This window comes from Pelobates fuscus, chromosome 1, assembly GCF_036172605.1.
Source record: "Pelobates fuscus isolate aPelFus1 chromosome 1, aPelFus1.pri, whole genome shotgun sequence".
Lineage (NCBI taxonomy): Eukaryota > Metazoa > Chordata > Amphibia > Anura > Pelobatidae > Pelobates > Pelobates fuscus.
This window is the reverse complement of record NC_086317.1, coordinates 85,269,071-85,540,197: the sequence shown is the minus strand read 5'-3', so window position 1 is coordinate 85,540,197 and position 271,127 is coordinate 85,269,071. Positions and strand designations below refer to the sequence as shown.

Here is a 271,127-nt window from a genome sequence, read left to right as displayed (position 1 = left end):
TCATAGACCCCCAAGCCCACAGATTCAATTGACTGCTCGAGAAATGCATTATAGGTTAAAAGAGCCAGGCAAGAGAAATAACTGGTCAGCTATTTTGGCCTAAATTGTGCTATTCTCCACAACACATATTTTACTCAATAAACATCATAAATCATGAGTGGTACAAATTCCATGTCATGTTAACATTTAGAAATAGTCAAGAGTTGCAAATAATTACATTTATTGGAGTATTCAACAGAACCAAATCCATTCCCTTAGCCCCCCCATGTGTCTAATTCACCCCCAGCACCTCCATTCATGTGTTTCATTCCCCCCCCACCGTGTGTCTAATTCCCCCCAGCACCTCCATTCATGTGTTTCATTCCCTTATCCCCCATGTGTCTAATTCTCCCCAGCACCTCCATTCATGTGTTTCATTCCCTCCCCACCATGTGTCTCATTACCTTAGCCCCCATGTGTCTAATTCACCCCCAGCACCTCCATTCATGTGCTTCATTCCCTCCCCACCATGTGTCTCATTCCCTTAGCCCCCCCATGTGTCTAATTCACCCCCAGCACCTCCATTCATGTGTTTCATTCCCTTAGCCCCCCATGTATCTCATAACCACATCACCTCAATGTGTCTTACCCCTTCTCCCCAATGGGCCAGCTCACCTACCCCGTGTAGTGTGGCCAAGCCACGGACCGCGGTAGATGAGCTTGTTTCCTTCACACGGCACTCAGTGCGCTGACTTCTTGTCAGATCGGGTAGAGGAAGCTCCTCTACTGCTGTTCGTGGCTTGGCCACACTACAAGGAATGACCATGAAGAGCGTTCCCCTCCCATCAGTCAGCCAGATCATTTGTCCTAATTCGGCCCTGAAAAGTTTCATGAGCCACAGTTTGACCATGTCTGCCATATATGGAGGTATAAATAATGCATGGATTGAGTGCGTGTTGTGATAGCACTAGAGATGTATTCATTTTAATAAATGCTTCATTTTAATCTGCTGTTGTGTTTTATTGTGGTGTGTCAGCTAGAAGCCAAATTAAATGAGTTTATTATTATTATTATTGGTATTTATATAGCGCCAATTTATCCCGCAGTGCTTTACAATATTATAAAGGGAGAAAATGGCAATAATAAATTGTTACAGGAACAATAGGGGAACTGTAACAATATTTGAAACAATTACAAACAATCACAGGAGCAATAGGTTGATAAGGAACCTGCACAAAAGAGCTTACATAGATAAAGAATTTGGAAATTAAGACTTTAGTTAAAAAAAAAAAAAAAGGGAGGAAATGGCAATAATAAATTGTTACAGGAACAATAGGGGAACTGTAACAATATTTGAAACAATTACAAATTATTACAGGAGCAATAGGTTGATAAGGAACCTGCACAAAAGAGCTTACATAGATAAAGAATTTGGAAATTAAGACTTTAGTAAAAAAAACAAAAAAAAAAACGATAACATTAAAAGAGTATGACACAGTACCTAATACTACAGAAAACTATTTCCTCCACTTATCCTACGTGTTTGCAGCTCTATCATCAGACTGGGCTCCTAAATATTCCCATCTCAAACCAGCTATCAATCCACAAAACCAATTCTCAAATATAATTATAGACTGCATTTTCATCCGCAACAGGTCCCCCTCTCTACGAACGCCTTCTTCTCTCCTAAATTATGCACACTCTTCCTTCAATGGCGAGACTACTTCTTACTTACTACATGCTGTATATCCCACTTTTCCATTAATTGTCTTAGACAGTGGTTCCCAAACCAGTCCTGACGACACACCAACAGTCAAGTTTTTGTCAGTATCTCCATTGGAATAAAAAAGGGAGATACATAAATCCTGGAGTCTTGGTGGGCCATGAGGACTGGTTTGGGAACCACCATCTGAGACATAACACACTTTCACTCACTTATGAAGGGACTGCCCCACCAAAATTTTGACTGTTGGTGGGCCTGAATTTCACTGTTTCACAATCACAACATGGCTTTTTAGCCTAAAGTTCAAATATAATTTGCTATAGTTCATTATTGGATAACTTTTACAATTCAGCTATTTTGCTAAAAAAAAATTGAAAGTCACTAAAAACCTAACAAATCACACTTTAGAGTTTGTTCCCTAAACCCCAGTTTAGGCTAAAAGAGTCAAGCTGTGACTTTAACCCCTTAAGGACCAAACTTCTGGAATAAAAGGAAATCATGACATGTCACACATGTCATGTGTCCTTAAGGGGTTAAGATAAACTGACAAACTGAGTCCACACTATGAGAAACAACAAAATCTAATCATGCTTGTGCTTTCACCATGCACATTTACTATTCCAGTAACAAAGATGGCGGCCTGTGACTAGTCCTCCCTTAGCTTTCCCCTCATGCTCTTCCGGTGCACTCGGTGGTGCTGGTTTCCGGTTGTTCCCCGGCCGGTGAGAGAGGACGATGAAGCCCCAGGAAGGAGCTGGCTCTCTCCTGCTCTTTGTCACTCCGTTGCTGCTGCCCCTGGGTTTCGCCTCGGAGCTGAGCACCGTGACCTGCGGCTCGGTCATCAAACTGCTCAACACCAAGCACAATGTCCGCCTCCACTCCCATGACGTCAGATACGGCTCAGGTACAGTGCTATTCGTGGCAGGCGCTGACGTCACGCAGAGCCAATGGCCACATTAACAGTGAGGGGTTCTCTCTGCCTGTGACATGTGTTTGTGATAATAGTGGGATGTGAATAGAAATGGCAATCTGTTCTTTCAAATGTTACATGAATCCCATTCAATGGCAGGTAAGAAGAACCCGGTGTGTTTGCATATATATATATATATATATATATATATATATATATATATATAATATATATAGTCTCATATTAGAATTGTTTAGATTTTTTTTTATTTTCTATTTTCATCATAGCCTTATGCACAGTCAGTCAATCTCTAATAATTTCCACTTTAAATCCTTTCCAGGCACACGCTGGTCTCTGTATAGTGGTTGAGATGGGTCAATTAAAGGGAGACGGCAGGCACCATAACTACTTCATCACGATTAAGTTGTTATGGCGTTAGGTGGTTTCGTGCATTGCCCAAGCTTAGGCGGTTCACCTTGGCGCTTCCTCCACCGACGCCAGCTGGTGGGTGAGGGGAGGATCTAGTGCGCATGCTCTCGCATGCAATTGGACATCTTATGGGACTCCAGACCCCATAAAGAAGTACAGCAGATGGTAGGATTATGGTTCTTCGAGTGCTGTTTTAGGTCCCCGTCGTGCTGCCAAAACAGCATTGGTGCATCGAGGCATGCACTCCTCAAGGCCTCTGAACGTGTACTTTGGTGTCTGGCACCAAGACATTAGCTGCACATGCATCTGGCCATCCACCTGATCTAAAAGAAAATGTGATTCATCAGACTAAGCAATCTTCATCCAGTGGTCTTTAACACCTTAAAGGGACTCTCCAGGGAGGAGATTTTACTTACCTGGTTCCAGTGCCGGGAGCCTCGTGAAGCCGCGCCCCCTATTTCGTCAAAATGACGAAATAGGCGGGCGCGAGCAGGGAGCAATCAGACGCTTCCATTTGGAAGCTTCATTGCTCCCTTGTGCGCATGCGCGGCTTCGCTGCACATGCGCACATACTTCAGAGGGCGGCATTCAAGGCGTCCTGAGCACACTACCGCGCATGTGCGCGGCCGCGAGCTGAGCTGAGTGACAGCTCAGCTCGCGGTCTTTGCCCGCCCCCCTCCTCCGCTGACAGGCTGGAGAGAGAAGGCGCGCACACAGTGCCTTCTCTCTCCTGAACACGTCAGACGTATATACGTCTGACGTCTACAGGGCCTTTTTAGGGCCCTGCGTGATAGGAAGTCCCTCTAGTGGCCGTCTGAGTGACGGCCACTGGAGGTATTCCTATCAATCAATGTAAACACTGTATTTTCTCTGAAAATACAGTGTTTACATTAGATTGCCTGCAGGGAGCTATAGATCTTACCTGAACAACTACATTAAGCTGTAGTTGTTCAGGTGACTATAGTGTCCCTTTAAGGACACATGACATGTGTGACATGTCATGATTCCCTTTTATTTCAGAAGTTTGGTCCTTAAGGGGTTAAAGTTTAAGAACTGACCATTCACTAGCTGCCTAAGATATCACTCCCCTTGACAGGTGTCACTATAACGATCTGATCAGTTATTCACTTCACCTGTCAGTGGTTTTAATGTTGTGGCCGATCAGGGTAAATAATATATTTAAAGGGACACTCCAGGCACCCAGACCACTTCGGCTCATTGGAGTGGTCTGGGTGCCAACTCCCACTACCCTTAACCCTGCAAGTGTAATTATTGCAGTTTTTTTTAAACTGCAATAATTACCTTGCAGGGTTAAGTCCTCCCCTAGTGGCTGTCTATTAGACAGCCACTAGAGGGACTTCCTGCTTCATAGCACAGGTTTTCTGTGCTAGAGCGTCGCTGGACGTCCTCACGCTGTGTGAGGACCTCCAGCGTCGCTCTATTCCCCATAGGGAAGCATTGAAATTCATTTTCAATGCTTTCCTATGGGGTGCGCTAATGCGCATGCGCGGCATTGCCGCGCATGCGCATTAGGTCTCCTCGGCCGGCGGGCGAGATCAGTCTCGCCCACCGGCCGACGTAAGTAGAAGGAGGAGCGGCGGGGGAGGAGGAAGCAGCGACGTGGGACCTGTCGCTGCCCCTGGTAAGTCACTGAAGGGGTTTTCACCCCTTCAGCAACTGGGGATTGGGGGGTGGGAGGGAGAGGGACCCTCCAGTGCCAGGAAAACGGATCGTTTTCCTGGCACTGGAGTTTCCCTTTAACAGCTTTAAAATAGATTCATTCAGTACTTGCTTCTTTTTGTCTCACTTTGTCTATTAACTCTTCCCTCTTATCCAACTGACCCAGTTTGGGAATGCATTCTTAAGCAGGGCATAGGCCCCCACAACAACGAAACACTATCTTTATTGTCAGCATGTTGGCATTTTTCACTCCTCATGCTACTCTCCTTTCAGTCACGCAATGGTAAACACTGTGTGTATTTTTAATACTGTAATGTATTCTTGTAGTTTTGATGTATCTTGCATCCTATTTTGGGACTCTGGCGTTGATTTCACTTCGTTTCGCTTCACCTCCCAGGTTTCAGAACAGTTTAAAAGCTAAAGTGTTTATGCTTCCTCTTTCCATCTGCTACTTTCTCCAAATTTGGTGCAGCACATCTAACCACAACCGGTTTGGTACAAATAATCATCATTTTGAAAACCTGTAAAGTTTTACATGGGGGGGGGGGGGGGGGTCCAGTAGGAGTAATGAGAGGTTAAACATGCTTACAGTAGTTGTGCAGATTTGTCCATCAATCTGTTTTTAAGACAAATTATATTGGCTCTTTAATAACCAATGTTGTCATCACAATCTATATCTAAATACTTGGCAGCATGGGCTGTTCTAATTATATAGTATTGTCAACATTTCTACAAATCTTGATAAATGTATTTGAAATTAAATGTTTTACAAAATCTGTTAAAAGCAAGATTTTTATGAAGGGATAATACCATTATTATCCCTTAAATGGTTACTCCAATCACCATGGCCACTTCTTATTTAAGTAGTCATGGTGGTAGGAGTCTGTATGTGTTTCTGCTTGAAACACTGCACATGCTGAGATATTTGCATTTTTCTTCAGGGGCTAAGGGCTCCCTCGGCGCTGGGGAACTCTCCTCGTCCTCCCGACGTCGGAGCCAAATGCGCATGCGTGGCAAGAGCCAAGCGCGCATTAAAACAGTCCATTGGAAAGCATTTCTCGATGCTTTCCTATGGACGTCAGCATCTTGTCACTGTGAGAAGCGCCTCTAGCGGCTGTCAGTGAGACAGCCAATTGAGGCTGGATTAACTCTAGTGTAAACATAGCAGTTTCTCTGAAAGAGCTATGTTTACAGCAGGCAGGGTTAAAACCTGGGGGACCTGGCACCCAGACCACTTCCTCCTTGCCGTCCCTATACCCTTATAGCCTTAGCGTTTTTTGATGTTGTTTTTCGAGCTGGTCAAATGGTCCAATCGAATGTTTCTCTAAGAGAAATAGATTGACACAGCCAATAGGGCACTATAACGAAAAAGCTTAGGGGAAAAAAAAAAACATTTGTGCAAAAAGGTTGGAAGGGTTAATACTTTAAAGAAATGTTTCAAGCACCATTAATATTGCAGCTCAGCTTTAAGGGTCTGTTCAGGTGCACTGACTGGTCTTATCGAGCAGGAAAAACTGGATGCTAATGTATTTGTTAAAATAGATCTGTCAGTTATCCAAAATCCCCATTGGCTTCCGCATTTTTCTTTTGTTCTTTTTTTTAATAACATTGGCACTGGCTCAGGTCTGCCTTCTCTCCTCCCCTGCTGATGTCAGCCGACGAGGGAGACCAAATGCGTATTCGCACCAATGGCCCTGCTCGCATTAAGGCTACCCCAGAGGAAAGTATTGCTCAATTGCTTTCCTATGGGGTTTTAGATGATGCTAGATGTCCTCATGCATTGTGTGAGGACTTCCAGCGTCAGGCGACCAAAAGTCGCCTAATGATCCGGAGGTCCCTCTAGTGGCTGTCTGGTAGGCAACCACTAGAGGTGGAGTTAACCCATAAAGATAATTATTGCAGTTTATTTTAAAAACCTGCAATAATTATCTTTGCAGGGTTAAGGATACTGGGACTCTGCACCCAGACCACTTCAATGACCTGCAAGTGGTCTGGGTGCTTACAGTGTCTCTTTTAATGTAATGGTTCTAATGTGTATAGTAAAAAGTCAGAAAAGTAAAGAAAATCCCTTGCTCACAAAAAAACATGTAGACGCACTCCCAAATTAAATGAGCATGGATATACTGGTTTTCATCATACTTATAGCAGTTTAATATATGCAATAGCAGGGTTACCTTCTCAGTGCTGGAATCCTCTTTAATAGAAACGCTTCCTTTTCATAGAAAAGCTGCCCAGGAACACCTCTAGTGGCCGTCATTCAGACAGCCATTAGATGTGCTTCCTAGTCCAGTGCTGCACAGTGCTGATCATTCCCCATAGATATGCATTGGCTGAGTGTATCTCTATGAGGAGATGCTGATTGGCATTACCCTATCAAAATTGATGCTCTCAGTCACGTAGGTGGGGCAGGTGTGGCATGCGAAAAAAGGTAAGTAAATTCACTGTTTCGATGATCTGATACGGAAGTCTTGGACCTAAATAGCACACCAGCACTAGTCCACATATACGAGGGCTCGAACCTTCACCCCTGGTGTCATGTTGATTGATAAACAACCAGGCGTGGGGCTCTTTTTTTCTATTCCTTCTATGCCTTCCTGCACCTTCCTTCTCCCAACCCATGGACTCCAGACCAGTCAACCTGACCTATTTTACATTAAATGTACCTTATCACTCCCAATAAACAAGCTAGGGACCTTCAAAGAGATCTGGGTGCTGAGCGTCTCAATAGTGTTTTTCCAGGAAACCCATTTCCAAGTCAGCAAGACACCCAGTTCCTACCCGATGGGCTTTTTCTCCCATAACATCCACACTCACACTAGAGGAGTAGCGAGTCTTAAATCTGCTACCGAGAAATACATAAATGTCCAATGGATATAAACTCCCAACGGACACAAAAGGATCCCTTGAGGAATATAAAACTAATATACTTTTAGACAATATCTACAACTAGATTGATTTATTAAATATTTTGGGACAACAAAAACATATATAAACCCATTACAAAGTGCCCCTATTGAGGACTCTGTATAGTAGCAGTAGGGGGAGACTCTATAGTCTATAGTCTAGATGGGATATGAGCTGAGGATCTCTGTGGTTGGCACTTACCAGTGCGGCCGCTGTGTACCATGTTGGTATATTTCAAAGGGATCAAAGATTATCACGGATTCAATGGACACACTCAAAATTCCTGTTAAACAATTTTTTAACTGCAACACCTCGGGAGTTATATATCTTCTAACTTGTGAGTGTGGCCTTAAATATGTGGGGAAGACGATACGCCCATTTAATAGGAGAATAATGGAACATGTCTACTCAGTGACCTCCTTTAAAGATACTCCAGTGGCAAGACACATGGGGGCATATCATAGAGACTCTCCTAAGGGCGTGAAGTTTTCCGGCATAGAACATGTTAAAATGGGTAGGAGGGAGGGGTGGGGGGGTGATCTTGATTTAGCTCTCAACAAAAGAGTGCTTTTGGATTTGCAAATTAGGTACTCTGGCACCCAAGGGCCTCAAGAGGGCTTTACATTCACCCCTTATATTGGCACTTGAAAAGGTTATTGTAATATGATTGATGGGATAGACTATTTTCATTAACTTATGTATATATTTTTTCATTTATTGCATGTGATTTTATTTTGAGAGGTACAATTAATACACAGAGGGCTGTGCTGGACTATTTACCTGGGTCCCGTTGAGATCACAGGTTTTTATTTTACCAATACTAAGGAATGCAGATCATCTGTGTTGTCTATATCGATTTGTATGCAATTTATTGCTTTCTGCACTACCATAATTGTTTCAGGATCACTGATTTTAAGATACAGTGGTATTTGTAACCATTAACACCAAAAACTTGATTTATTAATTGTACTGTTTAAAGCAGTGATGGCGAACCTTTTTGAGCCCGAGTGCCCAAACCGCAATATATGCCAACTTTTTTTTCCTCAAAGTGCCAACACTGCAATTAAACCTGAATACTGAGGTTTAAGTTTAGAAAAAACAACTTGTACAGTTGTCCGAACTAATTAACAACTTTTGTTTTAAAAGAAGAACACAACAGAGAGTTCAATGATACAGATTTTAAATAATGATATAAATAGATAAAATTCAGCGTATATTTATTAGTATCTCCAACAAATGCAATACATACACACAGACTGCAGAACACATTCTCACAGTCCGCTAAATACATACACACACCGTCCGCTAAATACATACACACATCGTCTGCTAAATACATACACACACCGTCCGCTAAATACACATTCCCCATCAGCTAAATACATAAACACACAGTCCGCTAAATACACACACACACACACACAGTCCGCTGAGTACACATACAGACAGACTGCTGAATACACACACATACTACATTGAGGGGTGCAGTGTGTGTGTGTGTGTGTAACGGTGGGGAGGGCTGTGTGTGTGTGTGGGGGGGGTGCAGTGTGTGGGGGATGTGCTCATTGTGTGTGGGGTGTGCTGTGTGTGTGTGGGCGGGTAGGGGGGCTGTGGGTGGTAGGGGTGCTGTGCTGTGGGTGGTACTGTGGTGGTAGGGGTCCTGTGGGAGTAAGGGGTGGTAGGGGTTCTGTGTTGGGGGTAGGAGTGCTGTGGGTGGTAGGGGTGCTGTGGGTGGTACTGTGGTGGTATGGGTCCTATGGGTGGTACTGTGGTGGTAGGGGTCCTATGGGTGGTACTGTGGTGGTAGGGGTGCTAGGGGTGGTAAGGGGTGCTGTGGGGGTAAGGGGTGCTGTGGGGGTAAGGGGTTGTAAGGGGTGCTGTGGGGGTAAGGGGTTGTAAGGGGTGCTGTGGGGGTAAGGGGTTGTAAGGGGTGCTGTGGGGGTAAGGGGTTGTAAGGGGTGCTGTGGGGGTAAGGGGTTGTAAGGGGTGCTGTGGGGGTAAGGGGTGGTAAAGGGTGCTGTGGGGGTAAGGGGTACTGTGGGGGTAAGGGGTGCTGTGGGGGTAAGGGGTTGTAAGGGGTGCTGTGGGGGTAAGGGGTTGTAAGGGGTGCTGTGGGGGTAAGGGGTTGTAAGGGGTGCTGTGGGGGTAAGGGGTTGTAAGGGGTGCTGTGGGGGTAAGGGGTGGTAAAGGGTGCTGTGGGGGTAAGGGGTACTGTGGGGGTAAGGGGTGCTGTGGGGGTAAGGGGTGCTGTGGGGGTAAGGGGTGCTGTGGGGGTAAGGGGTGCTGTGGGGGTAAGGGGGGGTAAGGGGTGCTGTGGGGGTAAGGGGCGGTAAGGGGTGCTGTGGGGGTAAGGGGCGGTAAGGGGTGCTGTGGGGGTAAGGGGCAGTAAGGGGTGCTGTGGGGGTAAGGGGCGGTAAGGGGTGCTGTGGGGGGTAGGGGTGCTGTGGGTGGTAGGGGTAAAAATACTAAAAAACAAAAACAAAAGAAAATATATATCAATGCTGTATCCCCCCCCCCCTCCCCCTCCCTCTTACCTTTGGTGGTTTGGGGGGGGGGGGCACAGCGATCCCTGGTGGTCCGGTGGTAAGTTTGTTTGTGGCAGCTAGCTAGCAACTCTTCTGTCCTCCTGCGCGATGCTGTGTGGAGCGTTGCCATGGTAACGCGCGGCAACGCTCCACACAGTATCGCGCGGGAGGACAGGGGAGCTGCTTGCTAGATCCCTCCCCCTGCCTCCCGGCCCGGAAGCAGAGTAGGCACCTGCAGGCAGGTGCCTACTCTGCAGACAGCCAGCGGCCCCCACTCTCCCGGCGACCTATGGCCGCGTGCCAGCAGAGCGGGCCCGGCGTGCCACCTGTGACACGCGTGCCACCTGTGACACGCGTGCCACCTGTGACACGCGTGCCACCTGTGACACGCGTGCCACCTGTGACACGCGTGCCACCTGTGACACGCGTGCCACCTGTGACACGCGTGCCACCTGTGACACGCGTGCCACCTGTGACACGCGTGCCATAGGTTCGCCATCACTGGTTTAAAGTGTTTGATTAAATGGTCTTCAACTTTAATCATGTTGGTATGTGTACAACATAATAGAACAGTAAGGATATGTTATATAGATACAAGTGTATGGGATTGTCATTCTCCTATGTCTGGTCGTTGTGAAAGTGGTTTGTTTATCACTAATTAACTACCATAAACGGTGATAGAGGTCTAAACATTATATCCGGATGTTTAGAATAATATATTCCTCCCCTTCTTTTGGTTCCTTGCGGTAAACTGCACAAGGGATCGTCACAATTTTTTCACCCCTCCCCTATCTGTGATTTTTGCAGAGTGTTACTTCTCCCTTCCTCCTTGCGTCAATGCGATGTGGAGGAGGGAGTGTATGTCAACAGAGGGGCGTCACGATAGGGGCAGTGTTTAAAACGTCAGAATGTTAAATCAATACAATTTACACGCCCCCTAAGCCACTATTGGTTGCGGCCATAACACGATTGGCTGTTTCAGCCTGATTTTAAAGGGACACTATAGTCACCAGAACAACTACAGCTTATTGAATTTGTTGTGGTGAGTAGAATCATTACCTTCAGGCTTTTTGCTGTAAACACTGTCTTTTCAGAGAAAATGCAGTGTTTACATTACAGGCTAGTGATAACTTCACTGGACACTCCTCAGATGGCTGTTAGAGATCCTTCCTGGGTCATGGCTGCCTAAAATGCATCCAAACATTCAGTGTCTCCTCCCTCTGCAAGCAGACACTGAACTTTCCTCATAGAGATTCATTGATTCAATTCATCTCTATGAGGAAATGCTGATTGGCCAGGGCTGTGTTTGAATCATGCTGGCACTGCCCCTGATCTGCCTCTTTGTCATTCTCAGCCAATCCTATGTAGAAGCACTGTGATTGGATCAGGCTACCACTTCTTATGATGTCAGCAGACGGCTTTTTTTTCTGAGACAAACATCATGCAGAGTTACAGCTTCAGGCTTGCATACAGTAAGATGTTGCTATATTTATGGAGACATGAGGGGCCCAGGGGGGATAGATTGTGGTGTTAACACTATAGGTTTAGGAATACATGTTTGTGTTCCTGACCCTATAGTGATCCTTTTAAGGAAATCCAGGTGAACGGCTTTTTTGAATACCAAGGGCGAAGGCGCTTTAATAGCGCTGAAATGCGCATCGGCTTACTGTTATTTTTCCCTTCGTATAGTGGCAGTACTTACAAGTGGGATGTTCCTTAGGATTCTGGACAAGAAGCTCCCCCTTCTTTAGAATTTAAATGCTGTGCTCCGCCTGCTGCCTCCATATAAGCTGTAACTCAGAGACACTCACCAGTTCTTCTTGTCCCAGCAACGGGACGGACAGGTTCCCCCACAGTGCAGGTGGAGATTTGGTGCGTTCAGCACAGGTTGCTGACCGGGAGGTGAGTGCCCGATAGTTTCCCGGGCGGGAACTGAGCGGCAACAGTACTTCCGGGTTCGCGTTACGGAACGTGACCGGGTACTGTCTTTTGTGGTTTTCTCTGACGGAGTTCCCAGGCGGTCCTCCTTCATTGCTCATTACGCATGCGCACAGCGGTGGAACGCACGCCCGGGAGGCTTTGCGTTCCACCAAACACAGAATCACGCTACTGAGCATGCGCGAAACGGTGTTTGGCGCCAAATTTAAAATTTGGATACATGGCTGTGCAGGACCTTCCTGACCCCAAGGGTGGGTGTACAGTTCTGGTTCTCCGTGTCACCTGCCCTCCTACACGGATCTTAGGTGATTTAAGGTGAGGTTTAACTATTGAACTCTCCTTTTTTTTCACCTTTCTTTATGCATGCTTCTAGAATAAGTCCTATGTCTCCAGATAAAGACAGATATAGACAAGATGTCAACTTCTGTTCCAAACACCACAAGTAAATCTAAGCACTTATGTTGTCTGGAATGTGCGTTACCTCTACCTGACGGATGTCGCAAAAATACATGCAATCAGTGCGCAACGGATCGGCTAGAAAAAGCCGAGCAGACTGATATGGCATCCTTCCTGGGCTGGTTTCAGGAAAATTTGTCCCAGACATTTGAAGCTTATAAAGACTGGCTATTCGGGAGAAACTGCCCACACAGCGTAGGAGGAATAGATCTCCTTCTGTGTCTGATGTCTCTTCGCCTTCGGATATTTCCAGCCTGGCTTCAAGTGTGGAGGAGGGTTTTCCACCAGAAGAGCTGAAGAAATTTATTAAAGAAGTGACGACGGCGGTACAAGAAACTGAACCTACCAAGGGTAAGGTTAAAGGTTTCCCAATGTCTCCTTAAATCTTGGATCTCCATCATAGAGAATGAAAGAATCCTGAAAGACGTACGTTCATTTCAAAACATTTTTGAACTGCTTCTTCAAGCTACAGTCTGGAGAAAAATGGGAAGATCTTCCTAAGTGGATGTTCAGAGCCCAGCTATCAAAGAAAACCACTATACCCATTGGCGAAGTCTCAGGGCTTAAAGACCCAATGGACGAACGGGCCGAAACTTCGTGTAGTAGAATATCCCAGGCCGCAGGATATCAGTGCAGAGCTGAATTTGCAGGTTCAGCGGTTCTCAGAGCTCAGAGCGTTTGGCTACAAGCCCTGGAAGATTCCCTTATGGGAAATCTGATACAGATCCTTCCCATCTCTTGTTCCTACTGAAAGATGAGTTTTCTTTGTTTATCAGCGAGTATTATGGGTTTGTCGTCAGTAGCCAGAAGAGCTCTTTGGCTACGAACATGGACAGCTGACTCTGCGTCTAAGGTATCCTTATGTGAATTACCCTTTGAAAGGAACAACATTTTTTTGGGCACTCCTTTGGAAGACATTGTTAGACAGATGTCTGATACGAAGAAAGCCCTGCCTCTGGAATCAAGAACCCAGGGATATTAAAGTTTTCAGTACAAGGGTCAGAGGTCCTTTTGTTACCAGGGCGGTTTTGCAGGTTTCAAAAGCATGATGGCCTATGGCCATACCAGCCTGAAAATCCCTGATCTCGTCAGATCTCAGAAGCCATCCAGACTCGGGCCTGGTTAGTACTTGTATGGGAGACCAACTAGGTACCTCAAATAAACAGCCAGTGGTCTTGACAGGAATCCAACAGGCATGACTAAAGAGGAAGTTTTGACGCCATAAGAGTGGGAGGACGCCTTCGGTTCTTCGCCCAAGACTGGAAAAGAGTGCTTCATATAGGTGGATTACAAGAACCATTTCAGAAGGTTACAGAATAAAGTTTCATCGAAACCACGTCCATCCTTCCTACTGTCAAGCTATCCATCAAATGCTCTTCTTCTTTAAGAAATGTGGTAGAGAGGTACCCAAACGTTGGGTATTTCAGGGAGTTTACTCACGCCTTTTTTTCTGGTTCAAAAACCAGATGGATCTTTCCGGCCGATCCTAGACCCGAAACTAGTAAACACCTGCTTACCATGACAGAAGTTCCGTATGGAACGTATTTTGTCTTTTGACACACATTTTACTAAGGGAGATTACATGGCAGAGTTGGTTTTTAAATATGCTTATCTCCATGTACCGGTTTCAGAATCTTCCCGGAAGTTTCTCAGGTTTGCGGTTCTAGCAACACTGGCTTGTTGGTCTAGTGGTATGATTCTCGCTTCAGGTGCGAGAGGTCCCGGGTTCAAATCCGGAAGTGCCCAAGCATTCTTGTTTCAAGAAAGCGAAGGATTCTCATTTACTATTAAACTCTTCCCTTTGGCCTGTCCTCAGCTCTTCGAGCTTTTACGAAAATCCTGGCACCCATAGCGGCGGTTTTACGTCTGAAAGGTATCTCGATTGTTCCATACCTGGACGTTTGGTTCCTGAAGGCCCAATAAAGACGACTGCTAAATCTTCATCTCAGATTACAATAAAGGTTTTAAGAGATCACGGTTGGATCCTGAACCTGGAAAAATCCAAGCTGACTGCGTCACGAAGTCTAGAGTTCTTGGGTCTTAGAGGAAATTCACAGTCCCTCTCTCTTTTTCTACCATTAGTGAAACAAATGAGGATTTTAAAAGCCGTATCAAAGCTGCATAAAAACCTAAGTTCAATCAGAGATGCTATGAGGTTCTAGGCCTCCTCGCTTCTGCAATCCCAGCAGTGGCCTGGGCAAAGGCAGAAGCAAAACCATTGCAATGGGACATCCTTTCCCAATGGACACGAAAACAGGAAGATCTAGACTCTCCCTTCCACCTATCCAAAGGGGTGAAAGGACTCCTGAACTGGTGGAAACACAGAAGCAAAATCTCAAAGGGCCTATCGTTTGCTCAGAAACAATGGTTTATGATATCCACATATGCCTCCCAGATGGGTTGGGGCGCCCATCTAGCTTCTCAGTTCCGTCAGGATCTTGGAACAGAGTGGAGGCAGGCGCTTCCTGGAGTTTCAGGGATTAAATGCGGTTTGGAAGGCACTGGTTTCCTTCCGTTCAGCCATCACCAATCAGGCAATGAGGATTCAGTCGGACGACGCCACTACAGTGGTTTTTTTTTGAATCGCCAGGGTGGCACAAAGGTAAAAGCTCTTCAGGAGCTCTGCTACCTCATATGTCTTGGGCTCAAGCGAATCTTCTCGCTATATCAGCTACCCATGTCAGAGGGTCTCTAAACGTTATTTCAGACGGCCTCAGCCGTAGACTTTGGTCTCAGGCAGACTGGTGTCAGGGTTTCTTTGCTGTTTTAAACAGCAACCCTTTTCTGTTTCAGTGATTGAGTTTCAGTTGCAATTACTATCAGCTCCTTCTGCTTGTTGCCACGGTTACTCACCTGTGAGTAGTAATCAACCCTGCTGCTAATCAGTTCTGCCTATTTAAGCAGCTAAGCCCAGAACCTCCTTGCCCTTGCGTGGTTTCCTGTTTCCCAGAAGTCTCCTTGTTCCTGTGTTTCCTGTTTGCTCCTGGTTCCTGACTCCGGCCTTGTTCCTGACTCCGCTGCTCTCCGTGCTCCTGATCCTGGCTTGTCTGACTACCCGCTCTGGTGACTGACCCCTGCTTGATTCCTGGACTTTGCTTTTGTTTATTATTTGTTATTTATTAATAAAGGTGTGTTTGCATCTACTTCTGTCTCTGTCTGGTTCCTGGTCCCTGACAACTGGGCACTGTCAAGCAAAGTTTTTTTTTTTTTTTGGAGCTGGGTTCACGCTTCGGCAGGCCGGAGATAGACCTGTTTGCACAAGGAGATACAGGAAAGTACAATGTTTTGCTTCTCTCCATTCAGGAGATTACCCAGTTGTCCTAGACGGTCTATCGATACCTTGGACCTTCGACATGGCTTATGTTTTCCCTCCTGTCGCTCTTATACCACGGATTGTTCATAAGTAAGATGAAAAAGGCAAGTAATTGGCAGTCCTGCCCTTCTGGCCGAACAGGAGTTGGTTTTCGGAAGTGGAAAACTTGACAATCTCACGTTGGCATCTCCAGTCTCTTCTCAAGTATTGGAGAATGTGACTCTCCCCGTGGAAACTCTGGATATTTTTCACCTGACGGCATGGTTGCTGCAAGGGTGATCCTTCAAGGCCATGGTCTCTCTGACCTTTATGTGATGTGTTGCTGTCTTCTGTCCGCTAGTCCACTTCGTAAATCTATTTCAGAGTTTGGATGAAGTTCAGAACCTGGTGTTCACTTCGAGGTTGGATCCGGCCAAAGCCTCTATCCCGGAAAGTCTTTCTTTTTTGCAAGATGGGTTTGAAGCCGGCCTGGGAGTTTTTACGCTCAAAGGCCAGATTTCAGCTCTAAATCACTTCCTGGTTCGTGACTTTGCCTCAAACCTGTTTTTTCTAAGATTTCTTAAGTCCATAAGGCTCAAGAGGCCTCCTAAGTTAGTACCTTTCCCTACTTGGGATCTGTCTCTGGTGCTTCGAGCCCTTTGTGAACCACCATTTGAACATTTACCAGAGGTTCCTATCAAGTTTCTTACCTTCAAGACGGTTTTCCGGGTGCCTATCGCCTCTGCTAGTTGAGTAGGTGTGATCCGAGCTCTCTCTTTCTCTCCGGAATTCACCTTTTTTTGATCGCGACTAGGTGGTCCTGCACACCAAGCCTTCTTTTTTGCCTAAGGTTATTTCTAGTGCTGCAATTACCAACCTATTGTCCTACCGGGGTTTTGTCATTTTCCTACGTCGGATCTGGAAAGAATGTGACATCTCCTAGATGTTAGAAGATCCCTGAAAATCTGTCTTCAGATGACTCAGGGATTAGATCCTTAGATCTATTTGTATTCTTTCATGGCGCTAACAGGGGTTGTGCTGTCTCAGGACCCTCTTTGGCCAGATGGCTAACGTATACAATCAGGTTGGCTTATCAGTCCAAAGGGATTCCCCTTAGTTTCCCTTTAAAGGCTCGTGCCGCTAGAGCTATGACGACCTCCTGGGCTGAAAAAGCAGCCGCCTCACCTGAAGACATCTGCAAAGCTGCTGCTTGGTCTTCCTTACATACTTTTATCAAGCATTGTAAGCTGGACGTATTCTCATCATCTGAAGCTGCTTTGGGCGTAAGGTGCTACAAGCTGTGGCCTGCTGAGTTCCCACCCTTTGTTGTATGCAGGGGTCTTGCTATATCCCACTTGTAAGTACTGCCACTATACGAAGGGGAAAAACAGTAATTTTACTTACCGTAAATTCCTTTTTTCTTAGTATAGTGGCAGTACTGGCTTTCCCTCCGCTTTCAAATAGATTAAATTCTATGCATCATTCGGTCTCCGTTTGGTTCTTTTGTATTACTGGTGAGTGTCTCTGAGTTACAGCTTATATGGAGGCAGCAGGCGGAGCACAGCATTTAAATTCTAAAGAAGGGGAGCTTCTTGTCCAGAATCCTAAGGAACATCCCACTTGTAAGTACTGCCACTATACTAAGAAAAAAGGAATTTACGGTAAGTAAAATTACTGTTTTTTTTTTTTTTAATTATTCACTCCACGTTTGTTTGCACTATGGTGATATAGCTAGTAGCATCATATGGGGGAATTTTATTTTATGGACTCTAGACAGATAGTGCGTGGACGCAATTGGAGGAAATTTTGCTGCTGGATGGAGAACTTATAGGGAGAAGTTTCTAACCATTTAAAATGTTTACATTTCATAAAATTTGGGGGCTTGGCAGCAACAAGCCTTCCTAGTATTCAATTTTTTCAGTCAGCGACCTTGAAGTCGACTTTTTTCTAGTTAGTTCATAGAAGGCTGTTGCATATATGCCATAAACAGACCCCCCTGGTGTAACATCCACAACCTTATGGACTGCTAGAGTCTAATGAACCCTTCAGGTAGGGATACACTCAAAAGTCTGGAGGCACCTATTACGATAAAATCTTCCAAATCAGGCAAAAGTCCAGGGACTGATGAACTTATATTAAAGTTCTATAAAACTTTCTTTGACATACTGCCCCTCCCTCCCCCATCTCCTCCTAACGTTGAACTCCATAATGAAGGCAGCTGCCCTGCCACCCTTGTCGCTGAGCACATGTATTGTAGTTCTCCAAAAACAGGGCAAGGACCCTATCCTGTGCCCAAGCTATACACTGATCTCCCTGTTGGGCACCTATCTCAAGTTATTTGCGAAAATTCCCGCACAAAGGCTGCACTCCCAAGACTGGCGAGTCCAAAACAGGTGGGTTTCTTGGGGGGGAAAGCAAGAGACAATATGGTTATACTGAGCCTTGAGCCCTTCCTAAATGCGGTCATATCACATCCACATATCAAGGGGATTGAGGTATAGGGACACCAACATAAAGTAGCAGCATTTGCGAGCAATATGCTGCTAACACTTACACGTCCATCTCATTGCCTCACATGATGACGTGAGTTCTTTACTTACCGACAGTTGTCCAATCTTTTCATCAACTCTAATAAATCTGAAGCCCTAGGAAGAGGTATCCCTTTAGCCCTACAATGCAGTTTTCAAAGCACCTTTTTATCCTGGTGGTGTCCATTAAATATTTGGGTATGCTAATCCCATGGACTGATCTAAGGTATACTCAACTGAACTTCCTCCTACAGCTGGTAAAACAAGACCTGAAAAGTTGGTCATTGCCACACATGAAGTGGCTGGGTAAAGTGGGGCTACTAAAATGAATGCACAAATTTCTGTACCTCCTACAAACTCTCCCAATCCGCATGCCTCTCTCCTTTTTCACCCAGGTGAAATCCTTCTTCCTTACATACCTATGGCAAAAAAGGGGGCTAGAATTTGATATGACATACTTATCAAAATAAATAGGGCTTGAATTTGATATGACATATTAATCCAAACAAAGCAACACGGAGAACTGGGTTGGTCCAACCTTGCTCTTATCATAAATCTATACACTTTCAGAGGAAAGTGGTGTGATTCACACTAGACCACACCAAATCCTGTCTGGAAATCAAAAATGCCCTTGCCCCACTCCCACTGTATGCACTGCTATGGCTACCTTCCTCATCCAACATTCGTCTTCCAGGTGATCACCTGACCATACCTAACACACTACACAAATGGCACCATCAGCCCTCTAGACACACTCACACTGCTACTACCTCTCCAATGACTACGATAATAGACAATTTTTAATTCTATCAGGCCTATACTCCTGCATTCCTCCATACTCGGCAATGTGACCTCACCACTGATATTGCATAACCTTCACTCCAATAGGAACATGGTTTCTATGGAATCTCTCCTGGGAGCCCACTTGGCAAATCTATTCAAACACTTCTAGCATAACTACTGGCTCACTTTGTCCATTCTCTCCTTTGAGACACAAAAGCCTCACGCAGGCCCCGTGGTGGAGATATACACATTGCATTTCCTACATGTATGCATTAATCATTACTCACCGGAGGATTCTCCTCTACCTTTTTTCACGAAATTCTGGGAACGAGATTTAAACAGAGTGGACAGAGCTAAATGGGAGAAATCTTCATACTTATGAACAAATATTCCACCATTAGGACTCGTTATCAGGAGGCAGGATTAAAATAATTCACACATTGATACCCCAGAGACCTTTTCCCGAATGTTTTCAACAATAGACATGGAATGCTGGAGATGCAATATTGAATTAGGATCCTTGGTTCACATACGGTGGACTTTCACAGTAATCCATCCATTCTGGATAAAGATAAGGCAATTGCCAATCTAGTGGACTGCCCACTCCCCTTCAACATGGAAACTTATTTTTCTCAGATCACAAATCTCCCAATCCAGGCATTCTGCAAATCTGCCCTCTCACACCTTATAGATGCAGCCTGCAGACCTATCCCCAGGTACTGAAGGCAGAGAGCAGTACCGCTGTCTCAGGACAGAATACACAGAGTGTAGGAGATGCGTTAATTTGAGGAGATAATTCTCCAAGTTTCCAACCGGTACCATTGATATGTAGACACGTGGTACCATTGGATCCAGTGGCTTCCCCAACAGGCTTGGAGGAGTTGCCTAGGAGTTGGACCTAAGGCATACAGAAAGCACTTACATTGCCAATTCCACTTACTCTCTCACTTTTTTTATTTTATTTTTATTTTTTTGTTTTTTTTTTTATTTTATTTTATTTTTATACATGGGCCCTCACTCTCCACATATTCATAGAAACTGTACTCTACCTTCCATCTTTCATTTCTGATTTATATTCCCTCTCATCATCTTTCCATACCTCTACTTGGTTGACACATAATTGCTGTTATGGTACTAATCCCTAGCCTACAAGGTTAAACCCGAGACAGAATTGGAGTGTTTAAAATCTATCGATATCCGTATGATGATACTTTCATGTGCTTTTTGTCCAGATTTTGTTGACACTGAATTAAAGCTGAATGAAAGAAAATAAACTTTTGCTTTCTGAATTTTACAGGCAGTGGACAGCAATCCGTGACCGGGGTAACCTCAGTAGATGATGGTAATAGTTACTGGCGGATTCGAGGAAAAACCTCTACTGTGTGTATGAGAGGAACATTGATAAAATGTGGGCAGTCAATCCGCCTGACACATATCAATACTGGGCGTAATCTTCACAGCCACCATTTCACATCCCCTTTATCAGGGAATCAGGTGAGATAATGTTAATGATAAATAGAACAATGGGTAAGTAATAGAGAGAACACCAGTAATAGCCATTTGAAGTCTGTAAAGGGGCAGTGACTTTATATGGCTTTGGTGATTTCTTATACCAGTCTGCGGTGTTGCGTTCTGCTATGTCAGGTTATTGTGATAAGGGTGTTGTGTTGTGTGTTTTCTTTTTCCAAGTTTGATTTAAATGTTAAAGGAGCACTATAGGGTCAGGAACACAAACTTGTATTCCTTACCCTATAGTGTTAAAACCACCATCTAGCCCGCCTGGTCCCCTCATGACTCCCTAAATCTTACTTGTATTTAAGTCTGCAGCTGCTTACATGTCCCTGTTTCCTTTAGACCTGCCCACTGCCTGCTGACATCATTAGAAGTGGTGGCCTGATCTAAGCACAGTGCTTCTCCATTGGATTGGCTGAGACTGACAAAGGGCAGATCAGGGGCAGAGCCAGCATGATTCAAACACAGCCCTGGCCAATCAGCATTTCCTCATAGAGATGAATTGAATCAATGAATCTCTATGAGGAAAGTTCAGTGTCTGCATGCAGAGGGAGGAGATACTGAATGTGTGGCTGCATTTTAGGCAGCCATGACCCAGGAAGGATCTCTAACAGCTATCTAAGGAGTGTCCAGTGAAGTTATCACTAGGCTGTAATGTAAACACTGCATTTTCTCTGAAAAGACAGTGTTTACAGCAAAAAGCCTGAAGGTAATGATTCTACTCACCAGAAGAAATTCAATAAACTGTAGTTGTTCTGTTGACTATAGTGTCCCTTTAAACTATATAAAAAAAAACAAAAAAAAAACACTAAATTCAGGTTAAATGATGGCACACAATTATGCAATCCGTATTAGTGTGCCAAGTAGAGCTGTGATTTCCTGATTGATGAGAGTTGCAGGAATATACACAAAAGCTATGGACATGTTAAAAGGGCACTATAGTCACCAGAACAACTACTCCCTAATGTAGTTGTTCTGGTGAGTATAATCATTCCCTTTGGGCATCTTCATGCAAACCCTGTCTTTTCATAGAAAAGGCAGTGTTTACATTGCCCCCTAGGAATACGTCCAGTGGCCACTTCTCAGATGGCCACTGGAGGTGCTTCCTGGGGCAGTGTTGCACAGTGTGCATAGAGATGCTGAATTTGCCTCCTAGAGATGCATTGATTCAATGCATCTCTATGAGGAGGTGCTGATTGACCAAACCATACCATTTTCTTGACGATTTCAGCCAATCCAATGCTTTACCTATGGGAAACCATTGGACTAGCTAAAAATCGTAAATTCTGAGGCAGATTTAGGGCAGGGCCAGATTTTTTTTTTTTCTACAAAGAAAAACTCCAAAGAGTCAGTGCAAATTGAAGCAGACACTCCAGGCACAAAATAATGGAAGCATGTAACATTCAGCTTATTATTTTTTATTTTACAATTTTTATTTAGCATGGAACCATATGCATAGTCTTTGCTCTATAGCTCTCATATTTGTGATACTTTGCTACAGGTCACAATGAGACTCCTCTGGTAAACTTCTTTCTCTTATATCACAAATGAACAGTAAATTAATGTATATGCAATGCAATAGTACTATATAGTTTTTCCTGTGAAACCACTAATTAATGTATTGGTTGTCACCAAAGAAGAGAATGGTCATGTCACATGGCTACAGTAGTAACATTTTAAGTATGTATTTTTCCATATGCAGGAAGTCAGTGCATTTGGAGATGATGGGGAAGGAGATATCCTGGATGACTGGACAGTTTTGTGCAGTGGTGAATACTGGCAGCGAGACGAGGAGGTGCGGTTCAAACACACATCCACCAGTGTACTGCTATCTGTCACAGGGGAACAGTATGGCCGCCCCATTAACGGTCAGAGGGAGGTGCATGGCATGACCTACTCCAACCAGCACAACTACTGGAAAGTCATGGAAGGCATCTTCATGAAGCCAAGTGATCCTCCTAGGACTGACTTCTCTCACTCTGAATTATGACACCCAACTCAGACTGTAATGTTCCCCATCCATAACCGCACAGTGTTGGTCTCACTCAGGATTTCCCTGGTATCCTGATTGTCTCCCTGCAAATATTATTTCTGAGAAGTTTTAAAAGTGGACTCAAGGGTGTCGCTTGTTTGCTGCTCCCTTTTGGTATTATCATTACGGATTTCTGTTTTATTGTTTTTTATGTAAAGACAGTAGGGGTTACAGTTTCCCCTGAGCATGTCATAGGGCAAAACTTTGTAGTCTTTGCCTCTACAGCAAGGTTTGAATATAAAATTCTCAAAAACAAATTGTGGTTTTGTTTGTTTTAATATTTGTTAAAACATACTGGTTATCGTCTCCAGATTAGTTTGTTTTTTTTTGTTTGTTTTTTGAGGGGGATGAGGTGGGTTTAGCGATCGACCGATAATTTTTAAGGGCCGATACATATCATTGGTGGCCTTTTATGCTGATAACTGGTACCATTGGCTTTATGCAAGGGGTTGCTGATCCCTAGTAAGTAATATTTGGTCTTTTCCAGCTATGGCCTGGATTTAATGTTTTCCAAATGATTCAGTACTGTTAGGAAGACTTTTCAAATGATTTAGCTACAAAAATTCCCATAGACTTTAATAGTGACTTCTGTTGAAAAATCTTTGAAAGCTTTTCTAACCGCATTGAATCTTTTGCAAAGATTATTAAATTGAGGCCTGTGTTGACTGTACTTCTTATCACTCAAAGGCAAATAAATTGCACAGAAAAGTTAATAGTGAAGTAATTAATCGGTTAATTTATTTAGAATGCTGTATGCATGTACAAGGCATTATCTTTATTGCTCGTTCTTTTTAATAACTCTGAGACAGTGACCCTTACTTCATATGTGTACTAAACATATATAAACATTTGCACCCATAAAAGGAGTTTCCATTGCAATGATTGTAGAAAGTAACACCACTACAGGAAACCATCTGTTGAGTTGCCCGCGCCCGGACACCTAATACGTGTATGCTCAAACTAGTCGGGGACTGGTTTTCTGGTCCTATATCCGGGGTTAAGGGCTTGTGATATAACTCTTATATTGTATGGTTTGTTTTGAAATTGCCTTGTTTGAGATTTGTCATTGTATATCATGTGGTTACACAGGACACTGCTAACCTATTCATCTGTTAATATGCTTTCTTAATATGCTGTTTTTTCAAATCCAAATTTAAGCTCATTACCTTTATCTCTGTCCAGCCAAGTTAACATTGTAATATAAATTTAGTAATTCAGGAGGTATGCAGGTCTATTGTCAAGAAGTGTTTAAACTGATCACCAAAACCAAACACCAAATATATACATACTGATTCAATTGTTGCTGGCAGCAGTGTACATAATCTCATTATTTCCTGTACTACCCTTTAACACTGTTAATACCTTCCCCAACTCCTTTCAACGTAAAGTTGCCTACTTGTACACATCATTGATGTTGCCAAACTAACTGTAAATCTGTGTTTAAGGCAAAGACCCCTGATGGTGACATCGCCACTGGGGATCCGGAAGCTGGGAGCGTGGAGGCAGCCAAAGGTGAGTTCTACTTACCTGAACCTGTCCCTTGTGGGTGCCTCCATCTTCTCCCTGGCTGGTCTTCTTCAGCGCCAGGTACCAATGTCACTGTTGAACTCTCGCGCATGTGTCAGAATACAGCATTGGGATCTTGTAAGGAGACCACAGGATGCTCCATTAGTGAAAGCCAATTCCCTGGGAGGGAGATTGACACTTCTAGACGGCAGCAGCTCCACCCAGTGTCCGGAAGTGTCAGGTGTAGGAAATATGTAAAGACAAAGTAGTCCCCACTTAGTCTAAGTAAATCTGTTAACTGGGTAGGATTTTGAGTAAAATGTCAACACAGTCAATGAGTATTTCATAAAGATTCTATCTACTAATTTTTAGGGGGGCAGGGGGGATGGTACCACTTTAAGTATGTTTTAGTATAACAGAAGTGGGGAGGGAGAATACAACAAAGGTACATAGCAATTATGTAACATGTAAAAGATACAACATATAGTAACATTATACAAACTAATGATTTATATGAAACAGTGTATCAAGTTAAAGTAAAACCTACATAGCTGTGCTTGCACTAAAAGATGCAGAATATGGTAACACAATAATGGTTTGGAATGCTGTAGATAAGGGGTCCTCAAACTACGGCCCGTGGGCCGGATGCGGCCCCCCCAGGGTCCAGAACCCGGCCCAAGCACCCAGGGCCACCCGATGGGGCCCCATATTTTCAGGGGCATGGTCAGCACTGCGGCAATAGCATGGTTGGGCCCCTTTTTTAAAAAATCGCAGCCGCAAAGTAGTGCTGGGAGGAAGTGACGGACGGTGGTCACTTCCTACCAGCTACCAGCTCCCTCCACGCGGGAGGGAAGAGAGCCAGGCCGACTCCTATCAGCCCTCCTGCAAAAAAAAGGAAAGCAAAATTAGATTTGTATGTATGTGTCAGTATCTCTGTATGTATGTATGTAAGTGTATGTCTGTATGTATGTGTACAGGGAGTGCAGAATTATTAGGCAAGTTGTATTTTTGAGGATTAATTTTATTATTGAACAACAACCATGTTCTCAATGAACCCAAAAAACTCATTAATATCAAAGCTGAATATTTTTGGAAGTAGTTTTTAGTTTGTTTTTAGTTTTCGCTATTTTAGGGGGATATCTGTGTGTGCAGGTGACTATTACTGTGCATAATTATTAGGCAACTTAACAAAAAACAAATATATACCCATTTCAATTATTTATTTTTACCAGTGAAACCAATATAACATCTCAACATTCACAAATATACATTTCTGACATTCAAAAACAAAACAAAAACAAATCAGTGACCAATATAGCCACCTTTCTTTGCAAGGACACTCAAAAGCCTGCCATCCATGGATTCTGTCAGTGTTTTGATCTGTTCACCATCAACATTGCGTGCAGAAGCAACCACAGCCTCCCAGACACTGTTCAGAGAGGTGTACTGTTTTCCCTCCTTGTAAATCTCACATTTGATGATGGACCACAGGTTCTCAATGGGGTTCAGATCAGGTGAACAAGGAGGCCATGTCATTAGATTTTCTTCTTTTATACCCTTTCTTGCCAGCCACGCTGTGGAGTACTTGGACGCGTGTGATGGAGCATTGTCCTGCATGAAAATCATGTTTTTCTTGAAGGATGCAGACTTCTTCCTGTACCACTGCTTGAAGAAGGTGTCTTCCAGAAACTGGCAGTAGGACTGGGAGTTGAGCTTGACTCCATCCTCAACCCGAAAAGGCCCCACAAGCTCATCTTTGATGATACCAGCCCAAACCAGTACTCCACCTCCACCTTGCTGGCGTCTGAGTCGGACTGGAGCTCTCTGCCCTTTACCAATCCAGCCACGGGCCCATCCATCTGGCCCATCAAGACTCACTCTCATTTCATCAGTCCATAAAACCTTAGAAAAATCAGTCTTGAGATATTTCTTGGCCCAGTCTTGACGTTTCAGCTTGTGTGTCTTGTTCAGTGGTGGTCGTCTTTCAGCCTTTCTTACCTTGGCCATGTCTCTGAGTATTGCACACCTTGTGCTTTTGGGCACTCCAGTGATGTTGCAGCTCTGAAATATGGCCAAACTGGTGGCAAGTGGCATCTTGGCAGCTGCACGCTTGACTTTTCTCAGTTCATGGGTAGTTATTTTGCGCCTTGGTTTTTCCACACGCTTCTTGCGACCCTGTTGACTATTTTGAATGAAACGCTTGATTGTTCGATGATCACGCTTCAGAAGCTTTGCAATTTTAAGAGTGCTGCATCCCTCTGCAAGATATCTCACTATTTTTGACTTTTCTGAGCCTGTCAAGTCCTTCTTTTGACCCATTTTGCCAAAGGAAAGGAAGTTGCCTAATAATTATGCACACCTGATATAGGGTGTTGATGTCATTAGACCACACCCCTTCTCATTACAGAGATGCACATCACCTAATATGCTTAATTGGTAGTAGGCTTTCGAGCCTATACAGCTTGGAGTAAGACAACATGCATAAAGAGGATGATGTGGTCAAAATACTAATTTGCCTAATAATTCTGCACTCCCTGTATTGTGTATGTAGGTAGGCCAGTTTGTGTGTCTGTCTGTTTATGTATGTCAGTATGTGTGTGTGTGTGTGTGTGTGTATTTGTCCTAATGCATGTGTGTGCAGTGTGCATAGGAATTTGTTAATATTTTTTATAGTCCGGCCCCCTGTTTAAAAAGTTTGAGGACCCCTGCTGTAGATGAACCAGTAGCTTACATATCTGGAATACAAATACCAAAAAAAAAATGTTTAAACATTTTTTAGAAATGGAAAAGAAATGGAAAGAATTATGCAAACATTTTAAATACAGAAACGCATTTGAGGCTGTAAAGAAAAAAAAAGGTCTGAAATTGCTTATAGGTACAGTATAGGCACCCAGACCACTTCTGCTCATTGAAGTGGTCTGGGTGCAGAGTCTCTGCCCCCATAGTTCTGCAGGTTAACTTTGCAATATAAAGCTTTCAGCTGCAGGGTTAAAACAAAGGGCACATGGCACCCACACCACTTAATTGAGATGAAGTGGTCTGGGTGCCCATAGTGTCCCATTAAGAGAGAATATATGCCAAAGAACATTGCTGCTTTAATTACAACCTTTATGAAAAGCACAGTTGCTGACTCTTTCATGCTTAATTAATGAAACTCACCTCTCATTGAACCTTCTGTTGTAATGATGGCTATTGTATGTGAAAATGGATTTGCATTGTAAAACATGACCTACTTAAAGCACTGGCACTCCCTCTGAGATACACACATAGTTGAGTGCCTATGTGTTTAAATGAATAAAAACATTTTAGAAATATGAGAAATTTACAAACTGACACAAATGTAAGCAGTTCCTTATATTATTTTTTACTTATTTTTCACAAGGTCACAAACAATATACTAATTGCAGCAACAAGCATAATACAAAACAAACCTACAAACAAACAATTCTAAGTCTGTGTGAGTATATTTTATTATTATTATTGCGATTTATATAGCGCCAACAGATTCCCTAGTGCTTTACAATATTATATGGGGGGGGGGGGGGGGGAGTTTGACTATAAATAGGACAATTACAAGAAAAGTTACAGAAACAAAGGGTTGAAGAGGGCCCTGCTCAAACGAGCTTAGAGTATATAGGAGGTGGGGTATAAAACACATTAGGACAGGGAAAAGAAGTCAAATTAGGTGGGAGTGGAGCAGAGCTGGAAGAGAGAGTAGAGTGCTGCCCTTTAGGAGAGAGCAAGAGGCAGGTATGTGAGGTAGTGGTTAGTCTGGGAGGCTATAGGCTTTCCTAAAGAAATGAGTTTTAAGGCACTTCTTAAATGATTGAAGACTAGGGGAGAGTCTGAGGGCGGTAGGCAGGCTATTCCATAGGACAGGAGCTGCCCGTGAAAAGCCCTGCAAGCGTGAGTTGGCTGTACGGGTACGAGCGGCGGCCAGAAGGTGGTCACGGGCAGAGCGGAGGGACCGAGAAGGGGCATACCTATGGATCGGTGAGGAGATATAAGAGGGGCTAAGATTAATTCAGTGCTTTATAGGTATGGGTTAGCACTTTGAATTGACTCCTATAGGATACAGGAAGCAAATGTAAGGACTGACAGAGGGGTGAGGTGTGAGAGGACCGACTAGAGAGGAAAATCAGTCTGGCGGCAGCATTCATTACAGACTGTAGCGGGGCAATACGGCTATTGGGAAGACCAATTAGGAGAGAGTTACAGTAGTCCATGCAAGAGATTACTAGTGCATGGACAAGCTCTTTAGTAGCATCTTGTGTAAGAAAGGGATGGATGCGGGCAATGTTTTTGAGGTGGAATTGGCATAATTAGACAACAGACCGGATGTGAGGCTCAAAGGTGAGGCCAGAATCAAAAGTAACACCAAGACAACTTGCTTGTAAGGATAGGCTGATCTGGGTACCACCAATCTGAAGGGAGAGCGAGAGAGGAGGATTAATATTGGGAAAGACAATAAGTTCTGTTTTGGAAAGATTCAGTTTCAGAAAGCGGGAGGACATTCAATCAGAGATAGAAGAAAGGCAAGAGGTGACACTTTGCAGGACATCAGGGGAGAGGTCTGGGGAGGAGAGATATATCTGAGTGTCATACAGGTGGTATTTGAATCCAAAAGAGGTAATAAGCTTGCCAAGAGAGGCAGTGTAAAGAGAAAATAGAAGGACAGAGCCTTGAGGGACTCCAACTGAGACAGGACGAGGGGGGGAGGTATCATTAGAAAAGGAGACACTGAATGAGCATTGGGAGAGATAGGAGGAAAACCACGAGAGGACAGAGTCACAGAGACCGAGCAATTGAAGAGTGATTGACCATAATGGGTCGGCTGTGTATTTATAGGGACATTCTACGCACCCAGACCACTTCAGCTCATTGAAATGGTCTGGGTGCAGAGCCCCTGTCCATTTATTGATAAACTGCAATAATTACCGTGCGAGGTTAACTCCACCTCTAGTGGCTGTCTACCACACCGTCAATAAAGGCGTTTCCTGGTCGTTAGGTGACTTTTGGTCGCCTGACACTGGACGTCCTCATTGTCTGCCTGAGGACATCCAGCGTTCACTAAAACCCCATAGGAAGGCATTGATTAAATGCTTTCCTATGGGGCAGTGCTAATGCGAGCGCTGGGCTTGCTGCGCATGCTCTTTAGTTCCCTGACATTGGCTGAAGTTGAGGGAGGAGGCAGAGCCTGACCCAGCACCAAGGGTCATAAACGCTGGATTCAGGTAAGTGACAGAAGGGTTTTTAACCCCTTTTGCGCTGTGGCGCCGTGAGCGAGGGGGGCACTTTTGGGGTACTATTGTGCTAGGAATTTTGTATTCCTAGCCTATACGTATCCCTTTAACAGCCAGGGAAGATGTGGCAAGGGCTGCATAAACAAAATAATTTATCTCCTACATAGCAAGGAATTGAGCAGTGAGCCTGCAGGGACATGATCTATATACTAAAGTTGCTTTATTCAAATAAAGTTGTGTTGTGCTTGGTGTTCTTTCAGTCTACTAAATTTTCTTTTTGTTTCTTTCAACCTAAGTTTTTTCATAATTCTACCTTATGAATACTCAAAAGTGACAATGTTGCTTTGTCAGCTGAGCCATGCCTGGCAGATCCCAGGTAGGAAGTCAAACTGTTCAAAGATGGTTTTTGTCCTTACAATAGGTGGCACCAAGGCACTCCTGTTACCATAACCACTACAGTGAACTGTTCCTTTAATTAAAGGAAATCTGTCATGTCCCAAGATTTGTTTATAATGTGTTTGAATCCAACATAGTTGGCAAATATGTTTTTTTAATTCTTTATTTATGCGGGTAAGCATCATAGGTTATACATTTTTAACAAAAGTCCTCAACACATCATTGTCTACACCCTAATTTTGAATTTTTTTCACGTTTAGATTCCTCATATCTAGACAAACATTTCGGAAAACTATGGACTGGAGGTTGCTAGCTAATAGCGCTCGCGCCCCCATTATTAACTGATACAGTCATGACGGAGGGTAAATGTGCCTAAAGCGTGTGGAGGTGAAATATAAAGTGTGGTATAAGGTTTGGTAATAGCCTAGTATTCCCGTGGTGTTTACACTGGAAATTAGAGTGCTGACTATGCCGGCTGGTATACGTGTACTATAGCACTCGTGCGTTGGCAGTAAGGAGGGGCATGTAGAGATAAATGGGGAGGGGAGGTAATAACTGGGCATGGTGACTGGTTGTCTGCTTACTGAGCCAGAGGAGAAGTAGTGATCATTGTTAAAGACAAATCAAGCGAAAAATTAAAGGCAAACTGGAACATTTGTGAAATTAAACAGAATCAAGCAGAACATGAGTGGTATCTCGGGCAGCAGTGATTGCTGATTCATGTGGGCAAGTTGGGTGGTCTTGATCTTGCGCCCTTGGCCACAAAGGGATTAATGTTTGCGACAGTCCATGTTGGACGAGTGTCCGCTGGAACAACTTCCGCTAGTAGGCCCAAAGCCTGAAGGAAGGCCGGTATTTCTGCTGTGTGTGTTAGAAGGTGCGTCTTGCCTGCTTTATCTGCCATCAGTCGGCGCTGACCCCATTTATAAGTGATTGAGTTCTGACGAAGCATCTGTCCTGTTGAAAAGACCTCCTCCACATTAGTGTGCCTGAAGATGTCTAGGTGCGCCCCCTCAAAGGGAACCGTGGGAGAGCCTCTTGCGGCTCCCATGAGAACCCCCCGATCAACGTCCCAAACAAATTTGTTCAACACATCCCTTGGAGCCTCCTGGGGAGCATTAATGGCCCTGGATAGCCGAAAACAAGAGTCCACCCCCAGCTGCTTTGCTTGTTTAGGCAGTAATAGCGTGGCTATGAGCCTCTGGCAGAAGTGGGGTAGTTCAGAGTTGGTGACAGACTCAAGCACCCCTTGGATCCCTCACGTTCCGTGCCTTGGCCCTATCCTTCATAGCTAGTTGCGCAGTCAGGGTGCTGCAGTGCTTTTGCAGCACTCCCAGGACTGCGTCTGTGGCGGTGATCGTAGAGATTTCTTCCCAAACGAGCACCATGTCAGTGTGGAACATCGCCTGGAAGGCTTTTATGTCAGGCTTTGTGGAGGGAGCAGAGCCTCCTAGCTCCAGAGGTGTCATAGGCTTATCCTAAACCTTTGTAGGCAACTAGGCATTGCAAAGGTGGTTGGCAGGCTCTCGTCGTCCGATGATGGTGAAGTAGAGGTCTCCGCCGTCACCGTCTTAGACAGGTCTGGCCGCATGGCCTTAAAGGCCCTGATATCTTGTGAACCTGAGCCAGGATAGGCTCTATAGTTCTTTGCTTTTTTTTTCCCCATGGTGCAAGGCACTCTTAAGCTGTGTGGGGCTCGGTAAGCGTTTTTTTTTTTGCCAAAAATCAGCGTTTGGCCAACCGTTCTTGCAGAGCTGCTGCCAGATGCGACCAACTTGATCGGGCGCTAGCTCTGTCCCAGCAAATATATTTTTGTGAGATCCGAAAATTAAAATGTCTAAAGCCACACATCTCTCTTGCAACAGAGCAAATCCATTTTGGCTCTCTGTCAATCATTAAAAATGTTGGCCTTTTCTGCCATTGAACATAGGTGATGGTACAGGAGTAAATTAAACAATATATCTGTTTTCGTCCTAATTTGCTTTGTGTGCACTGACTGTTCCCGAACTCAATTGTGATATCACTTAATCTTTAGCATACAGTAAAGGAAGAAAATGAAGCATCAAATAAAAAAGGCAAATACAAGTTATAAGTAATTGTCAATATTTCACACAATAGTGTAGTATTCAGAGAAGTGACATTTTCATTTTATAGATTTTTTTTCTTTTATTGCTTATGGAGCTCATAATAAAAACTGAAAAACATTTATTCACATTGGCAATGAGTTTTTTTATAGTGATAATCACATGTGTTAATGCAATCTCCAAAACGCAGACAACAAATGTAACCCCAGTGTAACTGTTGAATTCCCTATGGAATATGGAACTTCCTTTGATCTGGTCTGCAAAGATTCTGCATATACTACATACATCAATTAGCCATGCTTGTAAGGTATGGGAGACTAAGCTATAACGGTCTCCAAATGGTAGCATACCTCTGCAATACTGATACCGTCTGTCTTTAAATTCTATAAAACATCAGTGGCTGAACACAAACTGGAAAACGTCAGACATATAGTGCTTACTGGGTCTACAGCACCCTCTAGATAATGTTTGCTATACAGTTTGTTTAAATGTGGCTCAAAGGGCTATAGGGTTCATTTTAATTTGCTTTTTAATTTTATTTTGAATAACTAACTCTAATGCTATAAGTAAAAAATATTGTAAGCCTTATAACAACCTATGTTTACTAACTGACCCATAGTTGCATTCTTTTTTAAAAATTCTATATTGGTGGTGGCCAGGTAAGCGCTGGATCTGTCTGAGTTTGAGTTTTCCAGCTTGCAATTGAACCATTCCTTGAAGCTTAGATCAAGGCACACACTTTCCCTCCCCGATGTTTAAAATGCCATCAGGCCTCCTGCCAAAGACTGCTGTTCAGGCTGAAAGAAATTTGCATTGACAATGTAGAAGTGTAAATTCCACAATATATCGCAATGGTAGTTTCATTTACAAAATATAAAAAAAAAAAAAAAACACAAACACCGAATGCAAAGACAGTTGCAGAGGATTCTGAATAAGTCTCTTTGCAACAACTGGGCTAGAAAGGAAGCATTATCCCACAATATAACTGATACCGGAGAAACTGACGGAAGCCAAGCACAGAGAGATGGACACAGGTTTCTTCAGGAAGGAAGAGATTCTTTATTCGGTTCACCGATCGGGACTCAGAGGGACTAATGTCACCAAAATACAAGTTCTGAGCCCCGGACAATAGTGCAGGCTCCTTATATAGGCACATAACTCCTCCCATATTAAGCTCCACCCGCACATTCTCATAACCAATCAAAACGAACAAGAACTAACTTCCTGCTTGACCGCATGGCTTGTCCAGCACAATGGAGGAGGGGAATACTATATCCGGTATTCTTGCACATGCTCCGTACACTACTGATCGTATCTTTGCCACGTGCAACCAACCGACCGATACGTCAGCATATGCACGTACACATGCCACGTGGTAATCTCGGCCTACTAAATTTATTTTTACCGAGATTCCACCACATAACCATTCATGCACATTAATCATGGCTTAATTCAGAATTAGAATTAATTATCTTGTAAAAATTACATAAAAACGTTGTTTTGGTTTTGCAACTATATATGTCTGCCTGTATATATTTTATACAACATACAATACGCAGCGCACTCGCTTATTCACTAAACAGCAAGTTCAAGTCTCAGAGAATGTAATACTTTTATTTAGCGACACCTCGCCGAGGCAAAAAATACTGGGGGTTTAGTTACAGTATATGATCATACATTGCATTATTATTATATTTATATAGCGCCAACAAATTCTGTAGCGCTTCACAATGGGTGGACTAACAAACCTGTATTTGTAACCAGACAAGTTTAACTCACAGGAACAGAGGGGTTGAGGGCCCTGCTCACTGAGCTTACATACAAAAGGGAGAGGGGTAAAATGACACAAAAGGTAAGGGAAGTAGAATTGTAGAATAGTATTCACTGAAGAGTTAGTGTGGGATTTTTTTTTTTTTTTTTTATATATGACAGTTGCAGGAGATGAATCAGTTGGGAGTCATTAACAGTTTAATTCATATGCTTTTCTGAAAAAGTGAGTTTTTAATGATTTTTTTGAAAGAGTGGAGACTGGGTGAGCATCTAATGGAAAAGGGAAGGGAGTTCCACAGGAATGGTGCAGCCCTAGAGAAGTCTTGAAGGCGAGCATCAGAGGTGGGAGTACGGACAGAAGATAGACGTAAGTCTTCAGCAGATCGTAAGGTCCTAGACGGGACATACAGTTGCAAGAAAAAGTATCTGAACCCTTTGGAATGATATGGATTTCTGCACAAATTGGTATTAAATGTGATCTGATCATCATCTAAGTCACAACAATAGACAATCACAGTCTGCTTAAACTAATAACACACAAAGAATGAAATGTTGCCATGTTTTTATTGAACACACCATGTAAACATTCACAGTGCAGGTGCAAAAAGTATGTGAACCCCTAGACTAATGGCATCTCCAAGAGCTAATTGGAGTGAGATGTCAACCAACTGGAGTCCAATCAATGAGATGAGATTGGAGGTGTTGGTTACAGCTGCCCTGCCCTATAAAAAACACACACCATTTGTGGGTTTGCTTCTCACAAGAAGCATTGCCTGATGTGAATGATGCCTTGCACAAAAGAGCTCTCAGAAGACCTACGATTAAGAATTGTTGACTTGCATAAAGCTGGAAAGGGTTATAAAAGTATCTCCAAAAGCCTTGCTGTTCATCAGTCCACGGTAAGACAAATTGTCTATAGATGGAGAAAGTTCATCCCAACTGTGAAGTATGGTGGTGGGGGCATCATGGTTTGGGGCTGCTTTGCTGCGTCAGGGCCTGGGCGGATTGCTATCATCGAAGGAAAAATTAATTCCCAAGTTTATCAAGACATTTTGCAGGAGAACTTAAGGCCATCTGTCTACCAGCTGAAGCTCAACAGAAGATGGGTGTTGCAACAGGACAATGACACAAAGCATAGAAGTAAATCAACAACAGAATGGCTTAAACAGAAGAAAATACACCTTCTGAAGTGGCCCAGTCAGAGTCCTGACCTCAACCCGATTGAGATGCTGTGGCATGACCTCAAGAAACGATTCACACCAGACATCCCAAGAATATTGCTGAACTGAAACAGTTCTGTAAAGAGGAATGGTCAAAAATTACTCCTGACCGTTGTGCAGGTCTGATCTGCAACTACAGGAAACGTTTGGTTGAAGTTATTGCTGCCAAAGGAGGTTCAACCAGTTATTAAATCCAAGGGTTCACATACTTTTTCCACCTGCACTGTGAATGTTTACATGGTGTGTTCAATAAAAAACATGGCAACATTTCATTCTTTGTGTGTTATTAGTTTAAGCAGACTGTGATTGTCTATTGTTGTGACTTAGATGATGATCAGATCACATTTAAGACCAATTTGTGCAGAAATCCATATAATTCCAAAGGGTTCACATACTTTTTCTTGCAACTGTACTTGTGTATTAGGGAGGATAGATAGGTGGGAGCAGCATTATGTAGAGATTTGAAAGCAAGAACCAGAATTTTATATTAAACCCTATATCTTAGGGTAAGCCAATGCAGGGACTGACAGAGGTGGGAGGTACGGGCGGGCAAGAAGATGAACCTCACCGCCGTATTCATTATAGACTGCAATGGGACAAGTTGGGAGCATGTAAGACCACTGAAAAGCGGATTGCAGTAGTCAAGGAGTGAGGATAGCGGCATGGACCAGCACCTCTCGCGTTAAGTAGGGGCGGATGCGTGCAATGTTTTAAGATGGAAGTGGCAGGATTTGGCAATCGACTGGACATGAGGGGTGAAGCAGAGGTCGGAGTCAAAGAGAACACCTAGGCAGCGAGCCTGCGTGGTGGAGCTGATGGTAGCACCATAAACGTGGAGGGAGACAGAAATGGGAGTAGCAACACTTGAGGGAGTAAAGACCAGAAGTTCTGTTTTGGGCAAGTTGAGCTTAAGGAAGTGGGCAGCCATCCAGTTAGCAATAGCAGAGAGGCAGGCATAGACACTAGTCAAGAGGGGTGGGGAGAGATCAGGGGAGGACAGATAGACTTCCATGTCATCCGCATAGAAGTGATATTTAAAGCCAAAGTAGCTGATGAGTTTACCAAGTGAGGCAGTATAGTTCGAGAACGGTAGGGGACCAACGACTGGACCTTATGGGACACCAACAGAGAGGGGTTCAGTGGCGGATCCAGGGGGAGGGCACCGGGCATTTGCCCCCCCCACCCGAGAGCCGATGCTCTCCCCGCAGGGCCAGTGCTATTCAAGCGCCGGCCCTGCTATGTGCCTTCACAGACCGGTAGGGATATCAGAGATTTTTCTCATCGGTCTGTGGGCACTTTGCTGGCAGGGGGGGAGGGAGAGGCCTGCAGCACCTCCGGGTCCTCATCTCGCAAGCAAGGAGTGTTGCCGCAGTTAACACGGCAACGCTCCAAACCTTGCAAGAGTGAACTCTAGCCTCAGGAGCAGCAGGCTAGAGTTCACTACTTGGACTACCAGGGATTCACCACTAAGACCACCAGGGGTTGTAGAAAATATATTCCCCCTCCCTCAGTAAAGGGAAGAAGGGAGGGAGTTATAAAGTATTAGTATTATTTTAAGGAAAAAAATGTTTTTATACTTGCTTTAAGCTACACATTTTCACACACACTGCTCCTTCCCCAAAACACACAGTGCCTCCCCTCCCCCCCCCCCCCACACACACACTGCCCTCCATACACACACTGCATCCCTGACACCCACTGCCCTCTCTCACACACACACAGACATACTGCCACCCACCCACATTCCTCACAAAAACACACTGCATCTCACACACAGAGAGCTGTAGTGGTTATTGTGCCTGTAAATAATCTCCAAGTGCCCCTACCGAGATTTGGTTCTGGATCCGCCCCTGAAGGGGTTGAGGGGACCGGGGGGAAGAGGCAGAGCCAGAAGAATAAACACTAAATGAGCACTGGGAGAGGTAAGAGGAGCATCTGGAGAGAGCAACATTTCGTAGACCGAGATTACGGAGGATGAGAAAAGGCTGTTGATGATCAACAGTGTCAAGAACATTAACCTGCCACAACGTCAATGTACCCCATTCTTGGCAGGTCCTACTCTAGCAACCTAATACCCGCTCTTATAAGATTAATGCAATTACTTTGGAAATCCTTCCTCCTGGGACTCTCTGCAAGTCAAGGTTAAATAGGCTCCTGGAAAGATGCACCTGTGACAGGGATCGGTGCAAAACCAGGGAGTTTGCCTGGATTCCCAAATATATATACATGGAATTAAGAGGATACACTCACCTGAACATGCACATATTATTGGGTGCTGAAATTGTTTCCTTTTCTCTTCCTCTTCGAGAACCTTTTCTTCATTTCTGATCTATTGCTCTTTAAAACATAAGACAAAGTATAGACTACTATGTCTTGTGTATTTTTCCTATTACTTTGTCTTATGTTTTAAAGAGAAATAGATCCAAAATTAGAAATAAGAAAAAGAGAGGAAACATTAGAATAAAGGCAAGTTTGAGGTGATTTGAAATTGACTTTGAATTCTCACTTTAGTAATTAACAATGTGTGATGCAAATTATCATACACTTTAGGATTATTAACATGACCCAGGTTTGGTACTATTAAAATGTTTGCAAGACCCAAACAAGGGTAAAACATGACTTGTTATTCAGTTTCACTGCATCAAGAAATGGTCACAGTTTACTTTTTTTTTTTTTTTTAATGTTTATTAATCTTTATTTATAGAAAGTCAAGAATAATAAAGCAAAATAAAAACAGAAAATCATCAATTTAGTACCCTCCACACCTCCAAAAATAAATAGATAAATTGACAGTTCTATTCCTTTACCTGTTGGAAAATAAAAGATAGGAAACAGGAGGGTGACTTAAACATTTTGTATGTGTGTGTGTGTATGTCTCTGTATGTATGTGTCTGTATCATACAGACACATACATACAGAGACACACTCAGACACATACACACACACACATACATACAGACTGTATGAGTGTGTGTCTCTGTATGTATGTATGTATGTGTCTGTGTGTATGTCTGTCGTGTGTGTGTGTGTATCTCTCTGTATGTATGTATGTCTGTGTCTGTATGTATGTGTCGGGGGGGGGGGGTCCACAGATCAGTTTCTCACCAGGGCCCCATGTATTGTGTGTACGCCACTGCTTATAGGTGCTTTTTTCATTCAGCTGTTTTAATGTTTTAGAGCTAAATGGGAACCCCCAGCAGCATATCTGCTTTGTGTTGCTTTGGGTAATGAGGTAAATTCTTAGCGTTAGCAGAAATGGGCATCTGTGATTGGCTGACAGTCTCAGCATATTCTCTACAGCCTATCACAGCTCCCTTTCCTGGTATAAATTGGAATGGCTAGAAGGAAGATCGCCTATATATGATTTACGTTAAGCAACAGTGCCTTTGGGTCTGGATTCTTCCATTTTCCTCTGCCTTTTTTTGTTTTGTTACTTTGTTCAGCTCCTTACATTTTTACTGAGTTGATCTGATACAAAGTTTGATATAACTACCAACCCTGTTCCCCTCGCTCGCATCCTATACAGCTTGTATATTTTTCAGACCTAAATAAACCACTGTATTTGTACTTTAGAGGTATCTACATTCTCATTAATCCTCCTAAGGATAATTACCGTGTGTACTTATGGTCCTCTAGTACATAACTGTGGTATTCTCAGACTTCACACGCTCTGTATACTCTCTAGACCTGAACAACCACTATACCTGTATTGAAGAGGGCTCTACATTTCCATCTAATCCTTTTAAAGATAGTTATTGTATGTAATTTTGGCCCTTTAATACATAATCGTGGTATTCAGGACAGACCCAGGTTTTTAAAGGTGTATCACTGTTTTTTCTTTTTTTTTTTTTTTTAACTTTTACACATAAATTGGGTTTGCACTGAGTTAGCATTTATTATTTATATATTCGGCTTAATAAATGTTTATACCACTATCATGAAATTTTTACTTTAGGAGGTTCTTTTTTTTTTTTTTATTCTTTTTTTTTTGTTGTGCGGGGGGTTACAGACATATCAACAAGCGCCACAACAGCGTATCTCAGGATTCACATAGATTAAACAGTGGCGTGACAATTCGTACATTTTTTGTATAATTTGCATGCTTAACTAAACAGTTATTCCAACAGATTGAGATTTAGCTAAAATAACTAGCACAGAGAAAAAAAAGACAGTAGTTATTGACACACTTATATGTATGGTTAGTCGATTGGCAACTGAGAGTGGTAGCTAGTGGCCCACGTTACAGGTCTAGTCCGCTGCTCCGTTTATAAGAAACATTTTAACAGCTGAGCCTATATGCTTATGGAATGTGTTGGTGCCAATATGTTGTTAGACATAGGTTAAAACACGTTAAGGGAGACATAGTAATTATCATGTGAGCTGTCCTGTCTTACATGCACATTTTTAAGGAGTTAATATACCAAGAGACATCAATATTTTTTTCTGTCATTTTGGGTCGTTAAGGCGAGATAGCTGAAGCATGTTACACCAAGCTAAATGCAGTATCACAGTTGGTCTTAATTGTGCCTAAATGGGAAATCTGCCTTGTATATACTATCGACAGGTCTAATCTACAATATCACAGGTTAGGTATAGTTTAAGGCTCATCGTGAGTGTGAATCTGCGCTGGGTCAGCATTTATGGGATACAGGCTAATTATAGCGATGTCTGGCATGGGAGCCTTTATATAAAGCTAAGTTAGCATGAGAAGAAGGTGAGAGTAAATGATGGCAAAAAAGACATAGCAGGCTTGATCTAGTAAAACATTTAAACGTCAACCGGTGGCAACGGGAACTGGGCAATTAAGCCATTCAGCACTGGCAATGGAGGAGTGATCTGTCCTGGCAGTAAGCCTGGCAAACCCATACAGTCGAGTAGTCCGTCAGCCTATTGCCCGTCTGGGTTGCAAGCGTCCATGTGGGTACAGTTCATGCAGGGCTGCCAGTAGCCCGCCAGGCGACCAATGTAGTATGGTTAGTGTTTGCTGGTGCATGCTGGATTGTCTGTTTTGTAAGTGTCGCTTCAATGGGTTGCTCTGGTACCTTGGGTCTGTAGGTAGGCATGTGTTTTCTTTTGGAAGTCTAATATGATAGGTGTTAGATCGGGTCAGCTTTTCCTTGCCTTTCTGTGGGTAAAGAGTGTCTCCCCTCTTCCCATGTAGGGAGCGGTTCAGGGCTCTTTGACCGGTTTGTGGCGGCAATCTCCGGCGGCAGCGTCTAACGGTTGTTTGCCTGTGGGGTTGCTGTGTCACCACCTTGCTCCTGCTGGATATCTGCCCTGGGGGGCTTGCGCGGTTGGTTGCTGCGATGTTGGGGGTCATCTTGCCCGGTCGGGGCTTTTGTGACTCCCTCTCGTGTTGTCTCCGTGTCTCCCGCATTATCAGAGCCTCCCATTTCGCCCAGAAGAGCTCGAAGGCGGCATCCACCGCATTCGCGGGTCGCAGAGGTGAGCGAGTTTGATGCTGTTGGTTCTGCAGCGCCAGACCTCGAGCAGTGCTGTCGGCCATGTTGGGCCTCGTGGCATCCGCCGATCGGGGCTGTGCCCCGGAGCGTCCTCAAGGTGAGCGCTCTGCATGGGCTGGTGGACCGGGATATGCCCCACCGGTCCAGGGGGAGGGAAACGGGGGTCCATGCATGTGGAGGTAGCCGGTCTTTGCGGCGGGAGAGCGGCCGTCTCACCTGCGCCCATCATGTGGGTAGGCCTCTGTTGCCTGTCGGGTGGCTGGTGATCGTCTCGTCGCTTGAGTGGTGTCATTACGTGTCACCTCTTGTTTGGTGGCTTTTGTGTCACGATTGGTCGCCGTTTAGAGTGTGGAAATCCGATTTATTCGATGCGTGGTGCAGGAGCTCCAGAGGTTAGCATCCTCTCAGTTTCATGCTCAGGCCGCGCCCCCAGGAGGTTCTTTAAAATGAAGTAGGTTCCACTTAATTTTAGTGAGTGGTTTTCCCACCCCATTCCTCTGTTATTTTCATATATATTTTATTTGTGCTGAGGCCTGCTCCTTATTTACATAGTTAGTAAGCTTTTCCACTCGGGGGGGGGAAGAATAACATTCCTGGCTCTCTCTAGTCTTTTCGAAGCTGTAAAACATTTTTTCTCCTTTTCCATTATGTGTTTGTTTTGTTTGGGGATAGTCTAGGCCAGGGGTAGGCAACCTTTTAGCAGCACTGTGCCGATATAGGATTGTGATGTCCCGTAGTGTGCCGGTCCTATTTTTTTTTTTTTTTTAATCGAGGTGTGTATGCTGCCGTATTCTGCTTGTGTTATTTTTTCTGTAATTGCTTTGTGTCGTTGTATTTGTGCATATATGCAGGGCAGTCTTTAATAGTGACTGAACCCTGGGCAAAGCATTTGCTTGGGGCCCCCTGGACCCTGTCCCCCCTCCCCAGGCATGCAATCACATCCTCCACTTCAACGCAGTGGCGGACCTAAAGTAGAGAGGTGCAAGAGTTTTTGGGGGTCTCCCTGTTGCACGGGTGATTAAAAGGTAGATCCCCATCTGTCGTGCAACTCCAGAATGCATTGACAGCTGGGGCTCTACCATTTACCCATGTTTGCAGGTCTGTATTTAGCACTAAGCAGTTTTTGTGTGTAACACAGACATGTGTTTGTACGTAGTGTTGAAATTTGAATGTAGGGGTGTATTTGTGTGTAGTGTTAGTGTGTGAATGCTGAGATGTATGCACATATACACACACACACACACACACAGATATATACACACTGAAATGCGCGCACACACACACAGACATACTGACGCGCACACACACAGATATACTGACACACACACAGACATGCTGACATACAAACATACTGACACACACACAGATATACTGACACACACACACAGATATACTGATACACACACAGACATACTAATACACATACTGACACACACAAAGACATACTGACACATACTGACACACAGACATGCTGACACACACACACAGATATACTGACACACAAACATGACACGCACACACACTGACAGATATACTGACACAGACATACACTTTAAAACCAACCCTCCGGTTTCCTACCTTTCCTGCTGGTTGCTGAAAGGTGTTGGGAGTTGGGGTCTAGCGCTCTCGGCCAGCCCCCCTCCAATCTGCCTACTCTTCTTTCCCGCGCGCTCCTCTCTTTGTGGGAGGAAGTGGTGCGCAGCCGTCACTTCCTCCCAGCCGCTGCAGAAAAGCAAGGAGCCCGCTCCCGCTGTTAAAGCGCCTCAGCGTGCGACCGGGCCCCTGCTGACAAAAGCCCACCAGGTGGTCCTTTGTGCAATGGCCACCCGGTGGGCTTCCTTAGTGTGTGGATTACCGGCCAGAGGGTTCGAAATTGTTGAGGCCAGCAGGGCTCACGGTGCACCTGGCCAGTTTGCCCTGCATTAAAGACGGCCCTGCGTATATGAGCTATTATATTGTATATGTTCATGAGTAGTTTATGGTATTGTGTATGATACATATGAATGTGGGCTGTGTATGGGGGCTGCTTGTGGAATTGTGTGTGTGTGTGGATGGATATGTCACAGTGTGTGTTTGATAGTGTGTGGGGGCTGTTTGAGGTATTGCATGTGGGGTTGTGTGTATGCATGTGGATTGTTAGTGGTGTTTAATTTGTGCAGATTGTGTGTATGTTTGTGTGTGGGCTGTCTGTATTATTTGTATGAGGGGAGGGTTATTCTGCATTTCTGTGTATATATAGCAGTGTGAGTGGCTTCCCTGGGTTCCAGTGGGGACCAGACTGGCCAGGTACAGGTCAAGGACAGGAGATGCAACAGCAACTGCAAGCTGCTCTATTACAGAGTGGCTTCCTATTCACAAGTGCTCTGAGATCACTACCTCTACATGCTGCAAGACATAAATTGAGGATTGTCCTTCACCGCCTTTTCGGATTAGCAGATATCTGAAGTTTTACTGGGACTCCTGATAGGCCAGAGCATGTTTGGCTTTAGCAGCCTTGAGTGCCGTGCATGGCACTAGTGCCGTAGGTTGCCTACCCCTGGTCTAGGCCACCAGGAAGCAGTCAACTAACAAGTACTTACCTTCCTAATTGTACTTCCACGAATGAGCTCTAATTTAAATATTTAGCCATTTTTAGTGATAGAGATTTTTTATTTATTTCCTTTTTTTAATGATAGCTGTTTATCATTAACCTGTAGTGATTGTCAAAACCCCAGCCCTCCTCCACTGCCCCCCTACATGACTGCAGACACCCCCTGCACCTGCTCTAACTCTCCCTAAACACCAGTCCTGGGGTCTCCCAGTGCCCCCCAGATCCCCAGCCATGGCTCTCCCATGCTGCTGCTGCTGGTCCTCCCAGCCAGCTCTGTGCTCTCACTCACTTCCGGGATCGCATGCCGCTCCCTCCCCCGGAGGAGGGCTCTCTATGGTCTCCCGGAGCAGTGGCTCTCCCGGTGTCGGTGGCCCGGGTGGACACGATGTCCCTGCTGCCCGCAGTGCTGTTGGCGTTGTTGCTGCTGGCGGTGTGCGCAGTGCTGCTCGGACGGTGAGATAGCCCCCGGGGAGGTGGAGCTGCCATGGGACGTGGCACTGAGCTGTCAGTGTGCTCTCTGTCACAGGGACATTATTAACCCCTGCAGGGCCAGGGGCCAGGGCTGGACAGGGGTCCGCCTTCAGCTGTGCTGGGACTACAGCTCCTGTAATGCTCAGTCAGCACTGAGAACCATGGGGATTGCAGTCCTATAACAGCTTGGCGTTCTACATCCTGGACAGCCCTTAGATAATCTGCTGCTTTCTTGTTTCTGTGTGGGTAATACTAATACATGCATGGTATAATGTGATATGATTGCAGCACAGGCACAGCAGTCAGGTGGGTCAGTCGATGAGAAGATAATGGTAAATATGTCCCTAGGATTCCTATAAGCCATAAACTGCAGCTAGTAACAGGGTCTAGAATACAAGTCTCATGATGCTGAGCCATGTTTTGGCTGGTGGCATATCATGCAAGTTGTACTCCAGCAACAGGTTGAGAAAGCAACCAGTAGACCTGTAAGAGGAATTTATCGAGGCAAAAACAGTAAACAGTTGCTATTTGGGGGCAACGTCCTTAGTAAGGGGCAGTCACCTTGGAAACCAGTTGGATGTCTCTCAGAATATAGCACCTGTTTTCCTTGATAAATTTGCCCTAGTGTTTAACTGCAGCCTGTTGATAAAGAGAGCGTGCAATAATGATAAGGTTTGGTCTTCATTTGATAGTTAAAGGGACACTTCGGTCACCAAAATAACTTCATCTAAATTAAGTTGTTATGGTGCCAGGTTTCAACTTGCACCGGTGGCATTCAAATCACAGTTTCAAAAAGCCCAAAGTGCTGCCGGGCAGGGGCGCCGCTGATTGAAACGTACTGAAAGGTACCAGTTTTACCACTTGGGCAAATTGAGATCGGCACTGAAGAAACAGTTTGGGGTTAAACCATTGGAGCATGGTTTATCCCCTTAAGATAAGAGTTAAATTCCAGCACAGTCATAATGATTCTACTTTTATGACTCATTTTCCAAGGAGGGTGACAGTGCAGCTTTAAAATATTAAAACCTTTTAATGCTGAATGGAAGGACAGCTCCAGGGGTCTCCAAATATTATAACCACTTTATTGAGATGAAGCAGTTAAAGTGCCGACAGTGTCCCTTTAATGAGACAATGCATGTGTTTGAGCAAGAATTCTTCTAACCCTATTTTCTTCTACGACATGCTGCATGATTGAATACGAACATTTTTCAGAGTACAGAGAAATACGAGTGGTATAGAACACAGATAAAGTGCACAGCATGCTGATACATTCATAATGTCTAACTTCTTTTATTTAACAAATTCTGCATTTTTAAAACTAAACAGTGAGTTGAAAATCAGGTTTGCAAATGTATGCAAGAGCATACCACCACGCACAACTGTAAAACATGTGATATGTTGTCAGCCACACATGCCAGGACTGTGAGACTGCAAACAATCAATTATTCCAAAGGGGGAAAAAAGCATGATAACTGGAAGTCATTTATTTACTATGGCACTGCTTAAATTAAAATAAAGACGTTTGGTCTGTGGAAGCTGATGTGGCCTTATACTAAGCAAATAAATATGCTAACTTGACTGACTAGGCCTGCAAACGTTGCAGAACTGATTAAGAAGTGACCAGGAGTTTTCTTTAACCCCTTAAGGACCAAACTTCTGGAATAAAAGGGAATCATGACATGTCACACATGTCATGTGTCCTTAAGGGGTTTTAAAGGAAGACTCGAAGCCGCATAATCGCTACAGGCTACATGGTTCCCTGATCTCTGTTGGTTAGGAATTTCTTAATAAAATGAAGTAGTGTTTATGGTTCTTAGAGTGCTCTTTTAAAAGTAGTTGTACAAGGAAATTTATTTTACAATTTCTAAAAGGACACTAGGCACCCAGACCACTTCAGCTAATTGAAGTGGTCTGGGTGCTCTGTCCCAGTCCTCATAACCCTGCAAATGTAATTCATGCAGTTATTGATCAACTGCAATAATTACCTTGCAGGGTTAACTCCACTTCTACCAGACAATCGCTAAAGGGATATCCAGGTGGTTAGGTGACTTTTGTTTATCTAACTGAAGCTGGACATCCTCACGCTGTGCATGAGTACATCCAGCGGCACCTAAACCCCCATAGGAAAGTATTGAGCAATGTTTTACTCTGGGGTAGACATATGGACATTAGGTTCCCTCCGCCAGTGATGAACATCAGCGCTGGAATCAGGTTAGTGACAGAAGGGTTTTTACCCTTCTAGCGCCACAGGGGAGGGGCTGTGAGGGAGAGGGTACTGTAGATCACTATAGTGCTAGAAAACAACTTTTTTTCCTAGCACTATAGTTTCCCTTTAAAAGAGTACTCCAGTGTTATGAATACATTTATTTGGAATTCTGGAGTGTTGTTAGTCTCCCGGTTGGTCCCTTTTTATCTATCTCTAGTCCAACATCAATTTACCTCTAATCCAGTGGTGAGACGGTCCTTCACAACAACTTCACTCCACCTACCAAGACATAATCACTACTGATGATCCTGCGGCCAATAGAATATTTCTGATAGGATAGCACTGAAAGGCAGGGAGCATGTGAAAACTATGCTTTCATTACTTTCAGCTTTGTGGTGTGTCGAAAAAATCTGTCTCCTTTATAAAAATGTTGAATTCTCTTGAAATCAGCATGTCTGTGAAGTGTAAATGAGGGGTACTCTGTTATCCCATAAAGCACAATCAATCTTCGAGTGTTCTTGTTGTTCGCTTATAATTTATTTAAATGAAGTCTACATGTTAGGGTTTATTTGATAAATAATGAATTGGGAAAAGTCACCATTTAAACAAAAAATGCTAATTTTGAGAAGTGTCTTAATGATTGGCCATTTAGCCTGTGCTTTGCAAATTGGCTTTTAATTAGGGTTAAATAATATTTTTTTTCTTGGGGCTGTGAGTAACCTTTATGGCCTCTTAGCAAAACACAGAGTGCTATGTGTTGAGGTTTCATGCTTTGAAAAAGAGAACCACCCTGTATATCCTGCAAGAACAATATAGGGCTGTGTCCATTCATCTTAATACCCTACTCTTTCCTCCTAGTAATGTTTATACAAGATAGATTATACTTTATGGGAGCTGTGTCTGATATTTTAAAAAAAAAATCAATTTTTATTTGCAATGTTTATTTTGTTTCCTCCTCCTATAGCGTTTTCTCTTCATTCATCTTTTTAAATGCTGCAGCGATATAAATTTCTATAAAACTAAGAAGTTAATTCTAAGAGATGTTAACTAACAACAACTTATTGTGCTTGTTCTGTTTTTTTTTCTCCTTTCTTTTAAGCGTCTCAGGTTCATAGAAGTTTTAAACACAATAATTAATTTACTACAATGAACAATAGAGAGAGGATTTCAAACACTGGCACTTTAATCAGATCCTCATCTCCAAATTATGCAGTCCGCGTAGTCAAATCTTTCCAGGCTTTAGAAAGTTCATTCTAGACAAATATGTGAAGTGACGTACAAAAGCATGTGTATGTACTTAGTAATTTAACCATAACCCTGGCCTAGTCTTGCATTGCTTGTTTCAATTGAGATACAGTGTCCAGGGCAATGATAGCTAATATTGGCAACCTAGATGCCTGTGAACTTAATTCCCCATCATTCCCATCCATCTTTTAGTTTGAGCTTAATGGAAAATGTTATTCACAAACTTCTGGGGTACCAGTGCCAGCCATCACTGTTTTAATTATGGAATTTCCAGATAAAGACAGCTGTTAGACTTTAAGCGTGCTGGTGATCTAGTGTTGCTCGACCAATATGTAAAAGTTGGTTAAAAAAAAATAAAAAAATAAAATATATATATATATATATATTAAAAAAGCTTTATTTTTAATGTAGTATATGTTTAACTATTAGCCTATCTAAATTGCAAGGTGAGTATTTTTTATTTGCAACATTTAGCTGTACTGATCAACACAGACTTTCCTGGCAGCGGGAATGTTAACGAAGATTTTAGCTTGTGGTTGCTTTGATTGTTTGTTTTAATAAGTATGACACACCTAATCAGTCTGGCACATCACAGCACCCTAGTTAGCAGTCTGCTCTGACAAATCGCATACTTAACACCTGCTAATTCCTGCATATTTTGTCACATCTCAATACTACAGTGGAAGTCTCCCTGCTTATCACATTGGCCCTAGTGAATTTATGTGTCACTACACAACCAAATACATTGTGTTTACAGTCTGTATAATAGGGGATTAGAATGCTCTTCTAAATATGAAAGAAGTACGGTAATTATCTGTGTTGTTTCTTATCTGCTCATTTCTTTTGGTATCTTCCAAGAGATGAATACAGATGAGCTTTTTTTTTTTTTAATTGATTTATGAGCAAAAATTAAATGTATGTACCTGTGATAAGCATTTTTAATGCTCTGTATGTAACCAAGGCACATTGCTTCCTGCGTTAGAATAATTTGTTTTAATTTGACTTTCTGTAATGCAGTAATCTGCAATTGGACATTCTCAAATCCTTCCAATAGTTTTCAAATGACCTCATAATATCAACAAAAACAAATTATTTATACAAACTACTTCCTAAACACGTATACTGCAGTTTAATTTAACATTAATGCCGGCAGTATTGATGTGGAGCTCTGTAGTGTGCCAAGTATAATGAGCTCATAGAAAACTGGGATACCAGGTTAGTGAAAAGCAACCATGAGATTTTAAACAATAAAACCACAATATACACCAAAGAAGGACACGTGGCATGTGTATCATAGTGCTAAGAAAATCAGTTGTAAATGCTTGAGAAATTGGATTAGAATTGTAGTAGATTTTTCAGACTAACTTTATATCTATATCTATATATATATATATATATATATATATATATATATATATATATATATATATATATATATATATATATATATAGATAGATAGATAGATATACCATAAAACAGATCATAGTGTAAGCCAATGGGAGCAAGGTGGTTTATTATCTGTGAGTTTATTCACTCCAGACCCCCTAAAGCACTTTATCTTGCTGAATTGTTTGTGTGAAGAATGTGCACTCCTTTATTTAAAATTTTACAAAAAGTGCAGATTTCAATAGGTTTTGGCACATTTATAAATTATCTTGTTACACCTCCCTGGCTGTCAATCAGACAACCAGACCTGTTACTTCCTGGTTTGTTTAGTGCAGTGGAGCTAAACTGAAGAAGCAGCACTTGCCCAGACAATCCACTTTGCAAAGACTTTTTTCTTTGAGCTGCATTGGGAAGTCTGTTATTGGACAGCTACAGAAAGTCTGGGCGGGGTTAGAAAGGGAGGACTGGCAAACACTGCGGAGCTGTGTATACCATGTATACCCCCAATGGAAAATGCATAATTAGCCTCATGCATGTTTTCATTGGAGCGTATCTCTACTAAGTAATGATTTATTTTATTTGGGCAGTGGATTTTATTTTTGCTAGGTGGCAATTTAAAAAAAAAAAGTTTTTTTTAAACAATAAGTATTGTTTAACAGTTGTTGCAAAGGTGTGCAAAAAAAAGTATGTAAACTCAACATAATTGTATAACATCGATGACCCGTTATAATTGTTTGTTTGTTTGTTTTCTTGTTTTTTTTCTTTCATGTGGATGGCTGTACCAGATGGCTGCTTTATCGCCTGGCTACTAACTGGTGCCAGAAAAGGCTGGGAGCAGATTTGAAGATTGGATCAGTGGGCTTCTTCTGGCTTCAGAACATCAGCTTAAAGTTTGGGAGGCAGCAACAACAAATTGTGGTGCGCACCCTTTTGCTCTTGTATATGAACTCAAAGACATAGGACTACTCTGATTTTGTTTGTGTGTACATTTAGGTAGACCAGTGCACTTCCTTGTAGCTGCAGTCTGGATATTTTTAAATGCCTTTCGTTTCCTGTGCTTTGAGTTTCTGTGTATTATTACAAGGCAGTCTATGTATTGATATCCAGGGGTAATGCAACATTAAAGCATGTTTTTGTGAGATGCCACTGATTAATCCACTGCGTGTCAGAATGGCTCCAATCAATTCAGTCTATCAAACAGGGTTTTTACAGGAAATCTAGTATTTGATGAGCGCACAAATGCTGAGTTTAGAGACTTTTTTTCACTAACTGTGAGTAGTGGTGACTTGACAATGGAATTGCTCATTTTGCACAAATATAAAAGTTGGAAAAACCTTTCCAACCCTTACGGCTTTCCTGTTTTGGTCTAGAATGTGCAATTCCTTTTACAGCTCCCAACTATTCATGGTTTAGGAAATATAAATTGTTATAATAAAGAAGAGGTATAGCCATGTAGTTAAGATTTAACTATTATTGATGAATCTAGTACTGATTATGTGTGGGGTTTTTTTTGTTCAGGAAGTTAATATATCTGCTTGTGTCTGAGATAGAACAAATAACTAATCTATCATGCTAAGACTGATGTTTCCATATCTTGTTTCAGGATATTGACAGTATCTGGGTATCTAGCAAGCTATTGAATCATGAGTTGCCGTGAGTATTTTTATGGTTCCATTATGACTAGCCCTCTCTAGCGTATATCTTTCTGGATGATTCATTTTGGAACTGGACTGCCCTTATGTGCTCCCTCGGCGTTCTCATATTCTCAGGTTTTATATCTTACGGTGTCAGAGATTTATATGCATGGTCTCTGTTTGTATTGCTCACAGTGTTGCACCTGTACAGTAAAATACACAATAAACATTTTAACTCTGACACATTGAGCTTTATATAGGGAAAATGTGTCTTTTTGAGCATTATGCCTGCTCTCTTGAATTAGCAATAGTTTTATTTTTTTTTAAATCCACACCAATGCTTATGATTTTGCATAACATATAGATTACATTTTGACACCTTACAGAAGCTTCCAGTATTATGCACGTTTCAAGGAATACAGGGTCCCTTTTTTTCCTTTATTACATTTCATTGTTCTTTGATGTCTCTTGCATTCATTCTTTGTGAGATCTCTGTAACTATTCTTTGTTATTTTCAGTCGATACTTTGCTATATGCTTTGGGGAGGTGCGCGTTAGAACAGACCTTAAGGGGACATCACACACTCATCACCATGCACCCAGTACTCCAGATGAGGTTCCTGGAGAGAATAAGAAGACTTTTCTCAGCCCCTCACTTCGTAAAATATTTTCTCAGGTAACACATTACTGTTGTTTCCTTCACTTGATGTACATTGTATTAGATATGGGACACGCTCCATCCCAAAGACTCCAAGATCTGCAAAGTTGAGACATCTTTTGTAGGTTTCAGTTATACTTACATGTGTAAGTGTTAGTTGCTTATTATTATGTAGCATATGAAAATGAAGTGGAATGCTGTGAAAAGTTTTAATAGTGTCTTTCTGATCCAACTAAGCATTGTCCTAATAGATTGTTGTAATGTTAGTGCTTAGAGGTTAAGGAGAGCAATCAGTTTATGGGTTTCCTCTTACTTGACACATTTGAGTGTACACCTCACATGCTGTGTGGACATCAGACAAGAGTGCAGAGCTTTTCCCATAGCTGTTAGCAAGTGCTGCTTATCTAAGCTAAGTAGGGCTGTACAGCTGTATTACATTTGGTTTAGCTCACTTATATCTGCATTAATCATATACCAGTGGTTTACATTCATTTAAATGTAGAGACACATATTAGTTCATATATTTGTCATTAAAGTACATTCATTTTTTTTTGTCTCTAATGTTTATTTTGAGGTTATGCACTAAAGTGAGATTTCAAAGTGAATTTCAAATTTAAGGCCAAAATAGTCTAATTGGGAAAATTCTCTAAGTCAATTATGCACCCGGTTTCACTACTTTGGCCTAAAATGTGAAAAATCACTTTGAATTAGCATTTTAGTGAAACAAAGTCATGCGTTTTGTTTTTGGATTCTTGCAGCTGCTATCTGTACACCTCGACTCCGTTAATATTATGGTTCTCAATGTGGCTGACTCAGAATCCCTTTGGCACATGACTGTTTCTAGGACAAACTTCATCCTGGACAGCGATGGGAATAGGTAATTCATTTTATATTGTTTAATTCTTTCTTCTCTTTCATCCTGGAGATTGTGAATTCTAAAAAAGGTTAACATGAATGAATTCCCTTTGAAGACATTAAACACCAGCATAAATGAGTTTTGTGTCTGTATAAACATTGTAAGTGAAGCATGTAAACCTGGGACACACGAGTTCTAGACCCATATTTGTCATGGACAGACACCTGGTCTAATACTTATTACTACCATAAAGTATTAGAGGGAAGGTTATACTGAACTATGTACCACCTTTCAGTGTATGAATTCTACATACAACAGGACAATTTTTTACATGCTCTTGCTATTAATTGTAAAAGTTATATGTGCAGAAGAAGACCTGGTGGATCTGGCAGCCATATGTGCATGATAGATTGAATATTTCTTTAGTTGGTACTTGACTAGTAAAATAACATGGCAGGATAACATTTCACTGCTTAGTAAATCTCCTGTATGGTTTTATAATTTTAACTACACACCTGTTTTATTTCTATGGCTATCTTATTTCTTCTTTATCCTTCAGGTTGGAGTGCACTCTGAGTCTTAATCATTTGACCAGCAAATTATTAAAAAGCAGCCAGCAGGTGAGTGACAACAAGGAAGAGGACTCTGCTCTATGTTCTAAAATGTTGCTGTTTATTTAGGTATAATTTAGGGCATAAAATATAACCTCACCCCCCTCTCACCCGGCACTTATTAACGTACCTTCCACTCTTACAGGCAAGTCTGGGAGAGAGGAATTTCCCTCCAGGGGCGTTACATCTCTTCTAGGTGCTATCGTAACGAGTTACTCGACCCTCCTAGGGGAGAAACTATACTATGGCCCTCACATACAGTTCCTTACGCTACAACTCAAATATATAAAAAATGTTCCACATTCTTATTACTTATTGTTGGTAACAAGTGAGACCCTGTGCATGCACGTATGATGATTATGATACGTGTCTCTTTTTATTACTCTGTGGAATGAAAAATAAAGAATAAATAAAAAATATTACCTCACACTCAAACCATACATTTAAAGTGTTCCCTTCTGGTGACACTAATCCCTGGAGATGCTGCCTTAGCCATGTTTGCAGACATCTGTAAGTTCCCTGTGCTGTTTAAGGTTACAGGAATAGTGCTGGGCGGCCATATAAAAAATCCACACACCGCTACATGAAATAATTGAAAGATAAGCAGTAAATTTCAAATTTAAGGTTGAAATAGCCAAACTGGAAAATTCTCTACATCAGCAATGCTTTCAGTTTGGCCACTCTGGCCCTAAATTTGAAATTCACTTTAAATTCTCACTTTAATAAATAAACCTGTAAGGTTTCTATGGCATTTTGTGTTTTTAAAACACTGATATTTTTCCATCAGTATATCATTTCTACCCACTGCTGGGGAGAAACTTCCATGTGCAATCCCAACAGCATGGTGTAGGTAACCACCCACTCAAAAATCTATAGAAGGACAGTCTTCTCATAAGGAAATCTAATGTTCTTGTTTACAAAGAGTGCATACATCAAGCCATGTAGGTTTGTACATGTTTATGTGGTCACTGAGGTTTGTTGTAAGTAGCATTTTTCAGTATGATTGAATGAATGCTTTAGAGACAGGTTAGCCTGCAGTTCTAAGTCTTTCATTGTCAACCAGGTTGGACGAATTTGATGCTAATAATGTTGACATTTAATTTCCCTATTATTAAATTAAATTAAATTAAATGGAGTTGAGCCGTCTCTCTGTGCAGGGGATGGTACTGTTTTGTTAAACCACTCAAAACTTTTGACAAAGGTTTTGGTTTGGTGCCCATAGATTCATGGTAACATAACCACTATATTAAGTGTTAGCGGATATGTTCCTTAGAGTGTCATTTTGAAAAGAAAGAATGGGGTATAGATTTTTTAATAGCCTCTTTAAACAAACTGGTCCACCCTTCTCACAAAAAACAAAACAAAACCAAGAACAATGTCTTTATTTAAAAGAGGTACAGAAAATACCCAAAAGTATGCCATATATTCGCCATTCCTCTGAAAATGTCTTTGTATCTTTTTTGTTTAGAAAGCTCTGCGAAGATAACACAATTTATTTATGTTTTAATTTTAAAGTGACACTATAGGCACTCAGACTACTTGATCCCACTGAAGTGGTCTGGGTGCAGTGTCCCTCTCCCACTTAATCATGCAATGTAAAAATTGTAGTTTTAGAGAAAGTTCTATAACCGCTACAGGTTATTGCCCCTGTCTTATTGCTCTGCTTTTTTTTTACTGATAGTGGATCTGACAAGCCCCACAAATCCCACCGTCCCTCATTCCAATGAAAACAGCTTGCTATGTATTACACTATTTCACTGCAATAAATTCTAGGGCACATTTTAAACTTTGTGTTATAGGGTTTGAATATTACTTTGTTTTTTTTACATAAATAAGCATCAGTAGGTCGTGAGAGCACATTTGGCCATTTATAATGTTCTCGTGTACTATTTTCTGAGACTGTAACAATGTTGTGTCTGATTCCTACTTACTGAATCATAGCCAAGAATTTTTTTCAAGTATTTTACATAGTTAGATTCTAAAAATAGTCAGTTCTATGTTTTATTCCAAATGCTTACAATTCGATTCCTTGTTTGTCCTGTGCTAGGATGAAGCATGTCTTGCAGAACTCTCGTTGGCTGTTACTCTGGAGTGCAGTATCCATGAAAGATGCCTTCAAGCTGTCAGTCTGAGAGTGCGTAGCCTTCACGCTGAGCTGCATGAAAGCCTGTTCCACAGTGAATTACTTCAAAGGGGGCTACTTGATGAACAGCAAAGTGGTGATGAGGAGAGCAACTCATCTGTGGAAAAGACAGACACAGGTTAGCTCCAAGGACATTCTATACAAATTATTAACAGAGTTTGCTTATGTCAACACTACTGTATATTTTAAACTATGATGTTTATATTCAAGGCAAATTCTTCAAGTATTTGTCATTTAATTTTTTTTTCTTTGTTATTGATGGAAATATGATATATATATATATATATATATATAAAAAAAAAAATAATACTTTTCTTTAGCTTTCTTAACTAGATAGCTCCTGTCATCATGAAATCAGATTGTGACCCTCAGGGGGTTAATTATTAATATTACTAACATTTTTATAGCCCCAACATATTCTGCAGTGCTTTAGAGAAGGGGGATATTCCCTGCACTAATAATCTTACACTCTATGAGGATTTATGTTAGGCAGGTATACATCATTAGCTGTTACTTACTGGTAAGGTGGTTTTAGGATTTAAGGTAGACAGATATATTTCATTAGGTGTCACTTACTGTTAAGATGATCTGACCAGGATTTAAACCTGGGTTTCCAGTTCTAAGGCAGTGATGTTACAACTGCTCTAACCAGCCAATATAATGATTAATGTATCTTTATAATCCAGATTAAAGAAAACTTTATGTGCTCTGGGGGGTAATTTACTAGGGATAATCCTTTCTGACAGTAAAGTCCATGCAGACCCTGTACTAAAATTGACTGCTCTACTCCTTTAACAGAAGCAGCTCTACAAACCTTTCTGTCACCAAATGAGTACGACATTCTAACCTATGCCATCGTGAGATTTTTTTTTAAGGGTTAAGCTGGTGTAATGACAGACTGTCAGTGGTCCTGAGGAAGTATCCAATATGCCATGTTTTTAATATTTCTTTATGTAAGTCAGGATCTTGTCTTCTATCACATACAGAAAATGCTGCGTCTCCAAAGTGGTTGCAGTTGGTGGGAAAGTTGCCCTGCAAGATGGTTCTGGGCCTTGAAAATAGCACTGTAGTTCTTTCAATGAACAGTCAGCAGAGGTAATTGCGGGGGTTGACCACTTATCATGAGAGATAGAAGCCTTGGTAATTTGTGTAAAAACATTAAGTTTTATTCAACTCTTTCCTTCTGTCCAGGCACCTTAACTGGACTTTGAAACTGTTGCAGTTGTCATACACGCGGGAGGAAGACCAGCTACCTTTGCGCAAGTTCATTGGGACATCAGAGCTGGCGCAGATGAGTGCTGAACTTCTGGTGGAAGGTAAGACTAAATACAAGAATGGGACAACGTGGCAGGGAATAGACAAGTTTATGAACACCATGAGAAAGGGATTTAAAATGTAGTGGTTGATTCCACATTTATACAATGGAGCAATGATATAATTAACAATAACCTCTATATGACTACTGAAACCAGAGATAATGTCATCCTTGTCAAAGAAAAAAGCCTGTGTAAGCTAACAGCATATTTCTGTATCTTTGTTTTTCAGATGGTCTCCTGCTTTCTCAAAGCCGTCAGAGAATCATCTGCCTGAATCACTTGAAGGCCGCTGTACACGTGAGTTATAGACTTGGCTTACTGTCTTTTAGAGTATGATCACTACCAGGAACGCTTGCATTGCACTGCATGGAAGTCATTGATGATTTAGAAAATAATTTTCTTTATTTGGAATTTGCTTCAGCCAGGACACGTGGAGTTTAACCAATTGCATAGTGCAGGATAGCCTCCAAGGTTTAGCATTTTGCTTTCGTACCACAATGTAGAGGTGAAGAAGTGTAAGTTAAAGTCTAGACATCAGGATATAAATCCAGATAAAAAAGAAGGAAAAAAAAAGCTTTCCAGCACACCCTTAACAATCCATTTATTAAATTGTCCTCAAACACATGAATGAAAACATTGCTATATACACTCTTTTTTTCATTATTTAATATTATAATGGTTAGAAGTGGAACTGGGTTCACCCTGTTGGTAGGTGCTGTTCTTTTTTGTGTTGTTTTTGAGTATAAATCCAGAGACGAGTAGTAACGGCTCTAATGTCTAATGAACAATGTGGCCGATCTAAAGAGAAACAATGACTTTCCAGGATTTATATTATCATGTTTATTTATCCCCTATATTTAACAAGTGTTTGTTGGGTGTGAAAATTAGAATCAAATGTTGACGTCTATACTGTTTTATTTACCTTCATCCTGGAACTGAGAGCCTCCAACATGACTCCATGTCTATCACTGTTGTAAGCTCTGTTGTTTTCTGTTTAAAAAATTAAAAAGATAAAAGCCTTATCACCTGTCAATCAGATTTAAGACCTCCTGACAATTTGCATCCAGTATCTAAATGGAGGCAGAGGTAATTAATAGCTAGGAAGGAACATACTGTGCAGAGGAGAAAAAAAACCTGAAAAATGTCTGTTTCACCTCCTCCAATGCACTATAGGAAAATCACATAATAAAAATACTTAATACATGAGTTCCAGAGAAGTTACAGTTCCCCAATAAGTTTTTTTTATTTTATTTCATTAAAGCTTAATTACCCTTACCCCACTGGGTAGAAATTGGCTAGATTTGAGAATTTAATTTCTAAATGTCTTAAGGCTTTCAATACGAACTGGGTTATTCACAAAAGTGAGAATAGAGGTTCAATTCAAAATTAATTTCAAATTTAAGGTCAAAATAGCTACAATGAAAAAATCTCAAAGTCAGTTCTGCTTTCAGTTCAGCTTCTCTGGTCTTAAATTTGAAATTCACTTTGAATGCTCTTTTTAGTAAAAAAAAAAAAAAGCTCTGTAAACATCTGTTTTGAATTGTGACTAGATGTATGTTTATCATCAAAGAGGTTAAAGTGGAGAAATAACGTGCTGTAAATGTCTACATATTTAACCCTTTTCAAGTGACTTGCTGGAACTTGCTTGACCATCCATCATGAAGGGGTTAAGGGCAAAGAATGGACTATAGTGCTTCTTTTACTGGATTGACTTTGCCTGGAATTTAAAGAATCCATATTAGCAAAGTTTGTGGTAGAATTCAAATGCAACAAAAAAATCTGTAGAAATGACAACCTCTCCCAATTTATGTTTTATAACTAAAAGCCTATGCTGTCAATTGGTTTGTTGTTGTTCTCTTGTTTTGTTTTTTCATAATATTTTTGCTCTTCCTTCAGGTCAACTCCATTGATATTCAGAGCTCCATAGCACTTAACACTTGCATCATTCACTATCGTCACCAGGAGTTTTCTCATTGGTTCAGCTTGCTGGCGCTGGAACGCCAGTTACAAAGATCACCAAGAGCCTCAACCAAAAATTCTAGGTGATTTTTTTTCTTGTTTGACTGTTGAGGAAAGAGACTGATCTTTAGGAACATAATTGAGCTGAACAGTCCTCAACTATAATTGGTACCCAAGTAGAACAGGCTTATGCAGAAGATATATTCTGCATTAACTGAGTGCAGGTGAAGTGTCGACTGTAAACATTGAGAGAGCTCTGTTTTTTGTTGGGGGAGGAGGGGTTGCGATGTTTTTTTTTCTTTTTTTGACAATACTCACAGACCTGTTGCACTTTAGCCACATCAGTGAGCTGTAATGATTGAGGTACTTAGAGTGCCCCTTGAAAGTTATTCAGTCTTCTGTAAATGTGATCCAACTAGTGGCAGATTTATATATTGATGGTTTAAAAGGCTTCAGTAATTTTCAGGTTACTGTGGGCTAATTGTGGTGCCCCTGCTTATTCAAATCAGCCAAATTTATATTGTTGAACAGCTTAAAAGGGACCACTAAGTACCATTTCAGTGGCTTTAGTGATGGTGCAGAGAAACCTTTTCTGACCAATTTCAAATCCACCCCCCTCTATATATCCCTCCAAATATAGGCAACATTGGTAGGCTATGAGTACTTGAGAATAGGGGTGGGGGACTTACCTCTGTGCTCACAGCCACAATCCTCATCATCTCGCTGGCTGCAGAGAGGGCGTACTTTGGTTGCCAGGTGAGGCGCGTTATTGAACTGCTCGAAAACCGCTTTACTAAAACCAGAGGGACTGCACTTTGTAAAATATTTGTAAACTAAATATGATAAACACATTAATTTATTGTAAATTTGCATCATAACCATTACGATAAGCTGCGTTTAGGGCACCCCTATAATGATTCAAACTGACTATTAGAAATTGTTTATTGCTTTAACTCTGTGGGGTTGCATCTAAAGAAGTCTCAATGTAACACGACATAGGTGATCCAGTGGTGTAATTATCTCTAAGTGAATTTGTCATTGTGTTTAATCCTTTAAATGAGGTTCACTCACCCTGTCTCGTATATAAAATAATGTGTCTTATTGGAAATCTCATTCCCTGTTCACAGTAGGTTCTTTTATTTCTCTGCAGACCATTTCCTGTGATTTTGGCCCCTATAATATTCAACTCATCCATGTGCAATGTCAATGTGTCTGTCCAGCTGGGAGAGGCCCAACCTTTTGCTGTGGGATTTTCATCTATTTCACTAGGTAAGATGCAATCTTTATATATTTTTTTATTTTAGCATTTGTTCTTGCATACTTGCTCTCATTGCTGGATGTGGAGGTCTTCTCACATTGTGCCAACTCTGGACCAAACACCCGGATATGTTCTAATACTGCTTACTAAACATGTTTTATCTTTTGAAAATAGTGCTTTTATGGTCATTCCATCTTGACCTCGATTATCTGTATCCAAGGAATCTATGTTATTTTGGGTTTTTTTGAGGGTTGTGTGTGGTTTGTCCAATAACATTAGGCTGAGTTGGTAAAGGTGAACTTATTGAGGTTTAAACTCTAGTGGAAATGCCATAACCTAGTGTGGTACCTAGGCAATACATGCAATACTACTGCAGGCTAAGCAGCCAGACTTGATAGGAAGTAACTGTCTGTTTCCATGTGTTTACCTGCCAAGTCAAATACCAATTGGAGTCAAATTGCCAGGCAGTGAAAGTGATCACAGGCAGGTTATGGCTGAATGCCTTAGTACCCTGGTATGTCTAGTGTGATGAAAAATACTCTCAGTTCATAGTAAGTATTTATATGAGTCGTATTTATGTTCTAATTTTGTCCCTCATGTTTTGACAAGTTTGTAAAATTAAATGTGATGCTTGTTATGTTGTGTTACGTCCCTGGAAATCCTTGGTGATTTCCTCTTTAGATATGTTTACTTGTGCTGTTTTTTTTTTTGTTTTTTTTACCATGTGGCATTGACTTGATTAAAAATGTAGCTCTTCCTGGTACTCAGAGGCATACTAATATTAGTTCATGCTCTGAGCAAAGAAAAAGCAGTGTTTATATTGCTGCTTAGTTACACCTCTTGGTGCAGTCACTTAGATTGCCACTAGAGTCCACTGCTGCACAGTGTGCAGCACCTACCTTCAGCATCTCCACGCATTGCATGGGGGTACTGATCATTACCCATAGAGATGCATCTGTTACTAATGGTAATTAGGTAAAATAGGTGAGAAATTCTGTTCTTATCATTTGTTTGATGTCTGTTTCTCTTCTTCTCTTCTTCAGAGTTCAAGCACTTACGTACCCAGAACCTGCATCAAAGGGCTGTCCTCTCTGTGAGCAATCTGTGCTGGAGGGTGGGAAAGGACTCTCATATCCAGCAAGCTCTCCATCTACCAAGCACGCACGTTTGGGGAGAGGCTTTTGTTCTCGATTGCTTCAGTTTACAGGTAAGAAATGAGAAGAACACAAATGCTGAGTGTTTTGACAGGTGCAATACTCACTAGGCGGCTCATTCTTTTCCATTGTTGTTCATTTTGCAAACTGTGTCCAGTGGACTTTTCCTTTAGGTGGGGCTTACAGAGCTTTTAGTTATGGGACACTATAGGCAACCAGATCACTTCAGTGAAGTGGTCTGGGTGCACTGTCCCTTTCCCCATTATTCCTGCAATGTAAAACATTGCAGTTTTAGATGAACTGCAATGATTACTTTGCATGACTAAGACTCCTTCTAGCGGCTGTCAGTCAGACAGACACTATAGGTACTTCCTGCTTGCTAGGCGACTTTTGGTCAACTGATGTCCTCACGCCCTGCAAGAGGACATCCAGCGTCCGTTAAATTCCCATAGGAAAGCATTGCAGCAATGCTTTTCTATGGAGAGGGCTTAATGCGCTCATGACGCTTGCCACACGTTAGCTCCCCCCTGAAGGCGAAAAGTAGACCCAGCGCAGAGGTACATCTGGGCTGGAATCGGGTAAGTGTTACAAGGGGCGAGGGAGGGAAAGGCTAGTGGAAACTATAGTGTAAGGAATACAGCTTGTATTCCTTACACTATTGAATCTCTTTAAAATGAAGACAGAAGTAGCATTAAGCTTCTTTTTTGTTACATTCTGTATATTAATTTTTTTTTATTCAAGTCCTCAATCTATTTGATGTCCAATATAAAGGTGATTTCACTAAACACTAGATCGTAGTGGATTGATATTCAACATTTTGGCTAAAATAGCTGATTTGGGAAAAAACCTAAAAAAGTTCAATTCTGCTGTAGTCACATCTTGTTAATTTGGCCTAAATGTTGCACTTCTCATTTCAATCCACTACCATTCAGCACCTTGGCTGAAAAGTCAAGCTAGCCAGTGATGGCTTATTAATGTGTGATTAGTTTTGTTGTTATGCACCTTTAAAACTGGCACACTCATTTTCATTTGAAGCAAATTCTGTGTAATTATATATTTTCTTTGTAATATCTATAGCTATAATTGGACTTAAAAAAATCACATGCTCATCCAGCCGAGGCTTGATTAGATCTATTTGTGTTTTCCAGGGCAGCTACAATAAATCTCTGGGTGGAGGCATTATGCAGGCAGACACACTCTTCATAGAGTCTACTGTACAGGGTCTGCAGGTAGAGTTCTCAGATACCTGTGTGGAATGTCTCTCCCGTGTACTAAGCCTGCTCCCTAACCAGTCAAAATATCCAGTTCCATCATCGCAGAACGCACTTGCTGTAACCTCTCCATTTGGGGAACCATGCAGCAAACTGGCCGTCCTCTGGAGAGTGGATGTCCGTGTGGAGGAAGTGAACCTGTTTACATTGTCCACCCTGGTGGGTAAGTACATAAGTCCCTGTACGTGAGAAGTAATTAATTTAACCTCCAGACATTTGACATTTAAAGTGACTTTGCATCCTTTGCTTCTGAAGTCAAACTGTTCTCTTTTGCATGCCAGCACCTTAGTGAAACTTACCACATTAAGAGGTTTAGATTCAATGCCATGTTCGTGAAAACACTATCCTATCTGTTCGGGATGTGTTTTAAACAGAACACTATTGTCTCCTTTATTGCAGGTGCTTCACAAGTCAGAATAGACCTTTTTACTGTACAGAGAAGTGCTGAAAGCTGCAATGTAAGGCTGCACGGCTTTGCCTTGTCTCTACTGAAATCCGTCACTGAGAAGATGGAACTTTGCTGCAAGTCTGTAGACATTCCTGAACCACTGCTCTACTTTTCCACCCTGTCCTCCACATACTTCACCACTATCCATTCCTTAGAGGTATGATTGCTAGAATTTCCTGGTTGTGTCACACTGCCCGTCTTTAATTTGGATGCTTAAAACCAAGCATCATAATATCTCTGAGTGTTTGTAACTTAGTGAATAATAATGAATAATAGCAGTTTTTTTATACTAGAATATATATCTTATGCTATTTAAAACACTACATTGTAGTTTTTTATTTCTTTAAACTCTGTTATATATATATTATTTTTAATCACATGTTCTAATAATACAGGGTGTGTTAACTACAATCAAGTTATCCTAATCTACAAAAAACATTTATAACTCTAAAATACTCAACTATTACTCTGTTAGTTTAGAAATCCACTGAAAACTAGCAATGGCATCGGACATGCTTGTTAATACATCGGTCAATGTATAGGAGCAGCATTGTAAAAGGCAGTCTACTCTTCTACTTTAGAGTGTGATTTATCAAATTACGATCCACATAGGTACAGTGTTAGCCATAGATCTACTGGAAACTGGTTAAAATCAGGTGATATCTATATTGATCCATTACGTAGAATGCAGGCCCAAATCTCCTTTTCATGCATTGATACAGATACAAAGCATAATTTCTTGTGAGCAGTGAGCTCTGATTCAAAGGTTGTGAAGACACGTCTGTGGCCCTGTCAAAGTAGTATCATGTTAAAATGTATGTTTAGCTGTTTAGCAAAGAGAAACTATGGGTTAGGACTTTTGTGCTGTTAGTATAGTCCCTAACAATGCATTCCTGTATTTGCATACCAAGATAACAGAGCTGGGAACCAAAGTAAAATTTTAAATTCCCTGGTTAATTCCTGGCAGTAACCTGTGAATTATCACATTTTTATTTATTTACACCAGTATCACTGTTATCTAATTTTTACGGAGTGTAATTTGCAGCAAAGGGAAGCCAAGAATACACTTCATTCTGCTACATGGGTCCAGGAGCTTAGTGTCTTCATTGTTTATCACCTTCCAGTGAGGTGAGGGGATGTGTGCATTATTAGCATTTTTATTGTGCCAACATATTCTGCAGCGCAAATATGCACATACACATTTACAAACCAAACACAGAGAATCGTGCAACCGTAGGAGAATTGCGCTGAATGCCATGTGGTGCAGAATGCACTGGATATAAATAATAATAAATAAATAAAGTATAACTAATAGCAAGATTTTGGCTATGAAAAGTTGCCATCCATTAAAATGCTTTTATGTAATAAATCTACCTAGCTAAGGCGGCATTGTGCCACTAAAATGTTGACACTGATTCTCTTTTTTTGTTGTAGTTTATTTTGGGTAAGGGTTAATTTATAACAGCTCAATTTCTTGACTGTTAATATTAAAACAATTCATGACCTACTTCTTTTTTTTTTTTAATTCTTTATTTTTTTACTCAATGAAGAGAGCAAGTGCACATCAACTTTTGGGCTTACGCAGAAGCCAACTTGATCAACATTTTGGAAACATTATACAGTTCGACAAGAAAACAATATGTGCCCCATCTTTGGCTTAAACCATTGGCACCTGCCATCTATCGAGGTGTTTTTTAAGTTTCACAATTCCCCGTTCTAGAATATACATCATTTGTCAATTGACTCAACAAGTATACAGTCACTTTCGGGCTTATAAAGAGGCCAGTTAAAATTACAAATCATTGCAAGAGAACGTTAGTCATTGTAAACATTGCAAGCCTGTTTCGTATCTTATTATTGGCACTCGCCATTTGTTGAGGAAGCTTATGGTGGATAAAGGTACAGGCTAATGAGCAAAATAAGTAGCTATCATATTTGCTAACCATCGTCCTAACTAGGCTACCTTGTTCCTCCGACCGCTTGATATGACCTACTTCTAATGGGAACTATTTATTCATTACGTGCTTCTGTTACTGCTTATTGATTAGAATCACATGAAATCACTGCAAGATTACATGTTAAGTTTGCATAGCGTAATGTTTTGACAGATATCACATTTATTTGTAGTTTGGAAGACACAAAATGTATGTTGGTTAGATGTTAAAATGCAAAGCTCCATGTGTTGAATATGTAAAAATTTGTATTTTTCAATATACAGGTTCAATGTGACAATGAGCTGTTTCTGCACTGGAGTCCCTGTGATCATATGTACTTGTACCAGCACACTTTGTCTACCCTGCAGTGCAGGGATCTGCTGCTTACAACCTTGAACAGAGAGGCCCAGCCCTCAGCATCAACCACTGAGGGCAAAGACAGTTTTCCTCCTATGTCACCAAATTCTGTAACCAAAAGTCCAGGCACTGAGCCTGGTTGTCACAAAAAAGGACTGCAGATCACACTGGAAATTAATTCTGTGAAATTGGAGATTGATGTTTCACAAACAAACTGCTTTCTGTTCACTGGTCAGAGCATCTGGTTGAACAAGAATGGTGGTTCCCTTCAGGTGCGTTCCCCGGAGGTGACTGTCAATGTTGATGGACACAGTATCTTTCTGTTTAAAGATATTGATGCACAAAGACTACCTGAACTGGAAGATATGTTGTTGCACCGCAGCCACTTTCCCTCACTGCTCACCGAGAGGAACCGAGCTTGGGTTCTTTCTCTTAGCAGCATGTCCATGGAGTTCCCTCATAGATATGACTTCTCCTGTATCCTTGATAAAGCCATTGGGGTGCAAAAGTGGTTGAAAGGTCTCCATCGCACACAACGAACTGGACCTGAGCCTCTCCCACCAGACCTGGTGCTGAGGGTCAAGCAGTTTTCTTTCGCATTCCTGGACGATGTGTTTGAGGTTAAATTGAGAGACAACTATGAGTTGATGAAAGATGAGAGCAAGGAGAGTGCCAAGAGGTTGCGACTCCTGGACGATAAAGTTGCTGCTCTGCGCAAGCAGCATGGAGAGCTGCTTCCTGCGAGGAAGATCGAGGAGTTGTATGCGTCCCTTGAGAAGAAGAACATAGAGATATATATTCAGCGCTCAAAGCGTTTGTATAGTAACACTCCAATGAGAAAGTCACTGCTGACCTGGACTATGTCTGACCTTGAAGTGGTGGCGTTGGCAGATGAATCACTTCACGGGCCAGAAAAGGTGGTAGAGAACATGAGTGACATTGACAGCATTAGCCCTTTTCCCTCTGAAGGTTTACCTCTAGTTATACAGTGGTGTCGCATGATGAAGTGCTCTTTGAAAACCTTTTACGGTGAGCAATTGCATAATTCCACGTGTAGAGTTATTCCAGGCATCCATTGTGTTACTTGAAGTTAGATCACACTTGGTTATTGTGGGGTCTGGGTTTGTAATAAATTTCTTTAGTTAAAAATAAATAAATACATACATAGTTATGCCCCATAAGCTCACTCCTTGTATTTTTACCCTAACTCAGGGATTGGCCATCTTTGGCACTCCAGAGGTTGTGGACTACATGTTCCATGATACTTTGCCGGCATTATGGCTGTAAGAGGATTACGGGAAATGTAGTCCAAAACATCTGGAGTGCCGAAGGTTGCCTATCCCTGCCCTAACCTTTCTCCTTAGTTCCAGTAATACAGCTGTATGTCATTACATGTAGTAGCTCTTTTATACTAAGAAACTGCTCAGCAGAACTTTTTTTGGTTCAGTAATCACTTTCTACAGTAGAAAGCTGACAGTTCATTCCAAGAATCCCCTGCTATGTCAAAAATGTAAATAATAAAAATGTAAATTAAAAAAAAAAAAAAAAACGTTGAAAGTGTCCATGGGTGCAAAGTTAAGTGGTCTGCCTGCAGACCAGTTGAGAACATCTCATTCTGGTCTATGAGGACTAATATCATTATATAATCCCTGTCCTGGTGATAATTTTGAGAGAAGTAGCTTATCCCCAAAGCACAGGTCCAAGCATCACACAGAATGACTGATAGCAGCCATCTTGTGGATCCTCTCAGCTTCTTTATTTTCAGCTAAGTAGCTGTGTGTTTGTATTGGGAAGGTGAGAGATCCTTCCCTATTGTATATGCAAGCTTGTTGCAATCATAAAATTGACTATGGCTGCCCGGCACTAAGTGGGATAAAAGTTTACATAATCTTAGCACTTCCATAGAAAATATGAGACCATAAAATATGAGTTTCATTTATGAGTAATTTTCTTAATGATTTTAGTTCTTTTTCCATATATTGTTTATGCAGATAACGCATTTAAAAAAAAAGCATGGTTAAACACCAGTATGTCCCTTTACTATATGATTATATCTTCATTCCCCAATGTGCAGGAAATAGATAGAATTTCATATGGCGTATAGTAGTTATTAAGAGCACGGTACAACTAGTAAGCACAGAGGACTGCCCTTCTATAGACTATTTCTAAATTATAAATAATTTCACCATCTTAATCCTTTTATAGAGAAATCTGTGTATTTGTTTTCTTGAAGACACCATTTATACAGTTCCAGCCAATATTCATTTGTCTGTTCTTGTATTCCAATTAATGTTTACATGGCATGCTAGACAAAATGAGCACAGGTATTAATAAGGTGACAAAAATGAAGAGTTTCAGACAGAGTGATCTATTTACTATATCAAGAGTGCCCAAAATGTAGACCCCACATGTTATTGTTGGATAAATATTATTAGCTGAATGTAAAGGTTTTAATGAAGATTACATTTTCTACTACAATGCTTACATGAAGTGTTTGCTATCTTTAATTTTACCCTATTTCTTGAATTTCAGTGCGAATTCGTGATTATCCCCGCTATCTTTTTGAAATTCGGGACTGGCACCTTTCTGGAAGACTTCTTGGGGCTGAACAAAGCGGGCAAGCAAGCGCACGCCGGAAACAAGTCATACAACTAGGCATGCCGTGGGGGGATGCAATTGTAGAAAGGAACATGCCACCTTTAAAGTTCTTCCATGACTTTCACTGTAAGTGACCACAAGTGAATAATCGCAGTACCAAAAATGTCTAGCTATACAATCGTTACAGAGGTCCTTGTTGGTGGAAGTGAGCCATGATTTGTTCGGAAAATGTGACAGGCTACAAAAGTTCTTTAGATTTCATCAATGTTAGAATGTGGGTAGTCGTGTATATTAGACTACAGTGCTCATAATTCTTTGTAGCAAATTATTATAAAAATCTATTTATCGGTTGTGTGATGTCTATGGTCCACTTTATTACAGTAAGAGAGCAGATACCTGTTAATAACTTCTGAATGCACTCTAACTTGAATATTTGTCTGTTGTTTATCTGTAGATTTGGATACATTTGTTGCTCCATTTCTATAACAGGATTTCGTATATTTAATTCACCACCTTCTGAAGCCAATATCTTATTGTTAATTGGATATTTACAGACCCTCATTAGGGTTCTGCTCCATTTTATGTAAAATTGGCTCTTTTACAGAAAGAAAGCTCTTTTTTCCTAGATTGTGCCATTCATTTCTTTATTGGGTACACCTGAAACAGCTTGCCATTAATGCCTTAAATAAGATTAGACAACGCAATTTGAAAGCAGGACATCTGAGTCCTAGACCAATTAGTGGTCTGTTACAACATATTCCAATCTTTACAGGTTCGTAGCGGCTCCAGATGAACTTTTACTGCTTGTGTGTGTGTATGTGACAAGATCAGCAATAAAAATCAAATTAGATCTGTGTGGGGTTTGGATACCATGCAGTTGAAATGAGTCATTTCAATTAAAAGAAATGGCAAATTAAAAAAGAATTCACAGCAGTCGTTTAAGAAAATGAACCGGTTAATTGGGTGGGAGATTATAAGTAAGTTTAATGCATCAAAGGGAAATAATATTACATTTTCTCAAGTTTCTCTAGAATTATCTGAATAATAAATCAGAATGTAGAAGTTCTTTTTGATGGGATAGTTACATCTGTGTTTGTTGGTTGCAGCCGAGATTCAGCTGTATACTATAGTTTGGGGTCCATGCTGGGACCCTGCCTGGACTTTGGTGGGGCAATATGTCGACCTCCTCTCCAAGCCTTCCGTAGATCCTAGTGCTCCTCTGCCTTGGTGGGATAAGAGCCGATTGCTCCTTCACGGACATTTCAGCATGGACATTGAACAGGCTAATCTACATCAGCTGGCTACTGAGGTAATACTACATAACCAAATAGAAGATGTCCAACATACATCATTAAGTCACAAGCTTGTATTATAAGATGCATCATTATATTATGAGATAGGCCCAACGTTATGGTTGTGTTTATCTGTCTGATCTATTCCTCTCATAGGACCCATATAATACGACGGAGAACATGCACTGGGAATGGAACCGCCTCAAGTTTGCCTGGAATCCTGGGCAGTTCATCTTCAAAGGAGACATGGATGTTAATGTCCGGACAGCCTCCAAGTTAGTAAGCGGAAGCACAGCTACAGATTTAAAAAAAAAAAAAAAAAAGGGGAAAAGGGTGACAAAGTGGACCTGTTTAAAATAGTTGTGATACTTACCCTACTAGTAAATACTAATACATGGGTGTATTATTACCATAAAAATACATTGAAAAAGTGACAGTCTGCCAAAAGGGTAACTTTTACACTAATAAACTTACAGAATGCCAAAGAACTTTCCCACGCTTGTAAAATGACACAGAGCACTGTCATTGGATGGCTTGAAATCCATCCAATCACAGTGCTCTGTGTTATTCTATAGTGCACTTTCTAGAGATGTGGAAGTTCTACTTTAAAAACATATAGCTGATTATATAGGCAGTGGAAAGTTGCATCTTCCATGAATTTGTTTTTCTTTGTGTCGACTCCATGTTATTCTTCGAATAAGATCTAGTTGACATGTTATATTTTGTAAAAGTGTCAGCAATTTCTATTGTATTTATTTTTATTTTTTTTTATATGTGGCTTTTAATGTTACTTTATTAAAATACAAGATATCTGGAAGGGAAAATAACCTAAGATCAGTACAATAATTTTAATATACAAATTCAAAAGCTTCAATAATTTTCACACGGAATAATGCAGCTTCTGTCAAACTCTCTCTCTTTTTCTTCATATTTATATATATATATATATATATATATATTCACTTTAAAACATCTGATGAAGGACAATTCCTTTGCTCCCACGCACAACACTAGGCATACACAGTCAGTCCATAATTTTGCTGCTGAACAGTTCTTCTCCTATGATAAAATAAAAGAACAAACCATAGTAATAACAAGCGAGCTTTCCTCTATTGAATGTGTTTGCAGAGCAAAAACATTTACAAAAAAAGTTTAAGTTGTTATCCCTTGAATATTTATTTACACCATAAGAATAGATCCCGAATTAAAGTTGGCAGGTCCATTATCAAGATGATAATGGGAAAAAAAAAAAAGTTAAAGAAATTAGCCAACTATATCGATCAGCCATAATGTAGTCCTTGTGTTGATGAATACATTTCCATTACTTCCCCCCCTCCCCCCCAAAAAAAAAACCTTGCTACAAATTCCATAAATCTCAGCTGAAGTTGGGCTTGCAGAAGATTATGACTATTGTGGTTGCATAACGGAGGAAAAAAACACCCCTCATGAATAACATGGTCTACATCTTACGGTACATGACCAAGGGTTGTACTGCTACTACCCAATTCGAAATCGCATGAGAGTTAGCAATTACACTGCTTCGGTTCCGTTTATTCCCTGAGGAAGCGACATGTGTGGTCCCAGAGCGCAACACTCAAAGCATTGTGAATTGATTTGATGTCCTGAGGAGCAGTGCAATGCCCATGATGCACTTGTTACTCAAATTCAAACATCCTTTACAAACGTAGATACACTCCGTAACAATTTTGCCAATTACCTTAATAAAACTGTGTAAAATTACATAGCTTTAGCCAATCCTGTTGATACCCTGCTGACCTTTCTTATTTATATCTGATTTGTTGACTATCCCATATGATTATTCTAAACAAAATATAATTATGTAGGGCTGTCTAATGGCACCAGTTGATATACTGCCCACTGAAAGAATAAAAAATAAAATCATGGACATAAAGAAACAATTCCTGTTCTCCTAAAGAATGTTCAGAAACCAGCAACTCAAAACTAATTTTGGCTTAAAAAATTACTCAGACATTTTCATGCCCATAAAAATGGGTGCTAGCCTTATAATAATGACTAATCCATAAATTTAGCTCTGCTTTGGTGGAATGAAATGGAAGGTTATTGTAACACTGCACTACCCAGTTTGTTTACAGAATGCAAACCTAGAACTCCAAAGTAGTATGTTTGAATTACCATAGTGGACAACTAGTATATTTCAAAAATTTAATGTCACAGTGTTGCTGCCCAACGCTATCACATGCTGCTAAAGTGGGCTGTGTGTCTGAAGAGGACAATACTTTCCAGCTAATAGAAACCCTTAACAGACCAGTATAGAATTGTAGGATCTTTTCCTGACAAGATTAATAAAGCAATAGACATGTTTGATAATTTAAAAAAATAGAAATAAACAAAAACAAGGCAAGATGCAGCATTACAGCAGCAAAGTGCTTAAAATAATAGTTTTCAATACAGAACACTCAGAGGAAATAAGGAGTGGTGGTTCTGGGAGGAATAGCACGCTATGAATCAGGAACAGCCCGAAAGAGTTTTGGCTCTCGAGTATTCACATCCTTGAACACCATAATAGAGGCAATGTTTCCACAGCGGTAACAGTAGTTTGGAGCCGACCAGACTGTCACAAGCTTCTCATCAAACATGAATTTGTAACCTTCATGGACAAGTTGATGAGCTCGGCAAATAAGCTTCAGATTATTGATGTGGACGAACTCATTGGTGACTTTGCCTCCAAATAACCAGCCAGCTCCTCTAGGACTGATAGCCCAAGTATCCACATCCTCTGGATCAGACCATACAAGATCACAAAATGCTCCTTTGTGAATAATTTCTTGGTTTCGTTCAATGGTCCGGATCTGATCTAGTGTCTTTATGTCTGGAGAGAGTCCTCCATGCACACAGAGTATTTGCTCATCTATCAGAGCTGCTAGAGTTAGCATATCAAACACCTTGGTACAGTACCGCCATGCATTGGCATTTCCATATTTTGTTTGGCACTCATCATAGAATCCATACACCTGTGTAATTTGTCTGCTCTCATGATTTCCTCTCAGCAATGTAATGCGGTCAGGCCACTTTGCTTTCAGGGCAAGAAGATAGGTAAACATCTCTAGCCTTAATACCCTCTGTCTACAAAGTCTCCCATAAATATATAGTTTGTGTCAGGGACCTGTCCTCCAGTCCTGAAGAGCTCGCATAGATCATAAAACTGTCCATGTATGTCTCCACAAACTGTAACTGGCGTTGACACTGGCTGTACATTTCATTCTTCTAGCAGCAGATCACACACATAGTCACATAATCTCTTCAGGTCGTTCTCCGGTAGATATTTACACTGCCGAGCGATTTCCATGTACTTATCCAGGTCCAAGGGCGCCATTTTGTACAGGGGGAAAAACTGTTGCGAGGGGGGGGGGGGTGCAGCGGGCGAGCGTCACATCCGTTAACTTCCTCACTTCCTAGAACTATGGCTGCCAGTCTTTTTATTGTCTTTTATATGTACGGCACAAAAGCAATTTCAAGTTACACAGGAAAAGGTCTTATGTTCTATTGTGTTCCACTTCCTAAAAAAAACAATTTTTTTTTGTTTGCTTCTTTGCAGGTATGATGACTGTTGCTTTCTTCATTTACTGGATCTCTGCATGATATTTGACCTTCAGTGGCTGTGCCATGGAAACCCACATGACCATCATAATGTAGCACTTCGTTCCCCAGACTTCCTACCGGAATTCTCATCCATCCAACCACATGACTCTTACTGTGCCTTCCGTTCCGAGAACCTTAATCTCTCCATCAAGATGGACCTAACCCAGTCACATGGTGGTACGTGAGCAATAAATGTATTGTCTCTTCTTGTTATTTCATATTTGAATTGTAATTTAGGAAGCTGTGTATGTTACGTGAAACCATTGCTCAACAAAGAGACAATGTAGAATTGAACTTTAATTTTATGTGTTTGTACATCTCTCTATCTATCTATCTATCTATCTATCTATCTATCTATATATATCCTTACAAAATAAGATCCTTAAACCTTTCCTGGTTAGTTTTATCCTGTAATACATGAACCAGTTTAGTAGCCCTTCTCTGAACTCTTCTCTGAACTGCGTACAATACTCCGAGTGAGGTCTCACCAGTGTTCTGAACAATGGCATGAGCACGTCCCTCTTTCTACTGCTAATACCTCTTCCTATGCAACCAAGCATTCTGCTAGCATTTCCTGCTGCTCTATTACATTGTCTTCCTACCTTTAAGTCATCTAAAAATAATTACCCCTAAATCCCTTTCCTCAGATGTTGAAGTTAGTAGGGTATCAAATATTTCATACTCTGCCCTTGGGGTTTTACGCCTAAGATGCATTATCTTGCGCTTATCCACATTAAATTTCAGTTGCCACAACTCTGACCATTTTTCTAATTTACCTAAATCATTTGCCATTTGGCTTATCCCTCCTGGAACATAAACCCTGTTGAAAATTTTAGTATCATCAGCAAAAAGACATACCTTACCATCAAGACCTTCTGCAATATCACTAATAAAAATATTAAAGAGAATGGGTCCAAGTACAGATCCCTGAGGTACCCCACTGGTAACTAGACCTTGATAGAAACATAGAATGAGATGGGAGATAAGAACCATTTGGCCCATCTAGTCTGCCCAATTTTCTAAATATTTTCATTAGTCCCTGGCCTTATCTTATAGTTAGGATAGCCTTATGCTTATCCCACGCATGCTTAAACTCCTTCACTGTGTTAACCTCTACCACATCAGCTGGAAGGCTATTCCATGCGGCCACTACCCTCTCTGCAAAGTAATACCTCCTGAAATTATTTTTAAACCTTTGCCCCTCTAATTTAAGACTATGTCCTCTTGTTGTGGTAGTGTGTGTGTCAGTGAGCATTCTTTATCTACTATACAGAAGCCTCTCAGCCACGTATCTTGCTATATAGCAGCACCTTGCGCTGGATGCAGAATTTTTGGGCTACGTGGAGCAGTGTTACACGACCTATCTGCCGAGGGAAGCTCTTCCACAACTTGAAGCCAGGCAAGAAGAAGCTCGGGCAGCATTACAAGCAGCTATCTTACACAGCCTTGTTTCCACAGTTGCAGGTGAACTGGTCCCTTGTGGCTGATATTTCCAATGATTACTAAACTTTTTTCTGACTTTTCCTGTGTTACTAATTCGCTTCACTTTTAGATTCACTACTGGGCATCGTTTGCACAGCAAAGAGGGATCCAAGTTGAATGCAGTCAAGGAGAAATATTTACCCGTGGTGTGCAAAGGCTTATTCCACAAGGTAATATAAAGAAAAGAGTGAAGAAAATAGACTTCTATTTAATATTTTCTTCTTTGTTCAGGCTTTTTCCTCCATTTACTGCATGTATATTGAATATTGGTTCGGTAGTTTGAAACTATCGAACACCGACCACCCTCCTGGCTAATTAACTTCAAAAGAACTGACTATTAAGTGCTCCCTGGGCGGCCGCTATTCGTATAGCCGAACGCCACGTGGAATAGAAAATGTCGGCCATCTTGTTCGCACGAGGGGAGTCAGCGGGACTTGGTCGTCGAGTGTCTGGAACTAAAATCGGACACTCGGCCTCACGAACCACCGCTGAAGCTACCGAACGCTTGCTTCCTTTAGTTACCGAACAGCCAGGAGAGCGCCATTCAGTAGTTTTGTTCGTACGGACAAGGGGAGCAATCGCTCCTATGAGCCAGGAGGATCTATTCGGTACTTTGTTCGTTTTTTACCTTTTTCTGAATTGACTGACCGCACACGCTGAATTTGTGGAACTGTTTTGGGCAGGAGCCTCGTGTGTGGTCGATAAAATATGACTTTCATACTTTTTAAGAACCCCTGAAATTTGGATATGTTTGTCCCCCAGATCGGGGCTATCAGGGGATATGTAATTTGTGGGGATACCTTGTGGGGAAAGGGGTGTTACAACTTTTGGGAAAATTGTGTGCCCTCTGCCTGGAGATAATTGATTTATTCCTTAACTTATCTCAATATCTCCCAGGCAGAGGGAAGGTGTGTATTACTGTAAAACTGTATGGTGATTGGTCATTGTCTTTGTTTGCTGTGGGAGGATTTCTCATAAAAGCCAGTGTGTTTTCAATAAAGATCATTCCTGTTACACCCTTCATGAAGTCTAGGCTCATGTTTGGGGAATATTCTATTTGCTGGGGAGAATCGTCTTGGAAGCTGCATTCATCTATACTATTCCTCTATTCCCTGCTGCAGCTATAATCACTTATGCTCAGCTATTGGGAAAGGAATAGAAGACCACAGTACCATAACCACTGCAGGTCTTGCCAAAGATAATGTCGGCATATTTCCAAAGATATGTACATTAATTTGACTGTGTGGGCCTTAACATACCCCAGGGAGCGTTGGTTCCTTGTGATATTTATTTTGACTCCCTAATTTCTTAGAGAACATTACATAACACAGTTTTTTAGATATATGACAAAAGTTCATATGTATTATTAAAATATATTTATTTTTCCTCACCGCGAAAAGGAGACAGCTAACGGAAATCATAGAACGCAGATACGCTAGACAAATGCAACGCTCAAAAGCATTCTTCTACAGGCATGCCAACAAGGGTGGGAAATTGCTTGCCCAAATGCTACAGGGCCCGCAAAACAAGGCCCAGGTACACGCCCTGCGAACCAGACGAGGCAGATTGTCGCAAATTCCCTAAAGAAATCGCAGAGGAATTCAAGTACTTTTACACAAACCTCTACAACATCGACGACTCAAACAGGGCCCCTGATGCCGCGCGAAAACAAATGGATACGGTAAACTACCTGCAGGACTTCAACCCTGATGCCCTCACCCCGGAAGAAGCAGAAACGCTTGACGCGCCGGTGACAGAAGAGGAGGTCAAACTAGCCCTAAAAGAACATACAAGAAATTCAGCGATGAACTGGTACCGAAAGCACTGGTTAAAGCATTAAATAGCCTACGAGACGGAGCATCCTTCCACAAGGAATCCCTAGCAGCAATGATTACGGTGATCCCGAAGCCGGGTAAAAACACAGAACAGGTGGGGAACTACCGCCCGATATCTCTCATCAACACAGATGTCAAACTTTTCTCGAAGATACTGTCATTCCGACTCCAGACATACATGCCACGACTGGTCCACCCAGACCAAACTTGGTTCATCCCAGGCAGAGAGGCCAGAGACAGCCCCCTCAGGCTCTTTGTGATCCAACATGCAGCGAAACACCTCAAGAAAAAGCTACTTCTGCTATCCACGGACGCAGAAAAAGCATTTGATAGAGTAGATTGGCGATTTATGATGGAAACACTGCGGAGAACTGGCATCGGAGACCAGATGCTGAAGTGGATCGCAACACTCTATCATCAACCAAATGCTAAAGTCCGAGTAAATGGGGCACTTACAGATAGCTTCAACATAAAGAACGGAACCAGGCAAGGCTGCCCACTCTCGCCGCTTCTATTTGCGCTCACCTTGGAACCGCTCCTGGATAAAATACGAAGAAACCCACAGATACGAGGCCTCAGCCATAGAACGCAGGAACACAAGGTCGCCGCTTACGCAGACGACATGCTGTTTTTCTTGGCTGAACCCCTGGAATCGATCCCTCAGCTCATGGCAGAATTCCAGATGTATGGCAATTTATCGGGGCTCAAACTTAACATACCCAAGTGCGAGATACAAAATGTGATGGTACCAGTGGAAGAATGCGAGCGACTGCGACGACAATTCCCGTTTCACTGGTGCACAGAGAGCATGAAATACCTGGGGCTACAAGTTACCCCCGATGCGAAGGATCTTTACACGCATAACTACACACCCCTCCTGTCCACCGTCCTGGAGGATCTCAAAAGATGGAACTACAACCACATCTCATTGCAGGGGCGTATCGCAGTTGTAAAGATGAATATCCTCCCTAGAACACTCTATGTGTTCCACACACTCCCACGCATAATCCCACAAATTTTCTTACAAACGCTCCAGACAGTGATCCTTAAATACATATGGAAGGGGGATAGAGCCAGGATAGCACACGAAAAACTGTGCCTTCCCAAAACATGGGGGGGGACTTGCCTTACCGGACCTGAACAAATATTACCAAGCAACGATTCTACAGCGCATTAGAGAACTCCACATAGCCACACCTCATAAACGATGGACCGCACTGTGCAAAGACCTAGCAAATAATCAACTACACCAATACATCTGCCACGGCGGGGACGAGGCCTTGAACTCACTAGGGGAAGACTCCCCCATCACACAAACGCTCAAAACTTGGACCAGACTGAGGAAGGCACCTTACATATCCCCCTCTCCCAGCCCGTTGATCCCCATCACCCACAACTCGAACATAGGAGACAGTCTACCGCCGTCAGCGTGGCCACTGGACACCCAAGAAAGCTACATCCCACTACATACGTTACTAACTGGAACCGGACTGAAGACCCTACAGGAAATGTCAGAGGGAGGGACGACTACCCTCATGCACCAATTCCACTATGCCCAACTCAAGCATTTTTACCACAATCTTCCACACAAGATCAAGCTGCACAGGGATCTAACCTGGTTTGAACAACTCTGTTTCCAGACACCCGAGGCAGATGGCACTGTCTCGACCGTATACCAACGACTAGCAACGGGCGAGAGGGAAAAGAAGGACCTATTCAAGAGGCAATGGGAAGACCTCTTGGATAACGCATACACGGAGGGACAATGGGAACAAATATTGCTGCTACAACACAAAAGCTCATCGAGCACGAACTACCAAGAAATTAATTATAAGTTGTTATCTCACTGGTACTGCACGCCGACTCTACTACATCGGATCAATCCAATGATACCGGACACCTGCTGGAGATGTGAAAATGGAGTCGGTACCCTCAAACATATCTGGTGGGATTGCGACAAGATCCAACCATATTGGAAGGAAATTGAAGCAGAAATACAGAATATAACAGGAGAACCCACAAACTTGACAGCGGACCTGGCCCTACTACACCACACGAAAGAAACGCTCTCAACATACAAAAAATCAATCCTCAGACACCTGCTAAACGCAGCTAAAGCACTGATACCGATACTGTGGAAAACACCGACTCTGCCGACAATCGGGCAATGGAAACTCGGGGTTGAAGACATACACAGGGCCGAATCACAATAGCTAGTCTTCTGGGAAGACAGGAAAAATGCGCAGAGCAGTGAAGACTATGGTATGTATATTGCTCTCGGAACACATCCGATAACTAGATGGGGGAGAGGGGGCGGGAGATGGGGGGTGGAGCGCCTGGACTCGCCGGACGCAGCACCACTGATCACAAGCCTACCCCCCCCTGCCCACTGGTAGCGGCGGGGTGGGGACCCATGGGGGAGCGGATACACACAGAGGACGAGCTTACCCAGGACCCTGACAATGGGCAAACGGGAAGAACTAAGATCTAGGGGGTGGGAGTAGGGGGGTTCACTACTGGACGACAGGTGGACAGACAACCCCATGACTCCCGAAACCAGGGTACAACTAGCCCACAACACACGAGGGAAAAACAAGGTGGGGAACAACATCATTCACCACCACAGGTCTACACCTGCTCAGAGCATACATACCACACTCTCACGCAGAGATTCTCCACACAACCACCACAGCACGCGCATATACACAAAACATGCCAATACAACCTTACCCCAAATCACGGGGTCAACCGCACGAATACAACACCGAGGTCCCCACTGGGCAGCAGACAGGACGCCTGACATCCCCTGGAATGGCTCACACCGAACAACTGCCCTGACAGTCACATAGATACCTAGTGTTGACGGGACCGGGAGAAACTGGAGAGGAAACCGCAATCCCAGGGGTAAACATGACCCTACACTAGACCTCAAATGACAGACTCAACCTATGATTTACAAAAGCAAACGCAGAGGGTTAACCCCCTCCCCCCCCTGACTCACGGAAGAGTCAAGACACTAGCTAACACGAACCATGGACGCAAGGGGGGGCCTAGATAAAGGGGAGACACACCACACGGCAAACCACTCCACACATACAATACCACACAGACTTAGACAAACATGAATGGCAACACTGCCATATAAAGATATAATCAAAAAAATAATAAATAAAAATAAAGGAAAAATATATTTTGAAAGACAACTAGGTAATGAAAATAAAAACGAACTGATTAATAATAACACTACGACAGACCCACTGTGATCACGCTCACTAATTGTTAAAGGGACCTCTGTGTCCCGTTGCTCATAAGCATTCAAGACTCTTAACACTTCACTAACTATATACAGGCAAACTAGTTGATAGGGTTCTTCGGATCATATGGAGCAATATGACCACTTTCACTCTACAAACGAATATATACCTAACTAAAGTGGATCTGCGTATCCAAACCATATGTTATTGATGTAACCCAAATGTAGACCTGCGTGTCCCACTGCTACATCATATGATTACCATGCTTGCCTGTCTACTTTGTTCATTACTTACAATAAAAAGTGACTTTACAAAAAAAAAAATATATATATATATATATATATTTATTTGGTTGGCATGTGGCAGCCATTATACATAATTAACCTCAGATGTTCATGTATGTTTCCTGACTCACTGACTGTTTCTTATGTTCTGGTAGCTGGCACTGTGATGCGCCGTCTTATATCTGAGTGGAACGTGCCTCAGATGACCAGCAAGTTAAATGTGGTGACTGTACACCTTATGGCTTCAACCTGTGATGAGAATGCTGACCACCAGCTGGACTGCCAAGTTCAGAAAACACATCTCCTTAGCCTTTCCTCACTGAGCTATGACAGACAGGTAAAACAAACAAAAAGCTAAATGTAATGTTATTCATTTTTTAATTATTTGTGTTGTATGTTCTCACCCAATTTGGAATGGTCCTCCCATTACAGGAACTCTCTGCCACAGATGAAGAAAATGCCACCTATACCCATCGCTTGCATCTGGTGGATCTACGGGCCTCTTGGACAACACTAAACCGAGACATTGCGTTTGGCCTGTATGATGGTTACAAGAAAGCAGCTGTGCTGAAACGCAATCTGTCTACAGAGGCACTGAAAGGGCTTAAGATTGACACTCAAATTCAAGCCAAAAAACCAAAGCGTGGTTCCGTGCGCAACTTCCCCGGTACAAAAAAGGTCACCGCACCTGTTATCACGGGAAGAACAGAAAGGTCACCCTCAGGAGGTGTGAGAAGCTGCCACTGTTTTACATGTTTCTGCTGTTTATTTGGTCGTCCAAAATTATATCATATATTGTAAACCTCTGTTTAGTAACACAGGATTCATTTTTTTCACATTTGTTTTTATAGTGATTTTATCCTGGGTGTCTTAGAAATAATTAATTATACATTAAATAGTAAGGACAAGCAACTTCCACCAATGCAAACCAATCAATAAGATTAAATCAGATTAGTTGATGGGAACAAAATAAAATGGTACAAATAGGCACATGAAGTGAAAGTATTGGGGGGGAATTTGTATTGTTAGACAAGCTGGGTTTGTGATAAAATAGAAGTAATGTAATCAAGCATGTTAAAAAAAGACACTGTTCACTTTCAAACTTTTCAGTGCATATGGATATAATGCATGAAATAAACTAAACAAATTATAAAGATACTCATTAAGATCAAATCCTGCACTTGCTGCAGTGATGTCTGCAGAGACCAGGAAGTGGCTGAGATCATCAATCAAGGATCTTCCATTGTTTTAATGTGAGCACTATACAAATACAGTTCAGGGTTTATGTGATATGTAGTATAGATATGAGCTGTTTACTGAAAGTTGTACAGCCACTTGTACAGTGTTCCTCTTGCTAATAGTTGCACAAGTTGTCCATGCTTATGTCTGCTATGCTGCCTTTTTTCACAGAAAACTTTTCTGAAGATGTCTACATTAATTCTTCTTGCTTCTCTTGCAGGGGCGGACATGCTGCAGAAACTGATAGATGAGACGGATAAGTTTGTGGTGTTCACAGAGGAGGAATCTGGAGTGAGCGAGCAGCTTTGTGGCAAAGCTCCTTGTCAGGACAAAGACATCTATAATCACAACTGGCTCATTGAGCTGGTAAACTGCCAGGTAACTGTCACAGGCAATATTTGCCAGTCCACTCAGGGCACTTTTGATGGCTTGAAACAAGTGAATACATACTGCTATTTTCTTTAGCCTGTTCATTGTGCCATATCCTGCTTGTGTGGCAAGAGCCAAATAAATCTATAAAACTTTTAAGTAAGATTCTGTTTTTATGAAAAATACAGCAATGGTAGAATGGTAGTGCCATTTTAATGTATCATCCACCATTGTTCTTCCTGTTTCTACAGATGGTGCTTCGAGGAGCAGAGACAGAGGGATGTGTCATTGTATCTGCAGCAAAAGCTCAGCTCCTGCAGTGCCAACATTATCCCTCCTGGTATGGAGACACCCTGAAGCAGAAAACATCATGGACATGCCAGCTTGACAGTATGCAATATTTTGCCACCACCGAGAGCAGCCCAAGTGATGGAGAAGACAGCCAACAATGGTTAGAGGTCAGTCTACCAAGACCTCCTCCATTAGCTTGGTTTTGTTATACTCAGCGCTATGTTATGTATGTGTTAAATTCTATGCTGTTTCACAATGTGTTAATACTGTACATTAACATGTTTCCTTTAGGTGAAGAACATAGAGGAGCATCGTCACAGGAATCTAGACTCTGTGCAGGAACTCATGGACAGTGGTCAGGCTGTCGGGGGCATGGTTAGCACTACCACAGGTCAGAAATTTGGCAGTGCTTTAAGAGCATTCCTCATTTGCCAGTTTTATTATTTTTATAATGTGCTTCTCTAAAACCAACTTCCACAACACTTGATTGATATTTTAGGTAAAGATCATAATAACTTAAAGTAACATTTGAATTAAGAATTATGTGATTACATATATATATTTTTGTAAAATATGATTGGTTCCTTATATAGGATTTTGGGCCCTCATTGTTACTTTTTAAAAAATGTTAAACTCAATGAAACTTGCCTATTCCAGTATCAGGACAGACTCCTCACTGCAGTTTGATCCTTCCCTTGTAAACTCATCAATCCTGACGATATTTGTCCTATCCGATGCTCCTCATAGTATAGCACTCTAAGGCGTGGGAATTACAAAATGTAAAGAGTGCTGTTTTCCAGCTGTCTCTTTATTTCAGCAGACTGATGCATATAGTAGGTTTTGAGAGCCTTGTAAGTGTACAGAGAACAATGACTGGTGAAACACAAAATTTGGAGGAGGATATGGAGAACATCAAAACCATAGTTGAAGATAGGAGAACTGTGTTGGTATCAATCCCTGCCATAGAAAACCTTTCTCACAAAATGCACCCAAAACAAATCATTTCAGTGACCATAAACATCATATTTTAGGATACTTGCTGTCTAGCTGTCCAAGTTCTCAAGGGACATTTATAATCAAGGATAGGTATCTCCCATTCCCTGTTCCAGTGGTGCTACTGACTAGACCTTGGTCGGTGGTGTGCCATGGATTAGACTCACTGGGCTAAGATATCTAAAATATATATTAACTATGTTAAGCGAAATGGTTTGGAAGAGATGAGTTTTCTGAGCGTGGTTGAATATGGCAGGAGTTGGTATTACATTTAGTTCTCAAAATATAGAGCAGCTCAGACAAAATGATTGTGTTCTAGTTAGCAGGGATCTGATACGAGAGGTGGGAAACCAGAGAGGCAGAGAAGCTCTGCTGAGGGAAATTTGCCATTTAATGTAATGGCAGCGATACATGTAAAACCTTGATTTGAACAGGAATATTTGGAATTTCATGGCCTTTAAGATTATAATTGGTTTTATATGTAGAATTTCCAGATCAAGATATGTTCCCTGTGGCTATATTAAGGAATGTTGTTGAAGAGAGAGAATGGGATACCACAATACAATTTGTGCTCACCGTAGGCTTATTAATGAATGTCCATTCCATTGAAAATGAAAGATACCGATCCAATGCAACACATTTTAGCGTTATGTCGTGATTGGTTTGGGATGTGCTTCTAGGGTATTTTCTTAATTAAATGTGTCATTTATAAGTGAGTGAAGGATATATATCCTCTGGATGACTTTATTGTATCTTGGTATGTCTTTGGTTTGTTCTGTATTGTTTATTTTGTTAACCAGCAGTAAAAGCAATATATGAAAAAATAGGAAATGTTGTGGAAAAGGAATCACTCGCATATGTCACCAGAAGCAAAAACAACTTGGGGAACAAGTAGAATATGGAATACAACTGCTTTGAATTTCTCAATTCACTTCATAGTGATTTATGGTTACGATAAAATGCCAGCAAAAATGAATGAATTGTCTGTAGGTTAGATGGTGGAATTTTAGTCGTCTATTTTTTTGCTGTTGCTTTTTTTTTCCCCCTGTCCGTCACTCTGAGCTATCCTGTCCGGACCAGCTGGCTGAGTGGGTGTTTCAGTAAGTGTGATATTTTTATTTTGGCAAATAGTTTGCTTTCTGCAGAATGGTAGGATTGAGTGAGCTAGTGCTATTTTGCTAATTTGCTTATGGGGTTAGATAATGCACATCTTCCTAAAACCAATGTTTCCTCCTGTCATAGACTGGAGTCATCCGGCAGAGGCCCAGCAAAACCAACAGGTGCAAAGGATCATTTCTCGTTGTAACTGCCACATGTATTACACCAGCTACAGCCATGATATTGATCCAGAGCTGGCAATGCAGATTAAACCTCCATCAACACCTACACATCCAGAGAAGGAAGATTTATTGAAAGGACAAGAGGGTATGTGGATTACATTTTTTATTTTTTTTTAAGTAATGCATAGAACGGGGTGATCATATATGTAGATTTGTTAAAACAAATTAGGCAATTGTGGACCTGTAATGAAGAAGAATTATTGGAGATTGTGAATTTGTTGTGAATCCATGCATGGGATAGAAATATAAATATTTTACTTGATTGATGAAAAGAGGAGGGTGAGGGGAGTATTTTCGCATTATGTTAGAGGGTGAGTGGTTGAGTAGATAGAGTGTGTATGGAAGATAATAGAATGTATAGGATGGGATTGTGTCTGGGTGATCTGAGTAACAGGTAACCGTTTGTGGAAGTGCACTTCGCTGAAGAGATTGGGCTCTGAAAAGCAAGTGTGTCCAGTGCAGAAAGGTTTGTGAAATGCGTCTGGTAGTGATTCAGTGAATGCAGCACCTGGGAGAATTTAAAGGGACACTCCAGGCACCCAGACCACTTCTGCCCATTGGAGTGGTCTGGGTGCCAACTCCCACTACTCTTAACCCTGCAACTGTAATTATTGCAGTTTTTTATAAACTGCAATAATTACCTTGCAGGGTTAACTCCACCTCTAGTGGCTGTCTACTAGACAGCCACTAGAGGGCACTTCCTGGTTTCTAGCACGCGTCACTGGACGTCCTCACGCTGTGTGAGGACCTCCAGCGTCGCTCATTTCCCCATAGGAAAGCATTGAAATAAATTTTCAATGCTTTCCTATGGGGAGCGCTAATGCCGCGCATGCACATTAGGTCTCCCCGGCAGGTGGGCGGGGATCAGTCTGGCCCACCGGCCGACGCAATCAGAGGGAGGAGCGGAGGGATAATCAGTGACGTGGGACATCGTCGCTGCCTCAGGTAAGTCACCGGGGATTAGGGGGTGGGAGGGAGAGGGAACCTGCAGTGTCAGGAAAACGAATTGTTTTCCTGGCACTGGAGTTTCCCTTTAAGTGGTGTATTTGTGGAAGGAGTATGTATGGAGTCAAGTTTTCTAGAAATAGTGCATTGAAGGATAGAAGGGCTTTGAGTGGTACTGCGTGTAAAAGCTGGGTGAATTTGTTAAAGTAGTGAGGATGTGGAGTGAATTTGTGTTAATAGTGAGCGTGGAGGTTGGTGAAGATTTGGTGGTATTGTATGCGGTGGGGGGGGGATTTTTGGTAAAAGTTTATGTAGAGGATGGGTGATGTGTGAATAGTGAAACCTAGAATGTGACGGCAGATAAGAACCATTCGGCCCACCTAGTCTGCCCAATTTTCTAAATACTTTCATTAGTCCCTGGCCTTATCTCATTGTTAGGATAGCCTTATGCCTATCCCATGCATGCTTAAACTCCTTCACTGTGTTAACCTCTACCACTTCAGCTGGAAGGCTATTCCATGCATCAACTACCCTCTCAGTAAAGCAATACTTCCGGATATTATTTTTAAACCTTTGCCCCTCTAATTTAAGACAATGTCCTCTTGTTGTGGTAGTTTTCTTCTTTAAAATACAGTCTCCTACTTTACTGTGTTGATTCCCTTTATGTATTTAAATGTTTTTTATCATAACCCCCCCCCCCCCCCCCCGTCTCATCTTTCCTCCTGAGTTTGAAGGCTGGGTGAATGATTGGTAGTAGTTACGTGGAGACTGGGAAAATGTGGAATATAGTGCACGGTGAGGCTAGGTAACTGTGTGGTGGTAGTGTCCAGGCAGAATATACGTAATAAATAGGTAAGAGTTCTGAAGAAATAGAGGGTAATCCAAGATACTCACAGTTTGTCTTTGATTGCAGCAGCTGCAGATACTTTTACACTAAAACATCAGCATTTGGAGATATCCACCAACCCTGCTCAATATGCTATGATTTTGGACATCGTCAACAACTTGTTACTACATGTAGAACCAAAGCGAAAGGTATGTTATGCAGATGTTCTACAAATTGCAGTCATAGTTAGCCTGAAGTACTGGCAAAGGATAAGCAAGTTTGGGAAGGGATAAAGCTTGGTTGGTTGTTTTTTCTTGACGATTCAAACACTACAGATTAGATATTGTCAACTATTTCCCAATGTTGTAAGTTCTTGATGTTTTGTATGTTTGTAGTAAATGTATGTTGATATCTGCATGCTCCGTGGGCACTGATAACTTCACAATGAATGTTGTAACAGCCATCTGCAATACCAAAGATCACCTACCCTTTTCTTTATCCTCTATCTTCTCTAAACCTAGCCTTTAATTCTATAGATAGCTTGTAGAGGCTGTAGAATGCTCCGTTTTAAGATTATTGAATAAGAGATTTCAGTCTGCTAGTTCTAGAGGAATTCACTCCCAGTTTTCTACCACCTCCTGACTTTCAGGAACACAGTGAGAAGAAGCAGCGTGTTCGTTTCCAGTTGGAGATCTCCAGCAATCCAGAGGAGCAGCGCAGCAGCATTCTGCATCTTCAGGAAGCTGTGCGGCAACATGTCCTGCAAATACGCCTGCTGGAGAAACAAATGTACTTAATCATGAAGGTAAGCACATGAACCACAGAGTTGTGCTGTATGTGTATTAATCTAAATAAAGACATCTGCATTCAAAGTAATAACAGATAAACATACCTCTTTCAGTTACTGCATGATGAAAGTAAGAATGATTCTCTGCATGAGCAGCATCAGAAGCTTCAAGGCCAGTTATGTCGGGAGAAGATGGACCTGCAGCAGAAGAGTGAGGAGCTGAACATTCTAATCAGGTAATGTGACCTCAGCAGATTAGCAAGAGCTCATATGCCCAGCCATGGACTTCTCATATCAGCAATGCATTATGGTACTTGACACCAGTCAGTGTATCAGTCATTACAGTGCCATATTATTGAATATATAGTTAAATACGGCATAAATATCTGCATTTGGATCTATACGCTTGGATAGAACTAGTCTTTTACTATGAATTATGCCCTGTTTTACTTAGTATGATATGTAAGGATTTTTGTTTTTTATAAGGCAATTTTATGCGCTATTTACATTTATCTTGGGTCAATTTTCAATGAAAAATCAATCCTGTTAAACCGTAAAAAAAAATGTAAAAAAATGAAGCTCTGCTTCAGGAATCTTTGTAGAAACATTTTCTTACAGCACAGGATTATTCACTAAACTCCATATTTGCACAAATTAAATCCACATGGAAAAACGGAGGCAAAAATAGCCATGTTGTGGCTATTATTGATTTGAAGAATGTTTCCAGATCAGCAATTTTTGCGTCCTATTTTCCATTTGGAGTTTATTGAATAACCCTGGTATACTAAAGAACTGGAGCAGGCAAATACTAAATTGTTGACAGATTTTAATAATGTAATTGTGATTCCCATGTTCCTTTTATAACCATTTCTTGTTTTCTGTGATGGTATTACCAAGAGACAACTGATCAGTTTTTTTAAAGGTGCCCAGATTGTCTCTTTAAGTCTAAACGAACATATGCCGTAAATGTTAAGCAGTAGTTATAAATCGTATAAGGAGGCTTAATGCTAAAAGAGAACATCCTTTATTTTAGATGTTTCAAAGATTTCCAGCTACAGAGAGCAAACAAAATGGAACTGCGCAAGCAGTCAGAGGACGTGAGCGTGGCACGTCGCACTGAGTTTTATTTTGCACAGGCACGGTGGCGTCTGACGGAGCAGGATGGGCAACTGGGCATTGCAGAGCTAGAGCTACAGCGATTCCTCTATAGCAAGGTACTAGGATCAACCTACAACCTAAGAACTTGACATATACAGTACCATTTGTATGTTGTAATCACATTAAAGGATTTATCTTTTTCTGAATGCAAATATTATTCTATTCTTTAAAGGGCAAATGAAGGATTTGTGGTAGGTATAATTTGTAGTAGATCTTGGTATAAATTACATTTTCACAACCATATAGAATTTATTTTAAGCTCCTACCACCATGTTTGCTTGTAGGATGTTCCATGCATTTAATATTATTTTTGTGTAATATTGTACTGGGATTATCCACTAAACCAGGTAAAGTCCAGAGCATTGCTCATACTAGGCTAAAATAAGACCAGCTTTAATAATGGGATAATATTTCAATATGGCTATTTTTCGGGGGGCTTAGAATTTGCAACATCTCGGTTAGTTCCTGACAATAACCAGTTCAGTGAATATCCCTGATTACCGGTATGTTGCCTACAACCTTCTACCCATATATCTTCACGGTACGTCCTGTCTTTTTCTAGCATTTGTCTTATAAACAGTGATAGAACATGGGTAACCATTTTTTTATTTTTATTTTTTTATGAGCAGTAATCAAACTGAGGTATACGAGGTGTATTTGTTAACAACTGATGGACCTATACTTTAATCAGACCACGTAAAACCAGAGACCTCTTGCTGCTGGAGGAATTATTCAGAAAATAGACCTTGGGTACATATAAGATCCTAAAAACTACACTGCAAAGCATCATGGGAGGTGTAGTCCAAAACATCTGGAGTGCCAAAGATACCTGGCCTACACTATTGACATAGAAAGGACAATTGGGCCAACATTTGGGTTGGGATTCATCAGCAGTTGAAAATTATCATAACTTTTGAGGTGCCATTTAGGTTAGCAGTACATTAATACTGACAATAATTTGTTTTCTTTAAACTTTTATTCCATTTATATATTTAATTGTGAAACATTTTAGTCAGGAGAAAGCAATCCAGAAGAATGTTGTTCTATTACGCTCATTAAGCTAATGTATCCCATTTGTCCTTCATAGGTCAATAAGTCTGATGACACTGCAGAACATCTGTTGGAGCTGGGTTGGTTTACCATGAACAATCTGCTGCCCAATGCAGTCTACAAGGTGAGAAGCACATCTTGGCTCATGGCCTGTGGAATGGTGGTGGCCATTGTGACTTTTGCTAATGTTGTGGAAAAGCATTATATCTCCATGTGCTTTCTCATATAAAAAACAGACCGGTGTCTGCATTTTAAGGTTTTATTACATTTTAGACCAAAATAAATGGGGTAGAGAATTTTCCAATCCTGTTTGACACAATTTTGAAAATTAGTTTAGTGAATTAGCTTGATTATGTTAATTTAAAATATAAATCATTCAGTTTCCAGTTGTCCATTTCCTTTCCAACCTGCCCATGCATTCACTGTGCTCACAAGACTTCACTAGCGTATAACCTGTTGTAGACAATAGGCACATGAACGTTGTTGACTCAAGATGTTTTTTATACATATTTGCACTTATATTTGCACTTATATTTGTGTATACAAATTTTTTTATTGGCTTTGCACATATTAAATATTGCCCAGTTTGTTAAACCATTATTGTAGGCATTATCTGAAAAAACACTATTGCACTTTCATTTCTGCACTTTGATTAAGCCATTGAAGTTGAGGATTAATATTGCATTTTATAAGAGTATTCACTTTCATTTTATTATTTACACTATTCAAGTGGGAGATCATTGTTGCATTTTAGTGTTCACTTCGATTTTTGACACTGAAATAAGATTTGTAAGAACTAAATAGATCTGAAGCCTCCATTCCTTTTATTTGTTTTGCTAAGCAAAACAAAATAGTAGACTGTTATCATGAAAAATATTATTTGAAAATATCAAGATAAAGCAAAAACGAGTCATTTATGTAGTCTTTAAACAAGTGTCACTCATCCCTGAAATCTGTGCAGTGTCGTAGCACAAATAAAACTAGATGTATTGTTATTGTGAGAGGTGCATTAAGATAATTTATTTTGCACCCAGATTTTCATTATGTTTTGTATTTGTACTTTGCAGGTAGCGTTACGTCCACAGAGCCCAGGACAGTCAGGGAGACAGCTTGCACTGAGACTGTTCAGCAAAGTTCGTCCTCCTGTAGGCGGTATTTCCATTAAAGAGCACTTTGAGGTGACCACTTTCGTTATTGGTCCACAAGCTCCGCTGGAGCTCATAAATATAACCTTTACAGTGTACTTACATTACATGTGCTTTGAATTAATCTTTGGATGTTACTACTACATTGTCATGTTAAACAAAAGTGTGGTACTTACCATTTCTTTTCCACTTTTAAAATTACTTTAGACTTTTTTTTTCTTTCCAAGAGAAATGAGGCATTCCATAGATCATATTTTCCTAGTTGTCCATTAATATAGACTCTAATATGTCCACTGGTCTTTTCAGCCATAATTCTATACATATCTGTATTCCTAACACTACAGTCCTGGTGCGCATATTCATCCCATCCCCCATCTGCACAAAATCAAATAATAAACAAAATTACTCTCCATTTCTTCAATGCTGAGTCTCCTCATCGAGTTGTGTCATCCAGGATCACGGGCCAATCCAATGGAACGTAGGGGCAAACGCGGTGCTCTCTGCAATGTGCTTACAATTCCTCCATAAGGAATCATTGTATTCAATGATTCTGTACAGTTGACCGTGACTGCAATGCGCATGCGTGCATGACGTCACCATATGAGAGTCGGGAAGTGAGATTTCTATCACGGCCAGCATTAAGTTTTTCAGCAATTTGAGCCATTGTAGCGGTTCTCTATGTTCGGACCAGACATGCTAACTTTCGCTTCCTATGTGCATTAATGAGCCTTTGATGCCCATGACCCCGATGTCAGTTCACTGGTTGTCCTTCCTTGCAACAATTTTGTTAGGTACTAAACATGGCATACCAGGAACAACCCCACAAGACTTGCCGTTTTGGAGGTGCTCTGACCCAGTCGTCTCGCAATCAATATTTAGCCCATGTCAAAGTCACAGATCTCTTTGCTTGCCCATTTTTCCTGATTCCAACACATGCAATCAAGAACTGACTGTTCACTTACTGCCTAATATATCCCACCCCTTGACAGGTGCCATTTTAACAATATAATCAATATTAGCCACTTCACCTGTCAGTAGTATGTGTGTCTGTATGTGTTTTATATAAATATATATACACATATATTTATATATATATATATATATATATATATATATATATATATATATATATATATATATATATATATATATATATATATATATATATATATATATATTTAATGTGTGTGTACAATTTAGCATTGTGTCCTAAAATATTTGTCTCTGTTAATAACAACTGTGTTGACCTAATTTGCAACTTCATTTTTCACTGACCATATCTCACAGTCATGAGTAATCCCCATATCAAATCATTTACGTAGTTTTATAACCACATTATGCTCCTGGTATGTTTGTATAATTTAAGGTTTCAATTTATTCTATGGTAGTGTTATGTGCAATGTAAGCTATAATGGTGGTAAGGAGAGTATATGCTTTCTTTTGGTTGGTTTCTTTTTTCCTTTTTAACCTATTCATAGACTGCTGCAGTTTGCTGAGATTTTCATGCATTGGTTATTTGGAAGAGCATAAAGTGAAAACTCCTTTGTCTCTTATTGTAGATAAATGTGGTGCCTCTGACCATCCAACTCACGCACCAGTTCTTCCACAGAATGATGGGTTTCTTCTTTCCTGGGCGCAGTGTGGAGGAGGAGGAAGTCGGTGATGAAGAGGATAAGTCCAAACTCGTCACAACAGGTGAGTGCCCAGACTCTGCCGTGTAGCTGATATGTTAGTGCTGCGACTGTAACTGCGTGCTATGCATTGTGGGAAACTGAGAGCTAGCCCTGCTACAGTGTCACGTGCTAGACACCGGGGCTGTGCATGGATGCCCCCTCTGTCCCACAACTCAAAGCTTTGGTCTGAAACCAAACAACTTAAATCTACACATTGTGCTAAATCACCAACAAACGTACAGACAGAATATTATGATTACCTTCTATTCGTACCCTGAAGCTGACAGGACCAAATCCCTATTTTCCTTAATGAAAAGATACATTTCCATTGATTTCTTTTTTTGCTTGATCTTTAGGAATAATTGAATAAAAGCAGAAACATACATATTACCATGTCCAGTTGTAATTCCTTACTGTACATTGCAGGCATGCCTGTAATGAAACCACGGCAGCTAATTGTTGCTGAAGATACTGTGTCCCTTGGGCCAGGGAAAGGAGGTGGTCAGGGGTTGAACAGGACAACTGGAGTTAGAAGATCTTTCCGAAAAGCACCTGAGGTAAAAAAATAAAACAAAAATGGTGTTCCTAAAATTAAGAATAATGTGAGAATTCATCCATCAGAACTTACATTTGTCTATTTGCTTGTGTACGAGACATTCCCCATGTTCCGTGTGCTGCACATTATTGGATTAGGGGGTAAACGTGGGTGTCTTTTTTTTTTTTTTCTTTTTCTTTTACACACAGTCTGTTTACTGTTCAGTAGACCTGCTGCGGCACGAATCGGATCGGAATTTCATTCATTCGAAAGAAATTTTGAACCGAACAAAATGCACAAATTTCATCCCAACACGAATGGGCAAATGTTCGACATTCTGTTAGGACAAAAATCAGTGATTTCGCCGGTGCCGTGTTTAAATGACAACACGTTCGAACTGTGAATGAAGCAATTCGAGAATATGGAGTAGAAGAGGTGAGTATTGTAAGAAAATTTCTTTGACCACAGGAATTGGAGCGGGCTTAAGCTCTTCCTTTGGTCACAGAAGGTCAAGCGTAGGAAAAATACATAAGGCAAAGTAGACTGAGAGGAGGAGAAGAGGAAACAATAGGAGAAAGGTAAGTTTGGCATGACTGTGCCGCTTTAAGTTCCAAGCAATATTTCAATAATTTTGTGTCGGACTACATTTTCCTGTAGCAGTTGTTTTAATATTCTCTGTTTGCAACAGCATCCTGTGGATGACCTGGATAAAATGAAGGAGCGAGCGGCAATGAACAATTCTTTTATCTACATTAAAATACCACAGGTGCCTCTGTGTGTTAGTTACAAGGTATGTAAAAGGATTTCTAGAAATTGCTAATTTGTGTATGTAAATTTAAAGCAATTTACAGATTATATATCGAATCCTACACCATCTGCTTACCAACAGCAAGACCATATAGAGAAAGTACTAACTTGTGTCATCTGTGGGCTTGTATGTATATTTTTGTTATTCACAAGTTCCAGCAAAATATATAAACACAGGTAACATAGACACATTGTATTTTATAATGGTCAGTAGAAGAAAGGACATGTTTGGGAGACAATGAGGAGAAAGTTTGGAATGCTACATCGAATACCACTTGCATATTTTGTTGTCTTTTTTTGTACAACATGATGGAACGTTTCTTTATATCTATGTTAAGAACACTAGCGGCTCTGTATAGCAACTACTTTATATGCCTGTGACAAATAGTGATAAAGTGGAGCGCTAAAAAAATTGCTAGTGCATTTGTCTCTACCCTCAGTACAATGGTATATCAAGGGTGTATAACGAATACATAAATGAAGGAAACAAAAAACAAGAATATATAGTGTGTAGATGGTAATACACATGGAATTTGGAATAATAAATAATAAGATCCACTCACATGGACCAGAGCCTGTAACTACTGGCTCTGTAATCAACACCGTTATGCCTTTATGGTAGCATACCACCATCCATCGAGTGGGTCTCCAAAGTGTGGATATATAAAATAAGAGAAAGAGAACTCCAATGGTACAGTATATTTCATATTCCTATATATGCTGGCTTAAAAAGTTTAAGCTCACCTTATTCAGAGCCCACAAATCCTGGCTCTGGAATTGAGTACCTGTTGCCTAATTCAGGGTTGGCAAGACCTCAAATGGATCCCTTCTGGAGTTGAGAATCACACAGGACCAAAACTGTGCTAAGTGGATAATACAAATGTATTTCCGAAAGTATGGTAAAACAAATTGATAAAACAAATATAAAAACACTAAGTCCTTGTAATCCAATGCCAATACAAGTATCACTCGATTTGAGCTTCCTCAGTTGGCTGTGTGTATTGCTCCAGAAGGTGTCAGTTTTTAAATGCTGCCGACATCCAAGTATACGTGACTTCCAGGTATAAGCTGGACAAAGAATGGGACCTTATAGGGGGGGACTCGTCTGAAGGGTGGCTTCCTATTGGGCAATATAAGAAGAAAGGGTGGATACCCCTAATCACACGCAATTGCCTACACTATAGGAATGGGCCGGCCGACATGATGATTGGCTGCAACACCATCATGTGACTGGAGATTTCATTTGACAATAGCATTTAAAAACTGACACCTTCTGGAGCAACACACACAGCCAACTGAGGAAGCTCAAATCGAGTGATACTCGTATTGGCATTGGATTACAAGGACTTTGTGTTTTTATATTTGTTTTATCAATTTGTTTTAACCATACTTTTGGTCCTGTGTGATTCTAAACTCCAGAAGGGATCCATTTGAGGTCTTGCCAAACCTGAATTAGGCAACAGGTACTCAATTCCAGAGCCAGGATTTGTGGGCTCTGAATAAGGTGAGCTTAAACTTTTTAAGCCAGCATATATAGGAATATGAAATATACTGTACCATTGGAGTTCTCTTTCTCTTGTTTTATATATCCACACTTTGGAGACCCACTCGATGGATGGTGGTATGCTACCATAAAGGCATAACGGTGTTGATTACAGAGCCAGTAGTTAAAGGCTCTGGTCCATGTGAGTGGATCTTATTATTTATTATCCCAAAATTCCATGTGTATTACCATCTACACTATATATTCTTGTTTTTTGTTTCCTTCTTTTATGTATTCGTTATACACCTGTGATATACCATTGTAAATATAAATGTACTAGCACTTTTTATAGCGCTCCACTTTATCACTTTTTGTCACATCTGTACTTTTTCTGTGTGTAGGCATATGGGTATTTCCACATGTAAGTTTTTGAGCTTCTATTTCACTTTTAGAATTTTAAGCGCTTATTTGCAACACACTAATTTTACACTTTTTTGGAGTAAAAATGTTTTGTACTTTATATGCCTGTCCATCTATCTAAATATCAGAGTACCAGATTATGAAAAATGTCCTGAATCCTCCACTTTCTGTTGTGTGTGGTAGAAGTAGTGCCTCAGTGTTCTTATTTATGTAGTAACTATCTACTGTCCTTATCAAAGTTACATGTTTGTTATTGAATTATGTGTTTACAAATTAAATTATTCATTTAAAGGGTGAAAAGAACAGTGTGGATTGGGGTGACCTTAACCTAGTGTTGCCATGCTTGGAGTACCACAACAATACCTGGACGTGGCTGGACTTTGCCATGGCAGTTAAAAGAGACAGCCGGAAGGCTCTGGTAGCTCAGGTAAGTGTAGCTGTCATTATACTGGCAGATGATATCTATGCTGAATATGCAATTGTTTGTTTCTCAGTTTGAGCTTCTGTTGAGCTTTCGAGATGCTACAAAAAGCCCTTTCAATATTTCCTTTACCCTTATTCTTAGATTCCAGGTGCCGAGTTTGAAACATTTTAAATTCATGTCTTGCTATTAGCTGGTTCTATGCCTACTATTTGTGTCTGCAGTCTTCCATTACATTTATTTCTTTATTTATGGGGTCTGTGGATTGACTGCCCCACAATTTTTAGAATCTAGATTCCTAGTCCTGCTATTTACAGTATGCCCCTCTGACTCAAGAGTCTTTAACACCATACAGTACCTAGTAGCACTAATTCTATTGTGTAACCCTTTCTATAATACAGAACATAATTCAATGTCATGTGACGGGTGCCCACATGTGTCAATTGCTAGTGCACGCATGCTAGTGTCATACACATGCAAGCACACGCAGGCCCTCTTTACTTTTGAGGGCTCATTTATTCAGTAAAACGGTGATGATATTGTAAGCAGTAGTAGTGAATAATAAAGTTGTATTTTTGTCTGAAATGCTAGCCTGAACTCAGTGCTCAGAAATAAACATGTTGATAATAGTTATTTCCTTCCTTCGTTTCCCCCCCCTATTTTATTTTTAAAGAATTATTACATGAAAACAATATTTACCCCTCTGAGTCTTGTTAAATGTTTGCTACTGGATCTAGAAGAAGGATGTTAGTCACTAGTTCTGTCTTCTTAGCACAAGAGGCTGTCTGTGTCTTACTAGAAATTGGCCACGTCTGCCCGTACTAACTCTATTTTCACTACTCCTTAGGTGATTAAGGAGAAATTGCGCTTAAAGCCAGCTGCAGGAGCCGAAACCAAAGTTAAGGGGGAGACAAAACAGGATATGAACCAACAGGAGGAGGACGAGAAGGCCCGACTGCTCATTGGACTAAGCATGAGTGACAAAAACCCCAGCAAGAAATCATTATTATTTGGAAGGCGAAAATAGGCCGTGGGTGTGAACCTTTGAAGATCACTTTTCCTTCACAGATAATACATGCTGTGGATGCCGTACCCAATTGTTCTGGCCTACACAGAGTCTTAAAGTCTGTTACTGCTACACAGACAAATTATGCTTTGGGCAATGGCGTTCAGAATAGGATGATGTTATCAGCTACCCTAGCTTGAGGTCTGTAAGCTGGAGAATCAAGGACATTATTCCTGTCTGTTTGATTGCTGCAATCACCAAAGTAGATTTGGTGATAGGAAAAGATTGATTCTCTGTAGATTCTAATATAATACTAATATCTTCCGCCTCTATCACAGCAGTCTTTTTCCACTGGACATATTCCTGTAATTATGACACAAATCGAGCCTTCATTTCTATCCAGGGTGTTGTAATCAGAAAGTACATTCAGTGAATGTTATTTGCGTGGACACATCTGTCCGTTTATATTATAAAATAAAATGACATATAAACAAACACTGCTGGGCAATTATCCTACATCTTTTGCATGTGTGTGGAAAGTAGATTGTGGCTAATGCCAGCCTGGCACAGAAGAAAGGGAGGTATGTATAATATTAAATATTACCCTAAAGGCAGTGTCACAACATGCATGGCTATCTTCAGAAACATGTTCCCAGCAGAGTTAATGCAAATAATATGTGTAGCCAACATTGCCTGCACTTGTCAGACAACAGCCCAGTTATAAATGTGTTGAATTTGGAGATAATATGGCCACGTACGAGCACAAAGGTAAAGTCGAGTACTATAACTGGAGAGGGCTATTTACCCTTCCTCAGCCTTTTAAAGCATCAGGGCATATCCTCGTTAAGAATAGCCAGCAGCTGTTAAGTGCGGCAACGCTGGAGAAATATTTAAATGACCTACAAATTTATGTGCATATTTAACAAAATATCCTACTTATTCACAAACAGATTGTGCCTATGCAGAAGGCAAGCTTATCTTAAGTAACACGTTAAATCATTTTCTACAAGCAGGGGACAGTAGCATACAACGTGAGTATAGTTCCCATTTGTGTGATTGCTACTGACCTCTCTCTGTGGGGATAAAACATTATAGAAGCAGGCAAATAATAAACTATTGACGCTTCCTTGTGAATAATCTATTTACAAGAAGTTAGTAATTCTAATTGGTTTTTTTTTTTTTTTTCCTTACCTAATTATTTTTGTTTAGCAAAAGTAGGGGATTTGTGCATTTTTACAAACCTTGCAGAGTTGGTTTTGCATTTGTCACCGTGCATTGGATGATTATGGTTTTAAAAGAGCATTATTTGCAGAGGTGGTGTTTAACTTTTTTTTTAATAATAGAAATACATATTTGTATGCATTAAGATGGGGGTGATTGCAGTTGATGCTGCTACATTGTTATATAAACTCCTTACTCTCATCTGCAAACATTTGCACTTTTTGGTATGGATTGCTCTCCGCCAACAACAATTAAAAATCCTATTGTTACTTTTAAAAAAAAAATTGATGTGTTGTTTTGTTTTTTTGTCAATCATATTTTATTGAAGCATGTAGTAGTATTACAAGTGTTAACATTTGTAACTGAAAAGTAGTAATATACACAGCGAGTAGTCATGGTTATCTGACACAGGATGCATGGTAAGTAATACAGCTTGTCACATATAAGATTGCAATGACTCATTTTAAATTAAAAGGAAGAAAACAAGTGTATGTATACAGTGCTAAACATATGGACTGTGGTTAAAGAAAACAGGCTAGTCTTAAGCACAGAGTGTCGATATAAGCCAAAGTATTGGGAAGATGTTTGCAATAAAAAGGAATACATGTTAGTCGAACAGTGAAATCATAAATGCTGTGCAAACACTGGGTGTTAAGTAATAGGAGAAAACATAACTTAATAAAGATTAGCGATCCGGAGTCATCCGACCCCACAGGCAGGCCAGTATGGTGGAGCAGTCCGAATTCCGGGCTCAATAGGTGAACATTTGTTCTCCCTCCACCCTTTCTTGCTTCAATACAATGTATGCAGAGTATGATCTTTTGCCAACGCCATCTCTTCACTGGGTGTATGAACGGCGGTGGGGGGTTACCTCCAAGTGGGCACCCAGCTTGGAAGAAGAGCAGGTCTTTAGGACAGCAGTGCGGCAAGAGGTGCAGGTGTGTGTGGGCTGTTCTCCATGTAGACATCCGGCTCTGAGGAGAGGCAGGCATCGAGGTTGCCGGAATTGGGTGTTTGTACTTAAAGGGACTCACCAGTGCCAGGAAAACAATCAGTTTTCCTGGCACTGCAGGTCCCCTCTCCCTCCCACCTCCCACCTCCCATCCCCGGTTGCTGAAGGGGTCAAAACCCCTTCAGTGACTTACCAGAGGCAGCAACGATGTCCCTCGGCGCTGCTTCTTGGTCCGCCCACGCTCCTCCACGTCAGCCGGCGGGGGAGACCTAATGCGCATGCGCGGCAATGCCGCGCACACGTATTAGACCTCCCCATAGGAAAGCATTTAAAATGCTTTCCTATAGGGAATTTAGCGACGCTGGAGGTCCTCACATAGCGTGAGGACGTCCAGTGACACTATAGCACAGAAAATATGTGCTTTAATCCCGGAAGTGCCCTCTAGTTACTATCTAGTAGACAGCCACTAGAGGAGGAGTTAACCCTGCAAGGTAATTTTTGCAGTTTATAAAAACTGCAATAATTACAGTTGCAGGGTTCAGGGTAGTGGGAGTTGGCACCCAGACCACTCCAATGGGCAGAAGTGGTCTGGGTGCCTGGAGTGTCCCTTTAAGGAGGTGGGAAGCACCTAAGATCAGTCTCTGAGTTGGCGACAGAATTTCAGGTAGATCATATCAAATCTGTTGTTGAAGGAGCCAAGCCACTCCTAGGTTCCAAGGCCTGTCTGGGATTATGGTACCTCCAGCTCGGCAGCCATGTTGGATTTACCATGTGGGTCTTGTGTAGGTCAGCAAATTTTAGCCTTACGATGTTCGTGCCCCAGTGGGGACCGGGATATCCCCCACTGGTACAAAGGTGGGACAGGGTTGAGTGGTATCCTACTACTGATAAAGCTTTGCGCGAAGTGGGTGATCGGCCACCTCATCCTCTCAGCAGCTGTCTTAGGCCTCAGTGGGATCCATAGGCGTGCGCACGGGGTGTGCAGGGGTGTCCCTGTGGCACGCCTATGTATTGAGTCCTGCAGGAACAGCGTTCCTGCACTTTTATTTGAGCAGGAACGCTGTTCCTGCAGGCACTCAGCTCCCCCTTCCTCACCCTATGTTCCCCCTGTCATTGTGGGGGGCGGGGGCAGGTGGTGAAGGACCCCCACCCCCCGGTCAAGCGCCGGTCTCCACTCAGCCGCGGCGAGGGAGCTGTGTGCTCTCTGCTTCCTCTCGCCGCGCGCTGTTTGCTGATGCTGGGAGCCGGAATATGACGTCATATTCCGGTTCCCAGCTACAGCAGACAGCCCGCGCGGTGAGAGGAAGCAGAGAGCACACAGCTCCCTCGCCGCGGCTGAGTGGAGACCGGCGCTTGACCGACCCACTGGACCCCAGGGACAAGTCCACGCCAGCACTCCAGGTAGGGAGGCTGGGTGGACATTTTTTTTATTAAAAAATAATAATTTGTATGTATGTGTCTGTGAGTGATTGTGCCTGTGAATGTATGTATGTGTGTGTGTGTCTGTGAGTGAGTGTGTCTGTGAATGTGTGTGTGTGTGTCTGTGAGTGATTGTGTCTTTGAATGTATGTATGTGTGTGTGTGTGTGTGTGTCTGTGAGTGAGTGTGTCTGTGAATGTATGTATGTGTGTCTGAATGTGTGTGTGTGTGTGTGTGTCTGTAGGTGTGTGGGTGTCTATGAATGTGTGTGCACGCGTATATATGTGTGTCTGTGTATGTGTCAGTCTGTGTGTGCACGCATATATATATATATATATATCTATATATACACACACACACACACGTGTATATTATTTTTTATGGGAGGTGGGAAAAGAGTTCCCACACTTTATTCCCCAGGACTTCACCGGAGATCTCCGGATCTCCCCTGTCGGCTCACGCAGAGTCGGCGCTATCTGAGTGCCGGCTCTGCTCTAAGCCTCCATGGGCTGGCGGGGAGATCAAAGATCTACCTCACCAGCCCACAGCAACATGGAGGGAGGCAGTAGAGGACCCGGGGAGCTCTAGACAGCAGCTCCGCCAGGTTCCTCTCACGAGATCTGAGCATTGCCACGGCAACACTCAGATCTCGCGAGAGTTAACTCTAGCCCCGCAGGCTAGAGTTCACTCTCCACTGGACCACCAGGGATGGCACATGGCAGCAAGGATCCCCCCTCCATATATAAGGTAGGGAGGGGGGATATTTACTAATCTGCCCCCACCTCCACAATCCCTCCAAACATACAGCCCGCACGCTCACACACACAGTACACTAACCGCATCCTCACAAACACACAACACCCTCACACACAGCACACTAACAGCACCCTCACAAACACACACAAACAGCACCCTCACAAATACACGACACCCACACACATCACACAAACGGCACCATCACACGCACACATCACACAAACAGCACCCTCACACACACAGCACCCTCACACAGCACAGTAACAGGACCCTAACAAACACACACACAAACACCCTCACCCACATAGCACACTACCAGCACCCTCACACCACCCTCACACAGCACACGACCAGCACACACATACACAGCAGTGTATGTATATATGTATGTATGTATGTGTATATATATATATATATATATATATATAAATATATATAAATAAATATATATTACATATATACACATGCGCCGTGTGTTTGTGCTTTAGGGTGCACACCCTAATGCAATAGGCTGCGCACGCCTATGATGGGATCTCCGTGAGAAAATGCAGCAGGCCACCCAAGGTCTCTGGGGTATCCTCCAGGGTGCCTGCTTCAGGCAAGATGCAAATTGAGTCGTTCGCAGCGGGCTGTCTGCCTTGTAATCAACAGACTATAAAAGCTGGGAGCTCACTCGATGTGCAGCCAACCACCATGCTTCCCAGGTCCCACCCCGTTGTTTCTTTTTCTAACATTACATGTGCGGTTAACTTCTGTTTGGGGCTTTTAACCCCTTAACCCCTTAAGGACCAAACTTCTGGAATAAAAGGGAATCATGACATGTCACACACGTCATGTGTCCTTAAGGGGTTAAGCACACGTGACATGTCATGATTCCCTTTTATTCCAGAAGTTTGGTCCTTAAGGGGTTAAACAAAGAGTAAAGAATTGTAGTGAATAAAAAATGCTATTTAAGTCAAAATACTGAAACAGAAACCTTTTCCTAATCACTAATAACTTCAACTACTTTTCCAGCGTTCCGGACCAGAGCAGAGAGTCCCTCCATAACTTCTCAATTCTTCGTATCAGATACTTCAGCTTAGTTATAGCAGTGATCATAACTGATTATAGCCCAATCCCCATAGTGATTGGGTGAAAACAGGTAAAACGTTTATTGTCAAAAACACAGGATATTCATACAAAACAGAATGTCTATTTCCAAAGCATAGGGGTAATTTACACAAAATAGTAACAGACCATCCAAGGTTCCTCTGCATGGGCAGAGTCCCTTCTGCATCCCCAAGGTCAGAATCACAAGAAGGACCCAACAGTGGAGTTTCTGCACCGCCCTATGTACCCCCAGCTACTCTTCCTAGCTAGAGTTCAATAAGCAACCTGATTGGATGGATGGCTACTGATGGACAACCAGTTAAAGATGTGACTTCGTCAAGGTAGTCTTCTAATCCAGCTGCGAATTCCAGGCGACCAGCACACCTTTGGTGTCCTCTGGCTCGACAAGGAGAGAACTACAACTGAATGCCAGCAATCAGAGAGTGCATCACCGGGATCTACCTGCTATGTAGGGGGTCTGAGCAATTTGGAATAAACAGTCCAGCTTTAGTAAGGAAAAAAGGGGTCTTCCTGGCAACTTTTCCACAAGGGTAGGAATAATAAACATCGTTTAACATGGAAACAACTGGGCTCCAGTCACAACTGCTATTTTGACATGCTGGCCCCTTGTGTGTCCCACCCATCATTTTCGATTTTGACTACACTCTTGGTGAGTGAATGAATTTCAGGGATATTCACTAAAGTGTTTATTGTGAGGAATTGAAAATGATTGTTCACTTTTAGGCCACATTAGCCAAACTGAAAAAAATAGTTAACTTTCAAAATGTTTCCAAGTTGGCTGTTTTGTCCTAAAATTTGAAAAATCACACTGGACTAGATGATCCTATTAAGTTACAGCGCAGATCCATTTTAAGAAAGATAGTCACTTACTGTGAAATGAGTCGGCATATATCTTTAGGTGGTCTTGCTTTTGAGGTGGTCTGACCAGACCTTGAACTTCCTGGCAGTGACCTTACCGCTACTCTAAACAGCCTTGGTGGCATTGCTTTTTTATATCTGAAGCCGATAGTAGCTGTGGACTGCTGCCAGTTTCTCTTTTACGTAAATCTTATCCACAGTTTAGAACATTTTGTTTCTGTTCATGATAACACAGGATGTGTAATGTACATTCCAATTGTTTGTTTGCTTTTTCAATATTTTATTTTCTCATGCAGTTTGGCTTGAATTTCTCCTAACACATAGTTTTCTTTTAAACTAAACACATTAAAACATGGTTTTCACTACAAAGGAGGTTGAAGCAGGTTTTCTCAGCACTGATATGAATTTTTGAAGAGTTTCTCTCTTTCTAGCTAAGGCCTCGATCTAATAAGCTTTTCAAATGATTCAATACTGCTTGAAAAACTTTTCAAATGATTTATCCACAAAAATTCCCGTGGACTTTAATGGTGACTTCTGTATAAAAATCTTTAGGTCACCACTAGACTGTATAACATGGACACACATGTGATAGATAACTGTACTATTATAATGTTTTTATTTGTATGCGCGTTGAAAGCTTTTTAAAATAAAAAATCATTAGGCTAGCCCCACATGCAAGCCCTTCGCATTTTCGGTTAGTTTTCGGCACTCTCAAAAACTGGGACTCCAGGGCTCAGAAACTTCTGCTGTTCCAGTCAATTTGCTAATGTGAATTTTACACTTAGGCATTATCGATATTAATTTGTCAGACCTTGATACAGTGACATGCTTAGAGTGCTGAGTACAGATGTTGAAAGGCTACATTTTTTCTCTAACCTATATAGATTATGGCTATGATTTTTGTTATGTTGCCTTCTCAAGAATCATGCTACACTTTCACATAGATAGATCATCGTTCAACTGACCCTCAAGCACAATATTGTTTTCAGTTAGTGATTTTTTTTTTTTTTTTATCTATTAAAAGTTGGAACTGCAGCATTCAATTCATCTGAACGTGAGATTGCAACCGAGTCACCTGTCTGGAAACAGCATGAAAACCAAATATAATGATCTGGCGATGCAAAATACAACATTATAGTAGAGCATAATAGGTTATACATTGCATTCTTGTAGCTAGATTAAAAAGGCACAATTCGGTTTGGAGTCGATATCATAGTTGTGTGCATGAGTGTATATATACACACACACACAGCTGTGACCGGGAGGAGTGCAAAACCAGTGAGTTGGCCTGGACTCCCAAATATATTTAAATATGAAACCATGAGGACTGCACTTACCCAAACATGCATACATTCTAAAAGTGCTTCTGGGGCCAATTCACACAACATACAAGATCCAGCGCACTCACTCATTTACTAAACAGCGATTTCAAATCTCACAGAATGTCTGTGACTAAGTGTGTTCTATTTTTTCATTCTGCCTGCTGTCTGATGTCCGAGACACAGATTGCATATTATATTCTTAAAAACCATCAGAACACGTGATATTTATATACTGCGCACTCATGTATAATGCAACACTAGAGAGGGATGCATAAGTAATGAGTAGTGCTTAAGAGCAGATTAAAATTGTTTGTCAAACAAAAGCGGATTAACCCAACACGTGACCCCATGGAGATCAGAACCTTGCAAGGGGGAGAGGTGTTATCGGGGAAAGTCTGTTTTGCTTTGATGTAGACTGATGAACTATGGGACATGGGAGCTGCATACAGTGAAATCAAGGTAAATGATTTAATGTGTCAATCACAATTTATTATAATTTCCTAAAATATTACATTTTCTTTCTTTACAAACATGCGCTATAGGGACAATGATGCTGAAATAGATTTTGAGGACAGAACTCGTGTGACGATCCTAAAAAAAGTTTCATATTCTGCGTAAATAATACTGTATAATTCTCTCCAACGCATTAATTTTTTTTTTTTTATTATTGCTAATCCCTGATATGTACAGGTCAATCATTATTAAACATTCTCTGGGTGCAAAATCATTGCTGTGTAACTGGGCTACTTTTTTATATTGCTGTTAAAAATGTGGGTTGCAATAGAAAGTTATACTATTAATAGTTATTTATTGCAAAAGACTCATTGATTGTCCTAGATTTTTTTTCCTCATTGAGTATTTCTATGTATTGATCACATGGTAATGTTTACAATATGATTCAAGTATCTACGTTATTGCTATCCCTAAAATAGTAAGGGTTTACATTGTTGTATCTGATATAAATCTTCTTGGATTTTATTTTGGCAAATTACTTTGCAGAGTGGTTCGCCTTTGACAAGCAATTTTCTGGTTCCTCCTTTGAAAATACATCTGAGCAGAGATCGCTTGCTTGCATCTGGACTTAGTCGGTTGTGGATCGCCGGACGTACATTAAACGAAAAATTCCAGACCACTCAGCCTTTTAGCTCTGAAGGGGAGAAAGCAACAGAGCGACCACTGCCTCAGTACATCTCCCTATTCCTGCCTGAATTTCCACTTTGGCAGCCTGTAGGGCAACAAGAATTAAAGGTAATCTTTTCATGACATCCTATTTCACTTTACCATCAATCAAGGGAAGACGGATTCCTTGCTAAAGCTTAATTGAAATAGATTTTTCTTTGATTATATTGATTACATTCTATGCCCACACTAGAATATATAATTAATATCTTTAAAAGTCAAGAGCCAACTGAGTATTGCCCTATAGTTACCGCAAAGGATTAACAGGTACATACTACTTAAATGTTAATCTGTAATTAACAGGAAAGGGATCCTTACAACAATCCTCGTGGGTATTGATTACGCTTGCGTGATCAAATACAGGTAGGAATTGTGTACTAACCTACTTATTTGGGTTATTCACTAAACTCCAATTTTTATTGAATCCGATTTGAACATTACGATAGTAGCTGATCTGTAAAAAAATCTCCATCTCAGCTCTCGTCACAGTGTAGCTATTTTAGCCTCAATTCACTAACTCGGGTTATATACACTAAAACTCAGTTTGGTGAATATTTCTGTATCTATTGGCAATTCTTATCTTGACTTTTCCTGCTGTAGATTTTAGGATGTGTTGCCAAAGGTTCGCTTGGACCAGTGCTTAAGGTTTTAGACTGTACCGAACAGAAGATCTTTGCATTAAAGGTAAGAATTTGTACCTATGTCAATGTATTAATTTTGTATACCTCTAGGAAGTCTGTTCCTTTATTATTTGTGTCTTTTATAAAGGTGTTACCAAAAGTGGAAATCTTGAGACGGAATACACTGAAACAATGTAAGGAAGAAGTCAGCATACAGGTACGTATTGCATTGGCTTGCAACTCTAGGATGATATGACTTCCAATTGGCAACGGGCGATAACTAACAGAGGCTGTTTTGTTTTCTATCAGCGTCAGGTCAAGCATCCATTCATTCAGTGTTTGGGGAACAGCTGGCAAGGGCAACAGCATCTCTTTATCAGTGAGTTACCAAAGCTTCTTTATTTTTAAATGAATGCAGCGTATTTGTATTGGTGATGTCGTCATTTTACTGGCACAGACAGATTTCTTCTAAATCACTGCCATCACCCACACACCAAAAAAAAATGCATTTTAGATCTTTTTATTCAGGTATGCAGTGTTGGGTCCCAAATGCTCAAACATCTTGGCATGTTAGGGTAATGCCATGTCATAAGAATCCTACAAGAGTCTTATCAATCCTCAATTTGGCACTCACGAAATGTACATTATGTAGGCAGAACAGTCCATTTCTGAGACATAGTGAAGCATCTCGGTTACCTGACCAGATACTAGCTGTGTTACTATAGCTTAGTCCACCAGAGACGATCTACCCTTTGTCATAGTACCTTAGTCAACACTGCTATGTTGTCCCGTTGTGTTCCCAAAATTAAACAAAACATTAATATTAAACTCTGTAGTCATTCTTCTGTACTATCTAAAACCCATTGCAAATGTGTTGGAGGTACTACCATATGTCTCACTTTCTGTCCAACACCTCAGTCTGGCTTTTTTCACTCAGACCATGCTTCCATAACTGCCCCATTAAACATTCGTAGTGATATTTAGACGAGTATGGGAGAAATTAACTTGTATTAGCTATATTCCATGCTTTTGCAAATGCATTCAATACTATTGATCATAATATTTTATTAACTAAGCTCAAAACCGCACGTCTAGTTGAACACTCCCTAAACTTCTTCACTTCTGTATCTATACGAGATAAACCAATATATTTACTAAGTGTTTTGAACGCATTGAATATTCCATGTGACTTTCCATGAGGTTCCATTCTTGGACGTTGCATCCATAGATGATGTACTGATGGCTTGCAACATCACAACTGTGCATATGGATGCAGACTACACCATGATCTGCACACTAAGAAATCAGAGATATCACAACTGGATTTTGTTTTACAGCAGATTTTCTCGGGGTGTGAGAGATGTGTCTCCGAAGCAAGCTGGTTTTATATATCGAATTTACTGTCACTATAGAATTTTAAACAAAGCACACATGTCCGAACAACATAATCTCCAATTGAAAATCAAACAATTATCAAAGTATAATTTTGGCCTCAGATAACATACGTAAGTAAATAACTTGAAAGGTGCTCAGACCCTAAACACGCATTTGGATGTCATTTGGGCAACAAGTTATTTGTTCAGGAACGAACCTTGTTTGAATCCTGTTATTAGGAAACTTGCAGTAAAACTAACTAGAATGCCAGTCAGTGATTACTGGGAAGTCAGAAACTTAAATGCATTTCTATAAATTCAGTAAATATTTTATTTTTTAAAAATTTGTTCTGCCATACATTACCATCAATGTAAATGATTAATATAAATTAAGAAGGCTAGCACTCAAATTTACGGTAGATGTATTACTTAAGGTACATTCCACACTACCAAAAAGTGCTGTCTCTGCTCTCAAACATAATCTAAGAACGCCAATTCGTCTTCCTCCTTCTTATTCTTTAATCCCTGTTACAAGAAGAAAGTGGGTCATGGAGTCTTCTCATACAGAGCTCTATAACAGTAGAATAATGTACCAGAAAACATCAAAACTTTTACTGGCCTGCAATTTCTGAAACAAACTCTCTCAAAATAAATCAAATCAAACCAAACCTGTTATCTGTGTTTATGCTTTGTGTAATGTTAAAGGAACACTGTAGGCACCCAGACCACTTCAGCTCATTGAAGTGGTCTGGGTACACTGTCCCTATTGCCCTTAGTGAAACTGCAATGTTTACATTGCAGCACTTAGTAAGCCACTAGAGGGCTTTCTGGTTTGAAATGGACCTTTGGTCCGGTATCTGACGCTGGACATCCTCATACTCTGCATTGATTCAATGCTTTCCTATGGAGAGGTCTAATATGCGCGTGCATTTGCCACCCATGCGCATTAGAGCCTGCTCGTCACGGGATGGATGGAGGAGGAGTTTGACCCACGCAGAGGGACATTGGCACTGGGATCAGGTAAGTAACTAAAGGGTTTTTAACCTTTTTTCCCACTGGGGAGGGGGTGCGCGAGGGATGGGGGGAGCAATAGTGCCAGGAATACCGCACTATACTATCCCTTTAAGTGTGTAGTAAGATTTCCTGCATATCCTAGGACGAAAACGAGAGACATCTCAATGTATTCTTCCTGGTAAAACACTTTATATAAAAATAAAAATCTATAATTATCCTGTCCAATTTTCACAATAATGTGTATACTGTTTATATCATATGCAGTGATGATTTATATTAAATGCATTTTCCCTGTAGTGTGCTCGTATTGCAGTTTTGGAGACCTCTATTCCTTATGGACTTCTTCTAAGCATATAGATGAAGATACGTTGCGGATATTTGCTGCAGAGTTAATAACAGTGTTAGGTAAGTATACTGCAATAGTCAATCCATGATTCTAGTAGGCGCTCCAGTTTATTTTTTTTCAATGGAGGGACACATAGCCCACCTGGAAAGATATATTTAGGTGATGGCGAATTGCAATCTATATGTTTGCTAGGCATTTAAAATGCATACTATATACTAGTCACTGGCCGGTGAAAGTTCAACGCCTATCGAGTGGAACCTCAGCATAAACAGTGTGCCATGAACTCTTCAGCACTGCAAGGGTTAAATAGAGATATGTTTGATTCTGTCTTGTCCATTCTCAGATATAACTTTGCAGGAGGTGGTTTAGAGTGGCAATTAACTTTTAACCCTGAGTAGTAGCATGGGATACAACATTTTTAGAACTACTATAAATATATCATTTTAATTAAATTATGTGTATGAAAAAGTGATTTTCAATATATCAGTTTGTGTACGAATAATCATTTCAATATGTAAATATTACAGCTTTTTATTATTATTATTATTATGTTAACTGTATTTCCCATTTTCTTCTGCCATCCCATGGCGTATGTGATTTAGAAGTGTTTTCATTTTCAACAGCCTCTGTTGGATATATCTGTTTTCATCTCATTACAGTTAAATAGAAAAAAATTATAATAATAATAATAAAAAGATGTCTTAGATCAAAAGATATGTATGCCATAGCTTCATTCCAATAGCTACACAGTAAATCTGATGAGAAAAGACAAAGTTATCACGTTAATAACTGAATCTCTTGGTCTCTGTGACACAGCCATCCCTCCAAACGTACTTTCAGTGTCTATTTTTCCAACGACACCTCCTCTCCTCGTCCTGTCTCAGTTGGAGTCCCTCAAGGTTCAGTTCTTGGTCCCCTTTTGTTCTCTCTCTATACTGCCTCTCTTGGCAAACTCATTAATTTGTTTGGATTCCGCTACCACCTGTACACTGATGACACCCAGATATACCTCTCCTCCCCTGACCTCTCTCCTGCTGCTGTCCTACAACATGTCACCAATTGCCTCTCTTCTATCTCTGATTGGATGTCCTCCCGCTTTCTGAAACTCAATCTCTCTAAAATGGAGTTTCTTATTTTTCCTCCTCATAACACTGATCCTCCTCCTTCACGCTTCCTGCAGGTTAATGGTACCTGCATCACCCCATTATTATTTTAAGCTTGCTGTCTTGGTGTCATTTTTTATCCTGGCCTGACCTTTGCGCCTCATATCCAGTCTGTTGCTAAAACCTGTCGATTCCACCTTAAAAACATTGTCTGCATCCGCCCCTTACTTACGCAAGATGCTGCCATGGAGCTTTTTCACGCTCTAGTAATCTTTTGCAGCGATTACTGTAATTCCCTCCTAATTCATCTCCCCAGAAGCCGTACTGCCCCCCCTACAATCTGTGATGAATGCTGCTGCCAGGCTGATCTTTCTCTCCTGTCGCTCCTCACACCTCACCCCTCAGTCGATCCTTACACTGGCATCCTGTTCCCTACAGATGTCAATTTAAAATACTAACCCTTACCTATAATGCTCTAACCAACTCTAGCCCCTCTTACATTTCTTCACTGATTCATAGTTATGCCCCCTCTCGGTCTCTCCGCTCTACTGGTGACCTTCTCCTGTGTGCTGCTCACATCCTTACTGCAAATTCATGCCTGCAGGACTTCTCACGGGCAGCTCCTTTCGAACAGCCTGCCTACCCCGTCAGACTCTCCCCTAGTCTTCACTCCTTTTAGAAGTTCCTTTAAAACCCATCTTTGCAGGAATTCCTATAGTCTCCTAGAAGAACTTCTATCTCACAAACCTTCCTCTTGCTCTCTCCTAATGGGCCACACTCCACTCTCACCTCCAGTTCTGCTAATTTCCCACCATGTCTATTTGCTGTCTCCCTCAATACCCTTCCTATTGTGTTTTTATACCCCACCTCCTCTAGACTGTAAGTTCGTTTGAGCAGGGTCCTCAACTACCTATTGTTCCTGTTACACTTTGTTATTGTCTCATTTGGTAAATTCCCCTTTTGTTATAAAGCGCGGCAGAATAAGCTGGCGCTATATAAATACCAATAATAATAATGTCTTTGATTTATAAACCATAAAAACACTCTTTGTGATTAATGATCAGTTCCATTTACAAATCACCATTTAAATGTTCAGTAGAATCAGCTAGTCAGTGTGCAACTTACATATTAGGTAATATTTAATCAGCTACCACATTGTGTAACTTCCTAGTTACTTTCAACTAAAATCTCTCTCTGACCTCAATAATCAGAGCTTGCACAGCTGCCTCTTTTGACAGACCAGCTCAAACCCTTTTAGCTAAAAGAGTAAACATCACTACAAAAGGCAGATATATTACACGAGCATATTGTAACGTGATTTAAATATTAGCACTGGAAAAAATAAATAAAGTAAATTAGAATCATCATAAGCATTACCTCCCCCACAATACTCTTCATTTATACACTTAAAAGGCCAACATAGCAGGCGTTTGGGAAGGAGTTATTTGACTTCATTTGCACAGATTATGGACATATTTTAAGAAATTCTAATTATTATTTTTTTTCTATATTTTCACAGCATATCTTCATGACTTGGGCATTGTACATCGTGATGTAAAAGTAAGAAAATCTCTAATTATAAAATAGAGAAATCTGGTGGGTGCTAATATAGAGGGGGGAAACAGAGGACGAGACAAAAGGAGAATTTGATAATGGCAGTCGGGAAAGGAAAATCAGAGCATACTTAAATTTTATGTTTCATGAAACACGGACATGATTTTTCTTTTTTTTTTTTCTCATTTTTGCAGATGGAAAATATACTGCTGGATGAGAGAGGTAAATACTATATTTGGATGTGTGTATATGATGTTTCATGTTGATCTTATACAAAATCAGAGTATGTATATAAGGATCTACTTTGTCCTTTCTCTAGGGCACTTGAAGCTATCAGATTTTGGTCTCGCCAAGCATCTGTCTTTTGGAGAACGGACATATACAATTTGTGGAACCCTTCAATATATGGGTAAGAAGATATCACTTAAGGTTTTGTCTTTGGGATTGTACAATATGTTAGAATTGTAATGTCTATATATTTCTAGATTTGGAAGAAGGATTGAATTGAATTTAGCACTGGAAAGAGGAATGTTCATTATAATGCTAGTTTAAATTTTCATGAACTAAATGTAGAAGAGGAGTGCTCAAAAGTTAGATCCCCAGATGTTTTAAAACTACTGCTTCCGTGAGGCTTTGCCTTCTAAAGGCATTCCAAAGGCATGCAGAGCATCATGGGAGTTGTAGTTCTACAACATCTGGGGATCTACCTTTTGGGCACACCTGATACAAATACAGATACTACCAAAGAATTAAGTAAAGCTGCATTAGCCAATAAGGTGACCTTTGGCGGCTGTCTAGAGCCCTGGATCCATGAATTTGCTTGGCCCGATTTACTATCCTTATGGGAAAAATGAAGGTGGGCTCCACACCGGTAAACTGCCTAGTGTCCTGTGAGATCTTAATCCTTATCTGAATGTAAACATAAAGCAAGTTAACTTTGTGTTAAAGGGACTCTCCAGTGCCAGGAAAACAATCAGTTTTCCAGGCGCTGCAGGTCCCCTCTCCCTCCCACCTCCATCCCCGGTTGCTGAAGGGGTGAAAACACCTTCAGTGACTTACCTTAGACCCCCGCCAATGTCCCTTGGCGGTGGTTTCGGGTCACCGCCGCTCCTCCCCTTCATCACGACTGCTGGCTGAGGAGACCTAATGCGCATGTGCGGCAATGCCGGGCATGCGCATTGGAGCTCTCCATAGGAAAGCATTGAAAATGCTTTTCAATGCTTTCCTATGGGGAATTGAGCGACGCTGGAGGTCCTCACACAGCGTGAGGACGTCCAGCGACGCTATAGCACAGAAAACCTGTGCTATGAAGCAGGAAGTGCCCTCTAGTGGCTGTCTAGTAGTAGACAGCCACTAGAGGAGAAGTTAACCTTGCAAGGTAATTTTTGCAGTTTATAAAACCTGCAATAATTACAGTTGCAGGGTTAATAGTAGTGGGAGTTGGCACCCAGACCACTCCAATGGGCAGAAGTGGTCTGGGTGCCTGGAATGTCCCTTTAACCTGCCTGGCGGTATTCCCGAGCGTGACTCGGGGTTAATTTTCGCTGCCAGAAGCGGTAACCCCGAGTCACGCTCGAGGTAGATAAGATTTACTTACCTCCGCCGCGATCCGCTTCGGGAGGACTGCCTCACAGCCCAGGCAGCCCTCCCACGGCAAATCAGGCCCCCGGGGGCCATGTGATCGCTCTCAAAGAGCGATCACATGGCCCTCTATAGCTGGCTGTGGATCTGCCAGCAGGGGGACTGTTTGAAATATCAGACAGTCCCCCTGCTGGTGGGAAGTATAAAAAAAATAAAAAAAAGACAAGTGTAAAAACAAATTAAATATATTTTTTATATATATATATATATATATATAATATGTATATATATTATATATATATATAATAGATGTACATATATATATATTATATATAAATACGTATAATTAAAATAATAAATTAATAAAATAATAAAATAAATAAATAAAATATTGAAACAAAATTTAATATAAATTATATATGCATATGTAATTTCATTCTAACTGTATTTTGTTATTAATATATATATATCGGTAACAAAATACACTTAGAATTACATTCTATATATATCTATATATATATATATATATAAAATACAAATAAGCGCAAATATATATATATAGATAAATACATATAATTACATAAAAGATTACATTAGTATACACGTAGAATTTAAATACCTATAAATGCATATATATTAAAATTCTACATGTATATTTAAATAATCTTTTAACGTAATTTGATTGACATGCCTGACATGGGGGCGGAACTGGGCGGGTAATTCAAATGCAAAAAAATGGTACCGCTTTTGGTACAAAATTCCTGACATAATCATACCGCCAGGGAGGTTAAGCATTAATGCACCTTAATTGATTCTTAATCCAGAGGTGCAAGATTTCCATGTTACAATTTAATTGACCCATTCTAATGGTGGAAAATATTATAGGGAAACTCTAGACACCATAACCATGTCAACTTAGTGAAGTAGTTATCATATAAGAGTACTGTCCCTGCAGACTTTAACGCGACAAATTTACCAAAATGTAAAATAAAAAAGGAGTTGAAAGCAGAGAGAGCTCAGCTTCCAAGCCCTGTTACATACCAGTGTGTTATCATGCAGCACAAATGTGGAAAGGACTTGCATGTACTGATTAAGGAAGACTGAGGAAGGTTAAGGAAACACATGGAGATGTTACAGGGTGTCTTAAAATAAGACTAGGATATTGCTCATATGACCTACATGTGTTCATGGGAGAGTTCAAACTCCATCGCCTGTAAAGAGTTCGGATTCTGTCGTGACATTCTCTTAAGAAGGTGTCCAACTTTGGTCTTTTGGCTGTTGTACTACAAATTCTTAAACATATTGTCCAGGGACAGCCAGAAAGCCATGTTTGGACACCCATGATGTAAATGAAACAAGAGTTGATTTTCATAATTTAAGTATTTGTATATTCTCCCAATTTATGCTAATTTTGCATTTTATTTTATATAATACAAGCCCCCGAAGTACTTTCTGGAGGTCCTTACAATCATGCAGCTGACTGGTGGTCGTTAGGTGTACTACTGTTTGTGTTGTCAACTGGAAAGGTAAGCATTATTTATATGACCTTGTATTCAGACACGTTTACACATTACATTCTATTTTACAGAGCTGAGCACATTTCTTATTCCACAGTTTCCTGTTTCTCCTGAGAAAGACCACACGGGAATGCTGGAGAGTGTTAACCAAGCAACATATGATGTTCCAACTTGCCTGAGCCAAGGGCTATCCCACCTCTTGAAAGAGGTAATAGCAGTACAATCCCCTTTTCAGTTCCAACCATTCTTAACATAATGGGTGGAAAGGATCAAAACTGACTATCAAAGTATCAAAATTTCTGTGGAATAAAAGGATTCCTAAACATGTTACGTTGTTTTCCCTCAAATGTGTGTGTGCTGAGGATTTTAGACATACGATGGCTAGAATGAGCTAAAGAGACTCTATAGTCACCAAAACCACTACAGCTTAATGTAGTTGTCATGGTGTCCACAGCCTGTCCCTGCAGGCTTTTTAAAGTAAACACTGTATTTTCTGAGCAAAGGCAGTGTTTACATTGCTTTCTAGTAACACCTCTAGTGGCAGTCACTCAGATGACCACTAGAGGTGCTTCTTGAGTCAGTGCAGTGTACAGCACTAATTTTCAGCTCCTCCACCCTCTGTATGAAGATGCTGAACTTTCCCCATAGTGATGCATTAATTCAATGCATCTCTATGAGGAGATGCTAATTGACGCAAGGCCATGTTTTGCCACGTATGCCCAATAGCCTCCCAATGCTCTCCTATGGGAAAGCATAGGATTGGCCAAGACCGTCAAATTTAATTAACTCAGCCAAGAACGTGGGGCAGAGCCACTCACTCAGATGGCCACTAGAGGTGCTTCCAATGCCAAAGCTGCACAGTGTTGCACTGGCTTTAAGTGTCTTCACGCTCTGTATGGAGGCCCTGACTATTCCCCATAGAACGTTCTTCATAGAGATGTATTCAATTAATGCATCTCTATGAGGAAATGATTGTCATGCGCAGTAGCTTCCCAGTTGGATTGGCTGAGATCATCAAGTTTGATGATCTTAACAAGGAGGCAGAACCAACTCCGTAGAGACCAGTGTGACATGGGAAAAAAGGGAGTAAAAAATATATCCCATGCAATGCAAGGGGGGACTGGGACCTAAATAGAATCACACCATTCTTCAAAGGGCAGTCAAAATGGTAATTCTAGTCCATGGCAGTCTAACGTGGAAGTAGGGTGATCTGTACATTATATGTCATGGATCTCTCTTTTTGTTTTTACCAATCTACCACAAGGGAAGCCAGAAGGGCACCGCTGCAAATACATTTGTAACTTGGGGAACTTGTCGACTCAGCATCCCTAGCAAATTCTAGTTGAACCACAGACTTCACCTGCATCGCCAGAGATTGCTGTAGACATTTCTTATCCTCTATTCCAGGACAATTAAAGAAAATAAAAATAGATACAGAGTTGCTATAACATAATCAAGCATGGGAAAGTTAGCAGCATTAAAGGGACACCATAGGCACCCAGACCACTTCAAGTGGTCTGGGTGCTAACTCCCATCACCCTTAACCCGGAGCATGTACTTATTGCAGTTTTTATAAACTGCAATAATTACCTCTGATGTTAATTAACCGGAATTAAAACGGACCTTTGGTCTGTTATCTGACGCTGGACATCCTCACGCTCTGTATGAGGACTTCTAGCATCAGATTTTTCCCCATAGGAAAGCATTAAATAATAATAATGCTTTCCTATTTGGAAATCCTAATGCGAGCGCGGCTATTGCCGCGCAAACGCATTACATCTCCCTCCAAGGGACATTGGCGCTGGACCCAGGTAAGTGACTAAAACATAGAAACATAGAATGTGACGGCAGATAAGAACCATTCGGCCCAATTGTCTAAATACTTTCATTAGTCCCTGGCCTTATCTTATATAGTTAGGATAGCCTTATGCCTATCCCACGCATGCTTAAACTCCTTTACGGTGTTAACTTCTACCTCTTCAGCTGGGGTAACTGAAGGGGTTATTAACTCCATCAGCCCCATGGGAGGGGGCTTTGGCAGAGAGGGAAGCTATAGAGCCAGGAAAACAAGTTTGTTTTCCTGGCACCATAGTTTCCCTTTAACTGTGTGTGTGAACTTATTATTAAAATAAAATAAAAAAAAGAAAATCAAAATGACATACTTGTACATGCACTGTAGGATACTCCTTGTCACCAATATAATTCCTGTGTGCAATCTTATTTTGTTCTTTAAGTCCATCCATGTACTGAATACAAACATTTTTATTTGTATAAGCTCCTGTGCAAAGTCCCAAAACAGCGGCTGCGATACCTTCACCAGTTCAAAAGCCATCGTTTTTTTCGAGGCATTGCTTTTGACCCGATTCTACTGCAGAAATGTCCAGTTGAATTTGTTATGATGATGCGGAAGGCAGAAATTGCAGATCTCCCGGCAAGTGATATTTTTGAAGACTTTGACTGTGACTTAACTGGGAATGTGCACTTTCCATGCCCAGCCTAACGTAGAAAAGTCAATGTCTGGTTCATCATTTGGCTGAATCTTGTCTAAATTGCAAAGACAGCTGTTAATCCTTGGACAAATTACTTTATATTAAAGTTGGGACAGAGTCTTATCATTAGTGAGTGGAAACCATATTTCTCAGGGCAGGACTTGAGCAATTCTAGTGCAAAGTGCAACATTGGAGATAAACATAAAATCCAACTGGTAATGCAATATATTTAACATTATCTAATATTAATTACACAGAGGGACTGGTTAGAGAGCTCATCCATCTACAAAGCTTATCAAATTGATTCCATATCATTCACTAAATCAAATCCCAGCTAGTAACAGATACACGTGCAACCTTGCTGGGATTCACCTCCACTCTCCGTGTTTGTCTGCTTCTCTATTTAACCCCTTAAGGACCAAACTTCTGGAATAAAATGGAATAATGACGTGTCACACACGTCATGTGTCCTTAAGGGGTTAAGGAAGGTAAAGGCTTGCTCAATGCACTCCACAAATCACATCTACATTAAACACGGGTCCTTCCCAGGCAGGCCAGGGCAGCATTTAAGATCATGGCCACCCTCTTTTGCCTCTTGCTGTTGTCTTAGAGGTAGATCTCCAGGTAAGGTGCCTCCACCAGGGCCGCCATCAGGGGGTGACAACCATAACGGGCCCTACACATACTTAGGGCCACCCGATGGACCCTATATCTTCAGGGCCCAGTCGGCGCTGTGGTCGTGGTTTAGGGCGACCGGGCCCCTTTTAAAAAAAGAAAAAAGCAGCCGCAAGTGGTGCTGGGAGGAAGCGGAGGAGGAGCGTGCGCGCCAGTGAAGAGGGAGCCACGCCGACTCCCATCATCCCCAGCCACCCTCCTGCAAAGAAAAGGTAAGAGACAGGAGAGTGGCTGGAAAATGAGCTGTGTGTGTGTCTGTATGTCTATGGCTATGTCTGTCTGTCTGCATGCATGTCTATGTATGGATAGAACAGGAAATAAGCGCTCGCTACACAGTGCAAAAAAGGAATGGGCAGCAGAGAATCTGTGAGACTTCCCAAAAATCTTACCAAGAGAACAATAGATGCTTAAACGTATAACACACAAAGAATGAAATGTTGCCATGTTTTTATTGAACACACCATGTAAACATTCACAGTGCAGGTGGGAAAAGTATGTGAACCCCTAGACTAATGACATCTCCAAGAGCTAATTGGAGTGAGATGTCAGCCAACTGGAGTCCAATCAATGAGATGAGATTGGAGGTGTTGGTTACAGCTGCCCTGCCCTCATGGGCGTCCGCAGGAATTTTTCCAGGGGGGGGGGGGGGGCATAATTGTAATGACATCCATGCTTGGTCCCTTTTTGACAGTGTCATGAAGGGGAGCAGCATAGTCATTATCCCATAAAGCCAGGGTGAATAGCATTTTCACAACTATGGTGGCAGGAATACATGTTAACCCCTTAAGGACCAAACTTCTGGAATAAAAGGGAATCATGACATGTCACACATGTCATGTGTCCTTAAGGGGTTAAGCAAATTAAAGAAACATTCTGGTCACCATAACAACTTAATCTAAATACAAATGCTATGATGCCAGGAAGCCCCTGCTCTCAAATGGTTTAACCCCAAAGGCTTCCTCCAGCTCCATTTCCATCTAGTGACTTAGATGATGATCAAATCACATTTTATGACCAATTTGTGCAGAAATCCATATCATTCCAAAGGGTTCACATACTTTTTCTTGCAACTGTATGCCATTATGAATGTATGTGTGTATGGATGTCAGTGTCTGTGTGTATGTATGTATGTATGCAGGGGTGTATTTGCCGCGAGGCAAACAAGGCATTTGCCTTGGGCGGCATTTTTCAGGGGGCGGCAAAAAAAGCCGCCCCCAAATGCCCAGGGCAAATGCCTTGTTAGCCTTGCGGCTAACAAGGCATGCTGGGCGGCCGGCGGGCTGCTGGGAAGTGCGGGTAGGTGGGCGGCCGGCGAGGGAGCACTTCCTCTGAGCGGTCTGCTCAGCTCCCTCGCGCGCCGCAGAGTGAGGCTGGGAGCCGGAATATGACGTCATATTCCGGCTCCGCCTCCCAGCATCACTCTGCGGCGCGCGAGGGAGCTGAGCAGACCGCTCAGAGGAAGTGCTCCCTCGCCGGCCGCCCACCTACCCGCACTTCCCAGCAGCCACTGGACCACCAGGGAGACAGATATCCCCCCCCCAGCTTTCCCAAAGGTAAGGAGGCTGGGGGGGTTAAATTAAAAAAAAAAAAATGTATTAAATATGTGAGTGATTGAGTGTGTTTGTATGTCTGTGTATGTCTGTTAGTGTGTGTGTGTATGTCTGTTAGTGTGTGTGTGTGTGTGTGTATGTCTGTAAGTGTATGTCTGTAAGTGTGTGTATGTCTGTTAGTGGGTCTGTGTGTGTGTCTGTTAGTTTGTGTGTGTGTATGTCTGTTAGTGTGTGTATGTCTGTTAGTGTGTCTGTGTGTGTGTCTGTTAGTGTGTGTGTGTATGTCTGTATGTGTGTGTGTGTGTGTATGTCTGTATGTGTGTGTGTGTATGTCTGTATGTGTGTGTGTGTGTGTTAGTGTGTGTGTATGTCAGTGTGTGTGTCTGTAAGTGTGTGTCTGTTAGACTGTGTGTGTGTCTGTTAGACTGTGTGTGTGTCTGCTAGTGAGTGTGTTTCTGTTACCTAGTGTATGCGTATTTGTCAGTGAATGTGTGTGTGTGTGTATTTAGAAGGCGGGGCGGGGGAAGGGTTCGGTGGGGGTGGCGCGGGTGGGGGGGGGGAGGGTTGGGTGAGGGTGGCGTGGGTGGGAGGGGGGCGCCTGAGTTTTGTCCTGCCTAGGGCAGCACAAAACCAGGATACACCACTGTATGTATGTGTCTTTATGTCCTCATGCATGTGTGTCTGTATGTATGTTAGTATCTGTCTGTCTCTCACTATGTATGCCTGTGTGTATGTCTCAGTATGTGTGTCTGTTAGTATGTATCTGTGTCCTTTTGTAGCAGTGTGTGTGTTTGTGTCTGTATTCCTGTGGGCGGTATTTGGAGGCGAGCCCCAGACCCTGAGCTGAGTTAGGGGCCCCAAAACTTCTGGTGGCGGCCCTGGCCTCCCCTACCCAATAAGGAGTGCCAGAAGCTCTCGTCGCTAAGCTAAGTCTTGCAGCGATTATGAACTTCATGATCTCCATAGGAAGTAGTGGAGCAGCAACCAGCGAACCACAAGTATCAAGGCAAACCATTCCAGAATGACTTGACTTCTTAAGTGGGGAATGTGTAAGCTGTAGCGGTGATGGGGCTTTTAGTGTTCCTTTAATTGGGATAATTTGGGATTTTACAAGTAAACCCCAAAGGGCTTATACATCTTCTGATTGTTTGTTTTTTGTTGTTTGTTTTTTTAACTCTAAAGAGGTGCTCACATCATATTTTGTGTTCATGTTGACACCTAAGGTAGGCTAAATTAATGCTTCCTGTCATACTTTATTATTCAACATGAAATTTATTCTCATTCCTGCTAGTTAAAAGTGGTTGCTGCTTATCCTTCTGTTTTGGTGCAATAATGGTAAAAGTCACCTTAGTGATTGAAAAAATGTTTACGGTATTTCAAATTTGGCCAAACATTGTATATAATTCAATTTAGAGAGTTTTCTTTATAATTTTTTTTTAAATGCAAATATGTAGAACCAAGTGGTGGTAATTAGCAAAGCATAATGGGAGTTGTAGCTCTGCCACCTGGGGATTTACTTAATTGGACCTTGTTGTCCACACATTTTGTAAACAATAGGTTCACTTTATTGTTAGCACTTATAGATTTAAAATGTATATGTTGTATAAAGAATTCTATAAACTACAGCAGATGTGCACATATGCTACAAAGCATAGGGATCAATTCCAGATAGCCAAGAGTGGAGCTAAATATATAGCTTTTTGGTAGAAATCTGAGTTACGTGTTTCCTATTAAAGGACCCTTGCAGTCACCCAGGCCACTTCATCTCAATGAAGTGTTCTGGGTGCAGTGGTCCTGTTTTTTTTTTTTTTTCTTCAAACAGCTGTTTACATTGTCAGACTGACGGCCACTAGACGATTAGAGGCACTGCCGCAGCACTGATCGAGAGAAACTTGTTCACATGATGTGTAAGCCCCCATAGGTAAGCATTGATTCAATATATAAAAGCCTTTATATTATGGCACAATCAGGGGCGGGGGAGGCGATATATAGAACTAGGCAAAAGGACCCTAAAGGGATGCTTTTATTTTTACTAGTGATTTTGTTAGCACAATGTATGTTTTTATACATGAAACAGACCCTGTCATTAACACATTTCTAAAGCACAATTCTAGAGCAGTTTTGATTCTCTAAATAGCTCATAATTTATATTATTCTAAAAATTTTAGCTGCAATCAGGTGAAAAGGGGGTGAAAGGTATTGCCTATAACACACTGAAATTGTAATGACCGATGAGTTGGACTCTTATTAAACCTACTGAACGCTCCATCAATATAAATGAAATTGTGTTGACAAGTGCACATTAAAGGGACATTGTAGGCACCCAGACCACATTAGTTATTTGAAGTAGTCTGGGTGCTGTGACCCTTTTGCACTTAGTACTGCAATGTTTAAATTGCAGCTCTAAGTCTGCCCTCTGTCTAACAGACAGCCACTAGAGGGCTTCCAGAATGCAAATGGACTTTTGGTCAGTTATCTGACTCTGTGTGTCCTCACGCTCTGCATGAGGACCTCCAGCATCAGATTTTCCCCATAGGAAAGCTTTGAATAATGCTTTCCTATGGTAAGGTCTAATGCACGTGCGGCTTACGCAGCGGGGGAGAAGCCTGACCCAGTGCCGAGGGATATCGGCACTGGATTCAGGTAAGTGGCTGAAGGGGTTTTAACCCCTTCAGCACTCCAGGAGCCAGGAAAACGGGTTTGTTTTCCTGGCACTATAGGATCCCTTTAAAGATTTAAAGAGCTATATTGTCAGTGTTAAACCCATTTTTATGTGGCATCCTTGTATGTCTACAGAACTTTTGTTTTTAGCACCTGTTATGTATTTGTAAGTGTCCTCTTTGTAAAAATCTGTTTAATGCCACAGTAAAGAGATATTTGCTGGTTTTGTTTTACAAATAAAAATTTTTGTGGTCTTCAGCTTTTCCTTTTTAATAGGATACATTGTTTGCACTGCTCTATGACTGGCATATATCAGTATATTATAATAACTTAAATGTCATCAACTGTAACCTTACATACCATGTTATCCTTAAAGCTTATTAAGGGGGCACTTTCAGAATGTTCACTACGGTAGCAGTTTTGTAACTATCCCACCGTCATTTGTCAACCATTTTCAAACACTTTGACACATACTTGAGACCCCAGGTGTCTATGAATTGACGCTCTTCACCGATATCACGAAAGTAGAAGGCATTAGAATATTAATATTACTAATACGAATATAGGAACTTCTACTTCAATGATCTTGGAATAGAGGTCCTAGTGGGACCAAGGTAAGTGTAAAAGCTCACAGAAAAATTAGATTAACTTACATATATTCACTACAAAATACACAACAAATGCTATCTTACAAGTAATTTTAATTTCTGTAAAAAAGGAAAAATGGAATGAAAGTAAACATTAATAACTAACTAAAGTTAGGGAATGGGGGTTATCTATTAAATAATGCTCTGAAATCAGTGCATAGGGAAACCAAGCAAAACCATCTACTGAAACAACAATATAAAAGATACCTCAGATAATAAACCTGACATAAACCCAAGAGTAAGTAAATAGTGGCACTTCACAATATATTTTAAAACACAAGATGCAGTTGTGAATAGACAATGGTAAACAGAAAAAATATATACCAACTGTATGTAATAAAGAGTCCATTTAAATAAAGAGTCCATTTAAATAAAGAGTCCATTTAAATAATCAATTCAACTAATTAGTCTAAATAAAAGTTCAAATAGTAACTATTGAGTCCATTAAACAGTTTATGTAAAAATGTACACATGCAACAGTTTGTAAATCAGAATGTAGCAATTTGTGAGAGAGGGTGATGAGTACGAAAACACATCAGCCTAAACATGTTCACAGAGATTGCTAAATCACATAGATTTTCCAATAGTGAAAAGAAACACTTATGATGGTACATGCAAATACAAAGAGAATCCGGAACACGTAAACCCTGGTATTATATATATATATATATATATATATATATATACACACACACACACACTTAGGGAATATAATAACAATCTGTAGCATATCTATAAAAAACAGAAGCGAGAGAAAATATACTCTCTGTAAAACTAGACATAGTACTCCCTGCAAGACTTGAAATATGGGATTAAAAATTACTCACAGGATTGTTTTTCTGTCAAAACTGCATGTGATTATGGCCAGGAGTTCCATGGCACTGTCCCAGTGTAACATGTCCAACTATTTTAGAGCAGTTTGACAACTTAACAGAGTCCTGCCAAGCACTCACCCATCTTGCTTCTGATTAGCTTCCAGAGCAAAGCAGGGTCATGCAAAACTGCACTTATTGGCTCAGAGCATCAACTGAGCTCTCTCAACTAATGAGCATGGTGTTTATTTTGCTCTATAGTGATATTGGATTTCTCCTGCAGGAGTAGACTGGAAAATTGTAAAACCAATTTTAAAACGGTTTGCCAAATTGCAATGAGACAGTGGCAGGGCGCTCCTGGTACCATAACCACTACATTAGGATGCAACGGTTATGGTGCTTGTAGCATTCTTGAAGTGATTTGCCACATATAAATACTGCTTACTACAGTGATTCCCTCATCCAGTAATTCCTTATTATAGAGTATTTATTTCCTATGGCAGTATCAAGCATTGTAAACACTTAATGACTTTAGTGCATGTTTTGCCACACTGCAAAAGTATGGCTTTAATGCTATTAAGATGGCATTGCACACCTTAACAATCATGCAACCCCTGGCCTGGATACTTACCTTCCTTCACAATTGGGTTAACTGCCTGACAGACTAAACCCCCCCCATATAAGACTTGCTTTTCCCACAGAAATCACAAATATGCAGTGATGTTACTACCGCAAAGGATTCTGGGTGGGCATATGCAAATTAGTTTAACAAATAATCACATTTTTGCCTTATTACATTTTAAACATGGATTCCTTTGAGTCTGTTTCCTGTATACAACAGCTTTGAAACAACTTCGGAAAAGATGCAAAGCCAGTGAACCACTCATGGACAGCTGCGTCATTGTTAATGCAACTCATCAGCATGAGGTTGGTTACTGGATTGCTATGGAGGCTTGGGAAACAAAATACAAATAGGTTATGGTGGGGAAATGTTTTTATATACACACACACACACACACACACACACATAATCATTCTACGTGTATATTTTTGTATTAATTTTACATAATTGTGATTTTATTAACCCAGCCAGAAAGTCCAGAGCATTACATTTGTAAGCCGTAAATTTGACCCAAACACTTTCCAAATACCTGTACATTGGAAGTACTGTTGTACTCGTGAGATATCCCTGAACACAAATATTGGTGTTTTAGAGCAGTAAAACGTATAACGATGATATCATCCTCGTTGAAAAGGCAGTGTTTGTGTGAAAAGTGCAAAGAACATGACCGTTGGCCAGGGTTTGTGACTAAGTGGCTAACTAAAAAGACTGGGTATATGCTGAGATTTCCTATAGTAATATACACAATGTTTGTAAATACAATGTACCAACTTGCTGCACAGACAGCTTCAAACTACAACATGAACTCCTGTTATTAAATTAGATTAATTCACTATAAATCCATTTTCCAATTAACCCCTGAAATGCCAATATTAGTCCGTCTTGTCCATCAGCATTAACATGTTTCCATGAAAACGTGGCCCTGGCAATCTCATATACATACATATATATATATATCTTGCCTATATCTCCATTGAATAGACTGGTATGGGTTTTACAGGATAACACAGAGCTATTTAGTGCTATGATGGATATCTGACACTCCAGCTGTGGTAGCCATGTTGTTAGAGCTGTGAATACCCGGCTCCAGGTCCCCCTGTCTGTCCTTACTGCACACATGGACCCCCACAATGCAGCACATCATGTAAACAAACCGCCAGCATGGTATAAGCTCAGCAAAGCAGCCGATTGGCCGCTGGAAACGAGGCTTGGAACGCAGATGGTCTGCGGGCGGGGATTGGTTGACGTTTAGCCAATCGCCGCTGGCGATGGTGATTTGAACGGCTGGCGGGGTCGGGCTGACTGACGGTGAAGGGTTGGGGTGTAAGAAGTTAAATAGTGGCGGTAAGTGGGCGCGGTAGGTGGGCTGGGGCAGTGTATTGGGGTGGAGTGGTGTCCATGGGTCACATGGTGGGTGTCTTAGAGAGCTCGGGGTAAGATGGCAGAACACCTGCTGTGGCTGCCTTGCCATGTGACCAGGTGTGGGTAGTTGGCTATAATACAGAGCAGCTGGGGGCTGTTACTGGGGGGCTTATTCACTAAAATCCGAACTGAAACCAGAATCGCTCAAACTAGGCTAAAGCAGCTGCTCCGGAAATAAACCTCCCACCCAGACTCTGTTATGGCTCCAGCTTGGCTACTTTAGGCTGACCTTTTGTCACTCTCTGATTTTTAATTTCGTTACAACAACATGTTTGTTCGTCCACCCGCTGTAAAGTGCTATATAAATAATAACATAATAATAATTTGGAGTTTAGTATACAAACACAACAGAGTTTCATGGGTCTGAACGCTGAAGATCAAATGTGACCCCTTTGCGGATTAGCAAAAGTATTCTTGGGGAATCTTGTATAAATAAACATTGTCAAAAATAAAGTGTCCCCATCTTCCAGGGTGAGGTTTCATATTTTTTTTTTTTTTTTTTAAGGTGCATATTAAAAAGCTTCATAATTTTTTGCATAACCTGATAGCTTGTTAAAAGTTGGCTGTTGATTGTGCTTTTTTTTTTTTTTTTTCTTTCTTATAGTTTATTATAATTTCTAAATTCATTAACTCTGGCAAGGATGTAGACATGACGCTTGCGGGTGTACGTCACTGCTAGAAAAAAAGCCAAGCTTGCATGCACATGTGTGCACGTGTACATGTTCTAGCAAGGTTGTCAAAAGATGTATAGATTATTTTTTTTGTTTTGTGATTCACAAGGTAATAATGTTACTCTTCTTTGTAGCTTAATATCAAAAATATATGTTGGCCCAAACAAAAGAAATGTCTACCGAAAACCAGGTTCCATCCTTGAATGCAGTAAGTGTAAACCCTGTTATTATGGTGTATAGCCACTTGTAAGATTTGTTTTGTGGCACTTTAATTTAAACCTATTTAAAGTTGAGTAATCCTTTATTCCTGATCAATCAACATGACAAGATTACCCCATGGTGTTACCCTTCCTCTCACAGCAGAAATGACAACAAACAGAATTCTGAAATTCATGCAAATAGAGCTGCTCCTATCAGACAGTTTGTCTTTCACAGCTGTTAAAAAGGGTCCTCTTTTAGCAGGCCAATAGTTTTGTCCATAAGGGGTGGGTGGGGATATAAACAAATTACATTACCAAGATGTTAAAAGAACTAGGAAGTTCTTGGGACTCAACTCTGCGTTTGATGTCCCTTCTTTTGTTGACTGATATTCTCCGATACGTAGTGTTTCTAGTTGTAGATATATAAAATCCTAAATACTGTATATATCATGATAATTATTAGTTTCTTTGCAGGTACCTGAGATATTCTTTGACTCTGCTGTACTTTTGTGTTATCTCTTTGTGTGTGTTTGTATATTTCCAGTTGCGTAGCACTGTCACTTTAATGAAACTCTGTAGTATTTGGTATACTTGTTATCTTTACACAGGTAATGCTGGCAGGGTTTACCACCATAACATCTTAAAATATTTCTGGACTCTAGTGCTAATAATTATATATATATATATATATATATATATATATATATATATATATATATATATATATATAGCACTTCTAGGTATACTAATTAAAGAATTTTGTGTTCTGAACTTTATCCTGTGAGAGGAGGAGCTAACTCATTGGTTAATGCTGCCATATTGATTGATGAGGAAGAGAAAATAGCGTTAAGTATATGCTTAAATGTTTATATTGCCTAAATTATTATTTGCATGTATAATGCTAATGTATCACCTAAAAATCCTTTACACAATAAGAGGGCCAACAATAATTAAGCTTGCCCTGCAAAACAATTCTAGATTGTCTTTATTTTGCAGATATTACATTTACATTTAAGCAAGAAAGGTTGCAAACAAATGCATATTTTTTTTATTCTTCTGCTGCAACCCCCAATTTTTTTCTTTCTGTTAGGCTTATCCTAAATATGTTGAAAGAACGCCACTGCGTGACCTTACAGCCCTAAATTTTGCTACACCTGACCAAAAAATTACACGATCTTCTTCCAAGAAAATATCCAGCCATTCTGCTTTTGAAAGCAATCCACATTTAAAGGTAAATCCTGTACCAGTTGTGCACATTCCGAAAATTCCATGTAAACCTGATTTATTCATGCTGTGATATTCATACTTTTTTGAGTATAATCAATGAGTGTTCTGTAAATCATCACTGTTACATTTGAGGTTATCATAACCATATAACACAATTAGAAGCTATATAGGAAACCGATACAGTGTACATTATTTCCCCCTCTCCTTAACCCCCAAACAACTTTTCCTATTATTAGGCTCATCTTAAATCTGTTGAACGAACCCCACTGCAGGACCTTGCAGCTCTTAATATTGCTACACCTGATCAAAGGATTACACGATCTTCTTCCAAGAAAATATCGAGCCATCATGCTTTTGAAAGCAATCCACATTTAAAGGTAAAGCCTTACCAGTTCTGCACATTGCGAATTTGAAAAATTCATGCAAACCTGATTATTCATTCTGTAATGTTTATACTTGATCTGAGTTTACTCAACAGCATTATATGAAGCAGCACTTAATAGACTCACCAGCACAACTACATTAAAGGGAAACTATAGTGCCAGGAAATTTTTTTTTTCCTGGTAGTATAGCTCCCTGTAGTGCAACCCCTACCTTGTACCCTTTCTGCCACTTACTTTATTCTAGAATGGATGTCCCTTGGTGCTGGTTCAGACTCTGCCCCTGCTCCTCCCCCACCGACACCAGCCGGCAGGGGGACCTAATGCACATGCATTAGGTGCCCTATTTACTGGCGGTAGGTGTACAGGATTTATGTTGGTTAGTGGAGGAATGGCGTGTTCATGAGTGCCATTTCTCAATGAAGTAGCAGTAGTGTATGTTCAAGAAGGCAGCTGGCTCCTCTATTTGCTTTATGTCCTCTACAATTCTTCCTATTATTAGGCTCCTCCTAAATCTGTTGAAAGAACGCCCCTTATCGCTCTAAATATAGCTACACCTGACCAAAGGATTACACGATCTTCTTCCAAGAAAATATCCAGCCATCATGCTTTTGAAAGCAATCAACATCTAAAGGTAAATGCACTCTTCTGCACATTCCATATGTCAAAACTCCTTTAAAACCATATGAATTCATGCTGTGATGGTCATACTTGTTAAAAAATATACTTAATGACCGTGTCTTATAGAGCTGCACTGTTACATTTGAGTTTATCATAAATCTATAACATATTTAGAAGCTATATAGGAAACTGGTACATCATACATTTTCTCCCCCTCTACTTAACCCCCGAACAATTCTTCCTATTATTAGGCTCATCCTAGATCTCTTGAACGAACGCCCCTGCAGGACCTTACAGCTCTAAATATAGCTACACCTGACCAAAGGATTACACGATCTTCTTCCAAGAAAATATCCAGCCATCATGCTTTTGAAAGCAATCAACATTTAAAGGTAAAACCTATACCATTTCTGCACATTCCAAAAGTGAAAAATCCATGCAAACCTGATTTATTCATGCTGTGATGCTCATATAATTACTCAATGACCATGTCCTATAAAGCAGCAGTGTTACATTTCAGCTTATCATAAAGAGACACTCAAAACGTCACCACAATAAGAAGCTAAATATGAAACTCATACATTTTTTTTTTTTTTTCGGTCTCTCCCCCCAAACAATTCAAATTTTTAGGTTCATCATAAATCTGTTGAACGAACGCCGCTGCAGGATCTTACAGCTCTAAATATTGCTACACCTGATCAAAGGATTACACAATCTTCTTCCAAGAAAATATCCAGCCATTCTGCTTTTGAAAGCAAGCAACATTTAAAGGTAAAGTCTGCACAATCCGAATGGGAAATATGGATTGAAATCTTATTTATTCATGTTGTGATGTTCATACTTTTTCTGAGTAAACTCAATTACAGTGTCATACAAAGCAGTACTTTTACATTTGAGTTTATCATAAAGATACAATCCAAACTATGCACTGAGGTTGTCGATTCGTGAAAAGCTCTAAAACAACGTTGCCCTGTCCATCACCTGGTCTAGGGGGACAAAATTTTTTAAATGGACTCACTTCTCGCCAGAACCTTGCGGCACAGACAGAGACACCCCCAGATAATCAAGATCAAGGATGCAAATGAATCCTTGATAATGTCTAAAGTAGACATTGCTCAAGTCTTCACAGACTATTATCACACCCTCTACAATCACACCCAAAGAGATCCTGCGGGTAGGGAGGAGTGGCTATATTTTCCAAATTAGAATTGCCGGGGCCCCCATAGATTCTCTCTTGGATGTGAGGAGGACATAGTCTGCATAGCCTGACACTAGAAACTGCTGGCCTCCTACTGTTACGCCATGAATATCTTCATGGTTGCACATGGCTTGTAGTAGCAGTTCTAGGGTCAATACGAAAAGTAGTGGCAAAAGCGGAAATCCTTGCCTGGTACCATAGTTTAACTTAAAACCATTGGGACCATGAAGGGCAAGATCTTGTGTGAAGAAATAGAGAACGCAATATCTTTACTGAAAGGCAATAAGGCCCTGGGTCCAGATGGTTTTGACAGAGGGTGCTATAAGAACTTCCAAAAAGATTTGGTACCCCACATGGAATCTTGGTTCAATGATCTAATGGGAGGTTGACCTCCAGATCGAGAAATGTCAGTAGCTAACATCGTATTACTCCCAAAGCCTGGAAAAGTTTACTCCCTGCCTGAAAATTATAGGCCTATATAGTTAATAAACCATGACCCGAAAATCCTACCAAAATCTTGGTGGAAAGATTTAAATCTTTTCTGTTCCTTTTAAAAGCAGATGAAGTAGGATTTATTCCCCATAGCCAACTGTTCCTGAATACCAGGCGCAAAGTAGACATTATTTGGAGGGAGGTGGCGACTAAAACTGCATTATTGATCCTAAAACAGGATTAAATGACCTTACCTATTTGAACTTTTATCTCATTTAGGGTTCCTGGAATCATATGCAGAGGCAATTAGGTCTATGCATACAGATGTCAAGGTGCAAATTAAAATGTAAGGCGCTCTGAGTACGCCTTTTAAGTTAAACTATGGTACCAGGCAAGGATTTCCGCTTTTGCCACTACTTTTCGTATTGGCCCTAGAACTGCTACTACAAGCCATGCGCAACCATGAAGATATTCATGGCGTAACAGTAGGAGGCCAGCAGTTTCTAGTGTCAGGCTATGCAGACTATGTCCTCCTCACATTCACACATCCAAGAGAATCTATGGGGGCCCTAGCAGAGGTATTAGACTAATTTAGTGCTCTATTGGGATACAAGATCCATCTCGGCACATGAAGCACACTACCCCTGGATCTCTTGGCTGCAGACACAGCATTCATTGGTGATAACTACACATTCAGATTACCCATACAGCCATGAAATATTTAGGCATTTAACGACAGACCCCTCAACATTGTACCACCAAAATGAGTCCAATGTTCAAGACCCTGATATAAGAAATGGAAAGATAGGTTGACAAGCCTAATTCATGGATTGGTATTCTCCCTTACATGTTATTTCTGTTCCAAGCTCTGCCAATTCCAATCACCAAGTTGGGTCTAGCCTACCTTCAAAAATAAATAGATGCCTTTATATGGAAAAACGAGCTACACAGAGTGTCTCTTAAAGGACCACTATAGGCACCCAGACCACTTCAGCTCAATTAAGTGGTCTGGGTGCCAGGTCCATCTAGGATTAAGCCTGCCTGCTGTAAACATAGCAGTTTCAGAGAAACTGCTATGTTTACAAGTGGGTTAATCCAGCCTCTAGTGGCTGTCTCATTGACAGCCGCTAGAGACGCTTCCGTGCTTCTCTCTTTGATTTTTCACAGTGAGAAGATGCCAGCGTCCAGCGTTGAGAATGCTTTCCTATGGACTGGCTGAATGCGCGTGCGGCTCTTGCCGCGCATGCGCATTCAGCCGATGACGTCTGAAGGAGGAAGAGAGTCTCCAGCACTGAGGGAGCCCGGTGCTGGAGAAAGGTGAGTGTTTAACCCCTTCCTCCCCCTTCAGCCCGGCGGGTGTGGGACCCTGAGGGTGGGGGCACCCACAGGGAACTATAGTGCCAGGAAAACGAGTTTGTTTTCCTGGCACTACAGTGGTCCTTCAATATTCTATATCGCCCCAAATTAGCAGGTGGCTTAGGGTTACCAAATTTATTTAAAAATATAGCTTCCCAGTTGTCTCAGATCGCAATCTGGCATATGCCTCTTGATGAAAGAAGGTGTGTGAACTTGGGAGTCCCTGACTAATATATGCAATAGTCTAAATAATGATGCAATGGCAAGGTATTTATCTGAAATACAAAAAACATGTTCTAACTTCTTCCCTTTCCTGTATGATTCCATTTCTGAGGAATAGGGCTTTTCCCCCCGGGGATGAGAGACCATGATTTTAAAGGTATATAACATACAAGGCTACAAAGAATATGCCATCTATATGAGGGTAGAAGAGCATCTATATGAGGGTAGAAGAATTAGCAGGTAGAAGAGCATTAAAGCCCGCTGACGTCTTCAAATATATTCAATTAAGAAACTTTGTAAATCAAAAACATATTAAGGAAGGGGCACATAAGCAGCTGGTGTTCTATGAAAGGATGTGCTTTAATGAATCCTTCCAAAGAGTCTTAATCACCTCACTATATACTCCTATAAGCTTTAGTACTTTAGGGTGGGGCAAGTTGCCCTATACTGACCTAGCAATGAACAGACTGGAAAGACATTTGGGAAGCTAAGAAGAAAAAAAACACTTCAATATGTGTTACGTTACAAGAACAGACCTACAAGACAATGTTTCGTTGGTATACTACCCCAGTCAAACTATATCTTCTACAAAAGATACCAGACAACCGTTGCTGGCAGGGATGTGGTCACAGAGGCATATATATATATATTCATATGTGGTGGGAATGCCTTTTGTAGGGAAATTAGGGACCTTTTTAGTGGGGGGTATTTCAAAAGCGGGGGAAATTGGACCCTTGGGATGCGTTCCTGCCCCGATGGCTGACCCAACTCTTTTCTTCCACCTCTGCTGGTAACCCCTAGCCCATACTTCTGGTGAATCTTCCTGGATGTATTGTTAGGACCACTTGCTCCACCTTGCAGAGATTCCAACAAGCATCAGGCAATTCCACAAATTGGATATATGGTGGAGATATGGTCACCGAGACACAAACATTCATATGTGGTGGGAATGCTTGAAAGTATAGACCTTTTTTGTAGAAAACTTGGGGACCTATTCGCAGGGATATTTCAAAGAAGGGTGAAGTTGGACCCATGGGTCTTCCTGTTATCTAGGCCATAAGATGGCTGTACAAAAACAGAACAAAAACTCCTACATAAATTGTTGATGGCTGCTAGACGTGCCCTAGTCCAAAGCTAGCTGAGACCGGAAAACCCCTACTTTAGATATAGTTATACACCTACTTTTATGGAATAATTGACGGCTCAGGTCAGAGACTCGAATAAGATGTTAGATCTCTGCTTTCCTGCCCCGGTGGCTGACCCAACTTTTTTCTCCCACCTCTCTTTTGTACACAAAACCTTTTGCGGAGTAGACACATGTATTAAATTTATTTTGTGCTACGGAAAAACACATGCTTTATTGTAACAACTGTACGCAAAAAGAAAGAATACAAATTTCAAAACAGTTAGAAGTTATAAATAAAACTGATACACCATAAATATTTTTCCCCTCTTGTCTCATCACCCAAACAATTCTTCTTTTTATTAGACTCCTCGTAAATCTGTTGAACGAACACCACTGCAGGACCTTACTGCTCTTAATATTGCTACACCTGACCAAAGGATTACACGATCTTCTGCCAAGAAAATATTCAGCCATTCTGCTTTTGAAAGCAATCAACATTTAAAGGTAAAGCTTGTACCAGTTCTGCACATTCCGAATATGAAAAATCCATGCAAACCTAGTCATGCTGCGATGTGTATACTCAATGACCGTGTCCTATAAAGCAGCAGTGTTAAGTTTGAGTATATCATAAATAATCATTCAAATGTCAACACAATTAGAAGCTATATATGATATTGATACATCATACCTTTTTTTTTTTTTTTTTTTTTCTCCTGTTTCACCCACAAACAATTAAAATTTTTAGGATCATCATAAATCTGTTGCACGACCACCATTGCAGGACCTTACAGCTCTAAATATTGCTACACCCGACCAAAGGATTACTCGATCTTCTTCTAAGAAAATATCCAGCCATCATGCTTTTGAAAGCAATCTACATTTAAAGGTAAAGAATATAACAAGTGTCTGCAACCTTTTGGCACTCCAGATGTTATGGGCTACATCTCCCATTATGCTATTATAGCAATAATGCTGACACAGCATCAATGGCGATGTTGTCCACATCTGGAATGCGGAAAGTTGCCTACCTCTGGACTATACCATTTAAGAATGGGAAAAGTCAATTAAAACCGTAATTATTCATGCTGTGCTGTTCATATGGGTTCAAAATATACTGTATGACAGGGTTATATAAAGCAACAATAGGTTTGTCATAAAGATAGAACCTAAATTCCAACATACTCAAAAGATATATATAAAAAAATGTAGGAACTGCTTTGGGGGTTATGTATAAAAGTTTTAAAAATTAGTATTTCAAAGGAGAGGGGAAGATTGGACCCATGGGATGCTTTCCTGCCACTATATTTGTTTTACATCTGTAATTCTGGCACATCACCTGGGGAAAAAAATAACTATTTACATAATTCTAAAGTCCAGTTTGTTGGTAACAAAATAGTAAAAATCAGACTTTTCCCACAACTATACATTTTCTTAGGTATTTCGCAATTGTTATTTTTAGGCAAGAACACAAAAAACAAATGCTTAAAGGACCACTCTAGTGCCAGGAAAACATACTCGTTTTCCTGGCACTAGAGTACCCTGAGGGTGCCCCCACCCTCAGGGACCCCCTCCCGCCAGGCTCTGGAGAGAGGAAGGGGTTAAACTTACCTCTTTTTCCAGCGCCGGGCGGGGAGCTTTCCTCCTCCTCTCCATCTTGATCGCGACGTCATCGGCTGAATGCGCATGCGCGGCAGGAGCCGCGCTCGCATTCAGCCGGTCGCATAGGAAAGCATTCATAATGCTTTCCTATGGACGCTTGCGTGCTCTCACTGTGATTTTCACAGTGAGAATCACGCAAGCGCCTCTAGCGGCTGTCAGTGAGACAGCCACTAGAGGATTAGGAGGCTGGATTAACCCTCATTATAAACATAGCAGTTTCTCTGAAACTGCTATGTTTATAAAAAAAAGGGTTAATCCTAGAGGTACCTGGCACCCAGACCACTTCATTAAGCTGAAGTCGTCTGGGTGCCTAGAGTGGTCCTTTAATACATTTTCCCAGATCGTAAGTGGCAGTACGAACAAATAGTTAGCTCCCCTCTTCACATTCAAAACACTTAGCCTGAAATATTTTTATGAAGACTTGGAACCTCTGCCCATATGAGATTCAACTAGACTCCAGGTTAATCAGGATATGCCTGTCTTTTAATAGATTTAGATGGGAACCTTGCTCGTGAGTTTTTTGTTTTTTTCTCACATAACACTAAAATAATTCTTCCTGTTAGACACATCATGTAGCTGATGAACGAACATCCCTTGAGGATGTTACAGCTCCTCATGTTGCTTCATCTGAACAAAGGATTACAAGATCTTCTTCCCAGAAAGCATCCAGTCTTCATGCTTCCAGTCAACATTTAAAGGTAAAGCCGATACTTGTTCTGCTGATTCATAAAGCGAAATTGCATGCAAACTACATTTATTCATACTTTTTCAGAGTTTACTCTGTGATGCTATCTTTAATGCTAGTCTCCTCTCTATTCTCAACAGAGATTACAAAATAAAATCTAATAAAGGCTATTAAAAACTAGTTACCACCTGGGTTCTAACCTTGCTGATTTTACCAGCAGCTGCTATCTTTTAAAGTCTAAAACCTATCCTGCTACGTGAAAACAGACCAGATTAAAGTGACAACTGTATCCAACAGCCAATTTTTCTTCCTATTAATACAATCATTTAAAACAATAATAAAGCATGGGGAGCCCTCTGTAACACAGTAATACCATTCAGAGACTCAATGAGTGGCACAGTCCCCTATGGCCTGATGGAGGGTATTAATGGGGCTTAAAGATGCCTACTAAGACGCGCTACTATAATGCCCTATAATGAAATCCAGGCAGTATATAATTATTAACGGCTCCCATAATACTTTTGAGGAGCCGTTAAGAGTAAGAGTGTCAGTGCCATCTCACTGCTCAATTCTCTTCCATTTAGGAGTTACTTTGTGCACCCTAGTCGCACCTCCCTGCATGTGACTTGCACTGCCTTCCTAAACCTTTCCTGTGAAGTGAGATTTAATGTTTACACTTCCTTTACTACAAATTCTATTTAATTTACAAATTATCCTGAAGTGAGTCTCATATTCTACAATACCATGTTTTAAGGAAAATCGATTTTATGATGAATTTATTATGAATATGTTTCCTACTTCCTACAATGTGAATCATGGTTTGTTTGTTTTTTATTGTGATATATATTTATTTTTTCTCATTGTGTGACATCCATTATGTTTTATTTTTTGTTTGTTTTTACATAGGAATCTTCATACAGTACAAGTACTCCTGTCAATGTTTGTAATGACTCTTTGGTTACTTCGACAGACTGTATAAAAAGGAAGACTAATAAACTATTGCCATGTTCTCTTTTTGAGTCCCGATTTGAAAAATGTAATCTAGAAGCCCCTACTTCTAATCTGGCAAGTAAAGAGCATTCCAGTCAGCCTAGCCCAAATCTGCAACTCTCAGAGAATGTATCTTCTTCATCTGAAATGAAAGCACTTCCTGTTCCTGATGTAAAAGCTAACAGGTCAATGGAAGTGAAGACTTCTACTAAACTGGAACTTGAAGAAAGCCAAGACTTAGGGAATCCTGAATCTAAAACCGATAAGCTTCAAAATGATGCTGTTCACTCATCAGTACTTTACATTAAGGAATGTTTAGCTAATAGGAATGAATATCTTACAACTGTTTCCAGAGTTGATGTACCTGTGATGGAAGAAGATCAGAGCAGAACATTACATATTGTAAACCATACTTGTGAATCATTTGCCCCAGAAAACGAAAATTTAGTTACTTCAAACCATACAAGTCAATCTTTAAAGGTGTCTGATGATTTACTTAGTATGTCCGTCAGCGACCATCCTAATCTATGTACACATGGTAAAATCTGTGATAGCCCCTCTGTAGAAACGAGTCCTGTAAATCTGTGCCCATCTCTATCAACAAATGAGTGTCCCTCAATTGCTGAGGAACTTGAGTTAATAGTTGACTCTGACAAGTTGCACGATGGTCTAGCTGATGGCACATATGAAATTGAACCCGTTCTTCATGTTAGAACAGAGCAGATGTTTAAACAAGCCACTGTGTCGCCCTGCCCGGGAGAAAGTAATGTAATTGCTACAGATGAAGAGATGCTCCTGTTTGAGTCAAACAATGTTTTTTTCAATGAGACTTTTGAACTTCCAGATTTGTTGCAATCTGAAACTGAACTGTACCAAATCTTGACACAGTGTGTTTCATGTTTTTCACCTGAAAGTCTAACTGATAAGCCTCCGGATATGGATAAAATTCCTAATGACCAAGATGATGATCCTTCAAAAATCTCCATAACTTTGGATCCTGAGAATATGACCGACAAATCTAATTTTGTAAATTTCACAGTAACAAGCAAGAATGCAGAGCAGAACACTGTAGCAGAGTCGACTTGCAAGGGCTTGTCTTCGGATAGCTGCTTTCTTCAGACAGCGGAAATGCTAGCTGACCATGACATATACAGTAATGAATTTACAGACGTTTATGCTTCTCTTATGGAAGACCATATTCCAGATCCAGTTTCATCGACAGCGAGTGGTTTGAAAGCACGATCTGTAAAACATTGTGACCATGATTACATTTCTGTAACTGCTGTTGATAAGACTGACACACCTCATCTCTGTAGACCGCTTTGGCCATTATTAAATGCTAATAGTTCTGCATTCAAGGAGAACGGAGGAGGTATGGATCTGTACCCCTCCACTAATGCAAGACACAGCTGTACTCCTCCAATAATGCAGCTACATCAAACATTGCACAGTGTTCCAGTGTCCAGTATAAGCACATGCAGCAAACCTGTTCCAACTTTAGAGAGCTCTCCACTGGAATGTGGGACATCCATAACACCAATAACACAATCAAGTAATGCTACATGGACTACACCCATTATGTTGCTCAACAAGAGTGTTAACACCTCGCAGCATTGTTCTGGAAAAGACTGTGCCTCAGAGACAGACTCCCTTCTTTGGAAGTAGGTTCTGCAGTTTTGTCTGTTTTAATTTTTGTTCTTTTTCTACTGTCTGAATTTTTGCTGCATTTTAGGGATTAATTTATTTTCTGTTCCACCGTTTCCAGCTTTTCCCGGAGCTCGCTGTGTGAGACATCGCGAGAGGAACTGATTAATCGATTAGAGAGCAGTTCAATTGTGATCCAAATTCTCTCCAGTCAGCTCCAGGAATGGCAAAATAATGGTGCATCTCTAAGACCGTTGGAACAAAAAGACTCTTCAACACAGACCTGTGCTACTTCTACCACTGCAGTAAGTAGGTAGAGTGTAGACTTATTTTAGCAAAGAACGGTATAAATGATGTTTAGTGAATCAAGGTGCAACATGTTTAATAGACAATGAGTGTGAGCTAATCATGATCCAGCAAGCGTTGGTCCAGAAATATAGTATTCGGGGATAGGATACAATATCTGAAATAACCTTGAGGAATCATGTTAAAAATGAGGACAGCAAATAAAAGTGAGTGCAAACACGTAAAATATATTAAAAATAGCCAGCTATTGACTGTGAATAGTGCCATCATGGAGATGGCCAATAAAGAGTAGGAGATTAAATAAATATATAAAATAGGAAAAAACCTAGATACTCCTAAAAAGTCCTCAAAACTAAATCCTGCTACTTCAGGGAGAGAGAATCAACCAGAAGAATTGAAACCGGTGGATATAAGTAATAAAGTAAGTATAGATGGCTAGTGTTAATCCCACTTGTCTAGCAAGTGCTTATTAAGCTTAGTGTAAAATAGAATCAGTACCTCAAAGTCTTACCACAACAGGGGTATCTGCATGTCCCTAGAAATGCTAAAAGATAGAGAAAAGAGAGTGCAGAGAGGTACAAAAGCACTTGAAAATATAGCCACAAGACGTGGAAACCCAAGAGACCGAGAATTGTCCAGAGCAACTGCCTTGCAAAGACTTCTCATTTTGCTGTATTGGGAAGTCTGTGATTGGACAGCCACAGAAAGTCTGGGCGGGGTTTGAAGGGGAGGACTTGCATATGATTAAGACAATAGAACACAAGCTTTTGCAAGTTGTCTTTGCACATTTTTATTAGTAGTATATCTACTAAACAGTGAATTATTGCGTGATCTAAAGATAGCCTTCTATTTACGATGCATTATAATTCAAAGGTTATTCAGCATTACCGTATTTTTCGCTCCATAAGACGCACCACACCATAAGACGCACCTAGTTTTTAGAGGAGGAAACCCAGAAAAAAAAATATTCTGAACAAACTGTCCCATAGTGTTTCTTACTATGGGACCTTTTATTCAGAATATTTTTTTTTTCTCCCCTGTCCCATAGTGTTTCTTACCACCCACTCCCCTCTCCTGTCCCATAATGATCTTTAACCCACCCTCCCCTGTCCCATAGTGATCTTTAAACCCTCTCCCCTGTCCCATAGTGTTCTTTAACCCCCTCCTCCCCTTGCCAATAGTGTTCTCATCCCAGTGTGTTCCCCCGTCCCCTCATCCCAGTGTGTTCCCCCGTCCCCTCATCCCAGTGTGTTCCCCCGTCCCCTCATCCCAGTGTGTTCCCCCGTCCCCTCATCCCAGTGTGTTCCCCCGTCCCCTCATCCCAGTGTGTTCCCCCGTCCCCTCATCCCAGTGTGTTCCCCCGTCCCCTCATCCCAGTGTGTTCCCCCGTCCCCTCATCCACGTGTGTTCCCCCGTCCCCTCATCCACGTGTGTTCCCCCGTCCCCTCATCCACGTGTGTTCCCCCGTCCCCTCATCCACGTGTGTTCCCCCGTCCCCTCATCCACGTGTGTTCCCCCGTCCCCTCATCCACGTGTGTTCCCCCGTCCCCTCATCCACGTGTGTTCCCCCGTCCCCTCATCCACGTGTGTTCCCCCGTCCCCTCATCCACGTGTGTTCCCCCGTCCCCTCATCCCAATGTGTTCCCCCGTCCCCTCATCCCAGTGTGTTCCCCCGTCCCCCCCATCCCAGTGTGTTCCCCCGTCCCCCCATCCCAGTGTGTTCCCCCGTCCCCCCATCCCAGTGTGTTCCCCCGTCCCCTCATCCCAGTGTGTTCCCCCGTCCCCTCATCCCAGTGTGTTCCCCCGTCCCCTCATCCCAGTGTGTTCCCCCGTCCCCCATCCCAGTGTGTTCCCCCGTCCCCCCATCCCAGTGTGTTCCCCCGTCCCCCCATCCCAGTGTGTTCCCCCGTCCCCCCATCCCAGTGTGTTCCCCCGTCCCCCCATCCCATAGTGTTCCCCCGTCCCCTCATCCCATAGTGTTCCCCCGTCCCCTCATCCCCATAGTGTACCCCCGTCCCCTCATTCCCATAGTGTACCCCCGTCCCCTCATTCCCATAGTGTACCCCCGTCCCCTCATTCCCATAGTGTACCCCCGTCCCCTCATTCCCATAGTGTACCCCCGTCCCCTCATTCCCATAGTGTACCCCCGTCCCCTCATTCCCATAGTGTACCCCCGTCCCCTCATTCCCATAGTGTACCCCCGTCCCCTCATTCCCATAGTGTACCCCCGTCCCCTCATTCCCATAGTGTACCCCCGTCCCCTCATTCCCATAGTGTACCCCCGTCCCCTCATTCCCATAGTGTACCCCCGTCCCCTCATTCCCATAGTGTACCCCCGTCCCCTCATTCCCATAGTGTACCCCCGTCCCCTCATTCCCATAGTGTACCCCCGTCCCCTCATTCCCATAGTGTACCCCCGTCCCCTCATTCCCATAGTGTACCCCCGTCCCCTCATTCCCATAGTGTACCCCCGTCCCCTCATTCCCATAGTGTACCCCCGTCCCCTCATTCCCATAGTGTACCCCCGTCCCCTCATTCCCATAGTGTACCCCCGTCCCCTCATTCCCATAGTGTTCCCCCGTCCCCTCATTCCCATAGTGTTCCCCCGTCCCCTCATTCCCATAGTGTTCCCCCGTCCCCTCATTCCCATAGTGTTCCCCCCCCTTGTCCCATAGTGCATTTTCCCTCCCCTTATCCCATAGTGCATTTTCCCTCCCCTTGTCCCATAGTGTCCCATAATTACTTACCTGTCTTGTAGCGTGGGCCGGCTTAACAGCGCGCACCGCTGTACAGGAACTTCAATTTCAGTTCCGGTTTCCGGCGGGACTGTAAGGAAGTGCGCACTTCCTTTCAGTCCCGCCGGAAACCGGAACCTGAAATTGAAGTTCCTGTACCGCGGTGTGCGCTGTGCTGCCGGCCCATGCTACAAGACAGGTAAGTAAAGCTTCACATTCGCTCCATAAGACGGACAGACATTTACCCTCACTTTTGAGGGGAAAACAACACTATGGGACAGGGGAGGAGGGAGAAAAGAACACTATGGGACAGGGGAGGAGGGAGAAAAGAACACTATGGGACAGGGGAGGAGGGAGAAAAGAACACTATGGGACAGGGGAGGAGGGTGAAAAGAACACTATGGGACAGGGGAGGAGGGTGAAAAGAACACTATGGGACAGGGGAGGAGGGAGAAAAGAACACTATGGGACAGGGGAGGAGGGAGAAAAGAACACTATGGGACAGGGGAGGAGGGAGAAAAGAACACTATGGGACAGGGGAGGAGGGAGAAAAGAACACTATGGGACAGGGGAGGAGGGAGAAAAGAACACTATGGGACAGGGGAGGGGGGAGAAAAGAACACTATGGGACAGGGGAGGGGGGAGAAAAGAAAACTATGGGAGGGGGAGAAAAGAAAACTATGGGACAGGGGAGGGGGGAGAAAAGAACACTATGGGACAGGGATGGGGGGAGAAAAGAACACTATGGGACAGGGGAGGGGGGAGAAAAGAACACTATGGGACGGGGAGGGGGGGAGAAAAGAACACTAAAAAAAAAGGGGAAGGGGGAGGAAGATTGGGGGGGGAGCACTATAAGAGAAGGGAGAAGGAAAGTTTTTCATATTAGATGAATTAAATTAATTAAAAAGTCTAATATGAATAAAATGATAGGAAAAAACGTTTTGAAAATCATTTGGGGGGGAAAAATTTGGTTTCGTTCAAGAGCATCCTGAATTTTTGGTTTCATTTTTGGCCTATAAAAAAAGTCAGTTTCGGTTTTCGGCCAAGGGCATCCTGAATTTTTGGTTTCAGTTTCGGCCTATAATTTTAATTTTGCTGCATTCCTAGTAAGCACTAATCTTAGAACACCTAAACCGCAAAAAAATGTGTTTTTGATGAACTGAATATCTCCTTATGTCATGCAAGTTAGGCCGAGAGACATCTATGCTCTAGTGTGTGTAACACGTGGATTTAGAACTCTAAAGCCGTCTTCTTTTAAACCTTTTCTCCGTACCGAACCACAAGTGTCAAAATGAAAAAAACAGATTGTATTTTTCTGGGTCTTGTGGACAGTTCTGAAAAATACTCCTCTAAACCCTTATGTGGATTCCATTCACCATTAACATAGTCTCTTTTTATATTCCAGGAATTGGATAAGACCCAGTTCTCTTCCATAACGGAGTTTGCTGAGATGTTGCATGAGATAAAACAAATGGTCAATACGGACTTGGTGAGCTGCCCCTTTCTTTGAACTGAACCCTGCAATGTAAATTGTTGTGTGAAGTGGTCTGGATGCCTATAGTGTCCTTTCTAATTTGTTTTTAAAGGGACACTATAGTCCGTTTCTACTGCTTGTCCCTGCAAGCTTTTTAATGTAAACACTGGCTTTTCAGAGAAAATGGAGTATTTATATTGCTGCCTAGAAACATCTCCAGTGGCAGTCACTCATACAGCCACTACAGGTGCTCCATTGGTCAGTGCTGCACAGTGTCAGTGTGCAGCACTGAAGTTCAGCATCTCCAAGCAGGGAGACTCTGAACATTCCTCGTAGAGATGCATTAATTCATAGCATCTCTATGAGGAGATTCTGATTGACGCAGCTTTTGCTGCGCATACGTAATACCACCTAATGCTTTCCTATGGTAAAGCATTGGATTGGCTAAAATTGTCAATTCTGATGTCTGTTTGATAAGGCGGAGGCAGCGCCGGCAGACCCACGAGCTCTGGAATAAAAGTGTTTTCTTTTTAATGGGGAGAAGTGGGGGGACCCTGGGACTAAAGTGAGATTTTAACACTATAGGGTCAGGAATACACAATTTTCAAGAAGTGTGGAGAACTGCTCGTAATATTGCAAAGTTTAGTCTAAAATAAATAAATTTTCCAACTTGGTTATTTTGGCCTGCAATTTCTAGTCCTGCTGAATCCTTAAATATATATATTTATTTGGTTTCTATGGTTTTGTGACTGATCTTTTGCTTCTGGTGATAAACCTTTTGAATTATACAATTGAGCTTTAAAGAGACACTGTATGTACAAAGGCCACTACCACTACATGTAGTGGTATTGATGCCCAGATGCTTTACATCTGTCAGTCAGTCGTGAGTTTAGCAGATGGCAATCAATCAGACAGCCACTAGAGGCAATTCTTACTAAAGACTTTAGAAAAGGTAAAATCTTAATGTTTGGCATCATGATGACACAGAACACAGTGACATTTCCTCATGGAAAAGCATTGTAATAAGAAGAATCCTATTTGAGCAGCTTTGGATTTGCCTGAGATTGCCAGAGTGATAATCTCAGAAGAATGTGGAGCCGGTGGTCTTGTAGTTTATTATGATGTTTCCAGTAGTCTTCAATGGCATTATTTTCCATAATTCACGGTTTACTATCATGCATCCTATGTGTATATAATGCATGTGTATATGTGCAGTGTGCCAACCTTGCTAATCTGAGTTTATTCAGAAGAATATATTTCTACAGTGTGACTCATGTGGTGTATATAAAACTATTCCCTGCTCTTGCCTTTATTTATTTTTTAAATTTATCTTTATTTATTAGATAGGCCAATTAAGGGTCCTCCTAGCCGATCACATGACATTCTTGAGTAAGGTGAAAGAGAAGATGCAATCTATCGTGTTTGAAAGGGAAGAAGAAATGAAAGCCAATTTAGAAAAGGATCTGTGTGCCAAAGAAGCTGTAATTATTCTCTATTCTTTATTGAAAAGCTATATTAAATATTTTAATTGTCTCCATGCTGCACATTGTTAAAGGGACACTATTGCCATCTAAACAAATTAAGCTCAATGAAGACGTTTTAGTTTATAGATCATGCCCATCCAGTCTCACTGCTCAGTTCACTCCCATTTAGAAGTGAAATCAGACTATTAACAGAGCAGGGAATAAGAAATTCTAAATTAAACAGAATTTGCAATAAAGTTCGAACATTAGATTAAAGCTTAGTCCAAGCAGCAGTCAAATGGGATATAGTTCCCAATTCCTCACAGGACTAGCATTGAAAAGGTTAAAAAATGCAGTCTCCACCCCTCTTTCTCCTCCTCTCATATAAAGGGCCACTCCACCCTGAGCTCCCCAGTATTTGCCTGTCCTCAAGACAGGTCAGATAAGATTTGTGCCTACTCTTGGCAGAATAGGTGAAGCTACTTTTTCTGTGTTTTGGACAGGCATGGTGAGGGGGCTGTGGCTCCTGGAGGGCTCTGTCTGGCGTTTGTTTCACTCCATCACATCCGCCCAATCCGTGCCTATGGATGGAAGAGGTACAGGTGCGTCTGTACGCACGGCTGGGAGGCTCAATATGTGGAAAACACACTGAGGTGTTGTTGCATTCCACTTACGGATCGTAGAGTGCTACGCACGTGCGGAAAGCAATCTTAACGCATGGCTCCAATTTTTAATCTAGAGCCTGTCAGGATATTTAAACCAGCAGTAACTCTCTGTGTGTGTGTGTGTGTGTGTGTGTGTGTGTCTCTGTCTCTGTCTCAGATTAGTTACCAGTGTGCTCTCACCAGCCCTCCAGCACACTGGAGGCCTATTAAGGTAAGACAACCTTAATAGTCTCTCTTTGTTTTCTAAATGAGTTCATTTTTGGCTATGGGACTGTTGGATGCAATCCACATTAGCCTCTGTGTGTTGCACAATTTTTTCCTACAAACAGCGAGGCAATTAGGCAAGGTTGTTGGTACACCAATTCCTTATATTCTCTTTATCCATATAGAAGGTGCAAGGACAGTTAAAATGAGGTATTTAAGGTAAGTTTATGTTCCAGCAAGCTTGACCCAAATTTTAGGCTATTTCCAAGACTGGCAGAAAATGGTTTAATGAGGCAAAATCACTTTAACCCTTGAGATTATAACTCCTATAACACGTGAGATGCAGCATCAAGACGAGAGTTGTTAGTATTTACCATCATGTAAATTATCTAAATTTTGGGCGTAGTTTTTTCAACTAATGAAAAGTTTTATCTAAAATTGAATTCCAGGGCTTTTATGGATAAAATGTTCCCCTGGTTTTATCAGGGTTAAATAGTTAAGTTCAAAGACAATTAAGTTACACCCACCTGCATTTATTGATTCCCTATTAAACATTTCTGATATGTCAGATTCTGGTTAGGTGAAAAGTAAGGGTTCTGGTACTTGGGCACTAGGTTGTCGTATTTCTTTTAGCTCCCCCACCCCCCCCCCCCCCCCCCCTCTATTTTCTTTTCTACAGTGACCATTATCAAGTAAACCTCTGAGCATTCAAACAGCAGCTTTCGAACCCTTCTGTGGATTTTTAATTCACCCTAAGCTATGCTTTTGACAATAGTCTTAGTGTAGTTTCTCTCTTGTAGCGATCAAATGGGTTTCCTTTTTTTTTTTTTTCTTTTATCACTTTTTTCAGTTTTTATAAGCTTCTGTTCTTTCTGGTACACCTTATTTCCGTTGTTGTATGTGTATTGTCTGTTTTTTGTCTTGGGATAAGTTGGACGGAGGCCCCCTTTTCTTGGCTATTTATGTGACTTTATTTAATCTGCCCTTTTCTATATTTTGACCAGGATCTATAAGATAACAATCGTCTTTTATCTAGGTTTACATGTTAGGATTTAAAGATAACAATATCTGCATGTGTATTCCTGTCTAGTATGAAATCCAGACTTGCTGGTATTAGAAAAGCACAGCTTTCTCTTTTACTCTATGTCCAAAGTGAGCATTAGATTCTTTTAATAACCTCCACTCACTCTTCCTGGGTCATGTCAAATTTATAGCATTATCATCCAACATGACTGGATTTTCTTGGATTGGTAATTGAATTGGAAACTGTCAGCCAACTTCTATGGGCTAAAATGAAAATATTTTTAAATTTTCAGTTTGTATTCTTTAGGAGGTTAATTGGTATCTTACCAAACCAGGTGTCAGTGACTTTGAGCATTAGTTCCCTCCCTTTTTACTATAGACCAAAATTTAACCTATATTAGTTTCACTAGATTCGATTTTTACCTCCCCAGTTTATTAAAATACCTGATCTTACACCACAGGGGTCTGTTGCTTAGCCCAGCAGGGCCAGATTAATATAGGTGTTATTGGAGTAGCAACTCAATGCCTATGCTTTAAACTAGGCACAAATGGCCACAATATATATGGACAGTTTTATTTATTTATGCTTTTCTTTGTTTTTATTCTGAAATGAGTTGCTCCAACTAAAGTGTTTATCCAATCCTATCAAATGTCTTTATCAGTTTTCCAGTAGTCAGCCTGTGCTGCCAGCAATTGGTTTGATTATAGTAGACTGTTTATAGCACTTGTTTTTTTTTTTTATTAATTTACTTTTTCATATAGATAAGTGTCTAAGTGACACAATACACTAAACACATTAAAGAACCCCAGTGAAAATATGAATAACGAGCACTTGCCCTTCTGTATTCTTAAAAACTCGAGAGAATATAGGATTTCTCCAAAACCTGGTTTTATGTCTGTACAGGTGATTATTTCCATTAATATGAACATGTTGTATGTCACATTTGAATTTTGAGCTCCAGTGAAACTTATTACTAACTGTGTGTAATGTCGGCTACTGTTGCTTTAACATATGAAGCAACGTAAGGTATTTGTCTTTTTAAATCTTTCTGACGGCTAATGTTTCATGCATGCAGGTGGACCAGCGTTTGAAAGATCTTGAGACTCATTACTCCACGATCATTGCTCAGATGCAGGAGGACGTTGAATCTGGGAAGCAGCTTAATGAGGCTATCACACAGGCCTATGAGCAACAGGTAAACGTTCGTAACTTTGGTGTAGTTTACTAATCTGTACTTTGTGGTTGGAAAACCTGAAAACCACATAGACTTCCCCTCCACCACCCTCTTTTACTTTGATAATGTTACTGATTGAGCAACCAAGCCATGTACATTGTATGTGTATCTACACAAAATTCAGAGACTGACCAGTTCACTTTAATGAAGGATTTATTTGGATGACTTTATTTGTGTTTTATCCTTTAGTGTTCTTGTAATGCAGAATTGGGGAATTTGTCCCAGGCATTTCAGTCTGTTTGTGAACAAATAGAAGATGGTCAAACCCAATTGCAGTTACAGGTAATAAATACTTCTCATTCTTGGAAGACTTTAATCCATTTTGCTTATTGCTAATTTTCATATTTTCTATCTCATTTTTCTTTAAGTTTTCCGATGCCAGGGAACTGATATCTCATCATTACCAGCTGCTGGAAGCTATGAAGACAAGAATTCAAACCACTCTCCAGGAGTATGAAGTAATGAAGAGTGAGAGGGACATAGCCTACCAGGAAAATGAAGGCGTGAGTATTGATGGATGGAAGTGTATGTCAATATAGGAAAATAAAAGATTAAATGTAATATCAATATAACATGGCTGCCTGTCATGAATAATAGACGTGCGTAATGTGAGGAGATATACTACGCTTAGGAACCTAAAAGATAATGAGGAAACTTTATAAGAGTTGCTTGTTAAATCTGAAGCACATATGCTTTCTATTTAACAACCCGTGCCTTAAGTCCACCAATCCCTCCACTAGTCCTGTGAGAGACCCTTTTCACAGAGATGCCCTTGGGGATGTAATTGGCAAATTGGATGAACTGGGGAGAAAAGCAATATAAAACCTCCAGTCCAAATGTGGGAGGGGGGAACTAGGCACACTCCGGTCAACTTGATATTTAGCTTTCTCCAAGCCAGTAGATTAGACATTTCTCCCATCCAAGATTTGCAAATACCCTTCAAAACTATGCAATCAGGGGTAAATAACCTCAAACAAGGGTGGCCAGTCACTTTAGTAGTGCATCATCTCCTGTTAGGACTTTGCCATATGATAGCCCAAAATTACCTCAGACACATTATCACTTCTATGGAGGAGCTGCAAAGCAGTGTGTCTATCAAGCTGGGCAGTCAGGCATTCCTCCCGAGGTATTGGTGGGGAAAAGCAAGTAAAAGCTTACTCCAAGCACCATGACCACTTCAGTGATTTTTAGTGCTCATACTGCCTAGAGTATGTGTGTGCAGCATTTTGCTATTAATGGCATTAGCCAGCCTGGAGCAAGAAGCGCCAGACGGCCAATGATATCTGCCCATGTTCTCCCCTCAACCCATCCTTCCTAGTGTCCTGTTGTGAGAGAGTGTGACTTCCAATATGAGGATGTGGTGGCAGGGAAAACGTGGCTTGGCGCTGGAATGGAAGTAAGTTGGGGGATTGTGCTCAAACAGCAGCCCAAATGTTACTCTAACCAAAATCAGTTTTCTGGTTGAAGTAAGTGTTTTTAAGGCGTTTTACTTGCCTCTTACTCTTCCTCCACAGTGCTGACGATTTTACTCAGCTCCTTGTTGTCAAACCGTTTTAGTACAGTTTTCTAATTTAACTGTGTTCCACCGGGCCCCTGTGCTGCATCCAGTCTTCTCCGGCAAGAGAAGCCATATTGCTCTAAAAAGTAAAGCAATTTCAGTGCAGTACTGCGCTCACTGGCTGATTGCTCTGTTAATTGCCTATTTGCAATGTGCTACCCTATTGGTGCATATAGCTTGCCAAATATTTCCGTAATTTAGCTACATAGATTTGTTGGAACGTACAATCTAATAGTGTATTCATTTATTTTCCTCTTGTTTGTAGTTGTGCATTCAAGTGAATGAACTGAAATTTCAGAATGACCAGTTGCAAAGTGAGACTTCTCATGTAACCTCAGGTTTGTGGATTTCTTCTTTATTTAGTATTTCAGATTAAAGATTTAAAGTTCTATAAATTGCACAGGTTTCACCCATGGTGGCCCTTGCCTCCTCAAATTACCTTTAATGAAACTATCCTAACTAAACCAAACAAGCGACTCTGTTGAAATTGCATAATTTTTTATTTATATATTTGTTAAGCAATGTTTAACAAAAAGCATAAAGTGCCAGCAACCAGTAAGAACCGCTAGGACTCTTATGTTGAAGTCCATTATTCACTGAAGAGGAAATGCTTTTTTTTCAAATGGTGGAACACAAAGGGAAGCAGGGAGAGGATTAATGGCTGATGGGTCCCAGGCTGTTCAGCACTGCACCACCCCATCCCCTGTGTGGTCTACTATCTTTGTTCATATATGCAAAAATATCAGTATTTCTATTTTCCCACATTTACTGGGGTTGAAGCGTCTCCTTTGACATAACGGTTGTTAAATCTACTAATTGTTTATATACATCTTATCTGGAGGCGGAGACCTCATGCCAGCCTCCCTAGGACCACAAGCCCTCAAAAGGTGGAAACTTCTAAAACTGTGTTTTTCATTTTTCTTTATTTATATTTTGGCTGAGCTTGTCACTTATTAAATGCTGCATACACTATGTGCATAAATGCAAATCTGGGTTTGCTGGAAATCTTGCTACTTAACTGATTTACAATTATCAACCTTGGATATAGACATTATTAGTGCAAAGCATATTTTGGATAACTGCACCACTTTGTTATTTAGAAAACCTCTCTAAAGTGAGTACAGTCACTTGTTTGTTAAACACCAAAATAAACTTGGAATTGAATGCAAAATGTAATATGGTTGTTTTAATAGAAAACTAGCACTTGCTAAAGGAATAAGTAAGCACACATACTGTCGTTGCAGTGTCAGAGATCCTCTTCTAGAATGGTTCTTCTATTCTCCTTTATCTGTCTGTTGTCTGCATTTGAGGTATAGGTCCTCAACATGGCTCTCTATGCTGAAAACTGATTGACAGATTAGTGGAGGAACCACTCTATCATATTTTTGTTATGGAAAAAATAGTAAATGGTTTATATTTGCTATTAATTCTGCAACCCCAGGGCTGTGTTTTTTGTTTTTTGTTTTTAATGTTCTTTACCTCAAACAACTACCAAATGGTATTAAAACAAAAAAAAAGTGAAGCGAAATCTGTAACGACCATCATAACAGTTTGTGGTACTGGTTATGTTGTTTTGCTTTCCTTTTAAATACCAACACTAGATAAGGTTTAATATAACTTATATTTAATAGTCGATATTAGTCTAAAGCAGTGATCGTTAAACCATTGCACATGTCTGTGGATTATATTTCGCATTCTGCTCAGCCAGGCCTTTTATGCTGCCTGAGTCTCAAAGTGCCAAGTTTCACGATCACTGGGGAAAAGTTATATTACTATACTATGTTTGGACAATAATTGTTCTAAATGTACTTTATTCTCTAGAGTTAAAATCCCTGATGGAACATTTATGTGAAGTGAAATCTGAAAATGATCAGTTAAAACAAGACCATTCTGGACTGATGGAAGAGCTATTCGCAAAGAATTCATCTCTGAAACAGCTGGAGCTGGAATTTAAAGAGACAACTGCTCGGTAAACAATTAATGTTTGCAATGTTGGTTTATATAGTCAAAAAGGGGAACGTGTGTGTGTGTGTTTACTACAACTCTCATTAAGTCATCACATTGTGCTCAACAGTATTTGAATCTAAAAAGTGGTGCAAAAATGTAAAATGGTGGAGTCACCATTGGGATATGCTTACCGGTTTATATAGTGATTGCCCAGTTTTCAGTGTAAATATAATAGAAAATTGACCCAATCCTAAAAATACGTTAAAGAAACACTCCAGACACACAAACACTTCAATAGCATAGCAAAGACCTGAATGTGTGTGTAGCTCCAGCACAGAGACTTGTGAATGAGAAGACTCTGACTGGTGTATTTCCCAGCACATACTTTCAGTCTGGGCTGGGGAAAGAGGAGAGGGCTTGCAAAGGCTGCAGACAGCAGATCTATAGCTTTTGCAATCTGTCTTTATACATACCCCTAGAAAAAAGCATGTAGAACATCTTACATGTATGTTTTCTTTGGGGGCATATCTATGTTTTCAATGGAGTGTTCCTGTAAAACAATCTCCGTTTTCACTGTTTTAATCACTGGTGTGAATTCAAGAGATGTGACCGTATCTCTTTAAAACCACTAGATAGCAAGATGTAAACCGTAGACCAGTATAACTTCTATCGAAAGGTGTCCATCTCAGCCAGTGAGTTTCCTATTATACTTTGTTTTAGCCCAAATTTATGTAAGACTATTTTAAACTATATTTAAAGGGACACTATAGTCACCAGAACAACTACAGCTTATTGTGTTTGTTCTGGTGAGTAGAATCATTCCCTTCAGTCTTTTTGCTGTAAACATTGTCTTTTCAGAGAAAATGCAGTGTTTTCATTACAGCCTAGTGATAACTTCACTGGCTTCTCCTCAGATGGCTGCTAAAGGTTCTTCCTTGGGCAGTCTTGCCTAGTGTGCATCACAACATTCAGTGTCTCCTCCCTCTGCATGCAGAAACTGAACTCCTCAATTAATCTCTATGAGGAGATGCTGATTGGTCAGGGCTGGGTTTGACTTGTGCTGGCACTGCCCTTGATCTGCCTCCTTGACAGTCTAGGCCAGGCATAGGCAACCTTCGGCACTCCAGATGTTTTGGACTACACATCCCATGATTCTTTGCCAGCATCATGGGTGTAAGAGCATTATGGGAGATGTAGTCCAAAACATCTGGAGTGCTGAAGGTTGCCTATCCCTGGTCTCTAGGCCAATCGTATGGGGAAGCATTGTGATTGGCTCAGACTACCAATTCTGATGTCGGCAGGCAGAGGCAGCAGCTGCAGACTTAAATACAAGTAAGATTTTATTATATAGGGAGGCAAGGGGGCTAGATGGTGGTTTTAACACTATAGGTTTAGGAATACATGTTTGTGTTCCTAACCCTATAATGCTCCTTTTAATAATTAAATATGTCACTTTACAGGATGGAGCAGGACCTATCCGAGGCTTTTCAGCAGAATATGGCTCTAAAGCAGCAGTTTCAAGACCTAGAGAGACAACATGGTTCTCAAATTACAATTTACACTGAAAGCATTGAGGTAAGGAGCCAAAGTAGTCAAATGTTTTGCTCTATGAAATCTAAATCAAGACGGTCCTGTATTTATGTATATTCGCTAAAGTTATTTATTTATTGTTTTTTAATCCTTGGTGTAACCTCTCAAATTGGTGGACAGACATTTTTAGATCTCTTCAGAGATGTTTGATTAGGTTCAAGTCTGGGCTGAGCCACTCAAGGACATTTAGAGGGTTGTCCACTCTTGCGTTGTATTTTTGATTAAAGATATCTCCCTGACCAGTTTCTGCGGCTCAAAAACATCCCAAAAGCAAAAAAATGAATTGGTCTGACTACTTTCTGAATGCAGTGCTTGTGTCGAAACGTCGATCAGTTATTTTTGTGACTTTATGTTCCAATAAACACCACTGAATTTATGGAAAGACCTGTGAGTGCACCCTTTTTCTAATTTGGTGTGTGTGTATATGTATGTATGCCCTTAAATAGTCTATCCTTAGTCCTCCCTCATAATATCCTATAGTGTGTCTGGTGGGTGTGTGCAACTGTATTTAGTAAGTGTGTGTGTGTGTGTGTGTGCAGGTTTTTTGGTTTGTTTGTAATGAATGTGGTGTGCATTGACTGTGTGTAATGAATGTGGGGTTTGTCGTGTGTGTGTGCAGGTTTTTTGGTTTGTTCGTAATGAATGTGGTGTGCATTGACTGTTTGTAAGGTAGGGTGTGTGTGTGTGTGTGTGTGGAGGAGGGAATTCTTGGGGGTGTGTGCAGGGTTTCTCTGTGCTTGGGAACCCTTCCTGCTTATGTTTCTTAGTAAGTGAAATAAACTCAAAGCACATCAAATAACATAATATAAGAAAACACACAGAATATAAAGTGCAAACATGCAATAGTTGACTCCATATAAAATACCACATGAATCCCAGGCACGAACAGTTGCTGACTATGCAAATCCAAAAGTAAGTAAACAAAGGGTTTATTAACCTAGGGGCTGGAGACATACTGGAGGGGGCAGTAATCTCCAGTTCCTTGGCTAGTAAACCTGTTGGGAAACCGGTTTCTATACTCATTTATTACCCTGCACGTTTTTTGTCTTTCATGTTATTTACAAAATTCCAAATCTTATGATTGTTTGCTATATGTTGTATGTATACACTGCTTGTGTTTCTTGTCAGGAGGGATTTCAGAAATCCCAGGTGGTCCAGCAGAGGTAAAAATTCCAGCATGTGGGCTTTGAGTTTTTTGTGTTTTAAGAGGAAGTAAGTGAGCACTAGGACCTGAAGAGGGAGCCAGCAGTAGGATTGGGGAGAAAACTGGAAGCTCTGCAGCAAGTAGATCAGAGTCCTGCTGCTGAGACAGAGACTGCCCCTCAGGCTGAAAAGTTGAGGATACAGACTAGGTGGAATGAAGTTAGAGCAGCCTGTATCCTCCTCCACTGGGTGCAAACCACAGTAATTGCTCCTCCATGGTCCAGTACCTAAAGCTTTTTGCATATCCAGAATATTCAATGATATAATTAATAGAGAAATCAGATTGCCATTATGGAGTCAAGAAGGGATTTTTTTTCCCTTTTTGTGGACTAATTAGAAGTGGCTACAGTTGGGTTTTGTGCCCTCTTTTGGATCAATAATATAACATAATGGATTTCAAGGTTGAACTTGATGGACTTAGCCTTTTTTTATTGTTGTTTCAACCTAAGCAACTATGTAACTGCGTATGAATGTTTGTCTAACTTGGCTTTGCAACAATATTTCTCCTAGTTTCTTGAACAAGAAAACCGTGTGTGTCGGGAGCAGGTGTCGGAGACCGAATCACAGTTGAAAGCCAATCTTTTTGCATTACGGGAACGAAATCTGCAGTGCGAGACTCAGAAGGACAAAATCGATGAACTTCTGTAACGACTTTTTCTTCCTCTTTCTTGCTTTTTAGTAACCACTGCTCTCTCAGAAATTCTTATGACTCTCCCAGGGGTGTGGATTATTATTTATTTATTTTTTTAAATCGTGTCCAAGGGACTAAAGAGGTAGTCCAGTCTAATTGTCCTGACACAAAATGAATTTCACTAAGTAAATAGTGTGCGCCAGGCACTTCAAAACCCACATTTTGGTGCTGCTGTTAGGTGGGATCCCTGTTCACCTGGATACCACATAATAGGCAAACAAAAAAAAAAAGGTCCTCGGCAATAAATTCAGGTTGCGTGTGAAAGACTCATACATGTCGAAACATTCCTCGTTCACTTTGGCTAAATTAATCCCCTGAATTTAGTGTGAAATTGCTTTTTTATTTTTGTGTTTGCAAAATAATTTCAATTCTGAAGATTGGGGCCACTGCCGAGGGCACTGGATATTGACAGGACTATAGCTTTACTCTGAATTTCCACAGATTCAATATGAATGGAAACAGAGGCAAAAATAGCTGATCTGGTAAAATGCTCCAACTCTGCTATAGTCACAATGTGGTTCTATTTTTCTCCATTTTGTCATTTAGATTTATTTTGCAAACATGCAGAAGCTGTGCTCTGTCTCATTAGAGTTGGATTGTGATGGAGCCATTACTAAAGTGTGCAGCCGCCGCCACTAACTCTATTCCCTCTCACCAATGCATCCCTGATGCTTGACTGCAGCAGGTCTAGATGAATAAATACACTTTAAAAAAACAATACTGCCTGTCCAGCACCCAGAACTGCATGTCCCATTAGCGATGGAATTTTCAGATCCCTGCACATTGGAGACTTCTGCTATGCAGCAAAACATCTCTCCAAATATCCTACTTTTTTTTTACAGAGCATATACTTTTTAGCACTGGGTGACACATTATATTACAGAGAGCAGCTGGTCTGCAGCGATTGGATTCTTACCAGGATTACCTATTGAAAGGAAGCCAGGTAACCGTGGCAGCAAGCTCTGGTATTAAATGCACCTGGGAAAGAATGTAGTAAAAGGCAGGCTCTGTACCCTTTACAAAGATTCTTTGTTTCACATCTTCTGTGAGGGAATTCCAGGGAACACATAATAACAAAATACAGAGCGCTAGATAGACCGATTGCATACTACATTTATGTCTGTCTATCTTCCTGGCTGTCCTTTCCTGCAATGCCTGTCACCCAGCAGCTCAGCTCACACTGTTTTCAGTGGATGAGTATATACTGAGTGGCAGAGGCCAGTGCAGGAATAGGTCAGAATAGGTTTTGATCTATTCTGTAAGTTTGACAGTCTTTTGAAATCAAACATTTTGCAGAAAACTGGTGGAATTTGCTATGAAAAAGTAAAAATAAGTTAACATGGAATTTTTCCATGTTGAAACTCATTTTCTGTTCGTCCTATTTAAGAGCTGAAAAATACTGCAAAATTGCTAGCAGCTAACCTTTTATTGTTGCAAAGTAACCCAATTACAGTTTCCACAAATGTCCTCTAATTAGTTCCTCTATATTTTGCAGGAAAGAAATTAATGAGCTACAAATGGATCTGCATTTCTCAAAGAAAGAGGCTCAGAATATGCAGCTAAAAATGGGCAAAGAACTCTCTGATTCCTCCACAGAAGTCTCGGGGATCAAGGAGAACGTACAGAAACTGACCGAACGCATACGAGATGCAATTCAAGGAGAGGTAGTGCAACATAATAAATTTGCACGGAAGTGATGTGTCCTGTATGAGTGGCCCATATGTGTTTTTGTGGTCTGGCCATTTGCAGTAAAGTACTCGTTGGAACCAGGCTTCACCCATCAACCTGATATTTGATTTCTTCTTATAGTTGGAAGCTGCATTACAAAGTCTTTCTGATTGCACCAGCAGTTTTGGCTAATGGAAGTTAAGGGAGGAAGAGGAGGGGGGTATTTATCCCATACACGACTGCCTCATATATACACGATTGCTATGCAGCCATTCCCCATGTATGCATGATTTTGTCTATTGCAAATGAATGTTATTTAATTTACAATAGCTTCCCAGACAGCAGAGTTGACACTAGCATTATAGCCCTGGCTCTGCTGAGTGCCGCAGTAGCATGGGCCTGTTGGTAGATGTACAGATTTGGAGGCTAGGCAGAAATATACAGTCTACCCCCCATTCTTCCCCAACTTGCCCCGCCACATACAGTCCCCCTGTCACCATTAGCCCTGCAGACTCAACACACAAACTGTCAACCTGTCACACGTGGCCCCCTACACTTACCCGGTCACTTCAACTCACCCCCCCAGTCACCCTCATACACACAGTTGCCCTCATTCAGAGACAGTCACACTCATGCATACAGTGTCACCTCTTACACAAACATCTTAACCTCGCTATAAACACAAAGCACACCTCTCTCAAGGATACAAGCAGACCTCCCTCTCCTATATGCACAACACTGTGCAAGCTCCTCCCCCACCCACAAGCTTCTGGACACAGAGATGGACATGCTTAAAAACTGAGATACACAGGTGCATTCAAATACAATCATGGATATACATATAAACAGATATACATACACATTCTACACTAGGCTAGACACGCTCACACAGGCACCAATACACACTGCCGCTAATGCACTTTGATTGTGTCTGTCATTGAGTATATCTGGACATTAGTGTGTTTCTGTGTGTGTGCATTTATTCCTGTGTGTATGTGTAGTAGTGAAGAGGTTGATATATATTCTAGCTATAGGAGACCGACATTTAAAAAAAAAGTCTTAAAAATATCCTGCATGGCATATAAAGTAAGGTTGTTGGAAAGCCAGTGGATTAAGTGTTTATTAAACCACTACTGGATTAGGGAGCACAGCCTTTTTCTTGAGATTGCATATCCTGTGACAGGTTTCATCATCAAACATGATCTTAAAACTGATATAACGATGTAACAATAAAAAATTGTCAAATTCAACAAAACATGTTACTGGCAGTCATTATGCCTGTTTTTTGAAATTCTAAAAACAAACAATCTTTTTTGAATATTCACTGTTCCAGTAATTAGATTCCAAATTTGTATTATTTTAAATAATTTTTTACATTTTCTTTTCTTCAATTTCTCCTCAACAAAAATAGAATGGTTATTTTCCTACATATATTCTGGATTGTGCATGATGATTATGTGATCCTTTTCATACACTGTGAATATCACTCATAACAGAAATGCTAATATTGTGAAGTAAGATAGTAATTCATTTGAGGATGAGAACCCATGTACCCTGGTGTTTTTTGGGGAGCCAAGATAAACATCTGGGAGTATGAGAGGCATGCATGTGATTTAATGTGAGTTTATTTGAGCATAGCTTATATCTTATAACAGAGAGCCATTGAGAAATAGGGGTGTTTGGTATGAAAAATCTCATTAAATTGCGGATCACTGAGAGAGGTGGATATGGTACTTGGCATTCAAGAGGCATAGCATGGCATTTTACAAAGTAGCTGTGCAAGAAAAAGAAAACTGTTACCACTGGCCAAAGGGAGATTTCAGGCTGACGTTTTGTTTTGAGGATTTCAGAAGAGGGCATAAATGCCAACTTGAAATGCAGTTTGTTTGTTTTTTGCTTAAAGTGTAAACTGAATAAACGTCATGTAAGTGCAGTGCAATGGGACTACCAAATGTTAGGGAAATTGTGTGGAACCGTTTGAATGCATATGATTTATTTGAAATTTCTGTCATTAAGTGGCCTATGGTTTTACTCAAAAATGTAAAACCCTACTAAAAAATATATATATATTTTTTTCATTTTATTTTAGGTATCTGATACTTCCTGTTTACGAACGCCAGCTCGGAGCCTTTCATTTTCCGATTCTTTAGTTGGCAGTGTCCTGAAAGCTCGCTTAGAAGAACAAACAAGCCAGCAAACAGTGTCAATTATGGGTATTTCCTTTGGGATTTCTTCTACTCTTGGTTATCACCTGTAAACTAAAGGAGATCTTGCTATGGAAAGGAAATTGTTTCCTGCATATTAAAAACATTTTTATTTTTTTTATTTGTGCCTTTTAGACTCTGAAAACAAGAAAATTGGAAGAATATGGAGCGAAACAAGTGCCTTTAGTGTCGTGCGACCAGTGATTTCACAAGCCCCTGGTAAATATTGGAGCTTTTAAACAATGGTGACTTTTGATGTGTGAAATTATCATCATTTATATAGCGCCAACATATTCTGCAGCTCATAACAATTGTGGAAGGGGGATATCGGACAAGTATTTGCCATACAAAATTTAGACCGAGACAAAAGGTGAAGAAGGCATGCTCAAAAAAGATTACAATATATTCCTGTTAAAGCACACCTTTCACTGAAAAATAATGTGATGCTATCCAAATGTTTAATTGCATTGAAAAATTTATTTTAACTATCTCTTATATTTGCTCTGTATTGTTGCAGTATTCTGGTTTTTAGAACTACTTCTCCCCCTTACCATTTCTGCCTGGTTAAGCCAATTTTGCTCAGACTCTGGAAATGTTGATATACTACCCAGTTGACATTATAGTGTCCGCAGAATTGGAGTTTAATTAAAAAAGAGGGTGAAATGTCGTCTCTACATAGTGCTAGTAAAACGGCCCTCTATGCCAAAAAACTATCGTCACAGTAATTATTAATCTAGTGAGTGCACCTCCTATTGTTAGGATCATCAGGGAAGTAAACCCTTCCTGGGGAAGTCCAAATTGACTTAACATCTAGGCAAATCTCCCTGGTTCACCTTAGTGTACAGTATTGTTAAAAAAAAAATTTCATGTTCATGTCTGCTCAAGAGCTCTCTCCCTTACCAGGTGATTCAGAAGTACACTTGCCTGGCGCATTGCGTGAACTGAATGATTTTGTGCTTGACTTTGCCAACTCATCGTCGAAGGCTATTGAAATCAAGCAGCAAATTATAAAAGAGCTCAACAGGGAAATGTAAGTCTAGCACTTGGGGTCACTTAAATATATTTATCACATAAAATACAAAACTTTAATTTGAAGGCTTTTTATTAACCCTTTGAAGTGACTGTTTGTAACCAAGCCTACATATAATTCTAGCCTACTAAAACAGACCCGTCCACTTTTCTTTTTTTTTTTTAATTCTTTTTTTTTCGTTGTGCAAGTAATAACAATACATCTTACACTGCCACGACAGCATATGCAAGCATAGTTTTGACACGGTTGTACATTTGTATGACAGTTTGGTCTCTGCACAATTTTTAAAATATGAGGATAGACAAGCTGTTATAACACGTTTGCAGGTCTCGACAATTTTTAGCATTTAACATTTCACAAAGAAAAGAGGTAATAGACGTGACCTGCATAAAATAATGATTAGCACTCTATTTAACACTTTGAAGTTATAAGGGATTAAGTCCCAGGCCATATGCCTCTATGCGTTCTGCCAGTACGTTAATATATAAGCTAGAGCATAATGGGCATAGGTGGAGCATATCTGTTGGGAAGGCACAATTTTATGTTTTTTGGACATGCTTAACTAAACGGATTGATGAATTGAGATGATCTAGATTACCATGAAATATACTAACGATTAGTTGTCAATTCTATTCTGCTGTGCTGTTATAGTCATAGTATATAGGCATGAATTGCATAATAGCAGTAGCTGGATGAGATAGTGTATATCAAAGTTGAACTATGTGTGAACAAGCTGGGAGACATTATACAGCATATAACTTTACTAAGACTTGCCAATGTTATATAGACATATTTCTATTCCTTCTGGGCCTAGTTTGCCCTGCTGTGTCATGAGTTAACGGAGTATTGGATCGTTAGGAGCAAGGTTCAACATAAATAACATTATACTAGCAGGCTAGTGCTGGCATGGGAGTATAGTCTATGTGGAGCAAGTCTTAGGCGACTGAGATTGGGTATTTAGCTGGTAAGAGAGCTCTGGGCAGTCCGTGCTATAAATACCCGTGTGTGGCAGTGAGTGATTTATCCGATACCCCTCGTTGGTACAGCTCGGGCTTTGTCGTCCTTGTGCTTTCTTTTTTGACCACAGAGTTTGCTGTCTCTGTGGCGAGGGACGGCCATTATGGTGCCTGTTGGAGTGTGCAGACGTGCGGTCGCCTGTGTTGCCGGAAAGTTCAGCAACATGGCTGAGGAAGGTGTAGAGTCCGCGTGGGGTAATCAGAGAAGGCCTGGAGTGCTTTGCTGGAGTCTCTTTGGTGCTGCTGATTCTCGTCGCTGGGTTGAGTGAGGAGCCCGGAGGGTCCCCTTTGCTTGCCAGGGTTGTGGGTTGGAGTGTTCAGGGCGGCGGTTCCGGCGGTGCCTCATTTGTGGTGAGGTCAGTCGTTTGGGTTTGCTGGCCCGCCGGGAGCCCCGTCCATGTTGACGCCAGTTTCTGGCTCTGGCTATGGGAGGGAGTGTGCGTTTGCGGTGGGGGTTTGTCGAGAGTGAGCCTGTGGCCCTTCTGAGTGCCTCTGCTTGTTGCTCCTGGGCCGCCAATTTCTCCCAGAACGCGGACAGTACAGCCTCCAGCCTGGTTGAGAGGTCTGGTCTTTACTCGTGGTGAGCGCAAGTGGCGACGGCCATTTTACAAGGCCGTGCCTCGCCTCTCTGCCCGCTTGTTTCACTCATAGGGTTCAATGCCCGGGCATAGCCTCTTGAAGTTGAACCGGGATAACCCCCCTCCGGTCCGGGGGGGGGGGACAGGGTGCCCGTGGGTCCGGTTCTCCGATTCGTTGGCTGAGAGAGCGGCCGTCTCTCCCCGCCTTCGTCGCTTGCAGGCCCCAGCTAGCCATCTTGGGTTCCCAGTCACCGATACTCTCGGGAAAAGTGTCAAATGTGTCACCAGGTTTCCCATGTGTGCAGGCAGCGACTCCTGGTTTAATATGTAGTACGATTTTTGCGGGATATTGTTGATTATCGGTAGTTTGCACAGGAGCTCAACTTTCAGGCGTCTGCTCCGCTTGCTGGCTTAGCCCCGCCCCCCAGACCCATCCACTTTTAGTGCATTCTAATAGAAACATAATTGGTTGGAATCTAAGTAGACTGTTTCAGTTATGCATGGATGTCTTTTAGAGCTTCTCTTGGTTAGCATGCTTTCCTCTAAAGTCAAAATTGTTTTTTTTCTAAGTTTTTTTCTTAGGGATGAACTACAAAACCGAGAATCCCAATACAAATCTGAAATCCGTGAACTAAAGGAAGACCAGGAAACACTCCAGAGGCAAAATCACTGTCTAAATGAGGCTTTAAACCGCAAACAACAGGTAATATTGTATTCCCTTTAACCCCTTAAGGACACGTGACATGTCATGATTCCCTTTTATTCCAGAAGTTTGGTCCTTAAGAGGTTAAATACTGAGAAACATTTTTTTTTCTTTATTAATAAAAAATGCAGCAAGTCTGGGTGCAAATTAATCCATTCAAAATGAGCCAGACATGCATCCATCTGGCCAAATATAGAAATAATTGTTTCTCCACATTCCCTTTATTTAAACATTACAAAATTTGAGCAATGCTTCTCAATGTGATTTAGTTTATTTATCTATTCTTTTTAATAACTCTCCTGCAGTGTATTCGGGAGCTGGAGGACATAGTACAACAACAAGAACAGCGAATACTACATGAGCTGCGCAAGACAAAGGAACGAGAGGTAAATGATGTACCCAACCTTGCTGGGGTATTTGTTATCTTTGTAATGCCAGTGAATGCTGATCACTGCTATTCTTGCTATAAATAATCCCAGTAATATTTACATAATTCTATTAAACTGTGTATGAAAAACCCTTCTACTTTTGACCACATTGACCTTAATCTCAGCTTTGCTGTGTTCTATTTTCTACGGCTTCTCTGATATTCCTCCACCTACAAAATTATTTATTTGTTCACTAGAGAATGCCATTTAACTTGCTGATTCATTGGCACTAGACGGCACATGCTACGTATTTGGAAGCAAACTGCTTGTTCTGCTTCTGCATAACGTGGGTAGTGGTAGTGGTTTAGGAAGGATTGTCATAGAATGAGTATTGATACAGCTCATGATTTTATGTGCATACTGTAAGAAATCTGTAAAATCACAGTAAGCAGCCTGGCATACTACACTTTACTTGGAGTGTGGATATGGGTGCGACAACACGGACCACAATCCAGGCTTATATAAGCCAAAGTCTTTGCAGAATAGTGTTGAAACATTAATCTCAAAGGTCAGTGATGCTTTTATTCCATCTTTAATGAGTGGATCTGGCACTCCTCTAATGTAAAAGTCTTCACATTCAGGGTCATCACACCCCACACACTTGCTCCAAAGTCTGACAGTTCTTCTCATAGAGGAGTAATGTGATAATGCTTCTTTATGAGAAGTATCCGATTGGCAGCATATGCACTGTAGGATTGGCCTCAGACGAGACCCAGATGATGCTGGGTAAAAGGTGAAATTTTTTTTTTTTTTTTTTTTTTATTATAGATTTTTTACATTGCCAAAGGGGTCTCCAGAAGTTCCCGTTATCTAAATGTTTAATGGAACATTCTCACGTTGTTAATACATTTTTACTTTATTCATGCCTTTAGTGTTCCTCTAAGTATTCCACTTACCAGTTTGTAAATACCAGTATTTGTGTGTATTGTGTATAAATGCATCATTATGTTTGCGTGTGGTAAGGAGCGGTTATTTCATTTCATGTTCTAGGAAGTCTTTGAAGAGAATGCTATGTTAAAACGCTCGCTGCATTTAAGTGAAAATGAGGTCAATCTACTAAAAGAGGAGATGGCAAAGAATCAGGCTTATGCTGCCCAAGACTGGATTCAGGAGAAATTAATGCTGCACAAAGATGTAAGTCTGCTCCCAGTGTCAATATGATGTATTCTTCCAGATATGTGAGTGAGCGACTTGCAATACTTCAGCTGTGGATTGACTGTTTAACTACAGAAGGCTATCAGAGGATTACAGAAATTTTAGATCATCCACATTGGATCGCGGGGCTTAGAAGCACTGTGCTTCTCATTTTTACCTAGAAAATACTCTTTTTCTAGCAGTGTCCAACCAAGGACTCGATTTAATAAACTTTCCAAATGATTCAAGACTTTTAGAAAATCTTTGCAAATTGGTTATCTAGACAAGTCGCCATTAAAGTCTACGCAGATTTTTTTGTAGATAAATCATTTACGAGGTTTTTCTACTAGTATTTTATCATTTTGAAAGTTTATTAAATCGAATCCCAAATCAGGATCGGTCTTGAAAAGTACTGCACTCATCCTGACCTTTCTAGAGTTTTTGCTTTCCCTAAAGAATGTGACCTCCTTATACCATAGAGATGTCAAGCTAGTAAGAGAGCCACAGAAACACTATTTTAGCTATTCGATCCCTTAGAATATGAATGGAAATTTACGCTAGTCCACTCTATGATGAGTAATCAAATCAGACAAGCAGGAAACTGTATGAAATCATCATACTTTGCAAACAAACTATTGAAAATCTACATACCGTAACTTCAGTGTATAAAAAAAGCAATGCTACAATATAACCCCTTTTACTCCGCGGAATGGACAGGGAGCAGTGACATAATGTGACACCTTACTCTACTCTACACTTTGTTACAAGTTGCTAACTTCAGATTTCTGTTCCTTTTGTTTTACACTCGCCACCCCATTCTCACCTGTTCCCAACACCTTGACCGCACTGACCTGACTGGAGCTCCAGAATAACCTGTGCTAAAGATAGTCCAAACCCTAGCGACGACACTCACGGTGTTCACCGCTGAATGACCTCACAACACTTTCCTCCCCCCCAGACATCCCCTATGGTTGGGCACTATGCAAAACCTATGCACACTTTAACACACTCTAATGCCCTTACACTCTGACAGCAACCCTTGCATACTGCCAGTGGATATAGGTTTTGGGTTCCCACGCATTCACTATGTCTCTCTAAATACATACATACCCCACAGCAGGAGAAGTAGACCATAGGGGACACACTGGCCCTAAACAGACCGGTCTAGCTCCCAACAACCGACTATAACACCCCCTCGAGGGCACTACACCTAGACGCCATACAACCACGGGAGCCCTTCACGCTAGACTTTAATTTCGGTGAACAATTTGACTGTTAGTCCAACGGTTAGATACTCCTGACTCCTCTATTACGCCTAATTACTATTTAAAAATGTGCAATGTTTATACAAGCCATGCTTTATTCTACTATGTATGTCAATAATTAACTTGCCCGTGCTGTTGTGGCATTGCAAGTGCGCATGTTACTGAGTTGATGCACAAAAAAATAAAGAATTAGAAGAAAAAAATAAAAAAAAGCAATGGCGGCATCTGAGCAGAGGGATGGCATAACCAGTAGTTAAGTTAAAAAAAAAAATAGAACTACTAATTATCTAAGGTGTTATTTTTTTGCTTAATTTTTTTTGGATGGTTGGGGAGGTTATGTATGACATATTTGAATATGATGCAAGTCTCTTAACACCCGTGATTCTCTGCACATGGTTCATGAGTAGGGCATTTTTTGATCCAAGCACCTGTTCTACCTGTTTTGAGCAGTAGAGTGAAGTGTTGTGTGTTTCATTTTCAGTTCCTACTGTAATTTTACTTTTAATTTCCATCAGTTGACCAACCTGAGATTAATGCTCATCGACACAGAAAATGCAAAGTCTGAAATAGTGCATCGATCATTGAAACACGTAAGTAACCTTACAGCTATGTGAGAGCACAGTATTTATACATATACCTCGAATTCCATGTCTACCATTGTGTTTTATTCAAGCTAATACAGTTACAGTATAAATTAATCTATAATCCTGTGAAGTTAACCTAGTGCTTGAAAGGTTAGCAGACCATCTGTCATTGAGAAACTGTGAAAGGACTTTGACTCCTTTTAACTTTATGTAGTCTACTCCCAAATGGAAAGTCCAACTTAAAGGAACACTTTTAGGTTAAAAATGCATACATTTACTAAATCCCACATTTTCACAAATAAATCTGAATTTAAAAATTAAGATAATCTGAAATTTAGTACTGCGTTAGTACTTTGGGTAAGTAAATATATTTACCATTTTCATGAGCATGCCATTAACAAAACATGTGCCATTTTACCACCTACAGTTTTGAGGACATGTTGGACTCATTCTCAGCATTGCCATTTCCTGTGGTTTGTTTGAGCAGGGAGGAACCCCTGATCCTTATGGCATTTCGTTTGTATTGTAGGACATAATGTGTAGATGATCAAATTACAAAGTTAAATCCATTCATTTCAAAGCGCACAGTGCTTTATTTGAAATCCACTGTGAAATAAGCACTGTGTAGAGATGGCTCTAATGGCTCTAACTTATTAATGCCGTCAGTCATGTGAGCTGCAGATCTGAACACAATTCCTTTGAAGACATGGAATGACTCCACACTGACCTATTTAGGGTTCTAGTAGCTTGTAATAAGCAGTAAAACTTGTCTTTTACCATTTTCCCTATAGACTAAATATACAAAATGTACATAACATATAACATTGATTGAGAGATATATGTTGCTGATGCTTCGTAAAAGCACTAATGTGCTGCAGACCTGGATGCATGTAGTTTAATTCATGAAAGAAAACTAAAACTACTTATGGCTGGGGGTGGGGGAGTGTCTGTCCTCTATGGAGTAATTTGGTGGGGTTACAGTTCATGTTAACTCGATACACTTACTGCTAAATTATAGAATACAAACAAGCGAGAGCATGGAGTTCCTTGCCCTATCTCACTAAACCCAGTAAGAGCTATGGATCATGAAAATCTAAATGTTGTGAATTGAATATAGATATTTAACCCCATCTTGTTTCAAAACATTGTATTGATCATGTATGTTCTCTGTACAGAGGGATATTTTGGAAAGGAATCTTTCTAACTCTGAAAAAGAATTAAAGAAGTTGGATGATATCATTGAAAAGATAAGAGCGGTAAGGTATTCTAATTCTCCTAAAAGAGAAGATATGTGTAATGTCTTCTCCTGTGATTCTGGGTCTGGTTTTTAAAATCGGCAATATTTTCTGTAATTTGTGAAGTCTCAAACAGGTCCTACAGATGTCTCTGAGATACATAATTGTGTACGATTTGAGGGATGGTCTACATAAATATGTAAAGTCCTGCAGTATAGCATTGTAGGGTATATTATTTTAGAAGCTGCAGGGTCCACCAAAATGCAAAAGATTTCAGCAAGTTGAAAATCTAGCAGTGCTTAGTGCACCTCTAATAGTCCAGAACACAATTGCACTCTGTTGAAGTCTTTAATATCACTCATTAAATATGCATGTATTTTTGTACTGCGCAATGTATAAGGCATTTGAACCCACTGTTGTCATAAAACTTTCCATATAGCCAGATGGTTAAGCAACATAATGGAAGTTTAATCCGTATTGTATGTGTCCCCATGGAGACTGAATTACAAGCTAAGAATAAGGCATCATTTTCATTTAAGCTATTTACAATTCAGTCTTTCTCCCCTGATGTATTGCATGATTCGTAGGATTTCTCGGTTGTTATCCCTTGATGTCCTTACAAACCCCATTTTCTTTTTCTCTTTCAGACCCTCCTATCAATACCAGAAGTTGTGTCCAGCAATGAGAATCTGAAAAAAGTTATGGCATATCTTAAATAGAGTGTAACCATTTAAAGAGTACAATCTTCGTGGCTGTTCTCTAATATTATTGTACATTATATATTTATTGTCCATTTTATTAATGTGCTACCATACATTTCCCTATTGCTTGTCTTACAGAACCAGTTGCACTAATAGGAACACTCCAGCTCCCATACCAGCTCATCTCAATGAAATGGTTATGAGGGCTTAAGATCCTGGATGCCTTATTACCTTATGGGGTTAACCTGCTTTCAAACCGTTGAACTGCAAAGCTGTCCTCTCATCCCCTGTCTCTCCCTTTTCCGCCTCCTCTAGCAATGCTACTATTAGGGGAGATTTTGCTTTAGGGACCAGTGAAAGGTTGACAGCATCCGCTGATGCTCTGTCTATCACTGACCACCCATTATGAGGAATGCTCTAGAATTGTACGTCCTTTTCGAAAGGATTGCATTGCCTTTCAATGGACGGCCATTAAAAGACTGAGCGCATCTAATACAGTTACTTAGCCTTACACCGGTGCCCAAGACAAAATCGTTCTTAATAGTATTGAGGCTGGAGTAGGGGACAAAGGAGCAGAGAGGACGGCTTAGGGGTTGCACTGTTTAGAAATTGTTTAACCCCATAAGGTAAGACAGCACCCAGGGTCTCCTGCCCCTGTAATGGCTTTATTATGCCTTTAATATGGAGTTGAAGGGGGGCCATCATTGCAGGATTTTAAGATTGTTTACTTATACCTTATATATAAAAAAAAAAAATTATTAGGTCTGAAAAAAAAAAATGTAATGTAGAATACCTACTGCTGTGTGTTTATCTCTGTCTGGGAATGGAGTATCTCCATCTTGGTGCCTCTCAGTCAGCTTAAACATCGCAATAATCCTGTTTCTCCTCTAACTGTGCCAAGATTAAATTAGATTGAAACGCTAAATCTTTACTATAACTTTAAAAGAAAACTGTATAAATGTTTACAGGTAGTTTTCAATGCTTTATTCAGTAGTGTAATTTCTATAGAATTGATGGTTCACTTTAAAATGACATGTATTTTTAACATACGTGGTTTTTTAACCTGTACCAGGGAGCATCTGTGCTTAAATGTGAATTATTCCAGCTTGGTCAACTCAATTACTTTTTGCAGTTGCATGCAGTTATAAACTGCCAATTTTGCCCCACTCGAGTTGTACAGACATTGTAATATTTGGTGTATTACTGTTACATTCTACTTTTCCTTCTTCAAAACTTGTATATTTTTGCTAAATATTGTATTAAAAATATAATTGAAACTTTACCAATATATGATCTACTTATGTAACATTCCAAATCTGTATTAATATTTTTTATGCCGTAGGGGGTAAAGAACGTGTAATATTAGTTACCATTCCAACTTTAAATACCTGAATGGCTAAAAAAGTGTGTCAGACATGTCTTCTTTATTGATATGTATGTTTCATTAAGAACTAGAACAATTGTGCTGTAGAAATCTTCTTCAGTATCTCACTGGTATAAAGCTATACCTCCACGAAGTCTGTTTGGTGAATTGTAGAGGACATCTGAGAGCCAATCAACAGCTTAGTCACAAAGGGGGGGGGGGGGGAGACAGATTTAAATAGATTGATCATTGTCAAGCTCAACCAAAGATTGAGAAATGGATCATGACTGGTAACCGTAACTGGGAAAAAAAGAACGTGCCATGGAGACTTTTCCATGAAATATGTACGTATACCCTTTACACCTTTACACAACTTAGCAGAAAGTAGTAATTCACAAAACATGCATGGTTTGAATGGTTTTAACCCCTTAAGGACCAAACTTCTGGAATAAAAGGGAATCATGACATGTCACACATGGCATGTGTCCTTAAGGGGTTAAGCAGGTATAGAATTCTAAATCTTATTTTAAATCACAACCAAATGTATATTTTAAAACAGAGCTTAAAATATGCTACTAGCCACGCCTTTAAAAGTTACTTGCATTTGAGAGTCTGGAGAGTGCATGACATACTCACCAATCATTAGAAGAGCATAGCATTAAGATATACTTTACTGAAGATTATATATTAGCCTAGTACTCTGACAGACTGTCCTCACCAAATGGTGGATTCAGCATCCTGTACATTGTAAGTACATTGACACAAAAGACTTTAAAAAGCTGTACATCAAACCAAGTGGACAATCTCCTCAAACTGTTTTTTTTTTAAATGCAAAAATTGGTTTAATTGTGATCCCAACAAAATTTTAGTGCATAGGTATCCACTCCCTTGATTTAGTATGTTGTAGAACCACCTTTGGTTCTGATTATAGCCGTGGGTATTTTGAGATGTCTCTTCAAGCTGTGCACATCTAGATCTTGCAATTTTGTGACTTTTAACTTATTCCAGAGATTTTCATCAGATTGTGTTCTAGACTTTGACTGAACCATTTAAATATTCAGGCTCTTGGCTTTAAGCCACACAACTGTAGCTTTGGCCATGTGTTTACAGTCATTATCATGATGAAAGGTGAACATATAAACCATCTGTTTCCTGAAACAGGTTTTTCTCTAGAATTTCTCTGCCTTTGGCTCCATCTTACCCTCAGTCCTTGTCCTTTCTCTGTCCCAGTTAATGAAACGTATCCAACAAGATAATGCAAACCCAACTTTGTTTTACCATTAGTATAGTGTTCTCAGGGTGATGAGCAGTGTTGGCATTGTACCACACAAAGCCTTTTATAGTAAAGCCAAAATGTTCAATATTGAATAGATATTATTTTCCATATTTGCTGTTTCACGTGTCTTTTGGTAGTTTTTTATGGTTTTTTTTTGTATGGCAATTAGTTGTTTTTTGTTTAGTTTTTCTTGCCATGAATCCATGAAACACAGCTTTGTGGTACTACTGGGTTCTAATTGTCCCATTGACCTTTTTCTTTCATTCCACTTCAGGATTAACTTGGACTTCTTGTTTGCTTCTCAGGCTGATGATACCCTCTTTATGGGGTTGTTGAGTTTTGGATGGAAGGCCTGACAGGCTGTTATCTAGGTAAAATTGTCCTTGATCCAATTATGTATATTTTCTCTGGTTAACCCCTTAAGGACACATGACATGTCTGACATGTCATGATTCCCTTTTATTCCAGAAGTTTGGTCCTTAAGGGGTTAAAGGAACACTATAGCGTTCCGGATACAAATATTTATTCCTAACGCTATAGAGCCCTAGTCGCCCGGTTCCGCTTAAAAAAAAAAAAAAATTGGTTTATTAACCATTTATTTGCTTACCTTAATCCAGCGCCTCCTCCATTGACGTCAGCTCCCAAGTGTAGCCGAATGAGCATGCTTGGCCAGAGGCGCACGCGCATTCAACCCCCCCCCCCCCCCCCCTCTCAATTCTTTCCTATGGGGATCTTTTTTGACGCTGTAGGTCCAGGAAGACGTCCAGCGTCGAATTAGTGCGATTTACTCAGTGTAAATCGAGGATGCGCCTCTAGTGGCGGTCAGGGAGACAGACACTGGTGGCTGGATTAACCCTGCATTGTAAACATGTTTTCAGCTGGAATGTTAAAACTAGGGAGACCTGGCACCAGACCACTTAATTGAGCTGAAGTGGTCTGGGTACCTATAGTGGTCCTTTAAATGAAGCAGACTGTATTGGGGAAAAAGAGAGTTAATTTTGTGATCACCAGGGAGTGCATCCATTATCGTTTCATTTCCATTTGGCTTGTATTTGACAAATCTATTACAAATATGAGTTTAGCTGATGTAGTATCCAGCTGTCAACAATAAGGTGACCTAAGGTCTCACAGAGCTATCCGCTAAACCTGGAACATTTAAATATCAGGCAAAAATAGCCTAGGTGTAATTAAAATTGAGAATGTTTCAATCAACTGCTGTGGTTTAAATTTTGAAATTCCTTGGTCAATTCCTGACAATTCATGACTTAACAAACAAGGTCTTTATGTCTGCAGAGCAGAACTACTGATTGAGACTCCTGTCTCTTGTTAAATTAATCTGCAATTTTATTTATGAACATTTAATTTATAGTAAATGTTTGTTTGTAACCAGTATCCATGAACAGAGTATTGTAATTGTACGTAATATTTAACATTTCAAAGGAAACTCATACCTGGAATATAATAACTTGAAAACATTTATGTTGAATGCTCCATCTGACTGCAGACTAAATTTAACTTGCATACATCTCTAAAAATGTCCCTTATATTATTTAGAGATAGATTTGGTAGCAATGAATATGATAAAGGATACAAAAACACTAGCCATACTGAATCATTTCAAGGGGGTCTTCTTCCCACCACATGACATAACATTCAAACAGAACTAGTATGCATACAAATAATGCTCCTGGTTGTTCTTGAGAAATTTGGTCTGCAAACTCCCCGTTATCCCACCTCCCTTCAACTTGCATCTCTTTGCAACATCCTGTCATTTGAATCCATGGTTACGGCTTTTCAGACCTTTTCACACTTCCTTTTGGTAGTTTTCACCCCCCGCCTATATTTCCATGACTTTCGGCCAAAAGCCAACACTCTTCCTATTTAGCCTCTCTCCATTTATTTTCTTACATGTTCCTCTGATACCATTTCCCCACCATACTTTTAGTTCATAATGCTTTTTATTAGAATAAATTTTCTTTCCATTTCATTATTAAAGGATATTCACAAATACATCTACATACATTTTTGATTACAGCATAAGTAAATACTTTACGTAGATGGTATCGACATTACAAACATTTAACAATACTTGGATGAGATAAGAAGGGAAAAGAAAAAAAAAAAAACACCAATATCGTTGAATATTTTAAAGAGAGAAATGACTAAGTCAACTAAAACGATCTTTGATCTTGGATATCAAGTTATCAAAGTGATGAATATACTTTCTATCATTATTAGAATATGCAACTCCTCTTTCCATTTCAAGCTGGAATAATAATTGAGTTATAAATTGTTTACTGTCAGGTATAACCGTTTGTTTCCAGGTTCTTGCGATTAATATCTTCGCTGCTATAAAAGAATGGATAGCCAGCATTAACTGGTCTTTTGGTAGTCTATCCCACTTAAGATGGAGTAAACCTATATGTGGGCATTTTTTAATCTTGATATTAAAAAACTCTAGAAAGCAATATATGGAATCCCATAAATTAGAGATTATTGGGCAACTCCACCAAATGTGTAGCATATCTCCTTCATGCTTATGGCATCTCCAACATAGGGAGGAATTAGATATAGATATTTTAGCTAATCTCGTTGGAACTAAATACCACCTATGAAAAACTTTAAAAAAAAGTTTCGATTAAGTTTAAACAATGTATATGTTTTCTCAATAGTTTCATAGGTGTGCACCAGTCCTTATCAGTCAATACAGTGTTAAGATATTTTTCCCATTGTTTTTTGGCTGTGGGATAAACATCTGAGTAAATTTGTCTAATCAAATCAGTTGCCATGGAGCATATTGATTTTGTTGTTTTTTTCTCAAAAATCCTATAAACCAGATTATTTATGCCACCATCTCTTCTTAATAAAGAATCATTTATAAATCCTCTTACTCTCATATAAGAAAAGATCTCTGTATCAGAAAGGTTCAAATTAGATTTAAAATCCTTAAACAACAACAACAGCTTATTGTTTTGAAGGAGATCCTTAATATAAATTTCTCTTTCAGATCTCCATTTAGAGAGATTTATATCCGGAGATAATTCTTTCAATAACTAGTATATTTGCTCCTTCAATTATCTTTGTTGATATCTTAAGTAATTTTTTTAATTTGTTGCCATTCTTCGATCAATTGAGATACAATCATAGAATTAGCTTGCATTAAGTGTGTATTATACTTTTAAGTCATACATGACCAATGAAGTTTTGAGCTCCCACCTACTACACCTCTTCCTTTCTACCTAACAATCCACCATCATTATCTTTTTTTTTTTTTCCCCCACTTTTTAAATATAGTACATGTGTTGCTGTTTCCACATTTCTCCGGTATGTAAACTATGCATTGCTGGGATCGTTTACGAAAAATGCATTGTAGAGCTTCGTTAAAGTCTGTTCGTATTGGTTAAATGTTGGGTTTAAATTACTTGCTGCAACTAACACTTGTATCTCAACACAAACTTGCAGTGAGCGTAGGTTGTTATGGTGATTACCCAGTCCCTGTAATTCTAATTAAATACAGAGTGGTCAAATTACATCTGTTTATCCTCGTGGACTGTGCAAAAATGTTTACTTCCAACCCTACAACTGGATGTAATATAGCGTTGGTTATTACACAATATTAAAAAACAAATACAGGCCGTTCATGTTATCTGTAGGCAGAATTGTGAGACAAAAATATTAATATTTTCTTGGCATAATATGTCTGACATATTTCAATGTAATGTAATAGAGGGTTCACTTTTTATAAAGTGCCAATACATTTCGCAGCGTTGTCCATGGGTATGTTTGTGTTAGGATAATCTCTACCTATTCAATATACTGTAGATGTTTCAGTAATAGATTAGTTAAAGCAAATGTTCTACAGGCATGCTCAAGGACACAGCTTAGTTCTTGCTAATGGGAGAAGATGAACAATATGTCAAATCCAGCATCCGCCAGAAAGGGAGCTGAAGGTAACACCAAGGTGAAGGAATTGACTGCGTTTTCTTGGAAGATCTAATCTTAGCTACTTTTATTTACAATAAACATCCTGAGTCCTGTTTAATGTGCTTAATGCCAAGGTATGGAGATAATAACTACAGAATTGTCCACAGAGACAGAGAAAAAGAATGCATTCTATTTTAGTAATGTGTAATGGACCACAATACCCAGTCTTGTTTATCATGATATAATCTTCGTTTTCAAATTCATTAAAAAATATAATTCTACACAGACAGAGGATGTTATCAGATTTTACAAATAAAATAGTTGCTATCAGTGCTCTTTATTTCACCCAGTGCCATTAATTCCTATTTGTATATGACTTTGTTGATTTTCCCAAAGCATTCACAAATATGTGCAGAGAGGGGGTTGTATGCAAAGAAGAATGTGGTGCTGGCAGAGAGTCTGCTGGCTGTGTGATCAACATTCTGCATATCACACATCCAAAAATTTGTAAATATAAAGTGGGTGTGTATGTGTATGTGTGTGTGTGTGTGTGTGTGTGTATGTATGTATGTATGTATGTATGTATGTATGTATGGATATATATATAATGTTTGTGTGTATGGAAAGGCAGGGCTTGTAGTTGTGGGAGGGAATATTGCTATAAATAATACACAGGTCGCCCCTTCCTCTGGGCTGAGACTGTCCACGAAAGTAACTGGCTTTACGGTACTAACTCCCTTCTTACAACAACCACTCACTCTACAGAACTTATCTTTAGCTTGGTCTGGCTGTTAGGGTACCCTAAGTGGCCATAGGTAGTTTTCGGCTTTTCGTGCCATTATATAGCAGCCCTGCGAGTCGAACTCCCATCCTCAACTACAGAGATATTCGCTCCTCGGGCCAAATTATAGTTACTGCCCTGCATCTCCGCCCTCTTGGCAAAAACAGTTAGGGCCTCACCTGTCACGGCCAACTTATTTTGAATCTAATCCTCACCAAGAGGCCAACACCCCACCACAACGAAAGGTGGCAAACATACCCAACGGGCCAAATACTAGGTAGAGCCTCTCATCGTCACTTGGCAACTAGTTAGGTTCCCAAGTCACCAATTTAGCTTAATTGTTTCGCCACTTGGCATAACATAGGTCAGCCAGTATCTTGGTGTTATAGAGTATCTCCCACTAACGAATTTTCCTTTATGGTATGGTGATAAATGCTGATAAAATGTAAAGTATTGATTGTGTAATGTAGACATATTAAAGTGTTAAACTATTAACTGTTTGCCCTCTTTTTACAGGCCTACCCGAATGTCGGTTTCGGCACACCACAACCAACTTGTGCTCCACTAACCTAGCTTGGCTTATTGTCCCCCGACACACACACACATATATATATATATATATATATATATATATATATCTCAGAGTCAGATACATAACAGATGTGATAGTGTGCATTATGGGGAAAAATTGAACCTCAGGGTTCTGAAGAGCTTTATAAATAACTGGCCCTCAGGCTTATATCTTGCTTATTACATGGTCTGCCTGTAATTTTAATGGGCAGGTCCTGTTTCAGAATCCTGTACTGGTGACACTGTGTGTGCGATTATTCCCCATAATGAACCAGTAATAAAACACAGATCACTTCTAAGCAGTCTAGGGAACTTCAGGGAACTTCATTGTGAATGCTTTCCTATGGACTGGCTGAATGCATGCGCATTCAGCCGAGGAGGAGGAGGAGAGTCCCCCGCCCGGTGCTGGAGAAAGAGGTAAGTTAAACCCCTTCCACCCAGTGGCGGATCCATGGGGGGGGGCAACGGGGCAATTGCCCCCCCCGAGATTCTCCCCTGCCGGCTAATGCAGGGCTGACATTGCCCAAGTGCCAGCCCTGCATTGTGCCTGCAGACCGGGGAGGGAGATCAGTGATCTCCCTCCCCGGTCTGCAGGCACATTACTGACAGCCGACCGGCAGGGGAGGGAGAGAGGACCCGGGAGCTGTTACCAGCAGCTCCTCCAGGTCCTCCTCCTCGCGAGATTTGGAGCGTTGCCGCGGTTACCACGGCAACGCTCCAAATCTCGCGAGAGTGAACTCCTACCACTGGGACCACCAGGGAATCCCCACTGGGACCACCAAGGAAAGAAAGATGTTTAAATATTAATTATATATTAATTTTAATTAAATGTTTAAAAAAAAAAAACCACACACACATTAAAAAAAAAAAAAAGCCCCCCCCCCTATCCTTCTTCTACACACACATTGGCCCTGCCCCCCATACACACACACACACACATTGCCCCTGCCCCCCATACACACACACACACATTGCCCCTGCCCCCCATACACACACACACATTGCCCCTGCCCCCCATACACACACACATTGCCCCTGCCCCCCATACACACACACACATTGCCCCTGCCCCCATACACACACACATTGCCCCTGCCCCCCACACACACATTACCCCTGCCCCCCATACACACACACACATTGCCCCTGCCCCCCATACACACACACATTGCCCCTGCCCCCCATACACACACACATTGCCCCTGCCCCCGATATACACACACATTGCCCCTGCCCCCCATACACACACATTGCCCCTGCCCCCATACACACACAGTGCCCCTGCCCCCCATACACACACACACACACATTGCCCCTGCCCCCCATATACACACACATTGCCCCTGCCCCCATATACACACACATTGCCCCTGCCCCCCATACACACACACATTGCCCCTGCCCCCCATACACACACATACACACACATTGCCCCTGCCCCCCATACACACACACACACACACACATTGCCCCTGCCCCCCATACACACACACACACACACATTGCCTCTGCCCCCCATACACACACACACACACACATTGCCCCTGCCCCCATACACACACACACATTGCCCCTGCCCCCATACACACACACACATTGCCCCTGCCCCCATACACACACACATTGCCCCAGCCCCCATACACACACATTGCCCCTGCCCCCATACACACACACACATTGCCCCTGCCCCCCCATACACACACACATTACCCCTGCCCCCCATACACACACACACATAGCCCCTGCCCCCCATACACACACACACATTGCCCCTGCCCCCCATACACACACACATTGCCCCTGCCCCCCATACACACACACATTGCCCCTGCCCCCCATACACACACACATTGCCCCTGCCCCCCCCTATACACACATTGCCCCTGCCCCCATACACACACACACACACACATTGCCCCTGCCCCCCATATACACACACATTGCCCCTGCCCCCCATACACACACACATTGCCCCTGCCCCATACACACACACACACATTGCCCCTGCCCCATACACACACACACACACACATTGCCCCTGCCCCCATACACACACACACATTGCCCCTGCCCCCCATACACACACACACATTGCCCCTGCCCCCCATATACACACACATTGCCCCTGCCCCCCATATACACACATTGCCCCTGCCCCCCATACACACACATTGCCCCTGCCCCCCATACACACACATTGCCCCTGCCCCCCATAAACACATTGCCCCCACATACACACACTGCCCCACATACACATACATTGCCCCACACACACACTGTAACTGTCACACACACATACTGACCCACACACACACTGCACCCCTGACATATACTGCCGCCCTCACGTACACACTGCAACCTTCACACACACACACACTGCTAATACACTGTCCCCCTCACACACACACACACACACTGCACCCCTCACACATTGCACCACTCACACATACCACTGCTCCTCTGCTCTACTACAGCCCCATTCCCCAGAGGACCTCAGGTAAGTTGTCAAACAGTTCTTAACCCCTTAAGGACACATGACGTGTGTGACATGTCATGATTCCCTTTTATTCCAGAAGTTTGGTCCTTAAGGGGTTAAACAGTTTGACTACTTACTCTGGGAGGGGGTCTTGGCATTATTGGCACTATAACCACTACACTGAGCTGTAGTGGTTATTGTGTCTGGATTATTTATTTAAATAATCTACAAGTGCCCCTCCCGAGATCAGGCTCTGGATCCGCCACTGCTTCCACCCCCTACAGCCCGGCGGGAGGGAGGCCCTGAGGGTGGGGGCACCCTCAGGGCACTATAGTGCCAGGAAAACAAGTATGTTTTCATGGCACTATAGTGGTCCTTTAATTCCTTTATTACCACACACATTTCCCCATTATTTTCCCCATACCACAGTAAAACAAAAACACACACACAATCTCACTCTCATTCTATAATAATGTTCCTGGCTTGTATTTTTCGGTTTGATTGTCAATATTCAGTATCCAACAATCCCAGTTTAAGTAAACGGCTCCCAAGAGAATTACAGGCATGACCCACGCATTGCAGATATACGCCATGCATGTCCTTCTGTGGGTTTTAACAGGCTGGAAGGTCACATAACCAGCTGTAGGTCAGGACAGACTGCATGCATTGCAGGTTATAATCAAACCAGCTAGAGCATTGTGACTCTGCAAATACATAAAAATAAAAACCATGGATAAAAAAATAAAAAAAGGTCAAAGGAGACAATTTAATATCTAGGTACCAGAATATACTAATTTGACAATCTTACAGAAAGCTATATATGGAAGAATAGCAGATTAGGGATAAGAGCTTGGCTATTTTTGGCTTCATTTTGCAATTTAGGTTTCAGTTCATTACAGTTTGTATATCTGTGTGCCGGTTGTAAACCGTCTCACTTTAATGTAGAGCTTAAAGGGTTACAGTAACCCTTTGTATACCATTTTTCTATTTACTTTATAAAACTCTACTTGGCACCATTCACAAGGTTCATCCCCTGTAAAATTAGGAATAAATTACTTGGAATCCAGTAACAGGCAAAGCTCCCCTCTCTGTTCTCTACACCTCCATTGTTGTAACAGCTGAACCCTCACGATCCAATCAAATGCTTCCCAAAGACGAGCATTGATTGGACCGTTCTACTGGCTCACACGGGAGGGGATGGGGGTAAAAAATAGCAATTATAGGACGGCGGGAGGCCTGAAACAAGACAAAGAGGGGACACAAACGAGCTGGAAATGTCTGTCACCGGCGCACAGTGCGTGCTGGCGAATGACGTATTTTTTTTTTGCACAGAATCGACATTACGTCACACGTGCTAGGGGTGGTCCAAGTTCTGGCACAAAAGTACAAATATGTGCAGAGTTTCAAGCAGAAATACTCCTACCACCACAACCACTTCTAAAAGCAGAAGTGGTCATATTGTCATGGTGGTTGCAGTAACCCCTTTGTACGGGCCCCCTCTGTACGGCCTTGTTTATGTTCCTTCTTGCACTTATGTGACAAATGCATAAAGCTTGATTTTTGAAGTTTGATATCATGTGTTCATTTGGTAAGATATATATAAAAAAAAAGATTAACCAGAGTTTGGCATTTTTGATGAAAAAACAAACAAACACTTGGGTTCCAGGTTCCACGGTTTTAAATGATGATTTACATAAATAGCATCTATTGTGATATGATTGACTGCAACAAAAAGCATAAATAATAGACTGCAATCTTGTAATTCATTTTAATAGTGCTAATGGTTTGTTTTGGGCTTTATTTTTTTAAGATTTAAAGAAAAGAAAGTTGAAAAAAATATATGTATTTTATTAAAAATAATAATAATAAAAAAAAAAAAGATCCAATGTAGAAGTTTACAAACACAGGCAAGGGGTGTATGCTCAGCTCTGACGTCAGCTAGCCCCGGGGAGAATAATGTATGAGTGACGTCACTCCCAATCAGCACGGCGGGGCGGGGATAAAGCTCGGTATTAGAACGCAGGAGTCACGTAGCTCTGCAGCAGAATCCTCTCGCAGCATCTTTAGTACATAGGCAGTGCAATATCGCAGGTGAGTGCTTCCTCAGTGGATAAAATGTATTCTGTCAAGCTGAGAGCTTTGTTGATGCAGGGGATTAGCCTTGATCGCAAGCTGCTCTATTACTGTCACTATCCCTGGGATCAGTCATTATTATGCTGTAAAGGCTCAGGTACACTTTGTTGCATATATTAAACTTTTCATTGTAGGTCCAGGTGTCAGATATTGTGTCCTGTAATTAAAGTATCTGCTATTCTATGTTCAGACATAACTGCCACTTTATCCCCCATCCTAGTATAAATGGTAGTGGATTGCATTCTGTGAGCTGTCAGTCTGGGGTGGGAGTGACTCCTAATTCAATAAACTGGGATAAGGCTGCTATATTCCATTACCCTCATTAATGAGGGATCTATGTGATTTCCTGGTCTAGTGTTTTCAGCTGTTGGAGTAGATGGGCAGCCATATTGGAGAGCTTTTTACAGCCTATTTATCTTGGATCAAACTAGTATATGAATATCCCAGGCAGATACCTGTGCTAATGTTCCTAGGATTCTAATTAGGAATGGCTAGTTAATTGAAATGTTAACCTATGCCTTCTAACTCTGGCTGCACAAGTCTTCTTTAATTATTTTTGTTCCTTTCCTCTTTATTCTATCTATAAAAGGATGGGGCACATGATGGGGAGGAAGGTTTAGTGGCCATTGCTCAGTGATTCTTCTAATACGTGTCTGTGCACCATTCTAATAAAATGTTCGGTGATCGTATTGGGAGATATTTATCAAGGCACAGCATACACTAATTTGGCTGCTAAATGTTGAGAAGCCTATTGCTACTTTATATTCTGCACTTTGCTCCCAGAGAAGCCTCTATTTTTGCTCTGATAAATCTCCAGTAATACTGTTCACACCTGCAAAGCTATTAAATGCATTTAGCTAATTTATTTATTTTTTGTGTTTTTGTATAATTTCCTCTTATTTGGCCCGTTTGTGAAGATGGGTTTTATTCCCATGAAGACTTCAAATGTTGGGCCACTATAGCTGGTTATTCAATGTGGCCTACAATTTGCTATCACACTGTTTAATTACTCCCCTATGATTCTGTCTCTGCGTTTCGGCTGTGATTTCAGCCACTGAAGCAATTTGAGGGAAAGGACAACACAAGGTCACTCTGATGCTGGGTGACCCTGTGTTGTATCTTGGGGTTTATGTATTACATAAACTATCTCATAGTAGTCTTTGGGGACTCTTCGTGGTAAATGCTGCATGGCTTTTTTTTTTTTTTTTTTTTTTATTCACTTGTGTAACACCTTGTATGTTTCTGCGTAGACTACTAACTGAATAAACCCCACCCCAAAAAAATCTTGATGTTCTCCGAAAGCCTTGACATTTCGCAAAAACATCTTCATAAATGATCTCCTTATAACAAAGGCACATTTGTTTAATTGTATAAAACTGAAACAAGTTGGCTTTTACATACTTTTCTATGGCATCAAAATATCATTCATACATAGAACAGACTATGCAAAGCCAAGATTGTGGCAGAAACTGACAATCAAAGAGCCCAGCAGTATGTTATCAGTACATTAAAAATAACTTTTTTTTTCTCTCCTCCCTCTTCTTGTTACTATGGGAACCAGAGCTTGATGTCAGAGCTGAGCTTCTTGGCTCAATTGCTTTGAATCTCTCAGGACCATGTCCTGCAGGAATATATAACCTGCATTTAATGCCCTTATTTCCTATAACAACTTAGGTGGTTGAGTGGGTTTTATTTTATTTTTTTTAAATTTAAAATCTTTATTTTTAAACAAAAGATTGGTTAACTCTAAACATGTAATGTATTAATGTCAGGGTGAATTGCAAGATTGTGCTGGTTAGTGGCTTTAAAATGTGTTTATTTTTAATAAAGGACAGGTGGTCCATATTTTGCACAAATGGCCATCACCACACCCACCAATCTTATTCTTCCTATAGAGAATCATGACCTTGACACTCCAAGGTGTCTCATTGAGGAAGTTCCTCAAATGGCTGTCCGTCTGATGGCCAGTAGAGATCTGACTTATAGAAAATGTAAATATTGTCAGAAAAAGGGATGGGTTCTAGGTACCAAAACTACTTCACTAAGATGACACAGGTTTTCCCTTTTAACCCCTTAAGGACACATGACATGTGTGACCTGTCATGAATCCCTTTTATTCCAGAAGGTTGGTCCTTAAGGGGTTAAAGGGACTCCACAACTGATCAATACATTGTATGGGTTATAGTTGAGAATGGGTCCCACCAAAAAAAGAAACCTGACAATTTGGGCCTCTCCCTGGAAACCGTTGGCCAACACCCTCTGCAATTCCTCTGACGTGAATCTTACTTCACTTATCTATATGAATCCATTAAACATTGGGCCGCTTTACTAGGCCTTGAGTACTGAGTTAAACTGCTCCCAGCCTATCGCTACCATTTAAAGGTTGGTGAGCTCAGAAACCCCCTGGTGGGGGGTCATCCCAGTCCACACCAGAATGGCTGGCATATCCTGGATACTGGGCCCCTAAGCAGAATGCCTTGTTCACCTATGACTGAGCCCTCAACGGAGGCAACATGGCAGCCGTGACATTAACTTTTAATGCGGTCGCTTAAGGTGCAGACTAGAAGAGAGTGCGCATCATCCTTCCTTACCATTATTATTCCAATATATTCTGTAGTGCTTTATTATAAAGGTGGGGGGGGATTTAACTATAAATAGGACAATTACAAGAAAACTTACAGCAACGATAGGCGGAAGAGGACCCTGCTCAAACAAGCTTAAAGTCTGTAGGAGGTGGGGTATAAAACACTAGGACAGGAAATGGCAATCAAATAAGGTGGTAGTGAAGCAGAGCTGGAGAGAGTTGAGTGCTGCCCTTTAGGAGATGGCAAGAGACTGATATATGAGGTGGAGGTCACTCAGGGAGGTTGTCATCTTTCCTAAAGAGATGGGTTTTAAGGCAATTCTTAAATGATTGCAGATTAGGGGAGAGTCTGATGGCGGTAGGCAGGCTATTCCATAGGAAGGAAGCCGCCCGCAAGAAGTCCTGCAAGCATGAGTTGGCTGTACGGGTGTGAGCAACGTACAGGAGAAGGTCATGAGCAGAGACCAAGAAGGGGCATACCTTTGGATCTGTGAAAAGATATAATAGGGGCTAGAATTGGTCATTGCTGTATAGGTTAGCACTTTGAATTCCTGTATCCTATAGGATTCAATGTAAGCACTGACAGAGGGGTGAGGTGTGAGGACCGACTAGAGAGAAGAATCAGTACAGCTGGATCCTGGTACTAGTGAGGCCTGTTGCTCTCATACTAGGTTGGAGGCTAAATGGAGGACTATCCCTGGGGACATCTCTGGGGTAATGGGGCAGATATGCATATTGTGGTGGTTTGGGCCTAAAATACCCTTCCATATTCTCCTGCCCAGGTATCGGTTAACCAAAACCTGACTGGTGCTTTGAGCTATACCTAGTTGGCAACTTTTCATCTTCTACTGATATATGTGTTGGCCTTGTATCATGTGCATATACTTGACCAGTACTAGCTACTTGCATTATCGGAGGCCATGTATCAGAGCTAAATGGTTGGTTAAGCTTTTTATTTTACAAATGTGCAGTTAATAATTACTTATTTTTAGTTCACAATTTGCAGCAAACTGTCCTAAATCTCTCAGCAAATATATTATTGCTCTACTTTAAATTATCACTGTTCTGCGTATATTTGATGTAATATTGTCTAATGTCCTGCTATATGTATCTGTTTTACCAGTCTATGCATGTTCACTCCTATTTGTGATTGTAACCCTGCACAACAAAAATGAATTGAATATTTAAAAAAAAAAAAAAAACCTGGGGAGAGCAACCATGTGCTACTCCATCAGAAGTAATTATTTATATTTATATATATATATATATATATATATATATATATATATATATTTATATATATATATATATATATTTTTTTTTTTTTTTTTTCTGCAAACTGTTCATGCCTAGTTTTCTTTACATGTGTGTTTGGGTAGCTGTATGGGAGGATAATGATTTGCTTAGAATTTCAAGTCTCAAAGAGCGTTACAATGTTGATAACTAATCTCTTTACTGCATTCCAAGGCTACAATCCTTGGACAGTCAAAAGCATATTAAGTTTGATTAAGGAAACACTAGGCTCAAGGTGTCTGTAGAGGACAACCGGCATGGATTTGTGGCTACTGCACCCTTGCTAATCTTAAATGCTCATAATGCAGTACATTATCTCTGGCAGTGGTTTGTCTTTTATGGATTAACCTGATTCATATTTTTGTGTCTTGTCAAGTGAGACAAATGTACCATCACTATTTTAATTTTTTTTTTTTTTTTTTTTACAAAATTCATACGGAGTCTATTAGTACTAGTTAATTTTATTTAACCAAAAATGGGATCCTATTCTGTAACCATTTAATTTTCTTTCCAAGAAAAATCAGAACACAGAAAATGACTCACCAATACCCAGCACTCTCCTCAGACCAGAAAAAGGAGCTGTCCGACATAGCCCATCGGATTGTAGAGAAGGGGAAGGGAATCCTTGCCGCTGATGAATCTGTAGGTGAGTATTACGGTTTATTGAATGTGCTATTTTGTTACTATCTCTCTGAATGTACAATGCATTTCTACAGGCTGACTAATAAAGAACCACACATAGAGTATTGTAAAAATAATTTAGAGAAATTGATTATACTTTGCACCTGCTTGAGATCTCCTCCTCCTGCTTTGCTTCAGTCATTTTGGGTAGGACATTGTTCTAAAAGAGACACCACATGAATAAAGTCACACCTTAATATTGTATGCGCCCACAGTAATAAAATAAAGTCCTGGTTGTCAATATTCACTCCACCCATTAATAAACCTGTCAATAGAATGTGCTTCCATGTTTAGTTTGCCACAAATTTTCTCAGGGGAATCTCAATCCTTTTTCTGCAAAGCGCCTTAAGAGCCCACACTGGCACCAACACCCATTTCCCAATTGTCTGGCCTGGATTACTTCCTGTAAACTCTATGCGTGGGTTTTTAAAAATTATTTTTTTTTTTTTTTTTTTTTTTTACTTGCATGACATGCTACATTCCAATCACGTACACCTTTCTTCCATGAGCTCCAAGGGCCGCTAAGTGACTTTGCTTGTGTTCCCAATGAGCTTTCTAACTTTATCAACCTGTGATAGTTACTTTCTTTGTCTAAAATTTTTAAAACCGAAAACTGGCATTTGTTAAAAGGTGGGTGGGAGGAGTTGGTAGCAAAAAAGAATAATCTTATGCATAAGGAGACTTCAAAAGCTTTTTTTTTTTTTTTTTATATAAAATTTCCATCTACATTAATGAAAAATGGTTAAAACTGCAGACAGTAGGGGAATACGGAACAGCCAATTATAATAAAACATGAAATAACATTCAAACCATGGGTGTGAAGGTGCCTACTATGGGTAGGCTGCATTCAGCACTCCAGATGTTGTTGACTACATCTCCCATAATGCAACAGGGAAGAGGTAGTCAACATCTGGAATGCAAAAGGTTGCCTACCCCTGCTCTATACTCTGTATCTAGTATGTAACAAATCACCTCTCATCTAGTCTAAGTTGTTATATACCCACATTAAAACCCCCTTAACAGAAGTGCGGTAGGGATTGCTATACTGGAGCAAAACATGCTGTGTACTTCTTAATATTTAAATATCTTGACCACATAACTATGTATAAAGATTTTTCTTAACTGTTCCTGCCTTTTTTTAACTTGTTAACATGCAGTTGCAGTAAAATCTGAAATGTCTCTTTGGGTACTCTAAACTGTGGAACACATTTTGATAGGTGTTGATCTCCTAAATGTCTGCAGTCAGGTGACTCATTTGGTGGCGTGAGGCTCCTATGTGAGCCAAAATGTTGCCTGATCAAATTTTTAAGTCTGTTTGGGAAAGAGCCTGTGTGTGTGTGTGTGTTTTGTTGCCATTGCTTATTAAAACTTTCTAAATGTGATTCATTACTGAAAGTGCAAGATTAATTTAGCCAGCATTGTGGCTTTTTGAAGACTATAGCACCGCTTATATTGGAACCTGAAAGTGTGAATGCGCTCTATTTAAAACCCTAATTTTGTGGTTTGGTTTTTGCCTTGCTTTTAGGGAGTATGGCCAAACGTTTTAGTGGGATTGGAGTAGAGAATACAGAAGAGAACAGACGTCTGTACCGGCAGCTACTTTTTAAGGGTGATGATCGTATGCAGAAATGCATTGGTGGTGTCATCTTCTTCCATGAAACCTTGTACCAACAGGGAGACTGCGGCACCAACTTTGTTCAGATGATCAAAGATAAAGGCATTGTTGTAGGGATTAAGGTGAGACTTTGATTTGTATAAACCGATAGTTAAGATTTATCACAGAACTGAGATTGCTGAACAAACATCCCTGCCGTGGGCCCACTTTGCACTTAACACATGGCTTCATCCATCTCTAGAATGGCTAAATTGTGTAATATATAGTATTGGATAACAGTTTTTAGTTGAAAGTGAGACTGTAAATAAAATATGATCTCTTGTACAGTACCCTTAAAGGGGACACTCTGAACTCCAAGACCATTATATTCTAAATCGATGCTGCCCCTTTTCTTGGGCATTGTAAAACATTACTGTCTTCTGAGAAGCTTCTGATGACTGACACTAAAGTGGCTTTCTTAAGAAGTCCTTTAAATTTCATATACTGATCAAATTTGGTGATTTGGATTTAGTGAGGTCTTAAATCTAAACAAAATAACTTCTATACTTGCAAATATCTTAATTCTAATGTTCCTTTAATGCAGCATTCCATTTATAAAGCCTAAACACCAGTCCCATTGTCTCTTGAGATGCCAGTGGTTTACAAGGACATATAAAGGGAGAGATCATTGAGTTCTATTATTAGCACTCTGTGCAGAAGCTGCTTCAATAACAGCAGCTTATCACTTCATCCCCGTTTCTATGGAATCTCTAGTACCTTGAATTTTCCACATTACTTGGCAGCAGCTGTTATGTGATGGGCTGAACACATGTCGTTGTATTTCTCCTGACTATCCAAACCTATCTAAGCTCTTCTAGTATAACTGACTGAAATGATAACGGACTATTTTATTGGTTGTCTCTAACAGGTAGACAAAGGTGTAGTTCCTCTTGCTGGTACCGATGGAGAAACCACTACTCAAGGTAAGGAAACTAATTTTTTATAACTGAATCGATGACAGTTTCTGGCAGTGGGGTATCTGTGGCTTACATCAAGCTCTCAATGACTTGGTAAAATAATTGTGATTACTTTTCAAGATGGTTTGGATTGGTGAGTCACTTGTAAATAATTATGGGGGTTAAAGAGGAGATGTATATTTTGACCACCATAGGCACCACTTAAGATGCAGTGGTCTTGCAATGTAAAACATTGAGGTTTTGTAGATTTGGCTAGTTTATTGCAGGGATAAACACACCTCATGGCTGTCTTCCTGACTGCCACTAGCTGATGCTTCCACTGCTATTAGTCACTGTCATGTGATGTCTGTTCTTGCTCATTGCACGTCCTCCATTGCTTATCAGTACTGGATTCAATGCTCTTATCATACAATCAAATGCTCATGATAGAGGTGGACTCCACTGGAGGCTGAATATTGGGTGGATGATTGCACAGAGTGAGCTGGGGGGAGAGGGGGGGGGGGGGGGTACTGAATCTAAATAGGGGGTAAAACACTAGCTTTGGGGATACAGGTCTCTATAGTGTTTAAGGCCTTTTCTATAACTATTTTAGCAATAAAACCACCAGTAAGGGCACACTAACTGAAACATCTGTTTTCACACCTAATATAAGCTTGAGCTTTATACTGTCGTGGTGGCTTCCTAGTATGACATCTAGTGCAACAGTGGAAGGGATGCTGATCGTGGTGTGAATTGTGCTTTTCAGTAAGCTGTTTGACATTCTGGAGGAGATACATTAACACTCTCCTGAATTGTTTCAGGTTTGGATGGATTGGCAGAGCGCTGTGCTCAGTATAAGAAAGATGGTGCTGACTTTGCAAAGTGGCGTTCTGTGCTGAAGATTAGTGAGAACACACCATCTTCCCTTGCTATAATGGAAAATGCCAATGTACTTGCTCGTTATGCCAGCATTTGCCAACAGGTAATCTGAAGAGCATTTGTGTTTGAAAGCGAAGGAACGTATTAAACCCAGTCAGTTTTTCTCAAACGTTGCATTTTTCAATAACTCTGCCTTTTGATTTTAATTGGTTTTAAGGCTTTCTATACATTTCTTTCTCTATATGGCTATCAACAATCGCATAACTGGTTGTATTCAGTGGGAGAAACCCAAAACAAAGCCCTGTGTTTGACTTTATTAATCTGTCTTTTGTAGAATGGAATTGTTCCAATTGTGGAACCAGAGATTCTGCCTGATGGAGACCATGACCTCAAGCGTTGCCAATATGTGACTGAGAAGGTGAGTTTTTCAGGACACTGCTCTATAAGAACACATTGATACCATACATGGTCACAGAGGGATATATCTCTATCTAATGCATTCAAAGGCTTCCAGGGGTTCGGCTGCAGCAAAGATCATACCTGGCTTTGTCACAGTTTTTATATGAAAAGTAAATATCATTGCAATGTTACATTAACTTTATTCTGGTAACTGAATGTTATTTGCGAATCCAGGTACTTGCTGCTGTGTACAAAGCTCTGAGTGATCACCATGTGTATCTGGAGGGAACTCTCCTGAAACCTAATATGGTAACAGCTGGGCATGCTTGTCCTAAGAAATACACGTCTGAGGAGATTGCCATGGCAACTGTAACTGCACTGCGTCGTACTGTGCCCCCTGCCGTAACAGGTAAGCAAGTGAAACTAGATGGCTTTTATATTCTACATAAATCTAGGTTTACTTGGTTCTACACGACTTAATATTGCGAATAAATTCAGAGTAAACCATCAAATGCCTTATAATGGAGGTGCTAAAATTCATGCTAGCAAATATTAAACAGGTGTTTAAGAACATTAAATGTTGATTCATTGATGGTGAATTCTTTGAGCCAGTAACTAAATTGCTAATTCATTGGCTACTCAGAACTATATTCTGACATGTTTTGAAACAATTTTCTGTTACATGTTGTATGATCACTGATTGTTACTACTGGGTGGATTTTGTTATTGTCACAAATTCTATCTTAAAATAATTATTTTTATGTTGAATTAGAAAACTAAGTTAAGGAAAACCAGGATGCAAGAGTATGGTGAACGGACAACCACTCAACTAGACTGCTCTTCAGTGGGTCCCCGCTCAGATCGCAAGTTGGTTTTTAGCTTCTCTTGGGCCATTTGCAGATCAGACTGATGCCACCTAAAAGGGCAGTCCATACCTGACATGCAGGCCAGCTCTCTGCACAAGAGACACCACAACACCAGACATCGTTTCAGTCTTGTTTGGCATTGTCAGGGAGGTATAGAAGATCTCTCTAGGCACTGTGAGCATGGGATATCTGCTATGCCAAACAAGGCTGAAAAGATTGTCTGGGGTTGCTGTATCCTTTTGTAACAACACAAGATGAGCTTAAACCAGCTTGAGATCTGTTCAGACCCACCAAAGGTTCAGGCTATTTGAGCTGTTCGTCTCTGTACTCTCTTGCACTCTGGTTTTTGCCTTAAATTTAGTTTAACTACAAGCTGTGTGGGTATAATCTTATTGCACCATATTAATGTAGTAATATTTAGTCCCACAACTGACTCTACATGAACTAAAAGAAATTAATATCTGAATCCCTTACATTTTTGTTTCAGGAGTTACTTTCCTCTCTGGTGGGCAGAGTGAAGAGGAAGCTTCTATTAATTTGAATGCAATAAACAATTGCCCTCTGCTTCGTCCATGGGCACTTACCTTTTCCTATGGGCGTGCCCTGCAGGCTTCTGCACTAAATGCCTGGCGTGGCCAGAAAGAGAACGAGGATGCTGCCGCTGAGGAATTCTTGAAACGTGCAGAGGTAACCTGTTAACATGGGAATTTTTTTTATTTTATCAATCTCTCATCCATTGCACGCCTTGTTATGGCATTATTACAAAAACCCCAGACACACTGACTTCTTGGACAGGGCATTAGCATCAGGGACCCCTCATGAAACCCGATCTTGCCATATTACTATGATTTTTCACACAAATCTGGAAAATTGAGCAGGGTGACCTGGTATACTGCTGTTGTGGATGTAAGGGGGCTGACATTCAGGGTTTCATTGGGTATCAGCCAAGTACAATGGGAAACCATTACCAATATCCTCAAATCAGCTGGGATACACTGTTATAATTTATTAACCTGGAGTCACATAAAATGATCTGAAACGAAGAAATCTAGTAAGTCTCTCAGTATTTCTGATTCTGTAAAATCTTCTTTTTGCAGGTGAACAGCCTTGCAGCCTGTGGCTTGTACGAGCACAGTAGTGATGGCTCAGGGGCAGCTGGTCAGTCCCTGTATGTGGCCAACCACGCATACTGAACACACTGGACCACAAAGCACTGACCCACAGAACCCCTCCACTCTGCTTCCTTCCTCTTACAGCCATTTTTGGACCTCCCCCCTGCAGTAATGGTGTGGTTTAGACACTGCATAACCTTACACAGCTAATGTGATCTCTTTGCAGTTCTAGTTGGTCATGGAAGTGGTATTTGGGATGGGATTCAGAAAAACTTGTGTTTATTTTCCTAGCAGAATTTTTATTTTTGAAGATCTACAGTTTGGTTTCATTCCAATAAATGCAAGATGCATAATGATATAACTGCAGTTACTCTTAACACTTTATAGGAGGAAATGTCTGTGGAATTCTAGAAAGATTGTTAGAATGATCAGGTGGCTGTACTGATGTTGCCCATCTTATCTGTCACAAGCACTATAGTAAATCCCTACCCAGTTATGTGGAAGGTACACTTGGCAACTAACTGCTCATCAAACCTTGACATCCCTCCTCAACACTGTTCTGTGAAAGATGTTGCACTATGTGGTACATCTGTAGACAAGTGGCTTGTGTGCTGCCCATTTTTTTTGTTAAACCGGTCGTTCACTCCTGAGAAACTGGTTGAAATGTTACAAGTGAATGGATAGCAGGATCTCGTGGCAAAGTAGGGCATAAAATTACATGCTGAGCATATTGTGATTTAGTGTTGTCTTTATCTGTATGAAACTGATGTACCAAATTAGTTAAAGAATAAATTATAGTGAAAAGACTTCTCTTTATTGCAATGTTATTCCTAAAGACCGCTGGATTACTGAAATGCATTGAATATTGCAGGAAATCTAAAGAGGGGAGAAGGTGTGCGAAAACTGTCAGATATTATAAATATATATATATATTTTTTTATATATCATACTGGTTATTGTATCTTACAGTTTAATTCAACTTGACAACTCTAGCATAACAAACTTCCTGAAACAATTTAAATTAGAACATTATCTGGCAGAATACAATTTTTGGGGCTATATAGGCTGGGGTAAATGTCATTGCCTTTTGACAAGATCAAGAGATGACAAGATTATTTTGTCAAACTGGTAATCTAAAGAGTTGCTAGGAGTCTGTACCTGCAGCTTTGGTAAATATTGAGTGGCCTTCTGGAGTAAAACTAATTGTGGTTTGTTTGTGTTTTTGTTTTTTTTATTTTTATTTTTATTTATATCTAAAATTTGAGATCCATAATAGTTGTAACAAAGTGGCCGAACTAATTCCATTAAATTCCTGCACAGCGGCTTGAGGGTAAAAACTAACTCCCACAAATAAGACTAAAAGGCTCATTAAAATTACCATTTTCAACAATCTGAAATAAGAATAGACTATTAGCCAGCAGAACTAATGTCTGTCTGTCATACCATTGTACCTTAGTTTAGTGGGGGGCCTGCAGTTGCACTTTGGCAGTATTGTTAGTCCAACATATAGATGGAGAGCAGGGGAAATTGCAAACAAAAAAATACTTCTGAGTGTTTAGACTCACCCTAATCATACACACATTGACTCCAACATGGGAATATCCTAATTAATCCCAGTCAGTAGACCAAAAGAAAGTAGAACGAGAATAAGCTTGTATTTATTAAAAGTAAAATATAAAAGGGTGTAGGTTTAAAGAGGCAGAAGACAGGACACACAATCAGCATAAAGTCTATAGTTGGGCATAAACAATATGTTGAGTAATGTCCAGAGGAAAAACAGTCTGATAAAGCCAGGAGTTAGGTAAGTATTGCAAAAGGTCCTTCAGAGTAATGTCAAACTACAGTGCTAATTGACAAAACTCTTTCTCTGCATAGGTGGGCCAGCAGGGGCATGATCTACACACCAAAACCACTCAATTATGCCAAAGTGGTTTATAGTGCTCCTTTTAATCAAAACATATTAACAATACATACGTGTCAGTTTACATAAGCGCAATAGAACACCTTATCACATGCCATAAGAGACAGGCTTATCATGGTGTCGCCAGCAAGGAGGAGTGAATCTCCACAAAACACCAGTAGAAAATAGTCCAGACTTTTTTTTTTTTTTTTTTGTGTGCATAATTTAGAAGTTATAAATGAATAGTACCGAATATGGAAGGTACTTTTCTTTATTGGAAAAACCAAGCAAATGAGAAGTACAGTGGTTCACACCATTCTATGTTCTGATGAAGCCAACGGTCATGGGTGCATGATTGTGCAGTATAAATTCATAACAAACCCAAACCTTGCTATAAAACAGAAGAATTGGCAACAAAGTGTGGCGTATCATACTGGAAGGTAGCCATAGTGGCCTATATTGAAGGGCCTGTTAACAGTAAGGCATGTGTCCCTGCTGAAGCCTGGCTTACTGAGTTTGCATTAAAACCATGAAAGTGGCCCTAGGGTCCATGAATGCCTAGGAAGATGCTGGAAATAGACTGCTAAATATGTCTCTTCCTCAATGTGAACCAGTGCATATCTAATTCATTCAAAGGGATTTTGAGCCTCTTTCCAGAATAGGTGGTTAGTGTTCGCTGTCCCTAATAGTAGCCAGAGAAGAGCTTGCCTGGAAGCCTCCTTAAATACCTGTCCAGCTGACAATCATACCACAAATATATACAGTTGTGGTCCAAATTATTCAACCCCCATTGAAAATTAGGTTTATTGTCAAAATTTACACTTTCAGCTGTTTGCAATGAACAAATCAAACCCAATCAATTAAAAAAGCCCAAAACAATGAATGCTTTATGAGGTTCCCCAAATTCAACTGAAAATACAAATTCTGACTTCTCCAGTCTCAACATTTTTAAACACCCTGAATAGAATCCCTCACAACAGCACAAATATGAAACATTAGTTGGAACACTTGACCTACCTGAACTGGCTAGGCGTTTAATGAGTGTCACGTTTGACATCATGTTAGAAATATGGCTAAGTCAAAAAGAATGGTTCACAAAGTTAAGAAAAAAAAAAATCATCCTTCACAAACAAGGAACATGGTACAAAAATATAGTGAAGGTGCTGAATGTTTTAGTGAGCTCAGTAAGGCACATACTAAACGGAGGTTTCAATGTTAGACCTCAGATGCACCACTACTGACCCAAAAGCACAAGAAAAGTTGGCCCCAGTATGCTCAAATTCATAAAAAATATGCCACAGAAGTTTGGGGATTCTGTTCTGTGGAGCGATGAAACAAAACTGGAACTTTTTGGCCCAATGGATCAGCGATTTGTCTGGAGGAAAAAGAATGAAGCATACGCTGAAAAGAACACTGCCTAAAGTTAAGCATGGTGGTGGCTCCTTTGCATCCTGTGCCATTGGAAACCTGCAGAATGTGGAAGGCAAGATGGATTGATTGAAATATCAGGAAATCATGCCATCTGTGAGGGAGCTGAAGCTTGGGGGCGTCTTTCAACCTTCCAACAAGGCAATGATCCCACGTATACCTCAAATTTCACCAAGGCTTGGTTGCAGGCAATTGCACAAAATAGCACATAAGCTCATATATACAGGCCTCCAGTTTGGATATTTAGATAAATAAATGGCTAAATTTGTTTTTGTGAAGCATCCAAAACACCCAGTATTTTATATAATACCTAAAATATATAAACTTGTAAGGTCTAAACTTCAGGGGCCTGAGAGCCGCCTAAGCCGCGAAACGTGTCACATATACCTGTGACCAGACTTATCTTTATTTTGGCTATTTATACTTATACGTAGCATTGAATGCCATCCATAAAAGGAAGGACCTTCTCTCATGATTTACTGGTCAAGGTATCATCGTATTTTATGGACTGCTAACTAGTGACAGATTTTGCTTGTATGCAAGCACAGGTGCCCTCGAAGGCACAGCAAAGATTCTTATGTTCGCAGCATAATTTTTCCATTCTTTTGCTATGTAAATATTGATTACTTTACTTTAGTTTTGTGGTGACTCTCTGATAGTCTGTTGACTCTTAAGCGTTGCTTAATTAAGGTTTCCCCTTTTTTTTACACAGCAAGTTTGTGAATGTATTGTTTCTCTCAGAGGATATAAAGTAGCGTTTATTTCTGACAGTGTATATTCATCCACAGTATTTTATAAACAGTCAACACAGATCTACCCACAATATTATATACATGGCATTAGTGTATATACTTTATTTTTATTTTTAAACTATATGACACAGATCCGACTTGGTGTGATCTGATGACACTCGGTGTGCTACTATATACTTAGCCACCTCAGCTACACTTACGATCCTTTTTCCTACTATCCTGGAGTTGGATCGATAGACTACAGCCGTCTAAGACTCTTATTGCCACTCTGTTCTAACTTAGCCTAGCACTGTTAGCACTACAGACAGGTGCCCTTGAAGGCACAGATTAGGGCATTTGTTGCTCCACTATCAGATAGTTATTTGAGATTTCTCTTTAGACGTAGGTGCCCTTGAAGGCACAGTTTAAGGTTCTCTCACTATCTCACTGGGGGCTATACAAGGGGCACTACCTTACTGCCTCCTTAACGGTGCCACTGAGACACCTCACCTTTAATAGTGTGACTCTACCTGGCTTTGATCAGACTGCGCAACGATTTTAACCTGTTGATAAGGGGCACACACTTTTGTTTACTCTCTCTACCATCAAAACCCCCCCCCCCCCCGGTACGAACCGGCAGATCACTATAGCCCCCTAGGGGTAGGACGTTGGTGGACTGTACGATTTGGTACCGCGGTGGGGAACATTGTCCTGATATTGGACCACTGTGTGGAACACTGTTCGGATTAACACCATATAGATTATTACTATTATAACAACCATACGGCGCCGGACACAGTTCCCACGCTTGGTTATACCACAGAGATAAGCGGACGATAATGATTCAGTGAACAATCGTGCCACCTTAGCTACCAGCGGGCACCAGATTATGTTACTTAAACTATTACTAACAGGGTTAACTGACGACAAGTTACAGTGCTACCCTCTTTATTAATGCCATTTTTGGCTATTAGTGGATCCTGTCCACAGTATACCGGACCAAGGTATTTAAACTCATGACTGACACAAGATAACTGACGTTTAAGTTACTGTGTTATTCCTGGTCCATACACAGCATACTGTGCACATAGCACCCCCGCGCTAGGACGGATCCAGACACCTTTAACAGTATCAACTTCCTACAGACCTTTGTGATCATTACAAACTATACAGATCACCGTCCTGACGCTCTGCTGTGCCACTGACTAAACCAGTAACCTTAGATACTCTGTATACATACCAGCCACTCTAGAGAGTATTTGAGCTTTCTATATCACTAGGTGTACTACACATATTTAGACCAAGAGGTTTGGATCATTACAAATACGAATAACTGACTATTAGCTACTCTATTACCTCCAGGTTTAGACTTACCGGCTTAGTACACCTTGTTTACCGGTTTAGGGACTTATCCACTTCACCGTTATTCGGTGACTGGTGCCCTAAGTTGTTTGTCTTATGTACATATACCCTTTGTTTTCCTCACTCCCCGTCTGTATATATTCCTCACTTTAGTATTGTTAAGGTTTAGTCATCAGTTTCTGCCTCCGTTATCCAGCACTGGGGTAGCGATGACCACTGATTGTGTTATTTTCAGTGCGTGTGTTTAGTACTTAATTAATAAAAGACCATTTTCTTTTACTATTTCTGAGATTTTCTCCAATACTATATAGGGACAGTACTGTTCTCCTATTTCTCTGTACCAATTTACTTAGGGTTATCCCCTCATCTGTCCCTCAGATTTAATTTACACCTCTATAGGGCCCACCCCTCGAATCATTATATGTTTCTATATTTTCATTTTTTATGTGGATTTGTTTCTATCAATATCTGTAAATACTTTAGTTTAATATCACCTACAGTTGGTCTATTTACTACACTATCTAATTTGATACTCACCAATTGGAATTCATTTGATCATTAACAAGCATCTTTTAAACTATTAGAAAAAGAGACAGACGGACAAGGGTCCAGAGAGGAGGATAATAGTATAAAAAGAAGCCCTACCTTTAATAATACTAAGGAAAAAATTAAATAAAATAAAAAGATGTATATACCAAATTAGTGGAAGGGGGCAGCCCCAAACCAGGAGGCTGCTATTAGCCAGTGAATTAGACTGCTAATGAGGCTACAGCGGTACTGGAGATATGTCAGCCTGCTCACAGTTAAAAAAGGCTAACTGGGAAAAAAGGAAAAAATCCTGCTAGGCAAAAAGACGGAGAAAATCCCAATTCCTCCCTTTCTGCACCAAACCCCACACAGCCACCCATAAGCTGAGCAGCTAGGCTGACCCTAAAATATCTCGGCACAGTGGGACATCCACTAGTGCCTACAAGAGCCCCTGTCCCTTTCTCCACTAAAAAGAATCACACACTAAACTAACTAAAATACGTGCATAGCGCCACCTAGTGGGTAAAGTGAAAAAAACAAATAACTCGACGCGCGTTTCGGCGTGTAAGCACGCCGTCGTCAGGAGCATTCAATGTGGTCTGGAAAGACCGGAAAATATATACCCCTCCTTGATTACAAAATTCGGCGCTGCTGGGTATAGTAAAGGGTTGAGTGATTCAACCTCCCTGTCAGGGGGCGTGTAACTGATAGTAAATAGATGAAACTAGGAGGAGCCATATCGTAAAAATAGACCTTAGCTAGGGAGGTAATGGTAAGTACCTTCGTCCACGATGTACTGCCCACGACATATCCATGATGGGGCTGCCGGAATCTGTGTTGATCCGGCAATTGCTCAAATACGATCCGGTTTCAATACCTGTCACCATGAGGACAGGGGGCGGGGGTAGCCGATGTAAACAAAGACATCGGTTATCCCAATTGGTCAGGGGGCCAATTTTCTGATAACACTACTTAAATTGATCCTAACCAAAAATATATTTTTGTTTAATGGCACCATTTATCACCAGATAAGAGGGACTGCCATGGGTACATCTTGTGCCCCCTCCTATGCGAACCTGTATTTAGGAGCATGGGAGAAGGGTATCATGGCAGATCCCAAATTACAAACACTGTGTAGTCTAGTATTCTGTTGGAAGAGATACATAGACGACGTGTTTATTATCTGGTTAGGATCAATACAGGACTTTGTAAATCTTCTGAACGAAAATAATTTGAACCTTACATTCACCAGTGAATTGGGGGGTAGGAATTTGAATTTTTTAGATTTGACGATCTCATTACAGGCTGGAGGAGGAGTACTAACGTCTCTGTTCCGTAAAAAAACAGCCACAAATGGATTGTTAAATTGGCAAAGCTACCATCCTAAAACTCTGAGAACTGGTATACCTACAGGGCAATACCTGAGGCTTAGACGTAACTGCTCCAATATAGAGGATTTCAAAGTCAAAGCCTGGGAACTGAGAAAATATTTTAAGGAAAAGGGCTATCCTAATAGGGTGTTAAGGAAGGCATACGCTAGAGCAATTCTATCAGATAGAGAGGCACTTCTTTCAGAGGACACCAAACAAAGATCTAACCCTAACCTCATTCGATGTATTGCCACTTACGATGCCGGCTGGACATATATGATGGAAACGCTTAGACGCTATTGGCCAATTCTAACTTCGGACAAACACATTAAAGATGTGATTACCACGTTTCCTTCGATTACAGCACGAAAAGGAAAGAATCTAAAGGATACTTTGGTGCAGAGTCATCTAGCACCCTTTAAGAGACCTTCCCAAATATATCTACCAAAGGGAACCTTTAAGTGTGGGCACTGCAGTGCCTGTGCCTTCATTGCTAAAAACTCTAAACAATTTAGTAGTAGCAATGGAGACGAGACCTTTCCTGTACGTGCTTTCTTCAATTGTAAGACTGAAGGAGTGATTTATTTACTAAGTTGTTCATGCGGAATGAAATATGTTGGAAAAACTTTTCGTCCATTCAAATTTCGAATTAGGGAGCATGTGAATTCTGTGAGAAGACCCCTTGAAACACCTATCTCACGTCACTTAAGGCTCCATCATGAAAATTCTTCCAACCATATAAGATTTATGGGGATCGAACATATTCCACAGACACAACGCAAAGGAGACTGGGATAGGAGATTAAAACAACGTGAATCCTATTGGATTTACAAGTTACAAACCCTGTCTCCTGGGGGACTCAACGAAGGCTTCTCTTTCTCAGCCTTCTTATAACTAACTGCTCAGCTTTAAGAAGACACCCCTTTTCCCTTACTATGGATTGTAAATAATTGTATATACTTTAGTTATCACGTGATGGTTCATTAACTTATGAATTTACATATATATATATTTTTTTTTTTCTTCCCCTCCTCTTTCTTACCTGCTTTTTAGGATGACTCAGTGACGACCTACTTAAAGGTCTAAATGTGTATAATTAGTGAGGATCTCACATTTGGTGGATTATGTTTCTCCACCAGAAGGGCTTAAAGTCAGTGTAATGTTAGTTCCCTAAAGGGAACCCATTGGTGTGTCAGTATTACATAACTGGCGCTTACAAAGTAGTACGGCATTCATTATTTATTTTACTAAGTGTACAAAAAAAGGATTTGCAGTAATTGCAATAATTTTCAGTTTTACAGGTTACGTAAAGCATAAATGAGTGGCCTTTTGATAAATCCTCTTAATTTTCACATTACACTCTATTATAATAGATCCATTGATTTATGGTGCGCTGCAGAATTTAGGGAACGTAGGACATTCATTACCTGAGTCATTTTAGTCTATTAGGTATGAGTGCATTCAGATGACCCGTGGAGTTTGTAATAATTTCCAGCCTTTTAGGCAGAGTTAAGTGCAATTATAGGGGTCTTTATATGTTCCTGCAATCTTTACCTTACTCATAATAGATCTTCATCTATTGACAACATGACACTATGTCTAAATATGGGTAAACCACTACTAGTATCCTCAGCACGATCACCATTCATCATTTTTTTCATATGGTGACACCATGTCAATTGCGGTGTGTAATGTAACTACCCTTTGTCCAATAGGAATAGCCGATGCCTCTATTTACGTCGGCCATCCCCGCCCCCTGTTTCGGCATCTAATCCGGAGTGGAGGAGTGTTATAACACCGCCCCCTGACCAATTGGGATAACCGATGTCTTTGTTTACATCGGCTACCCCCGCCCCCTGTCCTCATGGTGACAGGTATTGAATCCGGATCGTATTTGAGCAATTGCCAGATCAACACAGATTCCGGCAGCCCCATCATGGATATGTCGTGGGCAGTACATCGTGGACGAAGGTACTTACCATTACCTCCCTAGCTAAGGTCTATTTTTACGATATGGCTCCTCCTAGTTTCATCTATATTTACTATCAGTTACACGCCCCCTGACAGGGAGGTTGAATCACTCAACCCTTTACTATACACAGCAGCGCCGAATTTTGTAATCAAGGAGGGGTATATATTTTCCGGTCTTTCCAGACCACATTGAATGCTCCTGACGACGGCGTGCTTACACGCCGAAACGCGCGTCGAGTTATTTGTTTTTTTCACTTTACCCACTAGGTAGCACTATGCACGTATTTTAGTTAGTTTAGTGTGTGATTCTTTTTAGTGGAGAAAGGGACAGGGGCTCTTGTAGGCACTAGTGGATGTCCCACTGTGCCGAGGTATTTTAGGGTCAGCCTAGCTGCTCAGCTTATGGGTGGCTGTGTGGGGTTTGGTGCAGAAAGGGAGGAATTGGGATTTTCTCCGTCTTTTTCCCTAGCAGGATTTTTTCCTTTTTTCCCAGTTAGCCTTTTTTAACTGTGAGCAGGCTGACATATCTCCAGTACCGCTGTAGCCTCATTAGCAGTCTAATTCACTGGCTAATAGCAGCCTCCTGGTTTGGGGCTGCCCCCTTCCACTAATTTGGTATATACATCTTTTTATTTTATTTAATTTTTTCCTTAGTATTATTAAAGGTAGGGCTTTTTTTTTTTACTATTATCCTCCTCTCTGGACCCTTGTCCGTCTGTCTCTTTTTCTAATATTTTTGCAGTGGGTTATTCCCACACTAGAGGATAATAGGTGGGTGTTTGTGGAATTATACAACATATCCCCTATTTGTGGGGATTGTTTGGTATTCTTCCCTTCGTTCTTCGTTTATAGCTCCTTATCTTTTAAACTATTCCTTAAATGTTACGTTTTAATTCTTAGTTGATGTTTCGGTCAGGGTATCAAGCTGTTGTTGTTTCCTACATATCTGGGTTATGACTTCCCTTGACCTTTGACCAGGACCAGATTAAGAACCCAGTGGGCCTGGTGCTGACAATTATGATGGGCCTTATTACAAAATCTTATTGACCAAAAACACTAAAAAAGTCCTACCTCCTAAGCGTCATGTATCTGATGGAGATGGTGCTGGAGGGAAACTCATAGGATGCAGCTATGAGAAAACACATACCCTATGCTAATCTCATGCTTTCATCTTTCAAGTAAACCCATGACCCCTAACAGCAGTGTCCAGTAAAGCAGGAAGTCTATGGATGGGGTGAAAGGATGGGCAACTGACACAAATCACATAACCAGAACTGCCGAAAGGGGTGAAAATACACAAAAAGGGGGCATGTCTGTGTCCCCATGTCTCCCAGTCCCTTAGTGTCTGTGTCCCCATGAGTCCCAGTGTCCCCATGTCACTAGGACACTAGGAGACACTGGGAGACATGGGGACATTGAGATACTAGGAAACACTGGGAGACCTGGGGACACTGAGACTCTTGGGGACACTGGGAGACTTTGAGACACGAGGGGACACTGGGAGACATGGGGCACTGAGACACTGTGATAGTGTTAGTTAATGAAGACCAAGAAAAGGCAGGAATTCTAAATAACTATTTCTCCTCCGTATATATTAAAGAAGAACCCATGGCAATAGATGTGCAAATGATTGTTACTAAAAACTTGCAGAATAATTGTAATTGGTTAACTCAAGACAATGTGCTGCAGCAACTAAAGAAAGTTAATATAAACAAAGCTCCAGGGCCTGACGGTATCCATCCACGTGTACTTAAGGAACTAAGTGTAGAAATAAGTGAACCTCTGTTTTTAATCTTTCAAGATTCTTTTCTTTGAGGAAGTGTTCCGGAGGATTGGAGGAAGGCAGATGTGGTTCCTATATTCAAAAAGGGTTCAAAATCCTTGCCTGGAAATTATAGACCCGTGAGCTTAACTTCTGTGGCTGGTAAAATATTTGAAAGGTTATTAAGGGATAATATTCAAGAATTCCTTGAGAAGAATATTTATTTATTTATTTATTTATTAAAAATTCTTAAGAAACGCAGTCTTATTACCCATAGGGTCTCGATGCGCATACCAGCAATAAAACAGACAAAACAATATCCAGCAAACAACAGCATTATAATCACATGCATTTGAACCAGGTTAAAAGTTTCATGTCATCCCATACGCCTGAGCAAATAAAACTGTTTTTAAGCTCCGGCGAAACTTCAGTAGATCATTCTCAAGTCTTAATGTCAGAGGCAGGGAGTTCCAAAATTGCGCTCCCTGAACATCACTCGTTCTCCCTCCGCACTTTTTCTTTTTAAAATTTGGAATCTTCAATAAGGCTAAATCAGCCGATCTCAAGGATCGACTGGGAGTATAGCGTGTGAATTTATCCTTCAGATAGTCTGGTCCCATACCATGGACTGCCTTATATACCAAACAACCATTTTTAAACAGAACCCGTTCACGAACGGGCAACCAGTGCAAGGCTCTTAATGATGGAGTGATATGGTCATTACGGGCCACACCCGTAAGTAGCCTTGCAGCTGCGTTTTGTATCAATTGTAGCTTGTGTATGATGTTCTGAGGCAGTCCAATGTACAGAGCATTGCAGTAGTCCAATCGGCTACTGATGATGGCGTTGACCACCGAGATTTGATCGGAGGGGGCAATGAATCTGAAAATAGACCTCAGAAGCTTCAGGTGGTAGTGGCAAGAGCTTACCACCTGATTAATCTGAGGCTTCAGTGTCAACCTGGAATCGAGAATGACTCCCAGATCTCTGACCTTAGTGGCAGGACTCGGAGATGGAGAAAACGAGTCCGGCCATGAGGGAAAGATACTATTCACCTCCTGGTTACTGAAGATGATGCATTCAGTTTTGGAGCCATTAAGTTTTAAATAATTGGCTCCCATCCACGACTGGATATCCTGTAGGCATGAAGAAAGATTGATTTGATCCTCCTTTTTCTTGGCCAGGCGAAAGTACAACTGGGTATCGTCGGCATAGATATGATAGGGAAGCATGTGGCGGCGGATGATATGGGTCAGTGGCCTCATATAGATGTTAAACAGGATTGGAGATAAAGCCGAACCCTGGGGGACTCCACACGTCAGGGAGATGTTAGAGGAGTAAAATGTCCCCAATTTTACCCTTTGAACGCTGTCGTGGAGAAACGAGGTCACCCTAATATGGTTATCAGCAAAAATCAGCACGGTTTTATGAAGCACAGGTCATGTCAAACTAACTTGATTGCGTTCTACGAAGAAGTAAGTAGAAGTATAGATCAGGGTGTTGCAGTGGATGTGATCTATTTGGATTTTGCCAAGGCATTTGATACAGTTCCACACAAAAGATTAGTGTTCAAACTCAAGGAAATCGGTCTCGATGAAAATGCTTGTTCTTGGGTAGAACATTGGCTTAAAAACAGAATACAAAGAGTTGTCGTTAATGGTAAATTTTCAAGCTGGACAGAGGTGGCACGTGGTGTCCCTCAGGGGTCTGTTCTGGGACCCCTTCTATTTAACATTTTTATAAATGATCTTGAAGACAGCATTGAAAGTCATGTTTCAGTGTTTGCAGATGACACAAAACTTTGTAAAATAATACAATGTGAGCAAGATATTACTTTGCTGCAGAAGGATTTAGATAGACTGGAGGACTGGGCACTCAAATGGCAGATGAAATTTAATGTTGAAAAATGCAAAGTTATGCACTTCGGCGTAAAGAATACACAAGCAACGTATACCCTTAATGGAAGCGAATTAGGGATAACAACACACGAAAAGGACTTGGGAATTGTTATAGACCACAAACTATGCAACAATGTGCAATGTCAATCAGCAGTGGCCAAGGCCAGTAAGGTATTGTCATGCATGAAAAAGGGCATTCATTCTCGGGACGAGAATATCATTTTGCCTCTCTATAAATCACTGGTAAGACCACATATTGAATATGCTGTGCAATTTTGGGCACCTGTTCTAAAGAAGGATATTATGGCACTAGAAAAAGTGCAGAGGCGGGCTACAAAATTAATAAAAGGAATGGAACATATCAGCTATGAAGAAAGGTTAACAAATGTAAACCTATTTAGTTTAGAAAAACGTCGCCTGAGAGGGGATATGATAACATTATACAAATATATTCGGGGCCAATACAAACCATTGTGTGGAAATCTATTCACAAACCGGACTTTACATAGGACATGAGGCCATGCGTTTAGACTGGAAGAAAGAAGATTTCGTCTAAGGCAAAGGAAAGGTTTTTTTTACTGTAAGAACAATCAGGATGTGGAATTCTCTGCCTGAAGAAGTGGTTTTATCAGAGTCCATACAGATGTTCAAACAGCTACTAGATGCATACTTGCAAAGACAGAATATTCAAGGATATAATCTTTCTTTTTTTTTTGCAAATATATCTTTATTTGATTTTAAAACATTTTCTCATCATATCAAAACATTATTTCATATAAACATGTAGACAGTTTCGACAATATTAGTAGACATCCAGTCTTCCAAACTAAATCATTAAAACATATTTCACAGTTCATTCATACATCATACCTCATGCATTCTTACATTTGTGGGAGTAGGCAGCAAGTTACAATAGAATTTAAACATACAAAGTCATTTTTATCTATTAAACATTTCTGTGTATACATCACAAAAGATTACTATTGTGCACATTAGTTTCTAAGAGTTTTAAGCACTTTTTCCCCATTTCATATTTCTGTACACTATCCTTCCTCTTAAAAAGCCCTATCTCGTTATTAATCTGAAGTTTTAATTGTTTCTCCCAGTGTTTGAACTCAATTGTCACGGAGCTCTTCCACCCCCTAGCTATCAATATCTTTAATGCCATAAAAGAATGGCAGACCAGAAATTGTTGGTATTTTAATAACTCTGGCCATTGGAGGTGTAAGAGGGCCCTTACTGAAGATTGTTCTATAAGAATTTTGTCCCAAACATACAATTTTCTAAAAACCTCGTCCCATAATCTCCTAATTAATCCACAACTCCACCAAATATGGACAAAACTTCCCAAATTGCTTCCACATCTCCAACATATTTTAGATTCATTGTGATCAATTCTGTTTAGTCTCATTGGCACTAAATACCAACGATAGCAAACTTTATACTGAGTCTCAAACAATATATCGTTGTGAACATTTCTTTTTAACTGTATCAACATATCCCCCCACTTTGTTGGGTCTATTTTTATATTGCATTCTTTTTCCCAACTTTTTATTTGTTTAGACCTTATATTTTTGGGGGTCGCTCTTATAAGGGCGTAGCATTTTGCCATGTTTTTTCGAGTACTATTATTTCCAAAGATCTGTTTTATGAGGATACTACTGTTTATATTACTCTTAGCAAGTGATTTATCCAAAAAGGATTTTATTCTTAAATATCGAAAAGCCTCATCCTGAAGAAGACCAAATTCCCCAGACAGAGTTACAAAATCTTTGATTCTATCTCCTATTATTATATCGTCCAAAGTTTCAATTTTCCTATCCTTCCAAGAGTCTAATTTTAAGTCTGGCAATAGGGCTTCTAATATTTCTATTCTCATAAACCCAAAAATGCTTCCCAGGATATTTAATTTTTTTCTAATCTTATTCCATTCATTCAACAAATAGTCTAGAATTACACTGCTGACTTCTTTTTCAATTTTTTTGGGTTGCCAGATGTACCTAGTCAGTTCTTTACCATTTAGGGCTCGGGTCTCTAAGCGAAACCAGCCCGTTTTTTCAGAATCTTTTTTATTTAATAACTGAGTGTGGAATATAATAGAGGCCTCGTAATGGCTTATTATGTTCGGGAAGTTTACCCCTCCCTGCTCTGTATTATTTGTTAATTGAACTAATCCAATCCGTGGTTTTTTCCCCTTCCAAATAAAGTTTTTAATTAGCCTCTGTGTTATCTCCAGCCATGGTAGAGGAATTTTTAACGGAACCATTCTAAAAAAGTATGTCCATCTAGGCACTATGTACGCATTAATTACTTTTATCCTTCCTAACCAACTCAGAAACAAGGGGTTCCATTTTTTTAACGATATCCCAGTGGATTTCAAAAGCCTAGTAAAGTTGATCTCCACCATTTTATCCAAATTCTCCGATATTGTTACCCCAAGATATTCAAAACTCCCCTTCGCATCCACAAAGCTATAAGTTTTCAAAAATTCACTTTTCCACTCTTTGCTACAGTTTTTAAATAAGACAATCGTTTTATCTGAGTTTATTTTATAATTTGAGATAATGCTAAACATTTCTATTTCTTTTATCAAATTATCAATTGATTTAATTGGGTCTATTAGAGTCAAAATGGTATCATCAGCGTACATACTTATTTTTAGTTCTCTATCCGTAGTTGGTACTCCCCGGATATCCGGGTTCTCTCTTATTCTGATTGCAAAGGGTTCCATTGAGAGAATGTATAAAATGGGTGAGAGTGGACACCCTTGCCGTGTGCCATTTTTCAATGGAAACCAGTCTGAACATAAATCCATGCCCACTACCCTCGCCATAGGATTTTGATAAATAGAGCCTATTGCCGACAGCATCCATCCATCTATGCCCATTGCCCTCAGTACTCCCATCATATATCCCCACCCGACCCTGTCAAAGGCCTTTTCTGCATCCAATGACAGGGTCAGGAGGGGAATTCGCATTCTATCACTCCAATCCAGAACATTAATCATTCTTCTAATATTAGTGCTAGCTTGTCTGGTTGGGACAAACCCTATCTGATCTCTGTCTACCAATTCCATAATTATCCTTTTCAACCTATCTGCCAATATAGATGAAAATAACTTTGAATCGACGTTGATAAGTGATATCGGGCGATAATTCTTTAGATCTTGCGGATCCTTATCTTTTTTGTGGATAGGGATTATATTTGCTTGTAATAATTCTCTAGGGCCTGTACCTTTCAGAGAGATTTCATTATATGTTCTAGTCAAGTAATCTGCCAATATATCTCCATAGACCTTGTAAAATCTATTAGTCAGACCATCTGGGCCCGGAGTCTTATAGTTCACAAGTTTTTTAATTGCACCTGTAAATTCCACAATTTGTAGAGGGGCATTTAGCATTATTTTCTGTTCTTCCGAAATCCTCGGGAACCTAATCTCCCTCAGATAATCGTTTATAGCTGCTTCTTTTGATTGATTTGGTAAATTATACAACTTTTCATAGTATTTTTGAAACGCCTTAGCTATTGTTTCTGGTTTTCTACAGATTCCTGATTCGGTTCTAATACAACTAATCCTATTTTTCCCATTTTTTGTATTTTTAAGTTTTTTTGTTAACCACTTATTAATCTTATTATTGTCGTAATAAAAATTGGATTTCATCCTCTCCAGATTTTTCTCTATTCTTTCTTTCTCCATTTTTTCTATTTTCATTTTAATCTCAGAGAGTTGCTTGAAAGATTCATTACTTAAAGATCTTTTGTTACTTCTGGCCAACTTATAGTACTCTATATATAGTTTTTCTCTGGTCAGACCTCTATCTCTTTGAATCCTTTTCTTAAGTTTAATCAAATACCCCCGTACCACTGCTTTAAATGCGCACCAAATAGTGGTTATCGGGAGTTCTTCTGAGATATTCTCACTAAAGTACAGTTGAATCAGTTCTCTAATTTGTAACTGATCTTTACTATTCTTCAAAATACTGTCGTCTAAACGCCAGGTCGTCTTAGATCTGTACTTTTTAACGTCAGTTATAGAAAAAATTATATAGCTATGATCTGACCAGACATTCTCTTCTATATATATGCTTTTTATTTGTTCCACTAAATTGGCTTCCCCCAACAGAAGATCAATTCTGGAAAGTGAAGAGTGTACCCTTGAGAAATGTGTATATTCTCTTCCCTCTGTGTTATATACTCTCCATATATCCAATAAATTATTTTCTAAAAGTGAGTTTCTCAAGTTCCTTGCTTGATTTATCAAATATTTAGTTATGGGTTTATTATTTTTTGTTTTTTTATCCAAAGCTGTATCCACCACACAGTTGAAATCTCCTGCAATAACTAATAATCCTATCTTGACCCTTTCTACCTTTTCCATAATCTCTTTAAAACATTTAGTGGGTAGTACATTTGGGAGGTATACATTTACCAAAGTGTAAACTTTCTCCTCCAACTTACATATTACTATCTGGTACCGTCCTTCTATATCTATATCCTCATATATAATTTCTCTATTTATTCTTTTTGAAAGGATTATGGCCACTCCTCTTTTCTTTTTCTTACTCAAGGCTGCTTGAGAGATTATCTCATATCCTTCATCGTTCCATCTAGTCCTATCTTCCCGTATCCAATGTGTCTCTTGCACCATCGCTAGATCTATTCCTTTTTTTTTTAGCAATCCTCTCATCATAGCTCTTTTATATGGGGTATTTAGCCCCTGTACATTTAGTGAGATACACTTCATGGTTTATGTTTTCCTGTAACATCTATTCCTGCTGCCCTCTCTCCCATTTCATTCACACACGTCTGAGCTCTCATAGTACAGAGTAGCCCATTCCCAAACATTCTTACTTGTTGTTTCAAGAGATAATAGAAATTAATCATCTCTTCAACCTGTAAGCCTTGACAATATCTTATGTCTAGGGCTAAGGTCTATCTCTGACCTTAAAGTGGTAGCTACACAGGAGGAATCCGAGCAGAGCAGCCAATCTTTCTCCTTCCCTCTGTCTGTCCCTCATACTGGGCAGAGAGAGAAGGAGGAAGAAAGGGGAAAGAAAAAAAAAAAAAAAAAAAAAAAAAAAAAAAAAAAACCCTTACCTCTCATTACCCCCCCCCCCATACTAATTATTTATACTCTTCCATAAATCACTGATTCTTCTCACAGGACTTTCAGCGAAAACTGTATATTTTCCCTTGGTATTTAAGTGTTCGTATTGTTTTACCCTTAGTCCCTTAATTCACCTTATCCATACGAAATTTTTTATTCTCGTGTTCATTTATATCCCCTGCACAGCACTCCATCTATTCTCTATTATATTTAAACAAATCTCTTACTAATTTATCTATTTTTTTTTTATGTATCCCATATCAAAATATCACGAACAAACACCCCTCCGTGTTATACAGTATCATTATAACCTTCAGATTGTTTATGATATCTCCTGTGCAAACATCTTCCCTTAATCCCGGAATGCATCTTCCCACTCCATTAGTGAAAATATACTGTAAATCTTAATATTGGAATACCTTGTTACCTCTTATACTTATAAAAATTACCTCTCCTATTTTATCCGTAAACAAAAATTCATTCATTTCTATCCCCTATACCAAACTCTATCTATTGTGTAGTTATATTTAACCAAACTCTTATTAATTTATCTCTTTGTGTATCCCTTATCAAAGTATCTCACTCAAATTCGCACCCCTCCGTATATACAATATCATTTTATCCTTCTGATTTTTGTGATACCCCCTGTACAAAACCCCTTCCCTTAGTCCTGAAATGCATCTCCCCCCTCCATTAGTGATTTATACTGTTATTCCCAAAAAATTCCTTTTAAATTATATCCCATCATTCATCTATTATATGTACATTAATAATCTCCTATTAATTTATCCATGGGATAATATGTCCCATACACAATTTCATATTCAACACTCTTGTCGGGGGAGAGGAAAAGAAAGAAAAAAAAAAAAAAAAAAAAAAAAAAAAAATCCTTCCTCTCTCCCATCTCTTATCTCTTTCTCCCCTCCTCTTCCCCTTTTTGCCAAAGTTCTTGCGTTTTCTCTCCTCATCATTTAAATTGTTGAGCTGTCCAATCTTCTAATTCTTTTGGGTTCAGAAGGACTTTCCTTGTATCGTTCCAATTTATTGTAATGGCCTTTCCTGGTCCCCATCGATATCCGATGTTTCTTTCTTTCAGTGGTTTTAATTTTTCAAAATATCTTTTTCTCTCCATTCTTACTGCTCTGGGTAGATCTTGATAAATTTGGATATCTTTAAATTTATCCTCTTCTGAGAATTTTTTATTTCTTATTGCATTTATTATTTGCTGCTTGACAATCAGGGAGTGGAGAGTAACCATCGTGTCTCTAGGATAAGCATTCTGGATTCCCTGTGGCTTCTTAATTCTGTATATGTTTTCCATACACACTGCCGAAACTTGAGTTTGTAAGTTTAGTGCTGCAAACAGCCCGTTTAAATAGTCCTTGATTTTATCGTGAGAGATATCTTCTGGAATATTTTTTATCCGTATATTTTTAGCTCTCATTCTCTCTTCCATCATATTTACTCGATCTTCTAAACTGTTTATTTCCACCTTTATTTTGGTTTGTTCTTCTGTGATTAGATTATAATGGTTAGTTATTTGTTCTTGAAATTCTTCCACTTTTACTATTTTTCTGTTAATTTCTTCCATTTGCCTTGTCATTTGAGCTGTGCTATTTTCTAATTCTTTTTTGAAAATTTCAGTTTGCTTGTCCAGGCTTGTTTTTATAAAATCTTGAAAATTGGTTATTGAAACTCTTTTATCTTCAAATGTTGATTCATCCAGAAAGGATAGTTCCTCATTCTGTTTATTATGTGGTGAAAAAAAGTTAGAAGCCACTTTTTCATTTTTGTTATCTTTTTTGACCTCCTTGGTTTTTTTTGAGATCTTTGGCATCGCCATCTTTGTTTACTATTGTGTCAAGGGGCCCTTATCCTTTCCACTTTCACTTTCTCACCAGCTTCTTTTCTTTATCTTGTCTTGAAAACAATCTGTCTTTGTATTCAATGTCTCTGGTCTTGGCTTTATTGGTCTTTGACCTTTATGACCTTTATGCTGTTTTTTTTCTCCCCCCAATTTCTTGATCCTCTTATCTCCACGTTTTGCAAGAAGTCTATTGATCCAATGATCCAATTAGGGATCCAATTAAAGGTCCAAAGATACAAGTGATGTCGGACAGGGAAATCAAACGTTATAAAATTCACATCTATGATCTTACAGTTCCAACATATATATTTTTTTTAAGTGGTATGTGCCACCTTAACAAGGACAAACCAAACTGGAGCACCAAAAATAGCACCAAAGTAGTAAATTATTTACCAAGTGAGAGTTAAGCTGTAAGCTGTTAGATTTCTCCTCATCTGTTTCTCAGACAGTTAGCCATCAAATCTTGTGGTCATAACCTTTCCATTCTGTTAAACCACTTTATTAAGCCACATATATTTGCTTATATATTGCTGTTCTCTAATAAGTTGTTAGTAGCAAAAAAAGGGAACAAACCAAAAACAAACCAAAAAAAAAGGTTACTGGATTTGATCTATATTTGCAGTTCCAGATTCCGAAAGTTATATCATTAAATGGTATCGGCCACGTTGCAAAGTGAACCGAGCCACATAATAAGCCACATAAAAATCGCTGCACTTTTTTACCAGCTACCGCTCCGGTATACGTCTGGCTGTCCGGTTATAAATCCACAAAACATTGGTTGCCATAATTAGTATATACCCCAATTCTTCCTCTCCTTGTAGTTATGTGTCCGCATTTCTCCGAACAGATACCAGGCAGCGCTGCTTCTCAGTTCCCCGACAGGCTCAACACGGGCTCAGCACAAACGCCATTTCCTCGTGGCTGCTCCTTCCTCCGATACCCCCATTGAGCTCCACCTCCTGGTGCGTGCGTACGCTTACGTCCCGCCGCACTCCGTCATTCCCGTCATTGTTGGTTCGTTAGGGCGACCACTCCTCTCTAGAACAATTTCCAAGGATATAATCTTTCAATGTAGGGTAATAACTGCTTGATTCAAGGATAAATCTGACTGCCATTCTGGGGTCAAGAAGGAATTTTTTGTCCTAGCTTGTTGCAAAATTGTGCTTCAAACTGGGGTTTTTTTTTCTTTCTTTTGGATCAACAGCAAAAAACAGGTGTGAGGAAGGCTGAACTTGATGGACGCAAGTCTCTTTTCAGCTATCTAACTATGTAACTATGTAACTATATAGGGGACACTGGAGACTTGATAAAGACCTAAGTACAGGTCAAAACGTTGCGGTGTCCAATAAACCTGCTTAAATCTATCACAGTGAGTGCCTGAGATTGTTTTATTTTATACTAGGGGACACTGAGACACTTAGGGGCACTGTTAGACATGGGTTCACTGGGAGACTAGGGGATTCTGAGAGACTAGGGGACACTGAGACACTAAGGACACAGACACTATAGACACTGAGAGACACCAGGGACACTGGGAGACATTGGGCACTGTGATACATGGGGACACTGTGATACATAGGGGACACTGGAGACTTGATAAAGACCTGGGTACAGGTCGAAACGTTGCGGTGTCCAATAAACCTGCTTTAATCTATCACAGTTAGTGCCTGAGATTAGTGCTGCAGCTCCATCAGCCCCTATGTTAATCCGGCCCTGCCTTTGACCACAGATATCATTATTCCCACCCTCACTCATATATGCCCGAGAAGCTGATACAACTCTAGTACAATGAAGGCGAATCCCTTGACGAACTTGCAGATTCTGTAGTTTGTATGATTTGGAAATAGCCCTCACATATCCATCGATGTATAGAAGCAAAAGAAGCCCATTGACCCTTACAAGAACCAGAGGGAACCCCAGAAAAGTGAGTACACTGTCTTCAATCATTTGATCTATCTATGAAGAATGAGATGTGATGAAAGTGGGAAAAACCACATTCTCATGAATGTGGAAATCACCTTTAAAAGAGTAAGAAGGACAACTCTGTCAGGGATGAAATTAATAACAAGCTCTTGAAATGATATGGCTTAAATCTCTGATACCATACTGCCTGAGGTAATTGCCACCAAAAACACACACTTCAAGGTAAGCAACCCAAGAGAAGTTTCCTGAATAGGTTCAAATTAAGCTTTAGACATTAAGGACCAGAGGAAGATCCTACTCAGGAGCAAAGGCCTTAAGAGGAGGCCTCTGCTTTTTAACCACTGTCAGAATTCTGGAGACAATAGTGTTCAAGGCCCATTTAAATCCAGAGATAGCTATAATAGCTGACATCTAAACTCAGAGAGGCCTTAATCAATGCCAGATTGTAGGAATTTCAAAATTTCAGAAAAATACGGTGATGACACATCAACATTATGTAAGTCGTACCAGTCAGAGAAAACAGACCAAATCCTATAATAGTTCTTATTAGTAGATTGGTATATTAATTGTAGAAGAGTAGGCAAAGCTTGTGACCCTATGGTAGCCCAAGAATAAAAATTACTATGATGGCATACCATTTGCAATAGTAGACAACCCAAGGTATTGCAAATGGGGTATGTCCAGTCTTTTTTAGTAGCCACTTAGTCACAAACACTGGCCAAAATTTGCGCTTTTTGCATTTTTCACACACAATCATATACTAACGCTAACTTTGGCCAGTGTTTGTGACCAAATGGCTACTAAAAAAGACTGAACATACCCCATCTGCAATACCTTGGGTTGTCTACTATTGCAAATGGTATGCCATTATGGGTGTAAATTTATTTCCTGGGCTACTATACAGTCTCAAAGGCAACGTAACCAATCCTACGAATTTCAATTTCAAATGTAACACGCTATATTTGACCCTGTAACTTCCCAAAACACCATAAAACCTGTACATAAGGGGTACTGTTTTACACGTGAGACTTTGCTGAATACAAATATGTGTATTTTATTGCAGTAAAAGCAAACAGTATTATGACATTGACAGTTAAAATGTCATGTAGAACTAAAAAAATAACATTTCTTATTTTCTCCCATTTTTTTCATATTAAATTATGTTTCATAGCTAAATATTTGATATTAAATGAAAGCCCTGTTTCCCCTGAATAAAATGATATATAAAAAGGGGGGGTGCATTTAATAAGAAAGAGGTGAATTACGGTTGGACAGACATATAGCGCAAATGCCAGGTTTTGTTTACGTTTTGTTTTGTTCACAACTTGTACATTTGGCTCAGTCCTTAACCCCTTCACGACGGGTGACGGACGAGGTCCGTCATCCTGGGGATGCCCTTAACGACGGGTGACGGACCTCGTCCGTCACGCGGTAAAATTAACCCCAGATCGCCGCAATCGCGGCGATCGTGGGGTTAATGGTGCTCCGGTCTGCCTCTGCATTAGAGGCAGACCGGGAGCACCGGATCGGGCTGTCAGAGTACATGTGCCCGCTCTGACAGCATGCCAGAGCGGGCACATGTGCTCTCTATACTCACCTCCGCCTCCCTGCACTTCCGGGTTCAGTGTGAAGTGCAGGGAGACGGATCTGCAGTGATCCTGCCCCCTGGTGTTAAAAAAAAAGTTAAATTAAAATCCCACCCCCCCTTTACCCATATTAATAAAAAATTAACCCCTTCCCTGCCAATTGATCACTGACTACAGTGATCAATTGGCAGGGATTACATTTTAATATGATCTGATTTTTTTTTTAACCCCTGAGGGTTAATTCTTTTTTTTTTTTTAACCCTCAGGGGTTAAATTTATTTTATTAATTAATTTTAATATTTTAAAATGATAAATTTAGCTAGCTGGGGAGGGTGGAAGTTAGTGGGGAATTGGGGGATTTAGTGTTAGGCTAACTAGGGGTTAACGTTAAAAAAAGTTTTAAAATAAGCTTTAAAAAGTTAAAAAATTAAGTACAAAAAAAGTTTTAATAACGTTTAAGTAAAAAATAAAAAAAAAATAAACCCTTTACCCAGTCCAAATAAAAATTAACCCCTTGCCTGCCAGTCTATCACTGCCTACAGTGATCAAAATACAGATCACAGTATTATACTGTGATCTAATTTTTTTTTAACCCCTGACGATTAACTTTTATTTATTTTTTAACCCTCAGGGGTTAAATTAATTTAATTAACTAATTTAAATATTGTATAATTAAATATTTTGCTAGCTGGGGTGGGTGGGAGTTATGGGAAAATGGGGAATTTACTGTTAGTGCTGCTTTCTGCTAGTTAGGGGTTAACGGTAAAAGAAAAAGCTTAGAAAAATGTTAAATCTGTAAAAAAAAGTTTTACGAAAGTTTAGGAAACTTTAAAAAAATGAATAAGCAAAACAAAAGTTTAAAAAATAGTTTTAAAAAGTAAAAAAAGTTTTAAAAAGTAAAAAAATACATTTAATAACGCTCATTACAACTACACCTGGTACAAGCTAGCGGAAAAATGATCCCACGCTAAGGTTCAAAATATGCCTTTTGAAATACCCTGGGATGTCTTCTTTAAGAAATGGTATGGCTTTATGGGGTATTTGGATTATATAGCCTGGTAAAATACTCTAAAATGGGACATGGGCACAGCGTAAAAATGTAAAGTTTGAAAAAAAATGGAATGGCTGTGTCCCAAATGTGCCCCTCCGATGTCCACATATACCTGGCAAAGGTACATACGGGGGTATTTTTGTACTCAGCCGACATAGCTGAGCAACATATAAAGTATTATAGAGTGGTGGTACACATAAGGTTTGCAAAATATACTGTGCAAACTCACTTTGTGTGTCAAAAAGGCAGAAAAAACGCTTATTACCACTACACCTGGTACAAGCTAGCGGAAAAATGATCCCACGCTAAGGTTCAAAATATGCCTTTTGAAATACCCTGGGGTGTCTACTTTAAGAAATGGTAGGCCTTTGTGGGGTAGTTTGAATTTAAAACTTACGAAGATGCTTGGAAATTGCACATAGGTCCAGCGTCAAAATTCAAAGTTCTGTAAAAACTGATATGGCTTGGTCTCCAATATGCCACTGTAGCTTCACAAAATAGTGCCAAAGACATTCATTGGGGATGTCTTTTTACTCAGAAGACTTAGCTGAGCATAATTTGAAGGTTTTGAACTTAGTGGCACATATGAAATATACAAAATGCCCAGCAAAAATGCAATCCGTATGTCAAAAAATGCACAAAATTATTTTTTACCACATACTTTGGTGATACCGGAGAAACTGACGGAAGCCAAGCACAGAGAGATGGACACAGGTTTCTTCAGGAAGGAAGAGATTCTTTATTGGATCACCGATCGGGACTCAGAGGGACTAGCGTCACCAAAATACAGCAAAGTCTGAGTACTGAATACATAGAGTACATTCCTTATATAGCACTGTAGCTCCTCCCACAATTAACTACACCCACACATACCCTTAACCTATTTAATAAATAGAGTCTAAACTCATCCATCCGGTCTAACCACGTGGCTCATCTGATACAAAGGAGAGGGACGCGTAATTCCAGTTCTTACATTCCTGCACCTGGTCAGTACAGTGATAACAGTATCTTAGCTACGTGTAATTAACTAACTGATACTACAAACACATATACATACATATGCCTTGTGGCAATCTTAGCCTGCTAAACTTGTATTTTACTGGAATTACATCACATTCCCCCCTTTGATGCCTCTGATATTTCACAATTACTTGAGGCATCACTTAACCTTGGTTTGCATATACCTCAGGTTACCATGAACCAGACCAGACTTATCTTATGATGTGAATCTTTTAACACTCATCTTCCTGCATTGGTTCTCCTTGATCTAGAGCCTTATACTTATATCGCCATTATCTGTGCAGCAGCCGTCCTCTCTGCTATACTTCCTATCAGGCTTTGCACAGACCTAACTACTAAGGGTATAAGACACGGTAGGAGTAGACACAACAGTAAAATCAGTAGGACTCCACCTACCACTGCCTTAAGCCCTCCAAACCACTCATACCAGCTACCAAACCAACTACTTGGATTGTACCCTTTCCATACCTGAGTAGGCACATGCACTAGTTTAACCATATGGCTAGTAAGCTCAGCTATTGCTTGCCCTTCGTCATCTATTTGAAGACAGCAATTGCTCAGGTTAAACTTCCCACATACACCTCCCTCTACTGCCAAAAGGTAATCCAAGGCTAATCTATTTTGGTACACTGCTGTCCTCATCCTGGTATTATGCTTCGCTAGAAGATTGAGTGCTTGTGAGGTCTCATTAGTAATAATCTCAACCACCGCCTGTAATCTTATAATACGGTTGAGCATATAAATTGGGGTTCTATAACCAAAGGTACCATCTTCTGCCCACGTGGCTGGCCCATAATAATCTATGATACGCTGGGGAGGCCATTCATTATCTTCCCAGGTGCCTATCTCTAAGGGTCCCCTTTTCTTCCTATGATTCACATCATACACTTTAACACCTAAAGTCTCACCTGTTTCAATCGGTAACAAGAAGAAGGATGGTTTGAGCATACCCAACACACATGCCCCTTCCCAGTCCTGTGGCAACTCCGAATAGGCTTTCTTACCACAGATCCAGTACAAATTTGCTGGGGCTCTCCAGGTAGATGTGATGGATAAATCAAACCACACATCCTTTAAACTGGCATATCTAGCAAACGGGTTAGATGGTTCTGAGACATTTGAAGCCGACCACCAAGTTGTATTTTTAGTATCATCATCATAAGCTTTTTGCCCTAGACAAGTTAATTCTCCTACAGAAGTATTATACATTATTCCTTTCCTTGCTATGCAAACATAACCTATGATGGAGGTCTTTAATCTCCACTCAGATTTACCTCTAACACTCAAATGATAATCGGCTTGTGTAGATATTAGTTGGTCAACTGCCTCAGAACCGGACATTACCTCCTTTGCTTCCCAAGGCCATTGGTCTCCCATGTTAGTACCTCCACACACATAGCAGTTGGTAACATTAAGACTACCGGCAATACTTTCAGCTAGGTCAATGAACAGGTTTTTAGCGTTATGGGGGATCTTATTATCTATACTCATCTCTTCATAAAAGGAATGGTATACTTGATGAGTCTGGGAGGATACCGTATCAGTCTCTATTCCTATAAACAATAATGTCCCAGGATCTAAACCCGTCCCGTATATCTGAAACCCAAATAAATTTCCATACTTATCTAGGAACTTGTCGGGGTTATTAATAAGTATATGGACTGGGTTGCATTCCATAGACTTACAATAAGGGCTAGTCGGCAACTTAGTCACTATCATGTCTTTATCTACTGTCTGTCCCCAAGTCGCCCACCCCACACAAGACCAATATGGACAAAAGTTATAGTCTTTATTTGGGCATCTAGGACTCACATATTTATTTTTACTACTGGGACAAATATATTTATCATTAGACCCATACGTCCTCTCCCATCTAAGATCCCCACATACATTCCACGGTTTTCTACCACTTGATATCGCCTTACATGCATCAAATAGCAGAACACCCGAAGAATGTACGGATTCTAACACCGTCTTATTAATTAGGGTCCCCTGAGGATCTCCATTCCTGAGAGTCAACCAAATTGTACGAGGTTGATACTCTGGACTGAAGCACTTAGGTTCTCCTACTCCTAAATGGCACACACTATAGTCTATATTTAGGTATCTACATCTTGATACCTCTCCTTTACATTCGTATTGTGAATGCCAAATTAGGGTTTGGGAAATATGGTTACCTGTTCTCGTAGTCTCAATGCATACCTCACAGCTAGGAGTGTCGGTACCTCTACCTTCCTGAATATAAAAACACATATAAATAAACACAATCAAAAGCACATCTTTCGCCGTCATCCTCAGTCTTCGTCCGTGCGATGGAACCTCAGCTTCCAGGATGTGAGGGCTGCAGGGAATGGAGTTCTGCTCGTCTTCACAGGTGTCCCTTCGAGACTTTCCTGGCTTATACACTATGTGTTGGTAAGCGGACAGGCTTTATTATGGCCTTCTCACTCACACCTGTAACAATAAAATTTGTAATCCACAATAATTCCTCGTTACTCCGACTGAGTAGTGCGTTTCAACCGGATCTTGCAGGGATTCTCTGGATCTGCTGTAATTTGCCAAGAATCGACTGCTGCTGGTTTAACCCTGGAGTGATGTATCCACGGAGTTACTTCGGCTACTTTTATCGCTGTAGGGGTAGACAAAAGAACAACATAAGGACCTCTCCACTTGGGCCCTAACGGTACATTATTCCACTCTTTAATCCACACTTGGTCTCCTGGATGATAACTATGAACAGGGGGATAAATATTCACAGGTAATCTATCTTGTACCCATTTCTGTACCTCCTCCATAGTCTTACCCAACTCTACAACCTGCTGCCGGGTAATTCCTTCTCCCAACTGACTCAAGTCCCCCCTTAAGTTACCAAGTACGGGAGGTGGTCGCCCATACATGATTTCAAAAGGAGAGAGGCCCATCCTTCTGGTAGGGGTACTGCGGATTCGCAATAAAGCTATGGGTAAGAGAACGTTCCACTTAAGTTGGGTTTCCTGACACATTTTAGCCAACTGGTTCTTTATAGTTCTATTCATTCTCTCTACCTTACCAGAACTCTGGGGTCTATATGCAGTATGAAGCCTCCACTTTATACCAAGCATATGAGTCAGTTGTTGTAGGCACTGATGAACAAAAGCTGGACCATTGTCCGATCCTATAGAACAGGGTAGTCCATATCGGGGTATTATTTCTCGTAGCAGGAATCTTACAACTTCTCCTGCTTTCTCTGTACGAGTAGGACATGCTTCTACCCAGCCTGAATAGGTGCACACAATTACCAACAGGTAACGATGTCCACCCGATTTAGGCATTACTGTAAAGTCTATTTGTAGATCGGACATGGGGAGTCCCCCCATAAACTGGACTCCTGGTGGCTTTACTGGTCCTTGTCTTGCATTATTCTTAGCACACGTTACACATCTGCGTACAATGGCCTGAGTCAAGTTGGACAATCTTGGTATGTAGAAATGTTTCCTGAGAGATTCTTCAGTACTGTCTCTCCCAGAATGTGTCCCGTTGTGATAATTTTGGACAATTTCTACCGCTAGTGATGCTGGTATGACTATTCTTCCATCTTCTAGCTGATACCACTTGTTCTCCAAATACTTTCCCGGTTCAGTCTTTAACCACTCCTCTTCTTGAGCTGTATAAACTGGAGTCCATTGGGACAGTGGAGTTGGTATAAGAGCAGCTATATGCCCCACATACTCCTGTCTTCCTGATTCAGCAGCACGCTTAGCTGCACTATCTGCCATCCGATTTCCCTTGGTTACATCACCATCTCCTCTCAGATGCGCTCGACAATGTATGATACCGACTTCTTTCGGCTCCCACACTGCTTCCAATAGTTGTAGGATTTCAGCTGCGTACTTGATTTCTTTGCCTTCTGAATTCAGTAGTCCTCTTTCTTTATACAAAGCTCCGTGGGCATGAGTGGTTAAAAACGCATACTTAGAGTCCGTATAGATATTTACTCTTAAACCTTCAGCCAATTGTAACGCTCGTGTTAGTGCTATTAATTCTGCCTTTTGTGCTGATGTTCCTTTCGCCAGTGGCCGAGCTTCTATCACCTTGTCTATTGTTGTCACTGCATATCCTGCATAGCGGATCCCTTCTTTCACATAACTACTGCCGTCGGTGTAATATTGAACATCGGGGTTCTGGATGGGAAAATCACGAAGATCTGGTCTACTTGAAAATACTTCATCCATTACTTCCAAACAATCATGTTGACTTTCAGTAGGTTGCGGCAAAAGGGTAGCTGGATTTAAGGTGTTTACAGTCTCTAAATGCACTCTTGGGTTTTCACACAACATTGCTTGATACTTGGTCATACGGCTGTTACTAAACCAATGATTTCCTTTGTAATCCAACAACGTCTGTACTGCATGTGGGACTCGTACATAAAGTTCTTGACCCAGAGTGAGTTTATCGGCTTCAGCTACTAGCAGGGCGGCTGCAGCTACGGCTCTTAGACAAGGTGGAAGTCCGCTGGCCACTGCATCCAGTTGCTTAGACATGTAGGCAACAGGTCTTTGCCATGATCCCAAGTACTGTGTCAATACTCCCACAGCCATTCTTCTTTGCTCGTGTACATATAAGTAGAATGGTCGTGTGTGATCAGGTAGACCTAATGCTGGGGCACTCATCAAAGCCTTCTTCACATCTTCAAATGCCGTTTGCTGTTCTTGGGTCCATAAGAAGGGGTCGTGCTCTGTACCTTTGATGGCTGCGTACAGAGGTTTTGCCAGTATCGCATAGCTGGGAATCCATATCCTACAGAAGCCTGCTGCCCCCAAGAATTCTCGCACTTGTCTTCTATTCTTGGGTATTGGTATTTGGCAGACAGCTTCTTTTCTCTCTGGCCCCATAATCCTTTGACCTTCAGAGATATGGAATCCCAGATACTTGACAGTTGGCAAACACAACTGAGCCTTCTTCCTGGACACCTTGTATCCTGCCTTCCAGAGAATATGTAGTAGATCGTGCGTTGCTTGCTGACATTTTTCTTTTGTAACTGCTGCTATCAACAAGTCATCTACATATTGTAACAATACACATTCTCCTGGGATAGACTCGAAATCCAGTAGATCTTGACTTAGAGCTGAACCAAATAGGGTAGGTGAATTTTTAAACCCTTGGGGCAGTCTTGTCCAAGTCATTTGGCGTTTTGAGCCCGTTACAGCGTTCTCCCATTGGAAAGCGAAAATACATTGGCTTTCTGCGGCAATTCGGAGGCAAAAGAAGGCATCTTTGAGATCTAAGACTGTGAAGTAAGTAGCCCCGCCCGGAATTAAAGCAAGCAGGTTATATGGATTGGGTACAACTGGATGTATGCTAACAACCGCATCATTGACTGCTCTTAAGTCCTGTACAGGTCGATACTCATCTGTACCGGGCTTTTGAACAGGCAGCAATGGGGTGTTCCAGGGGGAAGTACAGAATTTTAGGATACCATACCGTATGAACTTATCCAGATAGGATTGGATGTTCTTCTTAGCCTTCTGCGGAATGTGATATTGTCTTAGGCTCACTGGATAAACCCCATGTTTCAGTTCAATTTTTATTGGTGGAATATTGCGGGCCAGTCCTGGTGGGTTGTTCTCTGCCCAAACTCCTGGTATGTTAAACAATGTCTCATCACTCCTAGGGTTTTGGCTAGTCAACACTGTATAAAGTCGCCACTCTTCTTCCTTTGGTACGGATAAAGTCATAATACCTGAAGGTCCATTAAACTTTAAGGATGTTGTTCCATTTGGTAGGAACGTAATCTGCGCTTGTAATTTTGATAGCATATCACGTCCCAGCAATTGGACTGGACATTCAGGCATATAAAGGAATTGGTGTTTTACTACGTGGCCTCCCAATGTACAGAGTCGACTTTTAAGAACCGGTTTTTCAGCACTTCTTCCAGTTGCTCCTATCACAGTAATAGTCCTTCCAGATGGAGGAGCAACTAGATTAGTCACCACTGAATGTTCAGCACCAGTGTCGATCATGAACGCACTCCTTTTCCCCCCTATTGATACATCGACCATAGGCTCTGCTCGACCAAGGGGGATGGAGCCCGGTCGGTATCAATAGTCCTCCATGACAGTGTCAGCCAATCCTACAAAGTCCCTACCTTCTCTATCGCGGGACCTTTGCGCTGCTGGAATATACCTGTCTTCCCTAACACTTCCTCTGTTCCCATTACTCCCTCTATAACCATTACTCCCTCCGGGGCCTCCTCTACCTCTCGCTCTACCTCTAAAGTTTCCGTAGCCTGCCCTGGGTTGGGTTGGTCTCTCTCGTACTGCTCTCTTTGCGGACATTCGTTCCTCCAATGCCCTTCTTCCTTGCAATACGCGCATTGATCCCTACTCAAAGGCTCCCTACTCCATCTATTATTGCCTCTATCTGGGCCCCGTTTATCTACGCCTGCGATCGCTACCGCTAGCATATCAGCCTTTTTACGCATCTTGCGCTCTTCCTCTTCCTTACTTTCTGTATCCCTGTTCATATAGACCTTATTTGCTACCTCCATTAGTTGGGTGATGGACATACCTGCAAACCCTTCTAACTTTTGTAGCTTGCGCTTAATATCTCCGTATGCTTGGCTGACAAAGGCGGAGTTAACCATTCGGGAATTGTCTGCGTCTTCCGGATTAAAGGGGGTATACAAGCGGTATGCCTCCAATAATCGGTCATAAAAGACACTGGGCGCTTCATCGCTTTTCTGGATCACCTCAACTGTCTTCGACATGTTAATGGCTTTCTTTCCTCCGGCTTTCATGCCAGCAATTATAGCGTCTCTATAGGCTCTGAGTTGAACCATATCAGCACCATTTACGTTCCAATCGGGATCGGTGTTGGGATAGTGTGTCGCGGCCCATGCTGCTGGATTGGCTTGGTTCAAAGCACGGGCTCTATCCTCTAATGCTTTAATGGCTGCTTGATTTATTCTTGTCCTTTCCTCATTGTTAAATAAAGTCATTAGTAACTGCTGGCAATCAGCCCATGTCGGATTATGCGTCTGTACTATTGAGGTGAACAGATCAGTCATAGCTTGTGGTTTCTCAGTATACGAGGAATTATGGGTCTTCCAGTTTAAAAGATCGGTTGTGGTAAATGGGACATATACGAAGACTGGGTCAGCGTGTGCCATTTGACCTGCGGCATCGATATAAGCTGACCCGGGATTCAGACGAAGAGGCATCTGATAGTGCTTTAATTGTTGGGCACCAGTCAACTGTCGGGTTTGGATGGGGCTACGTAGAGAGGCGTCAGTCATGGGTTCCGGTCGGGGAGAGATAGGGTATGGGGATGTGGGAGGTCGGTTTTGGGAAAAGGTCGTAAATAAAACACTTCGAGCCGAGCTAGATGAAGCTTGACCGGAAGTCTGAAGTGGCGCCAAATCAGGATATTCGTTTCTAATGGGGGTGGATTCTGGTTCCGGAAGGGGAGATTTAGTACGAGGGGGGGTGGATCCTGTACTGGAGGAGGAAGCGGAAGTGGATGAGGGTAATGAGGGGAGGGGTGCAGGACTTCCTGCGTTTGCGTCACTTCTTCTTAACGGAAAGTAAGGGGGCGGCAAAGGGATCTCGGACTCAGGGGGCGTGTCCAAAATGGGCCTAACACCAGTCCTAGTGGACGAGCAAGTCCTAGCTACCATGAGGCGACACTGCTCCTCGTGGCATGTCTGGAGCCATTTTGGCGAGTCATTTACGGCCTGTCTCCAACAGTCAATATAAGGAAACTGGCCGTAAAGTTCAGGCCTACCCGATACAGCCACGTGTAAGCGCTGTACCAGAGTTGGATCCAAACTGCCACGTGGCGGCCATGCCGCAACCAAAGTAGGCCACTCCCTAGTACACAAAGTGACCAAACGTACAGGAGACATCTTTACCCCAAAATCACAAACTTTGAATCCCTTTTTAAAATTCTTAACCATACATCCTAAGGGATCCGGAATCGTTGACTGCGACGCACCCATACTTAACAATGGAACGTCGTCGACAACGAATACTATACACGCGTACTATTCAACAGTCACACCCGTTTCCTCTGGCAACAGCACCACGTGGTACGGTTACCAAGTGAAACGTACACAATAACAATAAACACTCAGGGAATTCCCGTACACACACAGCTGTTACACCAGTCACTATATAATCAATATTATGCCCTTTGGCGTAACTATACAGTCACCCACGCTATAATTCTCTATATACGAATTACCCGTCTATAACACACCCCAGTAACATCGTCTTTTACAAATAGCGGTTACAGTACGGTTAGCATAGGTCAAAGCACAAGTTAAGGTCACAATACAATTATTAGTGGTTATGGTGTTAAACATGCAATGGACGACAATGATTAGTACTTATTATATAATGTCAGTAAATATACAGGGTTATGGTACCGTGCACTATAATACAGCAACACACTATTAACACTCTCGCTAGACGGCTGAGCTCGCGCTATCTAACAAGATATACACTTTACTAAAACAATCGTTAACACATTTACAATTCCCAACTAAACTATTGGCCAGTACCTTGAATGGACTACCTAAAACTATATACACCCGTTTTGGTTAGCCACACTGCCCAATCACCACATATATAGCGAGCTAGAGAACCGAATTTACACAGGCGCCTCTTAGTCGCACTATCAAAAGTCTAGTGGGTTCCAAATTTACACGCCTTCCCACTTAGCCCAGATAGGATGAGAACTAGCGAACCGAATTTACACAGGCGCCGCTTAGTCTCCCGGTCCCTCCGACCTAGCGAACGTAATATACACCCTAGAATGCTAGTCTAGACAAGACACCGGTGTCCGGCTAGGGCTATTTACACCAGGACCCCGCCTGACTAACCAAATCAAACGGTCTGACTAAAGAGCGTTCGATCGAGCGGTGCGCCTTCGCTCCTTCCCTCCGACAGAGGGGGCAGATACACAGATTCAAAACCCCTTTGGGCCTACCGCACAATCGGTATACCCCTAGTGGGTCCTGCCGTCTAAAACAGCAGTTGTCTTACCTCCTCGTTCCTGAACCTGAGTTCACACTCATCGACGGGGACACCCCAGCACTTCTCACGTAGAGGCCGATGATCTCCTGGACAACAGACCAGTGGCGCCGAGACGAAGGGAGGTCCACGCAGAAGTTCAGGGGTGCAGCCGTAGAGAACGTGGGCAAAGATAGACCGTCTCACGCCTCTGCCTCTCAGCTACCGTTGAACGATGAGCTTCCCGGCCAATGCACCAAATGATACCGGAGAAACTGACGGAAGCCAAGCACAGAGAGATGGACACAGGTTTCTTCAGGAAGGAAGAGATTCTTTATTGGATCACCGATCGGGACTCAGAGGGACTAGCGTCACCAAAATACAGCAAAGTCTGAGTACTGAATACATAGAGTACATTCCTTATATAGCACTGTAGCTCCTCCCACAATTAACTACACCCACACATACCCTTAACCTATTTAATAAATAGAGTCTAAACTCATCCATCCGGTCTAACCACGTGGCTCATCTGATACAAAGGAGAGGGACGCGTAATTCCAGTTCTTACATTCCTGCACCTGGTCAGTACAGTGATAACAGTATCTTAGCTACGTGTAATTAACTAACTGATACTACAAACACATATACATACATATGCCTTGTGGCAATCTTAGCCTGCTAAACTTGTATTTTACTGGAATTACATCACATTGGCATATATTGGTGAATAAATGGGGGCATGCTAAGGCACAATATGCACCTTATGATATACCCTGGAGTGTCTACTTTTACAAATGGTAGGCCTTTGTGGTTTTTTTTTTGAACAGTCAAACTGTTATAATACCCCAAATGGAAGCATAGGCTCATTAAATCCGTCTCTCAAAATTCAACTGTGAATACTGAAAAGGACAGGTCTCCTGTATGGCACTGTAGCTTCACGAAATAGTGCCATAGACATACAATGGGGGTGTCCTTTTACTCAGAAGACTTAGCTGAGCATAATTTGGGGGGTTTGAACTTAGTGGCACATATGAAATATACAAAATGCCCAGCAAAAATGCAATCCGTATGTAAAAAATGCACAAAATTATTTTTTACCACATACTTTGGCATGTAATGGTAAAAAAATGGGGGCATGTTAAGGCACAATATGCACCTTATGAGATACCCTGGAGTGTCTACTTTTACAAATGGTAGGCCTTTGTGGGGGTTTTTGAACAGTCAAACTGTTATAATACCCCAAATGGAAGCATAGGCTCATTATATCCGTCTCTCAAAATTCTACTGTGAATACTGAAAAGGACAGGTCTCCTATATGGCACTGTAGCTTCACAAAATAGTGCCAAAGACATACAATGGGGGTACCGTTGTACTCAGCAGAAGTAACTGAACACATAATAAAACTTTGTACAGGAATTTTGTTTTATTTTATGGCTATTAGGCTTACAAGACAAACATACCAAATTCTAAAATCGCTCCATATTAAAATTTTATTTTACTCCTTGTGCTTTGTGACCTGTAACTACCAAAAAAAACTTAAAATCCCAGACACATTATATATTCTGTAAATCAGAACAAATAAATGAATTTATTTTTAATTACTTTCCTTAACCTGCACTAATTATGCACACATTATGATTGCAAAAACTGTAAAAAAAAACAATATTTTTCATTTTTTTTGCATTTTTCTGTATTTTTTTTTTAATAAGTAAGCATTTATATATTTATATGTTATATCAAATTAAAGCCCTTTCTGTCCTTTAAAAAACAGTATATAATATGTGTCGGTGCAATAAATGAGAGAGATGCAAATTGCAGTTGAACGCAAACAGCAAGAAAATGCAAAAATTGCTTGTGTCATTAAGCGTAAGTCAAGCTTCTGAAGCTCTGTCCTTAAGGGGTTAAGGGGTTAAATGCATCTGAGAGCATGCTGTATCTTTTCAAGTCTGGCTGGTATTGCATTCCAACAGGTGTCTGCAGGCATTTAGGGGTTAAATCTCTTTTCCTTCTGTTAAAGCAGTCCTAGCCACAACTCATCTGACTGTGACTCAGTCTGCATGAAAAAAAATGGTTTCATTTTCAGATATTGGTTTCATCAGATATGCTTACAGTGTGTTTACTTTAGAAGCTGTTCAGTGATGGCTGCAGGGAATTGGCTGTGTCGATAGAGGATCTCGCGGGATCCCCACATAGACCTCAATGCAGTACCCTCATGCAATGTGCAAGAGTACAGCAATGATATCGGCGCTGAAGAAAACCCCGCCGGATCAAGATGGTGACAATTACAAAGGACAGGCTCAGGTAAGTAAACTCACCTTTTCCTGCTCCACCATGCCACAGAACTCCCAGCGGTTTCTTAAAAAATGATGCCTAGTGTCCAAAAGAAACAACTGATGAAAAAAACCTGATAGATATAATATATTGCACCAAATATTTGTTGAATTAGATAAAAGGTAAAATTACATTTAGGTAGAATTAAAGGACCACTATAGGCACCCACACCACTTCAGTTCAATTACGTTGTCTGCGTGCCAGGTCCATCTAGGGTTAACCCTGCCTGCTGTAAACATAGCAGTTTCAGAGAAACTGCTATGTTTACATTAGGGTTAATCCAGCCTCTAGTGGCTGTCTCATTGACAGCCGCTAGAGGCGCTTCTCACTGTGATTTTCACAGTGAGAAGACGCTGCCGTCCATAGGAAAGCATTGAGAATGCTTTCCTATGGACTGATTGAATGCATGCGCATTCGGCGGAGGATGACGAAAGAGGGAGTAGAGTTCGCCAGCGCCGAGGGAAAGGTAAGAATTTAACCCCTTCCTCCTCATTCAGCCAGGCGGGAGTGGGACCCTGAGGGTGGGGGTCCCAAAGACCCTATAGTGCCAGTAAAACGAGTTTGTTTTCCTGGCACTATAGTCGTCCTTTAAGTAAAAATGCCTGCAACATTTTTCTAAATCTCTCTCAAAGTTCCCTGGAAATTTTTGCAAATCTTGGCAACTCGGGAGGCGGGGTCGGACTGTCTACCCAGCCACATACATACAGGGCTGATGTGCCGACCAACCAGAGTAGTTCTAATTAAAAAAAAAAAAAAAAAAAAAAGAATTAACTTTGAATTGTTACTGTATATTTACATTGAGAGTTCTCTCGTCTTCCAGTATGTCCTGGACCCTGGAGAACACACCTAGTGATTATTCCTAATGGTTGCCATTTGTTAAAGGCACAGAGCACCAGTAGCAGTAAATTGACCCTAGCAGGCTTCCGTACGGGAAGCCCTCTGGCACTCTTCTGCCTTCTCCTTCCTCTTAGCAACCGTAAAAAAATCCACTGCGGTGATTGGCCGAGATCAGTAGGCAGCCTTTGCGATTGGCTGGATTCCGTGTCAATCAAGTGCGCCGGTGATTTGACAGGTAGGAAGAAAGATGGCTGCGTCCGTGACAGCTGCCACTGCTGCCGGTGAGTTGTGTGAGATGAGAGCTAATGGCAATGGTGACTTGTATGAGGAACACGGGCTGGTTATAAACTGCATGTTATTGTGTGATCTATCCGGACAGAGGGGACTCGGGGGAAGCGAGCCGCCATCTCCATCGCTCTGATCACCGCAGTGCTGGGGCTGCCCCTCTGGTGGAAAACCACAGAGACCTACCGAGCATCCCTACCCTTCACCGAGATCAGCCAGCTGGACAGACTGCAGGTACATCCTCACTAACAGCCGGATATACAGGACTCCCAGCCTAAACTAATGGCTGGTTATACAGGATCCCCAGCCTAAACTAATGGCTGGTTATACAGGACTCCCAGCCTAAACTAATGGCTGGTTATACAGGATCCCCAGCCTAAACTAATGGCTGGTTATACAGGATCCCCAGCCTAAACTAATGGCTGGTTATACAGGATCCCCAGCCTAAACTAATGGCTGGTTATACAGGATCCCCAGCTTAATACTAATTGCTGGTTATACAGGATCCCCAGCTTAATACTAATTGCTGGTTATACAGGATCCCCAGCTTAATACTAATTGCTGGTTATACAGGATCCCCAGCCTAAACTAATGGCTGGTTATACAGGATCCCCAGCCTAAACTAATGGCTGGTTATACAGGATCCCCAGCCTAAACTAATGGCCGGTTATACAGGATCCCCAGCTTAAACTAATGGCCGGTTATACAGGATCCCCAGCTTAATACTAATGGCTGGTTATACAGGATCCCCAGCTTAAACTAATGGCTGGTTATACAGGATCCCCAGCTTAATACTAATGGCTGGTTATACAGGATCCCCAGCCTAAACTAATGGCTGGTTATACAGGATCCCCAGCCTAAACTAATGGCTGGTTATACAGGATCCCCAGCCTAAACTAATGGCTGGTTATACAGGACTCCCAGCCTAAACTAATGGCTGGTTATACAGGATCCCCAGCCTAAACTAATGGCTGGTTATACAGGATCCCCAGCCTAAACTAATGGCTGGTTATACAGGATCCCCAGCCTAAACTAATGGCTGGTTATACAGGATCCCCAGCTTAATACTAATTGCTGGTTATACAGGATCCCCAGCTTAATACTAATTGCTGGTTATACAGGATCCCCAGCTTAATACTAATTGCTGGTTATACAGGATCCCCAGCCTAAACTAATGGCTGGTTATACAGGATCCCCAGCCTAAACTAATGGCTGGTTATACAGGATCCCCAGCCTAAACTAATGGCCGGTTATACAGGATCCCCAGCTTAAACTAATGGCCGGTTATACAGGATCCCCAGCTTAATACTAATGGCTGGTTATACAGGATCCCCAGCTTAAACTAATGGCTGGTTATACAGGATCCCCAGCTTAATACTAATGGCTGGTTATACAGGATCCCCAGCCTAAACTAATGGCTGGTTATACAGGATCCCCAGTTTAACCCCTTAAGGACACATGACATGTGTGACATGTCATGATTCCCTTTTATTCCAGAAGTTTGGTCCTTAAGGGGTTAAACTAATGGCTGGTTATACAGGATCCCCAGCCTAAACTAATGGCTGGTTATACAGGATCCCCAGCCTAAACTAATGGCTGGTTATACAGGATCCCCAGCCTAAACTAATGGCTGGTTATACAGGATTCCTCAGCCTAAACTAATGGCTGGTTATACAGGATTCCTCAGCCTAAACTAATGGCTGGTTATACAGGATCCCCAGCTTAAACTAATGGCTGGTTATACAGGATCCCCAGCTTAAACTAATGGCTGGTTATACAGGATCCCCAGCTTAAACTAATGGCTGGTTATACAGGATCCCCAGCGTAAACTAATGGCTGGTTATACAGGATCCCCAGCCTAAACTAATGGCTGGTTATACAGGATTCCTCAGCCTAAACTAATGGCTGGTTATACAGGATTCCTCAGCCTAAACTAATGGCTGGTTATACAGGATCCCCAGCTTAAACTAATGGCTGGTTATACAGGATCCCCAGCTTAAACTAATGGCTGGTTATACAGGATCCCCAGCTTAAACTAATGGCTGGTTATACAGGATCCCCAACTTAATACTAATGACTGGTTATGCAGGATCCCCAGCTTAATACTAATGGCTGGTTATACAGGATCCCCAGCTTAAACTAATGACTGGTTATGCAGGATCCCCAGCTTAATACTAATGACTGGTTATGCAGGATCCCCAGCTTAATACTAATGGCTGGTTATACAGGATCCCCAGCTTAATACTAATGGCTGGTTATACAGGATCCCCAGCTTAATACTAATGGCTGGTTATACAGGATCCCCAGCTTATTACTAATGGCTGGTTATACAGGATCCCCAGCTTAATACTAATGGCTGGTTATACAGGATCCCCAGCCTAAACTAATGGCTGGTTATACAGGATCCCCAGCTTAATACTAATTGCTGGTTATACAGGATCCCCAGCCTAAACTAATGGCTGGTTATACAGGATTCCCAGCCTAAACTAATGGCTAGTTATACAGGATCCCCAGCCTAAACTAATGGCTGGTTATACAGGATCCCCAGCCTAAACTAATGGCTGGTTATACAGGATCCCCAGCCTAAACTAATGGCTGGTTATACAGGATCCCCAGCCTAAACTAATGGCTGGTTATACAGGATCCCCAGCCTAAACTAATGGCTGGTTATAGAGGATCCCCAGCCTAAACTAATGGCTGGTTATACAGGATCCCCAGCCTAAACTAATGGCTGGTTATACAGGATCCCCAGCCTAAACTAATGGCTGGTTATACAGGATCCCCAGCTTAATACTAATTGCTGGTTATACAGGATCCCCAGCTTAAACTAATGGCCGGTTATACAGGATCCCCAGCTTAATACTAATGGCTGGTTATACAGGATCCCCAGCTTAATACTAATGGCTGATTATACAGGATCCCCAGCTTAATACTAATTGCTGGTTATACAGGATCCCCAGCTTAAACTAATGGCCGGTTATACAGGATCCCCAGCTTAATACTAATGGCTGGTTATACAGGATCCCCAGCTTAATACTAATGACTGGTTATACAGGATCCCCAGCTTAATACTAATTGCTGGTTATACAGGATCCCCAGCCTAAACTAATGGCTGGTTATACAGGATCCCCAGCCTAAACTAATGGATGGTTATACAGGATCCCCAGCCTAAACTAATGGCTGGTTATACAGGATCCCCAGCCTAAACTAATGGCTGGTTATACAGGATCCCCAGCCTAAACTAATGGCTGGTTATACAGGATCCCCAGCCTAAACTAATGGCTGGTTATACAGGATCCCCAGCCTAAACTAATGGCTGGTTATACAGGATCCCCAGCCTAAACTAATGGCTGGTTATACAGGATCCCCAGCCTAAACTAATGGCTGGTTATACAGGATCCCCAGCCTAAACTAATGGCTGGTTATACAGGATCCCCAGCCTAAACTAATGGCTGGTTATACAGGATCCCCAGCCTAAACTAATGGCTGGTTATACAGGATCCCCAGCCTAAACTAATGGCTGGTTATACAGGATCCCCAGCCTAAACTAATGGCTGGTTATACAGGATCCCCAGCTTAATACTAATTGCTGGTTATACAGGATCCCCAGCTTAAACTAATGGCCGGTTATACAGGATCCCCAGCTTAATACTAATGGCTGGTTATACAGGATCCCCAGCTTAATACTAATGGCTGATTATACAGGATCCCCAGCTTAATACTAATTGCTGGTTATACAGGATCCCCAGCTTAAACTAATGGCCGGTTATACAGGATCCCCAGCTTAATACTAATGGCTGGTTATACAGGATCCCCAGCTTAATACTAATGACTGGTTATACAGGATCCCCAGCTTAATACTAATTGCTGGTTATACAGGATCCCCAGCCTAAACTAATGGCTGGTTATACAGGATCCCCAGCCTAAACTAATGGCTGGTTATACAGGATCCCCAGCCTAAACTAATGGATGGTTATACAGGATCCCCAGCCTAAACTAATGGCTGGTTATACAGGATCCCCAGCCTAAACTAATGGCTGGTTATACAGGATCCCCAGCCTAAACTAATGGCTGGTTATACAGGATCCCCAGCCTAAACTAATGGCTGGTTATACAGGATCCCCAGCCTAAACTAATGGCTGGTTATACAGGATCCCCAGCCTAAACTAATGGCCGGTTATACAGGATCCCCAGCTTAATACTAATGGCTGGTTATACAGGATCCCCAGCTTAATACTAATGGCTGATTATACAGGATCCCCAGCCTAAACTAATGGCTGGTTATACAGGATCCCCAGCTTAATACTAATTGCTGGTTATACAGGATCCCCAGCTTAATACTAATGGCTGGTTATACAGGATCCCCAGCTTAATACTAATGACTGGTTATACAGGATCCCCAGCCTAAACTAATGGCTGGTTATACAGGATCCCCAGCCTAAACTAATGGCTGGTTATACAGGATCCCCAGCCTAAACTAATGGCTGCTTATACAGGATCCCCAGCCTAAACTAATTGCTGGTTATACAGGATCCCCAGCTTAAACTAATTGCTGGTTATACAGGATCCCCAGCTTAACCCCTTAAGGACCAAACTTCTGGAATAAAAGGGAATCATGACGTGTCACACACGTCATGTGTCCTTAAGGGGTTAAACTAATTGCTGGTTATACAGGATCCCCAGCTTAAACTAATGGCTGGTTATACAGGATCCCCAGCTTAAACTAATGGCTGGTTATACAGGATCCCCAGCTTAAACTAATGGCTGGTTATACAGGATCCCCAGCTTAAACTAATGGCTGGTTATACAGGATCCCCAGCTTAAACTAATGGCTGGTTATACAGGATCCCCAGCTTAATACTAATGGCTGGTTATACAGGATCCCCAGCCTAAACTAATGGCTGGTTATACAGGATCCCCAGCCTAAACTAATGGCTGGTTATACAGGACTCCCAGCCTAAACTAATGGCTGGTTATACAGGATCCCCAGCCTAAACTAATGGCTGGTTATACAGGATCCCCAGCTTAATACTAATTGCTGGTTATACAGGATCCCCAGCTTAATACTAATTGCTGGTTATACAGGATCCCCAGCTTAATACTAATTGCTGGTTATACAGGATCCCCAGCTTAATACTAATTGCTGGTTATACAGGATCCCCAGCCTAAACTAATGGCTGGTTATACAGGATCCCCAGCCTAAACTAATGGCTGGTTATACAGGATCCCCAGCCTAAACTAATGGCCGGTTATACAGGATCCCCAGCTTAAACTAATGGCCGGTTATACAGGATCCCCAGCTTAAACTAATGGCTGGTTATACAGGATCCCCAGCTTAATACTAATGGCTGGTTATACAGGATCCCCAGCCTAAACTAATGGCTGGTTATACAGGATCCCCAGTTTAACCCCTTAAGGACACATGACATGTGTGACATGTCATGATTCCCTTTTATTCCAGAAGTTTGGTCCTTAAGGGGTTAAACTAATGGCTGGTTATACAGGATCCCCAGTTTAACCCCTTAAGGACACATGACATGTGTGACATGTCATGATTCCCTTTTATTCCAGAAGTTTGGTCCTTAAGGGGTTAAACTAATGGCTGGTTATACAGGATCCCCAGTTTAACCCCTTAAGGACACATGACATGTGTGACATGTCATGATTCCCTTTTATTCCATAAGTTTGGTCCTTAAGGGGTTAAACTAATGGCTGGTTATACAGGATCCCCAGCCTAAACTAATGGCTGGTTATACAGGATCCCCAGCCTAAACTAATGGCTGGTTATACAGGATTCCTCAGCCTAAACTAATGGCTGGTTATACAGGATCCCCAGCTTAAACTAATGGCTGGTTATACAGGATCCCCAGCTTAAACTAATGGCTGGTTATACAGGATCCCCAGCTTAAACTAATGGCTGGTTATACAGGATCCCCAGCGTAAACTAATGGCTGGTTATACAGGATCCCCAGCCTAAACTAATGGCTGGTTATACAGGATTCCTCAGCCTAAACTAATGGCTGGTTATACAGGATTCCTCAGCCTAAACTAATGGCTGGTTATACAGGATCCCCAGCTTAAACTAATGGCTGGTTATACAGGATCCCCAGCTTAAACTAATGGCTGGTTATACAGGATCCCCAGCTTAAACTAATGGCTGGTTATACAGGATCCCCAGCTTAATACTAATGGCTGGTTATACAGGACCCCCAGCTTAATACTAATGGCTGGTTATACAGGATCCCCAACTTAATACTAATGACTGGTTATGCAGGATCCCCAGCTTAATACTAATGGCTGGTTATACAGGATCCCCAGCTTAAACTAATGACTGGTTATGCAGGATCCCCAGCTTAATACTAATGACTGGTTATGCAGGATCCCCAGCTTAATACTAATGGCTGGTTATACAGGATCCCCAGCTTAATACTAATGGCTGGTTATACAGGATCCCCAGCTTAATACTAATGGCTGGTTATACAGGATCCCCAGCTTAATACTAATGGCTGGTTATACAGGATCCCCAGCTTAATACTAATGGCTGGTTATACAGGATCCCCAGCCTAAACTAATGGCTGGTTATACAGGATCCCCAGCTTAATACTAATTGCTGGTTATACAGGATCCCCAGCCTAAACTAATGGCTGGTTATACAGGATTCCCAGCCTAAACTAATGGCTAGTTATACAGGATCCCCAGCTTAATACTAATTGCTGGTTATACAGGATCCCCAGCCTAAACTAATGGCTGGTTATACAGGATCCCCAGCCTAAACTAATGGCTGGTTATACAGGATCCCCAGCCTAAACTAATGGCTGGTTATACAGGATCCCCAGCCTAAACTAATGGCTGGTTATACAGGATCCCCAGCTTAAACTAATGGCTGGTTATACAGGATCCCCAGCCTAAACTAATGGCTGGTTATACAGGATCCCCAGCTTAAACTAATGGCTGGTTATACAGGATCCCCAGCTTAAACTAATGGCTGGTTATACAGGATCCCCAGCTTAAACTAATGGCTGGTTATACAGGATCCCCAGCTTAAACTAATGGCTGGTTATACAGGATCCCCAGCTTAAACTAATGGCTGGTTATACAGGATCCCCAGCTTAATACTAATGGCTGGTTAAACAGGATCCCCAGCCTAAACTAATGGCTGGTTATACAGGATCCCCAGTTTAACCCCTTAAGGACACATGACATGTGTGACATGTCATGATTCCCTTTTATTCCAGAAGTTTGGTCCTTAAGGGGTTAAACTAATGGCTGGTTATACAGGATCCCCAGTTTAACCCCTTAAGGACACATGACATGTGTGACATGTCATGATTCCCTTTTATTCCAGAAGTTTGGTCCTTAAGGGGTTAAACTAATGGCTGGTTATACAGGATCCCCAGTTTAACCCCTTAAGGACACATGACATGTGTGACATGTCATGATTCCCTTTTATTCCATAAGTTTGGTCCTTAAGGGGTTAAACTAATGGCTGGTTATACAGGATCCCCAGCCTAAACTAATGGCTGGTTATACAGGATCCCCAGCCTAAACTAATGGCTGGTTATACAGGATCCCCAGCCTAAACTAATGGCTGGTTATACAGGATTCCTCAGCCTAAACTAATGGCTGGTTATACAGGATTCCTCAGCCTAAACTAATGGCTGGTTATACAGGATCCCCAGCTTAAACTAATGGCTTGTTATACAGGATCCCCAGCTTAAACTAATGGCTGGTTATACAGGATCCCCAGCTTAAACTAATGGCTGGTTATACAGGATCCCCAGCTTAAACTAATGGCTGGTTATACAGGATCCCCAGCTTAAACTAATGGCTGGTTATACAGGATCCCCAGCTTAAACTAATGGCTGGTTATACAGGATCCCCAGCTTAAACTAATGGCTGGTTATACAGGATCCCCAGCTTAAACTAATGGCTGGTTATACAGGATCCCCAGCTTAATACTAATGACTGGTTATGCAGGATCCCCAGCTTAATACTAATGGCTGGTTATACAGGATCCCCAGCTTAATACTAATGGCTGGTTATACAGGATCCCCAGCTTAATACTAATGGCTGGTTATACAGGATCCCCAGCTTAATACTAATGGCTGGTTATACAGGATCCCCAGCTTAATACTAATGGCTGGTTATACAGGATCCCCAGCCTAAACTAATGGCTGGTTATACAGGATCCCCAGCTTAATACTAATTGCTGGTTATACAGGATCCCCAGCCTAAACTAATGGCTGGTTATACAGGATTCCCAGCCTAAACTAATGGCTAGTTATACAGGATCCCCAGCTTAATACTAATTGCTGGTTATACAGGATCCCCAGCCTAAACTAATGGCTGGTTATACAGGATCCCCAGCCTAAACTAATGGCTGGTTATACAGGATCCCCAGCCTAAACTAATGGCTGGTTATACAGGATCCCCAGCCTAAACTAATGGCTGGTTATACAGGATCCCCAGCCTAAACTAATGGCTGGTTATACAGGATCCCCAGCCTAAACTAATGGCTGGTTATACAGGATCCCCAGCCTAAACTAATGGCTGGTTATACAGGATCCCCAGCCTAAACTAATGGCTGGTTATACAGGATCCCCAGCCTAAACTAATGGCTGGTTATACAGGATCCCCAGCCTAAACTAATGGCTGGTTATACAGGATCCCCAGCTTAATACTAATTGCTGGTTATACAGGATCCCCAGCTTAAACTAATGGCCGGTTATACAGGATCCCCAGCTTAATACTAATGGCTGGTTATACAGGATCCCCAGCTTAATACTAATGGCTGATTATACAGGATCCCCAGCTTAATACTAATTGCTGGTTATACAGGATCCCCAGCTTAAACTAATGGCCGGTTATACAGGATCCCCAGCTTAATACTAATGGCTGGTTATACAGGATCCCCAGCTTAATACTAATGACTGGTTATACAGGATCCCCAGCTTAATACTAATTGCTGGTTATACAGGATCCCCAGCCTAAACTAATGGCTGGTTATACAGGATCCCCAGCCTAAACTAATGGCTGGTTATACAGGATCCCCAGCCTAAACTAATGGCTGGTTATACAGGATCCCCAGCCTAAACTAATGGCTGGTTATACAGGATCCCCAGCCTAAACTAATGGCTGGTTATACAGGATCCCCAGCCTAAACTAATGGCTGGTTATACAGGATCCCCAGCTTAATACTAATTGCTGGTTATACAGGATCCCCAGCTTAAACTAATGGCCGGTTATACAGGATCCCCAGCTTAATACTAATGGCTGGTTATACAGGATCCCCAGCTTAATACTAATGGCTGATTATACAGGATCCCCAGCCTAAACTAATGGCTGGTTATACAGGATCCCCAGCTTAATACTAATTGCTGGTTATACAGGATCCCCAGCTTAATACTAATGGCTGGTTATACAGGATCCCCAGCTTAATACTAATGACTGGTTATACAGGATCCCCAGCCTAAACTAATGGCTGGTTATACAGGATCCCCAGCCTAAACTAATTGCGGGTTATACAGGATCCCCAGCTTAAACTAATTGCTGGTTATACAGGATCCCCAGCTTAACCCCTTAAGGACCAAACTTCTGGAATAAAAGGGAATCATGACGTGTCACACACGTCATGTGTCCTTAAGGGGTTAAACTAATTGCTGGTTATACAGGATCCCCAGCTTAAACTAATGGCTGGTTATACAGGATCCCCAGCTTAAACTAATGGCTGGTTATACAGGATCCCCAGCTTAAACTAATGGCTGGTTATACAGGATCCCCAGCTTAAACTAATGGCTGGTTATACAGGATCCCCAGCTTAAACTAATGGCTGGTTATACAGGATCCCCAGCTTAAACTAATGGCTGGTTATACAGGATCCCCAGCTTAAACTAATGGCTGGTTATACAGGATCCCCAGCTTAAACTAATGGCTGGTTATACAGGATCCCCAGCTTAAACTAATGGCTGGTTATACAGGATCCCCAGCTTAAACTAATGGCTGGTTATACAGGATCCCCAGCTTAAACTAATGGCTGGTTATACAGGATCCCCAGCTTAAACGAATGGCTGGTTATACAGGATCCCCAGCTTAAACTAATGGCTGGTTATACAGGATCCCCAGCTTAAACGAATGGCTGGTTATACAGGATCCCCAGCTTAAACGAATGGCTGGTTATACAGGATCCCCAGCTTAAACGAATGGCTGGTTATACAGGATCCCCAGCTTAAACGAATGGCTGGTTATACAGGATCCCCAGCTTAAACGAATGGCTGGTTATACAGGATCCCCAGCTTAAACGAATGGCTGGTTATACAGGATCCCCAGCTTAAACGAATGGCTGGTTATATAGGATCCTGAGATTAAAACTAAGAATTTATATATATATATATATATATATATATATATATATATATATATATATATATATATATATATATATATATATATATATATATATATATATATATATAATTATTTTAAAATATGTTCAAGTCTTTCAATGGTTTATTATTTATGGTTGTATATCAAAAACTGCTTGCTTGGGGGGGGGGGGGGGGGGGGGGGGGGGAGTGAGTAACAATTTCGTAGAATGAATTGATTTCATGCCACTATAGACCAGTGATAGCAGAGTGTTGTGTATCATACAACATTCCCTTAATGCTCAGCAAGGCAAACTGGATTTATTTATTTTTTGTAAATACTTTCTGCTGTGTGCATCCTGTTTTGTTGCAGGATGTAATGGCAATTAGAGAGGAAAACGACTATGGGCAGATTACCCCCCCCCTCTCTTCCCTTCTCTCCACCCCTCTCCCTTGCAGGTTCAACATTATTCTGAGAGCTTGTTAATTGATATTCATCTTCGTTTATAGTTGTATATTGCTTTATGATTTTTATAATAACTATAACTAAAGTAAATTGGGAGACTTAGAATTCCCCATTAGGAGTATGCCAAATTACGCATTACATTTTAAAAAAAAAATTGTATTTATTACAGAGAACCATATTTTTAAGCAGCCATAAACATCTGTAGCCAGAGAAGTCAGCAGAGACCTTGTGATTGCTCTAGATTTACATGTACGTCCAAATTTTTTCGTTTGTTTCTGGTATATGTTTCAAATACAAATATCAAATTAACAGGCTCTAGAAGTAAGATTTGCAGTGTACTAAAAGTCGGATCTTTATTAAAAAGGGATATTTTTGCATTTTGTTTACAATATATCTAATTGAAAAAATCAAGTGATATATATTTGTAAATTTTGCTTCCTTGTGAAAATGACATGCTTAGGGTGCATTAGTAATTCATATGTGTATTAGGCATAGTCATGCAGTGTAGTTATTTTCTAGGTATATGTTACACTGTACATCTATTTTGACTTCTATCCTTCTATCTGTCATGCTCTGACTTGCTTGTCCTTTCTTCCCATTCTTAGACCTGTAAAATAAACTGCACTACATATTCAGTATGTGTTGCTTTTTATAGTGCAGTTGATTCACTATACATGTTTTCATTAGCTCCAGCTCACAGTTCCTATAGAGATTGTATTCGCTAAAGGCACACTGAGTACAGAGCAGCAAAGAAAACTCCCCTCCTCTGACTCCAAGAACAATGAGGTTGTACTAAACAGTAAGTATTACAACAATGTGGTAAGAAACAAAAAAAACAAAACAATCCATAGGTAGATTGTCATTTGGTTACTGTTTGTTTTGCTCCGCATTATTGAATAACTGAGGTTTTTCACCCCACCAAAAAAATGACTTTTTTGTGAAATGTTTTAAGAACAAGAAAGACAATAAAGTAATCTTAAAGTACCACTAATGTCACCCAGCCCAATTTGTCTCAATGCAGCTGCCTGGATGCAGTGGGCCTGTCCTTTTAATGTAAAATATTGCAGTTTTATTTAGAAACTGCAATAGTTACATTGTAGGTTAAATCCACCTCCAATGGCTGTTATTCTGCCACTGCACTGACCAAATGAAAAGGAAGCCCGCATAGGAAAGCATAGATTCAGTGCTTTTCTGTAGGGAAGCTTGTATAAGTGTGCGGTGCATCAGGTCCCCAGTGTTCCCCTGAGGAGCAGAGGATTGGATCATGCAGGAGGCAGAGAGTTAAGCAGCAGCAAGGGAGCCCCAGCACTGACAAAATGTAAGTAAAACTTCTACATTTTCTTGTTCCTAACACTCTAGTGTTCCTTTAATAGAGTTGTTTTGTTTTGTTTATTTTGTTTTTGTTTTATGAATATACTAAATATACCCATATAAAGGCCTTTGTACTGCCTTCCCATATTTGAGATTTAATCTTCCATACTCTCCCCAGTTTTACAGTTCTAGCATGAACTGGGTTTGCTAAGCTCTTCGGTTTTATGGGACACTATCTCTCTGTATGTAACATAATTTTTAAATTTTATGCTTTGGTTGTGAGATGTATGGTATATTAAGTCACCATTACCACATATTTCAACAAATTTGGTAGACTCCCTTCAATTTACAAGGCAGACAGGGTTATTTACTAAAGTGAGTTTCAGATTTAAAGGGTTACTCCAAGATCCATAACCACTTCACTGATTTAAAGTGAGGATGGTGCATAGAGTCTGTGTATATGCAGCGTTTCCCTACAAAACGCTGCACATACAGATTTTTAATCCCTTTAACCGAGTTCCAAGTGGATAAATCGTGTGCAGATTTTGCATCTCACACAAGCACATCAGCTGGGTAGTGTCAGCCGTGAAGTATCAGGCTGCAGGGGGAATTTTTTTTTTATATGTTGAACGTCTTGTGTGCTGACAGTGTGAGCTAGGGAACAAACCAAACACAAACAAACATTAAAATGCATTTTTATTCATGTAAAATCTGTGTGTTTACCACAGGCCACACTAGGTTTAACTGTCATTATGCGATTAAGTACCGAAGAATAAGCAGCACAGAGGAAGAAACGTTGACACTGCAAAGCGTGAAAGGTAATTGTTGCCCTCCCTCCCCCCCCCCCCCAATGTCTGCTGCAATTTCGCAACCGTATGCATTTCAAATTGCTTTTCTGCAAACCTGACATTGAGAGGCATAGTGTGGTAGAACAATATTTCTCAATAGTTTGCTTCTTTTGAAATAGAATTCTGTAATTTTGTTCTTATTGGTTATTACATGCTTAGGTGTTCTGCAAGCACCTTTGTGCAATACAATAGAGTTTCAAACATGTTGTGCTAAAGTGGTTTCAAGCAATCCTCCAGATTATTTGACAGACCTGACTGTGTCATCTGGTATTAGGACTCCTGAAAACTATAGCACAAGTACATATTAAATTGCTGCACTTGGTATGAATTTCAGGGAATTTATATCCAGCGCTGTTAAGTATCCGGCCAGCCCTGCTTGACGCCTCTCATCCTGTCTCACCTGTGCACTAGATGGCAGGCCCTCTTAGGACAAGGCACTAATCACCAACCGCCTCCCTTTTTTTTATTTCATATCTAACAAGTGTGGCTGATCTGCATTAAAGGTACACTATGGGGTCAGGAACACATACCTGTATTCCTGACCCTAAAGTGTTTAATCCACCATCTAAGTGCCTTGCCCCCCCCCCTCCCCCCAGCCCACTTAGAAAATGTTAAAACGTACATTATTTACAGCGCCGCACGGATCTGTTGACCCTGCCCCTGACACGCCTCCTTGGTGACCTCATCATAATTTCCCGATTAGCCAAACCCATAGGGAAAGCATTGGATTGGATGATATCGGAAAAAAGGCAGGATGGGGGCGGGTCCAAACACCATTTTTGGACAATCTGCACCTCCTCATAACGATGATTTGATTCAGTGCATCTATATGAGAAAATTTCAGCCTCTCCATACAGAGCCTACTGTGCAGCACTGCCCCAGGAAGCACCTCCAGTAGTCATCTGGAGAGTGGCAACTTGGAAGTGTCCTTGGGGTTCAATTACATTTTCTCTGAAAAGGCAGTGTTTGCATGAAAATGTTTGCATGAAAATGCCTGAAGGCAATGATTATACGCACTAGAACAAAAACAATAAGTTGTAGTTGTTCTGGTGACTATAATTCTCTTTAAAGAGGATCTGTGCCTTGGTAGATCTGCAGTTTCTAGAGTTAGACATGGAGCTAAGGATAAAACTCGCTTGCCTCTGCAGTATCTGCCATCATTCTCTAAAGTTTCAGGTAAACTGTAAGCCATTTAAAAGAGCCACAAGCACCTTTTTCTGTAATCTCTCATGACACACAACCATGTTTTTCCTGGCAATGCACCTCCAGCAATCCCATAGAAAAAAAGTATATATTACTTGCTTAACCGAAAAACAAGTCGAATGGAAAAAGGTCATATTAGATTTAGTAGTTGTATGAAAGCCATTAAAAGTTATAGTAACAATTAAATAATAGAGATATATGGATGTCATTTAAGTGGCCTACACTGCTGGCGCCCCTCAAAATGACGTGATGAAGAAACCTCTGAGGAATCCCTGGCAGAAGAGGAAGAGCAACTTACCTTCTCGAGACGAGGAGACTCAACATGGACGCTCTCACACTGCAGGTCCAGAGACTCGACACAGGCACTGTAACATACGCCTGAGGGGCTACCTGAAGAGGTATAGGGGGAACGGCTACTACCCCACTCCCGCCGGCTGAAAACGGCTATAGACTTCAAAGGGGAAGCAGATCCCAATATGATATGGCGTTCAGAGTGAGGAAAGTGGTGACAGCTCCTGAGGCAGCCCTGAGAGACACTATAATGGTAACCAGAGACATTGCCGTAAGATCGGCCATTATGGCCCACTCAAGAGCGCTGGGGTGCACATAATTTGAGGGAGACTCCATAACATTCTTTAGCGACATCCCCTTTGCCACACTGCTGGAAAGACGAAAACTATCTCCAGTAGCCAAGAAACTGAGAGCTCATTCGATGCGGTAACGCTGGAGAGCAGACAGAGCCCTGATAGTAACAAACAGAGACCAGACTACCACACTAACCTGTACTGATGATCCTGAGAAGCTACTCCGAAGCCTGGACCGGGAAGACACACCATCAAGAGCAGGCACGAGCAGTCGCACCGGAGAGGAGAAGCAGAGAACAGCTGGGTAGGGCAAACTGCAGACCCTACCCCTGATAAACAGACTTGGAGTCTGGGACACTATTATGATGCACGAGGCAGCCTACACTTGACCCAGTATCATGGTTCATCTCCAAGCAACATCCCAGAACCACGACACCACCCCAGTTAGGTGCCCACATACCTAATCATTAGACCGTACCATTATCGCACAGCGTGGCATACACCCCTAAGCCATAGCATGGTAACAATGGTCCCCGACATATACTACCTACAGAAACTAACACCTACCACCATACTACACATAGAGCACATACCTAGAGACTATACATATGCTAATTTATGTTATTATGCAATATGTCTTACTGTATGTTATTTGCAATATGTCTTATTTACTGTTATTCATTTTCAAAACCGATACCCTGACGTGAATATCTCCTACTGGGCACGAAATTCAATCAAATAATAAAAAAATAAAAACCTAATGGAGCAAAGGAAATTATACAAATAGCAGGACTGACCGTGAACAACTGGTACAGATCTCACGATTTACCCAGTTGTGGTGCCAACTAACATGTAGTATTTTAATCCTGGAAGGGATCATGCTGACATTAGAATAACATGTATTATGTTTGTCTTTTAACATATAAACAGTTAAGCATTGGGAAAAAATAGTGTAATCTGTAGTATGTATTCCTTTTTACAGCTATGAAGAAAAAGTGAATTATGGATGCATATAGTTCGTTATATATGCTTCTGTGTTATGGCATGTTTATATGGCATACTCTCTTTGCAATCATTTATTTTACTAGAATAGTTAGTTACTGCTTTTCCCTCTTGTCAGATACTGATGAAGCTCTTCAGCTACTCGATAAAGGGGAGCAGGGCTCCATTTCCTTATATATTTTGCCGGAGACATCATCTCTTCTTTCCCAGGTATAGTAACAGAAAGCAGAAACCTACATCAATTATATAAATGTATGAGTAAACAAGGACTGTATCACAAACAAAAACCCGTTCAAAAGAGAAAATTTTAAGCCTTTGTTACCAGATATTTGCGCTTTTAAAAATGTGCATAGTTGAGCTGAGTGTATTTAAACCCTGCCATTAACATCTAATGTTGGGCTTTTTAGGAACATGCTTTTGTCTTCACAAGATTAAGTTTTAAAAGTGTGCATGTCTAGTTTGTAACACCAGAGTTAAAGGGACACCATAGTAGACTTAATCTCATTGAGGTGGTCTGGGTGCACTGTCCCAGTCCTACTTAGTCCTGCAATGTAAATCAATGCAGTATATATTTTATTTTATTTTTTTTGAAAAATTCTTTTTTTCCCAGCTCACTAGTGTGAGAGGGACATAGCATGGTTACATACAAACATTTTCAAACCGTAGATAACATTCAGATAATAGCATTTGAACTAATCATAATGTAACAGACTGGCCACTGAGCTGAGGGTTTTGTGAATTTGAGGAATCGCTAGTGTCTAGTATGCATGATCCATGACTTCGGTGTTACTAGCAAGTGAGGGGACAGTCCGACATTGGCTAATACCTGATGCGATGTGCATACATGCTGGATAGCAGGACGTTATCCATCACCAGCATAGTTCCCTGAACGGCTATTAGTGCATCAATGCTTAGCAACCATTTTATGTTATTTTTTTTTATTTATTTTTTTATATAACCACTGTTCATGCTTTTACCAACCGACCACCAACCATTTAGTTTTTTTTTTTTTTTTTTTTTTTATAATCATTTACAACTCTCACAAGCATGTAAAGGTACATGCTACATCACTCAGTCAGCACTGATAGTCTGCAGCCATTGCGGTTCCAAACCCCTACCTCTGCAACCTAGTGCACCAAGACCTGCAGAGAAATGTGGAGGCGTAAAACACTCTTAATGCTATTAGCCTAACAACTTCCAAACCCACACAGTCACAGATTAAAGAGTACAGGCTATAGCCCAATCACCTAGTCTCCACGTCTAGCCAATAGCATATAACGCTTCCAGTCTAGGACTGTACCTACTAATTTACTCTCATCAACACACACTACATTTTTTAACTGGTCCTGCGTCCTTCCATTTGGAGCACCCCCTTACCCAAGCGAGTACATACAGAATTGCTTTCTGGCTCGGAGACCATTAAGCGTGCATCTGCTAGGTTTAGCTGCTTGGCTCCGCCCCCACCCCCCACAGTATATTTTTAACTTTAGCACTACTGAATAGGTTTGTCTGTTTCCAGGGGGTCAGTGTGTACATTGGTAAGCACCGAAGAGCATTTGTAAAATGTGCATTGGATCAGTCTGCTCGTATAGAGGACTTTCTCCGAACCCTCTACAAGAATGTGCAGCGTGTTATTCAAACAATGTCATTCAATGGAGAGACTGTCACAGCAGCACTGTCTGATCGCATCCCAATTAGCCGATTCAGCAAAGATGATTTTGAAAACAGCAGAAGAGCATTCAAGTCCAGCCCAGGTATGACCAAAACCACCTTTTTTACTGATGCAGACATATATGTTAAAAAAAAATATATATTTTTTTTTTGCTTACTTTAATAATTAGTGTGAAATTATATTTGTTACTGTTGTAACCCTACAAGTGTGAGAAGTGTTATCGATTCTGTGTCCTGTCGTCTCCAGGTTATGACATCACATTCAGTTTATTGAATCCTGACCCCAAATCTCTTGATGTGAACTGGAATATCAGTTCTGCTTCAGACCAGTACATACAGCCATTTTTGGACAAGCTCCAACCTGTAGCCAACTTTTCTGTTGATTCTCAGGTAAGAGACAAATTCAAATTAACTCCTGAAATGTGTTACACCAGCACATTGCTAATAGGATAATAGAATATATTGTTTAATAATGAGGACCAAATAAAATCTGTGGTTTAATGCTGGGTCTTTCTCAGCCTTTTCTATCCACACTAAACATATTTTTACACCTAAGTGTGCCCCCCCCCCCCCCCCCCCCAACAAATTAATTTGCTTTGTGAAATTAACCGTTCTTTAGGTTTTAGAAAATGGTTAAGTCCACCTTTCTCAAGTTCAATATTTCACATATCTGTTTCTGCATTGATTTAAAAAAAAAAAACCCAAAAAAACAAAACCACAATCTTGGATAAATGAGCACAAATTAAAGGGTTACTCCAAGCATTATGACCACTATAGCCCACTGTAGTGGCACTGATGGCGAGAGTACTCTGATGCCATTCTCCGGTAAGTGGGCAAATCATTTGCAAAACAAGAAAACATGATTGCAAAACAGGGTATGGGATCAAAGGATTACAGCTTGCAATATTAAGGGTTTCAAATCTCCCTCAATGCCGGCTGAATGACCCTTGGCTTCGTCATAGCTGCTGAAACAAGGTTCCTATTATGCCAGTCATTTATTGCTGACACCAACAGCTGAGCGCTCTCCGCAAATGAATGAGTGTCTGTGCAAGTAATATGCTCAGAACTCTTGTTCCGGACTGGCCAGTGACCCTGCTAAAGGTTGTTAAACTTCCATCAGCAAAGTTAAAGGGACACTATAGTCACCAGAACAACTTCAGCTTAATGAAGTTGTTTTGGTGAGTATAATTTCCTGTGGGCATTTTCCTGTTGACACTGTCTGTCTTTTTAGAGAAATAGCAGTGTTTACATTGCAGCCTAGCAACACCTCCACTGGCAGTCACTCAAACAGCCACTAGAGGGACTTCCTGGCTCAGTCCTGCCTGAAGTGCAGTACTCCTGTATGGCGTCTTCACGTTGAGCTGTAGACTTTAAACATAGTATCAGAACACTGCAGGCACGTGGAACGTGCTTGCAGTGTCCTACAGTAAACCCTGAGGCTGTCTGTGGTCAGAGCCGATAGTGTGGGACAGCATCGAAGACATGAGGCTGGAGACCCAATAGGAGGAAATATTTGCCATCTTCCAGCTGGACTTCAAGTAGTAAGTAAATTTATTTAAAAAAAAATATTGAGAGAGTGTTAGAGTGAGAGGCTATAGTGCTCCTTTAAACCTGTAAGTATGTGCAGTGTTTCATACAGAAATCAAGATCCTTGGAGTAACACTTTAACTGTTATAACTCAGAATATCCTGCTCTGCTAATAAAGAATTAACGACTTTTTTTTTTTTTAGACTTCTGCATCTGATAAAAAAGCCTTTCTAGGCAGATAATTCTCATGTGGATCACATGTGGATCACCTGTACTGCTTGGAATTGCAGGATGCAGTGCCTACATTACATGTTCAGTAACCCATACATAATGTGCCCTAACTTTAGATACTCTCTAATGATGCAAGAATGGTGAACAGCTTTCCCATTAACAGATGAGATGTGTGGAGCGATATGCAATGCTGTGAAAGAGAAGCACACATTTATATTTTATTATTTAAACCTCTTCCTACATGTTTTCAATGTTATAAGGTTGTTAAAAATGGCTGTTACAACCAACATGGCCATGTGCTTAAGAAAAAGAGAACAAATATTCACCTCTTTAGAATCCTCATATAGAAACCATTTATTCCGTGCGAAGCAGTTACTTTTTATTTTTATCGTATGATCTAGATATATATCTCTATCTATCAGAGTGGACTAACATAATATTTCAAAGACCACTATGTTAGTCCAATAAAAAGGTATCATTGCATTCTGCAATACTCTACTATTTTGGCATCTTGTCTACTGTACTAATATGGCTAATATAACTATATTCCTATATCTCCAAATAGGTTATGGTGGGGAAGATTTGTGATTGAAAACCCCTTCCATCTGAAGTATGTGGATAGTTAATAGAATGTTAAACAAAAATCTGCACACCTGTAAAGCCATGAGACTTGCTTTTCCCACAGAAATCGAAAGCAAGTCTTGTGGCTTGACTGGTGTGCAGATTTTTGTTTAACATTGTATTAAAAAAAATATATTAAATGTAATTGGCATATTATCCACTAGATGTCCTCACAGAATAACATTTGAAAGCAGCTGTGTTGCTTTTTGAAATCTCTTCACAATTTAAAATAAAAATGGGATTTTCTTATTTCTGAATAAGTGTATGATTAAACAATAAGTTTATCAACATGTGGGTCCTATTTGGAAGGAAAACATAGACTCAAGTGTTTTACCGGTCAGCTCTAAAGCATATTTAGCAAGTCTGGATAATGTTATTCTGTATAAAAATCCCACATGAGATGGGAATTGAGGGCATCCAATAATTCCTGAAAAAATGTTTCTGATATAACGGTAAGTTTTTAATACTTATCTTCAATAATCTCTACTCAACTGAAGGACCAGATATGCGGTGTTGCTGCTTGGTTGATGAAAGGAGAACATAGGTTTATTCAGAAAACAAAACCCAAAATTAACAATATAATACGTGGACTCTTTGAAGGTGTCTAGCCTCTTCACAGTAACATTGCTAGCTTTCTTTCCTCTGATTGATGAATTTAAAACGGTCTTGGATTCTAAAATCCTGGAAGAACATGCAAGCTCTGCACTGCTCACTTCTGAAAGGCAACAATGTGTATAGTTTAATAGAATACTTTGTCTGTCATCAACATGGATAAAACATGTCACGTGAGTCATGAAACCTGTGCTATAGTGTATTCAGAATCTTGGATCTCTATAAATGTTGCACAGGCACCAGCAGAATTGAATTAGGACTTAGATATGTTGGCATATGGTGATATGTGTTGCAGACACTCCCTGCTTCTCACTGTGTTCATCTGGAAGTACAGCTTAATCTGTTTCCATAATCCTGTCAAGGGAATGCCACCATTTGTGTGATCAGCAGGCATTGTGCTACTTGACAGGTACATAAAACCCTAGAGATAGAGTTGCACTAGTGCCTAGTTCTTCTAATCCTACCTTAGCTCCTTTTGGCGCTCCCCTTGCTTCTGAACCACTTGTCCATGCATGCAAAGACTTGTGCCTAGCCTCACTCCTGTACCTGTTTGTCATGCTTCCCAACTTCTGAACGGTTTTCTTTTTCCCAATTCGTCCTGCCAGCTTCAGCCACTGGATGACTCTTTAACATTTTAAGTTTTCTTACTCCATTTTCTACATGACTCTGTAAACTATAACTTGACTTCCATAAATAGATAGGGCATATCAGGAATAACCTGAATATTTCACTTTCCTTTGCAGGCTCTGTCTATGGTTTAAAAATAAATCATCCAGACCTGGAACATGAATGGCATAGCCACATATTGGATATTAGTTTGCCTAATGCCAGACACATTTTCTCTTTGTCTGGATGTAAATAAACTTTACTACTTTCCACGGTAGCCATTCATGAATGCTTTACCGTACAATTATTTGACCGCTTATGAAGGGGTGCTACAAGTAGTGTATCAATGACAAGTATCTGAAAGAGGCATACGCTCAAATATTTCTGAAACCACTTTTTTTCCTTTTTTTTTTTTTTTTGAAGTTTTGAATTGGGGTTCCAAAGAAAAAAGTGCTATCTTTGTATCACACACTCTTCTCTAAGATACACATCTAAAAAAATGTTTCTATACAGAAACATGGATTGTCACACAGGATTGCAGCTGCCAATCTTCCGTGCTTCGATTAGTGCTTATTTTTTACACCAGGCAAAGGTAACCTTCAGCACGCCAGATGTTTTGGACTTCACCTCCCATGATGCTTTGCCAGCATTACAGGTGTAAGAGCATTATGGGGGATGTAGTCCAAAACATCTGGAGTGCCGAAGGTTGCCTATCCCTGTTTTACCCTATGAAACCGTTGCCCATGCTTCTATTCAGTGGAAACAAAGGATGGTTAATCTTTACTATTGTAATAGAAGCCAGCTTGAAATGCATTAGCCGAGCTGTTTGTTCAAGTAAACTGCTTGCAGTTACAGATTTTTATTTTTGTTTCTCCCACACAGCATGGAATGTAATCAAACAAAGGCTTGATTGAATATACAAATTTGACATCTATGTCTCAACTTTTTTTTTTTTTCCTTGTGGATTTTTAAAAGTCCATAATGTATTTGCTTGTCTCAGTATTAACCAACATACCAAGTTGCCTTACGGTAGCATTTTGAGTATCTCTTAAAGTGGTTATGATCTAACACTGTAAATCAATTCACATTCATCCCAAGCTTTACAAATGGGTCACTGTAGTTCTTTATATATTAAATGTATATGCTGTTGCATATGGTTCTCTCTGTAGCTGGTTTGCTAGAATTACACTTTGATTAGCTTAATAATACACTTTATTTTATTTATTTATTTTTAATTCGTATTACTGTTGTAAACACAAAAATGTTTATTGCTTACCCTATGGGTAATTCCTACCAAACCTCAGAGGAAGTACATATCGGTAATAGGAGGCATGTCCACTCTGTATATCATATACACCAATATTAGACCACTATTTCAGGCAACTCGCTGCCCTATTTAGTAATATTCTGAAAACTATAAAATTATACATTCCAGCACTTCCTTTTTGAAAGTAGTGTAGCTTTATTCCGTTGGCCAAAGTGTAAAACAACAACGTTTCAACCTCTGCAGCAGTCTTTATCAAGCTTGATATTGACAGCACACCTATATATTTTGTTTGTTGCTTTGTTTACCATTATGAATAGGCAGTGGATCCTCCTATTTTGTAAGCTGCTGCTTTATTTTAAATGGTTTTGTGGTTCTGTTAAAGCGCTACTAGACTAACTTCAAGGATATGATTGGTAATGAAGTCTAAAATTGCAAAACCCAATTCAATACATTGATACCACACTGAATTAAACATATATCTGTCTATCTCTTTCAGATATTGTATTATGCTGTTCTTGGAGTTACACCTCGCTTTGAAAAGTCTAGTTCCAGCTACATCCTTAATGCAAATAATTTGCCCCATGTTATCAACCCAGTAGAGGCTCGGCTTGGTAAGGGACCAGGGATAGTTTGGGAATTTGGTATCATTTAAACCAACCCTATTTTATTTGGTGTATCAGGCCACATCCATGTTGCATAGAACCCCCAAATAGGGGCCAATGCAATGAGAAAACGGTTACTGTAGGAACAAGTAATATTCTGTCAAATAATGTTCTAATACGGTCATTGTTCAAGAAGGCTTTGTTAATCCTGGCCATTGTGCCATGCTGTGGAATAATAGTACATTGTTAAAATAATGATTATTAACATGTTTTATTATATGCAAATACTATCAGAGAAGATTGAAGTGAGCTGGATATAATGCATGCATGTCTATATTGTCTATAATTATTTTTTTATTTTTTTTCTTTTGCAGGTTCCAGTGCTGCCTCTCTCTATCCAGTCTTGAACTTTTTACTATACGTTCCAGAATATTTTCACTCTCCTCTCTACATCCAGGACAAAGATGGTAACAGGGTACCAACCAATGCGTTTCACAGCCCACGCTGGGGTGGAATCATGGTGAGACTTACACTGAATAGTATATATCATTTTTAGTGTCTTCCCCTTATAGTGCATTTAAATTAACAAATTAAGGTTTATGCTATGTCTTTTTTTGTTTGTTTGTTTGTTCTTGGAATAGCTTAAAGGGACACTATAGTCACCCAGACCACTAAATCTCATTTAAGTGGCCTGGATTCAGTGCCCCTGTCCCCTTAAACCTGCAATGTAAACCATTGCAGTTTTTGAGAAACTGAAATAATTACATTGCAGGGTTAACTCCTCCTCTGGTTACCGTATTCTCGACAGCCCCTTGCAGTGCTTCCAGGTCCCTGACAGAGTTTGACTCTGTCAAATGACATTGGACATCTCACGCATTGCATGAGGTAGTCTGTCTGCAAATTCCCCATAGGAAAACCTTAACTCTTTCACGATCAGAAATGGGTGAGGGCCTATTAAGTTGACAGATGACACGAGTGTTAGGAAAACAGGTTTGTACTTCTTACATTTTGGTGTTCATTTAATTAAGATTTAAATCTAAATTTGTTAAACTTATTAGGGTGCGTTTTTGTGTTTGTTTGTTTTTTACACATAATGCATTTATTAAAATACATTTCCTGCACCCATTCCCCAGTTTCCAAAATCAACTCAAGTGGGGTCCACTTTAATTCGTTCCTGCCCCTCTAATATTTTTATGAAATAAATTGGAGAAATGTTACATTTGCATTGTGTTGTCTGTAGAATTTGTGAGCTACTTCCCAATGTGTAGTACACCTGTGTCTCTCAAAAACAAATTCTAGCATCTAATTATGCACCCAGACTCCACCCTATAACTATCTGACATAATTTACCCACCCACGTATTCAGTTAATTGCTCTCGGATTGTTTATTTTTAGTTATTTTTTTCCTCTTTCCAGATCGGTGATTTTTGCTTTCATTTTGCAGTTTTCACGTTGCTATAATTTGTTTAATGAATAAACCTTTAAGGGCAGTTTGCTCAGGTTTGCAGATGAAGTGTGCATTCACTGAGCAAACCTTTTATAGTGTCCTGGTGGAGTTGCTAAACTAAACGTCTTGTGTAGACTGAGGCACTATATGTGAAGGGGCCTGTGCCAGTTTGGTTTTAGTGCACATGCACCTGCTTCCCATTTCAGAACAGTATTGCAACATCCTTAAAACTTCCACTGACTTGTCCAGATGGCATTGTTGTAAGTAATTGCATAACAACGCTTTGCTTTGTTTAGAATTAAAGGGATCCTATAGTGCCAGGAAAACAAAGCCGTTTATTCGATGCTTTCCTATGGGGAAAATCTGACGCTGAAGGTCCGTGAGGAGTCCGATGCGTCTCCAGTGGCTGTCTGGCAGACTTAGAGCTGCAGTGTAAACAGTGCAAAAGGGTCACAGCACCCAGACTACTTCAACTAGCTGAAGTGGTCTGGGTGCCTACAGTGTCTCTATAAAAATAAAATTGGATCTATGAGCAAGTGTGTGTAGCTGCTTTCCTGTCCAGTCTTAAAGGGACACCCCAGACCCCCTAAAGCACTTTACAGTGTTGAAGTGCTTTATGTGTAAATAGTGTCTTTTTTTTAATTTTATTTTATTTTATGAAAAGTGCTGATTTGAGTAGAATGTTTTTTCATTTTTATAAATTAACCTGGTTTCACCCTGTGGCTATAAACCAAACAACTGGTCCGGTTACTTCCTTGTGATTTTAGCTCAGTGGAGCTAAAGTCATTGCCCAGAGACCTTGCCTTGCACAGTCTTCTCGTTGAGCTGCATTGGAAGGTACGTGATTGTACAGCCACAGAAAGTCTTGGCGAGATTAGAAAGGAAGGGCTTGCAAAGCCTTCAGGCGAGGTCTTAAGCTTTTTTACAAGCTGTTTTTAGATTGACTGACTATAATGGAAAAAATACATAATTAAATTCATACATTTTCATTGGGGATATATCTACTTTTATTTAATTATTTTGGCGGTGGAGTGTCCCTTTAAGGAAAATAAGGTTGCTGATTTGATGTGGGATAGAGAAGTAGTGATTAACTCTTGAGTCCGAAACCAAATTCGTCCTCTTAACGACCGGGCCTAGCAATACAAATGTGTCAGAGCTGAACACATAGACTGATTACTGTTATTGTGCTGCCTTCCTAGTGCAATGAAGAACGCTTCGATACTGAAGAGTATGTAATGAAGGTGTTTTGCAGCATTCCTTTTGTTACATATTATTTTGCAGCTGAAAAATGGGTCAGTCTCATAACTGTGAAACTGGAGAATGTACATCATTTTGTCTCCTGTCAAAAACATTTGTGAACCAGTGGGATAGTGTATGTTTCTGGGATACATTATTTATTCATTTATTTGAATATCTTGTGCCAGTGTAGCAGTCTACAATTAGCAGTACTAATAATATATATTATTATTTTCAATTTTTTTTTTCTCATGCATTTATAGTTTTACTAAACCTTAATTCTTAATCCAAGGTAACCCTAAATTTGCATTTTAGCAAAACTAGTACTTGGAGCATCCCTTTAATATATTAATGATCTGTGTATGAAATGTCCATGTTTCTATTACCTATGTTATGTATAGGTGCTGTACTGCTACTTTCTAAAACATTTTTCAACATGTTACTGCGTAAACTCTCAACAGGGGCCTGGAGACCTGGAATTCCTTTTTTTTTTTTTTTTTTTTTTTCTTTCTACATTTTTTTTTTGTCTATCCATCTTTCCATCCCACTAGTAGGGCCTATTTTACTCTCTTACTATGTGTTTAAAGTTGGACTGTCCCCAGAGAGTAAGTCTTGTAAATGCAACCAGACTGAGGCAAACCTACTCGTTTGTTTATGGAACCTTCTCAAAGTGACTCCTTTATGGAACATAATACACTCCTTTAAGACAGGATCTTAAATTGATCTCAGTTTTACACTGACCACTGAGTAGGTGCTCTATGGCATTTTTATTTTTATAATGGTCAGGTTAGGCCACAAAGGGGTTTAGGCCTTTATAAATAACTTTGGCAGATGCTGGACAAAAGGCTATTCTTCCCAATGGGATCAAATAATACCCCTCCAATTTATTTGCAGTTTATTCTTATTTATTAGCCATTTTTTAGTTTAGTGGAGTAGACCCACAATAAAGAAAGAACATTCAAACAATTATTTGCTAATTGGTCCCCTATAGATCCTTTACCACATGGTGCGTCGTCCTCCTCTTTTAATGGTTTTTCTAACTATTGTATCTTCCAGTTTTGATTTGTAAGTAATTTTTATAATGCCTTGACCATTCTACTCTCTTTGTTCTTTTATGTACTGCTCTTTTGTTTTAACGCTGCATGTCTTCAATAAAGATATAAGAGGGGTGGAGGGGAATATCTCTAGTACATGACTTCTTCCTTACATCCAGCATGCATTAATTCTTCAGAATAGTTTTTCGGTGACAACTTTAATTATAATATGGACTATTTGAGGGAGAGAGAGTTACTGCTCTTTATCAGTTAATAATATTTATTTTACAGGTCTATAATGTAGATTATAAAAGCCAAGGAGAACAAGAACCTCCAATATACGTGGACATCGACATGGTGCAAGTGATGGAAATTTTCCTTACACAGCTACGGTGAGTCTCTGATAATGCACTGTATAATGATATATTTATTTAGATTGCTACTTATTCAATATTCTGTTCTTTACTGGCTGATAATGTTAATAAAGGAGGAAACCTCAGATATTAGTAGTTTGACAATGTGTTTATTCTACAACAGAGTGGAAGAACTGTCAACATTTTGACCCTCAATGGGATCTTTCTGGTGGGCAGCCACACAGTAGGTCCATATTGTCTATCTTCCACAGTAATGGTAGAAAACCAATAGGTGGTTGCTGGAGTCCAAGATTCCCAGTGGTTCCCTTTTATTCTCTGTTAATTGATGACCTCCTGGTCGATGATGTGTGATGGTGAAATATATATATTTTCAACTAGGAGAATAAGAACATTTTTCTCTTCTTTTCACTGTTAAAGGGTTACTCCAACAAAACATAGTCTTAATAAAACACTGTTTTTAGTTGGAGTAACAATTACTTGCATGGTCCCCTCCCTCCAGGCTGCCAGTGATTATTTCATACTGAAATGCTGCGTATGCAGACTTCAACCACCATGACTACTAAAGTGGTAATGGTTCACGGAGTAACCTTTTTCGAATATAACATATTCTTCAGACAATGCCTTTTTTTTCAATTCCATTTGATAAAAACGTACTAAATTGACACTTTCTGTCTTTTTACCATCATCTCCAGACTCCTATTAGGCATTACAAAGGTCTATGTGCCAGACAATTATATGGTGGAAAATCCAGGCAATGAGGGGCTGACAGACTGGGAGCTAGACAAACTCCTCTGGTCAAGGACTGTTGAGAATATAGCTACAGTGTCTACCACGTTGACATCTTTGGCTCAACTTCTGGATCAGATCGGGAACATTGTTATTAATGACAATGTAGCCTCGGAGGTAAGTCCTCTTACTATAATGGCGTCAGATGAACTTTACAGTGTGTTCATGGTAAACAAGATACTGTAAATATCTAGGGTGTATTGATGAAGATTCTGGATTGTCCTTGCAAGCTATTATCATACATACACAATCCTTGTATTCCAGACTTTAAAGGGATACTGTAGGTACCAAAGCATCTTTAGTTTAATGAATAGTTTTTTTCCAAGTTGGCTGTGTGAGTAGAGGTAGGGTAGTTGTGGATAGGGCTGCATAAACGGAAACAAAATTGATCTAACTCTTAAATGGCAGGAAATTGCGCAATGAGACTGCATGGGTATGATCTATACACCAAAACTGCTTCATTAAGCTATAGTTGATTTGGTACCTATAGTGTTGCTTTATGATAATAGCAGATGGCTTCCTGATTTGGTATACTTATGTGGGATTGACATATAGGAGGATAACAAACTAGGTAGCTATCTGCTAAACATCTGAAAGGCAAAATAAAGAAAAGCCATTTTCTGACCTTTCTAGAGGTTAGTAGATACATGATATATCTCAAAGGATCTTTTTGAGGAATGGGATGACCTCTGACATATACTCACTGATGCTCAGGGACATAGAGTTTGACTGACCCATACATGCACATTCTCAGATACACACGCTCACTTGCACACAATCACTGATTGCCACACACACTCCTATTACTCGCAAACCAATACAATCACCAATGTGCGCACACATTCACTGACATACACTGGCACATAAATACACACACGCAAACTCACTAACGCACACATATGGACTAATACAAACACACTGACACATGCACACACTCACTGACAGACCCACAGTGATTAATACAAACACACAGATAAACATATACTGACTTTCATTCAAGATCTCCCTTACCAGGCCGGTTGCCTGTCCCAAGCATTGGCCACTGGAATTCTAGCTTGCAAAGCTTATCGGCTGACTGGATATGACATGATGTATCCCAGCGGCATTCAGCTCTGAATTGAGAAAAGCTGATTGCTTCAGCCAGTCCTTGCATCTCTTCACTAAACCCAAGATGGCTTCTTTCCCTAAAGCGAAAGGCACTTTGTGTCCCCCTCTTGGGACACTCTCTAATGCGGCCTTTGAGAGAAATATGGGTCGGTACATGCAAAAGAGACCCCAAATGTGCCTCCAGCCTGGAGGTAACTACACTCCCAGGATCAATAAAACATATGATAGGACTGCGCACTGGTATGAAGTCTAAATGCAGAATACAATGTTTTGGCTCAAAAAGATCAAGCTTGAAATAAAGGTAATTCATCTTCAGCCTTGTGGATTCTGTAACATTTTGGATTTTATTTTATCTTAATTAGATTAAAAAAAAAAAAAAAAAAAAAACTTGAATAAAAATAAAAGATGCACTGACACTACCTCTGCTGTTTTTCAGCAGGAAAACCTAGGTGACTGATATTGATGGTACTGTGCTGATTTTGTTAATTAACTTCAAAATACTATCTATAATGTGAAATGTTAACATAAAAATAAATAAATTTGGAGTAAGGAGAAAATTGGCAATATTGTCAGAATGATGTTCTTGTAATATTTTTCTTTCCAGGTGTACCGTGCAGTTTCCTCTGTTCAGATCTCTATGACTGAATTAGATGCTGGTCGACTAGAGTTTGCTTTTCAAGCTAGCAAGGAAGCCATTACTTCTTCAGAAAAGGCGTTTTTTGATCCTTCTCTCCTTCACCTGTTATATTTCCCAGATGATCAAAAATTTGCTATTTACATACCGCTTTTCTTACCCATGGCTGTCCCAATCCTGCTGTCCATGTTAAAGATTGCCAAGGAGTACAAAGCTAGCAAAAAGGAAGCAATCAAAGTTGAATGAGCTGCTTGCTGGAGATGGATAGTTCATGTTTGGTATGGAATTGCTAAAAAAAAAAAGACAAACACACTATGGGTTGCATTTTAAAATTGCATGGACGTGTTTCAGTTAACAAGTATGACAGCCTGGAGGAGAACTGTATACCAATCATCCCTTAACTGTCATGGAGAAATCTTTAAATCAACACCTGGTTCTTTCACAGAGAATAGTGTGGTTTCGGTTTTCATGTGTTGAGAGTGTTGCAGCTGCCATAAAGCATGTCAGTGTGTCAATTTATAATATATGTATATATGGAGCATACTACCCATGTGATTTATCACTGATGTAGGCTGCAGGGCAGTCTGTCTCAATGAATTATAAGTTTTGTAACTTGGAGATGTAAATAAAGAACAACTTGAATCCTGATTACGATAATGTTTGGCTTTACTGTATGTTTAGTGCATTCATTTTGTCATAAACACTGCGATAAAAGGAAGAAATACAACATTAAATGTCTACTCTATAACTCAAATAAGCACAAATTTTAGTGATCTAAATTTCTATTGTTATACCCTATATATTATTATTCCCTATATCTTAAAGGGACACTATAGTCACCTGAACAACTTTAGCTTAATGAAGCGGTTTTGGTGTATAGAACAAGCCCCTGCAGCCTCACTGCTCAATCCTCTGCCATTTAGGAGTTAAATCCCTTTGTTTATGAACCCTAGTCACACCTCCCTGCATGTGACTTGCACAGCCTTCCATAAACACTTCCTGTAAAGAGAGCCCTATTTAGGCTTTCTTTATTGCAAGTTCTGTTTAATTAAGATTTTCTTATCCCCTGCTATGTTAATAGCTTGCTAGACCCTGCAAGAGCCTCCTGTATGTGATTAAAGTTCAATTTAGAGATTGAGATACAATTATTTAAGGTAAATTACATCTGTTTGAAAGTGAAACCAGTTTTTTTTCATGCAGGCCCTGTCAATCATAGCCAGGGGAGATGTGGCTATGGCTGCATAAACAGAAACAAAGTGATTTAACCCCTTAAGGACCGGACTGTTTTTGCAATGTTGTACATTTGCGACCAGGTCTTTTTTTACACTTTTGTGGTGTCTTTGTTTTAGCTGTAATTTTCCGCTCTCTCATTTACTGTTCCCATACAAATTATATATTGTTTTTTTCAGGACAAAAAGGGCTTTCTTTACATACCATTATTTATATAATCTCATGTAATTTAATTAAAATAAAATAAAAAAATATGATAAAAAAATTGAAAAAAATACATGTTTTTTGACTTTTACATGAAAAATTGATACCGGAGAAACTGACGGAAGCCAAGCACAGAGAGATGGACACAGGTTTCTTCAGGAAGGAAGAGATTCTTTATTGGATCACCGATCGGGACTCAGAGGGACTAATGTCACCAAAATACAGCAAGTTCTGAGCCCCGGACAATAGTGCAGGCTCCCTATATAGGCACATAACTCCTCCCATATTAAGCTCCACCCGCACATTCTCTTGACCAATCAATACAAATAAGAATTAACTTCCTGCTTGACCGCATGGCCTGTCCAGCACAATGGAGGAGGGGAATACTACATCCTGTATTCTTGCACATGCTCCGTACACTACTGATCGTATCTTGCCTCGTGCAACCAACTGATCGATACGTCAGCATATGCACGTACACATGCCACGTGGTAATCTCGGCCTACTAAATTTATTTTTACCGAGATTCCACCACAAAATCATTTACTCATCTACAAAAGCGAATGAAAAAAACTGCTAAATAGATTCAAAATTTTGTCCTGAGTTTAAAAATACCCAGTGTTTACATGCTTTTTTGCTTTTTTTTGCAAGTTATAGGGCAATAAGTACAAGTGGGATATAGCGGTTTCAAAACATACAATTTTTAAATTTATCAATAGTGACATTGTAACACTATTATCTGTCATAAATCTCTGAATAACACCCCACATGTACATATTTTTTTTAAAGTAGACAACCCAGGGTATTCAATATGGGGTATGTCCAGTGTTTTTTAGTAGCCACTTAGTCACAAACACTGGCCAAAGTTAGCGTTCATATTTGTTTGTGTGTGAAAAAAGTAAAAAACTAAATTGAACGCTAATTTTGGCCAGTGTTTGTGACTAAGTGGCTACTAAAAAAGACTGGACATACCCCATTTGCAATACCTTGGGTTGTCTTCTTTTGCAAATGGTATGCCATCATGGGAGTAATTCTCATTCCTGGGCTACCATACGCTCTCAAAGGCAACGTAACCAACCTGCCATTTTCAACGTAAAAATATGTGACCCATATATTTGACCCTGTAACTTTCAAAAACGCTATAAAACCTGTACATGGGGGGTACTGTGATACTCAGGAGACTTTTCTGAACACAAATATTAATGTTTCAAAACAGGAAAGCGTATCACAACAATTATATCATCAGTAGAAGTGCTGTTTGGGTGTAAAAAATGCAAAAAAAGTCACTTTCACTGACAATATCATGGCTGTGATATTTTTTACTGTTTTGAATCATTAATATTTGTGTTCAGCGAAGTCTCCTGAGTAAAACCGTACCCTCCATGTACAGGTTTTAGGGCGTCATAGAAAGTTACAGGGTAAAATACAGTGCTAGCACATTAAATTCTCTGGTCTTTCGTCCTGGGTTGGCAGACAGGTCCCTCAAATTGCAATCAATAAAATTACTTAATTATGTAAAAATATTACATAAATACGCATGTAGAATTTAAATATATATGCATATTTATATATTTGAAGTCTACGTGTATATTTATATAATTATTTATGTAATTTTGTATATGGACATATGTATATTTTGTATTATTATTATTTATTTATATATACATAGATATATATACAATTTTGTTCTAAGTGTATTTTGATATAAATATATATATATTAATATCAAAATACAATTAGAATAAAATTTCATATAGATATATAATTATTTTTTAATTATTATTATTTTTTTATTTTTTAATTTAATTTAAATTACTTATTATTTGTATTTTATAATATATATATACAATATATATAGTTATTATATATATTATATATATACGTGTGTAGTTTAATTATACGTGTATTTTTATATTAATATATGTACATATTAATATAAAAATACACTTGGCATGACATTATATATATGATATATAGATATAATATGCCTATATGTCATATATATATACAAATATATAATATATATTTTTTAATTAACATTAACTTTAATTTTTTTTTTTTTGATTTTACAGTTGCAGGGAGACTGCCTGTCAGCACAGACAGTCCCCCTGCAGGCAGAGACTAGGACACCTATTGTGACCATGTGGTCGCCCTATTGGGTGATCACATGGCCACAGGGGTCCTAATCCACCATGGGGAGACTGTCTGGGCTGCAGGCAGTCTCCCCACACCGGGACCAACGCCGATCACCGCCGGGGGAACGACGGCGATCGGGTAAGTACATAAGACCGCTGTGACGGTTCAGGACCGTCAGCGGTCGGCAACGGTAAAATGCCGATGACGGCCCTGAACCGTCATCGGTCCTTAAGGGGTTAACTCCTAAATGACAGTGAATTGAGCAGTGAAATTGCAGGGGAATGATCTATACACTAAAAGTGCTTTATTTAGCTAAAGTAATTTAGGTGACTATAGTGTTCCTTTAATAATATAAATATAAGGAGTTTGGTAAATGCTGGCATTATATAATATATATATATATATATAATTATTATTATTGGAGACTTATTTGACGGAGTGATTTTAAGGCCATTCACTACTCTATGTATAAGTCATGGAATTTCCAGCAAAGAATACCTTACTTACTTTAAATTTAAAACCTTTTTTTAAAAATAGGGAAATTAAGAGGTAATAAGCTGGATAAACTCTACGACCTTAATAATGGCTCCAATTTGTCGTCCAAGATTAGAGAATCTTTGTATATGAGAAAACGGGTAAAGCTTCATGGGATTATGAAATGGGAAAGGGAGCGGAGTACAGAATTTGTATCCAGTGAATGGGTTACTGCTTTAAATCTGACAACTATTTTTATTATTTCGTTGTTTGAAAATTATCTCAATTTTACACAGATGGTATCTGACACCAGACAGGTTAAGTAAGTTTCAACCCAACATTAGCGATCTTTGTTGGAGATGCAAGAGAAAAACTGGAACTATACGTCATATATGGTGGGAATGTACCTGCCTATTACCTTTTGGAAGGTCAAGTTAGAAAATTAACTTACAAGTTTAACACAGTCCCATATTGAACTGACCCCTCCAACTCTTTTTGTTCCATTTGGATTTCCCCAAATTGAAAGAAGAAATAAAAATACTAATTATGCATATATTAATGGCCACCAAAGTCTGTTTGGCAAGAAAATGGAGACCTGAGGCGATCCCCAAGTGGATTGAAATTGCCTCCCAGACTAACTATCGGAGATTCATGTTAGTCTTGAGAACTTGGGGTTATATACAGGTGATACTCGAATATCATGCAAAAGTTAATTTATTTCAGTAATGCAACGTAAAAGGGGAAACTAATATATGAGAGAGACGCATTACATGCAAAACAAGATCGTTCAAGCTGTGATTTGTCATAAGTGCGATGATTATGGCTTACAGCTCATGAAAACCCCTAATCCACAATCTCAGTAAATTAGAATATTACATGCAATCAATAAAACAAAGTGTGTACATTTCGGACCTCTGAAAAGTATAAGCATGCATATAGACTCAGTAGCAGAGCCGCGGGAGGTGAGAGGAAGACCCTTGGACGTACAACTGCTGCACCAACTTCCCCATACCTACCCTGGCCCACCCGGGCTGCAGACCACAGGGCTGAAAGCCTAGAGGCATCACCCACACAGAAGGAGGCATAAGCACCTCAAACAACGGCCGACTGTCAGACCCTCCATCACTCCCACACGTGGAGACAACTCGAACCCCAGAGGTGACAGAGTTGGTGGCCGAGAGATGCAGACCTGCATACAAGCCTGGGGCTGGAGGGACATTCTCCTTCTCGCCTGCACTGCGGAAGACCGCAGAGACCCACTGGTGAACTCAAACCGCCCTCTGAGAGAGGGCATCGGATGAAAGTGACTCTACCCAAGGCCTCATGAATGTGTTGCAAAACGGACATGTCACAGCTTTGGTCCTGTCACGCCATTTACAAGAACCGTGGAATATACCGAGCAGCATGACACTCAAGAGGTCCCCAGACCACAGTGAATAATCTCACTATGACTTAGCTTATGCTTGCTATTCTATATCTTATCTAATGTTACCGAGCCCGCTTAATAGCATCATAACTCACCTGTGTATCACGAATTCAGCATCAGGCTCTAAGCAAATTCTCATTCACATTTACGCGTGTTTATGTATTGACTCAATTAGACTTAACCTGCTTCACTGACTTAGCTTGTACCCTTAAATAATTTTACCTAGCTTGTTTGCAAACCATGTAACTTACCAACTAAGTACACTCTCAGTGTCAGGTCCTATGTGAATTCTTATCACCACTTATACGCGTCAATTTAGTGACAATACCAGATTTCACATGTTACTAAATTCCATAGCATGCTATCATACCATTGTTCAACAATTACTGTTAAACGTCGAATGACCAGCGGGCAATAACTGTTAAAACGAGGCTGTACACTATTGGTTTACGCAGCAAAGTAATATGTCTCCTTCGCATACGTACTAAATACATTTTACTTTGGAAATGCAGCAGTTTAGTTAAGCATGTTATATATACAGAAAATTGGGTGATTACTCAAGCCACTGTTTAACCTTTACATATATTGAAGTACGCTGTTATGGTGTTTGCTGATATCTTGTAACTACCTGCACAACAACAACAAAAAACTGACCAGCTCCTTTTTTTTTTTTTTTTTTTTTTTTTTTTTTTTAGAAATTAAAGGACCACTCTAGGCACCCAGACCACTTCAGCTTAATGAAGTGGTCTGGGTGCCAGGTCCAGCTAGCTTTTACCATTTTTTTTTTTTATAAACATAGCAGTTTCAGAGAAACTGCTATGTTTATACTGAGGGTTAAGCCAGGGTTCAACAGGGCCCTGCTACAAACTAGAGGAAGTGGGGTATACTTAAACATGTGATAATGTGAAGTGCATTCTATTCTAAGTAAACTTGTGTTGTGTGTTGACAGGCTTTTAGGATGTGCACTCCGGGAGTTTTTATTTATTTATAAAAGGAGAATATTAAATAAAAACTCAACCATTGTAAAGGTAATTTCTATTCATTATACAAGCTAAAAACTAGCTAAATATTACCAAATGAACACAATATAATGCAAAAGCTATAAAAATCATTACCATGTAAATATGAATGATAATGGTTGATATATCAAACTGGTAAATAAATGGAAGACAGAGTGGACAATTGAATCCTCAATTTGGCTGCGACAGCGCACATCCAGCAATCCCTTCTGCACCCCTTGCAAATACCAATGCAGTATAATCTGTAAACTATATATGACTAGAGCAGTGCTAAAGAAAGGTGATGTATAACAAAAACAAACTGTAGAATGTGGCAGAGGAGAGAGGTTAACTGGTTCTTATTATTTTATTATTTATATAACGCCAAGAAATTCCGTAGTGCTGTACAATGGGTGGACCAACAGACACGTAATTGTAACCAGACAAGTGGACACACAGGAACAGAGGGGTTGAGGACCCTGCTCAATGAGCTTAAATGCTAGAGGGAGTGGGGTATAGGGACACAGAGGGTATAAGTAGGGGTAACGAAGTAGGTTGCTAGAAAAGTTTTCACTGAAGACTTAGTAGGTTATTTTTGACAGTTGCAGGAGAGGAGTCATGGGGGAGAGGGGGAATATAAACCTGCTAACAGTTTAATACGCTTTACGCTTTCCTGAAAAAGTGAGAAGTGGAGACTGGGTGAATGTTTAACTGAGTAGGGAAGGGAGTTCTACAGAAAAGGTGCAGCCCTGGAGAAGTCTTGAAGGCGAGGATCAGAAGTGGGAGTACGGACAGAGGATAGACGTAGGTCTTCGGCAGAGCGCAGGGACCTCGATGGGACATACTTGTGTATTAGGGAGGGTAGGTAGGTTGGAGCAGCATTATGAAGGAACTTGTAAGCAAGCACCAGAATCTTAAATTGATCTGTGTATCTAACTGGAAGCCGACAGAGGTTGATATACGTTCCTAGAGAGGTGAACTTTTTAAAGGCATATTACTTGTCTCTGCAGACCGAGCAGTGTGAGCGCTGCCTTTGTGGGTTTTTTTGGGTGTTCTTTTATAGTGCTCACTAGCACCACTTCTAGTGGTTGCAACTCTGACTTCTTGGACTGTTGTTGGAGCCAGGATGTGATGCCACACCAGGCCAGGCTTCAGTACACAGTAGAAGGAAGCTGCGAAATCCAGTACAGAGCTGTGAAACAACGCCTCTCACACAAAAAATAAACAAAATGAATGTTGTGTATGTCTGTGTGTGTATTTATATTATGAATGCATGTTTGTGTATAAGAATGTGTTTTGTATTTATCCATGTGTGTATGTATGTGTCCATGTCTGTGAAAATGAATGTACGTATGTCTGTGACTTCCCTAACAAAAGGAGGTTGGAGAGTGTGCATAGTGAGACACAAAAGAAAAATCTACAGTTGGGGAGATTCCAAAATACCCCCCCCCCCCCCTTTCTGTGACATGTATCCAAGAGATTTTTAGCTTTTCAAGGGCAGGACCATTTTTGGTAATAACTGAAAGGCTATTCTAATGTTATTTATAATGAAGATGTGATTGTATATGTCTTGCACTGTTGGGTTACTATGTGCCAAGGACTGGAATCCTCATAAATTGCTGTTTAATTTTGGAATTACTTGAGTTTTCATGGTAACTTTTATCCTTTTCCTCTTCATGAGAAACACAAACTAATAGATTTGTTATGATTCGTGTATCTACTGAATGTTTATTGATGTTTTATTATCCTTGCATGCCTCTTACATGAATATCTGCAATCAAGTACACTAGATTTCTCCTCAAATGATCTGCTTGTAAAGCTATCCCAGTGTGTTAATTGAATTAATGATATTTTCATGCCATTTTGTTCCAACATTATTGCAGATAAAAGCTCAGATTGTCATGTTTGCTACAGTCTGTGTTCCAGAGTGATACGTGTAAAACTCACATTACTTGTGTCTGCTCTCCTATTAATATTCATGATTCCTTGTTTGTAGCCACTTGTTACAGTAAACACGAATACGCTGATCTTTATCATGTAAATCCGCCATGCGGATAAGGCTGTTTGTTGTACTTCCTTTCTTTTTAAGTCTGCTTTTGGTTACATATACAATATGCAAATTAGATAAACCAGTGACTAAAGTCTCTTAACTTCTGAGCAAAATCAGGTCTTAACCTACATTACCTCATATGTGAACGGTCCTTACGTAAAGGAATTCTTATACAAGCCAATGTTAAAAGGAAATAGGATGGCTTGCTATAAATACGTTTTCAATCATATGAAACAGGCGCTGTTCTTCACAGACGTAGCAAAAAAATCATACATTTCATCTCTACGTCTGAAGTGCTCAGCCACAGAATGGTAGCACAGTAGCCATTCTGAAATCACCTTCATGAATTTAACATAAATATGTGGGTTCACTTTAATTTTACTTACGGTAGTTTTAGACTAGGAAAAAAATAATGTCGTACGATAGTTCACCTTTATTTTGCCTAACATGTTTTGGTGTATGGATCATACCCAATAAGTCTCACTGAGCAATCCTCTGCACCTAAGAGTTAAATTACTTTGTTTAGGCAGTCCTAGCCATACCTTCTCTGTTTGACAGACACACATAGCCTCCATGAAAAAAATGTTTTTTTGTACAGCCCAGTGTGTTTACTTTAGTAGTTATTCGCTCATGGTCTGTTGTTGAACTTTAATCACAAACAGGAGGATGCTGTAGTCTTTAGCAGACCGTTCACAGGCAATTAAATCTAAACGAAACACACTGTGCAGTAAGGGAAATTTAATTTTTTTCAGGAAGTGTGTAGGGGCCCTCTGGGAATCACTGCCAGGAAGGTGTAGGCAGGGCCGGACTGGGAACAAAATTAGGCCCAGGCATTTTTCAATCAGAGCGGCCCCCTAAGAAGGGGGCGGGGCCAGAGAGGGTGTGTTTTGTCATCACTAATGACAAGCACGCCCCCTCTCAAAGTGAGCAAGTTGGTTCAATTCGCAGAGCCCCGCTGAAGAGCTCTGGCATTAGAAAAAGGCCCTGTATTTGTTCTGCGCAGCGCAAGAAAATTTAATAACATGCTTGCGCTGTGTTTGCTTTCAAATTGTCTCTGGTGTCTCCACAAGTGGGATACCAGAGGACAAAAGGGCCAGGAAAGTGTATGGTGCATGTGTTTGGAGCCTGCTTGTGGGATTGCGTGTGTGTAGAGTGTGGTGTGGTATTGTGTAAATAGGTCAATTTAATTTGTGATTGTGATGTAATATGTGTGGCTAGGGGCTGTAGAGAGTGTGTGTATAGGGGGCATAGTGTTATAGGGGATGTAGCGAGTGTGTGCCTACTGGCTGTAGTGTGTGTGTGTATAGGTGACGTAGTGTGTGTAGGGGTTGTAGAGCGGGTGTGTAGGAGATCTAGTGTGTATAGGAGATTGTGTGTGTGTGTGTGTGTGTGTATAGAGGATTAAGAGTGCATATAGGGTAAGGGATCTAGCGTGTATCTGGAGCATAATGTGTGTAGTGGTGCAGTGTGAGGGGTGCTGTAGTGTGTGTGTATATATATATATATATATATGTTTGGACGTATTGTATGTGTGAGGGGCGCAGTGTGTGTGTATGTAAGAGGGGTGCTGTGTGTGAGGGTGTTTTTATCTGCCGTCACATTCTAGGTTTCTAATTTTCTTTGTCTGTTAACTCACTGAGGGTTATTTTATATATTTTATATATATATATATATATATGTGTGTGTGTGTGTGAGCGAGGGTGCTGTCTGTCTGAGGGTGCTGTGTGTGAGTGAGGGTGCTGTGTGTCTGAGGGTGCGCTGTGTGTCTGGGTGCGCTGTGTGTCTGGGTGCGCTGTGTGTCTGGGTGCGCTGTGTGTCTGGGTGCGCTGTGAGTGTTTGGGTGCGCTGTGAGTGTTTGGGTGCTGTGTGTGTCTGGGGGTGCTGTGTGTGTCTGGGGGTGCTGTGAGTGATGTGTGTCTGGGGGTGATGTGTGTCTGGGGGTGCTGTGTGTGTCTGGGGGCGCTGTGTGTGTCTGGGGGCGCTGTGTGTGTCTGGGGCACTGTGTGTGTCTGGGGGCGCTGTGAGTGTTTGGGTGCTGTGTGTGTCTGGGGGTGCTGTGTGTGTCTGGGAGTGCTGTGTGTGTCTGGGGGTGCTGGGGGTGATGTGTGTCTGGGGGTGATGTGTGTCTGGCGGTGCTGTGTGTGTCTGGGTGCTGTGTGTGTCTCGGGGCGCTGTGTGTGTCTGGGGGCGCTGTGTGTGTCTGGGGGCGCTGTGTGTGTCAGGGTGCTGTGTGTGTCAGGGTGCTGTGTGTGTCAGGGTGCTGTGTGTGTCAGGGTGCTGTGTGTGTCTGGGTGCTGTGTGTGTCAGGGTGCTGTGTGTGTCAGGGTGCTGTTTGTGTCTGGGGGTGCTGTGTGTGTCTGGGGGTGCTGTGTGTGTTTGGGTGCTGTGTGTGTCTGGGGGTGATGTGTGTGTGTGTGTGAGGGGGCTGTTAGTGTGATTTTTTATTTAAATTTCAATATTTTTTTTTATTAATAATTAAAAAAAAAAAAAAAAGTTATATCCCCCCCTCCCTTCTTACCTTTATCCTGGGAGGGGAGGGGGGGATCCATTCTGCCTGTGGGTGGGGTGCCATGCTGCCATGGAGGGTGCTGCAATCCTTCCCTGGTGGTCCAGTGGTGAGAGTGAACTCTAACCTGCCGGCTAGAGTTCACTCTCGCGAGATCTGAGCGTTGCCGCGGTAACCGGTAACCGCGGCAACGCTCAGACCTCGCGAGAGGACCCGGCGGAGCTGCTGGATAGAGCTCCGCCGGTCTCTCTCCTGCCTCCCTTCCTCCCCTGCCGGCGGCCGCATCTCAGTGCCTGTGGGCCGGTGAGGGAGATCTTTGATCTCCCCACCGGCCCATGGAGGCACAGAGCAGGGCCGGTGCTCGGGAAGCGCTGGCCCTGCAGGGGCTGGCAGGGGAGATCCTGTGATCTCCCCTGCCGGCCTCGGCCCCACGGCCATCGCGGCCCACCGGGCATTTGCCTGGTATGCCCGATGGCCAGTCCGGGCCTGGGTGTAGGTAACGCTGCGTAAATAAAGTGATTTAACTCCTATATGGCATAGAGAGAATTGAGCTTTTAAACCGCAGGGACATGATATATACACCAAACCAATTCAATTAATTTAACAATGTTTTGGCCATTAGTATACCTTTAACCACTTCACTGCCAATCACTTACATTAAATGAAAAATATTAGCAGAACATTTATTTGAAGCAATAGATGCTTAGCTAGCTCATAAACGGTTGCCAACTGGCAGGTATTTTACTGGCACAGCTGTAATTTTAGGATGCCTGGTTAATACCAGTGTATCATCAACATTGGCAATGCAATTAGTAATTTTTTTGATGGCAATAAGAAGTGTGCATTCTGTACATTAAGCACCAGCTACTTGTAAGAATGACCCCTGCTGCAGCTAGTGTTTGGGTTTGGGCCTAGACAATGAGCCGAAGGAGCATCACAGTTTGAGTTTATAGGTGTTTATTCAGAGGGTGTGTCAGAGCTGGGAGTGGTGCGGGGGTAACAGAACTGGACTTTGGCTGTTAAAAGGGTGCATGGAAGAGACCGAAAGGTGCACACAAAGTCATCCCGCCTGATACCATGGATGAGGGGTTGCACGGGCTACCCTACTGAAATTTAACCGTCCCAAAATTTAAACAAACCCTTTCCTTAGTCCCAAATTGAACAAGTCAAAGTCTAAATCTAGGCTTAGAGTCTGCACCCAGGAGTTTTTTCTGCTACTTTAATTTAAAAAAGGTGAATTTTTATAAAAGGAACATAAAAATTCCAGACATCATAAACACTACCCACTGTAATGATTATGCAGCCCTAGCCACACCTCCCCTGGCTATGACTGATGCAGCCCTAGCCACATCTCCCCTGGCTATGACTGAAAAAAACAAACTGGTTTCAATTTCAAACAGATGTAATTTACCTTAAATAATTGTATCTCAATCTCTAAATTGAACTTTAATCACATACAGGAGGCTCTTGCAGGGTCTAGCAAGCTATTAACATAGCAGGGGATAATAAAATCTTAATTAAACAGAACGTGCAATAAAGAAAGCCTAAATAGGGCTCTCTTTACAGGAAGTGTTTATGGAAGGCTGTGCAAGTCACATGCAGGGAGGTGTGACTAGGGTTCATAAACAGAGGAATTTAACTCCTAAATGGCAGAGGATTGAGCAGTGAGCCTGTAGGGGCATGTTCTATACACCAAAACTGTTTCATTAAGCTAAAGTTGTTCAGGTGACTATAGTGTCCCTTTAACCCCTTAAGGACCAAACTTCTGGAATAAAAGGGAATCATGACATGTCACACATGTCATGTGTCCTTAAGGGGTTAAGTCTGCATGCATATACTCACAGATTAAAACACATTACTGGTGGAAAAATACATGTACAAATATGCAGTTGTTAAATTTGAAAATATGTTTTAGACATTTTTATGTCTGCAAATTTGGGTCAATAAATTAATTTTCTTTTTTGGGTTGGAGGGAAGCAGGTACCTACAGGCACCTGACATGTAAATGCAGCAATGACAGTGTCCTTTGTCTTACAATATTTCACACAGGGATGGAAATTATAGTATAAAAACAAAAATGCTTTTTTTTTTCACACATACAATAGGTGTGACAAAATATATAAATAACAACGATCAAATACCTTGCTTATAGGTATTTGCAAGGAACCTGAAGGCATTAATATTTTTTAATACGCACACACACACAATATCCAATACAAGTTGTCACACCAAGGGTGCATAATTGATTGTTGCACAATAGAATTTTGCCATTTAATGTAATTTGTGTAGTGCATATATGAATTGGCCACTTGGTTGCAAAGTCAGATGACAGAAGGGGTAATGTAAATTGCATAGAAAAGGAGGCAGATGCTTTACCATATGGATTGATCCTTTGATTAATCAAAGGCTCTGCAAGGTGTGAGAAGCCACACATAAGTGGCCTGGAAGTCTGGTTTAAATATAATCTAACTCTCTAAATTGCCAAATACCTAGGTTACTTCTTAGATAGGGGGTCCTTTAATATGTTAATGACCATTAGCCTTGTGTTCCAGTAGAAACATCCAAAGAAACATTAATATTTACCAACAGATTAATAATTAAGCCTTATTTTTATTATATTTAGAATGAGACAAGCACAATCTTTTAATCAAGCCCAAACCTGATTTGCGTAACTTAACCATAGGTGAAGGGATTGTGAAGTGCCCGCTATATTGGGTCACAAGTAAGGAGTGTGACATATCTATGGAATGGAAAAATAGTAACAAATTCATAGATGCAATTATTATTTCTGTGGCAAGTACATAAGAGGAGATAGAACCAAATATTCCATTTGGATTGATGTTGGTCTGCAACACAAGGGGGTGGTCACTTATAGTTACTATAGGTACGTCTTATCTCGACCTCTGGACGAGGCTTGGTAATCCACAGGATATATATATATATAATGATACTGAAGTTTGCATTGGACTTGCTTGAGGGCCAGAAGTTTTCTTTGAAACCCGAGTAAGTGATTACTTTAAATTAGAGCTACATCTAAGGCCTACGGAGCCGACAACATAATAACAAGGCAAGATATATAAACGTTATCAACATTAAAGAAGAGCAACAGTTATAGAATTTTGTGAGGTGTATCGTGCGTAAGGTAGTGAACAGGTAAGTTCAGTTCCAAAATTCAGGGTGGCAGTTCAACTGCCGCGAGTGCTCCCCCTCTGGGTACGAATGGGGTGACGTTTGCTATATTCCAGGATGGGTGGTCTACTGTTGGTGTCTTTGCTGCCATCAGGCCGAGAGCTTGCAGGAAGTTTGGCGCCTCAGCGGGGTGTGATATGGCATGTGTCTTCCCGGCTTTGTCGGCGAGGGCCCTATTTGTAGGCGATGGAGTTCTCTTGGAGAAGCTGGGTAATAGGCTTGAGAGATCCTCGCCAGGACAGGGTATGTCTGGAGAAGTCCCAAAAAAATGCTAACTGTGCTCCCTCAAAGGACACTGTGGGAGTGCCTCTGACTGCCCCCATAATAACACCACGATCAGAGTCCCGCACCAGTTTGAGCAGTACATCCCTGGGTACCTCTTGGACTGCGTTGGTTGCCTTGCTGAGTCTGAAGCAGGAGTCCACTACCAGCTGTTTGGCCTGTTTGGGCATGAGGAGGTTGGCAAGGAGCCTCCTGCAGTAGTGAGGGAGTTCTCCTTCTGAAACTGTTTCCGGCACCTTTATCCGTAGGTGTCCCCCAGGTTTTAACCCTGCAGCTGTAAACATAGAGAGAAACTGCTATGAGAGAAACTGCTATGTTTACACTGCAGGGTTAATCCAGCCTCTGTGACTGTCTTCCTGACAACCGCTAGAGGCGCTTCCGCAAAGCTCAATGGGAAAATCGCATTGAGCATGCAGAACGTCCATAGGAAAGTATTGAGTAATGCTTTCCTATGGGCGGTTTGAATACGCGTGCGACTCTGGCCGCGTATGCGCATTCAGTTCCATTTGGGAGCTGAGGTTGGAGGGGGAGGAGAGGTCACCACCGCCGAGGGGACCCGGCTCTGGATTAAGGTAAGTCGCTGAAGGGGTTTTTAATGTCCAAATTGGGCCTCCCCTGTGTTATGTGACTCGTTAGTGTTACAAGGTCTCAGGTGTGAATGGGGAGCAGGTATGTTAAATTTGGTGTTATCGCTCTCACATTCTCTCATACTGGTCACTGGAAGTTCATCATGGCACCTCATGGCAAAAAACTCTCTGAGGATCTGAAAAAAAGAATTGTTGCACTACATAAAGATGGCCTAGGCTATAAGAAGATTGCCAAGACCCTGAAACTGAGCTGAAGCACGGTGGGCAAGACCTTACAGCGGTTTCACAGGACAGGTTCTACACAGAAAAGGCCTCGCCATGGTCAACCAAAGAAGCTGAGTGCACATGCGCAGCTTCATATCTAGAGGTTGTCTTTGGGATATAGACGTATGAGCACTGGCAGATCCAGAGCCTTATATCGGGAGGGGCACTCATAGATTATTTAAAGAAACAATCCAGGCACAATAACCAGTCAAATTCTCTGCCGTGGTGCCCTCCCAGAGTAAATAGTCAAACCATTTAAGAACAGTTTGACAATTTACCTGGGGCTGTAGTATGGGAATAGGGCCTTTAGGTAGGTAGGTGTGTGTGTGTGTGTGTGTATGTATGTAGGACAGTGTGTGTATGTGTATGTGTGTGTGTATGTGAGACAGTGTGTGTATGGGGGTGCAGTGGGAGCACTGTGTGTAGGGGGGGAAGTGTGTGTTTGTGTGAGTGGTGTAGTGTGTATGGGAGTGCAGTGTATATATGGGGTGCAGTGGGAACACTGTGTATATGGGGCCAGTGTGTGTATGAGGGTGTAGTGGGGGCAGTATGTGTATAGAAGTGCAGTGGGGGCAGTGTGTGTATGGGTGTTTAGTGCAGACAGTGTGTGTATGGGGGTGCAGTGTTTGTGTGGGGAGCACTGTGTGTATGGGGGTGCAGTGTGTGTGGGGGGAGAAGTGTGTGTATGGGGGTACAGTGGGGGCAGTGTGTATGGGGAGAAGTGTGTGCATGGGGGTACGGTGGGGGAAGTGTGTGTGGTGGGGCAGTGTGTGTGTAGTTGGGGAGGGGGCTGATTAAAACAAAGGGATTCACTACGAGGACCACCAGGGCTTCACAATG

The 271,127-nt window shown here is 40.8% G+C and overlaps 6 protein-coding genes and 1 pseudogene across 7 annotated transcripts; 6 read left to right on the top strand and 1 right to left on the bottom strand.

The window, feature by feature from the left end:
• The first annotated feature begins 2,387 nt into the window (after positions 1–2,387).
• SDF2 (stromal cell derived factor 2) lies at positions 2,388–22,948 on the top strand. Its single transcript, XM_063444224.1, has 3 exons — positions 2,388–2,606; positions 20,445–20,641; positions 22,362–22,948. The coding sequence occupies exons 1-3, from the start codon at positions 2,438–2,440 to the stop codon at positions 22,647–22,649; spliced, it is 654 nt and encodes a 217-aa protein (XP_063300294.1). The 5' UTR covers positions 2,388–2,437; the 3' UTR covers positions 22,650–22,948.
• Positions 22,949–43,287: 20,339 nt separating this feature from the next.
• Positions 43,288–95,883, top strand: BLTP2 (bridge-like lipid transfer protein family member 2). 2 transcript variants are annotated; one of them, XM_063449965.1, is made up of 39 exons: positions 43,288–43,415; positions 49,057–49,189; positions 49,875–49,924; positions 50,424–50,580; positions 51,321–51,439; positions 51,978–52,038; positions 54,077–54,290; positions 55,159–55,267; positions 55,364–55,488; positions 55,718–55,785; positions 57,385–57,530; positions 58,598–58,716; positions 59,749–59,912; positions 61,008–61,293; positions 61,530–61,735; positions 63,797–64,898; positions 66,402–66,593; positions 67,574–67,776; positions 67,916–68,034; positions 71,337–71,557; positions 72,654–72,844; positions 72,933–73,032; positions 78,391–78,572; positions 78,668–78,962; positions 79,695–79,852; positions 80,095–80,301; positions 80,426–80,525; positions 82,370–82,552; positions 84,329–84,447; positions 84,888–85,043; positions 85,140–85,261; positions 86,059–86,239; positions 87,271–87,357; positions 88,301–88,411; positions 89,938–90,073; positions 90,478–90,608; positions 91,275–91,376; positions 93,589–93,723; positions 94,565–95,883. In XM_063449965.1, the coding sequence occupies exons 1-39, from the start codon at positions 43,348–43,350 to the stop codon at positions 94,742–94,744; spliced, it is 6,738 nt and encodes a 2,245-aa protein (XP_063306035.1). In that variant the 5' UTR covers positions 43,288–43,347; the 3' UTR covers positions 94,745–95,883. The 2 variants fall into 2 exon arrangements, with proteins under 2 accessions (XP_063306035.1, XP_063306034.1); XM_063449964.1 differs by having other exon boundaries at positions 84,326–84,447.
• Positions 68,710–71,125, bottom strand: LOC134604584 (serine/threonine-protein phosphatase 6 catalytic subunit-like; annotated as a pseudogene).
• Positions 95,884–102,748: 6,865 nt separating the features above from the next.
• Positions 102,749–116,337, top strand: RSKR (ribosomal protein S6 kinase related). Its single transcript, XM_063449963.1, has 12 exons — positions 102,749–102,820; positions 103,361–103,609; positions 104,141–104,224; positions 104,309–104,377; positions 104,470–104,539; positions 106,845–106,952; positions 109,516–109,556; positions 109,745–109,772; positions 109,870–109,959; positions 112,569–112,657; positions 112,746–112,856; positions 114,924–116,337. Exons 1-12 carry the CDS (start codon positions 102,794–102,796, stop codon positions 115,146–115,148), a joined length of 1,191 nt encoding a protein of 396 aa, XP_063306033.1. The 5' UTR covers positions 102,749–102,793; the 3' UTR covers positions 115,149–116,337.
• Positions 116,338–124,369: 8,032 nt separating this feature from the next.
• Positions 124,370–165,310, top strand: SPAG5 (sperm associated antigen 5). The gene is made up of 30 exons (XM_063444242.1): positions 124,370–124,405; positions 125,488–125,628; positions 125,861–126,001; positions 126,507–126,638; positions 126,877–127,017; positions 127,256–127,396; positions 131,323–131,463; positions 131,705–131,845; positions 133,182–133,316; positions 134,210–135,954; positions 136,059–136,242; positions 140,384–140,467; positions 141,796–141,933; positions 144,884–145,003; positions 145,232–145,324; positions 145,411–145,545; positions 146,866–146,938; positions 148,422–148,569; positions 150,008–150,122; positions 151,851–151,984; positions 153,527–153,695; positions 155,789–155,912; positions 156,039–156,122; positions 156,807–156,933; positions 159,098–159,230; positions 159,536–159,616; positions 160,649–160,792; positions 162,573–162,647; positions 163,817–163,897; positions 164,524–165,310. Exons 1-30 carry the CDS (start codon positions 124,370–124,372, stop codon positions 164,593–164,595), a joined length of 5,208 nt encoding a protein of 1,735 aa, XP_063300312.1. The 3' UTR covers positions 164,596–165,310.
• Positions 165,311–176,961: 11,651 nt separating this feature from the next.
• ALDOC (aldolase, fructose-bisphosphate C) lies at positions 176,962–188,268 on the top strand. The gene is made up of 9 exons (XM_063449962.1): positions 176,962–177,058; positions 181,502–181,623; positions 183,184–183,395; positions 184,181–184,235; positions 185,030–185,190; positions 185,422–185,505; positions 185,721–185,895; positions 186,840–187,039; positions 187,450–188,268. The coding sequence occupies exons 2-9, from the start codon at positions 181,512–181,514 to the stop codon at positions 187,543–187,545; spliced, it is 1,095 nt and encodes a 364-aa protein (XP_063306032.1). The 5' UTR covers positions 176,962–177,058; positions 181,502–181,511; the 3' UTR covers positions 187,546–188,268.
• A 37,055-nt stretch (positions 188,269–225,323) lies between these two features.
• On the top strand, positions 225,324–255,589 carry PIGS (phosphatidylinositol glycan anchor biosynthesis class S). The gene is made up of 12 exons (XM_063449961.1): positions 225,324–225,407; positions 225,506–225,645; positions 236,926–237,037; positions 238,278–238,367; positions 241,305–241,396; positions 242,706–242,940; positions 243,105–243,247; positions 248,218–248,332; positions 248,698–248,843; positions 252,332–252,432; positions 253,107–253,317; positions 254,912–255,589. The coding sequence occupies exons 1-12, from the start codon at positions 225,374–225,376 to the stop codon at positions 255,185–255,187; spliced, it is 1,695 nt and encodes a 564-aa protein (XP_063306031.1). The 5' UTR covers positions 225,324–225,373; the 3' UTR covers positions 255,188–255,589.
• The last annotated feature ends 15,538 nt before the right edge of the window (positions 255,590–271,127 follow it).

Bases quoted from the DNA above. Each gene is read 5' to 3' on its own strand.
- SDF2 (XM_063444224.1), top strand. From the start codon at position 2,438: ATGAAGCCCCAGGAAGGAGCTGGCTCTCTCCTGCTCTTTGTCACTCCG. The intron at 2,607-20,444 runs GTACAGTGCTAT...TGAATTTTACAG, and splicing joins TGACGTCAGATACGGCTCAG to GCAGTGGACAGCAATCCGTG. The intron at 20,642-22,361 runs GTGAGATAATGT...TTCCATATGCAG, and splicing joins CCCCTTTATCAGGGAATCAG to GAAGTCAGTGCATTTGGAGA.
- BLTP2 (XM_063449964.1), top strand. From the start codon at position 43,348: ATGTCCCTGCTGCCCGCAGTGCTGTTGGCGTTGTTGCTGCTGGCGGTG. The intron at 49,925-50,423 runs GTGAGTATTTTT...TGTTATTTTCAG, and splicing joins CTATTGAATCATGAGTTGCC to TCGATACTTTGCTATATGCT. The intron at 86,240-87,270 runs GTACTAGGATCA...TGTCCTTCATAG, and splicing joins AGCGATTCCTCTATAGCAAG to GTCAATAAGTCTGATGACAC.
- RSKR (XM_063449963.1), top strand. From the start codon at position 102,794: ATGGGAGCTGCATACAGTGAAATCAAG. The intron at 104,225-104,308 runs GTAAGAATTTGT...TCTTTTATAAAG, and splicing joins AGAAGATCTTTGCATTAAAG to GTGTTACCAAAAGTGGAAAT. The intron at 109,960-112,568 runs GTAAGAAGATAT...ATATAATACAAG, and splicing joins TGGAACCCTTCAATATATGG to CCCCCGAAGTACTTTCTGGA.
- SPAG5 (XM_063444242.1), top strand. From the start codon at position 124,370: ATGTCTACCGAAAACCAGGTTCCATCCTTGAATGCA. The intron at 126,639-126,876 runs GTAAATGCACTC...TCCTATTATTAG, and splicing joins AAAGCAATCAACATCTAAAG to GCTCATCCTAGATCTCTTGA. The intron at 148,570-150,007 runs GTAAACAATTAA...GTCACTTTACAG, and splicing joins TTTAAAGAGACAACTGCTCG to GATGGAGCAGGACCTATCCG.
- ALDOC (XM_063449962.1), top strand. From the start codon at position 181,512: ATGACTCACCAATACCCAGCACTCTCCTCAGACCAGAAAAAGGAGCTG. The intron at 185,191-185,421 runs GTAATCTGAAGA...TGTCTTTTGTAG, and splicing joins ATGCCAGCATTTGCCAACAG to AATGGAATTGTTCCAATTGT. The intron at 187,040-187,449 runs GTAACCTGTTAA...TTCTTTTTGCAG, and splicing joins AATTCTTGAAACGTGCAGAG to GTGAACAGCCTTGCAGCCTG.
- PIGS (XM_063449961.1), top strand. From the start codon at position 225,374: ATGGCTGCGTCCGTGACAGCTGCCACTGCTGCCG. The intron at 225,408-225,505 runs GTGAGTTGTGTG...CTATCCGGACAG, and splicing joins GACAGCTGCCACTGCTGCCG to AGGGGACTCGGGGGAAGCGA. The intron at 238,368-241,304 runs GTAATTGTTGCC...CCCTCTTGTCAG, and splicing joins GACACTGCAAAGCGTGAAAG to ATACTGATGAAGCTCTTCAG.